The 232075-nt window shown below is 44.1% G+C and overlaps 9 protein-coding genes, 2 long non-coding RNA genes and 1 other non-coding gene across 25 annotated transcripts in view; 7 read left to right on the top strand and 5 right to left on the bottom strand.

Annotated features, from left to right (window-relative positions):
- Positions 1-82219: 82219 nt before the first annotated feature.
- LOC108882412 (uncharacterized) lies at positions 82220-88003 on the bottom strand. Of its 2 annotated transcripts, XR_001960780.2 has the most exons (4): positions 87696-88003; positions 84421-87416; positions 83653-83763; positions 82220-83393 (listed from the first exon to the last, which is right to left on the bottom strand). It is a non-coding gene; the product is annotated as an uncharacterized LOC108882412 (long non-coding RNA). The 2 variants fall into 2 exon arrangements; XR_007815072.1 differs by having other exon boundaries at positions 84421-88003.
- Positions 88004-98594: 10591 nt separating this feature from the next.
- On the bottom strand, positions 98595-102356 carry rpl18a (ribosomal protein L18a). Its single transcript, XM_018674903.2, has 5 exons — positions 102239-102356; positions 100957-101136; positions 100187-100316; positions 98987-99096; positions 98595-98740 (listed from the first exon to the last, which is right to left on the bottom strand). Exons 1-5 carry the CDS (start codon positions 102254-102256, stop codon positions 98648-98650), a joined length of 531 nt encoding a protein of 176 aa, XP_018530419.1. The 5' UTR covers positions 102257-102356; the 3' UTR covers positions 98595-98647.
- On the bottom strand, positions 101215-101346 carry LOC127143567 (small nucleolar RNA SNORA68). The gene has a single exon (XR_007815119.1). It is a non-coding gene; the product is annotated as a small nucleolar RNA SNORA68 (small nucleolar RNA).
- A 934-nt stretch (positions 102357-103290) lies between the features above and the next one.
- xpot (exportin, tRNA (nuclear export receptor for tRNAs)) lies at positions 103291-114554 on the top strand. 2 transcript variants are annotated; one of them, XR_001960781.2, is made up of 26 exons: positions 103291-103462; positions 104849-105002; positions 105173-105255; positions 105342-105398; positions 105481-105550; positions 106190-106408; positions 106850-107034; positions 107574-107742; positions 107911-108147; positions 108244-108282; positions 108372-108434; positions 108522-108646; positions 108734-108878; positions 108957-109076; positions 109156-109250; positions 109412-109481; positions 109587-109825; positions 109912-110197; positions 110287-110476; positions 110575-110691; positions 110773-110888; positions 110975-111022; positions 111103-111174; positions 111461-111517; positions 111897-112651; positions 113495-114554. XR_001960781.2 is itself a non-coding variant. In XM_018674904.2 (25 exons), exons 2-25 carry the CDS (start codon positions 104916-104918, stop codon positions 111921-111923), a joined length of 2916 nt encoding a protein of 971 aa, XP_018530420.1. In that variant the 5' UTR covers positions 103291-103462; positions 104849-104915; the 3' UTR covers positions 111924-114554. The 2 variants fall into 2 exon arrangements, 1 of the variants encoding a protein (XP_018530420.1); XM_018674904.2 differs by having other exon boundaries at positions 111897-114554.
- A 938-nt stretch (positions 114555-115492) lies between these two features.
- rtcb (RNA 2',3'-cyclic phosphate and 5'-OH ligase) lies at positions 115493-119056 on the bottom strand. Its single transcript, XM_018674906.2, has 12 exons — positions 118853-119056; positions 118180-118258; positions 118022-118089; positions 117830-117929; positions 117573-117729; positions 117328-117484; positions 117084-117243; positions 116623-116798; positions 116352-116540; positions 116158-116268; positions 115947-116066; positions 115493-115855 (listed from the first exon to the last, which is right to left on the bottom strand). Exons 1-12 carry the CDS (start codon positions 118943-118945, stop codon positions 115748-115750), a joined length of 1518 nt encoding a protein of 505 aa, XP_018530422.1. The 5' UTR covers positions 118946-119056; the 3' UTR covers positions 115493-115747.
- Positions 119057-119616: 560 nt separating this feature from the next.
- Positions 119617-124607, top strand: fbxo7 (F-box protein 7). The gene is given in 11 exon segments (XM_051077763.1): positions 119617-119783; positions 120784-120906; positions 121002-121233; positions 122158-122253; positions 122255-122356; positions 122469-122613; positions 122699-122782; positions 122868-122963; positions 123042-123218; positions 123332-123372; positions 123502-124607. Coding segments are annotated over 10 exon segments (1404 nt in total). The 5' UTR covers positions 119617-119783; position 120784; the 3' UTR covers positions 123811-124607.
- A 277-nt stretch (positions 124608-124884) lies between these two features.
- On the top strand, positions 124885-131149 carry ncaph2 (non-SMC condensin II complex, subunit H2). Its single transcript, XM_018674905.2, has 20 exons — positions 124885-125001; positions 125785-125902; positions 126011-126112; positions 126192-126253; positions 126344-126425; positions 126596-126649; positions 126743-126822; positions 126975-127132; positions 127221-127348; positions 127442-127525; positions 127875-127938; positions 128032-128133; positions 128217-128261; positions 128523-128593; positions 128847-128961; positions 129105-129197; positions 129603-129652; positions 130181-130282; positions 130374-130523; positions 130611-131149. The coding sequence occupies exons 2-20, from the start codon at positions 125795-125797 to the stop codon at positions 130737-130739; spliced, it is 1779 nt and encodes a 592-aa protein (XP_018530421.1). The 5' UTR covers positions 124885-125001; positions 125785-125794; the 3' UTR covers positions 130740-131149.
- Positions 131150-131585: 436 nt separating this feature from the next.
- Positions 131586-133983, bottom strand: LOC108882418 (protein SCO2 homolog, mitochondrial). Its single transcript, XM_018674908.2, is given in 5 exon segments — positions 131586-131896; positions 131898-131936; positions 131938-132105; positions 132107-132561; positions 133854-133983. Coding segments are annotated over 4 exon segments (825 nt in total). The 5' UTR covers positions 132545-132561; positions 133854-133983; the 3' UTR covers positions 131586-131716.
- Positions 133984-135967: 1984 nt separating this feature from the next.
- On the top strand, positions 135968-147861 carry LOC108882422 (coiled-coil domain-containing protein 136). Of its 3 annotated transcripts, none has more exons than XM_051077757.1 (10): positions 135968-136625; positions 138033-138113; positions 138703-139021; positions 139613-139687; positions 140095-140394; positions 140524-140641; positions 140741-140978; positions 141255-141389; positions 143351-143465; positions 145342-145436. In XM_051077757.1, the coding sequence occupies exons 3-9, from the start codon at positions 138790-138792 to the stop codon at positions 143453-143455; spliced, it is 1203 nt and encodes a 400-aa protein (XP_050933714.1). In that variant the 5' UTR covers positions 135968-136625; positions 138033-138113; positions 138703-138789; the 3' UTR covers positions 143456-143465; positions 145342-145436. The 3 variants fall into 3 exon arrangements, with proteins under 3 accessions (XP_050933714.1, XP_018530433.2, XP_050933715.1); XM_018674917.2 differs by having other exon boundaries at positions 137895-138113; XM_051077758.1 differs by lacking the exon at positions 143351-143465 and having other exon boundaries at positions 135970-136625; positions 137895-138113; positions 145342-147861.
- Positions 147862-152363: 4502 nt separating this feature from the next.
- Positions 152364-190922, top strand: LOC108882420 (filamin-C). 9 transcript variants are annotated; one of them, XM_051077753.1, is made up of 50 exons: positions 152480-153461; positions 163804-164052; positions 164717-164814; positions 165922-166072; positions 166199-166317; positions 166407-166484; positions 166576-166738; positions 166899-167099; positions 168235-168357; positions 170207-170344; positions 170447-170573; positions 170699-170835; positions 170934-171127; positions 171215-171328; positions 171434-171577; positions 172303-172426; positions 172514-172674; positions 172755-172845; positions 172930-173099; positions 173180-173297; positions 173440-173702; positions 173797-174394; positions 175457-175630; positions 177045-177207; positions 177313-177473; positions 177549-177716; positions 177843-177966; positions 178045-178201; positions 179165-179281; positions 180091-180280; positions 180375-180398; positions 180617-180864; positions 181875-181967; positions 182575-182674; positions 182894-183034; positions 183255-183383; positions 183742-183915; positions 184163-184324; positions 184603-184806; positions 184909-185061; positions 185716-185838; positions 185990-186250; positions 186698-186967; positions 187058-187195; positions 187292-187407; positions 188472-188604; positions 188831-189007; positions 189095-189313; positions 189436-189642; positions 189735-190922. In XM_051077753.1, the coding sequence occupies exons 1-50, from the start codon at positions 153080-153082 to the stop codon at positions 189920-189922; spliced, it is 8457 nt and encodes a 2818-aa protein (XP_050933710.1). In that variant the 5' UTR covers positions 152480-153079; the 3' UTR covers positions 189923-190922. The 9 variants fall into 9 exon arrangements, with proteins under 9 accessions (XP_050933713.1, XP_050933712.1, XP_018530432.1 ...); XM_051077755.1 differs by lacking the exon at positions 185990-186250 and having other exon boundaries at positions 152477-153461; XM_051077754.1 differs by lacking the exon at positions 181875-181967 and having other exon boundaries at positions 152481-153461.
- Positions 190923-195386: 4464 nt separating this feature from the next.
- Positions 195387-210943, top strand: LOC127143533 (uncharacterized). The gene is made up of 3 exons (XR_007815049.1): positions 195387-195605; positions 196302-196363; positions 210764-210943. It is a non-coding gene; the product is annotated as an uncharacterized LOC127143533 (long non-coding RNA).
- A 20709-nt stretch (positions 210944-231652) lies between these two features.
- Positions 231653-232075, top strand: part of LOC108892097 (potassium voltage-gated channel subfamily D member 2) — a 53944-nt gene continuing 53521 nt past the window's right edge. For both annotated transcript variants that reach the window (XM_051077866.1, XM_051077865.1), the window contains exon 1: positions 231653-232075. This exon is cut by the window's right edge and continues 1329 nt beyond it. The gene's annotated coding sequence lies outside the window, so the exon portion shown is untranslated.

Genomic DNA, 232075 nt, shown 5'->3' with positions numbered 1-232075 from the left:
GTGCTAACATGCTAACTTACTTCCTGGTTTTAGGATCAGTCCTGCAGGACTCTATTGTTGTCTGATACAGAATATTGATGACATTTGAGTCCAGTGAAAAAAAGCTTTGGAAGCAGAGCTGGAACATTATGAACGTTGTGTGATCCGCCCTTCATGTTTCTCTGTGTCTCAAAACTCAGCAGAAAATGTGGTCGACAGATTTGGGTGGAAACCAGAGGACACCACTGTACACGATGTGTGTGTGTGTGTGTGTGTGTGCTTTGAACACAGGGAGGAGTGTGTGATCAGTATCAGCAGTGACATCACTCTGTCCTGATGTTTGTGTTGAGTGTGTTTACAGACACACCGTCAGTCTGGGTGTTGGGCTCCGTGTGATGATCCTGGGTGGTGTGTTTGTTATGTGTGTGTGTGATGGGGGGGTTGGTTCTGGGGGGCAGAGTGAAGAGACAGCAGAGCGTCTCCACCCGCCCGGAGACGCCTCAGTGGGGTGACGTCATGTTTGACATGTTGGTTCCATGATGCAGCTCGTTCATCAGACGCCGCCGCTGCTTCTCCTGAAGGTTTTCCTCTGATCCTCAGCTCAGTCCTGCTGCTACGTTTCTTTAATGCTGCAAATCCAGCTTCACCTCCTCTCTGCCTCTTTAACCCTTTAAAAGACTGAAAAAGTCAGTTTTACTTCTCTCAGTCCTAAACTATAAACATAGAAACAACTCAGCTTCTTCCATCCACCAAATATTATAAATACTCTGATGCAATGTTAATGAATATTGTCACATTCAGACAATTCACTCACAGCAGATGGTTCAGAGGAATAAAGCTCTCTGAGCTGCAGGGGATTTTTTTATCGCAGTTCTGCAGCTGTCCACTGAGACCATGTTGGCAGCAGAGCTGGTTCTGGTTCTGCTACCGCTCAGCTGTATGAGCAGGGTGACCTGCTCTCAGATCAGGATCCGGATCAGCCTCTCTGTACAGTTCTCTTTGTGTGCTTTGGTTTGGGGTTGAACTCTTGTCTGCTGGATGCTGGGCATGTTGGGGTTGGCTCAGATGGAGCTTAGATGGGTGTGGGTCCAAAAAAAAGGAAAAGGAAAAGTAAAAGCTCTGACACAGTTAGGAGAACACTGACATTTAAAAAGATTGTTTGCAGGTTGTAGCTGTAGTCTGCAGGGAGGCCAGAGCTCTGCCAACTGTCTGAGCTGGATCCTGTTCTAAAGCAGGAAGAGATGTTTCACAGGGTTTCATGTAAAGATTCTGTCAGAGAAAAGGTCAGAACTCAGTCTGAACGTGTTTGGTAATCAGAGTAAAGTGTGTGTGCTGTGACCTGGTTCCTGTGAGCGAGCAGAGTGTGTGTTCAGGATGGTAACAGGCTGTTGTTCAGAGCTCCGTCTTTTTCTCCGTTAACTAACAACTTGGTCAAACGTCACGTCGTATTAAAGCAGCCTTGATCTCCTGCTCCACAATAATGCATACCAGAGTTCTGGAAACATCTCAAGGCTGCCCCTCGCTCCTGGCAGCGAGCGCTAATGACGCTGCGTGAGTGTCTGAGCTGTTTTCACTGCGCACACACACATTCCTGAAAACGAGGCTAATACACACTGCAGCCGCTCTGTCTAATGTTTAAATTGCTTATCTTTAAAAGGAGCCACAGACCACACGTTTTCCTGCTCTCAACACTTCACATCGTCAGTGAATGATGTTACTATTGATCTGCAGCCAGTCGGCCTGCTTTCTGTCCGACACACACACACACACACACACACACACACACATTCCTGCACTGAATGACTGCAATCATCAGCAGGTCAGGATTATACTGAGCTGCTGCTGATGGAGTTCATTCTCTGACTTTTACCTTCACCACAGAGGTTATGTGTTTGTTTGTGAGTGTGTGTGTGTGTGTGTGTGTGTGTGTGTGTGTGTGTGTTAGCAGGATTACACAAAAACCACAGAACTGATTTCCTCCAAACATGAGCAGGGATGAGACCTGGATCATTACAGTTTGGCTCAGGTTCTTTGTATCAGACAGATGTTACAGTTTGAGCTCGGTGGAGATACGAACTCTACTGTTCTTCACTGAGTTTCTGTTTCCTCTCAATCTGTGCACAAACACATGGATATAGAACCAAGTGAACAACACTGTGAACCTGTGACTGCTATAGATAACACACAGCACCTACATTAACACATGGTGATGAAACAGGCCTTTAACAAGTCTATCGAAAAGGTTTAGAAATGTGTCTGACACAGTTTGATATTATTAAAGTGGTGATGCTGAAAATGATGTTTAGTTTCACTGAGACCTGATCCAGGACTTCACAAATACTCAGCTCAAATAAACCACAACAACAAAAACAAAAACAATATAAATATGAATATTTAAAATATATGTTCAGAAATAAATCCATTCTGTAAGTACAGACAAAATACTTGGGAATGATTCATGAATAGCTGAGAATGAATGAGAAATGTGATATGAATACATCCACTCTGAATTAAACAATAAACAATGACAGTATATAAAAATACATTTCAAAATAAAGGATAAAAAAATAATTAATATAAATAAAGTGATTCAATAAATACAAGTCTCAATTACAACTACATATCACACTTTAACTGTGTCATTGTCAGTGATGGAACTGCACTGAACCATGTGGGTCAGTGTGAATGTGGCTCTGACACGGATCTGACTCCAGTTTCCATCCTGAAGTGACACAGTAGAAATTCCTCAGATTGTGACGGGTTGTGAAACATTCTGCCCTGAGTTCAACCTGCAGGTTTCCCGTCAGCGTTCTGTCCACTCCTTTGTGAGGTTTAGATAAAGATTTACCGAATCATTCCAGTGGTAACAGCAGATTCTGTCCGAAGTCACACAGCAGAACAAAAACTCCTCAGTCTTATCTCCTCCTCCTGATTCTAACACGTCTTTCTACGTCAACAACGTCTCTATCACATGAACAGAAGCAGCTTCAGCGGCGTCTCTGTCACAGGACGAGGTGAGAAACTGGGTTAGTGCTTTAAAGGTTGAATAAGACACAGTTCCACAGTTTAAGACTCCTTTCAAAATAAAAGCTCAGAGGAGCCTTGAATAATTCTCTCTGAGCGTTTTATCACTTCGTAACTGAAGGTTAAACTTTGTTGATGGAGAAGAATCTGGGCTCAGACAGTGAATCTGTAAAAGGAAAACCTGTATGTTTCCCTGTCATGGCGTCTGGCTCACAGTGTCCTCACACAGCTGTCACACTTCCTGTGTCTCGCTGGGTGTCTCCAGTGTTTCCTATCTGCTCATCCAGCAGAACCTCCTGACCTCAGAGCAGCAGGAGGTCCTGTCTTATCAGGCTGAATCAGGAGGAGGAGCTGAGAGAACAAACCTCTGACAGCTTCACACATTCAGGACATTTGTCTGCTGCTGTGGTTTATGACCAGACATCGTTAGTTCTTCAGGTGTCGAGCCGAGTTGATGAAGGTGTTCCACAGGGATCAGTGTTTGGTCCTCTGCTGTTTCTCTCTGTATGCAGACGTTTATTTTCCAGCTGTGAGAAGTCAGAGGATCATCAGAGTTTCTACACTTCATCCTGATTTCATCACAGTCCATCCACCAGAGAGGAGGACAGAGACACTGAAGGTTTATAGTGAATTTAGAGCTCAGGGCTGTTGTTCTTTTCTCTAGATCTAGAGATAAACTCTGGATCTTCAACAGACACCAGCTGATCAGTGGGTCACTGGCTAAACCCTGCACAAGGGCCAGTCTAAGAGCTGAAACCACAGAGTTCATCAGCTGACAGAGAACCTGGTTCAGTTCCAGTTTGGTGACTGATTTCAGACCTGCAGTGCAGAGAAAGATCTGACTGTTGATTTTAAAACAGTCTGATCCCAACTTTGTTTCTCTTCACTTTCTCATTGATTTCACAGCGACTCCTTTCTTTTTTATCTTCCTCCTCTCTGTCCATCTCTTCTCTCCACCAATCATAATCAAGAACCAGAGCTGTCCTTATTGATCACTTTGAACTAGTTTGAATAAAACACAGTCCTGGACGAGAGTGCAGTAAAACTCACAGGTCAAAGCAGCAGCTGTTGGACTCACATGGTTCTCAGGAAAAAAAAGTCAACGTGAACTTTTCCCTTTGAGAAACCTTCAGCTGTGCAGACCTCAGGGCTGATCTGAGGTCTGCAGGTTCACCTGTTAAACTGTTTGTTTTATTGCCTCGGTCTCAGTTTAAGTCTGAGTGTTTCCTAAAGTCTGCTGTTTATTGAAGGAACATGTTCACCAGCTGAACCAGAGTCAGTCAGGGTCTCTCTGTGGTTCACACATGTGTAAAAACCACCAGGCTTTTGCTCCATTTCATGTTATTTTTCCACCAAATGGAGACGGGGTTCTCGGCTCGGTCCCTCTGCTGCCAGGTGCACCTGAGCTCCGGCTAACTACATAATTGGATTGGCTGCAGTGTGTGATTGAATCCTGTTAACCTATTTCCTCTGCTCACAGCGGGCAGCAGACTCCACCCTTCAAACCTTCAAACCGTACCGAGCTTCAAGGCTGAGAGTCCACCCCGTCAGCCTCGCCAAGGATTATGGGTCATTATGAGCCGTTAGTCCTTCACTTCTCCAAACAAACTCTCTAATAAGATCATGTTCTCCTCAGAGTTCAGCTCACCAGGCTCAACTCTGCTCAAGTGGCCTGCTTCTAATCTCATTACAGTAGAGAAAGTGGATAAAATATCATCACTTTAAATATCATCACCTCTGTACCAGAGGAGAAAGGAAAGAAGTACTCGTTTACACGTGAAGGTTGAACATGTTTTAGAAAGAAAAACAGATGAAAACTTAACGAGTTTAGAGGAAAGTGCAGACAGAAGACAGGAAGTTAGAGTCTGCATGGTTCCAGATTTCTTTATCGTTAACAAATCTCAGACCAGCAGTGTGTTAGGTCCAGTTCAGACCACACTGTTTCAGCCACATTGTGACACAAAGTCATCTGATCCCTTTTAACTTTTTTGGGCTTTTATGCCTTTATTGAATGGGACAGTGAGGACAGACAGGAAGTCCAGGGAGAGAGAGCAGGGGAATGACATGCAGCAGGGGTCTGGCCGGATCCGGAGACTCACTGCTCAGGGAACAGAGGCCTGTGTGGTACACGTCCTAACCATTCAGCTATCAGGTCGCCCCATTGGACCAGTTTTAAAAAGCCTCAGTTCCTAAAACAGCTGCTCAAACTAACAGGAGGAAACAGTGCATTTGCTGGGAACTATTTTCAGCGGTGGAGTAATCCACATTTGATGCTCAGGAGTGTGCGTGGGACTGAGTCAAACTACATCAAAGTAACTGTAATGACAGAAATGCTCTGAGCTGTACTGAGGCTCAGTGGTAACTGTACTCAGTTACTTCCCTCCTGTGTGTGTTTGTAGACTGTGGACTGTTTGCCTGTGAGTATTTATTTGTACATGTAGACCAGGCAGACTGTGGCAGGTGCTGTGGATTCCCGTCAGAGGAGGAGGAGGTGGTTGGAGGGGGTGAAAGCCGCTGTGGTTTGGGGTCTCACAGCTCAGACCACCGTCAGTTTGCTCTGCGGCCTCGGGCAGGCCGCTGGGTCGCAGCGGGCGTGCTCTGAAGGCGCTCTCAGTCTGCACACGCTCATCAGACCTGACAGGTTAATGACGGGCTGAGGAGGCTCAGAAGAGTCCAGAGTCTTAATGAGGGAACAGGCCACAACAGCACAGCCAACAAACAGGGCAACACACCAACACATTTCTACAGCAGCACAAACCCTCAGCTGTGTGTTTGTGCAGACACATGGTGGTCCAGCTGTGAGGCGCTGCTGCTCCAACAGCAGAGACTTTCTACTGATATACAACTTTTTCTATGGAGTCTGGAATGTGCCACACAAATAATCTTAAACACTTTTATGTCGTATCAGCAGCTCTGTGGATCAGGATGAACCTGTAGAGTTCAGGTCAGGAGCTGCACTGAATGAAGAGGTGAGGAACCAGGTTTAAATACTGCAGAGCACAGGTGGAGCTGATGAGGTGATGAGCAGCAGGTGTGCAGGAAACCAGGAAGCCACGCTCACCAGGACACACACACACACACACACACACACACACACACACACACACACACACACAATGAACAAGGACAAACAGAAAGGAAGGTGGAACACCCTGAACATGACAGACATTAGTTCAGACATTCATGGTCCTCAGAGGATGATCACCATGACTCAGTGTGAGAGTTTATGTCTGATGTTTAAATGAGTAAATGTGTGATGCATCACACAGGTGTTTATTTCCTGGTTTGACAGAGACAGCAGAGGACCTGCTGTAGATCCCTGTGGAGCACCTTCATTAACATCATCGAGTCTCAGCGTTCATCTCTGCAGCAGCAACAGTAGGAAATGTGACTTTTTTCTGCTTGTTAAAATGATACATTCAGGTTTTCTCATGCACAAATTGAAACTGTGCATAAAAGCCTGTGTACAGAGACTTTATGTGAGGAATCAATCTGTCTGCAGAGCCTCAGTCATGAGTTCAGCGCAGGTGCGGCGGGTGGGTAAGGGCCTTGCACTGCGCTGTTTGTTTCAGCGGGGCCATGTGGGGGAAATGCCCCATTTGTAAAGTGACCATCAGTCATAGTGACAGGCCTGAGATGAGCGCAGAGGCGGCTGAGTGAGGCCATTCACTCCGCCGTGAGAAGAGCGAGACACAACCATCTCTGTCTGAAGCAGTTGTGGATAAACAAGCTGGGGCATCGGCCAGGGGGCTGCCCGCTCACCACTTCAGACCTCACACATTAACCAAGAAAACACACTGCAGCAGGCCCACAGACAGCTGGGACACATGTACAGAAAACTTGATCTAAGTAGAGGCAGCAAGTTAAAGCACAAGTTAAAGGACATTTTACTGCTAATACTTCAGTGTTTTAAAGAATATTAAAAAAAGGAAGATCAGCGCTGCAGCAGGACTGTGGTCACATGTCAGGATGTTGTTTTTGTTGGATACAGGTGGACAAAGGCTCACTGTGTTTTAACCCACTGGCCTAAACCAGGATAAAGAGTCAGTCAGGTGTCCTCCACCTGGATACTGGACTGGAACCCCACAGATCTATCTGGGGCTGTATGAGGATTATTTTAGGGAGGGGTGTCAGAGAAGGGAGAGGGTTGTCTGAAGGCAGGATAATCTGACTGGTCAGAATATGAGGAGGACCTTTGATTTTTTCATCAGATTTATATTTTAATTCAACTCTGCCAGACAAAGATTCATTTCGATAAATATTATAATACTGGTTTTGAACACAGCCAGATTTATCTTCCCAAAGATTTTAACTAAACTGATATTTAAGCTTCTCAGCTCTGATTGGTCGACTGTTTGTCAGTCAGATCTGGTAACACTGGGTTTATTAATGCAAGAGGAACAGATCCAGACATGGGTCTGGGCTAAATGTGAAGTCCATGATGACATGAAACCAAGAAGAAGAGCACAGGCTGATAAAGGCCTGACTGTAATTACAAACAGTTTTCCTCTTCTTTCTTCTGCTTTAGCATTAAGGACTTTCTGTTGAGAAGTTCAGCTGCTTTCATCTCAACATGGCAGCCAGTTCTGCCCAAAGACAAATTTTATTGGCAGTTTCAGATCCTGTCTACACCATAATCAGAAAAATACAACATGTCAAGTGTTGTTTTTAATCACATTTACGGCCTCTCATATACAGAGGAATCCATATTAGCAGGCTGAGTGTGAGTCATGTTGCTGTTGTGGTGTTGTGGTTACAGGCGCAGGGCGAAGCTGTCGCCTCCATGGGCGTGTTTGGTCGCTCTCAGGAAACTGGCCAGGCTCAAAGTCATTTAAAGAAGTGTGTAAAACACTAAACGAGCTCTGCCTTAACAAACCGCTGCAGGCTGCTGACGGCTACTGGGAGGAGGAGGAGGAGGAGGAGGAGGAGGAGGCTATACTCCTGAACCTTCTCACCTCTTCATCACTGATCAGCTGTTCACATCATGTGACACAAACCACAGAGGAAACGTCTCACTCTCTAACACACACACACACACAGACAGAGAAAATAAGTTGAATATAAAACTCATCTCTGTGCACAAACTGCTGACATGAGCACAAACTACATCCATGGATCTGTCTAAAATCCAAATCAGTTTTCACGTGTTCAACGAGCAGCGTGATTCTCTCTCGTCCGACACTGAACTCAGAGGATCGTCACAGTCATTAGGATTCATCTCTGTGGGACCAGGACTGCAGGTTTTCTCCTCACCTGTCCACAGACCACAAATGAAAATCAGCTTGAATCTTTTCTCTTTGTCTGCGATGAATCTATTGTTGTATTTTCACCCCCATTAATCACCTGTGATCGGCTAATGTCAGTAGCATTAACGATTACGTTAGTTGGTATTAGTCTTCAGGTTTACTGTGTGCACAACATAACCTGCTTTTTCCACACACTAACTCCTTATTACAGACAACTACATTCACAATGCACAGAGTTAAATGGGGTCAGCAGGGCCCTGTAGAGGGTTAATCTGGGTCTGGGTTTGACACTGAATCCTGGAGTTTAATTTAATGACATCTTCTGGCCTAATCCAGATTCTGGAAACAAGAATATTCATGCTTTACTGTGAGCGCTGTAGTAATTCCACTATAATGTTCAGGTACGTGTCTGGACATGCGTGTCTGCAGAGCCTCTGCAGGAGCAGCACTAAGTGTTTGTGTCTGTCAGGTCACAGTCTGAGCAGCAGGTCTCTGTAAAGCACAGCTCTGCTGACTTCTCTCTCCTCTTCATTAAAAACTGGGCCACTCTGCAGAGACTCCACCGCAGACCAGGCGACTGTGTGGCTGTGGTTAGGCACCTTTAAGAAGAGGATGATAAATCGCTTTTTAATTGCTTATAAACGTGTAGCTGGGCTTGGCCGGCTGCCCCTGCTGCTGATTGCTCTTTGGAGTGGAGAAGCTGCAGCAGAGCTCAGCTGCTGAGGCTGCAGAGAGGCCTGCATGGATACCACTCGGACCGCTCTGTTTGTGGTGCTATTATGGCAACTTAACATGCTGCATTTCCACAACTCCCCTGCTCCTAATTATATTATTGTCTGCCAAACATTTAACATTATTTCATAACACGACATGACTGCACATGAAAATCATGTTTTCTGAAACATAAACTCCACCCAGAACATGGAAGTGCCCCCAGAAATGCCAGAAGCAATAATGTTCAGCACAGTCGGAGCTTCACTCGTCTCCAGATCAGACAGAGAGAGAAGAGTCTGATTAACTCCTGTAAACTACATTCATTCAATCTGAGATTTTTTTGTTCAGCTGCCTGAAGTTTGTTGATGAATGGATTCAAACTGTTTTTATGTCGGGAGGGAGATTACATTGGATCTGACTGTAAATTTGTGAAGGAAAGATAAGTTCCACTCAGTAGAACTGTGGCTTCCAAGACGTCATTTAAGACTGTTTTATCTATTTCTGCATCATGTCCTAAGATCATTACACATGCAGATAAAGTGTCTCTACATGTTCATGTGTTTTCCTGCAGACACTGTGAACCTACCTGTCCTTGTTCACCTGCAGATCACTGTGGGTGGAGTGGTACATGCTTATACTTAGAAACAGTGTGTATAAAAAGTTTTCATCCTCCCTGGAAGTTTTCATGTTGTTTTGTTTTGTTTTTGAGAGTGAATGAAAGTTTAATGTGACACTGATCAACAGAAAAAAAAATCTTCAATGTCAAAGTGAGAACAGATCTTTACAGAGTGATCCATGTTAATTACAAGAATAAAAAGCGACTGCAGCTGCTGCCACATGTGGATTTATTAAACACTCACTTGGACTGAGTGAATACTAAAAAACTGATTTATATTGTGAACATAGAGGAGTATATTTCTGTGTATTGTGTTTATCTGTATGTTGGTGTGTGGAATACGTACAAATCTCCGTCTGAGATAATAAAGATTATTTATCCATGAGCATTAAACACAAAGCTGAGGCTGATGGGAGTGATATTAGTTCTGCAGGTGTTTGGTCAGAAATCAATGTGACCTGATGATGGCGCTGCATGAAAAGTCAGAGGATCAGCAAAATTATTACAGTTGATCCTGAGGGGAACACAAACATCTGAACCAAACCTCATCATATTCCAGCCAGTAATTTTTGATTTTTGTTATTGATATGTCAATAAAAAGACACATATGTAAAGTTAATGGTAAAAGGTCAGGACATCATCAAAATCACCACAGATCATCCTCTGTGGACAATGAATATTCAGAGGAAATTTAGAAATGTGTTCCTCAAAATGGCCGACCATTGGCGTCGCTAGAGCCACGCTGCCTGTACGTCTAATACATACACTGACAATATCTATATTTATATATTTATGTTGAATAACGTCCAGTTAAATATTAACATAAATACAGGAGCTGTTAAGATAAGATAATCCTTTATTAGTCCCACAATGGGGAAATTTACAAGGAAAATAACAGGAAACACTGGGGTCAGCTGATGTAATACATATGATGATGGTTTATATTCATGTTGACTCTTATGCATCTACCTGTGAACACACTAAAACCCCTCCTGGTTGGTGTGAGCAGCAGCAGCAGCAGCTCCAGGCCCCACAGCCCTCACCCCCAGTGTTGGCCCTCTCTGGTATGTAAACAGTGCGAGAGTTAGTCAGCGGCCGCAGTGATCCAAAGTTTCCAGAGCTCATTGGGGAGAGCCTTGCCACCAGGGGCGTCTGAGCAGATGACTAATAAAGGTGTCATTAAGCCTGTTGATTTTCACAGGCAGCAGCTACTCGGGCCCAGGTAGACCTTGGCAGGTTGTTGTTTATAGTCTGGGTCCGAGTCCGGGGGGAGGGAGTCACATCCTCGACTTTTCAAGAGGGCAGGCAGTGTCCGACCCTGAATCAAGGTGTCATTAAGTGTGTTGATTTTCACTGTAGCTTTTCCACTGTACAGTCAGTCAGTCAGTCAGTCAGTCAGCCGGTCGGTCGGTCGGTAGGTAGAGCCTGGCATGTGTCGGCTTCTCAACCTTTCAATAATTATGTTAGCTTTAAGTTTTTTTGGGGGAAAAAGTGACTGGTTGTTCCTGGATGTGGAGCGAAACATCTCCCTGAAGGGTGGACCCCGCCGAGGCTCGTGTCCCCGATTGGCTGCCCGCTGCCCAGATGAGATGATTCAGCTCCGGTCTCCACTCAAACCGCTGATTAACTGACTTTTTCTACAATTACTCGGGTAACAAGTGACTGCAGGGTGTGGGCGGCCTGTTAGGACCAGGGATGTTTAGATGACATTACTGATCAGCTGGGGCGGAAGGTTAGAGGCTTGATTGGGGGAATAAACCAAGGCGAGGGCCAGCAGACAAACTGACCGCAGCTGTCAGCAGCAACTTAGTCTGAGGTCTCGAATAAATTAAAACAGAACAAGGAGTGAACTGTAAAGTCAGTCATTGTTACAAGAGGAATTTGTTGTAGCCTAAGAGTCATTTAATGAACTCTCCACAAATAAGTCATTTGTTATGTTTGGTGAGTGTTATTGGACTGGATGGTTTTTAGATCTAAGAGGAGAGAAGTCTAAAGCCTTGACAGCACAACAGAAGATAAATGTGTTTGACCGAGAAACCTGATGAGCCATTCAGGGGCTATATGAATCAAGTTCATCCTCTGAGGAGCTGGAACATACTGAGTAACAATCTGTCTTACATTGTGATATTTCTTAGTTACTTAATCTTAGTTTCTTAGTTAAGTTGAAAGGTCTTATTGTGGCAGTGCTACAGGACCAAAATCATTAGGGATCATCCTCTGAAGACCACGAAGAACCTTGAAGATGACATTTCCCTTGAATACAAATCTGTCAAATAAACCATGTGGATTTTGTGTCCCATTAGCAACCAAGGTAACTGGCTTGGAAGGCTAAGCAATTGGCTAGCATGTTAGCAGCTAGCTTGCCAACTACAACTGCTCACCAACTACACCTGCAAGTAGCAACTATAGCCCTGTTCACACCTGACATTAACATGCGTCTTTGGTGATCTAATCACAAGTGGACAGCTGCAGGTGTGAATGGACCCAAGTTGCATTGATATCCAATCCATCAGTCCACATTCGAAGGTGGTCTGGGCCACACATGTGTCCTGAGCTGCACTGATCAGGTCAGACTCCGATCTACTGTTTGACTCTCTTTAAAGGTCTCACCCTTCAAGCAACAAATCAAAGTAGATCTTCCATTTGGACAAAGGAAGATCTTCCAATAAAAGCAACAAATGTTGGAAAAACTTGTCTTTTGTCACTAAATCAATAAGATGAAGAGTTTGTTTGAAAAGTTCTCATTTGGTTTCTCCATTCGTCTACTACAGAGTGACTCAGAGAAAACAGACTGAAACTGAAACAGTCAGAGGACGCATGAAGTATCTGATTTGATCCTGAATGCAAACATTGGACAGTCTGTTATTATGATACCTGTGATGCAGTGGGATGAGGACTGTTTTGCTGCCTTCATACCTCATTTCATTGAGATTAAAGTCTGTTTGAAGTCGGTCTTTCCTCTGAATTGTATCGATTTCACCACCTTCTGACACTCTAACAGTTACAACCTGTGACACTTTTACACTGTGGAACGCCAAAAGGCAGCGAGGAGCAGAGCAACAGAGTCGACTTCTTTAAGTGAGAGTGGAGTGCATTTTTCTTGTGTGGACCCAGTTTGTGTGTGGACATTTATTTGACGTGTCACGTCATCGCCGGTCATGCCAAGCAGCCCGGCCACCCTGCAGTCGACTCCAGGGCCATGTTTGAACTCCATGCCATACCTACACTGCTCTTATTCATTTGTGCAGTAATTGCTCTGACCTTTGAGAGTTTTCCTTGCTGCGCTTCAAAATATAGGCTCAAATTTTGGAAGATTTCAGGTACTAATTAAGCGGGGTATCATGGCTCTTTCCCCTCACCACACTTCATATTTTAGCTAATTTGTCTGCACTTCTGTTCAGGCCCATTTGTGAGTTTGTGTTGAGAAAGTGTGATGTAATGGCTGAATAAAGTGGGAGTGATTCACCTGGATTTGTGAGCTTAGAAAAACGTGTATTTTCTCAGCTGCAGGTTCCAGTAGTCGTAAATAGTGTTTGCAGAATGACTAACATTCAATATTGGAGCAGTCAGTCAGCTCATTGATGAAACGCTGAGCGAGTCCAGATACTGAATCAAAGTAAATGATGGAAAGAATGCGAGTCAACACTTGAACTGTGGATGGAAGCCAGAAATAAATTCTCTCCAGTTTATCGCAGTAGCTGCAGGCTGTTGGACTTCAGGAGGATTTTATCAACTACATCAACTGTTGATCACCTCACCACATGTTAGTAAGTCACAGTTTATTTATGGAGCTCTCTGCAAATCAAAGCTGCAGAGTGCTTCACAATAAAAGCACAAGAGTGAATGTGTCCAGCTCAGTCACAGCTGAGTTTATCTCTCGACTGTCAGCCGCAGTCAGACTTCACCTGTCTAATAACAGAAACAGAATAATATGTAAATGAGAACAACAAAGTTTTACTGACACATGAATCAGCTCTGTTGTGTCTATTGTCACCACAACGCCAGGATGGATTTAATTTGATGATCCAACAGTAAGAGGGAGACCATTCTGGAGTTTAGGGGCAAAGACAAAGCAAATGTTGGGTCTTTATTTTAAGTCAAGCTCTGGAAACATCCATCAGACTCTGGTCAGCTGATCTGAGAGACTTAAAGTTCATGTGAGGACACAACAATTCAAGATCATCACGTGGAGTCTGTTAGATAATAACTAAAGTTTTATTTTGACTGTGTCTATATCTGGTCCTAAATTTGAAGGAGAATTAATCAGATCATTTTAATGGGATGTCTGAGTGTGGTCCATAATAAACTCCTCAGAATGGACAGAACCATGTTTCCCAAACTTCCTGACAAAGCTTCATTTATCTGGATCAGATCATTTTATTTGATTAGTTTCCTCTTCAGACTGTTAAATTGTTTTTATTCTGCTTCCTCCTTCAGAAAAACCTCAGGTTAAAAATATCATTCAACCTTAAAAACTTGATTCACCGTTTCAGTCTTGAAGATGTTTGTCCTTCTTCAACTGAAGCGTGTCACCTGAACTCTGAGGCTCGTTAAGGTCTCAGGTGAGTCGTTAGGTCACATGACAGTCAGGTGAAATGGTGAGGGTTAACCCTCCTGTTCATCTATACTGATGAATGAGACTTAAACTGCAGGAACAGTTGTAACGCTGTAATCTCCTCCTACTTCACAACTCTATAGCATTGGCCCCTGAGGCTCATGGGTAATGTAGTACTCTGAAAAACTGTAACATAACATTAAAATAATCTTGCAGTACTCTTAAATACTCCATGATGCTTCTCTGTGTTGAGGTTATGGTTAAAACTTGACTTTGAATCAGGACGATGAACTGACTCCTCCGGTCTGTTCACCAGCCTCAGAGATGATCTCAGTGCCAGTGCTCTCATCACATTTTGGCTAATAAGGTGACCAAGGGGCCAATCTTTCAAAAAGAGACCTTTACGCATTCCAACATTATGATTATGGAAAATAAACCAAAACCATTCTTCTAACCTTGTCCCTTCAAAAAGACTTCAATTTTTCTTTCCCTTATTCCAAACATGGCACCGGGCCTGAGGCTCTCTGCTCTCACTGGTTGCCGGGCCTTGGAGCTCAGAGGTATCCTGCGGTCTGCCCAGTCGTGAGCTCACTTTTTATTTACTTACTCCCCCCTCCAGCTTCTCCAATGGGACGTCTGGATACGAAGGCCAGGTGAGGAGGTTAACTGAAAACCTGCCGTCTCACGGAGGCTGAACCAGCAGAGCACAGAGTTTTTCAGTCCTAGTCAGACCAGACTTTGGGGAACGTGGCTGAAAGTGCGAGAGATTAACACTCCTACACCAACATGTTAATGGTCTGCAGTTGTGGATCATAGAATTGCCACCAGCCATTACTGTAGTTATGGCGAATTCAGTCGGGACATAATGAGAGGCATTTGTTTGAGTTTAAAAAGGAACAGTCTATTAAAAACAGAGCTCGTAAATACTCCCATGTCCACACCTCCTGAAAAACACAGGCCGAGTCTGACACAAGATAATAAGCAGTAGTAGAGTCGGTTTTTAATAACGTGACCTCCCTCGCCTCCATTTTTTTCCACTCACAGCCACAGAAACCTGCTGCTGGAGAGTCCGGGCTCTCAGCTTCAGGTTGTAAAAGTCAGACAGCTCTTTAAAATGTGGAGGAGGAATGTTTGATGGGTCCAGAAGCGATTAAAGAAGAAGTCCTCATCATCCCGACTGACCTCATATCTCCATAGGAAAATGTGTTAATGTGGAGCGCAGGACATAGAAAGTAATAAGTACATATACTTCAGCTTCCGTCCGTCACTACGGTTTTTACAGTATTTCCATTTTGAGAGGCATTTACAAGTGAAATATTGTACTTTTTACTCCACTACATTTAACTACAGTGGCAAGAAAAGGTGAGTGAATCCTTTAGATTTTATTTTAACTAAGAACACACAAATCATTGTTGTTTATGTCCACACTGGAGCTTTCGAGACTTTTTGACCCAGTTTTAGTTTTAAAACGGCAGGGTTGAGTTTTAGTCTGAACGGACGATGACAGAGACGCCAACGTTCACTTCCTGATTGGTCACACTACGATCACATGACCTTGGTCTTTGTTAGCAGCTGCTGTGCAGGTACATTATGTTGATGGTATTTTCTGCAACTAAACAACCAACAATCTACTTCCTATTTACACCGACGTGCATATCCAGTGTGCATGCATGGTCATATGATATTGGTCTTCAGGTGTGTTAGAATGGACAACATTTTAAAATGAAAATGTATCAGTGTGGACAGAGCCTCAGGATGAACTTGATTCAAAAGAGATTCCAGATGTAATCCCAGATTACAACGCCTCCTCTCTGTTCATGAGTCTATCACACACACATCACGGAGCAGGAAACATCACTGCACCTGAAGCCACCACTGGGAAAATGATCTGAACGTGTGATGACTGACTTCACTGACAAGCTTCAAGGTTCAGGCACAGAGGAACTGGTTTAGAGCGCAAAGACACAAGGGAACAGATGGCGCTCCTGCTACAGGTAACAAGGAGGCACAGAGAGAGAAGAGCCACACAGACTAAATAAACTGGGAGACAACGAGACACAGGTGAAACACATCAGGGCGGGACAACAATCACAAGAGCAGGAAACACACCGGGGCAGGAGGAGGGGTCTGAGATGAGAGAGAGGTGAGAGACACCAAAATGAAACAGGAAGTCGTCAGGTGTCTGCACACCAACTACTCGTCTTCACTAAACCCCGTCAACCTTCACCGTTGGACATGTAGCTGGCTGTAGCTGTAGTTTGTTGTTGCCCCCGGGTGAAGGACTGGGGCACTTGTGCTCACTGTGGGACACGTTTCCAGTCTTCAGTCTGAAAAGCAAACTGCCTGCTGAGCTGAAAGCACTTGTGTCTTCATGTTCAGTAGCTGCTCTCTTGTTTATAGCTGAGCGGCGGCTGCTATTTCACTGGCTTGTTAGACTGTAAGTTTATAATAAAATTCAAATTATGGTAAGGAAAATGTTTACAGAACGTAGCGGGGACTTCACAGCTCCTGACAGAGTCTATATTTATCCAGACTTCACCAAACATCTGGATCTGGTACAGCAGCAGAGAGGCTGTAAACTTACAGTAGGTGCTACTGTACAGCCTCCACTTATTAGCCCTTGTCTTGTTCCTGAGGCTTGGATCGAATTACTCGACCGCGCAGTAAAAGGAGAGAAGGAGTAGTCGTGTCGAGCGTCTCCCTCTGGTCTGAAAATCCCCTGGCAGGCGGCGGTCTGGTGGCTGACGCGTCGGCTTCTGCGCGGGACAACTTGGTCTGAAACTACACAAACACAGCAGAGAAACGGGCCGCAATCAAACTCACACTCTGCTCCAGTAAAAACCCTCAGCCCACAACATAAGAGGATTAGACCGGAGGACTGCAGTGATCATTTCTGCACCATGGAAGACGTTAGTCACTTCAGAGAGCCGCCGCCTCCTCATTCTGCTTCAAGACCTTTGACCTTTTAACATTCAGTCTTGACCTGGGAATGTAAACACCATGTTCACACTGCACGGTCTGATCAGTGACAGGAGGTCACACATTACAAGATCCTGTTTCTCTTCCAAAATGGGTGTCTGAAGAAACAAGTGATTTCTGAAGTTTTTGTTTGTGCTGATTTACAGTGAAAAAAACCAAAAGAACTGTTGAGTTTGACTCCCCATCAGCTCCTGACATTTAGCCTGTTGGAGTGTCTGTGATACATCAGCGAGTCGCTCTGATCGAGTCTTTGAACAGTTCACACTAAAGGATTTCCACTAATCTGCCTCTGATCTGGAGCTTTTCTCCACAAACTGTTGGTGAGTTGGAAATCAGGACTAAATTCATGTAATATGAATTTAGCATAACTGAACTTTTCAGTGAGAAACTAATAATGAGCCAAAAATTAAGGATTAGTTCAATCAAAGTACCAAAAATTGTTTGAGAATATCAGAGGATTGTCAAACTGCTCTGCAGCCCTACATGAAATAACCCAGTCAGACATTTTACTTCAGAAATGTTATTAATAGTAGTTAATTTCTTTACAGGTCAGACATGTACATTTAGTTGAAACCAAATCCACTGTTGAAGTCTTTTGGATGAAACAGAATGTGTCAACTTTTACAGGGTTTTCGTGACAGAACTAAGAGTTTGGAAATGAATCATGGTTTAATGGAAGAGAATAGTTTGAGCTCGGTTGTGATGATCAGAGATGACATTTGGTTTTGTTAGTGACAGGTCGACAGTCATCGCTGACAGTCCAGGATAAACAGCTTTGACTGTTGTTTGTTCAGCAACACAAACAGGCCTTTAAATAAATCTAAACCAGTGGGAATAAACAAATTCAGGAAAATAACTAAAACACACGGCGACTGAAGACTGTGTCACTTCTTGATTCAGGACACCTGCCTGAGACACGGGTCAGGTGATGCTTGGTTTCTCATTAAAACTACGACCAGGTGCAGCCAAACTAGTCACACCGAAACAGGAAATTATAACAGCTTCTTAGAGCAGCTCTAACATGGAGGGTTTGATTCTTTTCAAATGCAGTTTGTCACTTTGAATCACAGACAACAACAGAAACGTTACAAAAATCTGCCTCAAACTGTTTTAATCTGCCCAGACTCATAAACAGTCGCCCAGCCGGGTGTAAAACTGTCAAACTGTCCAACACTTTTATCTCCAACCAAAGACATGAAGGCACCACTGGAACTGAATCTGCACTAAAAACCAATCACTTGTTCCACTGACCATGCCCGAACTCTGCACCAAACTTCACTGAAATTTCTTGAGTTTTAAAGACACTGTATCCTGCGAATTGCAAAACAAAAACATGACCTCCTCGGTAGAGTCCATTAAAATGAATCTGAATCCAGCTCTGATTTAAGATGTCGTGCAATTGGTTGTAAATCTCTGCTCATTTTCTCCAAGTTTCTGAAGTGGTTGACTTGATTGCTGCTGGCTTTTATTGAAATAAAAAACATCTATAAACTTTCTAACATGTCAATGAAAACTGGGAAATGAGAAATCTGTGTGGCCTCAATCTGTCCGTCTGTCGACTTTATTGTCCCGTCTTTGAACACGGAGCTGAGGTGGAGAAGAGGGAAGAGGTGGTTTATCTGGAGGGGTTAACGTTCAGGGGGATGTGGGTGATAAAACAAATAAAACAAAAATAGCAGACAACATGTCCTGCAGCCTGAACACAGAACATTAAAAACACACCAGGACTCTTCCTCAAGGTTTCTGTTCATGTATGATGAAGTTCACAGGTTTGAATGAAACCATCACACACCCAACACAGATTTCATATTGTTTACTGGATGTTTTAGAATTATGTTCGATCACTGCACAAATTTTTTCTAAACCTTTAGACTTCACAGATTGACCTGTAGACTAGACTCAGGCTTCAGACCTCTTCTGAGTTCCTGTTGGGTTTCATTTGTTAGATGATCCAACTTTATGACAGAGGAACTGGTCAAACCTTTTTCAGTCTTTAGACTTCCATCACTTTTCCTGTAACACCACTTTGTATACAAAGTGTGACGATGATGAAACATGACAAAAAGGAAGCAAAAATGTCCTGATACAGCTGCTGCCATCTTTGTTCTGATGAGTCTGAACAGAAGTGATCGACAGGTGGAGCCAAAATAAAGTTTACTCTGACTTTACGCTGTCGTGTTGTTTCACTGACATAATGTCATGATTCTGTGAGATGTGATTTACTCTGCCACCAAGACAGTAAAAATATGAGTAAGTGTAAATGTAATGCTGTGGTTTTATTGGCTAAGCTGCAAATAAACTGCATAAACTGATTTAGCAAGAAAATCACATCAAAAAAAAACATGTGAATCAATGCAACAGACGCCAACAGCCGCTCACAAAAATAGAATTAAAAATATGAATCAGTTCTTCTATTTCCCATCACCATTAGTAATGATCTGAATGTAAATAAAAGAGGAGATCGTCCAGGAAAGTCAGACACTCGTCCAAGTCATTTTCTCTGACCTCAAGGTTGTTAGAGTTTCCTAACTTTGTGTATCTGGAGACAACAAAGACACAAAGAGACTGAGAGCTGCTGCTGCCAGCAGGATGCATCTCTCTCTCTGCCTCGCCCAGCGACATTCACAACCTTCAGATGTGGTTGGACAACATGTCTTATTGACTGGTCTGTTTGAAGCATACTGAAGCCTTTAGAAACCAGACCTCCGCCTGGATCTTTGTTGACTCTGTTGTTATTTTGTTTGTTTCCCAGCAGGCTCGTCACCCGCCTCTCTCATTCTCTGATCGTGAGATTCTTCACCGCTACGTCCACGCTCTGTTTCCCAGTTTGGTTTAACAGATAATCGCCTTCCCATCCAACTGATGACAGGCTTTATCAGAAACCAGCAGCCTCAGGTCTCCAACAGTCGTGGTCCTTTAAGGTCAGAGTCTTTTTGTTAGAGGTCTTCAGAAGTCCAACCTTAAAGACTTGGTCTGAAATTCACGAAAAAAACAACAGACCAGATGGAGAAAGAAATACAAGCAGTCAGACAGTCATCATTACCTTCATTATTCACATGACCACAACAGCAAAACAAACACAGGACGTTTTAATGCTTTGGAAAAACTGTTGATTTCTTTGTTTTCCTGGTGAGGACGGGTCCAAACCCCCAGACCTGCGGACGTGAGGACTCGCCTACAGGACCTTGTGTTTCAGAGTCAGTCAGAGTCAGAATTTCTTTTTTACATTATCACACCAGGTAATTTTCCAAGTGAAGGCTGAATCCCACAGGAAGAACTTTCTCCATTCTCTGCTGAGATGAACAGCACAGTGTTCCCCCACATTATATCATTTTATCACATTTAAACAGCAGATAAAAGCAGCATCATTGAATGTAGCTGAGCTTAGTTTTTTAGTTAGTATGGTCAAACCATCAGTCAACAGTCTAAAGCATTCAGCTGAGTTTTCATGTTTGCTGCTTCACAGTGGTCTGACCTGAACAGTCAAACATTCAGGTCCAGCTCTGATCACATCTGTGCACATTTACATACATGTGGGTGGAGATGCATGTTCTGATATCAGTGAGATCCAACAACAACAATCTGAAGGTAAAGTCTGGTCCAGTGGATCGACATGATCAAAATGACTTTGTGAAGCTGCTGATGCTCAAAGCTCAGTGACACAGTGACTCCTGACACACAGCTCATCATCTACAATAACTCGTCAAATCTGACACAGATTTATTTCATCGACTGACTGAAACGTCCTTGTGGAAACCTCCATGTTGAGTTTTGTGGAATAATGGATGCCCCCCCTCACTTGGTGCACTCTGGACAATTGATGTGATTAGACTGATGGTATTACCATCTGTGACGGAGCAATTTACAATTCCAGTTGTTGATTTCTCTTTTTTTTCCTCGTGTTCCTCTGAGCGACTCAGGAGGAGAAAGACTCAGATGGACAAAAGCTCAGCAGAGAATAACTTTGTCAGCCACAAGCCAGAGAGAAAAAACCCTCTCCTTTTTTTCTTTAAGTGTATATGACATGTTTAAAGTATCAACTCCTTTAACCTAACTCCCTTGTTCATACCAATTGACTTGAGAGAAGAAGAAAATGCAATTTGGCCTCGGCCGTTTGCGTTTCTTTTTTCCCCTATTTGGGAGTCTCTATGGAAACAGAGCTTTGTTGATGGGGCGTGTTGACAGGCGGCCTCTCCAGCCAAATACAGAGAAATCCCCACAACTCCTCATGAGGGCAATGCATGCAGGGAAAATCCTGTAAAAAAATGACTGGCACAGGGGAGAATAAGAGCACTCTGTTGCTGCATTAAAGCCTGGTCCTCAGTTTCAGACCTGCTGCCACTCTGCTGCTCAGAGCTCACATCTCATGTCTTTTTCTGTCGTCAGGTGAGTTTCAGGTGAGAACAGAGAGAAATCATCACCTGGTGACTTTGACCTGTGTTTTAATGTAGTTTACACTCAGACTCAGATCAGTGTTCAGTTTAAAACCTCCTTCCTCCAGTCCTCCATTTTCTCCAACAGACTCCTCCTTTCCTTGCTTTCTTCCCTCTTTGTTTCCCTGCATCTTTTCTTGTTTTCTTTCTCTCTTCCCTTGTTTCTGTTGATTTGTTTCTTCCTTTTTCATTTCTTGTTGCTCTCATTCTGTCCTCATCTTCTTGTTTCCTTCCCTCATTTCTTTTCGTCCTACCTCATCTCTTCCCTTGTTCATTTGCTGCTTGCTTCTTCCTTTTCTCCCATTTCTTTCTCTCTTTGTTTTTTTATTTCTTGCTTCCTTCCTTTCCTTCATCATATTCTTGTTTCCCTTCTTTCTTTTTTCCTTGTTTCATTCCTTTCATATCTGTTTACATCCTCCTTCCTTCCTCTTCCTTTTTCGTTATTTTCTTTCATTATTCCTCCCTTTCTCATTCCTTACTTTCTTCTTCCTTCCTTCCTGCTTCCTCTTTCCTGAGCTCATAGTTCAACATTAAACTTCCCAAACCTGCAGGTACTTCACTTTCTTCACATTTTTGCTACACTTGTTACTTTTTATACTTTTATTCCTTTATACTTTTTATATTTATTATGTAACTAGGAAGAGAGAAACATTTTTTTTATTCTTATGTCCAATATAGAGAAATTGACAATAAAAACTCTTTGAAATCTTTTGATTCCTTGCTTCCTTCCCCTCCTCAGTCTCTCTCCTGATTTCCTTCTTCCTGATACCTGTGTGGAGGCTCTGAGCTCCTCTTCCTCCTCTCTGGGTGAAAATGGCCGCTCGCTTGCTCGCTCGCTCACTCGCTCACTCGCTGCCTTCTGGTTTCAGTGATTGAGAATCAGGCCGGCCTGTAATTTGTTGCAGACCTTCAGGTTCTGATCCAGCAGTGATTCCAGCTCTGGGTGCAGGATGTGCTGGTTTCCTTGAGCAGTCAGAGGGGAGATGACTGAGCAGAAATGGACACCGGGACCCTGATTCCTCCTCAGAGGAGGCTCCGACGCAGGAGGCTGTTTGGATAAGTCGTCTGGCTGCAGGTAGCCGCCGAGCTCAGGTGGGTGTTTATCCAGAGCTCTCAGTCCTCCTCCTCCAGGCCCGCAGCCTCGACGCAAAGAGAAAAATCTTGACTTCCACTCAGGAAATAATTAGTCTCATTTCCTTCTTTATTGGCGGGCTGGATCTGCCAAGATGGTAATGGAAGTTCTGTGTCAGTTTTTCTCCAAAAATGGATGCCTCGAAGAAAGGAGCTTAGTGAGGATTTACTGATGCACTGTCCTCCTTTTTCCCTCCTCGCTCCATCAGCCAGGAGATCCTCTGGATAAGAGGCCGAGGAGAAACTGATTATTGACGAGTGCTCTCTGAGAGGAGGATGAACGCTGATTTAAACCTTCACCGAGGATCAGGTTCACTGAGTGTGCCTGATCACCTCTGACCACACCTGATCAGTGATGTCACAGCAGGTAAACTACAACACCTGTCGGGAGACACTGACTGAAAGTTTCTGAAAGTTTTAACCCACAACATTTGATTCCTGCTGTTAGTGAGTCAGTGAGAATTACAACATCATTATTTATGAAGCAGTTTGAAATGGCTGTTTATTCTTTTAACTGCTGTAAAGTTAAAGTAATATAACAAATCTTTAGCAGCATTAGAAAACAGAGTCAGGATTTACTCTGTGTGTGTGTGTGTGTGTGTGTGTGTATGAAGGTGTGGTGAGAATATTTTCAGTCAAAAAATCAAACTAGAACCGCAGCATGGTCTCGTTTATCTACCTGCTGTCCAGCCTCGAGCTCAGCGTCACACTCTCATTATTTATCTGTTTCTCGTCTGTGTGAGCTGAAACCAGCGCCAGTCAGCTCGCCGCCTCTGTTTGTCTTTATCCTGCTTGGACTGAGAAACAGCGGCGGCCCAGTCTGCGTCCTCGTCTGAACCGGCCTGACCGGTCCAACATCCTGACTGGACCCTCGGCTCATACAGAACAGGCCTCGTTTCCATCCACAGCCACTCTGTTGATGTTAGTCTGAGCCGTGTCAACTCCACACAGCGGCATCTCCACCAGTCAGCAGAGAGAGGAACCAAAAAAGAAAAGGAACAAAAAGGATAAATGTGGTGTTGTTTCTGAATCAAAAAAAGTCAACACGAATAAAAAAGATACATAAGCATTGGAGCAAGGACTGAGCTTAAAACCAAGGAAGTCAGTTATCATGTTAGCATGTTAGCACTTCCTGTTCCCTCATCCCAAAGTCAGTGTGTTTCTGGTTAAAACCTGCAGCTGCAAAAAGGAAAACATCAATTATCTGATGATTTCTTCTCCAAATATTGTCGTATGTTTGTAGATTCAGACTCCGGTGTTGAAATACCTGTAGCTGTCAAACTGTTGACACTTTTGGAAATCTAACTTTTTGCTTTTATTTCTAACATTCCAGTTTTTTAAAGCAGAGAATCTGCAGCAGTCCTGACTCACCTATTTTTATCCGTCTCTGATCCTTTGGACATGCAGATATCATTTTCCCTGAAGTTCCAGGACAGTAAATTTGTCAGAGCCTCCAACTGTACAGACTGGAGGTATTTATTATAACAGGGACGAGTGATTTACTGAACTAAACTCCTCTGATAGTTTCCTAATTTGATTTTCAGCAGAATATTCCAGCTCTTTTCCCCATGTGTATCAATTTAACTGTCGTTATGTTACGTCTGTCTAGGAAAACAGTTTGGCTTCTTATTCAGACCGACTGCAGGGACTCGGTGTCAGATCTCACATTCAGACCTTTGTATTGAGAAGACACGTGAAGAACCAATCAATGTGCATTAGTTTGAAGTTTTTATTATCTGCTGGTGTTTGCTGTTTAGCAGGTTTCCTTCATATGGGTCAATGTGTTTGCAGAAAATGACGTGCAGGTCGCGTCAGGGCCATTTTTCTTCTAATGGTAATACCATGCTGTGTGCGGTGTGTAATAGATACGCAAGTGCAGTTACACATTTCCTTGTTGTGACTCTGTGGTTGTAAATTGTTTTTAAATGTCCGGAGGACGGGCAGTGAAAGCGCCGCAGGAGCTTTCTGGGAGGAAAGAAGAGGAAGGAAGCTTGTTCAGCGTTTCTCCATATGTTGCTCGGACACTGGAGAACCCAAACACTGAGGAGTGGGAGTCGTTAGATGAAGAGAGGAGGGAGGGCACTGATGGTTCAAACAGCCTCAGTGTTTAGAAAAACCTGCTGCCCACTGCAGGTATTCAACTCCCCTGGTTTCAAATCAACCTTAAAGGGTAACTCCAGACTTTTTCCCCTGAGTCTTATTATTTTCATAGTTTTCACCATCACTCCCATCAGTAATAAAGGGCTACTGTATTCACCAGGATAATTGCAGAGATCTGGGAACGTGTTGAGTTTTCCTCTACAATGAAGGATTATCACTGACATTTCAGCTCCACTCATTTCCACTTTAACCTCCAAATGAAGTGGTGTGAAGTTGGATGAACTGTAGCTGCTGTCACCTGCTGGTTCCAGCCTGTTCAGCTACTTTTCCTCTAATTGGATGGGAAAAATCGATTTTGGCAGGTTGTTACAATGTGGGATAGTTTTTGTATGATCAGGGCGGATTCCACCTTCAATCCCAGAAGTTTAAACTGAGGGAGAGAGGTGAGGTCAAGATACTGTTACCGGATTTCCACCAACATGGAACCTAGTCTGGTTCATGCACCGAAATTTTGAACCATTTGGAGCATTTTGACCAAAAATAAATGGGTTCAGACATCAAAAAGTTGAGCCCAAGGTGGAACCAAAAAACCAGAGGTGACAGGTGCAGGTGTAAAAACAGAACGTTAGTTATTGTAGTTTGGCTGCTGATCAGGTCGATCCATGGCAACATCAATGTTTTAGCTCATATTCTGCATTAGAAACGCAACAGCGTGGTAGCCTATGTATTTCTACCTCGGGGAATGTGCAGGAAAACTTTACGTAGTCGTCACTGTCGTTGCATTTATCATTGTCTTATCAGCAAACGTCGAATGGACGCCAACACCCAGAGGAGAATCACACTGAAAGTGGCGATCTCTGGTTTTCCTCTTCGCTCAGATGGAAAGATGCTTCCATTCCCCGCAGGCTGAAGCAGATGTGAAGCTGGGCTGCAGTATTGATTACAGCCTCCATCTGTTGTGCGTTTTCTCAGCGTTTTTTCTTTTTTCCCTCCATTTTCTATTGTGAATTACTCCCTTTGTTGTGTGTTATTTTTCCCATCCATACTCGGGCTATTTCCATGAGTCACTCAAAGTGCTCTCTACTGCAATCCAGGCCCAAAGCATTATTACAGACAGACTCCTTATTTATGGTTTTCTCATCAATAAATGGTCTATTGTCTCCGGACACTGTGGGATTCAGCGGGGGCCATATTTTAATTTTAGTACCGACCAGGAACGCTGCTATAAATATTATTCTGTGGAGACATTTGGACATGTCTCCAGAGCAGTATTGTCATGGTCAAATTCAAAAGTCAAACCAAGTGATGGGGCAGCCACCAGAGACCGGAGGCATGCATACTGTACGCACTGTAAGGAGGGTGAAAGCATGAGCATCAAAAATCATCCTCATTCTCAGAGTCATAACTCAAATCTAAACACTCAGAAATCGAACACATATTTTTAGATTCAGTGAGACTCCCTGAGGATCATTATGCCCTTATTACTGCAGAGCTTGGTTGAGTTCACTTCAGTAAAACAGTAATCCAGGGATAGTTGTCTGTATATCAGTGGGTTCTTTGCAAACAGGAGCTGAGCAAAAGCTTGAACTGCATGAAGCAAGAACTGGCCAACTTGACTCATGGATTCTCTGAAATACTGTTTTGTGATGATGATGTGATGCTCTCAGTGAAGGTAAAAACTGGACTGTCCAATTCAACAAAGATCCCAAGAAAGCAGACTGAGCACAACCCCCATGGCACTGGTACCCCCCAACTGGAACTGGCCTTCCCCAGCAGGACAGTGCTCCCACCACACCCCAAAAACTGCTCAGAAATGTCTTGAGGGGCACGACAAAGAGCCTCCAAACTCCCCAGATCCCAATCTGATCCAGAATCTATGGGATGATCCAGAACAAGTCAGATCCAAGGCCCCCCAAGCCCTCAACCAACAGGACCCAAGGGATCCACAGGACACCCTCAGAGGTCCTGGTCCCTGTCCTGGTGGGTCAGAGCACAATACCACATTAGTCTGGTGGTTTTAATGTTGTGGCTGATGGTTCTATGTTGACAGACAGATTCATGTTAGACTATGCAATCTTTTTGGATTATAGAAGACATTTTCCACAGCTTCTTTTCATGCGAAGTATAAAACACCACAGAACACTTTTATAAAAGATTTGACATTTTTAAATGTATGACAAAGGCAGAGAGAACGGCCCACTGGGGACACATTTATTTGGAAAGTTTAGTTGGTGGCTCTGAACTGTTTATCTTCTGGTGTCAGATGTTAAACAGAGGAATATGTCAGTTCACACACTCTGTGGTCAAACACATATTCCCACTGACCACATATTAGACTGTCGCTGCTCCCACGACACTGGATCAGAGTCTGGGTGTCAGATGATGGTCCTGGGTGGAGGAGGGTGGGGGTTTTTGGTTGGTGGGTGGATCTGTTGGGGATGGAGGAGCCTCGGAGCTCTGCCAGCTGATGAAAAAAAACCCCGTCTGCTTTAAGTTTTAGCAAGCATTTTCTCATAATTACATTGTCTCGCCAAGCAGAGCTGGAGGGTTTGGGGTTCGGGGGGGGGAAGTGGAGGAAGGTGGGTGGGCATCTTTGTGGAGCCTGATACCTAACTGGCATTAAAGCTGGGGTTTGTCCTGCTTAAAGTGCAGGATTTGGCTCCTCAGCTATAAAAGTCATAGTTTCAGTGGACCTTTGGCAGTCCCTCTAAAGGTTTCAGGCAATCCAAAGCCACTTTTCCTTTTTCTTTTTCAACAGAGACATGCTAAAAATAAAAACGGGCCTTTTTAAAGAGTGTGGCTTTTAATGGCAGCATGTAAAAATCTGCTATGTGTTAACAGCTTCACTGAGGCAAACCAAAAGACATGCCTTAGCGGCCTCAAAACAAATTGGGATGGCAAATGACGAAGCAGGAGGCTTTGGATGGAGTAGGTGGCTTTCTTTCTTTCTCCTTCTCTTTTTGTGTTTGAACAGGAGGGTGAAGGCCGCGGTGACGCCCTGAGACAGAGAAAAGACAACCACTGAAAAGAAATGTAAAAGATAAAAGATAAACCTTTACAAAGCTCCAATGCATACACACACACATAAAAGAGAAAATGTCGTCATACTGTGAGAGACTTAATGGTGACTGAGGGTTAAATCTATTGTGTGATCTTGGCTTGTTTCCATTTTAGCCACAATAGCAGCGAAGGACTAGAGGTGGTGACATGGGTCATTTAGGTTCAGAGTGAAACATCTCAATAGATGCTGGGTAATTAAACCTGGTGCAAACATTCCTTTCACTGTCAGCGCCCCCTTCAGTTCATGGCAGGATAACACCACTACATGTTTAAATAACAAACAAATTACGCTCCTTAAGCTAGCATGTTGTTAAATGAATGTTCAACCCTGTACCAACCCTGACTCCTAAACGTTATATTTATATATAAACTAGTTAGCAACAGCAGATACACTTGAAGGAAACTTCTGACCTCGTTTCTTATCAATGAGAAAATGTTCTCAATTTATGTATCTGACAAGTCAAAAACTTGTTGATCCTGAACGTATCAGTAAAATATTCACAGACAACATGTTTAACATTAAAATATCAGATGTTGCAGCACAATCTCCACCTGCAGTGACTCCAGCTTTATTAAATAGTTTTCTGGTTCTGTTCAGACTCTCACAACTCCTGGTTCCGGTTGTGGACTTGTGCATCTTAATACGTTAACATGCTAACTGTGCTAATATTAGCTGCGAGGATTGTGATGCTAATGCCATGTCATCAGTGCTGGTAGAGAAAGGAAAGATGATCATCTTCTGAAAAAAAAAAACAAATGGCTGCTAAACCATGTGATCTGGCTAATTAAAAATGCAGCTGCAGATTTAGCTTGACCTCTCCTTTGCCGCCACAAACTTAACATTTTCTTACTAACGGTAAAGATCTTCAAATAACAGACCTCTCTCCCATTTTTCATTCATCCAATTATAGTAGTTTAATAAACATTATAGCCCCACTGTTTGGCTGAAGACATTTAGTCATGTCTTGTTTTCCAGCACTCAGTGTAAATAGTAGTTGAATATTTTGATATTTATTATTATTTTTTGAACGAAACAAATCATCTTTACATTTTACCAGCTGTGAAAATGTGAAAATCTGACACTGCTCAACAGATTATAAAATCTCACATTGAGAAATTCAACCTGAACGTCTCAGGGCTTCAAACAAAATTAATATGAATTCCTTCAGGAAGGAGGATGGACGCTGTAGGCGGATCAGAGCACAGGATGAAGAAGATTCAGGCCGGCAGGCAGGAAAACAGCGTCGCCAGACTCTGAGACAATCAGGGAAGGTGAGGCACATAAATCTGGATCAAAGCGCAGCCATCTGGCACTTTAACAGGCATGTTGACATGTTTGGCAGCGTGGAGGTCCCTCCAATTATACCCCCTCTCACTTTTCCCATTGGGTCTAATAGTTAAATGTGGACTGGTTGAGCTTAATGCTGCAGTTTAGGTCAGACAGTGAACTCATACAGAGCTGTCCGATGGAATAAATCACCAAATCTGTTCCTTTTCTTTCAAGTGCAGCAGCTCACAGAGGCCTGAGCTCAGAGAGGTCGCTCGGTACATCGCATCATATGCTAAAGATTGAACTTTAAATCTGATTTGACGTCATCATCCTGGACAGGAGAGCGGAAGAGCAGAGAGCCGAGAGCTTCTCCAACTACAGTAAAATGTGCTGTTTTTAGTGTTTAATAAGAATAAGACTCTATGAAAAAACACCTGGGACAGATGCAGTCACTCCGGTCCTGAGGATAAGCTCCATATTTCCTATAATAGTGAGCAACTTCCGAAAGTAACAGACCTTTATTTATAATTCATTGGTCATATTTTGGTACCGTAACTTTTTGCCCTATTAAAAAGGTACTGCTTTACTCTGTTAATACAAACTCAACACTTCCTGTAATTGCACCAAATTAAAAGCCCTCTAGTGTTTCAGGGGACACAAACTTGTCCTTTTATTGTAAAATATTCACAGCCAACAACAACCAGACAGGACAAGGACAATAAGACTTTAAGTCTGTGAAAGTGAAGGCACCAGTTTATTCACCCCTGGTTTTTCCCTGCCTGTTTTTGGGGGTCGATCTTTATTTGTTCGTGTCGACCACGTCCCCGGCCATTATCAGAGAACCTTTTCATGACTGACAGGAAATTCAGTTCATTTGAATAGAATAATTGAATTTGCTTGTTGCAGTAAAGGGACTGTCCTCACCAGAAAACAAGAAGTCATTTGTCCAATGCCTAAAATGACCTTTTACCTGACAGTTTCGTCAGGAGAAAAGCCCTCTGCAGTTCTTGATTCTAGACCAGGAAAGTGTTCCGCTCTTGAACCAGTTTTCACAATTGAGAACAACGCTCCAGTTCCGAACCAGCCCTCGGTTTAAAAGGGTTAATGAGCTGCAGACTCTCAGACTGGTTATAGTTAGACCTACCAATAAAGTTTATGTTTTTATTGTTGACCTCATTATGTTTCATATAAAGCACATCTCATGTCTTTACTGCTTTCACTTTATTCCTCCATCGTTGTACCACAGACAAAGTATAAAATGAATAACTGGTAGATTAATTAGTATCTAGTGACCGAGCGCTTCGTGAATTTCTGGGATAATCAGGCTGAACTGTTGAGGAGGTGTTTTTGTGTTCTCTGCAGGGAAATCTGGGTTATTTTACCCCCATGAAGGCCTGATTGGATCAGGCCCTGAGGTCTGCTCTGTTGTGGTTTGAGCCTCTTCAAAGCCTCGCTCTGTGCTCAGCTCTGAGGAATGCCCATTACCTTGCGGTCACATGTCTTTCTCTGAGCTGCTCGGCTCCTGCAGAGCTGCCGCAGCCAGGTATCCCATCAGCCACCACACGGCCACTGGTGGGAAAATGCAGCGATCCCTCACATTGTGTTTTTGATGGGGATTACAGAGGTGAACACGATGACACTTTCCTGTGTGGGCCTCTGTAGCTGCAGGGCTTCCACTGCCACTGACGCACTCTCATGTATTTTAGTGTTATTGTGAGCAAAAAGGAATATCACTGTAGGCCACACATCTATTTTTAATGTGCTTCGGTCTAAATATACAGCTGCCATGTCTGCAGCTCCACTCTGTCATTCTTTCCTCTCGGCTCAAACAATGCGTAAGAAATGTAAAAATGAAAAAGCTTTGTTTGGTCTGTGGCCTCCGGAGCCCCGTGCGGCGAGCATCATGTTATTTCCGGAGCTGGAATGTGTATGAGTGGATATTTTGGATGTGTCATGCAGAGCAGGCCGCCCGCTGCCGACGCCCACGCCTTCAGCAGGGATGCAGGCAGCGTCTCGTTTGATGTTGCGGCCGACAGCAGCCGTGATGCAACCGTCGCTGCAGAAGGGTGTGTCCTCTCCGGCCCACCAGCTGACGCATTTCACTGGGAAACTCCTTCCAAATTCCCAAAGCTCCCGGTCTGCTGGGCCGGGCCTGGATGGCTGCCACGACCGTGTGAGTCCTGACTCTGTGGTCAACAGGATTACAAACCACAAATGTATGTTTATAGTTTTTTTCCTTCAGTTTGTTTTCTTTAAAAAATCAAATCATGCAGTTTCTTGTGTCCAGCACCAAAGATCCACATTTTCAGTCTTTTTAGGTTTCGAGTCAGTGGGGGAAAAAAAATAAGAGAATTCAGGGTCAAAGCACCTACACAAAGAGAAAATTACAGTGCACACACGCCGTATGGAAGGTCATCTGTGCCACAAAAAGAAAAAAATAGACAGTTTGTCCATGATGAAAAATAAAAATACTAATGGTTAGCTGTCATTTTTACTCTCAAAAAAAAAAAACCCTTAAAACTTCACCACTTTGAATAGATACATTTTTATTAACCATTTTTGAGTCATTGTTTTGACTTTTAATTATTTACAGTATATTAATTACACCAGGCCATGGACAGCTTACAACACAGTGATTTAATCTCACAATTCTGACCCACTATCTCCAAACGTTACAGTGCACAACTCAGAGGAAGATGTTTATAACGGGGAATGATGTGAGGTAAAGTTTAGGCAGAGGCTGGCAACATGTCAATGAAAAACAGCAGGTGATTGAGGCAAAAGACAAAGACCAAACATTTACAGGATGAAGGCTGGAAAGAGACAGCAGGGACAGACAGTCTGACAGAGGAGAGAGTGGAAACAGACCAGTATATGTTGTCCAGGGAGATAACGAGGGAATGGGGAACAGGTGAGCGGGTGGGTTTGTTGGGAATCAGGGAAAGAGGAGGGAGACTGCAAGGGAGGTGGATTCAAAATGACAGCAGTTAGTAAAATAGGAAACACAGACACAGAATGACTGAATTATTCTGACAGTTCAGTCAAAGACATTACCTACAAAAACAAAGTTGAGTAAGACAACTATGGAATTTCCACCAGGAAAAGAAAGAAATAGATGAGAGATAGACAAAAAAATGTTTTTTCAAGTTTATAATTTAGATTTTCTATCCTATGATTTTGACATGCATTAAAATTCAATTATATCTCATCATTTGGATTTACTAGCTTGTAATCTTGACTTCAGTTTCCCAGTTTTGACTTGGTAGGTCAAATTTTGTTTGGTTTGTTTTTTGGAGGCTTTTGCCTTTATTGGCCAGTGAGGGTGAACACAGGTTATATGGGGAGAAAGAGAGTCCACTGCTCAAAGTATCTCGTCCAGTATCTCATAACTGACTCAGTATCGTAGTGTTTTATTTTTATCATCTAAATAAATACATTTTTATTTCCTTTCCTGGCAGAAATGAGCCTCTGTAACCCAGCCCTAACCTCAGGGGACATAACTGCAGTCGTACGTAAACGTCTCAGAGATGCAGCATCTAATATGAACTAACTGCACAGGAACAGTCATTTAAACAGTGAATAATTGATGTTTGTGGGATGAATTTCCATGCAATAAGACAACTACATTTTATGACACTGAGGAGCTCTGTGGTTTTGCATGTAATTCCCTCCTGTGGGTTGTCAAGTCATCATAGCTGAATTCTTAAGTGCTAAGTAGACAAAATATTTTAAGTCAAATTACTCTGCTCAGGGTCATAAAAGAGAAGCTGAGACGCTGCCACGCCTCTCCTGAAAAACAAAGTGAGGCACAAATTGCTTCGAGGTAACAACAACAGCTCATAAAAAAACAGGAAAAAACACCGACAACATAAAACAAAGCTAAAACAGTGACACACTGTCATATATCTGCAATTAACCTGTCAACTACAAGAACATTACATGAGTAAAAGTCTGAAGTCACTGTGATGACTCCTAGAGGCTGAAATGGTCATTACAACACGAAACACAAATCAGTTTTCCTTAGAGACACAAGTGTAAGGTTTGTCGTGAAGTTGACACCAGAGAAAAAATCTATAGGGTTCATTCTCTGAGGAGCAGGAATGAGGTCACAACGTTTGATATAAATCTGTCTTTTGATGAAATATCTTGTTGTTGAAATGTTGACATTTAGTCCTGGAGCAGAGATTGTGGAGGAGCTCATCCTCTGAGGACCAGGAATGTAACTTTATATTCTTTGTTTAGTTTCTTTGCCTCGGTCTGAGTGAAGGGTTCAGGTTTCTCCAACGTCTCTATTACAAAATTACACGTGTCTCCAGTGACTCCAACCACAACATGTCTTGATATTTGTATTGCATTTGTTTTAAGAGTGAAACGTGCAATCGTTGCACATGAAGAAGCAGATAAAGCTACGTCAAGGTTTGAATTGCTGAACAAACGAATACTGCATTTGACCAACGACCGATTACAACAAGGAATCACGGGCAACGCTGCAACCATGGATGGAGAATGAAACAATGGACCCCTGGGCACCAGACGTTTTTTCTCTTCATGGTTGTTTTGTTTCTTGTAAAATGAGAGCAAGTGCAGAGGAGAAAGCTAAGAGACTGAAACCAGTGAAAAAAAGAAATTTAACTATTTGCTGTTAAAATCGTGGTCATGTACAAAAGCAAAAGTTCGTGACAGTTTTCAGCCCGACTTTCCACCTCCACCTGTATCCTCGTTGATTACGTCCACTCAGACATTTGAGCCATGCAGCAGTAAATTACAACAACCAAAATATGTTATTTTTTAAACTCCATTATCAGGTCTGGTTGTTTAGACATGGTAGAAACGTAAAAAGGGACGTCACATTCCTGAGGTTCAGTTCCTGTGGTTCCATAGTTCATGGAACCTTTTGGTGTAAAAATGGCCTTGAGATGTTTCCAGATCAGTGTAGCTGAGCAGAAATGTGATGTGACCCCTCAGTCTGACAGAGCAGGTCTCAGGCTGTTGATTGGTTTGATTTGATGCACTTATTCACTCTGAAGCAGGTGGAATCACTGATTAGAAGCTGTGTCCACATACCTCTGGCTCCATAGTATAGTCGTATTCACGTCAGACATCATGTAAAATTCACACAACATTTTAATGGAAACAGAACAGAAAATGAAAAGTTGTCTTGCAGATCTCTCAGGAATCAGAGAAAAATCCACAACCTGTCTTGGTTTTTTGCAGCTTTCAGCTCTGATAGACTCGTCTCCCTCAGCCTTCAGCTCCGTATTGTGCTGCTGTGAAGCTACAGACGGGTCTTGTGAAGAAGGTTATCTAAGCAGTGAAATAATGGAATGTGTAATTTAAGGATACGTCCTAATCCCTCACCCCGGTGTCGCTGCCAGGAGAACGCATAAATCCCTTTCCTGGTATCAGAGCCATTGATTGATCCACGGATCATCGTTCATCATTCAGCTCTCTCTGTGTTCCTGTTCCATATTCCAGCTGTGGCTCCGAGCCAAAAGGTTTTTAGGCTTTGTTCAGTTTTAAAATATTCCAGACACTGAAGGACTCAAACCTTCCAAGCGTAAATATCATGGGAACATTTCAGCGTTTCCAAAAAGACCTCCACATCTGCTCGATGTCCGACTTCACAAATTGACCAAAGACAGAAGCAGCATTAGAGGAATTTCTAATTGTTGTTCCACTGAAAAACATTCACAACAGAAATAGTTTTAAATGTCACAGTGAACACAGACTCTCTCCTTTGTTCCACATGGAGATGAAGTTTATTTAGAGGCATTTTCAATCACTTCATTTACAAATACAGTTTTAAGTAAAGCCGTCTTTCTTTCAGTGGGATCAGCTCCAGTGTTCAGGACTTTAAAAGGCTTAATCTGTAACTTTTCCTCATTAAAATGTCTGAAAACAATGAGACCTGTGTTTTATATTTGGTTAAGTTAAGGCTCTAAGAAATATGAACTCATCAGGCTGGTAGAAAACACATCATACTCTGGAATTTAACACAGGACTGAGCTGGAGCTGAAAAACAATGAATAAAAATGTCCTGGCTTTGACCAATCTCCATGTCCATCACTCGTATTAAAAATATTTACAGTGTGATTTCTAAATTTAGCCCTGTTACAGGACTTTTTCCACTTTAGCAGTCGCTGCCCCCGTTTGTCCATTTTAACGTGTTGGTTTTGCTGGGGAGGATTTATTTATGCTGCAGGTATGAAAGACACGACTATTTTATACAGAGAGAGCTGAGAACAGCAGGTCTGCTCAGATACACCAGCTCACTCTGTGTGTGTCCATCACTGGTTCAGACGTTCATGTTCCCCTCAGGATGAACCTGGAATAACTCTGATGATCATCAGACTTTTCCTCTGGCACCATCATCAGGTCAACTCTTGAATCTGTGCGGTGCTTTGGTTCCTGATCAGATCAGCAGCTTCTCTCCTTGATCTCTGACCGAACATCGACCTTTGACTTTTTTTTTTTTCACATCTAATTTGATCAGCTGAGGTTTCAGGGCTGCACAGATGTGATGTGATGATGTTCAGGTTATTATCTGTCTGAGCTCCTTCCTGCTCGAACAATCACACATCAGATTATTAAAACAATGGTGTTCTGTTGTTTTCAATCAAACAATCCCTTCAAATTAAACTGAAATTTATCACTGAAATTAGACAAACCACATTCATCACTGATTTTCTTTCATCATTTCAGTTCATCCTTCTTCCACTCTTGTTTCCTTCCTTATTTCTGTCCTTCCTTCCTTCCCTTATTGTCATTATTTCCCCTCCCTTTATTTTTTTATCTTGTTCCTTATCTCTGTTGTTCCTTCATCCTTCTCTTTATTTCTTACTGTCTTCCTTTGATTCTTCCACTTTTCCTTTGTTTCTTCCTTTCCTCTCTTCATTACTTTTATTCTTTTCTTTCTTTTCACCATCCCTTGTTTCTTCTTTCTGAAAAAACCTTCACATTTGACTTCTTTCTTTTCGCTCTGATTCTTTCTCTTCTTTCTGCTGTGTGTTAATCTCTTTATTAAAGTGAAGGATGTGACTCTTTCTTCCTCTGAACCAAACACAACCCTCCGTTTGTTTTTATAAGTCTTGTTAATAAAGCTTCAGTGATTCAGAGCCTGTTGAAACAAGGGCGGACGCTGGTTTTGGACGAGCCTTGATTGTCCCTCACGGATGAGACAAAGTGTGAGTGGTGCGTTTAGGTAGCAGCTGACAGGACAGGGAGGATCTTTATTTTGATTTTTATGAGGGGACTGTGGTCGGGGGAATTCACCCTGACTCATCTGATGAAGTGTAAACTTTTCACAAGGGACTTTATCAATATTTTCTTTGGGCACGTATCTGCAGTTTGGCGACTCTCTGAGTCTATTTGTGTCAAAACACAGAGCTGTTTTTAGACATATTAAATTCAGTCTGTGCTGCAGCTCACTGGGAGTTTCCACACAATCCCTCAGTGTCATTAGGAGCAGCTCAGGCCAACAACATGATGTAGTGAGATCCTGACAGCAGGATCCTGTTGCTGCTCCAGAAAACTCATATTATGCAAAACTATAGTCTTGCACTGTTATCTTTCTCTGCACAGACCACATGTGTATCATACAGGAGACAGGAATTAGAGCAGAAATGTTTGAAATAAAAAATAAAAGACTCCTATGTTTGGCCCATATGAAAATCTGCATTTGTCTGTATGAGTGTGTCTCCTACCAACATACACATGTATAACTGTACCTGTGGAAGGCATGAGGCAGTTATTAAATCAACATTATGTAACTATTGTATAAGATCATTAATGTGTAATGAGAATAGAAACAGTCGTACCAACATCTCGTTTCAGCCTCTAACTTCATACGTTCATATGACTCGGAGTCGTTTTTCTCTCCATCAGTGGAACGTGTTGACATTCAGCTCGTGGACAGACGGACTCAGATAACTGTGCTCTGTCACTGACTGTGTGTCTGTGTGGAAGCAGTAAAGTAAGATGTGTTTGTTTGCTCCTTCGCTTCAGTCGTTTTATGATCACAGATGGGAAACTTGGCTCACAGTCACAAGGTAACACACAAAAAGAACAGAAATGTTTCTGGTTACACACGATATTCGAGTGCTAAAATAATAACAATGTACTAAAATTTCACGTGCACATTTAGCAGGTTTATTGCACGAGGAACAATGGAGTTTCACTTGTTTTGCCAGGATGGCTCTGAACGAGGCAACAACAGAGAAACTAAGAGCAGATGGATAAAGAAGAACAAGGACACTTAACTTCCTCAGGAAGTACAAACGGTGCTGTCCCTTCTTACAGACTGCCTCAGAATTAGCATCAGATTTCAGTTTGTTAGTGACTGTTGAACTCATTCAGTGCAGATGATGGCTGTGTCGTTGTGTTCTCTGAGATGTATGCCAGGAATTCTTGTCGTTTTTAACAGTGACTGGTTTAGTAATTAACTGACTCGGTCGTGTTATTTCAGGCCAGTGTTTGTTGTCTGATTTAACATGTTTTATTGTTTTGTTTGGGTTCTCATGCAGCAGTTCCCTTAATCCCAGATAATTGTCTCCTCTGGGAGACAGTAAGAGTAACATGGACCTTGACTTCAGGAGGTTCACAGTTTAAAGCTCATATCATTTAACTGCTGGGACCTTTGTGGCGAGTCGTACCCCTCTCTTTCCCCATGTTTCCTGATTGAAACAATCTGGATTTACAAGGTGCGATCAAAAAGTTCTGAGACTGCATCTGTAACAAGCAAAAACTGTAATTGATTTAAATTTGGCCTGCACTCCTCTGCAGTATTCAGCCTGTGCTCCCAGTGCTCCTGCCACACTGAACACTCCCTGAAGTCCTGTTCTCTAACAACATCAAGCACCGTCTGAGATTTGTGCTGAATCTCCTCCAGTGAGTCAAGAAGGCAACTCATTTTGGGGAAGAAGAGGTCCTCAAAGACTTTGACGCTTTGCTGCTTCTGCTTCATGGTGAAATCATAAATGTGCACCTGCAGCTGGTCACAAACACACATCTCACAGGTCCAGATGTTGATCATCTACAAAATACTGACTCAGGAAATTTATTGATCACACCCCCTGGATGCACATTACTGTGCCACGCTCCATTCAATCACAGCAGGAGCCTTTCTAAGTTTTAATTTACCGTAAGTATTTTTATTTTTTATTATTCCCAGATTCACCCTTTATTTCTTTTCCTGGCAGAACTTGGACTCAGAGGGGAAATCTGTGAACGACTGGCCTCATTTTCTCCATCTACCTGGAGTGTTTTTCAATATTTCAGGTTTAGTTTGATCCCTCAGCCTGAGTTCATCACGTTCTCAAACAGTGAATGAAACAAAAGGAGGCAGTGAACCAGTAAAAGAGGCTTAAATATTCATGAGAACGAGTCCAAAGGAAACACACACACACAGATCTGTTGATCCGGCTTCAGCGGTAACAATAGTCTTAGATAAAAAAGCAGAAAACAAGAGGAATCACAGACCACACAGAGAGCATACACACAACCACAGTCATAAGCTATAATTCACAACAATCAGCCTCAGTTGGAGTCTGTGCTGCATGTGCAGCATTTGGTTTGGGATCAGTGTTAATAAGCAAATTGTTGTAGTTTGATTTCAAAGAGGCTTCAGAGTCAGACTGGTACTGTGAGTGAAGGCTCCTGGCAGAGAGACAGGGACCTTCTTACTGGAGGATTTATTAAATGTGGCGGTTCTCTGGCTCCGTCAACACACAAAATACACTTTCCCATGATGATGTGACTCTGCACAGTTCACATGTACAGTTCTGCTGAATTAACCTCAGAGATACAGAACACTCAGCTCTGTTATCGACCTCAGTGAAGATTAGAATAACTGAATAACAAGAGCAGAAATCAGAAACGCTTCCTTTCAGATACCTGGATGATGCATTTCCACCTTAACCACCTTAACGTCTCTGTGTTTTACTGCGTCATGATCAGCCTCAGTCCGTGCACTTCATACTCCTCCACACATCCACGTGACGAACTCCAATGACGTGTGATGTTGTTTTCATTTTATAAGGTGATTTTTAGCTCATTAGCAGGAGGCGGGTGTTGGGCGGATTGCTAAAGATTTAACACGTGAAGTTGCTACAAGCAGCAGGAGAGCAGAGTTAGAGACCAGAGACTGAACATTTTGACCATCACATCAGTGCCATTAAACAGCATTTCCCAAGTGGTTTCTGGTTTCTAATCTGAACCATTTTAACCCGAACATCAAGGACTGGAGAATGATCAAACCCTAACTTGACCTGAGTACGAAACAGCCTGAAGCTGAACTCTGAAGCTGAATCCTGAACCTGATCCGTGGTTGGTTTGGGTCAGGTAGCAAAGCTCTGCTCTGCGTGTTGTTGTGTGCAGCTGATTGCTAACAGGTTAGCCACAATATCTATCAATGCTCTTTTAAAAGGGAAATCTGCGCTGCTTTAAATCCCAGTGGTTACCAGAACAACCTCCACCTCCGTCCTCTCAGCTGATGAACTGTAGCTCAGACATTCTGCTTTTCACTTGATTATTTTCCTGGTATCTCCACCGTTGGCTCCATCACAGCTTTTATAAGAATTTATACCCGCACACACTCACATCAGTAAATTACATCTCCCAGCAGGCCGAGCAGCCAGAGCACAGATGTAGGCCTAATTATAGAGAGTCCTCCTGAAAGAAACTAATCCTCCCCAGTCTTGGAGAGCGTTCAGTCCTGGAGGAGGCTCCTCGACTCATCAGCCTGTAAATCAGCACTCCATTGGCTCCAGCTCCACTTCCTGCCCCCACGGTGGGCCTCACACTCTCTGAATCACTGTGAATCCCGAATAGTCACGGGGGGAGGGGGCAGGTATATTTGCTTATCTTGCACTGTTGGACACAATGGAATCTGTGCAGAGTGTTTGAGGTGAATATTTGGGCCGCCTGAAACATAGACGCTTAGAGACATCCAGCGCTGACAGCTGCGATGTGGACTGTGAGGATTTTTCTGACCGAGTGTGAAACATGTGGCTGCAGCGTTCAGAAGAAACTGTTTGAAGTCTTTTGAAACTTTAGAGCTGACAAAGACGATTAGTGACTACATCAAGAAAAACTAATCAGAGACATTTCCTTTTTCTCTTTGAATTCAGAGGAAACAATAGAGGCTTTGTATTAACCCTGAAACAGTCAGCCCAAAACTTAAAACATGACCACCCAGGAAGGATGAAGCAAGGAAAGAAACGAGAGTTGGAAAGAACAGGTAGCATCATTGTAGAACTAAGAGAAACGTTTTCGCAACTTTCTGTTGAGAACACGGGTGTACGCATCAACACATGGTTTACTCAGAAACAGTGGCTGAAATCACTGTGATGTAAAGTGTCTCTGTTAGATCTGAACTCACAGGGGATCACAAAAGTGAAGCCTCTGTCTGAACACCTGTTGATTCTCTGTGTAACTCTCTGTTCAATCTCCCTCTAACTGAGTGAGAGTCAGCAGCTTAAACTGCTGGAATCAGACCCAGAGAAGTTCAGAGTGATGCTGAACTGTAGATCAGTTAAGGACCGGAGTTCATCCCTGACTGCAGGGGGCGCTGTAAGGACTGTGATAAATGTCTCTGATTTGCAGAAAATCTCAGATATGGATTCAGATCAATGTCCTCCAGCCGCCGTCTGTCAGTGCTGCAGATTATTGTTTTGCCAATCTTTCAGATCTGATCAACCCTCTGTCCTGTCAGTCAGCACTGAAAACATAAACTCCCTGCAGCCTCACCTGAGCAGGTAATAATCACGTTTGATTCATACCTGCACGTCAGATTCTGTGAAAACGTCTTTTCTTCTGTTTTTAAAGCAGAGCGGACACGCCCCGAGTCAAACTGCCTCACACTCTCTGAGGGTAATTGCTGAGCTGTCAGGGTGAAAGTGTTTGATGTTGAGGGGAGCGTTTGTTTCGCTGATCAGCGTCATTGTTCACCTCAGAGCCGCAGAGCATAATAACAGGGAGGCCGACACATCCTGCAGGCTAACACTCTCTGTTTATGATATTTAGACGATTAAAGCTGAACGTCCTGATCAGACTGCACACAGGAGGATTACACTGGGCAAACACAGCAGCTAGTGAAATCTGTCTGGTGTGTTTGTAGAGCAGAGCAGGGCGGGGTTGTCGTGACGTCAGAGCACAGGTCAGATCACAGGTAAATACACCACTGAAGAAATCTGACGAGATAATGAGGATAGTTCTGTCTGTGCATGGCTCCACCTCTGTATTTATCTCTTTCTTTCCCAGAACAAGATGTTCAGATCAACCTCATGTTAAATGTTGAAACCATGTTGATCAGCTTCAGAGGACTGAGTCAGGCTAGCACTTTCCCACTGCCTCCAGTCTCTATGCTAAGCTAGGCTAACCACATCCCGACTCCAGGAACAGAAACAACCTGTCGCTTCACTTCCTGCTGTTACTGTAACTATGAATCAACATCTGTCAACATCTGTGGTCGAAAAAATAACCCTGACGCTTTAGTCACACTCAGTTTCCCATAATCCCCGGAGGTTAAAGTTATTGATAAGTTTACATTTGTGTGTCATCGTGTTTCGTGTTGTCGTCAGCGCTGACGGACGGAGGCGTTACCTCCTGACTCACCTCTCTGTCACTCACACATCGTCTGTCTCTGAGAGAAACTCTGGATCCTGGACCAGGTCAGTCAGGACGGTGACGTCTGCTCAGAGCTCCATCACTTCCCTCAGCTGCTGCCTCAGAACCTCCTCCGCCTCTGAACACCAGCGGCTATTGTTGCACTGAATATGAATATGACAGCAGTAAAAAGTGGGGAGACCTCAGCAAAGTGAAGCTGAAGCTGGAAAAACACATAAAGAGCTGAGTAAATGAGTGTGTGTGTGTGTGTGTGTGTGTGTGTGTTGGAGCTCTGGCAGCAGCAGCTTTTATTTCCTGACACGGAGGCTTTTTATGACCTCTGTCATTTTGGTCTGCGGCGGTGTGCCTGTGGTCAGTCACTGTCTTCCTCCACTTATCCTCCATAATTCATCACTCAGGATTGACAGACAGAGAGGAGAAATGCTCCACATAAACACAACACTCTGCTTTTTATGGCAGGAAACTGAAATCTAAATGTGTGTCAACGTTGAAGCTGCAGCCTCAAGGTTTAAAACGACAGAGAGGCTGAAGAATGTGACGGGACGCTGAAAGCTTTAGTCCAGGTTTCATGATTGTTTTAGAAAAAGAACTTGTGTTATGAGGATGATGTGTAGCTCAGAGTCAGACTCTTTACAACATTCAGGGCACAAACCAGCTAAAGATGGTAAAGACGAAACACTACAGCTTAGATAGTTTGTTCATATTTTGGGCTGTTTTGCTTTTATAACATGTCGTCTGTGTGTCGACAAAATAAAGGTTTTTATTTTACTGAGGTTTGTCTGTTTGCATCTGTAGATTTCCTCTAAATTCACCAAAGGTTTGAACCTAACATGCAACAAAATCTCTGGATCTTTGAGATCGTATACTTTGTGACTATGGAATATCTGGACTTTTACCTGTAAAGGTTGTTTTCAGCAGCTCTTACATACTTTACCAAACTGTTTATATTCAGAAGGATTTGTACAGGGGTTTTATCCAATGTTCAGATCTCTGTTCTGGAACTTTATGCAAATTAGACACTGCTCAATTTGGATTCAACAAAAAACTATATTTCAGAAAACTATGACCATGAAACCGGAGAAGTTTCATGGTGATATTCACCTGTAGTGTGTCACCTATAAATAACATTTCTATACAGCTCAACTGCAACTGTACAACTGTACAACAGCAAATCACTTTGAACTGAAACTGGAGACAAGATTTCAGATGAAATCATCACCTGCTCTTTGTTTAAATCCTCAGTGAATTTTTACGCCTCTTTAATACTCAGACTGACACCTGAGCTTCTCTCTGGTTGTTTCAGCTTCACTTCACTCTCCAGTATTAAACAGATGTTAACTTTACGTTGCCTTTTCCAGTTTGTACATGTTGATGCACCATGCAGTGCAGGTGGTGGTGGTTGTAGAAGCGTTGTGTTCCTCAGACAGCAGTCCAAACCACAGGACAGATCTCAGTACAGCTGCTGTCACGTCTGTCTGTTGGTCACAGTCACATTAACCCAGAGCCGCAGTGATAGCATCAGATTTCTGCTTCATTACAGGCAGAAGTTATGAAACTGAAATGCCCCATAAAGACCCCCCCCTGCAGAAATACCTGCAGACAGGTATGCACCACATGAAAGCAATCCTCTTTACTGGTAACAGTGTAATTAAAGCTCCCCCCCGAGGCTTCACCTTCCACAGCAGTGTGTGCACCTACACACACACCAGCTGCAGGCGGCAGACACCAACAGCACCAAATATTTACAAGAGGAAACTGCAGCGACGTGAAGTGTGAGTGCAACGACTCTGTGTGGTCTGAGCGCGTCACACATCCCGTACCTGTCCGCCCCCACCGACCAATCCCGGCCCAGAATTCCCCCTGCATGGTGTAATGCGTGTTTTGGGTGTCTGTGGGTGACACCGCAGCTCAGCTGGAACAGACACACACTCATTTACAGTTTGTTTCTGTTTCTGCTGCAGACTGATCTCTGGTCAGCTGTTCATACTGCTGATTTACAACATCTGTCATCTGTGTGTGAGGTGTTGTTTTAATAGAGAAACGTCTCTGATGCTGAGGCCCGTTTCTTTTCATGACTTGAGTGCATAAATACATAAATGAGTGAGGGCTGGATGGAGCAGGAGATGGATGGATGGGACAGGTGGATTGGTGCAGCTTTGATGTGGATGTTGTACCAGACCACTGTGGTGAAGAAGGAGCTGAGTCAGAAGACAAAGCTCTTGATTATCTACCTTCTAATAGTCACCTATGGTCATGAGCTTTGGCTAATGCCTGAAAGAATGAGGTTGGGGACACAAGCAGTTTCCTGTGTAGAGTGTCTGGACTCCTTAGAGATCGGATGAGGAGAGCTCGGAGTAGATCAGCTGCTCCTCTGCATCAAAAGCAGCACCCTTTGGAGGTTGTCCAGGCACCTCCAACCCCGGGGAAGACCCAGAATACACCTGCGAACACCTCAATGAAATATATTAGTGCTGTATCCGTTAACAGATCCCTCTCTGTTGTGGAGTTCGCCAGGGATCTACACGCAGCATAAATGAACATAAACAACACAGACTTCCACTGTTACGCTGATGATACACAACTGTATATCTCCGATAAGCCAACATGTCTGTCTGTGTCCAGTGATCAGCACCTCACTACAATCCTTAGTGTACATGTGTCCTCTGTGGTCATCAGTGAAAATAAAAACCCTGTGGATGCAGGAAGAGGTTTTTTGGCAGTGTTTTGTTTTTTAATTAAAGCTCCAGGACAGAAGCCTTTTCTCTGTAACACCTCCACGGCTGGGATGATGAATAGCTTCTGCCAGCTCAGAGAGGAAGAGGAGGAAGAGGAGGTGGAGGAGGAACAGGGGTTGGCTTCCTTCTTGGGTTTCCCCTCAAGCTCCTGTTTCACAGTGGGGGGGGGGTTCTGTCACCACCGTCTGCCCACACCTCTGACATGAGTCTGTGCCTCCTCCCTGACCTCCTGTAAGGCTGCAGGAGGAGGAGGGGGAGGTCAGGTGTCCAGGTGATTGATGCTCTGTTCAGAGGTTTGTGATACTGAATCCTGAGTCAACAGGAGTTCAACCAACACGTGTTTTTCAGGCCTGATGTTTTTGGACAAACGTCGCCATCAGCTGATATTACCATGGCAACCAGCTACCAGACCATACACAGAACAAAAGTGAAAGCCCCTGTAGCGCCCCCCACAGGCTCTAATGACGATCTGTTCTCTGGATTCTGATGTTTTTTCTGCACGTGGAGGTTTTGGCTGAAGGTGTGGTTGTTGGTGGTGTTGTTGAAGTGTTGTCGCATCAGCTGCTGCATTGTTGTTGCTATTGTTATTGTTGCATTCCTCCTGCTGTTGCTGCATTGTCACTGTTGCTTTGTTATTGCATCGTTGACACTTTTGATACTTTGTTGTTGCTGCATTTTTGGTGGTGCATTGTTGTTGCAGGTGGAAATCTGTGTTTCTGCAGATTTACTCCTGAATCCTGAGTCAGGAACAGGAACAGTTGGTGTGTGAGGACGTGTTCAGTCTCTGATCATCTGCTGCTCTTCACTTTTGAGTTTGAAAAACTGAGAAATGCCATAAAAATCTGCTGGCTGAGTTAAACACAGTGTGTTCTGCATGTTGTATGTGTTGTAAAGGAGGGTCGAGTCCACCTCCTCCACCTACAGTGTGTGTTTCATTTTTATTTACTCCTTCAGTTAATTTCAGAGCATTAACTCAGTACAGAGTGGGTGTATTTTATTCTGAAAAACTTCCAGTGGACTGTAAAATCTGACAGCCTGGCAGACGAGACCTCACTTATTTTATTTTTTGGAGTCCTTGAAAAGATTTTGAAACATTTCCTCCTGAACAGTTGGGTATATTCAGTCTCCAGAGGGGAAAACTGCAGTCAGAGTGTGATGGAGGAGGCTGCCGACTGTTTGTATCACTCAGAGAAAATACCTCGCCTCTGATTGAGCATGTCTTAAAATAACTGCACGCTCAGGGAGTGTCAATTAATTTTTCCACACCACCACTGAACAAAACTTTCCAAGAATTATGTAATTTCATCTGAAGGGCCCAGAAAGCTCAGACTCACCTCTGCACACCGCCCCCTGATGGAGGAGAGTATGAACTACAGGCGGGGGAACAGGACCCCATCAAAATACCTTTAACTGATCTTTTGTCTCTGAAAACAAACCACACACCAAGTAGATGAAGGTGTGTCAGGCCAGAAATCACTCTGTTTGTGATTTTCATTTTCTATTTTGAAATCATATTTATGTTTTCATTGATACAGGATCAATATAAGGACAAGAACATGAATGTTATCTGAGCAGACTGTTTCAGTCTCAGTCTGTGCTCATTAAATATTCTCTCTCCTGGTTGTTAAAGAAGTGTCATGTTCCTCCTCCCACCTCTGCTCTGTGTGTTTACCTGTGTGTTACCAGTGTTTTTAAGTGTGTATGTTGCTGTGTCCTGTGTGTGTGTGGGGTCCTTATATAAGTCTCTGTGATGAACAGGAAACACTCGCAGCTCTCTGACTGATTATGTTGCTCCAACTTGTACAAATATTTGGAGGCTGATTATTTTGGAAGTGCAGCTTTTTTTTCTCCCACCTGAACCTGGATAAATACAACGTGGAGGACCTGTCCGTCTCCACGGTGACGGGTGGGGGGGCAGCTATAGCGCTGCTGGTGGGCCAGGTGAGGCGAGGGGAGGACGGAGACCAGAGGACGTTTGGATGCGAAGGAAACTTCTGGAAGTCGTCTGAGGAGGAGGAGGAGGAGATGGATGCAGGGATGGGGGGGGGGGTTAAGAAACAGGCAGGAGGCCACACATATAACATCCAACCTCTAACACATAAACAGCTTCATATGATTATTTGACATTTTCTACGTCACCACCTCCTGCACCTTTTATTTTTATTTTCTTTTACTTTTTTCCCCTTTTCCTCCTTTTTTCCTAAACTTGTTTTTCTATTTAGTTTTGAAATTTTTACATTTAGAGTTTATTTACATTTTTATTTATATTTCAATCTTTAATCAATTTTGACTTGTTTTTATATTAGCGCTGTTTTATTTTGTAATTTATTCACTTTTTATTATTTCTCTTTATTTACTTTTTCGTTTTGTTTTCACTATTTTTCATTCTATAATGACATTTTTGTATTTTTCAGATCATTACTCATTTTTAAAAGTTTATATTTAGATTGACTTCTTTTTTTTCTTGCATGTAAACACATCAGCAGAAAATAAACTTTATATAAACTTTGTCTTTGTGTTTATACCTCAGGTTTTTACATCTCTGTCCTCAAAACCTGCGAGTGAATAATCTGAGGTGGCAGCACATGGAAACACCACCAGTTTACACACTGATTGTTTTGCAGCGTCCAGTCATCTGGAGGCTGCGCTGCCAGGTTTTCTTAAAACACATGTGAACCACATGCTGCTAATGTTAGCTAAATACGATGCCAAAAAGTTGGCTAATTCATCTTTAATTTCCTGTGACAGTGTCATGAAAAAAGAAAATGAAAAACCATTTGCCTCCTTTAATTCCTGCCTTGTTTTTAAGGTGGTATTGTACTGAGTAGTTATTACTGTTCTCTGTGGTTTTTCTCTGTGAGTCTGAGTTTGTTTAAAGTGAATAAAGAGAAAATCAGAGGAACAAAAAGCTGCAAGACTCAGAGAGTTCACGTCTGTCTGCTCTTCGTCTCTGAACGAGGTCGACCATGTGAAGCTATATCCTGTTGGAAAATGGTCTGGAAGATGGACTGGAGGTTGACCTCCACCTGCTCTGAGAGACACTGACCACCGGACCAACATCTGTCTCCTGGACACATCTGTCTGTGCTCAGTCACACACACAGTTAGATGGTACTGTGACTCTGCTGCTGAGCTTCATCTGAACGTTAGAAAAAACAAAGCAGATAAAGAGTCGCTCAGGTGGAGGTGACAAGGTCATCAGTCCAACCGACCAATCAGAGCAGCAGGAGACTGATCAGTGACAACGACAGCCAGGTGAGGGCTGAGCTCAGAGTCAACCAACAAAACCAAGAGAAGACACACGAACATTAAAACCTGTTTTAATGAAAGAAAGAACTGAAGTGAAAGAATGAAAATCTGTTTAACACGACAAAACACATTTACTGAATCAACTGAATTCACTGTAAAATGTTGTCATTTTAAAATCTTAAAGTCACTGTGATGGTTCAGTGGAAGAGCGAGAACTGAGCCTCGGTCTGAACACCTGTTTGATCTCCCTCTAACTGAGTGATAGTCTTAGAAACCAGAGTTCATCTCTGAGATCCAGGAAACTGACGCAAAGATCAGGCGTTAGAGGCAGAGTTTGGTGTGTTCCACTTCCTGTCTCTGTGGTTGATGTTCGTCCTCTCTGGGATATTTCTTCACTCTGGACGCTGATTTGTTCGGCGAAGTCGTCGACTGTTTATTTACAGCAGGATCTGTGAGTCTTTGTCGAGCAGAGAATGAGCCTGAGGTTTGGTTCGTGTCAGAGTGGAAGTGGAGTGAATGTAGGTCTGAGCTGAGTTCACTCCGTGTACTTCACCTACTTTCTGAGCCCCACAGTTGGACACAATAACGTCTCTGTTGTGAGGGCTAATTATTTGGAAAATGGCTGGTGACCACACCTCAGCCTCCTCTGACAGCCCCATTAAATGTGACGTGGGTGTGCTGAGTGGAGGAATAATGGTCTGTGCCGCTCACACTGGGACCTTTTAACCAGAGGATGTCACTCCACATGTTCCCACCATTAACACCTTACTGACATGTGTGCGCTGGTGTCTGTGTTGGGTCAGATCATCGGGACGGTCCCGGAGAGCAGAGGCCATTTTCCTCTGATTGGTGAATCATTACATAACAGCCAAACGAGGAGAGTGGCTGAGGGAAATTGAGATTTATTTCAGTGGTGGAGTCGGCTGTGTGTTTTGGACCGCAGGGTTATTTTCTAAACATGACGGGTGCATGTTGGTCAGAGAGAGGTGAACAGCAGGCTTTTGTGGCCGGCCGCGGGGCTAAGTGTGTTTAGACTTGTGGTTTTTAAAAAGAGGAGCGGGCCTTCGAAGAAACACAGCGAACAATCGGAGCAGAGCTGTAGCAGCACAGAGGACACACACACCTCCACATTTACTTTAACACTTAGAGATGACAGGCCTCTCTCTGCCGACCCTACGCCACACCTCACAGGTGACACCAACAAACCTCAAACACTTTTATTTAAAAGCATCATCAGCTTCATGTAGCTAAAAAGTCAAAGAACTTGTTCTGCAGAGCTGTTCGTTCCTGTTTGATGAAGACAAAACTCATATTTCATGTCTGTGTAGAGTCAGTATGAGAAAGAAAATGACGTATGAAGCAGCGACTTGTCTGTTTTCAATTCAATTTATTTAAAAAGCACCATATCACAACAAAACTCATCTCAAGGCACTTTTCATATAAAGCAGGTCTAGACCATACTCTTTAAAATAGGTATTTACAGAGAGAAGTTTTTAAATCCTTCAATCATTTTTGTTGCTAACCCTAACCCCTAACCCTAACTGAACAAAAAGAAAAGGACGTCAGGACAGTTTCAGCCTGAGGAGATGGAGATCTGAGATATAAGTTGGTTACTTTGAACACTGTCCCTCGTTTACTTCAAATGTCAACTAAAGAACCTCAGTGTTCGATGGCAGGAAAACAGACTCAGAGATGAAGAAAAACATCACACTCCATGACTTTAGCAGGGTGTTTGCAGACTGCAGAGAAAAGTCTCAGCTCTGAGGTAAATCAGTGACTGATGAAATCCAAACACAGAGGTGAAATGAGGTGTGACCTGGTTGTAACTGGCGGTGAGCATGGTGTTGTGGTATATTCGGTTATTGTTCATCCTTGATTTTTTCATCGCTCGGTTCTTGTGGAAATCCATTTGGAAAAGAAATCAGTTCTGTCTGATGTATGGAATCACATTGTTTCCTGTGTCACAGAGTTTTCTTCACAAAGATCCCTGATCACAAGCCAAGCTGTTGAGTGTGAACATGTCCTAAGAGGATTTTATCATCACTGTGGTCCTGAGATGTTTTTATCAAAGAGGCCTGATGGTTCAGACAGAGGAGAAGTGGAGCAGTGAAATCCTGTCAGATAGAAAATCAGCTGTCATCACTGTAAACCCCTCAGACTCAGCTCAGGCCTCTGCAGTCCACAGGTTTTGGGTGGATTGTCCCTTTAAACTGTGTGTCGTGTTGATGTGTTCTTCAGTCTTTGTGTTTCTGCTGCCGTCTCTAAGCAAACACACAAACACAAACCCAACTGCGTCCAAAGATCTGAGTAAGTGAACCTCCAGAGACCTGAAACCACATCATCATCATCATCATCATCATCATTGTTAACATGCAACACAATCTGCCTCCTCTAACGATCAGAGTGTGGAGACGTTAGCAGCAGGAACGCTAACAGCCTCACAGTAACAGCAGGAAGAGGAAACAGTGGCTGCGGCCGACGCCAAACGCTTTTCCCTCAGGACGACTGTTTCATTCCAGAGCTCAGCTCGGTTTTAGACGCAGCTCGGAGTAAAGGTCTGAGTGATGATTTGAGCACAGGGTTGATGACTGGTAGAGATCTGCTCCAGAAGTGACCACATGTTGACGTTGAGACTGAGACGTTTGATTGTGGAGTGAAATCTGTGATTGTCGTTGAAAGGAAGGTGTGGATGGACGGAGCAGAGATCTCACTGATAGAGATGAAACAGAGGAGGAGGTTTCTCTGATTAAACTGCTGATAAACAGCTGCTGGTTCTCTTTAATGAAACTAATGAACATTTACTGCTGAATGTCAAAGTGTGGACTTCACTCTGTCACTTTCACTCACTGAAGAACTATTTATCAAACTCTTTGACTTTAAAAGTCTCTCAAACACCAGAGTATGAGTAATAATGGTCCATGATCTGACACAGTGGAATTAATATTTAACGGTTCACAGCTTTTGTGTTGTTTATCAGCTGCAAACAAACAACCAGAACTGTTCTGACTCTGATCTGATTTACAGCCTCTGTCAGTGTGGAGCTAAATCCAGCAGAATTTAGTTTCCATTTCAGTTCATTCCCACGTGGCAGGAGACGTTCTGAGGACTCTGAACCTTTACAGGACACCGGGGACGTCCCCAAAACCTCCTCTTTTGGCTTTGCCTGGTCAGTAATGCAGCACTGATGTTTCCACACCACATGATGGACACATGCTGCTGCATGTTAGACTCTGTGGGTTTTCTCACAGGATATTTTTCCTCGGCCTGTTTGTACCTGCTCTGATCCTGAGAGGCTGTGGTCAAACAAACAGGTGTGTGAGGCGAGCACACGTTTCTTTAAATAGAAAACAGGATCTCAGAGACCTGGACCAGGACCTGGAGGAGTCATCTGTTTGGACTTTGGATGGGAAACACATCTGGGCAGTGGTGGTGGGGAGGGTGACCCTGCACCTCAACGTCTCCTGAGGGCAAAATCCTAAAAATAGAAAGTGTGCGTGAAGGAATGTGTGTGTCCTGCTGCTCCTCAGTCAGTTATGTGTCGATGAGATGTTTGAAGTGTTTAACGAGGCGAGGCCATTTACAGGGACTCAGACGGAGGCTGCTGAGGGACAAAAAGGTTGAAAAGAAAGAAAACTATGTGAAGTATTCACATCATCTAGCTGCAGATGCAGAAGCAGAAGTTTCCTTCTCATCTCAGGTCAAAATGAAAAACTTTCCATCCAACAGACAGCCTCCTCCACCTCAGCTCAGTATCTCCATCTCACTCCACATCTGCTAAAAACTGATAAACAAAGCTCCAAAAGTTTCGTGTCTGAAGAATTTTCCGGTTGGTTGCGGGTCGTCCCGAGCTGCTTTTCCAAAGAATCCATTTATTTGGAAAAGACACATCAGGAAGTGTGAGTCCAAACAAAGGCCAGTGATTGTAAATCTAAATGTGGGTCTGTCCTGCAGGTCTGTTGGCTACCTGCCCCGGGCCAGACAGACGGAGGCGTTGGTGGAGGTTTGTGTCAGATGGAGGAGGGGATCTATTTAAGGTCAAAAACAGACTCTTCAAAGCTCAGGACAGGAAGGTGTGTCACTGTTTACTATGCCACCCAGAAGTCAGCAGCGTCTTCAAAGGTATTTTATTTTGGTGAGCTCATAGACGTCTACTGACTGCACGACATTTAAATCTTATGTTTCCTTTTCCTTTCTCTGTGCTGTAATATAGTTTCAGACATTTAGATTCTGATCCATCATCAGGCGTCTGATCAAGTCTCAAAGAACGATCTTCAGAGACAACAAGAAGAAGGAGTCCTGCAGCAGAGGTTCAGAGTCCTGATCTCAACATTATGGAGTCAGTCTGGGATCACATGAAGATCAGTGTTGATTCAGTGTTTTCCTAAAAATCTAATAAATTCAGCAGCTCATGGTTGTTCATCTTTGCAAACCAGTCAAGACATTTGTGTGAAATTGTCATAATTACCATATGAATTCTTGGTGTTCCTGAGAAATCACCTTCACAAGAACAGGACAGACAAGAAGTCACAGTGACCTTTGACTTTTGGACAGACCAAAGCTGAGACCTGACCTCAGAGCGAGGAGTCGTCCTCACATGAAACTTAAACATTCAATGGAAACAACAGTTTGACTGTTGTAGCTTTTCCTTTTTCAACCTTGACTTGTCACTAAGGCGACAACAGCTTCAGAGAAAGCTGTGACTGAACCATTTGTCAGATCTGACTGAAACTTTGGACACACACATGCTCTTGTTTCCCTGAGGATAACAGTGGTTTTTTGCCTGTTGATGTATATAAAGGTAAGAGTTCTATAAAGAGGACTGAGCGCGGTGGTGATATTTTCCCTCTCTGAGCTGGAACATGTTCCCGTGTCGACGTCACGTCCACACATTCATCACCTCGGGCTGCTTTGAGAAGCTGCAGAAAGTTTCCCCCTCTGATGACGTAATGACCTTTAGGTTGTGTCTGCTGCTCGGACTCTGCCTCACGTTAACGTCACCGCACGCTCAAACATGCAGCTCCAACATTTGCTTTTGGCAACGGTTGGCCTTATGAATCCTGAATACAACACAGAACCTCGCTGACGAATTCAGAAATGACATGATGACAAAGAGTCTGATACCTGAACGTCGGTCCAAAAAAACGGTTATCTAACAGACGCTGTCACTTCTGGCAAAGACTCAAATCAGACGCAGGTACAGAACAGTTTTAAATAGAACTTTGTTACATAGACTGAGGTGGTTATACAATAATGTTACAGTTCATCTCAATTCTTTCTGACAAGTTCAAGATGGAAAAGTTTTTCCTGATGTTTCCACAGAGCTGAGCTGCTGTTTGTTCCACAGAAACACAACAAAATCATGACAATACGCACATGAACAGAGATTTAAAGTCGACACATGAGGCTGTAACCTTCGTTAATGAGGAGGATTACAGTCACACCTCCACAAACTCCACACCCAACACCACCCGCTGACCATCGACAGCTGCTGTGGAGCAGGTGAACATGGTTGTGCACATCACAGAGGACCTCTGGACTGATAACACAGCATCACTGAAAGTCCAGCAGCTTCTTTACCCGTCATGCGCTCCTTCTACTGAGAGTATCCAGACCAGCTGCACCGCCTCCACCTGCAAGACTCAAAGCCCACAAAGCAACCACCATCATGAGTGACCCCACCCATCTGAACTCTCCTCCCTCTGCCCCCAGTACCTCACCCATTCAACCACCTTCACATCCAACAACACCAATTGTCAGAACTTTTCACATGTCTACACTTTGTACAGAATACTACTTTAAAACTGCTGCTAATCATTAATCTGGACAGAGAGAACTGATTTAAAAACAATAAATTGGTCAAAATCAAAGGCAGAGCTGAGGTTTTAAGTTAAATCAAACAAACCAGTTTCATCCAATAAGATTTTACAGTGTTGAGGACAGAAAAAGGATGAAATAAAACCAAGATGACTGTCATGATTTTAGGAAAGAAACTCCATGGTCTTGTCTTTTCCAGAGCTTTCACCCACATCTCAAGGTCTTCATCAGTGGACAGAGTTCCCTCAAACTCTGTCTTCCTTTCTCTGGTAGTGTTTCATTTGACTTCACTCACAGCTGAAACTCAACTCTGGCCTCGTTTTTCAGCTGCAAAACTTAAAACCTTTCCGTTCCCCGGTCCTCGGTGCCAGTGTATAAAACAGTGAGCCATGTAAACCAGAGAAGCTTTCAGACGTTCTCTGAAACAAACACAAGTCCAGAGACGTGAGGTGGTGGAAAGGTGCAGCCTGTTTTTCATTCTTCTCGTGTCTGAACGGACATGTTGATGTTAACGCTGGAAGACTTTTAGGGTTTGGATGAAAAAAAAGGTGACACATAAAATATCCTGAAATATCCCGAGATGTGAGGTGGAGGCCGAGAGCTGGAGCCGAAGGATCGCTCTTTGTTCCCCTGTGACATGTTTTTGTCGTCTGTAGAACATGAGAACCAAATGCAGAGCTGCTGTTGATGAGTTGTCAGGACACAATGATAAACAGTGAAATTAATGACTCTGATTTATATGTTTTTCTTTCTTCTGTCGTGTTTGTAGCAACTGTTCTCACGGCTCTCTTCACACAAAGACGTTATGCAACCGTCCTGATGGCAGATGGCAGAGTGAGAGCCAGTGTTGATGTTCCTCTGGATAAAACAAAGCAGCTTCAAGGAAAGGCAAACAGGCCGGCAGGAAGGCATTCAGAGAGATGGGCGTTAGATAAGACTCCACCTGTCTGAGGACAGATCTCCTCAGGAAAGATTGAAAAGCTTCTCAGTAATGAATGTTTGTTTTTCTGGTCTCTCTCCAGCTCCTCGTGAAATCTGGTTGAAGTTTGAACTGTGGTGACGCGTGAGAACGTTTCAGAGGAAGAGGAACAGAGGCTTTCTGTCCTGGCGTTAACACAAAGCACACGCTTGGCTTCGGACTGACACACGATTTCACGGACGCAGATGAACATCTCAGAAATCCTCGGCTCAGTCATGAGGTAATGTTTGTCGGCCTCTGCCCATCGATCGGACCCGCGCGCTCTGGGTTCTTATGGTCGCTGCTGATGTCAGCTTTCACAAACACTTAGAAACCTTATACAACACAGAGCCTCCACAGTCATCCTGTGACTGTAAATATTCATCCGTGAAACGACACAAACAGTTTGTGGTTTCAGGAAGTTCTGTTGAACTTCAGTTGGTGCAGTGACTGTGGTTCAACTTCAAGTCTTTACTCTCAGGTTCCAGTTGTGCCTGTGCAAAGACCAGAAGCAGAATCTGTGCTTGTTAATTTCAGCCAGAGACGCTGCACAGAAGTCCAGAGTGGAAGGATACACTGATGTTTGTCAAGAAATAGTTCCATGTGTGAAAACCACACGTTAGATTTGTACAGGAGACGGTCTCTCTGTCGCTCTCTCACCTCTATGAAGAACTGATGAATATATATACACAGATGCCTATGAGATCGCTTTGCTTCTTGACAGTTGATGCTGCAGAAAGTCCAGCTGGTAGTCAGTCAGTCTGATCAGATCTTCTTCTTCTTGGTGTAAATAAAAGTCTTTATTGTGACCGATGACTCACTGATAAATCTCCTGAGAAACAGCAGCTACTAAAATCAGGGACGTCTCAGGGTTAAAATCAGAATTTCCCACTGGCTGTTGATCTCAGCTCGAGCTTTAGAAATAAATGTTAGAACTCTCGCCCTGTGCTGATATATAAGATCAATAAGGCGACGCCCTGTGGGTAAACACTGGGCCCCGGCCCCTCGGCCTTCAGGGGCCCGGCCACTCCGTCCTGACCCCTGCGCCGTGAAGGTGAGCCTGTGGTGTTTGGCAGCGCTGACGGAAATCAAACCCTTCCATTTATTAGTTCTCAGAACTGGTGTTGTTGTAAGGATCAGAGATGAAGAAAGAGTCGGGATTAATGTGATGAAAAGACAAACAATCGACAGGCCGTGGAAGATGTAAATGCACCGCTGAGTATTATTTCCACTACTTCAAAGACACACACACACAGGCTGCAGCTGCCACTTTAACACTTTCTGTCTTGATTTTAAGGATTCACAACATTTTAAACTTCCATTTCAGCAGTAACAGTTTAATGTTTGTTTCTTTATCGACTGAAAACATAATGACAGGAAACATAAAACCAAAGACCTCATTAAAAACAAACGGCCATCTTCTTTTCTTCTCAAATAAAAACACTCATCAACGTCAATATTCTCATTAAATTTCCTCTCTGATAACACACAGTAAAGATGTCGTGTGTCTGTTCTCTCCCTGTAAAAAGTTTTATTATTAAATTAAAGCCCCAGTCTACCACCCAGCTGTCAGAGGCCCAGTTGCACTGTGGGTAATGTAGGCTCCAGGTTTTGTGGAATAAAAATCTGATCTGTGGATCCTTTGACCTGCTCCACAAGAGACAAGAGAAGCTAGCGGAGCAGTGGAAGTCTCACACTAAAAGATTTTTAAAATCTTATCTGATGTAGAAGAACAAACATGAGGACAGAAGGAGAGCGGCTCTCCTCTGTGTTCCCCCCACACAACAGGATTTCTGATCAGAAACACTGAACATGTCTAAGAGTTATCGATGGTCTTCAGAGCAGATCAGGGAAGGTGACATCAGTCTGAACACACCTCACACCACAGGAGAATCTGACAGGATCATCTTTACAACCATCAGATCATCAGACCTGAGGTGGTGGCTGTGGTCTGAGCTGAGACACAAACAATAACAAGGAAACTCAGCTAAATGACGAAACTGGCCAAGACATTCTACCACACTGGAGGACAGCACAACAGAAGACTGGGGTCGGGTTTATATACAGGTGGAGCTTGATGAGTTGATTGAAAATTGGTAGCAGCTGTGCAGGTGAATTGGCAGGTGAGGAACCAGAAAATCACACCCACATAGAGACACATGGACAGAGGGAAACAGAGGACGAAGGCAGCGCAGCCCTGATGTTTTTATCAGTGGACGGACACATTGATGATAACACTCAGAAAAGATCATGTACAACAGAAGGTCTATGCTTCCTCTGAGCTGTGGATTCATTCATTCATTTCCATATTTATTTATCTGAGAACTAAAGTCTTCAGCCTTCAACTAGCCACATGTGTTAAATCCTCCATCAGAGAGAATCTGGTTTAGTTTGGACCTGCAGGAGTTTTACAGTCCTGATCCAGCTGGATGTGTTTCTATAAAACATTAGAGATGAAGCTGCAGTCTCAGTAAAAACCAGTGGAGCTCAGACAGGTCTACCTGAGGACCTCGGTCTGATGGTCCTGGATGAAATCCTCGGTGCCAGCAGAGTCTCTGCCGGTGTGTGACGGCTCTACAAACCCAGTCTAAATAAACCCAGGTTACCCACAATGCCACTGCAGTGCCTTTCACTCTCACACCTTCTCAGTTTGTGATTTCCAAGAATGTTCTTTTCCATCAAACCTGAATAACCCCCCCACCACCACCACCACCTTCATCTCCCGGGGGGTGTCACATCTGCTTCTAAGATGAGACGTTAAAGGACCAGTTCACACAATCTGGACTCAACATGCACAGACTGTGTGGGCAGGGTGGAGGTGAATACAGATCAGAGGGTGTGGTGATTTATTAACACCAATCACATCGCTGGGTTTGTAGCTCTGAAACAGCTGAGCCAATCACAGACAGTTACAACAGTAGCCTGGAAGGCCAAACAACTGTTTATCTGCTTTTACTTGAACATTTTAGCTTTAAAATCAGGTTACGTTTGGAGTCCACAGTTCTGATGCTCACAGAAAAGACTCTGTTTTTAATTTGTCATTCTGTTACCAAAACACAAAACTGACTGAATGTGAAACAAACTGCTATAAACAGGAACATTAGCAGAGTGTTTACTATGATGTGAGGAGCAGCCATCTTGGATTCTGATGTCAGGGGTTGCTCTGACTTTCTGAGGTTGTTTCTGATATGGAGCTGAAACCGTCAGGAATGAGATCGCTTTAGTCGCTGCTGAGGCAACAACCAAGATGGCTGCCGCCATTATGGAGAAGACTGGTGAATCTATCATTAAAGAAAGCATTAAGGGAACGGGACGGTGTGTTTCCTCTAAAAGAAGAAGAAACAGCTGCAGGTAAAACGCCTCCAGACATTTTGCTGTTGCTACGCTACGTCATGTGTCATTGCTCTGATTGGTTGTAGATGTATCCAGGTGTGTGTGGAGGCATTTTGGGCACTGGTAAATAAAAAGTGTTCATCCTCACGTCACCATTACTGAAAGCTTTACACAGGACTGTAAGTGTGTGAATATCTTGGGTCAACTGAATAAGAAAAAAGAAGGAGGAGGAGAGACAGAAAACTGAGACTGTCTGCTTCTTGTCTCCACGTCCTGATCAGTCTGATTGACATCCTCTCTCCCACACACACACACACACTCTCTCACTCCCTCTCTCTCACTCTCTCACTCCTCTCTCTCTCTCTCCTCTGGGATTGGCTGCAGTCCGGTCACTGAGTCTCCTTCATACTTTTTACTCTCTAACACTCCCCCTCCTGATTTTCCATCACCAGATGAAAGATGTCTGACATTCTTCTTCTCTGCTCTTTAAACGTCTCAGCCTGTGTGGTCCGGCTCCGAGGACCACGTCATGTTTGGTGAAAGTCAGACTGAGACTGTGTGATCGACTGAATCAATCTGCACCTCCGGGTCTTTTAATCAGATCATCTCTGACAGCAGGACTCTGTCATCAGGTGGAAAATGTTAATGTGTTAAATGACAACAGTTTGGTTTCACTTGTGATTTCATTAAAGCAAACGTATGTTTTCTGGAGAACATCTGTGACATCACAGATGCTGCGTTCAGGGGTTAAATCTGCATTTTGCCAAGTTCAGAAGGAACAGAAATACATTCAATGAGTCTCAGTAAAAACAGGTTTGAACCCAAAAGCATGGCTCAGAGAGCAGCCAGCAGCTGGTCTATATACTGCTGTGCTGATGGGAAAATGGGAACAGGTGTGTGAGTGGGCGGGGTCAGGTCAGGTGATGGGGAGTGGCAGGAACACGGGGTTACTGCAGGTCAGGTGGGAGAGGCAGCAGCTGAAATGGGTTTCCTTTGTAAAGAAGCTCCATAGAGCTCCAGGTGTCATGTGACTGTGTTTGTTTTCACCACCATGTTGGCAGGAAAAGCCTGAGCAAAAATGAAAGCGTTGGATTCTGTACCTGACATGAAGTGATCACTACAGAACTGCTGCTGCTTCAGCTCGTTTTATGGCAGTAATCCATTTCATCTTTTAGGATCTTTGGGAATCTGATCAAATGCTCTCCTCTTTGATTGTTTTTGACCATTCTGACCTCACAACAGTTACAGGCACAATAGTTTTCCAACATGTTCACTTTTTATATGTACAGCAAGCAAAGAGACAAGCTAGCTGCTGGCAGTTTCCTGCCAATATGGCGGTGTTCTGATTTCGACTGTTGCATGCTGGGAGTGCATGACATCAATTACCGAGCTCTGAATTATTTCTCTTACTTGTTAACCTGTCTCTGTGCTGCTGCTAAGTTTTCTGTGTGGAGAAGCAGTCAGTCAGAGAGAGTGACAGTGGTTTTATCAGAGCTGCTGCTGCTGAACCCAAACGACTCCTTCCACACATCATTTGATCCACTGCTGATTTAAAACTGGTGATCAGTGCAGCTTTGACAGATCACAGGTTTTATTAAAGCTATAAATGGATTCTTTGCGTGTTTTTCATTCCTCCTGAGGCCAAATATTTCTCTCAGCCTCCGTCCATCTGTCTGACAAACATTACGCCTCATTTACACCTGGTGGCTCTTTAATTCTTTTTACACCAGCTGCCAGACTCTGAGTCTGTCCTGTTCCCTCTGGCTGAATGAAAACACAATGTGCAGTCCTTCATGCGAGGGCCCTCTGCAGGCTGCCTCTGTTGTGGTAATGATGTGTGGACTCAGCAGGGTGAAGTGGAGTGAGGAGTCGTGTGGAAAAAGGAGGTAAGATGCTGGAGGGGAGCGAGGCATGAATACACTTTTGAGAGGTTTTCATAATGGCTGCAGTGATTCAGAGCTAAATTCAGCTCAGGGAAGCCGGCTCCAGCTTCAGGGCGGGGCTTGTATTCTCATAAGTGGTATTATTTAGCTGGTGATGTCAGTAAATTGGCGAGTCGCTGGTGGCCTCGCTGTTCCAAACTGACATAGGAGAACAGTAAATACATTGATGCATGCAGCCTCACAGAGCGGCTCAGAGAGCCAAGAGTTGCACTCACAATCTCTGAATCACATCCCAAAACATCAGAGCAGACTTTAACATTTCACCCTCTCTACTCGTTCACCGCTGCAGCATCTCCCTATGAACATAGCTGAGGTTTGAAAACAGACACAGTTTCTATTTTAACCAGAGGCTGATTCTGAAACAACCTTTTAACCTGAAACCACAGACGCAGAGTGATGTTTGGAAAGGTTTGACTCACCTGCAGAGCTGAAATTATCCAGTAATTCATGAGAAAGCAAAGATTAAAGGATACAAACATCATGTTGTGTAACTGTTGGACCCTCACTGACCTGCCCTCCACCCACCCACATTCCCATTAAGTTCAGTACAACCAGTAATCCTATGCTGAGGTCTGTGTTTGTTAGAGGTGTCTGATTAAACACAACTTTCTGTGGGAAAATGTTCCATGTGAAATGAATTTAAACAAACACAGATCGTGTTTACAGTCATAAAAGCAGGAAGTATTGCACCTGCCTCGGGGTTTATGCTGTACTGAAGTGGTTTCCTAAGCAAATTTCCAATTAAGCAAATAACCACAACACAGACATGATGTTAGCTGCTCTCTGAATCATGTAGTGGCTCCATACAAATTTACAGTCTACAGACCTCCAGTAGTTGACGTCATGCAATCCCAGCATGCAACAGTTGAAATCAAAACACCGCCATGTTGGCAGGAAAACTGCTAGCTTGTCTCTGCCTGCTGTATGTATAAAAAGTATAAAACTAATTGTGGGGATTTAACACTAAAACATGAAAGAAAATGTTTTCTTTAATAAAATTCTTTCCCCAGCAACTAGGCTCATATGTGCAAAACCATTTTATCCTTTTTCATGTTTATATCTTTATATATCTATATATATATATAGATATAGATATATATATATACACCTACATTGATTCTCTCAACTGAAAATGATGTTTTGTTGTCAGTTCTTATTAAATGAAAATTTAGAGGCCGTCTTCTGTCTTCCAGCTGTCGTCCTCACACAGAGGTCAGTTAAAATTTTCAATGTTTGTGTTTCTTTGGTGGAAGTAACGCCCAGCCATCCAATCACTGGACGGCGGCCATGTCAGCCTCTTGAAGTTCGCAGGTGCACAAAGCTTCTCTCAGCAGAATCTTTTGTTTTGTTTTGTCTTTATACATTTCATTGCCGTGTCTCTGCCCCTCAGATAAGCTGCTGCCAGGGAAAATGTAAAAGTAGGTCATATGTGGAGGTGAGCGGCCGTGCCAAACATGCTCAGATTCAGTTTCATTATTTGTATTTCTTGTTTCCTCAGGAGCCTTTCAAACTGTCGGCTGGTTGAGATCAGTGGGACGTCAGACGGAGCTGCCAGGTGAGGTCGACCCTGATCAGATGCAGGAGGGCAAAGGTCAGTGAGGGCACAGTCAGCTACAACTACAGGGCTGACATTAAGGATGGCCTGAGGACAGGAGGAGTCTCTGCTGTATCTCAGCAGAGAGCATCAGTAGACATGACAAGCTGAAAGATGCTATCAACCAGAACAGGGTGGAACACAGAGTTCTCTGCTGGGAAACAGTGGATGGGTCCGTCAGTCTGGGTTTTGATTATCGACAGGTGGATCGGTGCAGAATCAGCAGTAATCCAGATGTGGTACCTGAGTGTCGGGGTGACGCTCTGCCTCTTTATTAAGTTCAAGACCTTTATGAATGAAATATAAGACTTTAAAAAACCTTTTAAGGCCTTATTTCAAGGGAACTGAAGCCAATGCTTTTAAGACCTTCCAAGACCTGCAGATACACTGAAATCCTCACTTCTGGTCAAAGAGCTTTGGTGAAGGAGACGATGAATACAAGCTGCTGAAATGAGTTTCCTCCGCCTCAGTGAGAGAGCTCAGAGTCTGATCTGACCAGGATGCTGCAGGTTGGAGGGTTTACATATCCTGTCTTTCACCTTCAAATGCCTTGGACCTGAACCTGGATAAGTGATTGAAAATGACCTGTCATAATGACAGGAGAAGAACGTTCTTGTGGAACGGTCTTATAACAACTCACTGCCTTTATCTACTGTCAAAATCAAATATAAAACGATGGACATTAATGTCTTTTAAGTATCATTTAATGAATTCTGCCATCACACTTTAAAACTGATAAAAACTACAGGGAGAAATGTATATAGAGGCACTACAGCCGAGGGAAAACTGGGTCTTGGCCACAGTGCACATGAACATGAAATTGGATTATAGCAGAATACCTTCAGCCAATATTTTTCCTTTCTGGTAAATTACCCTCAGCCCTCAGCCGCTGCACAGTTCAACAACCAGATCTCAGATAAGGCCACAAAGTGATGTTGAACAACACTTCTTTGGGAATTTGAGGCTCCAGCTTTCTGATTCCTCCACAAGTGTCTCTTTGAGTCCAAACTGCATGGGAACCATTACAGAGAAACGTATACAGAGTAAATATATAGAGCGGAGTGTAAATTGTCAGCTGGCTGCAGCTCTAAGTAATCAGACGGGAACTTTGGAGCTGATGTGACCCGATACCTGTGTAATTTAGCTCTTCTTTGTGTGTAATAATCCATTTCACGGTTTATGTTTTAAGTGGAGAATTAAGTAATTCTTTGCTTTCTCGCTGCACTGACTGTTTGTTCAGCAGTTCTGGGGTCAGTGCTCTGCTGCGTGTGGTCATTTTCTCTACAGTTTATAATACTCCCCGTATAAATCGCTCTTTGAAGCCTCCTTTTCCTTCCACAGAGGAACATTTCTCTGTATCCGGTTTATGAAGCAGCTCTCTGGCTTCTTTTGAACAAACTCCCTCTTTTTTTATTATTTTTTTTCTTCAGCTCAGGATTGGAGCGAAATCTCTACTTGTGTCATGTAAACTTGGACGTTCCCTGGGAGGTTGTCAGAGGAGGAAGAGGGAGTCAGCCTTTTCCACGAAGGCCAAGGCAAACATTTCCTTTATTGAGGAACAGTATCTGCTGATGTGAGTTCTGTTAGTTGCTCTCCTATAAAGAGCCACTGTCTGAATCAAAGAGGTATTGATGCAGGAACTCAGACCGCCGGCTTGGAGGGTTTTCTGCCTTTTGTGCTGCTCGTAATTAATCATTTAAATCCATAAAAAACGGAATCCCCCCAAACTCTGCCCTGGAGAGAGTTTACAGCTGAAAGGGGGAATGCTGTTTGTGTTCAGATCCAAACTGAGCATAAGGAAATTTCTGTCTTTTTACAACCTGGATCTTATTTTGTAGTTTTGGCCGCAATTCCTGTTGGTTTTGATAACATTTTACTCACAAACTTTACAACTCACATCTAAGGAAATTAATGTGATTCACTTTTTAAAAATCCTGCAGGAGGCAGCTTAAAGAATCATTAACATTGAACAACTACAGCTCACATGAGGCTTTGACAACGGCAAGACTTCTGATGAACACTAACGAGATAATCCTTAGTTTCTTTGTTAAATTTAAATCCATCTTTGGCAAGACAAGGTATTTTCCAATGTAAAAAACGACCCAATGATTCATCTGTGTGACAACTGTGACGTGTGGTTAGGTTTTATCGTAAGGCGACCTCTAGTGGCCGTACTGACAGGAGCAAACGAGGATGTCAGGATGAGTTGGATGAACAGGACTTTAACACAGGAGACTGTTGTTCATCATTTAATATTAAGAAAATACTTATTTTGACCCAAACCACCGTCTTTTCCTAAAACTAACCAAACCGACCGGAAAGCTTTAAGAGTCAAATATAAAAAGATCATCACAGACGTCTGTGAAGCCTCAACTGTGAAACAAAGTTGTTGCATCTCCTTCCCCTTCTTTTTATTGACAAACGCAAAGTCTTTACTAGAACTGTTACAATTAGTTAATCTGCTGCTTCTCCAGTCTCAGGATGAAACATTTTGAATTTTTTCTACTTATTTTGGTTGGTGGGATCACCAGCACAATTATCTCTATACTAGTTCTCCAAAGTCAGCCCTCATAATGACCCACAGGAGAGTCTTCAAAACCACCACTAATCACTATAGATCAAAGTATTTGTCTATAAATCTTTGTAATTGTCCCAAAATGCCAACATGTATTAATCCCAGCAGTTAAACATTTCCTGTTTCAGTGAACTGATTATCGTTGGGTTTTAGACAGAAAACGAGACATTTAAAGACGCCACCCTGAACTGGACTAATGATTGATTAATGTACTGAAAAACAGTAGATTAATTGGTAATGAAAATAATAATCTCTGAGTTCAGATGTGTAAACCTTGGCTGGCCTCACATGATCGATTGCTGACTGATTTATTCAGTACATCCATCGAGAGCAAAATGAAGAGTTAATTTATACCATTTTTTATTGTATCATTGTAAATGTTTGTACTCGGGGAGGAGATGAAGTTATTCAGAGTCAGAGGCACAGGTCCAGGTGAAGTCACTGGTGTTGAAGTAAAAGTGGAGTTTGTCACGTATTTTCTGATTTTATCAAGTCTGAAGTCAGATTTCATTTCTGCAGTCCCCACCTCCGCTCTGAAGACGTTAATTTGGACAAACACAGTGTGTGAATCTGTGGGTTCACGGTGAGTGGGAACAGGGCGAAGATGTTTTAACACCAAAATCTCTCCTCTTTTTAAAAATCCTTCCCACCTTTAAGCGTTAGAGTCTGAGCTGTGTCATCAGTTTCTGCTAAAGCTCCTCTGCTCTCTTTCTCTCAGCTCAGCTCTGTTTCACCGTCAGACCCGATCGAAGCACCTGGAACCGCTTCAAGGACTCCAGGGTGGTTCTCCAAAACCAATAAACAAACCAGTTCTTAGGTGAGCTGGTCCAAGTGTTCATCAGTCTGATAGGTTAAGGACATATTACCCTGTGGTCCACACCCAGATCATCTCTGAGCGGCTGCTCAGCTGCCCGCTGGGCTTTCTGTTGGACCTGCAGATCCTCAGCACACCATCCAACTTGGCCTCATTTAAACGGCAGAGAGGCACAAACCACTGACATCACTCCTTATTTCCCAAACATGTTGGCAACCGCAATGTTGGAAAATTAGATAAACTTTAATAAACAAATTGTCAGAGTCTCTGAGGAGCTGCGTGAGGGAAGATGCCAGTTTCAGTGCAGACAGTGAGCTGAAGCATGTATTTACAGAGAAACGAAGCTCGACAGCTCGACAGAGTGGCACTACAATGTGTTTGTCATTACACCATTAAAGGATTAAGGTTCAAGCCCAAATTTAAATGTGAGATTTTCACACGAAACCAAGAGAGTGCTTCAAAGTCCTTCTGTTTGTGGGATTCTAGAAATGCTGAGGTCATGAGTCTTTATTCCCCCGACACCACCCCATCCACCTCACAGTTATATATACAAATATGTAACTCTTCATACTGGATCTTACTACATTATAGGTCTGGATGTTGTTTATAAACTCTGTCACTGAGAGAAGGACGAGCATCGAGCACCACCCATAAAAACCCGACAGCTACAGATCCGTCAGCCAGACGATCGGAGGGGTGATAGGTGACAGTAAGGAGGTTATTTAAAGCTTTCTGAAGATGACCAGGTACCTTTTAATCTGTTCTCTTTCCACATTTCCAGAAACATCAGAGAAGATGAGATGTGTGTGTTACAGCCTTACACCAGCGTTCAGTTCATTTGATGCATTTGTCAAATCGTTGTTTGACCTGTAATGTGTTATTATTTGTGTTGTATCTTTGCTGTGATTCAGGTTCGTCTTCTGGAGTTCCTGGTATCTGTGTTCCCAACAGCTTTGAACTGTGGCCCTTTAAAACCAGGAAATGTCAGGATGAACTATGTGAGTGAGGAGTTCACTCATTTAAAGGATCATTAGAGGCCTGAAGAAATGTCCAGTGATTCCCAAGAAATGTTTTCTCATTCCTTGAATCATCTTCATGACACCTCAGATTTATACTGGACCCCTGAGGCAGAGTCCTGACCCCCAGACTGGGAACCAGTGACCTAAATCCCCAGTCCAGTGTCTCCCTGTCAGTCCACAGCTCATTACAGACCTGCAGCTCTCCAGCAAACAGAGTGTTAGCGCTCCGACACTGTCATCATCCGTCACACTGAGTCGCGCTGCCTCCAGTAATTCACCCGGCGGTTACTTTCCCGTCAAAAACACACGCCGTAAAACTCAGTTGTGTTTGCCCTGAGTAAATTATACATGTGCAGTATTCATGCTGTGGTTAACCAGCGATGTAAAATCATTTTCTACCCAAAACCGCTGTGTGTCTGTGCCCCAGCAGTCCATCTCCCAGACTCTCTCCTCACACTGTAAATATGCAGCTCAGTTATTATGCAGAGTGTATAACAGCCCCATCGCTCTGAGCGGGGCAGTTATTTTTCGGGGTATTTGATGCTCAGGAATGCCTGTCAGCTTCTCAGATTTGCATAAGTGAGCAGCCAGCTGACTGGACCCGGCACAAGGCTTCTCATCATCAGGTTTGGCTGAACAGCATGTGGCTCCCATACAGATGCTCAATTAGAAACAAGAGGTAATGTTGAGGTTTGAGCTTCCATAGACTCCACATGACACACCCAGCAGGTTTGTTTAAAGAGCCAGAGAAACACAGACTGTGTGTATCCAGGTCAGTTGCACACTCAGAATGATGGAGGGATAAAGCTGGATGATAGATACTGTAAAGTCAAAAGTAAAGCAACTTTTCTTTAAAGCTCCACGATAAACAAAGTTTAGGAACAAGTAAAGACCCCATAACATCATTCAACAGACTCCATCAGGCCAAACTTCATTTCAGAAACAAAACCTTTCCTCCATCACAGATTATTGTGTATTTGGTTTCCAGGGACTGGAACTGTATATGTTCCATTATGCCGCAGTATCCAGACCTTTAATATCTCTGGGTTTATCAGACGGTTGTGGACAGTGTTTGATTTTAAAAAGAATTTTGCATCTTCAGCTTCAGGTGTTTGATTCTCTGCAGCATTTTATCTGATTTCATTTTCTATATTTAGTTTTTTATTTAGCTTTGATGATGGCAGAGTCAGTCTACTCAGATTTAGTTGACAGATTGATGAGGCTGGTTTTTGTGTGTGATATCATTCATTGATGGTGAAGTCTTTCAGTGGATATTTTGACCGATGACTCACCCTCCTGTTGTTTTGTTCTCTCTGTGAGACGAGCCGCCGCCCGCCCTCACATCAACATGATCAGGTCATCCTAAATGTCAGCGTGGTGGTGTGACTGCAGAGAGAGGCCAGGCTCTACTCTCTCATCACACAACTCTTCATTCATTAACTGGAGAATTCATCAACCTTAAACCACAATCAGGAAGACGTCAGAGCGATGTTTAAACTTCATGAAAGGAACGGTCACAGGGTCAATGATATTTATAGAAGTACGCCCATTAGTTGATATGAAGCAGTGGATACGTCCTTTACTCTGATACAACTGCCCCACATTTAACCACCAATCTGTTGGTAAATTACAGTACAGCTTTTAATTTCTATACGTCACAGATGGAGACGTTTCACGTCATCTATACAGACTGACTCATGTACAGACTGCGGAGGTCAGAGGAACCTGAACCACCTCAGCCTGTAATAACAAATGAATGTGTAATATAGTAAGTGATTTACAGTTCTCAGTCACACAGTTTCATCTCTTCCTAAAACAGAGAGCGACGTCTGAGAAGTGAACATGACACATCCAGACTCCAGACAGCATGAAGAGTGAGTGTTGGTTCATCACTTCCCCCAGAGGGCGAGGAGATGATCGTCACAGTACGCCTCGGATCACAGCGCTGACCTCACACTCCGAGAGAAGATCCCTCTGAAGAAACGAATGACTGTGTGGACACAACCAGGACACTGGGACAGAAACCAGAACGTTTTCATCTTCCAGCTTTGGTTTTATTGGTCCTACTGCTGCCACACACTTAGAAATTTCATTTAAAGGCTGAAAGGTTTGGTTTATTAAGTAGAAGCATGGAAGGATTACTGAGCAGGACCCAGTAGGCACAGGCCCAGGGGCCAGGGGGTCATGGTGCTGAGAGAGAACCTCTGTAACCTCAGAGAGACGTAAAACAGCATCAACACCACCAGAGATGTAAAAAGGACAAACAGCTGCATCTCTCTCAGTCTGGCTCCTCTGTTGGAGGACAGGTTTGTGTTCAGGGGATGAGTGCTTTTACTTTCTGTGTTTAGTGATGCATTCAGTGTATCTGGTTAAAAGACAATTAACATGAATCATTTCAAATTATTAAATCAATATTTCTCAGTGTTTCTCAGAGTTTTATGGTGAAATAAAGAACACACAAAGAAAAACAAGCAGAGGTCCTGTCGTTACTGTAGAACTGAAATAACTGACTGAAAATGAATCTGCAACTACTCAACTACACAATGAATCCTTAAAGTCCTTAAAATCATTTTAAAACATAAAGCTGAAACATTTTCCCATTCAGCTACTAAACTGAAGATTTGCTGCTTCTCCATCTCGTGGGTTTTGGACACAACGTCTGATATCACCGGACATTTTGAGACGTAATGATTAACAGAGAATAATCAGCAGGTTGATTGATGACTGAGGCAGCTGTTAAAACCATCACCTGGTGACTTCATCTCTACTGAAATCAGCTGTGTGCTGATGTCTGATCAGCTCAGGAGGCGAGTGATCGATCAGTAGAGAAAATAACCAGCAGGTTCATTTATTATTAAGATGTTTTTGCAGGATGACACCGACTCACTGATCCCTCATTTTAATCCCAGTCCAGTGTAATCAAACAGATGTGTTGGTGTAACTCTCCTCCCAGCAGCTGGAGAGGACACTGCTCCGTACGATCCCACTCCTGTGTAAATAACTTGAGGAGCAGAGAGTGTAGGAGCTGGAGAGCGGCCAGGTGCTGGATGTGCTGATGGGGCGTTCTGCGGCCTCTGGAGGGCAGGGCTGCCGGGTCTGGAGCACATTAGAGGAGCTAAGCCCTAAAGCCGGGCCGATCGGTGCCTGGAGTTCCCTTCCGAGGACAGTAAGTCAGTGTATCACAGATCGGACAGATCAACCCAGAAACCTTCCCATGGCACCCCCACCCCTGTGTAAACATACACACTCCCAGCAGCCATGTACACCTGCAGCAACACACACACACACACACACAGGGAAACTCAGCTGAAGCATCAACGTTCAGAGACGTAAAACTGACCAGTGTCATCACTGTGGACACTCCAATCAATCAGCCATAATCAATACACAAACACATGGGCTGTGTAAACAGTCTGCAGCCACAGAGGATGTGATGTGACCGACATGCTAAAGAATATCTGTAATAATTCCCTCTGATAGTCAGGAATGATTCATCCTCTGGGGACCATAAATGTCTGAGTTAAACTGGAGCTGTTTGAGCGACTTCTGTCTTCCTCACAGTCACAATGACACAGATCTTTACAGGAAACTTTCTGTAAATTGAGATCAAATTTATTAGAAACTGTTCTGGAGCTTTCAATCGTTTCACATGGTCTTCACAGACGAGAGACTCCCATCTACAGTTCCATGTCAACTGGACAAATCAAACTGGTTGATGAAGATCATGTGATATGATTAAAAGCTCTGGAACAGCTACAAAATGAACCAAAGTCTTTAATATATAATTAAATAAAGCTGCAGCATTTTTGCATAAAACTTTTCTTTGGTCAACATCTTTCCTCCTTTTAGACCCAATAAACCTAAATCTTTTTCGTGGACCTCCATCAGCTGGAGGCCTGGATCCATCCCACCCAGAGGACCAGAGTCTGAGGGGCTTCTTGAGCTGAAGGGTCTCACCATAACACAGCACATTCCCACAGTAGCACTGGCAGCTATTGTCAACAGGTTGGAGGATTGAGGGTAAATCCTGCTCTCTTTGTTGTAGTGCTGGTATGCGCTGACATCTGGATCAGCACACCCATGTGGAAAGGCTGGGTGGGACCAGCTCGGGCCACTGCTTGCCTCCCACGGGTCTTAAGACCAATAACAGGCTGTGGGCTGAGCGGCCACAGGTGCACGAAGTCCTGCAGCGGGCCTCCAACAACAAATAACCAGATAAGACAGGATTGAAGGAAAAAGGAGATTGGATTCCACCTGATCACCTGCAGCACAATCTCAGCATCCGCACAGCCTCGAACAGCATGAGCAGAGTCTGACATTTAGGAGTCAGAGGGAGTTGGTTTTGATTTGGAAGCAATGTGCTGTCACTGCAGTGTGAAGCAGATCTGTAACGAACCGACGACATCAAAGTTTCTACAGAAAAACACAAATACATTAATGAAACCTGAACTGCTGCCACAAAATAAACATGAAAGTTATTTTAAAAGACACTGACACTGTGAGACAACACACAGCACGTTAGCTAATGCTAACTGTTAGCATTGGATCCTACTCTTATTTTTCTTTTCACACGTTTGTAATAGAGAGCTGCAGGAATGGGTAAATTAGCATGTTAGCACTTCCTGTGCCCTCGTCTCAAAGTCATTGTGTTTCTGGTTAAATGTCTGAAATAAGGTCTGTGGTTTTAACACAAGCTCAAGACATTTTCAGGTTTTATTCTCCGACATAAAATGGGTCAGTAAATCCCCCACTCCTGATGTTTGAAGCTTTTACGTGTCTTAAAAAAGGCGGTTGCTAACGAGTGTCTAAATGAGACTACAGAGGTTGTCGGGGACGTTAACATGAAAACCCATCTACTCACCAGTCCACCTTTACAGCCTCGTTGTGTTTCTACTCACGCTCTTTCAAACTCTCACTAACTTTCTAAGAAGAAAGGCTTTTGTAGAAGAGCTCAGAGCTAAATGAAATGACCAGTTGGAAGCTTAGTGGTGGAGACGTTGACGTCATGTGACCGTGGTGTAGTTGGTTTATAGCCTAACATTAGCTTCTTACTTCTGGAGGTTGGATTTAGGCTTCAAACATCAGAACAGAAATCTTTAAGTTATATTTTCCCAGTTGATGCTTCACTCTCTGTGCAGCTTTATTGAACAGTAGATCTCTTACAGTGTTGGTAGCATGACAGTAAAATGAAGTTAAATAACCTCAGTAATCAAACTAAGTATAACTGACCCAATACAGCCTGTTTACATAAAAATCTTTAATGCCATCCGTTAATCATCCATTTGGTGTTTTCTCCCCGCAGCCCCCTCTGTTGTTGACTCATGCAAACATCTTTTCACACCACATTTCCATCAAGGTTAGAAACCCCCCCTCGGGGTCAAATTAGCACCCGGACTCCCCTGATAAATAAACGTCTCATGGCGGCTGATAAGTCACAGCTAATCGGAGCCCTGTTTGTCTTATTAACACAGGAAGTCACTGCTGCAGACGTTCACATGCTGTCAACCTCTCACCAATCACCTCCGAACATTTAATCAACCAGTCAGAAAACTTGGAAGACTGACGTCCGGTTCGAACAGCGGGCTTCACTTCCTGTCTGGAGGTGAGGATGAAAGCGTGAGGATCAGTGCCAGCAGATACCTGTTGAGAAGTGACTTTAATGCCACATTAATTTACGTCGTCGTCGTCTGCTAGTTAATTAACAACCCCGTGGGTCGTGACCTTCTGACTGGTGTCAGTGTTAATGTGAAGAGACGTTTGTGTGAAGAGCCCTTAAAGTTCAGAAAACAAGAAGCAAATCTGTCACGATGTTTCTCACTGGGAGTTCAGACTGTTATAAAAAAGCAAAGCTCTGATCACTGAAACTCAAAGAGCCAACTGAGCAACTTTCCGTCCGTTCACCTTCCTGACAACTGTGTTGTACTTTACTTCAGTAAAGTATCTGAATACTCACACAGACCCTCTGTTAACCCGTCTGACGCCTCGTTTCTCTACATGATGTCATCCAGCCTGAGCTTTTTACTCCTGATGATAACGTGTGTTTTCAGTTAAAGCAGGGGTCAGTAAAATATTCCCATTCATCCCCTCAGTGACTCGTACACCACCTCCCTTCACCACGACCCTGTCGCTCCCTCCATGTTTCCTTCCACTCTTACAGATTTACTCGGATCTCCTTTGGAGCTGGTAAAACTAAATGAAATCCAAATGGTTTGTTTGTACGCGGACCCTTGCGCTCCCTGTAAATGTCAGCAGGCTGACAGGAGGAGCTACAGTCACAGTTACCAAACACTGCTCTTTTCATTGTGGACTCTTTGTGGCCTCCATTAGCGGTGGAAGTCGGTGGCTGAGGACCGAGTCGGCTGTCACGTCTGATTGGTGGAACATGAAGGCCTCTCAGAAACACCACTTATTGTGGAAAGTGAACATGCACCCGCTCAGGAAATGAGATGTTGAAGATTTTCACTCAACAATTGGTCAAGTTAAACTTACAAAAACACAATCTTCTGAGGTCAGATTACTGTTACAGATCTACCACAGTATGTTAACATTGATTTTAAAGAGCAGATAAACAGTAGGTGCAGTGGAAACACTGAGGAACAAAAAGTCTACATGTGTTTTAGGTGTAAAAGTTGGATGTGGATTAAAATCCAAATGGAGAAAGACTGGTTTCCTCTACAGCGTCACATCCGTGCACTTTAGTCTGTTATTTTTCTACATTTTGTGCTAGAAGACAATGATGATGATGATGGGGTCAGAACTGCACTCATACTATTTGACTTTAAGTATCTTGGGGTCTTGTTCATGAGTGAGGGAAGGACTGAGCAGGAGATCAACAGGTGGATCAGCGCAGTGGACGTTGTCACGAAGAGGGAGTGGAGCCAGAAGGCAAAGCTTTCGATCTACCATCCCTGACCGACATCACGGAGTTTTCTCTGCAGGGTGTCTGGACTCAGCCTTAGAGACAGGGTGAAGAACTCGGAGTAGAGTTGCTGGAGTTTCGTGTCAAAAAAAACAGCTGAAGTGGTTCGGGTGTCTGACAGGATCAGGAGCCTTCCATCAGAGGTTTCTATGTATGTCCAAGTGGAGGAGACTCGGGTAGACTAGAGCTCCACTACACTCAAGAAGTGGATGGATGATATTTGAGTACGAATGTGAACCATCAAGACAGATTTTTTTTTTCCCTCATTTCCCCCTGATTACAAGAACCTTAACGTACCAGATAAACTCTGGACACGGACAACAAGGTGGACAACCGTCCAGTGCATAGGCATTTCGTGAAATGTTCAGTTGGGGTGGGGTTAGGGGGTTGAACATCGAAAGGTTCGAGGTGATTGCAATCAGCAGACATCAGATGATCTAACCAACCTATACTGAGGCAGTTTCTATTCTTAGGATCCAGTCAGTTACATAAGAAGGGAGTTTTTATTCAACTGTTAATTACAAATTAATCATGACCCACTTCCCTGCTTCATCCTGGAAGACTTATCTCTGCTGTCTGGTCATTTATTCCAGGAAACAAATGTTCATCATTACTGCGTTTAAAAAAAAGCTCGATTCGTCATAGATTAACATTAACTGATGTTTTTACACTCTGTTAGTGAAGCTGTTCTGCCTGAGTGGTCGAAGATGCAGAGGAGCCTCAGGCCACACGGCTCCTCCTGCAGCAGCTTTAACATACGAGTCAAAGACAGGAGATAAAACTGGAAGTAAAACTGAAGCTTCATCAGTCATCTAACAAGATGTTTGATTTCTCTTATAAATACATATTTGTGTGGTTTCTTTTAGCTGCCAATCTACAACTTAGACAGCACAACAGGCAGCCTGGCAGCAAACAAGTGCAAGTGGAGCAGTCTAAATACTGGAGAGCTGATGAGGGAACAGGACACAGGTGAGCAGGTGAGTGTGGATGAATCAGGTGGCTGGAGAGGCGGGAAGACCTGGGGTTACTGCAGGGCAGGCTGGAGCAGACAGGTAAGAGAATGAATGAATGAATGAATGAGCTGTGACAGTGGTAACGTCATGTGACTCTCAGCGTCTCCTCAACCTGAACCTGATCAGACGTCTAATCAGGGTCAATAACTCCATGAGCATCGTTCTCTCTAAATAAATGAAGTAGATTGAAATGTATGAAACAGGTTTGGGTGAACTGACCTTTTCAGTCCCTGTTTGATCTAAACTTGAACTCCTAATCATTATCCCTGAGTGTTTCCTGCTTGTTGTACAGTAGGTGTATTTTTACACCAGGCTCAGAGATCTTTTCATGAATTATACGAGCAGAATAAACAGTAGTCTTTAGTCTCTGAGTCCTGACTCACTCAGACTCCTTCAGCTCTGCAGCTAATAGCCAAGTGACATTTGGAAGTGAGTGGAAAAGACAGGGAATGTTGGAAAAGAGCGAAGCATGAAACCGGTTTGATCCTTGTTTAGTTTTTGTCGGAGATAAAGGACACGACGCTGCCAGTCTTCATGCGCTCACTGCTTCATTTACACACTGCTGCTTTTGTTCCATTCAAACTTTACTGTGCTGGAAAACTCTTAATGTTTGGGAGAATGATGTGTATGACAAGTGTCCAACTTAATGAACCTGATGCTTTCTCTGCTCTCTGAGCCTGAGCAACATTACAGTTTTAAAGGGTGGAAGTGAAGAGAGGAAGCTCAGGGATTCATTCACATCTGAGAGGTTCATCCTCTGGAGAGCAGGAAGGACATCTGGAGATTAAACTTTCCATTGATGAAGAAAAAATAGGAAACTGCAAACAACACTTCATTGAGTCTGCAGGTTGCTGTGGAGTTTAGACCATTGTTTTTGTTTTTTGTTGTTTTTTGTTTATTGTTGTTTGTTTTGTTCTGCAACAGAGAAAAACACACAAACTCTTCCCTTCAGAATAAAATGTCTTCATGTCACTGTCTTCATCATTAGACTCACAAACATCCGTCCATCTAATGTCGACTCACAATCCCAGCTAACATTATATATCTCACTGTTCTCTCTTCCACAGTGTGACTGGACCTGGATTTGATTTGAACTCAGATCCACAGACACTGTTCAGTCAGTACAGAGAAGTTCTGGGGTTCGAGCCTCAGCTCCTCACTGAACTGAGAGCAGTTTAACTGCAGATCTTTGTGGAGGCAGCGTCTGATCTGTGAAGGCAGCAGCCAATGGAAAAGACAATTTCTCCAGCAGGACCAATAAAATCTCACAGTGCGTTTTTCATCTCTGAGAGGCAGCTGAGAACAGTGGTGCTGTAAACAGAGCCTCTCCATCAGCTCCACGCTCCTGTGTCACTGCAGCACCATATATATTAGGTCATTTGGCCGAGCGCAGGAATCCCATTTAGCAGCTGATAAAAGCATTTGGGATAAATGCTGGAGCCCCGGGGCGGCTTGGAGGAGTCCCTCACCTCATCTGGGTTCAGTCACTGAGCGCTCTCCACGGAGCCGTTTGAGGCCGCCGGTTGGACGGCTGCAGGGGAAAAGTGTGGGCAGACTGAGACACGCGCAGATGAGCAGGATCAAAGGTGCTGCTGGCCGACGTTTCACACTGGAAAAACCATCGCAGGCTGCACGGGCCAGAGAAGAAGAACAGACTGAGGGGAGGGGAGGTGGAGGTGGTGAAGTGGAGGGCGGGGGCCGTATTAATGGCCCACTTTATTGCTTTGTACTGTTAAAATTAAGAGCTCAGATTTCATGACAGCACTTTAACCGTACACACTGGACTACTTCTTCCAGCCCTGGTTTCAGTTACTGTGTCGGTCTGCAGCGACCCGAGCAGAGACTGACGGAGGGAGGAGACCACAGCTTCTACTCAGCAGCCTCACTCAGGACCCAGCTTCACAAACATCACAGATACAGTGATGCTCACACTCTGCTGTCGCCTCCTCACCACAGGCCACATTACACCTTTCTGTTGTGTCACAGTGAGCTGTAGTGCAGTGGAAACCAGGGCTTTTAATTGGCTGAATAAACTGGTTTGATCTGATCCATAGACAGACTGATGCAGGATTTCCTACATGTTCATGGCTCCATGGACTCCTCATCAGCGCTCAGTCCAACATGTCTGTTCTGACACGTGTGTTTCTGCACAGGAAACAGAGCTGTGTTCAGGACCACGTCCACTTCTCTAACTTCAGGCCTCCCTCCTTCTGTCCTCAGTCAGAGAGAGCTCACCGTGTGATCAGCTCGATAAGAAGCTTGGCTCCATGATACAGACTTCCTATGAAAAGTCCTGTGAGGAACATTTTAAAATCGTTTAATAGAAGAGGTTCCACATTAACAGGAACAAGCAGGAACCTGGAACAAATGAAGCAGATGTAGACTTGTTTGTTTAAACTTTTCCTTTAGACGTCTCTCTCTCTCTGGAGCTGAATATGAAGTGAACCTGAGGCTGGAGACAGACGCCATGCTTCAGTTAAACTGTAGAAACTTTGTCCCTGTGAGACAGAGGAGTGATGTGTTCACTGACTGTCAGCTTTTCACCCAACACCTGTCAGTCGTCCTGATGAGCTGTTAACTCGCCTGAGGCCGAGGAAACACACACATCACAGAACCAGACCAACTCCTCTGCATTCAGTCAGTTCAAGTCTGAGGTCCTGTGAAGGTCAGAGGTCAGAGGTCAGGAGGACGTCTGAGGACTTCACTTTCTGCACCTGCTCAGCAGAATGAATAACACCTGTAAATGAGAGCTGCAGCTGCTGGGAGGCTAACAGTTTCCCTCTGCCTCCAGTCTTTATGCTAAGCTAAGCTAACCACATCGTCTCTCTCTCCCTGTCTCTGACTGGGCCGATCTTTCTTCTCGTCTGACTCCAGGAAACACAGCTATCGAGATGAGTTCCCGTCACGTCGTTGTCATTAACTTTTCATTTCTGAGTCTGAAGGTTTCCCTGCATCGTCTCTCTGCTCTTCATCTGTTGCAGCTCATGTAAGACGATCAGCCTCTGGACGTCCTCTGCTGTCTCCCAGGTGACTTATCAATTGTCTGTTCCTTAATCCCCAGTTTTCCCCAAAACCTCATGTCCCTGCAGTGAGCGTGAGCGCCTGCAGACAGCCGGGAGCCATCCTGCGCTCTCCTCCTGCTAACGTCATGAATATGTGGAGGACTTGGACAGGTAGGCGGATCAGGAGAGTCCAGCGTCTCTGCTGTCGCTGAAGCCAATAAGTGAGTGTGAGGTGACACTTCCCAGACTCTGCTGATGAACTGTGGCACCTCTTTAATTTTGACCCGCAGCACAGACACGGTCGCCTAAATCCGCCCACGCCGCTGGTTTTCACATCAGTCTCCTCATCGTCTTCATCCTGCGAGGCTCCGGACTCAGACCGTCCCCCCTCCGTCAGAGACTGGCTGAAGTCAGGGACGCTTGAAACCTGAAGGTCTGAGGAGGACTCGTCATGTCCTCAGAGAATAAATGATTTAGTGATAAGATTTTTTCATCTTTTTGTCCCAGCTCTGACAAACATTCAAAATTCAGACAGAAGGACTTTCACTGCTTTAACATCAGTGTGTGGTTCCCTGTAGCTGACCTGCTCTGACTGTGTGCTTTATTTGTGAGCGCTCAGATTTCCTACAGGACAACAAAGTGAATCTGGAATGAATCGATCAGCTGTTTGATATAAAATAGATTCTGACTCTGATATTAAAATACTGGTGTTACACCTGGTGTTAATGATGGTTCTGTTCAGCTCACATCCTCCTCTCACCTGCACCGTTCTAAAACAACAGAAGAAGATGGCCGCCCTCTGAAGCTTCAGTGTGCTTCAGGCGTCTCAAACGATGATGTAGTTGTTGCATGTTTAGTTTTTAGTTTATATTATTGTTACATAATCTTTTCCTCGGTGTGATGGAGGAACAGTGTCGAGGTTGAAAACCACATCAGTCCACATCAGTCCTGGTCTGTCAGCTCGGGGTGTGCAGCAGCTGTGAAGGACTGTTTTTCCCTCCGTCTCTCCAGCTCGTCCTCGGCCGGACCGTGGAGGATCTGCCGGATCGTGGAAGATCTGCTGGACCGTGGAGGAGCAGACGGCGTCTGTGAGGCCACCTGGAGTCCCTCAGCCGGGGCGTTTTCTTAACGGAGCTCCAGGTTTTAAACCCAGCAGCGGAGGGCTGACCTGAGCTCAGGGAACATGACCTTTCTCTTTCTTCACAGACAGAAAACCACCAACAGACACGTCTGTCTTCCTGTGAGCTACGGCTCATCACAACCTGCACCTGGACCAGTATTTTTAGACGGGCAGTCCCCTGAAAGGAGCTCATTAATCAACACGCAGCTAAATTTAGCTCCACACTGACCCAGGACCAGCACTGGGACAGGGACTCAGATCCTGAACCTGGAGCCATCACATCGAGTTTCTTAAAGCTGCAGCACTCAGGCTCTGAAACTGTGGCTTTTCTCCTCTGACCCATTAACATGCAGAAAAATCAACTGATTCTAAAATATATAACAATGAAGTGTTTCTAATGCATCACCTGTTGTAAAGGCAGAAACCATTAAAAACTGACCAGGCATAAGAGCCATGCTTTAATTCATGTCTTCATTTTAATTACAGAATGATTTCATGCTAGTTTAGAATTTAATTGATCATTAATTGATAATACATTAAAAACCTCTGGAGAGAATCTAAATCCTTTAAAAGCAGACTGAGGTTATTTTCTTATTTAGGGTTTTTACTTAAATCCAGTTCACCATTCATATCTGATTAAATACTGTGACACCACAAACTGAAATCTACTCCTGGGCTTTAAAAGGTAAAAGTGCTTCATGCTTCATAATAACGAGCGGACACTCTGATGTGATTGGTTTGTTTGTTAGTGCTTCTCGACCTGCGTGCTGATTGGCTGTCGGACCCCCAGCTGCTTCTATTCCCAGCCAACTCCCCCAATCAGCGGACAGGAAGTAGAACCTCCTGATGATTACGGCTCTTTGTGCTTCGCTCTACCTGCATGTGTTTCTGATTTGGAATGAGTCAAAGTGTTTTCATTGGCTGCTGCCGGCGCTCAGTTTCCTGTTACAGACGCTCTTTGTGCCTCGTCCTCTCCACTTTTATTTCCTTTAACATGGAGGTAAGAGGCCGCTCGGCTTTTCTTCATCCAGCTAATTGGGAGCCACTTTAACCCCCCACCCCCGCTCCTCGTTATGACAGGGTTAATGGCTTTACTGAGAGGGTACTTTTTACTGGTCCTGCTGGTCTCTGCTGGGCCTCAGAGCCAATTACAGTAATCAGAGCCAATATGTGGATCCAGAGAGAGGAGCCACATGTGGTGGTTCAGGTGTAAACCAATCTGTGGAGGCTCTCTGCTGCAGAATAACTCATTGTTTAAACCACATTTACTCGGCACTTTCCCTCAGCTGCAGGTAAAAAGCTGAAGAGCTTCACATGCAGAGATAAAAGACGTCTCCTGGCTGTAAAATGTAAAATATATGAGGTGATTTTTTAGATGTTAAACAAACTGTTTCCATGTTTTTGGGTGTAAATGATTGAAAGGGACAAAAATGTTGATGATCAAAAACATCAGAGTCCGTCCACTGAAAGTTCTTGTTTCTGTCTCTGACAGACTCAGATTGTTCTTCTCAGAGTCTGACAACATGATGACAGGATTCCTACAGAGACAGAGCTTTTTATTAAAGAGGTCAGATCCTTTAGTTTAACCTGAAACATCTCTATATATCTCTACCAGACTCCATTGACAAAAACAGGGATTTAACTGGGAGCTGCTGGAATACCACTGCCTCCATCTGTTGAGTGTGTCTGTGTTACTGTGTGGTACCTTTATTTCAGTAAAGTATCTGATTACTTCTTCCACTGCTGAAAGTTACACTGACATTAATACGAGCACCTAAAACTGAGACGTTTAGAAACGCTGCTGAGTTTTAGTTTAGTTCTGGGTCTGAGTGTGGACGGAGCCTGAAGGTCCCACGTGTCTCTGACGTCCCTTCAGGTTCATTTCCATCTTCTGAGCTTCCTGTGAAAAACACCCTGATGCTCAGAGCCTCTCCTGGTTCCCACCAGTGACACTCACAGTAAAAGAAGGTCTGAGTCCAGACCTGCAGCACAGATGTTTATTCACTCTGTCAGGTTTATTTTTAGACTGCGACGAGGTCAAAGGTCAGCTCATGAGGCTTATACCTACAACATCTGTCAGAGAGAGGAGGCTGGAAAAGTGATCAGAGGTGAGGACAGAGCTCCAAACACAGAGATGATCAACTCTGAGAACATGGAGCCTCCACATCAGCTTTATACCAAACTGCAGTGAGACTTTAACAAACCTGGAACATTAAACCATGAAGGTGAACTGATTCAGACCAGCTGCTACAAACAGTGTAGCAACATGTCCACAGGATAAACCTGAACAGTTCTCTGTGTCTGACTGACTTCATGTAAACTAATGAGACTGAGCTGCTATAAACAGGAACATTAGCAGAGAGTTCACTGCTGCTGAGGAGGAGCAGCCATCTTGGAATTCTGATGTCAGGGGTTGGTGGGGCTGCTCTGAATTCAGGAGGCGTTCAGGTTCAAACTTCTGACTGGGAACTCAGAAATCCTGACTTTTGAGTGCTACTTGAATGCAGGCATTAGCTTCAGATTGGCTCCATTAATGTTTTCAGGGTTGAAATCTGAAATACTGAGAAACATCCTCCGCTCGTATTATCGATCAACTTGTGTGAGAGTTTTATTAGAAAAATGAAAAGACAGTGTGGTTATGTAACGGCTGTGTACCAGTCACAGTGAGGACCATGACAGCCCTGATGACTCTGCTCTGGTTTGTCTCTGCAGTAGAGACGTCAGGAGCTGCAGACATCAGACTGCTTTCTGATGAACTATCTGCAGTTTGGAGTTTCAGTTCAAACTGATGATGAGAAACTACAGAAGGTTTCTGTCTCAGTGGATGTTTGTCACCACACTCGGACTCAGACGGAGTCTCGTGGTCGGATGCTGCAGCAGGATGATATATGTCATGTTATACGTCTTTTCCACCGTCTCTCTCTCAGCTGTGTTGTTTCCACATTCTGTGCAGCCGATCTGTGCAGAGGAAACTTTGTGTTCTGGGAAAGCCCCCGACCCTCTGACACATGTCCCCCTCCTCTGTAATTGCGCCAATTACTTTTCCATAACAGCCCTGAAACACTTATGTATGTGGTTAGAATAACAATTTCCACATGAAACACTTGTTCATTCATAAGGAGCAGAGAGGGGGGATCCTCTGCACACGTCACAGCTACAGGACGTTTGTTTCCTGATCTGAGGTCTGTGATTACTGAACCACCCTGAAGCTGAGCAGCAGGACAGCAGGACAGGAGGACAGCAGGACAGGAGGACAGGAGGACAGCAGGACAGTGTCAACTTTGTGCCAAAGATTTCTGATGATTGATCATCAGGTTTTCATTAAGTTTCCTGATCCCATTCCTGCTCCTCAGAGGATGAACCCTTTACATTTTAATGACTCACACGACAGAACAGGTGGTTTCAGGACTCTTCAGGTCAGAATAGATGAGATGAAAACCTGAGAACTGATCAGTGGTGGAAGGTGGATCCACAGTGTGACACTGACTTCAAACTATTTTTTATCCTGTAATGATTTATTTCTGAAGCCATGCTCAGATAGGATCTTCACCCTCTGACTCTCGTCTCCTGACCTCTGTGTGTTGGACTGAACTCTGAAAACATCTCGTTGCTCGGCGTCAAACCGTGACCCGTGAATCTTTAACCACCTCCATGTTTCCTGTTTATTTTTAGTTTCGTGACTGAAAACCTGAAGCTGACGTGAGCTTCGAACCACCTGTTCACCTGAGGGAGGTGATGTCACACACACACAGCAGGATGTTTATACCGTCCAGGTTCAAATAACTTTATTAATACCCCTCTGTGAGGATGACATCATAGTAAACAGTCTGATTTGATTGGCTGATGAGGTGATAAGGAGTCTATTTATACTCGCTGCTGACAGCTGAGATCACACACCCAGCTGGAAGCACTGCCACAGGCACGTACCAGACCTCTACACCCAGCTGCAGAGCAGAGGTCAAAGGTCACAGGGTGAGGGCTGTGGAAACAGCAGCAGGTCTGGAGCTTTCTATCATGTCCAAAGGTTTTTATCATCACCTTTACAGCCTGTTCTTGATTGAACAGTTCCACATCATGTTTTTCAGCTGATTGATAAATGATGTTTCTGTAGACTGAAATCAGCAGGAGCAGAAATTAGTATTAGCATTTAAAATATTATATATTAAATAACTGAGTCCAGATTATTTTAGAAATATTATATAATACAGATATATTTATCTTACGTGTCTGTCACGTTGGATAAATACTCTGACGTGAACCTTCGAGGAGACATTGGGTTGGATATAATCAAAAGCTCCAGAAAACGAGTAGTAAACTGACTGAATGCAGAGACAATCCTAGTGTCATTAAGACTTTAACTGATGAATAGCAGAGACATCTGTTTTTCCTAACAATACACTTGAGCTGACGAGAAATCCGAGGATATAATTAGTCTTTGAATCATGTTATTTGTGTCCAGATAAGCCTGGGCTCTCTTTGAGTTTTTAATAGAAACCAACCAGAGAAACTGATTTCCTGATAACAGTGACAGAGGGAGGGGTCCATTAGTGAGGACCGCTGAGACTCTTCCCCAAACAACTGAAGCACCGGCTCAAGTTTTAATCTCTAAACTTATCCTCCAGGATCTCGTCCTAATGAGCTCATCTGTTCACTCTGATACTGAGACTTCTCGTAAAAAAATCCCGTCCTTCTATTTTTATTTGTGACGACCCCACCCACCCCCGAGAGATTTAACAAACGGGTTGAGAGGCTTTGAATTCCCTCAGTTTTAATAAGAGGACTCAGAGTGAGGACAGAGCTCCGACTGTCCAAAGAAAAGAAAAACACTTCAAACTATGTTCTTTGGCTGTTTTCCTGATGTGAGAGCAGAAATCATCACGGTGTAATGAATCTGTCCGTGTTCCTCTCCAACCCCTCGTAACTCTTCGCCCCCTCCTCCTCCTCTCCCTGATGGATGAATTATTCATCTGAACACTCGTACTTTATTTTGAAATACCTGCTCTACCTGAGAGCAGGAAGTCTGTGTTTCCTGCCTCGTTATGAACTCACTCAAATATTAAATGATGGTGATGTGGTGAACTGAGGACGACTTCATGTCAAATTATTTTTAATTCAAACTAAAATCCACAAGATGTTTTTGTTTTATTTTGTTTGCCATATTTTAATCAGCGATCAGTTCACAGATTATTAACTGATCAGTTAAAATAGTTATTTATCACTGAAGTTTGACTTTTTTAAAACCTCTGATGTGGCTCCTGTTGTGTATTTAAGTTATTTCATTTCTAATCGCATAATATTTCCCTTTCTTTTCCCTCACATTTAGAGTCTTTATAAGAAAGAGAAAATTATGAATGAGTGAGTTTAGTATTTAAATCCCACAAGTGTCTGTTTGTGTTTAGTTCTCAGATTCCTTTAAACACATAAATCTCTAAATTTAACACGACGATCAGTCAGACTGTCCGGACGATGGACGATGGTGAACCTGGTGAACCCTGGTGAAGTCTGGTGAACTCTGGTGAACTCTGGTGCTGGTCGTCTCAGGACTGTGAGATGCTGAGACGACAAGTCATCGTATCTACAAAAAAGTGGGAGCACATTTCCAGACAGACATTTTTTTTTGATAATTTTCTGACAATGTGTTAGAGTTTGCTAAATGATCACTTCATCTCCTCCATCCATCCATCATCTACACCACTGATCCTTAAAGAGTCTGGGGCTGACGCTGGGTGAGAGGCAGAGTACACCCTGAACAGATCACCAGCTCCATCACAGGGCTGACATTCAGAGACAACCAACCACTCACACCTACAGATAACGTAGAGTCACCAGTTAACCTGCATGTGTTTGGACTGTGGGAGGAAGCTGAACCCAAGCAGGGAGAACATGTAGACTCCATGCAGTTCACCTGGCGTCTTTCTGCCTTCCAGTGCCGCCCACTTTATCACCTAAAAAACGTATGAAGGGTTGGGTTATGTACATGAAGTCTAATGGGCAGAAGTATCTGTAACGTTGCTGTTCATTCAAATCAAATGTCCTGGAGAATTTAAGAACTTGGATTAAAAGCTTCTAAACGTAAGAATGTGAAGTCATTTACAGACATGTGACCTGATTGTAACGTATTAGACCTTCCTGACTTTCTCTGTTCCAACAGCTTGTGAACTGATTTCTCTGTAAAGGACGGATCTTCAGAGAAAATCCAGAGGACGTGACGTTCATGCTCGCTCGCCTTTCCTCAGTGTCTCTTTCCCGCTGCCCTACAGCGCCGACAGTGAGCAACACTCGCTAATGTTTAAAAATGGAGTCCGCTAACGTCACCAAACGGCCGAGCACAAACACAGAATCCAATACAAACTTAATGAAGCACAAAAAACTGAACAATAAAAAGTTTAACTAGTGAAGCTCATCCAGCCAAACAGGAAGGAGACACTGTTCCACTAATGAACAGCAGGTGGCACTAGTGTGAAAAGACACACAGGTTAACGTGGAGGTAAACAACGTAACACTCTTCTTTTAAAAATATCAGCGGTCTTCTTATTTTTAATCAGTTTAGCAGCAGGATCAACATCTGATTTGAACTCATTCATTCTGTACATTAAACTGACCCAGTAGATTTACTCTCTTCTTATCTGTGTGTGCTTTCCTCCGCAGACTTGTAAGGAAACACGGTGTTCACTCTTCCACCCGTCCTCCAGGCTCCAGGACGCCGTGTGTGTGATCCACCCCAGCTCGGGTTACTCTCTCTGGGTGTGGAGCCGTGCGCTGAAAGCTCCTCTTCCTTGTTTTGATTGTGAGCAGGGAGAGGCTCAGACTCCCAGACTCGGGCTCCAGGATGCTGAGACTCTGCTGACTCCTGACAACATGTCATCGTGGGACACGTAGTGCGAACGAGTCGTATGAAGACGGGAACATGAGTGAAGGGTTTATAACAAAGAGACTGATGAGGGCAGATAAGAGTCAGAGAAAACTACAGGAGAACATTTAGACCAGAGTCCAGATTCCAGGAAGACTGAATGTAACTCAGCAGATAAAATCTGAAGCCTGATCCTGATTTCCACTGTAGTTAAACAGTTTGTCCTGATGGTGGCGCTAGAGGACCGGTCATAGAAGTTCATCCTCTGAGAAACAGGAATGTCCACTTTGAATTTCATTAATATGTGATACGTTGTCATGGAGCAAAGTTTTGGTCAAAGAGCAAAACATTAGTACAGTTTCAATGCTCATTTACCACCACCACTCCATCTCAAGAGTCCATGAAGTTTTGACACTTGGCATCGTCCTTTTGCACCTTATGGTAAATGTCTTGTTTTGTTAACTGTGTCATCACTGAGCCCAGAAAAATACTTTTACATGGATGAGCTGCCAAAACAGAATCATCTTAGAGTTGTTGCTTGGAGCTGAGTTTGAATCCTGTTCAGATTATTATCCCTTTGTCTTTGTTGCTCTGAGGATCTGCAGGGTTTTGCTGCAGCCACAGGTGAGCTGAATCCACTGATTAACTCCCCTTCAGTCAGAGGAGAGGAGCTCATCAGTGGAAACAGCTGTGAACCTGGAGACTTTCTCTATTTGAGTTTAAATTGAACTGAAGACCACAACACGTAGTTTTATTTATTAGTGTGTTTTTAAGGGAAATCTGCTACTTTACTGTTGAACTTTGAAAGAAAATCTACGCTTTATTATTTAAATTCTGTTCCTTGTGTGATAAATGGTTTTAGACTGGAGGTGTTTTCCGTCCTGAATCGTGTGCGGGCTGCAGGCCTGAGAAAACTCCATCTCACTCGTCTACCTGAAGTAAACACCTTCCTCAAATGATTTTCTTCACGTTCTCAGACTCACACACAGACAAAGCTCCTACAGTTTAAATACCTGCAGCAGATCCTCCCACTTCCTGTCACTGGATGTGTTTTACGGGATCTCCGCACGATGAATGGTTTGTTTCCTGCTGCCGAGGTGTTCATCATTCACCCTGACCGAATGAACCTGAGGGGGTAGACGCAGATCCAGCAGGACTGCTGATCCAATATCAGCTGCTGCGTAAATCTCTGACCTGCTTCGTGATGGCAGAAATGATCAGAGTGTCATGAAATCAGTCAGGATCAATCAGCAGCTGTGAGATCGATGAGTTTTTCCTGGTTTGAGACCAAAACTTCAGACTGACACTGGCTGTTTAACAAATATCAGTTATCAGTCATGTTTTCCTGCCAGTGTGACGTCCTCTGCTGGAAACACAGTTCATGCTGCATTTTCATTCATTCGTTTGATTAAGCGGTTTTTAAAGGCAGTGATTTATCCCAGATTTTCCTCCTGTTGATAACCAGTGGATATAACTCGAAACACGTCGCCCCAAAACAAACAGTAAAACACAAAGATTTGTTATTTCTGGGAGCAGAGACGACGTGTTGCTGCTGAATGTCACTTCATCTGTGTCACGACTTTAGATGTTATTTTCTGACCACACTGGCAAAGAGTTAAACAGTTTGTCCTGCAGCCAAACTGCGTTGTTCATCATGAAGTCTTCAATTAAATATGTTCAAGATTTGTTTAACAGAACCATACAAATGATGTGTGGGCGGAGAAGTCTCTGAAGGCTGCACCCTAAACCTCCGTCCTCATGGTGACAACTCATCACTACAAGTGGATATTTTACTGTCACGAAAAAATGAACAATTCCTCCTCATGAAGAATAAATGAACCAATAAAATAAATGTTGGGACTATTTCTCAAGCTGTAAATGTCTGTCATAAAATCATTTCGTGAGACTCACTCACAGCTCGTGGTTCAGGTACAAGGAAAGATCCTGGTCACGGTGACTTCAGACACAAGCCTGGCTCACAAGAAAAGATTTTTATCGTGTGTGATGTGCAGGACTCTCACAACTCCACATCTGACCACGTCAGAGGAAACAAACATGGTGGGCGACGAGCAGGAGGAACCGAAGATGGTGGTTCGTGGACTTTTTTTAATCAGAAAATTCATGTAGAGAAAAGAAAACATAGGAAGAAGTCACGGAGACGACGCGAACATGGGCTGTACGTGTTACAGTGCGAGTAAAAGATACACAGACAGGACTCTGGACACGAACCTGGTTTCTGGTGTGACCATACTTTGTCTCCTGTCTCCTTCAGACTCGGAGTTTGAGAGTTGTGCCGAGTGTCACTAAAAATGTCCACGAACACGAATCAACAGAATCAATTTCAGAACCATTTCACAAACTGCTGCGACACTGAGTTACAGATGTAAATATTCACTGAGAAAAGATGAAAAGTTAAGAGTCGATGTTCGATCGTTCAAATAAAAATGAGGACTCAGAGATACTGAATACTTCCAGTGTGTCCGTGTGTTTTCTATCTGTTCCAGTGTTGAGAGGATGATGGAGTGCAGGGTGGACAGTCTGTAACCTCTCATCCTTTATTTCCAGAGGAACAGAGGAGTCCATTGAGCAAAGACAGGAACCAGAGGCGTCCATGTTTTCAGCTGTCTGCAGGTACTTTACCTCCACACAGACTCGATGAAAAGGTGTGAAGCCGTTTGTCAGGAGTTTCTCTCTGATGTTAACACCGTCCTCCAGGTCCAGTCTGGACTCTCAGACGGACCGAGCCGCCTTTAAAAAACAAAATCCCCTGACGTTAATAATGAAGCTGTGCAGGTTGAAGTGAAATGAATCAGAAACTCTGAAGCTTTGGTTTTATCTTGGCTCTGAACACAGACTCTCAGAGATGACGTTTTAAAGGGCTAATCAGTCATTTTTTCACTTTGTCACCATATAATCACACCTGAAGAGATTCAGTTTCTTCATCTTCCTGAGTCTGTGGATGAAGAGCTGTGAGCTGAGGTTTAATCAGGACTGAGAGTGACTGGAAACACCTGTGCAGGTACTTACCAAAGTGTGGTTGTATAGATGTTTCCCCTGATGGAGAAAACAGAGAGTAGTTTAGTTTGTGTGTCTTTGTCTTCTGTCATCTCCACAGAGGAGACAACACTGTTCATAAACTGTTAAAAATGTTCTGATGTTTTCGGAGACATTTCTGGTTAAAGTTTGATGAAGTTGACGCTGGTTTGTTCAGAGTTACAGAGGATTCATCGTTTAAAGCTGACAAGTAAAGAAAATGTTAACACAGATCACTTTGAAAAAATAAGGGACAAAAACAAATGACTGATGCTGTTGTTTTTCTGGTCTGTGGACATTTTCTTCCACCTTAACTTAAATACTACAAACTGCAGACTTTTGTATTAGTCTTGTATTATAGGATCTGGAAACACTTTATTTTACAGGATGGTATTTTTCAGCTGATTTCCTGGAAACTTTCTTCATACTTTTCTAAAAACTTAGCTGGTAATTAGCTGTAAATTACCGGGACATTTTTTGTTCCTGGTTTAGTTCTTTGTTTTTCTCTGTGTTTATTTTCCTGTTACCTGTATCCCTGGTTTCCTGTCTGCCATCTTTTCCACCTGAATGACTTTTAAGATCATTAAAAGTTACTTTGTCTGCATTTGAGTCCAGAAACCTTTTAACTGCAACAGGAAAACACAGAACCTGTAAAATAAAGCTGCATAAGTTGAGTATTTTTTAAATCTTCCTCTGTCACTGCCGTTAACACCGAGCTGATGCCCAGACTTCCTCTAAACAGGCCACAGACTCATTCTGAGTCTGACAGCAGCCAAACCAGACTCTGGTCTCCTGCAGGACTGGAAGCACTGGGACGTCTGTACTGGGAGCTGCCAGTCCTCCAGTAACAGGATTACACACAGACTGAAATGCATGAAGAGCAGTGGAGTCTGATGTAATGATGGTATTTATAGCCTGTGGTTTGGTGAGCTCAGATGCCACTGTGGGTCTCTGTGTCTCTGAGTGTTGGGTGAAGAGGAGGCGAGCTGACTGAAAGCTCTGGATGACACAGGATTTGGCTGCACAGTTGTTTTTAGGAAAGATTTCCACCTGAGAGAAAAGCTGTGTCTGAAATCTACTCTTTCTACTCTTCATCTGTTTTTCTTTGAATATCTCTGAGGCCATAATTACCTGTTTGAAAGTGTCACGTTGTTCTTTAAAGGCCACGAGTGAAGCTGAAGATGCATCTGGCTCCACAGTGGAACATGCAAACACTTCAGGTGTCGGTGGAGGTACAGGTGTAGGCGGTGGAGATGCAGGAGGTGATGGAGGGTGAGCAGGTGACTGAGGTGGAGGTCATTTATCAGAATGATATCCAGTGTTTAGGCTGTGAACCTGTTCAGAGTTAAGGAGGGTTGTAGTCGACCGTTCAGTCTCTGATACTTCAGAGTAAAATCATAAGACATTTGGTCAAATTCAACTGACACGAACTATCTGCTGAAATCTTGTCTATGAGTTTCAGTCAGAAAAACCCAAACACTGTGAATGGTGTGTGTTGGGTGAGTTGTTGCCGTGCCCCGTGTTGTTCTCCTGTCGCTGTTACGTAACGATGCCTCCCACCATCCCTCAGTGTGGGTGTGGTGGGCAGACGTCGTCCCAGCTGTCAGCTCTCTGCTGTAAATGATCTTCTTCTCTGAGCCTCAGATCTGTTGATCGGCCTGTTTGTGTCTGTTGCTGGGAGAGTTTCGCTGCTGACTTTAGTTTGTGTGAACGTCATGTGGAGACTGGAGGAGGGAGAGAATCTGCACAGCATCTCCACAAACTAACAAAATACTTCAGGGCAGTTTACTCTGCTGAACGTGGCACCGCTCGTGTTTGTTCTGCCCCATCGTGCAGACCTACTGGAGGTCTGCAAAAATTAAACTGGCAATATTTCATTTATTTTTAATTATTACAAACAAATCTAATGAAGAAAAACAGCCCGTTGTCCAAGAACGATTAAAAAGCCATAACATATAATCACCTTCATGCTTCAGAACGCCATTTTAAAAACTCCAGTTGTAAAGGATTGTTGAAGGAGTCTAGAAGAGACGCTGAGTTCAGTATGGAACTTCTCTCCTGCAGTGGAACAGCCAGTGTTTTGCTTATGGTTCTATCACTTCTTTTCTACTACTGAAGTTAGCATGCTAATCTGTTAGCCCTGGCCCAGCAGGCCTGTCTCGTCACTCGTGCTTCCAGTTGCCATAAAAATATGAGACATACTTTGAGAGTGGACACTGTAGAGAACAAATAAAACATGCTGTCAGTGAATGTTTTGCAGCTAAGTTCATTAAAACATTTGTGGTGTTGTGTCGGCAGCAGGATCCAGAGACTGACGTGTTTTATTGCAGGATTTCTTTACAGTTTGTTTGGTTAATCCTCAGGACACGGTGGTCGGTTACATCCACCCTCACTGATTAAATGAAAGTCTATTTGTGCCACTTACAGACACTTGGACTGTATTTAGTTTCTTTTTCTGTCTCCATGATCTGGTTTATTTTCTCTCAACTCCAGCGTCAGACAGCAGCTCTGTCTTTCTTCTCTTTGTGGAAAATGTCCTCCAGAAATTAGCTCTCCAAACACCGTTTCCAAAACGCACAAATTGAATAATTCAGCCCAATTAGCAGAGCAAACACACACTTTCACGCATGTTAATGGGATTAACGAGCTGCACTTAACTGTCTGTTGACATTTGCGTCTTTAAACCAACATCCTCTCCTGTAACGAGGCTGCATTGATTAAGTCCTAACAGCACAGAGGCTAACGGAGCGGGACACGTCCAGCTGAAGTCGCTCCAAAAACAACCGCACGCCGTTTGAAGTGTGAGCGAGCGTCCGGCAGACCTGAACAACAACACCGAGGTTTCCAGGCCACCAAAGAAGAAGAGGCTTCAGCCTGAGAGAGGCAGAGGAGAGTCAGCGTGGAGCAAACACAACCAGCTGATTAATGAACGACACTTTATTACAGAGAGTGGAGCGCTGAGAAATGACTTTATTTTCTGAGTCTGAGACTCAGGTCACATGGTGTAATATGGGAGGGCCCTACTGTCTGAGGAGCTCACTGAGTTTCACCTGCGTGCACAGTGGGAGGTGTTGCTGATATCCTCTGATTATCTGCATGAACATGAAGGTCAGAACTGAACTGAACTGTCGCCTTAATAAAGTGAGTTCAAGTGTTAGACAGCGTTTGACTCACTGAGACGTTTCTTTAAATCCAGACTGTCAATAATCAAAGCTGTCACTCATTAAAATGATGTGTGGATCAGGAAACCGTTTTATATGAAATTAGTCCTCCATCCAGTGTGCTTAGAGGAGCAGTACAAAGTTTGGGAAAATACACTTTAGTTGCAGTTTTTCAAGACTTAAATAAGAAGATCTGTGTTTTTTCTGCTCGTATTAGAACTGAGTTAGTCTCATATAAATGTTATTCTCAGGAGTGAGTTGTGCAGCTAGGCCGAGCAACCAGACCCCACAGAGGTTTAAATCTGATACACCTGGGTGTCGTACTGATACCAGACTCTGGATGAATGACATCAACCAATCAAGGACACAGGTTTGATTCCTGGTGTCCTCAGCATTTCCACAAGAATTGATTCTCAGCTCAAACCGGCCTGAAGCTGCATCCACAGACCAGATCTACACAAACCAGCTGTAAACAGGCCAGACCTGGCTCATGTTTCCGTGCCAACACTCAGCCGCAGTCGGCCCAACTATCGTCTACTCTCAAGTACAGAATATTTTTCGTATTTGTTACTGTGACGCTTTGTTTACCTGCTTGTCCTGTTCCTAACTATTTTAAATCACAAATATGAGTTTCCCATGTGTTTGGCTCCATCACAAGTTCAGAAAAATAAAATACTCTTCCTAAATATTTAGTCACATCACACAGATTGATTCCATCATCCTGAAGTTTCCTCCTCCTCTTCCTCCATCCCAGTCCTCCACTCCTCAACCATCCTGGCGCCATGAACGAGGAGTTTACTTCTTTTTTTCTCCTCTGTCAAAGCTCCTCACTGCTCTGAGCCTGTGAGCTGGACTGTTGTAACAGATACTGAAAGTTCAAAGTCCTCCCTCCAGTTTTCAGTGAGCGTCTTCTCTGTGAATAAAGCTTCCTCTGTGAGTCCGGTGTGCAGCCTCATTGTGGCGCAGATGGAAGCTGACAGTGCGTTTCATCAGAATGAGACTTCAGATGAAAGCTGCCTGGACTCGGGTCAGGACGGAGGAGGGGTCCAGTTATCGTCAAACAAATGAGCGGCGCTGTGTCCGTCAGTTCAGAGGCCCGAAAACCAACGAACCTGGAGCCTCTTCAGACACCAGGCTTTATGTAACTCTGCTCTGCTCTCAGTGTAATTATGTGATGTTTTATGAAAGTTAACAAGACTCGAGATGAGCTCATTTTTCATTTTACTTAACCCCACTGAAAAAATACAGACAGAATACAGAACCGAAGTGTACCACAGCCTGATTAACCTGTTGGGACCCTGGTAACCAACTGTTCATCCAACTCTCTGTCCTCTTTGTACAGTTTTTGTTGGCTGGATTTAAACAGGAATATTCTCTGATTTCACTCTGATTTGTTTGTGAGTTTTTTATCCTTCAATGAGCTTCTTAGCTGAAGAATATTTAAATCTTGGATTGGCTTATCCTTATTGATCTAATGAATCTAAATCCTATTGCTCCTAAGTACAAAAGTCTTTCTCAAACAAACCTTCTGTATACTTGTTGACTTCTTTCCCAGTTAAAATTAGATGTTAATACCACAATGCTCTTCTGGACAGGGCCTTAGAACAGCTAGCCAGTGTTAGCATTAGCAGCTGTTTACTTACCAGCCTTGAAGAAATGTGTGAGTTCTGCTGACGATTGTAGCTTCTTGCCTCTGGCAGCGCTGCTTCTTCTTCATCCTCTCATGTTGGACTGAGGGTGGTGACTCACTATCGCCTCCTGAGGTACACTGTGGTAAGACGAGTCAGGACAGGGCAGGGCTAGCTGTTTAGCATGCTAACTTCAGTAGATCTCTGCAGCAGACACAAACATTATTTCTTCACATTCTGTTAATGTTTTTTGTTAATTTTTGAATATTTAAAACTGAAAATGCGAACATACACGCCTTTTAAAAAGAGGACTCGACAGAGTTAGCATTGCACCCCTAAAACTCTGTCAGGCTCATAATGGAAGAACTCAGCACATCTTTCAAAAGCTTCACCAGGTTGAATTAAGAGGCTCCATCAGTCAGACTATAGATAGGACTATAGAAACATGGTGAGAGAGCAACAAAAGTCCCAGTCAGAACTAAATCAGTGACGGGGCTCTGTTTGGTCCCAATGAAAACAGTCAGTCCACCACTTTGGTTCAGAATGAAACGTCTCCACATACCACAGTTCATTCAGCTACTTGTTCATTCTCTACCTGCCCTACAGTTACCCCAGTCCTACCCACCTTACCTAGTCACCTGATCCACCATTACTGCCAACTCACCTGTTCCCCAGTCTGTCGTCAGTTCCCTCTTTTACACTGTAAACTGCTCCATTTCTTGCACTCTTGTCCCGTCCCAGCTGTAGCTTCCTCCTTCACTCACCTCTCACTTCGTGTTTTAGCCTAAACAAGTCCTTTTTGACACAGCTGCAGTACAAGGTTGTGGCCACCAGATGCCACTGTTCAGCCTGAATCTAACACTTTGAAACGATGAACTCTCTCTGGCACAAACGGTTCATTTCTTCAGAAAACTGTGTTTCCTGATTCTCTGCACAAAAACTCTGTGTTCTGGGCATCAGAAAATGATTCACCTTTCATAACACCCCGTATGTGTGTGTTTCCATCTCTTTATAAAGCTGGCCTGTAGCTGGTCATGGTGATCCTCTGTAAAAGCTGTTAAGGCTTTGTTGATCTTTGTGATTACATGTCGTCTTGGCTCCGGCAGGTCCGAAGATTCGTGGGAGGTTCTGAGAAACATTAATGCGGGGGAAAGCGTTTGGCTGGTGCGGACGGAGCTTTTAGCACATTCCTCTGCAGCAGAACGTAGACGTGGTCTGGGTTCAGTCCTGGTTTGTCCCCGCTTCGCTCTCCTCCTGCAGAAAACTGGGCAAACTTAAAGCCAGTCAATCAAACGGGCTGAATCTGAGTCAGCAGGTTGTGGATTCTGCCATGCTGCCGATAGCTGAGCTGGCTGTTACTCTTCTCTCTTTCTCCACACTGAAGAAAGGTACTTCTGTGTTTTAAAACATTCTCTGCTTTTTTCTGTGTAAGGAAACCTCTCAGGAAAATCCTGACCTCCACTTGGAGTGTTACAAAGATTATTTAAAAGCCAGCCTGCCACAGTGGTAATGATTATGAGTTGTTTTAGATCTCTACTAAAATATGATGAGCTTACTGATGATTTTATGTGACAAGTCCAACCACATCATTTGGTTGATCCCCAAGTTTGCATAATAACTATAACATATAACCCTCATCGTGACAGTGGAGAAACAAAACTAAGAGCCCAGTTAAATCAGTATTTATGACAGAAAAATCTGACCTGAAAACAATTCATCTCAAAGAACCTGCCATAATCATTGGATTTACTTGTGGTAGGAAAATAAGTGCATTCAGCCTTGGTAAATTCATGACCTTAAACGATAGCATATTTTCTCCATGATGCTAACCATTGTGACAGAAAACACCTAGTTTAATGATTAACTAACTACCCTCCTGTATAGTATATAAACTGCTCCACAGTCTGATTTAAAGACAGTTTACTGAGTCTATGTTACAAATACGTGTCTTTTTTTAAAACTTATGTTAACCTATTGCACGGTTAAAAGCTAAGCTAGTAAGTTTGTTTACTAGCTGTTAGCATGCTGGGCTGCCTGACGGGTTATAGAGCCTGGCTAGCGCTAGCATATTTGCAGATAGCTAGCATGTTGCCAGTTAGCTCGCCAGCTAGCCAGTTAGTTAATAATAAAACTTTATTTAAATCAAAAGTTTAGAGTATGAATTCGTAATTTTGAGAAAAGACTTTTAGAATGATGATGTAATATTTTGATAATAATGTCTCATCTGTTTGCTAATATTAACAGAGCTATTTGCACGGTTTGCTAACGCTACAAAGCTAACATTAGCAGCTGTTTACTCACCAGTGTAGAGGAAACATTGTGAGTTTAGTATCAAACTTCATTCTTTTATTCACCAAGAGCTGTTTCCTGTGGTGGGAAAACAATGCCAATGTTTTTGCTTCTAGTTCTATGACTTCTCCTCTATGGAAGTTAGCATGCTAACCAGCTAGCCCCTTGTCATCAATTTTCAGTAGTACCTGTAGAGCCTAGCTAACATCCTAACTTCCTCCAATATAAGCACAACAATGACCATCACCTGCTGCTGAAGAAGCCACGTTCACCAGCAGAGAAAACTTCTAAAGACAAAGACAAATATTACGACTTCAGGCTTAATTTGAAAAATATTCCTCCCAAACTGCTGCTGAAACCTCTCTTTGATGACAATGCTTTACATTTTCTTCTCTTTTTCCTTATTATGACTATTATTATTATTTAGGATATTATTACATTTATTATTTAAGGCACTTTAACAGTAGGAATATATGTGATGTGATGTGTCTCTGGTGCAAGTTCTGGTGTTAAATTAAAAACATATATTGACATATTAAACATATGTCACCTGTTCCTCCTCCATCTTTACAAACGCAGGATTACGAAGCAGTTTCTAACTTTCTAAACTGATATCAGTCACAGCACAGTGATTGGAGGTGAAAACGGAGGCTTGAACTTTGTCATCTTCAAGTGCAGCAGTATGAAACTGGTCTGAACTGTGCTCAGTTATCCACATTTACACCTTTAAAGCTGTGTGGTTTCAGGATGAGAGTCTGTCCTCAGAGCTGCCACCACAACGCCTCTGGAGCAGGTTGAATAATAACTTTCTCCTTCTCCGAGACAATTATCCTCTCCACCTTCCACCTCCTCCACATCCATCCCCACGCTGAGCCACTCTGTCCTCATCTCCACCTGCCAGCTGCTTCCTGAAGCTCCCACACTGACAGCCTTTATGCCCTGTGGATTTTGTGGCTTGAGGCTTTGCCACTCGGTGCCCACGGAGAGTTCTTGGAAGGCTCAGGGTGGGGGGGTGGGGACCCACAAAGCCTCCCCGCCGCCTCAAGCCTTCGACCCACGCCACAGAACAGTAAACCTGGCAGCGACTGAGACCAGACTGTGGTCAGGTCCAAGCCTCAGAGCTGGATTCAGGACTCCCCTCTGTGTGAGGGAAGTCAACATGGAGCATGAAACCCCCCCACCCTGCACAAAGACATGAGGTCACACATCGATCCCTAATGACTCCACAGCTGCTCCCCACAGATATACAAGTTTATAGAGATGTAGAATTTATGGAGCTGGGGTGGGGCAGGTGGGGGGGGTGTGACATCCACAGAGACTTTCTGAAGATCTCATGAAATTACATCTTTTTTTTCTCTTCCACTTTAACTCCCACCTGTCTACAAACAGATCATCAAGACTTTTGGGATGATACTGATCCTCAGGTGTTCACTCAGAGACGACAGATTTCCACAGTGACCAGTTCAGTTTGTCCATGAAGAGACAACAACAGACTAAAGTTTTTACTCGTTCACACCAGGACGTGATTCCTGCACCGACATCAAACTGGCCTTATTTTCTGTGAAGCTCTGTGAAGCCATTAGCAGGCCTGCCCTTCATGAAAAAGCATTTCTTCATGTGCAGAGGGAAGTCTCCAGTATTTCAAACATTTATGTCAGAAAGCACAGCCAGTTATATTTAACAGCCTCTGAGCTCTTTCACAATGAGCTCCACTGGGAAGCACTAACTTTAACTCTGTGTGGAGTCAGAGAGCTCGAAGCCCTGAAACCTGTTTCTAAACAGTCTTTTAATTCCCACAATATAAAAGTGCAGTATATACTGAGCGTCTTTGTATGGAATTGATTTCTGAAGCTATAAACTGTTTCCTGTCAGAAGTGCTCTTTAAAGAGCTGCTCACAAATAATGGAAAATGTTGCTGCTCAGCGAGCTCTAATAGTTGGATCCGGCTCATAAACATGCGGCTGTATATTAGAATTTAATTAACCATCAGAATCACCGGTCTCAGTCCCATTTTTCTGCTGTTTGGTTTGGAGAGAGCCTCACATTCTTCAGGGTGAAGTCAGTGCACACTCAGACTTTTTTCTTCATGTATCTGTAATGATTTTACATGTTTATGACTGTGACTCATTGAAAAGAATGTTTTCCATCACTGAGTGAGGTCTTTCTCTGCAGCCACCCACTGCTCCGTCTCCTCCACACACACCCAGTTAACGCCCATCGGGCTCAGTGCAGTACCTCCACCTCTCTCGCTGGAGCAGCAGCCTGCTCCCAGCACGCCGCCTGATAATGAGCCAAACGTCAGATCATAACGAGCTTCCACCTTCTAACGAAAACCTGCAGGTAGAGCACATGTTGGCCCACTTGGGTAAAGTCCAACTCTTGACCTGATTTATTTATACAGCAGCTTTCATCCAACACAGAGTCTTCAGTCACGTTAGCACCAGTGCTAGGAGCTACGTGCTAACAGGACCTGTAGCTCAGTGTGAAGATCCCTACTCAGACAGTTTAACACCCACTCACAGCAGCTGACCCAGGTGACCCTAAGGACAGGAGCTCACAGCTGGTCTCTTCATCATCAGGTAGAGCTGAAGGTGGAACGTCTTCCGGTCCAGTCCACGACAATAATACTGAGTTAACAGAGTTGTTGCTGGAGATTTGTCTCTTTGAGGGAGTTCATTCTCTACAAGTGAAACATTACACATCTAATTAACTGACTCCAGATCTGCAGCTCAGAATAAGATTCATGACTTTGGATCAAATCTTTAAGAAAGATGTGGACAAATATAAACTCAGATTAAAAGTTAATGTAGAAACGGTTCTTCTGTCTGATCAATGACCTGATTGATTAAAATGATCAGCTGCTTCACACCTTCATGTCTGGGACAACACTGCCATCATGTGGTCAGATGGTGTAACAGCAGCAGCTTCACCACCATCAGGTCAAAGGTCAGAGTCTTTATTGACCTTTGACCTGAATCTGATCAGATGAAGCCTCTCACTGATCAAACTGTCCAACAGAGCAGAATATTACACAAAGATTTACAAACCAGTCGCTGTAGAGAAAAAATAATGCAGGTTTTAATTTGCTTTTTGATACAGTTCTTCTTTCTTGTTTTTCTAAACAAACTTTATTAAAGGAGAACAGGTTTTGATTTTCTGATTCTTATTTTGGTGAAAAACTCCTGTTTAAATATTTTTTAGTTTGAGAACAAATGAGACAAACTGAACCCATTCTGTTTATAGGTTCAATTAATTAACACCTGCCATAAAAATTTAATTATAAAAAGTTGTTTTAACTTTCATCTTGTGCTTTTAATATACTCTCATTTCTGAGCCTTGTTTTTACATGATATTTAAGGATTCTTTTGAATTGTTCATTTGTTTCTTGTCTCAACATATTTTCCCTCTGAACTTCGTTCTTAAAAAGCAGCACAACTTCTGTCACTGTTCAGAAACACAAGTCAGTTTTATTACACTGAAACAATTAGTGCAAGAGAGAAAATAAATCCTTTGTTTTATTAAACTACCGGTAATTTCCGGACTAAAAGCCACTACTTTTTTCACACGCTTTGAACCTTGCGGCTTAAACAATGATGTGGCTAATTTAGCCTATAGACAAGTGCGGCCTGTATATGTACTTTTTTTTTTTTTTTAGTGGGTGTGGCTTATAGTCAGGGGCGCTCAATAGTCTGGAAAGTACGGTAGTTTGGACTTGATTCTCATTGGTCTGATCTTTGGAATAAAGCTGTGATATTCAGAGTGAACAGACAGGAAGAATCAGTGTGGAGGCAAAAATCACTCAAATGACACAGCTCTTCTTCTCTTATGGAAGTTTTTATTATTTCCCGCACAAAGTGAAAAATCTGTTTTAGTAGAAGGTGTTTGGTCTCTTGGTGGTGAAGCGGGGTTTGTGCTGGCGACGCAGGACCCTGTGGGGCAGAGGGAACTTGATCTTGGAGTCCTGCAGGAGGAGGCAGAGGAAACACCTTCAGTTTTCACAGAGCAGACGCACACAAACTCACTGAAATATTCATCATCATGTCGCCAGTTTCAGAACCGCCAGGTTTGAAGATGGAAGCTGGAAATCTGGAAGAGGAATCTGGCTTTTTGTCTGGCGGGTTTTTAAACCGGAGCTGACAAACCAAACGTGGAGGCAGTCCAGAGAGAGACCCGCCACATCATCAGAATACAAATGAAACCGACTCACGTGGAACTGCTTGATGGCAGGTCTGCGACACTTGTTGGCAGCGATGACCTGCACCTTCATGATCTGGATGGAGTGGGCGCGAGCACGATGGCGAGCTCCCATATCACGATCTGAAAGACACAGAGCGGGTTTTTATTCAGTCACTGAACTGGAGGCTGCAGTTTGACTGACAGAGTTAAAATGACAGAGATCGACCGCTGTGTTTTCAGTGTGACAAGAAAACCTGCAGCAAAAATCAAAGCAAAGACTGAGATAGTAACTTAGAAACTCTCGCTACTTCAAGCTCCAGTCTACATAAATGGGTTGAGCGCCATAACTTCACTGTCACCAGGACATAAAAATTCCATGTGCACAATCTCCTGCTGAAAACGTTCATGGTCACTTTGCCCTAAAATGAAGTTAGAACAACTTTTCTTCCACAGGTTTTATTTCTCGCTGCATCAGTGCAACAACATGATTGGCCTGATGTTTCCTGGTCCAGCAGATGATTCGCTGTTTCAGAGGAGGGGGCGGGACATGTAGCACGGCAGCCATCTTTGGCGTTACAGACTTTGTCTCCTCCTCTATAACATGTTTATACTGATCAATAATATCAGAGCTGCAACAGTTACATAGACAGAATATGATGATTTGAATATGATAAGAATATGATAATTAGAGTAACAGTCCTACATGTTATCATCATTATTCAGCTTTCTGCAGGGTGGTAGGATTTCCCTGCAGCTCGGGAGCAACAGGAGTTTAGAATCTAAAACTATGATTCATGTCATCAATAGGAATCAATAGAGAGTCAGAGGTGTAGATCTATCAATACACACAGCTGCACTGACTCAATACTTTAATCATCCACTGAAGGATGAGACGTCTTCACCTGCAGCAGCATCAGAAAACACAGCTGAATATTAACCAGTCAAAACTTTCTGACAGTGATGTTAAAGTCATTTTACACCGACGTCCTCCCACTTCAGTGAAAATACTAAACTCAGGAGGAAAAATAAAACCCAGCTGCTGTTTCAGTGAATTCACATCATTACTGATTTAACTTCATTGATCGTGGATCTGGACACATTAAAGGAGGACACGAGGTCGGGACGTTTCTTCTTCCTCTGCTGCTCGTTTTTATTCTACGTCCTCTTCAGTCTCTAACCGTTATAATCAGGAGTCCAGATGTTTGTGCACATTAAACCTGGGTTAACTCACAGCACTGAGTGACGGCTCCAGACGTGGTCAGGTCTCTGTACTCTCTGTACATGTTGTGGGTGCCGCTGCGAGAGTCGTAACGCAGCCAGATACCAAAGTTCTTCACCTTCAGAGGGGTCTTCTCATGGACCTGAACGAAGCCAACGACAACACAACATCAGCTTAATTCTTTCACCTGTTTGACATGAGGACACTGAGAGAAGAGCTGCAACAATCAGAACACAAACAGAAACAGAATCATCTGATCAGTGATCAGTCGATTCACTTACTTTAAGCACAGATGATAAAAATAACCACGTTGCTTCTTGACTGAGGATCTGCTGCTTTTCTTTGTCTTTATGTGAAAAATCTACATCTGAGTTTCTGAGAGTTCGTTGGTCAAAAGGAGAAAATCACAAGCTCCTATATAAAAACTGTCAGCTGCAGTCTCTGATTTAAATCAGAGCTTAAAACACTGATGTTTGCTGCAGCTTCAATAAATTACACAGTTCCTCCTTTAGTCTGAATTCATTCACTTGTCCCTCTTGTCTTTGAAATACAGTTTTAATGTCTTATATTTAAAGTTCTTTCTGTGGCTGGTGTGAATGGTGCAGTTTAAATTAACATGACTTGATGTTAAAACAGCCTCTCATCTGTGTGTTGGATATATTCTCACGTCAGCGCCAGGAAGAAGCAGAAGCAGAGAGACAGGTAACTGGATGGTCACAGGGTCAGGAACTTGTGTGTTCTGTCCCCTTGTGTACCTGAACCTCTCATGCACAGACACCCACCAGGCCACAGTAGACTGTCTCTCCAGAGGCCTTCTTCATCTTCCTCAGCTGGGACACGAAGTACCAGAAGCGGGACTTGGCGACGACATGGTTAGGGGCGAAGATCCTCATCCGGTACAGAGGAGGGGCAGGGTTCTTGGCAGAGGGCAGCAGACGCCCAATGACTTTATACTCCCTAAGCTGTGATCAGAAAACACGACATCTGTCAGGACACAGGTGCATCACAGAAACATAACGAGGCGTTCACAGTCACTCAAAATCTGTTGAACCTTGAATTCACTTTCAAAGGCACTGCAGCATCAGAGAAAGGCGACAAGGATCAGTTTCCTGTCTGCACACCAGACAAAATCACACCACTGACACGGTGGGACCTTTGGGTTTGGGTGCAAATGTATCAACATGAAAACTGTAGAATGGATTTTATTACAATAAAATAACAGTATTTCATCATTTTTGATTCATTCATAAACTAAATGAATTCTTGATGAGTCTACAGATTAATTAATAATGAAAATAGTAAGTTAAAGTTTTGATGCCTCCTCTCAACAGTGTCAGGTTTGTGTCCACTGTATGAGATGTTAAACCACTTTATATTATTTAGAGTTATTTTTAGTGCTGTAGACATTCACGTGGAAAAGTACAGTGATTTTAAATCTTATACTCTGATGCAAAAACACTTTATGCAGAAGTAAACTTCACACTAACAGTTTATTTTAAGTAATCTGTGGTAGCGTGTTTGAAAAGACAGGTGTTCTGCAACATACAGCCACACAGCTGAAGCTGGTTTTAATATTTACAACGCTGATTTAAACGTTGACATCCAGAAACACCAGTGTAATAAATGCACATATTTAGAAACACTAATTATCTCGAGATAAACTCCACACTTTAGCAGCTAACGTTAGCATCATGCCCGAAAAAGCGACATGTTTAGCGGTCAAATTTAGCATTTAGGTTAATAATAGAGTTGGGATACTTCTGGAGAAGAAGCTCGACTTTAATTTTAAGTGAATATTTATAGTGAATATTTCGCATTTCTCCCCGGACTCATTGAAACACTCACACGGTCCCGTCTCAGGCTACAGCCGTGCACATGGTGACGCGGACGCCATGTTGTAGCCGCAAAAGCACCGGGACGAAAACGCTTTAAATTCTCGGTTTAACGCGGATATTTTGGAAACATTAACGCATAAATCAGAAGAATCTAACTTTATATTGCTACATCTGCTGGTTCTAGTCGTGTATTGTGGGTAAATATTGTTAAATAAAGGGTTTTACGTACTGTGCCGGACGCCTTCATGGTGTCTCTCGCTCACTGCCACAGTAAAAGAGGAAGCAGTAGGGCGGAGACTGCGCATGTCAAAAGGACGGAGTGACAGGGGAGGGAGGGGCGGCCGGGGGGGAGGACCGGAGCCTGAAGATGGTTTCACACTCGATGTGGTAGAGTAGTAGAATAACCTGGACAGTATTGGACAGTAGTGGTATTTAATTATTTCACACAGTGTACACTTTATAATAAGGAGATACAGAGGATGTTTTAATGACAGAAATTAACTTTATATTACAATATTTTTGGGCCTTGAACACTTTTTAAAATGAAACAATCTGAGAAGATTAAAAAGAAAAAAACAGTTTGTCACAGTACCAACAACATCTGAAGGAGTCAGACAGCAAACAGTGCCTTGTATTTCATAAGATTATATGTGATGTCCCGGGCTAACCCCCACACACCCAGATTACTAACTTATTATTTGTTTAAATCTGTTTTTTATGCTGAATAGAGAAAACTTTACTGATTCTAACTCCTCTGGTTTTTGATGGATATGACAGTAAAATTAATTTTTCTGGGCTGAGATTTGAAAATGTCTCCTCGGCCTCTGAGGATTGTTTAAATGATTACCTAAGTATTTATCTTTGTATAAATAACTGTCAAACTGATGAAATGAATGATCAGTGTTGATATATAGTGAACTGTAACTGCAGCAGAGAATGGAAAGACTCTTGTACAAGAGCCTCAAAACTCTTTTCACAAATTGAAAAAGAAGTTTAAACAGAATAAAGTATCTTAGTTTGATAATAACTAACTTTCAGAACTAAAATAACTAAAAAAGGAAATATGAAGTTTCTAACTTTCCTACGAATCCAAAACCAACTTCAGCCTCTGGATGTCAGCTAACATTAGAGATTCAGAAATAACAGGACAGATGAAATATAATACACATATAATATATAAAACATCGTTGTGGTGATAATATAAAAGATGTGAAAGGTTATATTTATTATTAATGTTAATGGTTTTACTCCGCGGTGTGGGTGAACCGCTTCCTGCGGCCGTGACCCGGATGCTAACCGGGCAGGACACGCCGCACCGCCGCTTGTGTCGTGTGAGTCCAGCCGCCGACGTGCAACTGATTTCTGGAGACTTCGCAGCGGCTCCGTGATGAGTTAACGGGAGCGAGAGCGAGAGGAGGAGAAAAAACAGCGGATGAATTAAGTTTTCACTAAGGTAAGTTTAACTGAAAACACTGTTTGTTCTGTGATTGTGAAAAAAACACGGCGGCGGAGTTTGTCACCGTGATTTTCATCAGCGGAGGCGAGCGAGACAGCGGCAGGTTAACGTTACCGAGCCGCGGTAAACAGGCAGGAAAAACACTCTCAAACCGCTCCCACCTCTCCCACACACTCGGTACGGCTGTTACTAAGAAGCTCCCGGTGATGACCGGGGTTTGATTCGGTGTTACCGTGTCTGGATTACTCCCAGCAGGCGAGCTAGGAGGCTAACTAGCCGGCTAACACCAGCTAGCCCGAGTTAGCCGCAGTCAGCTATTTTGTATTGGAGTGAAGTTGTTAGCATGTAGCACTGCGGTGTCAACTTTTAGAGGAGTGGCCCCGGGAACGTTATTTTTATTCAGCCTTCACCCGCCGGCCAGGACGCTGATGCGGATCTTTACAGTCGTTAATGTCCAGAGATGTTTCTGTATTCACGGTGTTCGTATCTGGATCATTGTTTAGGTTATAACCGGGACATCGTGGCTGTAAAGCGTTGACAGTGTGTTGCATCATGTAGACTGACCTGAGCTCTCCATCCTCCACAAACACCTTGTCACTGTTCGTTCTTCATATCTGAAATACTCCCTGCGTTTATCAGCGCAGAGACGCAGAGCTGAGACAGTCAATCAGTCAGATTGATAATCAGTTAATCTTAATTTTATCAGGGTTCAGTGATGAGGCCAAATAAACTTTACAGCTGATTAAAGGAAAAGTCAGGTGTTTCTAAAGCTGAGCCTCAGTGTTATTATGGAGAGGACTCATACCTTTTTATCAAACAGTAACAGAACACAGGAGCTGCTGGAATACCACTGCCTCCATCTGTTAGTGTGTGTGTGTTACTCAGATAATCAGATACTTTACTGCAGTTAAAGTACCACACAGTAACACACACACACTCACAGATGGAGGCAGAGGTAAAATCCTGTGTTTGTCAGTCTGCTGATCTGCTTTGAACATGGTGAGAAAACAACTCTTGAAGAAAAATAAGCAGAGAAGAGAAAAATCTTGTGATTAAAGCTGTGATGTTGATGTGTTGTATTAATCAGTGTATTGAGCTGTGAGGCCTCATTCAGTCTAAAAACAAAGTGGGAAACTAACTGATCCTGATTAATCAGGTTCCTACAAACCGGGTCCAGCCTGCCTGGATTTTAAATTCTTAAATGTCCTAATTTAACATTTCATGTTCCTTTGTTGGGTTCAGGCCTGACATATATTTGGTCTCTGGAGTCTAGAGTAGCAGTAGACAGTGATAGTGCTCAGAGCTTTATGCAGGGTGGTGTAACAGGGTGGGGGAGACGACTGTTTCACCTCAGGTTTTTCTCTCCATGTTTGGATCCATCAGATGAGAGAAGTCTGCCTGACAGCAGCAGAGAGGAGTGAACCTGCCCTGGAGGAAAGCTAACCCACGAATGGCCTGCCAGTCTGTCGCTGCAGTCATGGACGAGCAGGCCCTGCTGGGGCTCAACCCGAACGCCGACGCCCGCTACAGGCAGAGGGTGAGACATTGCGTCCCTCATGAACCTCAGATACTGTAGACTGGACAGCAGAGTCATTTATGCTGCTTTTAATCAGAACTGTGTGAGAGTGGACTGACAGATGATGCACTTTAGAGAGAAGACAACATGAATCATGAGGCTGATGTGTGTGTACTGCTGTGTCTCCTCAGGCCATGGCATACTTTGAGCAGCTGAAGGAGTCTCAGGATGCCTGGGAGGTTTGTGCCGAGGCCCTCGCTAAAGGGATTTACAAGTGAGTTTCCCAGGTTTCATTATCCCCATGTCCTGCTGTCAGAGCGAGTACTGTTTGTTAATAAATCCACCTGTTTGTTATTTCAGTGACGACCACGTGAAGTTCTTCTGCTTCCAAGTGTTGGAACATCAGATAAAGTTCAGGTAATGACGAGCTTCTGTTCTCTGTTGTGTGGTTTCACCTGGATGAAGCGTCTGAAGCTGTGAACTGGTGTTTGTGTTGCAGACATGCTGGTCTGAGTGCAGTTCAGCAGCAGCTCATCAGAGAGACTCTGATGAAGTGGCTCCAGTGTCAGGTACAGTACCAACAGTTCATTCAATGCACCATTCAGTACACTCCCCACACATGTTTGATGAGGAGAGCATGAAAACAAACTAAGATCTTTGAGCTCTTATTCATTCCTTCTCAGTGGAAACTGCAAAAACCCAGTTTCTGACAGTGTTTTCCTCACTGTAGCTAAATTCCAGCTGAGATGTAAAAATCAAATCTTCCTCTGATTCTACAGACCACAGTGCAAAGGAAGGAACCGTATTGGCTGTAATATGAGGCTATTTGTTTTCTCCTGAAACGTCTGTTTAAAATGGAGGTTGTCTTATATTGTTGGTATCAGATCTTTACTGTAGAACTGAAACGAGGACGAAATCTGTCAAACAGCTGAGAGTTCCAGCTGTTACAGAGGAGTCTGAATAATAAAGTCTGTCACAGGAAATAATGATGAGAGGGAGGGAGGGGCTCTCCACAGTCTCTCAGTGTAATGGATTACTTCAGCTTCTTGTTGCATCATTAATCCCTAACATGGTGTGGTGGGCTGTAGTTGACTTCCTGTGTTTCCCTACTAAAATACCTGACAGTAATCTGACAGGTGTTTATACAGGTGATGAGATTCTCCGTCCGTCCTCTGACGTGTTTTTCTCTCCCTCCTCCTCGACTGCAGCTGATGAATGCTCAGCCTGAGAAGCCCTTCATCAGGAACAAGGCGGCCCAGGTGTTTGCCCTCACCTTCATCATGGAGTATCTGACCCTGTGGCCCAAGTTCTTCTTCGACATCCTGTCTCTGGTGGGTCTGAACCCTCATGGCGTCGACGTCTACCTGAGGACGCTGATGGCCATCGACGCCGAAGTGGTGGACAGAGACATCCTCCACACACCTGAGGTACGACACACTCTAATTACTGCTGCACAAAACCCAGTTTATTAACTCACTCTTTATTTTATTTAAGTTACATTTACATTTATTGAGAAATAAAGTTAGTTTGTCCTCGTTAAAAGAACTTTAACCCAGTTAAATATTATAATAATTCTAGTAGATAATATCATTCCCATTCTCGCCTGTGGAGGTGGTTTAAAGTCAGGAAGGCTGAACTGGTGAGAGAAGATGAGACCTGATATGATGAACACAGGAAGAGGAAGTAGTGACCAACATATAAATGAGACGGCTGCTCAACAACAAACTGGTTTTATAAGGAAAGAAAGTCATGAAACAGTTTTATCACAGAACAAAGAAAACAGGTGACGTTAAAGCTGGAAAATGTTTCTTTAATCAGACACAGTCAGAGTCTGATCAGTGGGTCATTGTATCAAATGTTTCCCTCAGGAGACTCGTAGAAACACTCTGATCAAAGACACCATGAGGGAGCAGTGCATCCCCAGTCTGGTGGAGTCCTGGTTCCAGATCCTGCAGACGTACCAGCAGTCCCACCCGGAGCTCACCTGTCAGTGTCTGGAGGTGGTGGGAGCCTACGTGTCCTGGATCGACCTGAACCTCATCGCCAACGACCGGTCAGTCACAGAACAGGAGACCTGATCACCTGACTCCTCAGTGGATGATAATATGGCTGCTGTAGATCCAGAGCACCACTGACCAGTTCAGACTCTGTACAGAACACTGGGCTTTTATTTTGAAAATATTTCAACTGTACATGAGATTTCTCATTGGCCAAAACTTTATAGTCAAATTACAGCTCAGGTTGTTTAACAGAGAGCTGGCAGGACTGATCCTAAAACCAGGAAGTAAGTTAGCATGTTAGCATGTTAGCACTTCCTGTTCCCTCATCCCAAAGTCAGTGTGTTTCTGGTTAAATGTCTAAAATAAGGTCTGAGACATTTTCAGGTTTTATTCTCCGACATAAAATCAGTAAATCCCCCACTCCTGATGTTTGAAGCTTTTACGTTTGGTGTGCAGAACAAACCGTAGACTACCAGAGCTGTGAACTCGCTCCTCTACCTCTGCTGTCCAGATTAAAGTGTGCTGTTGCATGCTGGGACATTTCCTCCTGTTTCCTGTCCCTGTAGTGTCAGTGTGTGTGGTGTGTTTTCAGGTTTGTGAACCTGCTGCTGAGTCAGATGTCGGTGGAGGAGCTCAGAGAGGAGGCCTGCGACTGTCTGTTTGAAATCGTCAACAAAGGAATGGACCCGGTGGATAAAACCAAACTGGTGGAGTCTCTGTGCCAAGTCCTGCAGTCTGCGGGCTTCTTCAACGTGGAACAGGTGAGACTGAAATATCAGCAGTGATTTGAGTACATGTGGAGGTAGAAATGGAGAAAGCTGGTTGGCTGTTGCTGTCGTCATTGAGAGACTAGGCTTCAGAAGTCTTTCCTGTTTCCTGACGTCGCGGATGTCCGAGGGTTTTTATTTCTCCTCTTCCTGTACCCTCAGGAGGAGGACGTGGACTTCCTGGCCAAGTTCTCTCGGCTGGTGAACGGGATGGGTCAGAGTCTGGTGCTGAGCTGGACCAAGCTGGCCAAAGCCGGCAACGTGAAGGATGCCGCCGAGACGCTGCAGGCCGTGGAGGCCAAGGTGCCACTGCTGCTGCAGCTGCTGGTGCACGAGGACGACGACATCTCGGCCAACATCGTCGGCTTCTGCTACGAATACCTGCACGTCCTCAAACAGGTGAACAGGAAGCAGAGGAATGTGCTCATATTATTTCAGCCTTTTAACGTTTAATCCTGAAATGTTTGACTATTTGTGATTTATTTTGTTACGTAGCTTCCTCAGCTGACAGACCAGCAGAAAACCAACATAGAGGTGAGTCTCTGATTGGAACTGATGCAGGAAAAGGTCTTTTTTTTTTTTAAGGTAAAACAAATTAAGAACACTCCCTCTCCTCACCACAGGCCATCATGCTCGCCGTCATGAAGAAGCTGACATATGACGACGAGTACAACTTTGAGAACGAGGTGAGTGTGGTTACTCTGAGGCCACTGTTAAAGTGTTTCCTGTCAGAGCGTCAAACGACAGCAGAGCCTCTGCTTTGCGTTTGTCAGGGCGAGGACGAGGCCATGTTCGTGGAGTACAGGAAGCAGCTGAAGATGCTGTTGGATCGTTTGGCTCAGGTTTCTCCTGAGCTGCTGCTGGAGGCCGTTCGCAGAGTCTTCACCAACACCATGCAGTGAGACCCTGCTCTGATTTCTCTGACAGATGTTTTTGTCGCCGGAGTCTGGTGGAGAAAACTCACGTATGTGTCTGTGTTGATCAGGACCTGGCAGACGGCTCCGTTCATGGAGGTGGAGGTGGCCATCAGGCTGCTCTACATGCTGGGCGAGGCGCTGCCAGCGTCTCACGGCGCTCATTTCTCCGGAGACACGGCGAAGACGAGCGCCCTGCAGGACATGATGAGGACGGTCAGTCACATGACTCTGCTCTCTTAGTCTGACTTGCTTTGTTTCCTCTGCTGATGTGTTTTCACTGTGAACCTGCAGCTGGTGTCCTGCGGCGTCAGCAGCTACCAGCACACCTCCGTGTCTCTGGAGTTCTTTGAAACCGTCGTCAGATACGATAAGTTCTTCATCGTGGAGCCGCAGCACATTCCTAATGTTTTGGTGAGTGACTGTTCATCAGTTGTTTTCTCCTTTAAATCAAATGGAAGCATTGTGTGACCAGTGTTGTGTTCACTGTCAGATGGCGTTTCTGGACCAAAGAGGACTGAGACATAACAGCCCAAAGGTCCGCAGCAGAGTGGCCTACCTCTTCTCTAGATTCATCAAAACTCTGCAGTGAGTCCCTGCTTCAGCATTCAGCTCTGCTTCAGCATTCAGTCTGCTTCAGCATTCAGTCTGCTTCAGCATTCAGTCTGCTGAAGCTCATAAATCTGTAGGAGACGTTTATGACGAATGATGATGCTGATGTTAATGTTAACGCTGCTCTCTGCCGACAGTAAACACATGAACGCCTTCATCGAGGACATCCTGACCAGGATCCAGGACCTGCTGGAGCTCGCTCCTCCTGTAAGTCTCAACATGACGTCGATTATTCGTCTTCACACAAACTTTCAGCTTCGTGTCACACACACAAAGCTACAGCTTCATTCTCTGCGTTTGTCCTCTGTCCAGGAAAATGGCTTCCTGGCGCTGCTGACCAGCGACGACCAGCTGTTCATGTTCGAGGCGGCCGGCGTCCTGATCGTGAATGGGGAGAGTCCCGTGGAGAGGAAGCAGGCGCTGATGAGGAGCCTGCTGACGCCGCTGATGGACGCCTTCCGCCTGCTGCTCGCCAAGCTGTCGCAGGAGACGGAGGAGGAAAGACAGGCCGCCCTCGCCGACTGTCTGAGCCACGCCGTCGGATTTGCCAGGTGAGAACGACCATCGAGAGGTTCAAGTTTTATGAGGATGTTTGACGGATGTGCAGCTCGTCATCCCTCTCTGTTTGTGTCTGCAGTCGGACCAGCAAGGCGTTCAGCAACAAGCAGACGGTGAAGCAGTGCGGCTGCACCGAGGTCTACAGAGACTGTCTGCAGACCTTCCTGCCCGCGCTCAGCTGTCCCGTCCAGCGGGGGGTGCTGCGTAGCTCGGTCCGCTCCTTCCTGCACAGGATGATCATCTGCCTGGAGGAGGAGGTGCTGCCCTTCATCCCTGCCGCCTCTGAACACATGCTGAAGGACTGCGAGGCCAAAGACCTGCAGGAGTTCATCCCGCTCATCAGCCAGATCACCGCCAAGTTCAAGGTGAGCAGCAGCTACAGAATCATCTGTTGAAATTCATGAACCCGTTTCACAGGGTGACTAACAGGTTTCCTCTCCCGTTGCCATGGCAGCGGCAGGTGTCCCCCTTCCTGCAGCAGATCTTCATGCCACTGGTCCTCGCCATCTTCGAGGTGCTGGCGCGGCCGGCGGAGGACAACGACCAGGCGGCCGCTCTGGAGAAACAGATGCTGAGGAGGAGCTACTTCAGCTTCATTCAGACCATCGCAGGCAGTGGGATGAACGAGGTGATGGCCAATCAGGGTGAGTGGTTCCCAGGTTCAGCAGCTGCTGCAGAGCCTCCGCCATCCGTCAAAAACCTGTTTTAACCAATGGTGTGAACGTCGTGTGTTTGTTTCCAGGAGCAGAAAACATTGAGCGAGTTGTGTTCACCATTATCCAGGGAGCCGTGGATTTCCCCGACCCCATTGCTCAGAAAACCTGCTTCATCATCCTGTCCAGACTCGTCGAGCTGTGGGGTGAGAAAAACTCAAACTGTGAACTCTGAATCTTTCTTTATCTCCTTATCGATGCTTACGATGCTGTGCTGGACTCTGCAGGAGGTAAAGACGGCATGGTGGGCTTCCCTGACTTTATCTACAAACACATCGTCCCTGCGTGTTTCCTGGCTCCTCTCAAACCGACCTTTGACCTCTCAGACGCTCAGACAGTCCTGGTGAGTGTCTGTAGACTTCAGCCTGAAAACAGGTCATTTGAACAGTTTATCCACAACCTTCAGTCCCTGTGTCCTCTGTTTTCCAGACTCTGTCAGAGTGCGCCGTCACACTGAAAATGATTCATCTCAAACGGGTACGAGCTGTTTTATCAAAGCGACTGAGTTTCTTCTCTCTGTGGTTTGTTGTTAACAGCTGTGTGATCTCTTCTTTCAGGGGCCGGAGTTCATCCAGTTCTTACAGCAGGAGTATCTGCCCTCTCTTCAGGTGTCACCAGAAATTTCACAGGTGAGACGATCAGGGTCTGAAGGAGACTTTAAAACCACCTGAGTCTCTGCACTTACAAAAACTTCATGTAGATCGAATCCCTGAAACTGGATTTGTCTAGAGGAGGAGATGATAACACCTGGCCACTGTGAGTTTAATCAGTAACGGTAAAGTACTGCTGAGACCTTCTCAGGTGTTTAAGGTGAAATCAGTCTCCGGTCGACTTCAGTGGAGCTCCATCTGTGACTCTTTCACAGGAAGCAGGAGTCGTCTTCTCAGCTTCTCATGTTGTTTCTTTCTCTAACAGGAGCTGTGTCAAGTGCTTCAGCAGCCTGATGTTAAAGTCCTGAAAAACTACATTAAGGTACGAGTGTGTTTATTTTATCCTCGTTACACTGTGGGTTCTCTGCTCCTTCTACTTCATTTCTCTAAACTCTGAAAGAACGCTTTCCTTCTCTGTGCTGCAAAGCTAAGGTACGCTTTATACGCCTTAGCACAGAGAAGGACTGTGCTAGCTTACAGGGATCCTGTACTGTTGTTCATTGGGTTTTTAAGCCTGTAACTGATTTTTCATTTTCACCGTGTTAACACAAAACTGAAATATGAAAATACGAGTCATTCTGGAAAAGCTCGTCATCTGTTTTCCCGCTCTAAAATGGAAAGTGATTGGTCTTTATGTACACAGACGGTGCGTTCAGTGTCTGTCGATGTGTTTTATGTCTGACCTGACGTTTCTCCTGCAGGCGTTCTTTCAGCGAGCAAAGCTGTAGGAAATAAAACTGGAAGTTCACTGGGACTCTTCACAGGAAGTGGTCGAACTTGCCACTTTTACAACAACAACAACAAAATGGAACTTAGCATAGGAGCTGCTTTTGCACTTAAAAAGTAAATGCATAACAAAGCCCAGTCTGTCTAAGTCGGGGTGAGAATGGACAGAAAGCGGGTGGACGGATCAACTCCCTCTTCCGGCCGCCAAGACGACGAGCTGTCCACGCTGGACTCGAGACGTGAAGGAGCTCGACCTCCGATCAGAAATGTGGAGAACTTTGTGGGAAACGGTGGAGTCGTGTGGAAAAGGGCTTTTTAGATGTCAGCACAGATCTGTGGGGAGAAGGTTTGGTTAATTATCCTGAAACTGAAACTCCTCTCGGGTAGGATTTGTGTAACGATAGCTTTACTCTCCAGACGAAACCTTTACAGTAGAAACCACATTTAAAAACCTGCTAGATTTGAGTTGTTTCTTTGGATGTTTGCTGCCACAGAATGGACTAAAAATAAGGGCTGAATTAGAAAAAGCGTTTTCATTTAAAATGTGGCATTGATTTTCTTTTTTTTATGGTGTTGAGGAATGGATGGTTGATTTAAAGTTTGAAGTGAAAAGTTAGGTGCTCTCAGCCCGGCTTGATGCGTCCGCCTTCCCCTCACTCTCCTTTTCAAATCAAACATACCTGATCGGAAATGTAGATACTTGGGTTTGGAGCTACATCGACCCCTCGTGGTGAGTTTACGATAAATAAATTGAAATAGTCCACAGAATTTTTTTTTTTTTCCTGGAAATATGCGAATACTTTTGGCTGTTTTTTTTAAATTTCAGATGGAAATGAACATGAAACAGGAACAAAGTGTAAATAAGAGAATAAGATGTTAAAAATGTAAATAAAGTTCCTAGGTTTAGTTTTTTTTTTTTTTTTTTTAAATCTTCATTCCCATCTGGAAGCCAGGTATGGAAGCCCATTTCTGCCAGAAAAAAATGTAATGTTAAGAAAGATAAAAAATATGGAAATACTTGAGTACTTAAACTGAGATACTAAGTCAAAGTATAAATTATATTACATATAATTTTGACTTTTGAAAAAATGTTTTCAGTGAGGTATCATCATATTGACTTGCTATGGGAATTTTTATTTATCATATTTCTGACTTTAATTTGACTTGTCTCATAATCTCATAATTGGTGCTTGAATATATTTTTTGACTCATAATGTTGACCCAGTAGAATTAGTAAAAATTAATTTATCTTGACTTTGTATCTCATGATTTTGACCTTGTGAACTTTTCAATCATTATCTCATTTAAAATGTGTCTTACTTTAGTATAGAGTATTTTATCGTAAAATTTGATTTATGTCATCATTTGTGCATAAGTCATAATTTTCAGTTACTATCATAAATTTAATTCAATATATTTAGCAGAATTTTTATTTCCTGATCTAAAATAAGTTAATTTTTTAATATCTTATAATTTTGACAGTAAAAAATCTAAAAATTAAGACTAAAATCATTTTGACTTACAGTAAGTAATTTTTGTCATTCTTGATGTTTTTCTTTTCTTGTCTTGGCAGTAATGAGCTTCCGTAGAGGCCGTAAACTCGTTCATAGGACTCACTTGTGCACAGCTGGTGTAGAAACATGAACTTTGACCCGTGTACAGACGCAGCTCGGTGAATTTCACATCGAAGCTTTCGAGACAATTCAGGACGATCGACATATTGATTATGCAACACTTCACGAGCGATACTGTGAAGGAGATGTGAGATGGAACGAAACCAATCAGTGACAGACGATGAGATAAAACTGTAAAAATAAATCCACTGTACAGACCCCCCCCACCCCCCCCCATACTGTTTCCACTGTTAACATCAGTTTGATGTTCACTGTCCTCCTCATCATTCGGTTTATTGGCCTTCAGTTTTTCTTCAGCTTTAAATTTGTTGTTGTTTTATATTTTCCCAGAGAAAGTGCCTGAATGTGTTGCTTTCAGTTAAATGTGGTCGCACAGGCAACAATTTCAATAAAACCAGTTTAAAGTATAAGTCTGGTTTTATCCTACGTTTTTCTCAAAGTCAACAAATCCCCTGGAAAAGACGAAAAACCAACAGTGTTTCTTTTCTTTCTGAGTATTTTTGTCTTCTGGTCCTGATTTTAAAGATCTAACATCTCACAGATATATAGTTTTTTTTTTTTTTTTACTCAAACTTCACTCAAACAGGAGGAAAAGTTTCATGTGTTTGGGACTATTTTCAGCAGTGGATTGATACACATTTAGATTTAGACATTGTTAGTAGAATACACTCGTTGTTGGTTTGACGTTGCAGGTGGGATTTAGAACATCAGCAGACTTATCCTTTAAATAATTCAATTAATAAACACAAATTCATTTTCAGTTTGAGACGGTGAAGCTGAGGCAACAAAACCAAAATCAGACATTAACTTGATGTTTGAATGGTTAAATATTATTTTATGTTCACGATTATTCAGTTCGACCACGGGAACAACAGCAACTCTTTATTTCATTGGTCCTTAAACTTTCTAATGATGTTTCCTGGAATAAAAAGGTAATTTGTCTGATTCCAGGGAAAATAGAAACTCTGTTAAACCATTAATAAATGAAGGATAAATAAATGTTTACTGCTTCTTCTGTAAATCATACTTCTTTTAAACTCATCCAACAGTTTCAGAAATTTTTCTATTTTTCCTACAGTTAAAACCAGATTACGCAGAACTTTCTAGGAAACTTTAAGGAAATATTCAGATTATAAGGAAATAACAGAAACGCTCCTCTGAGCAGCTAAAACTCTGGAAAAAGCCAGTAAGGAGACCTTTAGTGAAGAGTCTTTTATAAATCTAAAGACGACTGACGAGAGGATTTCCCCAGAAAATATCAAACTGTAATTTCATTTTCAGTCTGGATTTTAATTTGTCTGAAGGAGATTTTAGATTTTCCAGTGTGGAATTGGGATCTCTGCTGAGAGGTGATTTTAACAGTGTTAAAGTTTGTTTCTGTTTTAAAAGGAGCAGAAACGTGTTTTCTCTCCGAGCGCGAGATGTTCAGAATCTGCAGATCCTTATGACTCATGTTAATGTTAAATAATATAATGAAACCTGTTTCCTGTTGCTCTCACAAAGAAATTAGTTTTTTTCCCCAAATATCAAACTGTTCCCTCGTAAAGTTTCCTCAGTTTTGACTGTGAATCTGTTACAACACTAAACCTGACAGTGAGTTCAGTCTTAATATTAACCTGAACGACTCGACTGACACGTCACAAACACCTGCAGTGATGTTTTAAAGTTCCTCGTACCGTCGTAGTGTTTTTATTTTCCCTCCCACTGAAGCAGGACGTCAGATTCTTTTCAACTCAGATCAGCTTCATTAGGTGTTTGAATCTTCAGCCTGGTTTTATTTAGTTTTTTCTCATATCTTAGAAAAAGTTGCCAAATGAATGAATTTGTTGATTAAAGGTGAAATGTGTTGATTTTCTTTTGATATGCAGATGAATCTTCTGTTGGAACCAATAAAGTGTTTACTCATCCAGAAAAATGTGTTCATGTGTTTCCACAAGTCTGATGATATTTTATGTTTAATTCAGTTTTCAGCGATCGGCTTTATTTGGATCACGTTTAACAGGAAAATTAAATTTCATCCAGAAAACAAGACGTTCTGTTTTTTCACTCTTCAACATAAACTCAGCTTATCCTCAAAAACAAAACAAAGTGCGAAGTTGTTTGAATATCTTCTGCTTCTCCAGGTTCCTGTTGTCGTCTCTGGTGGTTTAGTTTTTTTGAAATTGTCTTTAAATATGTTGCAGGTTTGTGCTTCAGCCTTTAATCACAGCGATCGGCCTCAGTTTGATCGCCTTCTTACTGATTCCAGCGTCGTGACACGTGTTGACGACATCCGTCACGTTTTTGTATGATTCAGGAGCCTGAAATAAAAATATACAAGAAATAATTTTTGAAATAACTCAGACAAACTTAACTATTAATTATTAAATATTCAAATAACAGTCTCCTCACCTCCTCCATGACCAGTTTGGGTGAAGCCACTCGGATGGCGATGCCCATGTCGGCCAGTTTGTCCAGGACGTCCTGGAAGTCCAGGTTCCTGCGGGACTTTGCTCGAGAGAGAGCTCGACCCTGAAACAGACACGTGGAGGGAAACAGATAAACCCTGGGACCTGGAAACTGAAGCTGGAGACAAACCTGCAGAGAGACAGTTCATGCTCACCGCTCCGTGACAGGTGGTGCCGAACGTCTCTGTCATTCCCTGCTCCGTCCCTGTGAGGACGTAGCTGCAGGTTCCCATCGTCCCTCCGATCAACACGGGCTGACCTGTGAGCTGATCCCATCAAACAAACGACACTCAAACCACCTGCAGAATTTTAAATCCAGTCTGAACGAGCTGAGTGAGGGGGCGCGTACCTGGTAGTCTACAGGAATGAGGGGGTGGTGTGGGGGGAAGGCTCGGGTGGATCCTTTGCGGTGGACCAGCAGAGTCTTCTGCTTCCCGTCCACCATGTGCTCCTCCACCTTAGCGATGTTGTGCGAGACGTCGTAGATAACGTGCATGTCCAGGTCGTCCGGCGTGGTGCTGAACACCTCGGAGAAGGCCTGACAAATAAAAACACACGACCAGGGATCAGTACACAGTGAAGGACCTGAGCCGGTCCCTGTGGATCCAGGTGAGCCATACCTGTCTGGTGAGGAAGGTCATGGACGAGCGGTTGACCCAGGCGTAGTTTCCTGCGGCGGCCATGCCCTTCAGGTAGTCCTGGCCCTCCTGAGAGGTGATGCGAGCGCAGGCCAGCTGACGGTCGTTCACTGTGATCTTATCTCTTTTCATCGCCTTCTCCATGGCAACCAGAGCATCTGTCAACAACAACAACAACAACATGTTCACAGGCTGAATCGCTGCAGACGATCACTGACAGAGCTCCGATACGTCTGTGATGATCAGGAGTGTAACGATTCTATCGACTCGTGATCCAGGTTTAAAAATGGAGGCTGTTGAAACAATCAGGTTTCCATTCATTCCAACAGATTCTTTTAAATGGAGTGAGTACCAGTGTAACTACAGTCTTTTTCATTGTTGCCAGGCTACCGAGTGTTTCCAGTTTGTCTGTAGTGAGTCTTTCTGTTCCCAAACCTTCCTACCTGTGGCGACCTGGTGTCCAAGGCCTCTGCTGCCGCTGTGGATCATCACACACACCTGACCTTTGTGGTCGATGCCCATCTTCTTGGCGGCGTAGTCGTTGTAGATCTCGTCCACCACCTGGATCTCGGCGTAGTGGTTTCCTGCTCCCAGAGTCCCGAGCTTCAGACACACAGAGACACAGAGTTACAGTGACGACGCTGCGTCGCACCGGGCGAGGAGGTGGAGAAAGGGCTGCTGGGATACCTGGGGCAGGCCTCTCTTCTTGGCCTTGGAGGAGACCTTGTTGGGGTCTGCCTGCAGCATCCTGCCGTACTCCTCGCAGTGCTCCTTGTCCTCGGCCCAGGCGTATCCCTCCCTCAGAGACCAGTCCACGCCCATCTCCAGAGCCTCCTCCAGGTCCCTGAAGACACACAGGTGAACAGGTGAACAGATGCAGCAGGTTCTGTTTGCTGTGATCTGGTTTTCAGTCTGCATGGATCTCTCCTTACTTGGCTGACATGGGGATGACTCCCTTGGACCCGACTCCCACCGGGATGTGGTTGAACAGGGACTGGGCCAGCTGCTCCTTCACCGGCTGCACGTCGCCCTCGTCCAGGTTCGTCCTCAGCAGACGGACGCCGCAGTTGATGTCAAAGCCGACGCCACCTACAGGAGGAAATATTGAACTGCAGTCCTGGACCACTGAGACTGAACCAGACAGGAACTGCAGTACAAACCTGAGGCTGAGAATCCTCCTGTCACATACCTGGAGACACCACAGCATCAGGGTCATCCATGTCAAAGGCCGCCATGTTTCCGATAGCAAACCCGTATCCGGAGTGGACGTCTGGGAGACCGATGGACCTCTGAGGAACAATCAGACGACGTCAAACCTTCAACACGTTTCACCCTCACATCTCTGAGGGTTTCTAAAGATCATGTGACCACGTTCACTCACGTGCACGATCCCGGGCAGCGCCGCCACGTTCCCGATCTGCTTCATGGCCGGAAGGAAGCCACCCACACCTGAGGAGAAAGAACATGTAAGAGTGAATCAGAGGAGGAGATCAGAGTCGACAGGTGGAGGTGGTTTCAGGGCTGAGCAGGTGAACAGACCTCCCCCTCGACAGGCGTTACGAAGCTCCTCAAACATCAGCTTCTCCAGAGAATCATTGACGTAGAAATTCCCCTCGACCTGAGGAAGAGACAGAGGCAGTAGTGGTCCCTTTACTTTTACATTTAGTTCTCCTTTATAATTTAACCTTCAGTAGTTTGTTACTTGCTTCATTATTGTGAGTATCCACCTATGAATCATAATGTTAAACTTTTCCCTTTCAGATCACATAATCAAATGTATGGATCCTTATTAACATGTTTCATTTAAATCCAGTACAGGCCAGGTTCTACTCTCAGATTTTAATCTTGTGCTGATTTCAATTAGAAAACCAGTTAATTAAAATGTAAGATGCATATTTCGCCGCTCTCTTGATAATGTTTGTATTTATTTTACATTAGCTCACATCAGTGGGATCCTCCCTTTAATTCGGCTGACACTTTATCACTAACAGCTGCATCATTGTGCTTCGTCAGCGGCTTTAACTTTAGTTTGCGGCTGGTTTCGAGGATAATTTCACGTCTCTCATGACCACATTAACTTGTCATATCTTCGGTAGGAGTCCCTGCCTGCTTAAAGTCTACTAACTATCCGACATGTGCTAACTTCAATGTGTAGTTAACTGTGGCTCACTAAGCTAACCGGCTAGCCAGGCTAACATTAACAGATTCTCACCTGCATGTTGGGAACGAATCCCTTTTTAATCCTCCAGCAGTTACTGGTGATTTTATCCAGGTACTGCAGCTCATCGTTATAATTTCGGCTCATCTTTCTGACCCAGAAATTTCTGGATTTTTACGGTTTAATCGCTGCGTTTCACCGCCGGTCTGATGCCAAGTGCCAGCAGACAGAGCGGTACGGAAGCCGCAAGCATTCAGACGCGGTTGTTACTTTAGCACGACGTATGAAAATGAATAGTAAGCGAACACAAAATGTCGAATCTTTTCAAATCAAACGTCAACACTCAAAATTCAGGAGATAGTAACGTGTTTACTTGTGTTGTGTTTGGGGAAAGTAGGAGAGTTACTTAATAATGTGCTGCTCGCTTGCCGTAGTTGTAGTTAAATAATATTTGTCATGTTCGCCACAAAAATACTGGAAGTTTTGACTGGCCTCAAAACAAAAGCATAAATTTTACTTTCCTTTGAATGTAAAAGTTTAGACATTTTAATGAAATCCATCGACATGTTTTTGAGTTATCCTGCTAAACACAAAGAACATTTAGTAGTTGTGTTCGTTTGTTTTGTAAAAATAGACAGTAAAGTATCAAGAATGCTGTAATTTCCCAGTCTTCAGTTGTCATTTGTAGTAGAACTGGATAAAGTTTGCAAATGAAACATCGCTCTAATTCTGTTTTTAAGTTTTAAAAAGAAGTTTTTAAAAGAAAAAACCATGTGTGTGTGTGTGTGTGTGTGTGTGTGTGTGTGTGTGTGTGTGTGTGTGGATAGTCGATACAGGCAGGATTTACTTTGAAAATCTTATCCGGAAGTGTCGTGTTTAGCTGCGCAGACTTGACGCTGTGGTTCAGCCGCTGCTGCTCTGTGTTTACAGCGATTTACCAGAGAAATGTCATGAAACTGTGGATATCATCACTTTAATTCATCATGTAAGTGTGTTTCTGTTCGGCTTTGAAGCTCTGAATGATTTCATCACAGGAAACGTTGGTTAAACAAGTTTAAAGCAGCTAATATTAACTAGCTTCACTGTTACGCAGCAACTTAAAACGTTAGCTAACGTCCAGAGACGAGAACGAAACATTTAATTTCTTTTAAAATAACAAGACAAACTTTATACTAAAGCTGTGCTAGATTCATTTACAATATTGCCGTTAGATTTCAGTGACTGTGCTTTATTTGGCTCATGCGTTTGTGTTTTAGTCCTGTGCTAAATGTTGTCGTCCAAACTTCAGTTTCTAACGTCAGTTAACGGAAAATGAAAGTTACCTGAATCTGAGTTTCAGCCAAAGGAGAAAATACAGTCTTACTTCAGGCTAACACGGAGCTAAAGGCCTTCACAGATGGAAAACATCGATAATGACTCATCAGATAAATTAAAATGGCAGATTCCTGACAGACAGCAAATTAAACGCTCAAAGACATTTAGTTTATTGTCCAATCAGCAGAGTAACTTTATACACTGTGAGGGACCGTGTGATGTATATGGCAGATTATTTTCATTCATCAAAGAGAAGTAGTTCATGAGAAAATACACACATCTTCAAAGATGATCTGTCTTAGAGATGGGCATCTTCTCCAACCAAACTCCATTCACTTTGTAGCAGATTTTAGTGAAACCTGTTCCTGCGCTGTCCCAGTAATAACCTCATTTATCTGCTATGTTATATGACTGAGGGTAAGTGAACACCCCTGCACACACACTCTGGTCTGGGTCTGTTTTTCATGGTTTGGTTTCGGCCTTTTAGTTCCAGAAAAGGCAAATCAATGAATATTTTAGACGTCAGTAGTTTGGTGAAGATTGTTTCCTGCTTCAACATGACTGTGCCTTTGTGCTCAGCTCCAGGTGAATGTGATCTGTTTGATGCTGGATCCTGTGGAGGCTGATGGGCTCGGCGTCGTGTTCTAACTGTGGTGGTTTGTCGTCCTCAGCATGAAGCTGCGGGTCCGCATCAACAGGCAGACCTGCAGGGTGGAGTTACCGGGAGAAGAGCCCAGTCTGACGGAGCTCACAGATCACATCAGAGGGACTGTCCTGGTTTCTCATGGACTCAGGTCTGACACCACAGACACTGATATTCAACAGCGACACTGAGATACACAGCTCACACATTTGTATTATTACTGATTTCCTGAGTTTCCTGTTTCAGTGCAGACACAGAGTTCAGTTTGTCTCTGAACGGCTCAGAGCTTCTGTCAGACGCTGGTCAGACTCTGTCGTCCTGCGGCATCGTCTCTGGAGATCTGATCTGTGTCATCCTGCCTGAGTCTGCAGCCGCCGCCTCAGCTGCCACCGCCTCCACCTCCTCCTCCAACACGTCGACCACCGGCACAGAGAGCCGGAGGCAGCAGCAGCAGACGGCTGACATGACCTCCAGCCAGGTGAGTGTTTCAACTAGAAACATGTTTCCTGAACCTTCTGCTGCTTTTCATGACCTGGTTTAAAGCTCAGCAGCTTCAGCAGACGTGTTTTCATTTGATCATTTGAGATAAATGACATCAAACATCAGCAGTCACTGTGGAGAAACAGTAACAAATACAAACTGCAGAAGTGAAATAAGAGAGTCGCTGTTGCCTGCAAATCTTTCACAATAAAAGCCCTGTAATGAAATTTCTGTCCAGTGAAACACTAAAGGGCTTTTAATGTGAAACAGTTAGAGGAGGTGTTGAGTTTGTATTAGGAGGGCAACAGGGCAAATGACAGAGAATACATATATATACATAGAGGAGACATTAGAAAGCCTCAGATAAAAACCTGTTCACTGTTTCAGGAAATATGTTATATGTCAATAAGAGAGGAGAAATGTCAAAGATGTGTTTAAGGTCAGTTCCACAGTTTGTCCACCAGAGAGCGCTGACAGGTTCATATATTCTCCTTGTCTGACTCTGGTGGAACTAAATCACAGTGTTTTGTCAGTGGAGGGGTGAATAATCAGGTCTGCGTGGATCCTGAGCCTGTTTGGACTCGTCACGTCCATGTGAAAATGAAAACTCAAGCTGTCGCCTTCAGTAGAAGCTCAGCTGGTTTAACACTGAGTCATTTCTCTGAACTTCCTGCTTCACAGCTGACTCACACAGAGGTGTGTTTACATAATGAGACGTCACAGCAGGTGGAGACTGACTCCACATTAAATAATATCATCATCATTATAAGAGGTTAGAGTGCAGTGTTAGTGTGTGTGTGTGTGGTCGACTGGGTCCTTCTGTTGGATAAGATGAACACGTCTGTCCACCGCCCTGATGAAGGTGTAGAATATGGTTCTGTTTGAACAGCCCAGCAGCAGCAGCTCTGCAGCTCCCACAGAGTCCGAGCAGACGTCAGACATCCTGGACTCGGAGCCGTCGGTCCCCAGCTGGGAGCCCATGCTGTGCAGTGAGGCCGAGGAGGGTCAGGCTCCTCTCATCTCTGGAGCTCCTCTACCACACGGCCCAGACCTCCAGCCCCAGCGACGCCGTTATGGTGGCCGGGAACCTGCTGATGCTCGAAACCGGCTTCGTTCCTCAGGTGAGACTAGGAGGATCTGGACCGGTTCTCAGCTCGTCCCGGTCTCGGTTCACACTGAGGATTAATCAGGAGGATCTCAGCAGCCTCTCAGGTTTCTCCTCTCTGTGTTCAGGGCAGCGAGCTGAGGCCCGGGGAGATGCCTGATGGGTGGAGGTCGGCAGGTGGAGTCTACAAGCTTCAGTACACTCACCCTCTGTGTGAAAACAGCCTGGCCATGGTGGTGGGTGTGTGTATGGGCCCCGTGCTCGTCATCAACGGTGAGTTCAAACACAGCACGACAGCTGTGATTTTCTTCTCTCCTGGTTTTTAACGTTAAAGACGTGTGGCGTGTCTCGTCTGCAGCGACTCTGAGGGCGAACCAAACAGTCGACACCGTTCGCAAACTGTGTCTGAATCCATCCAGCTACGTGACTGACGAGTGGCCAGGTAAGGAGCTCTGTGATTGGTCGATCTGACTCCTCACCAGCATCACAGTGTCTGTAAAATAACGTCTGTAATCTCTGTTGTTCAGGAGAAAGTGCAGCTGCAGCTTTTAAAGATCTGAGTAAACTGTCGCGAGTCTTCAAAGACCAGCTGGCGTACCCGCTGATCGCCGCGGCCAGAGAAGGTACAGACCAGGTCATGTGACTGTGGCGGCTTTTACGTCACTATATTTACAGATTTAATCATAGTGTCTTATTTCCAGCAATGGCTCTGCCCGTGGCGTTCGGCCTCGCCGCTCTTCCTCCGGAGCTCCTCCTCCGAGTCCTCAGGCTGCTGGACGTTCGCTCGGTGGTGAGACTGTCCTCGGTCTGCAGACACTTCAACGTGGCCACGGCCGACTCGACGCTGTGGAGACACCTGTACCGCCGAGACTTCACAGGTGAGACACCCAGCGGTCAGAGCCTGAACCACAGAGACTCAGTGAGCTAAAGACGAGATGTTTCTGTGGATGAAATCCTCGTGAATAAACTGTTCATGTCTGTTGTGGTTCAGATCCAGATCCCAGCAGGTCCAGAGACACAGACTGGAAAGAGGTGAGGAACACCATGAACTGAGGATCAGTTAGAGTGTAACTGTACACATGTAACGATCATTTCCAGTGACTTTAACATCACCTGTGGCCCTGTGACCTCATCATTACATCATCATCTGTCTCTCTGCAGCTTTACAAAAGGTCGTACAAACTCCGCTGTGAACACCGACACATCGTCCGTCACCGCTCCCTCCCTCCCTTCCCCAGAAACCCTCGGGACATCTTCAGCTCCGTGCCCCTCCCCCTCCACCCCCCGGTGCCCGGCATCATCGGGGGGGACTACGACCAGAGGCCCACCCTCCCCCACGGCCTCCTGCCTCGCCCCCTCTTCGACCCCATCGGCCCCCCTCAAGATATCGGCCGACGACCCCTGAACGACTTCCGCAGACCCCGACCGATGGGAGGGCGACCCGCAGACGTCCAGCGAGGATTCATCTGAGTCCAGAGTCCAGGACCCATCAGAGCCTCTGAAATAAAAACCACGATCTGAACGACAGGAGCGTTTGACTTCACAGTTACTGAGGAAACAAAGTGGTCGTGTTGTGTTCAGGGTCTGTGAGGAACCCGGGACTCTCAGGGCCTCTGAAGCTGCAGATTTATTTTGAAGTGAAAGTGAAATGAAAAGTCTGGTTCCAGTTTAATCCACAGCTGATTCTGCTCACATGCTCCTGGACCCAGGTAACAGAACTTATTCTGGAAATGGATCAATAATTTAATCATTTGGTCACAGTTACTGACATATTCATATGTTCATCACCTTATTTACACCTGGATGGTTTGTGAGTCTGATCTAATCTTATTAATACATATTTTATTTGCTGATTGTAGTGAGTTTTGCACTGATCTATAGAGAAAAGAAATCATAGAAATGATTAAAAAATAAAAGCATTAGTGGGAAATCTAAATCATGAGATTGTAATTTTATGTTTTTCTCGTATTTTTATTTATAAAGTTCTAAAGTTTACTAACAAACTGTTGTTTCACTAATTAAATCTAAAGAACCCTCAAATTCATCTTAACTGGAGAAGCTGCAAAATAAGACACGTTAATGTATTTATGTACTTTAATGAGCAGCAACTTTAACGCGAACTAAAATTCCATCTCATTGATTAGTTAAAATAAATCAGCAGATAAAATGTATTGATCCTGTGATCAGTGCCAGAACCTGCAGATCCACTTATTCATTGTTTGTGCTGTTGCGGTGACAAACTCAATAAAGTTTTCGTTAAAAAAAAACCGACATCTTTTCCGATGATTTCGTTTTGTATCTTCAGCGCTTCGTCTCTGACTAACAGGTTTTTACCAACGTTTAAACTGTTCTAATGTTTAAATCTAGTTAGCAGTCAGGCTAAATTTTAACGGTCGTTTTCTGGAGTATACGGCTGCTCAGATATGAAAGCTGTATATATTTATTTATTGGCATTGTCTGTGCTTTATTCTTTGATAATGGAACATTAATTATCTTCATCTAAAGCGCAGTTCTGCGTGGTGCCGACAGGGGGCACTCAGAACTTTAAACAACACTAATTTAAGCGCAGAAGAAGAACTGTAGCGCGGGTTGTTTGACTGTTTGCTAACTGCTACACAACATTTAGCGGGTCCGTGTCTGCTGACCGGCTCAGTCTGTCAGGTGAGTGATTTATTTACTGTAAAACAGGTAAAACTCAACGTTAACTTCCAGTTAATATCAGCAGAAACCTGTTTATTATGAATCGGGACATAACACGGTTAACTTTACTTCGTGTTCCAGCCTTGACGGTGTCTGTTTGTACGAGGGAGACATTAAACCGAATTACACTCAAAATGTGTCATTTCTTTCTTTGCTCTCGGTTTTACGTTAACCTTCATGACACAGAAAACTGGTAATTTAACGAGTTAATAGGATGTCTTGTTGTATTCGGCACATGATTCAATACATCAAGCTGTTAATTTCTAACACAGTTCTCCGCGTTTGTTGTAAAACTAAATCCGCGCACAGCGCCACAGTCCTAAGAAACAAACCGAGGTTTAACGTGCTTTTATCGGTACAAAGTCTGCTTGTACCATATATTAAACCTCAGCTGTAAATAAGCTCTCCTGTAAAATATGTGTGTAATGTTACGTTCACTGACATTAGTTAGTTAAATTGTCAGATTTTAAATGGAGTTTGGTTAAAGGTTCTCTTGTAGAAATTAAAGCAATACTGTCCTGTAAATTCTACTTTTACAGAGTTTGTAATGTTCAGTTTTTGTCTTTATTGTCAGAAATGTCTGAATTAAATTCGAACAAAAACTGAACATTATAAACTTTGTGATAGATGTCAAGGCAGAGCTGCTGGCCAGTCTGCATAAGAAGTGCTGTTACTTTTGGTTCTTTAGGTACACTTTATTTCCCTGTACTTTAAGTTGCAATGGAGTATTTTCTGTATTGACAGTGAAGAGCTCATGGAGTCCACAGAGAACAGATTCGCTCACCTGCTGCAGCCGATTCGAGAACTCACCAAGAACTGGGAGATCGATGTGGCTTCAGAGTTAAACGATTATTTAGAGGAGGTAATGGCTGCTTCCTCTCTGTAACTGACACTTATTTATCTTTTATTAAGAAGCAGGTGAAAGTGGAAAAAGAGAATAATAACATTTTCTTTCTTCGTGTTTCTGCAGCTGGATGAGATGTGCATCACGTTCGATGGAGGGAAAACTCGACTGAACTTTGCCGAGGCAGCGCTGCTGATCCAGGGCTCAGCCTGCATCTACAGCAAGAAGGTTCCAACTCAGGAGAATAAAACACGAGTGTAAAGTGTCGCTGGGTTTGTCTGATTCATCTCATCTGATTTACTCTCAGGTGGAGCTGCTGCACAGTCTGGTTTACCAAACTCTGGAGTACATCAACGACAGGAACAAGAAGTGAGAGTCTGTTCTCCTCAGAGCAGAAAATGATTGACTGGTTTTATTTCTGACAGAAACGTGGTTTTTCTGACGTGTTCTCCCCGACAGACGTAACAAACGAGCGGCAGAGACTCAGGGCGGCGATGAAGACGAGGCGGCGAGCGGCCACGACGCTGATGATGTGGCTGTGGTAAGAAACAGAAACAAGATGACAGATGTCAGTTTTCACATGAACACATCACCTGTAGCAGCATGTTCACACCTCTGCTCCAGCAGCTATTAAAAGGCATTCTGGGTAATGTAGGAAATCACAGACAGCATCAGAAACAGAGTCAAACAGTTTTCTCTTTGTCTTTGTAGTTCACTCCTTTGGACATCGACGTCTCAGAAAACTCAAAGAAAGACTCCGGGACGGTCAGTTTACCCCAGTAACACTGAACACACACAGTTCATCTGCAGTTGAATGTGATGATTATTTATTCTGATGTGATATGTGTGTTCTCTCAGACGGTGGACGTTGCTCCTCTTCCTCCTGAGTCTCTGATTCCTCCTGAGACTCATGAGAAGCAGAAACTCCCTCTCATCAGGTCAGACTCAAACAGGATCTTCCTTTAAAAACAAAGACAGAAGCTTCACATCAGTACTGTCCATGAACACATCCCAGGCCACATTCAGTCATACTCACACATTACAGTCTGTATTTACGTGTGTGTGTGTGTGTGGTGTGTGTGTGTGTCAGTGTGAAAGGTGAGATCTTGTGCAGTCAGAAGGATTTCAGGATCAACCTGTTCCTCCCAGGAGAAGAGGATCTGATCCTCCTCACGTTCAGATCAGGATCCAGGTTTCTGCCGGACAGTGATCAGCATCCTGCAGGAGACTCTCTGCTGCAGCACCAAGGTGAATCAGGTCTTCACATCATGGTCCTGATCCAGGTCTGATCCAGATGATACTGACCCGCCTGTTGACCTGGGTTCTATTCTCTCAGGTGACGCTGCATTGGGCGGAGCTGATGCTGAAGATGGCGGGGGTGATGCTGCAGACAACTTCCTGCCTTTAGACGACAACAACATGGAGCTGGACCAGGACCCAGAGGAACATGTCGACAGACATCAGGTCTCAGATCTGGTTTCAACTTAAATCTACTCAGTTTCTTTATCTGAGTATTCTTCACTGAGTTTTCTGTGTGTGTGTGTGTGTGTGTCTCAGGCTCCAGGTGAAGGTCGGATGATTCGAGAGAGACGACAGGTCCAGACTGAAAAACAGAGGAGAGACGAGGAGACGCCGCCCGCTGTACGTTCACAACTTTATTAACAACTAACCTTATTCACCAGATGAGAACTTCTTCTCCTGAACTTACTGAAAAGATTCTTAAAATATTGTGACTTCTTGAAAAATTAAATATCTAAAAATAAATTCACTGTATCCTTCAAATAATACGACGTTTTCATAAAATTACAGCTGTTATGACAATATCAGACCTCCTCTTCAAATATTACAGCTTTTTAGAAGAAAAATATTAGGACTTATTGTAAAAAATAACACATTTGATTTCTAGAAATTCTCTTTATTCTTGAGATTTTCTGACTTTTTCTTTTTATTTATACAAACTGCTGTGATGTTGTTTATTTTTGTGTTTCAGGTGAACGTGTGGATGTTTCATGACCCGTACTCAGTCATCGGGGAGGATAAACCGTTTAAATCAGGTGAACCTCAGCACTCCCAGGTGTTTTTTTTTTTTTTTACCTGGTGTGAGGCGTCGCTCTCGCTCTCTGACACAGTTTTTGTTTCCTCTTCAGGAAAATGTTATAAAGTTCCTGATGGTCTGGACGACGGAGGGAAGAGGAAAAGGAAACGAGCTTCTCCTCTTCAGGACTTCAGGAGCTGGTTCAGAGGAACCTGTGAGGACATGTCGCATCAGTTTTTCAGTTTCTCTGGGTTTAACTGCTCCGCTCTGATGATGGTTTTTATCTTTGTGTTGCAGTTGATCCTCCTGAACACAAACTGAAAAATGGACCCAGGTTTACAGGTTTGTTCTACAGTGTTTCTCTTTGACACTAATAATAATAATTCAGCTCTACATGTTCATTCCAACACAGTTCAGACCAGATGTCCATGAAAAAACATCTAAACCAAACCTCACTAACAAAACTGCTTGTTTTAGTAAAACCAGAAAGTTTCTGTTTGTGCTTCATCTGAGGAACAGTCCTGGGTTAACAAGTGACATTTAAACAGTTAAACTAAAATCATGTTTCATTCAAACTGTTGTGTTTTATTTATTTATTTGCAGACCTGAACTACATTTATTTGAGTACAATAAAAGACAAAATGAAGACTCGTAAGAGGATCTACAGGAAAGCAGTAAGAGAGCGTTTACTGATGATTGTGTTTGTGCTGTTTTACTGGAATATCACAGGGAAGATGGTGCAGCTGAAAATGATGTTTGGTCTCCTGTAATATTTATTTCAAAGTGCTGAGCTGACAACATCAGGATATTTAATGTTTCCTTTACCTAAAGCCTGTTTCTTTGCATCTGTAGTCGGAGTAAATAACTCGCTAAATGTGTGATGTCACTCAGGGTGTGGTTGATGATGCGTTGTGTGATGTCACTCAGGGCGTGGTGGTCTCTGACGAGGATCTGAGGAGGACCTTCCTGCAGCCGGAGGAGGCGGGGCCTCAGCAGCAGGGGGAGGAGCCTGTGGATGGATTAAGACACCCCGACCTGCTCGGTAACACACCTGAACTCACACTGCAACTCATGTTGTTCTCACTTCAGCTGCTAACACTGCTAACACTTCAACTCCTTCCATCGCTAACGCTTCAGCTGCTTTCAGTTGTTCTTCTGATTTAAGTCTGAAATGATCTTTAAAAGGTGGAGATGATGATAACTCGGACAACGAACACGAAGCGTTTCCTGACGACGTTCCAGCGGAGTTTGGTGGAGGACCAGACTTCATATCACCAGGTAAACTCACCTGAGACTCAGACAGGACAGGTGTGTTCAGCTGCACTCAGGTTTTATTTCCTCAGAGTTTAGATTTGGTTTCTGGGAGTTTTAACGACCTGAGGACCAGTTTATGTCACATAACAACACCAGCTGATTCAGATTTTAATATGTTTTCATTTCACTGTTTTTGATATAAAAAGTTCCAGTGATCATGTTCCAAATAAATAAACTGTTAAAGAAGATAATCAGAATATTTTGGTGGGAACTTGAGATCACGACGCTGCGAGCAGCTTAGATTTATTTCAGCTCAGATTCATCAAACTGTAAAGATTTAAATCTTTTTCCGTCAGTGTCACCTGTGATGAGATGACAAACGTCTCCTTCAGTTGTTTTCTGTAATAACGTGTTTATTTTTTTCTGCAGACGCTCAGAGAGACGAGCTGAGTTATGAAGACCTGGTGAAGCTGCGAGTGGTATGTGAAAGTTAACAGCTTTATTTATTCTGTATAGAAATAAAACCAGTGTTAATGATCAGTTTGATCTGATGATGATTTAACTCAGCTCGTTCAGATTAACTCAGATTCAGACTCACGTCACTTCTGTTAAACTAAATAAAAATAATGATAAAACAAGTTTTTCTAATATTTTTAAAGGTGTTTAGGAGGAAGCAATGATCTGATTATTGTCAGCAGGAGTGCTTTGAGACATTAAGTATTTTTATTTCACCTCTACAGAACCAGATGTTCATTTTAAGTTTTTAGCCTCTTAATTTCATTGAACAGGGACAAAGCTGATAATTATGATATTAGACACTGGATATTAAATATATTACAATCTGGGTAAAAATATGGCTCATCATATGAAGACTTTATTTCACTCTTTAATAAAATAACTGTGTATTTCTAAAGTGAAACCAGGATGAGCTTAAATTACTGTTGGATGATTGAATGATGAAATGATGAAGATATAAAGCTGCTGACTTCTCTCTGTGTGTGATTCAGGAGCAGCTGGTGATGAACTGTCGAGGTTATACTCAGGAAACCGCTCTGTCCCGGAGAGTCAAAGACTGGGAGGACAAGATCCGACCTGAACTGGTTCTGCAGGTAAAACCCACTGGAAACCGGTTCAGACCTTGGTCCGGCTGTGAACTCGGCCTCAGACCCTCACTTCCTGTTTGTTTCCGGTGTTTTTCAGGAGGAGCGTCCGGTGTTCGACATCCACGACTATGGAGACCGGATCGTCGGAGCGCTGAGCGACGTCGGCTGCCGCAGATCCTTCTCCTCCATTGTTCATGGTCTGGACAACTTTGAAGCCTGTAAATATCTGCTGGCTTCACTGCAGCTGGTAAATAACACACTCACTGAGCTCAGACACGCTCCACTCCAGCTGTTACAGATGTTTGTATAAACCTGTTTCCTGCTCCTGTCTCAGGCCAACGACTACACGGTGGAGATCGACAGTGCTGAGGGTCTGGAGGAGAGTCTGGACTCGATGGGACTGACTCTGCTCAACACTCACAGGGCGACAGACAGATTCAAAACTCTGAAGGCTTCGTCCTGAGAACAGCCTGAGTGAGTTCAGACTCTGTCAGATCTCTGTCTCCATAATAAACTGTAATTTCTCCTCCATGTTTGTTTTACTTCCCCCTGGATCATCATCATGTTTGAATCCCTCACATAATTGACTGTTCTGTCTCCTGATCAGTTTTTTAAAAATATGATCTGTAATAAAAATGTGCATGTACAATTAGTTTAAACCAAAGTAAAATCTGAAGGTGTTTGGATTAAACAGGAACTGTCAGTGTGTCTCAGTTAAACAAGACAAAACCTATTGTAATAGATTTTACTGTTTGGTGGAAAGATTTAATTTCTCTTTAAATGAGTTGATAATTCAGACTTCAGGATTTCTTCTCTTTTTGTCCCAGTGTCGTTGTGATGTCCAGATTAGATTTCATTTTCATTAACAATTAATCTGTCAGTTATTTTCTTGATTTAATTTCTAAAATACCAGAGAACAGTGAAAATGTGTCAGACAGCATGATGACAGGATTCCTACAGAGACAGAGCTGTTTATTAAAGAGGAAGATCCTTTTAGTTTAACCAGAAACATCTCTATATATCACTACCAGACTCCATTGACAAAAACAGGGATTTAACCAGGGGCTGCTGGAATACCACTGCCTCCATCTGTTAGTAGTGTCTGTGTTACTGTGTGACTTTCAGTGGTGGAAGAAGTAATCAGATACTTTACTGAAGTAAAAGTACCACACAGTAACACAAACACACTAACAGATGGAGGCAGTGTATGTCTGCTCAGTAAAATTCCTGTTTTTGTCAATGGAGTCTGGTGCTGATACACAGTGATGTTTGTGGTTATCCTTTAATGGGAACTTGGAGGCTTCATTCATTCAGAGATTTAAATATTTATTAGTGAAGATGAGTCTGGTTTAAACAACAGAACCATGATCTGCAGTAAAGAGTCTGAAGATTCAGGAGCTGCCACAGTTCAGGAACTCTGACTGAACCCGGGTCCACGTTCTAGTTTCCTGTGATCTGGACGTAGTTCTTCATGTGGTTCCTAATGTTGTCTGTGATCTGCTCCTGGGTCTTGGTCCTGTTGTAGTAGTCCAGAAACAGCCCGTCAGGACTGATCAGGTAGATCAGGATGGTGTGGTCCACGATGTAGTCCCCGTCCTCGTCTTTGGGTCCGGCGTTGGCAGTACACCCTGTAGTCCTGCCCCGCGTGCTTCACCTCCTCCTGGCGTGCCCGTCAGTCCGATCAGACGGGGGTGGAAGTCTTTGACGTACCGGGCCAGCGCTGCCACGTCGTCCCGCTCCGGGTCCACGGTGATGAAGAGGGGCTGGACCGGTGGCAGCGACGGTTCCTGGTCCAGAGCCGACACCACGGCGCTCAGCTTGTCCAGCTCAGTCGGGGCAGATGTCGGGACAGTGTGTGAAGCCGAAGTACAGCAGCACCCAACTGCCCAGGAAGTCCGACTTGGTCCTACGGCGCCCCCTGTGGTCCAGGAGGCTGTAGTTCCCCTGACCCAGAGCCACCTGCCGCAGCTGCTCCACACGCTGCTGCCGCAGCTTCTGCTGCTTCTCCAGGTAAACGTAGGACCAGGCGCCGAGCACGCCGCCACCGAACAGCAGCGTCACCACCAGGCGAGTCCTCAGCTTCAGCTTCGCCGCTGAACCGGACCGGTTCTGGTCCTGAGACTGGAACCGCTGCTGAGGAGGACGAGGTCCGTACGGTCTGAGGAGAAGACGCTCTGAGCTCAGACTCAGATTCTGGACCTGATGAAGACTTCTCAGGAGTCCTCCTCCTCCACGCAGTCCTCCCACAATGCACTGCAGCCCCGACATCTTTCACTCAGAACCACCTGCAACACAAACACAGGACAGAGGTATCAGTACTACACAGTACAAATACTCTGATACAGTAACACAGTACAAATACTCTGATACAGGTAACACAGTACAAATACTCTGAAACAGGTAACACAGTACAAATACTCTGATACAGGTAACACAGTACAAATACTCTGATACAGGTAACACAGTACAAATACTCTGATACAGGTAACACAGTACAAATACTCTGATACAGGTAACACAGTACAAATACTCTGATACAGGTAACACAGTACAAATACTCTGATACAGGTAACACAGTACAAATACTCTGATACAGGTGACAGTCCTGCATCAAAAGTATGACAGTTAGTAGGTATGAACACAGTATCAGAGTAAAAGTACTCATGCCGCAGAGTCAGTTACTTTCATGAAATGATGCTGACTGTTCAGGTGGAGGTGAACTATTGATCAGACAGTTTAATCAATAACTGAATCATTTTACACAGTGATCATACAGTTGTAAAAGTAACTGATTACATCTCTCAGTTACATGTAATTTATTTCCCTCTGCGGTCTGGAGGATCAATCTGATTATTTTTCACTATTTTCTTATGTTTTACAAACTGAGCCAAATATTGATTAATATCGAAACAACAGTTAATCATTATTGATATTATTGATTATTAGTACATTATAGTACAGACACTGTATTCCCCTCCTGTCTGTAATGTTTACTCAGGACTGACTGTTATTTTTATTATCGATTAATCACGTGATGTTTTCAAACTTTTGTTTTGTCAAAAACCAACAAATAATAAAAATACAAATTATTTTTTGACGGTTTTTAAAACTATATTTTCTGATCCGAACATTTTAATTTATAATTCCTATTAAATCAGGACAAAGTTAAATTTAAACATTAATTGTTTTTACATTAGTTTGTGTTTTAGATTTTTAATAAAGTCATCTCTGTGTCGCCGTACAGCCTCTGAGAGCTCACCTGTCCTCAGGTGTGTTGATCTCCGTCATTCACCGGATAAATTAACTTTATTTACACCGACGTCCGGAAACAAACCGCAGCAGAACCGGGTCCGGTATCCGAGCTGATAACGGCGGCTCTGTCCCGGTCCAACCGGAACTAACGTTTAACACAAACACACAGACGAGTCTCTGTCGGTTTAACGTTACCCGGTAACTAACGGTTAAACCCAGTAACTTCAGCAGCTCAGTACCGTTATCCCGGTGACTTCCGGTAACCGAAGCCTTCGTTAACGGATAAACTCGGGGTGTTCAGGTAGAAATTTATCGGTGTACCGACCTCTCCGGTCTCCTCGCGTCCTCCGTGATGATCACACACGTAACCGTCAAACTGCCGGTTGTGAAACATGTGAACTGAATTTACGTTAAAACCGGATTCAGCTGATTCGACAAAAACCCGGAAGTGGTACGGTAACCGGAAGAAACCGACAGAGAAAATCAAACATGTCGGTGTTTATCAACTGTAATAAAATAAAATAAGAGACGCGGGAAAAATCAACGTTAACGGACATTTATGAGATTTAACCGTTTTTAAATCAGCAGATTCGTCACATCCGGAACTGTGAGGCAGAGAGTCACCGCAAGATGGCGCCGGTTCACCGAGTCCACCGGAAACACACCGAACAGACGGAAAAACCGCCTTCACCCGGAGGTTCAGTGTTTCTCACTTCAACCTAACGGTTAAATATAATTTAAAAGGCTGTTTAACCAGATCAAATGATCCTGTTTCTTCACTGTGAAGATGTTGCAGTCAGGTGTTTATATTCATTCATCAGAATTTTCCTTTAGATGTCTGAGACCAGTGAACTGATGATTTTAGACAGAAAACAGTCATAAAATAAGAAAAGACGGAGCTTCATTAATAACAGAGGAAATCCTTGTCTCAGACACAGCTCCAAAACCAAGTGAAATAGTCTTTTGGAGACTATTAAATATAAGTGAAAAACAAAATATAAAGTTTACAGTGATGAAAACATTCAAAAACAGGTTATTGAAGTTATCCCAGATATAATTAAACTGTCTGTGACGTTATTCTGAAAGCTGTTGGTCAGTCAGACCTGATTCTAACCTATGATCAGTGTTAATCTAAATATCTCTGTACACAGTGATTATATCTTTATACCCCCGTGTGAAACATCAGTAATTAATCTGCTCTCTCTCTCTCTCTCTGTAGTTCAGTTAAACCTCTCTCGTCCTCTCTCTCCTCCTCTTTCTCTCCATATTTTATTAATGATTGTGTGGAGCAGCAGAGAAATCAGGTCACAACACAAACACATCATATTAACACTGTGTTTCATGTAGAGATTCTTATACTCTATCACATTATTATGCTGTATGTTCTCTTGTGTTTTATCTGATTAGAACAGAATATTTTAACAGATTAAACTCGTCTCTGTTCATTTATCAAATCTATTCAATATTTAAAGTAGAAACACGTGAAATATTTTCATCTCTGATCATTTTATTTCCCACTCATTAGATCTGTGTCTCCTGGAGGAATCATCTTCATCTTCATCCTCCTCATTGCTGTGAGACCTGCAGGATCTGTTCTCCTTATATAATCCCTGAAGACGAGAGTGAAGAGTCTCTGTGAGTTTCTGCTCTTATATAACTGACTCTGCAGAGATCTGAATATAAAACTGCTGCTGCTAGTTTCTGTCAGCAGCTCCTCTTCATCAATACACAGCTGATCAGTCAATACACAGCTGATCAATCAAAGGTCTGATGTTTGTCACTCTGAGACTCTGTCGCTGTGACAGAAACTGATTCAGTCTGAGACTTTTCTCCAAAGTTTACAGTTAATCAGTTATTTAAATATTTGTTTATTGATTTAACAGTTGAATTTGCTCTATGAGATAAGATGTTCCATCACTTACAGCAGCAAACAGCTGAAGGTTTTTTATCTTCTTTCATTTCTTTTAGTTTCAGTTCAGATTGTTATAAATAGACTCAAGATTTTCTCTGGTTCTTGTTGTTGCAGCAGCTTCTCATCAACTGAATATAAATATAAAAACTAAATTAAAAATATAAATATAAATTTATATGTTTAATTTAGTTTTATTTGTTGTTCAGTTTATTTTCTGCCTCAGTCTGAGTCCTGACTCTGTGATTGGTCCGTTTCCAGGCGTCATGCTGCAGGTGTGATTTAACACCAGGTAACACACACACACACACACAGACACTCTGCAGGACTCTGCGGTTTAAATAAACCTCCTGCTGATAAAAATGGAAACACAGTAAACACCTCTCTCTCTGTGTCTATTGAGCGGTTGCCAGGCAACAACAAACCCTGACCGGACGACATTAGAGACGATGAAGCAGAGTCTGATGCTGATGTTCACTGACACAAAGACATGACAACATGAAGACGCCTGATTGGCTCAGATTCAGTATTGATCTATTGATTTAATCATCAGTCACTTCAGTCACACATTTACACAGAACCAGGTGATAATCACACAGTGGGAAGATTAAATATCAGTCACTTTAAAAATGTTTATTCTGAAAAAAAGCTGCAGAAGTCATCAGGTTTCTGTTTGGATCAGTGAGCTTCACTCTGTTTCTCTGACCTGAACCACACTGTAGCTGGTTACAGGTATTTATTAAGACTGTCCAGTATCTGTGTTATTCCATGTGAGGATCTGAGGTTTTTCTATGCTTCATGTTTAAACTGCACATTTTACAGATCAGTTAATTTAGTAATGAATCATTAAATTAAGAGAGTAACTGCAGGATGAAATGATAAATCACTAAAGATCCTTGTTGTTTGCAGCTCTGACTGACATTTCTACTCTCTGCAGGGATAACACACCTGTGTTTGTGCCAGGAAACAGTTAATAAATCACGTCATGGAGGATGATTGTGTATTCATGTCATGGCCGCCGTCTGTCTGTAACATGCAGTGACGTTGCTCTGCATCACGCAGAGAGCAGAGCTGATGCTGAGGAGGAAATATAGGACAAGAGGAGGAGGAGGAGGAGGTCTGCAGTCAGCACACACAGAGGAAGCTGAGCTGCAGCAGAGTCAGGAACCTGCATCATCTCAGCATCAGGTATTTATTCTGTGTGTCTGTGGGTTTCTGGGTGTTGATGTCTGAAGCAGAGACGGACGACAGCAGGAAACAAAGGAGCTGTGAGTTGGTTTAATAACAGAGGAGAAACACAAAGGAAGGTCACAGAGAGAGGAGAGATGTTAGAGCTGCATGGACTGATTTCAGCTTAAAGGAACAGTCGGCCATTTTAGGAGACGTACCTGTGAGCTTGTTAGCTGTGTTAGCATGCAGCTGCAGGGATGGAGACATTACTGAGTCAGACTGAAATATCTCAACAACCAAATCCTGCTGAGGTCACTGATGCTCTGACTTCCTGTCTGGCGCCACCATGTGGTCGACATGTGATTCAGACCTGAATATATATCAGGCCATCACCTTAGCTTAGTATGTTAGCATGCTAACATTTGCTAAGTAGCAGTAAACCAACATAATGTTTGTGAAAGCTGTGAAATGTGTTATTTCGTGAACATGGACACAAATTCTCCATTTTTCTTTGTGACAGAACGACTCTCAGCGAGGTGTAAACCACAGACCGGACTCTGGACTCAGGGAGTGGATCTGGTCTCTGGTTTATAAACTCGCCATCCACCTCAGCCTCCTTTCTAAGACTCTCTAAAAAATCCTTTCCCACTGAATTACATGAGTCTGAAAGTCGAGCTCACGTCATGAACAAAATGGAAACTTCATGTTCACGTAGTCGAATCCATCCTCTTGTTAAGACTCTGAGAAGTCCAACGTGTTTTCCAGATGCTGCAGTGCTGAGTCTGTGTTGTTTGAACAGATCTGAGTCCAAAAACTGTTCCGTCATTCTGCTGCTTCACTGTGACGAGGAAGAGAAGAGGAAATGACTGCAGCTGATAAACCAATGAAGAAAAACAAAGTTTCATACCAGCAGGTGCTAACGTTAGCCAGCTAACCTAGCTAACGTTAGCATGTACCTCTGATATAAGCTCTGGGTTTTACAGGGTGTTTCCTGCTATGAGCCACATCTGAGTAGGTAGCAGGTAAAAACTAATTAATGCAGAAATTAGTTTTTACCTGCACAGGTAAAAAAAAAAACAAAGATCTTATAATGTAAGAAAACAGCAGAGTGAACGTTCTGAACCTGAGCTCAGTTTAAAACCAGAGTCAGAACAGAGACTCCAGCTTTAATCTCAGTATCGACCTGTGTAATCCAGTATCGGTGGAGCTGTGTTGCTGTCGCAGTTCTCTCTCTCACAGCTCTCCCCCTCCTCCCCCTCCTCCCCCTTCCTCTCCCCCACCTATCAGTCGTCTCTCAGCTCCAGGAGGATGAAGGGGCTGCAGCGGCTCGCTCTGCCCGGAGCGTGAGGAGGATTCCTGGGCTCCGTCTGCCTCCCCCCTCCCCCCCCGTGGATCTCTGATCCTCCCCCCTCTGTCTCTCTGCAGCAGCTTCTCCTCCCCCCTCAGCTGACAACATGGACGGACTCCGGCTGCCCCCCGTCATAGAGGAGGTCCTGGATCCATCTGGTCAGTGTCTGACTCTGTTTCCTGTTTGTATTGAATCTTTATTTAAAGTCTCAGAGAACAAGCTCTTCATCATCATCTTCATCATCAGAGTCACGTCTGAGTCTGTTTCTAATAGAAACTCATTCACTCTGATTTATTCTGTCTCTCCTGGTGTTACACTCCTGTTAATTAAAGTCAGTACTTCCTGTTTCACAATAAAAGCCTCTCAGAGAACAGTAGCTGAGTGGTGCAGAGGACGCTCTGTTTACACTGATCTGAGGCTGAATTCGTCAGTAACTGACCAATCACAGCTCGGTGTCTGAACGAAAAGAATCAAACAGCTTTATCAGTGTCGGATCATTCTCCACCTTCATGTTGATTAAATCTGTGTTCCTCTTCATCACCAGCAGGTGGAGCCACAGTTTCATCTGATCAACAACACTCAGTTTAAATAAGCAGCTTCCTGCAGCTCAGGGTTTTAGATGAGTGGACTGACACCTGTCAACTGTCTGCACCTGTACAACAGCTCTCTGTGGAACGAGTGTGTTCAGGCATTTAAAGGACAGGTGTGTGTGTGTGTGTGTGTGTGTGTGTGTGTGTGTGTGCGCAGACGAACTGTGCGAGCTGAAGGTGGAGAAGCCGATCATGTTGGCAGAAACTCTGACGGCCAAAGAGAGGGAGTCTCTGGAGGAAAACTATGACAAGGAGGAGGCGGTGGGAGACGGAGAGAAAGGCCAGCAGGAGGAGGAGAAGGAGAAAGGAGGTGAAAGAGGAGAAGGGTGAGGATGAAGAGCGAGGAGGAGGAGGAGTGAAGGATGAAGAGGAGGAGCTGGAGGAGCTGAGAGCTCAGGTGTTACAGCTGCTGCTGGAGCTGGAGGAGACGAGGGAGGTTTCCCAGAGACACGAGGAGAGTTTCCTGGAGCTGCAGGGTGAGTCGGCCATGTTTACTCTGAACATCACGTTAATCATCATCTGAGCTCGTGGTGACGAAGGAAGAGGTTTTATTCTTTTCATTTGCTGCAGTTAGAGATGAATGAAGATTCATTTTATTGTAAAGAATCAAAGCTGCTGCTGAAATGATCATTAATGACAGAACTGATGCGTCTGCATTAATCATGTTACACTGCATTCAAATATTTATTTATTCAGTCATTTCTTTATTTTGCTGACTCACAGGCTGCTGTGGAAACTTTAATCTGAAGTTAACCTGTTAATACTTTTGTCTTGTAAATAACTTCCAGCACTTGTTTATGTTTTTTTCTTCATGCAGAAATTTTAAGAGGAGATTTTATCACATTTCTCTTTTTGTTGAACATTTCTCAAACTGATTTTCCAGTAAACCCTCCAGATATTTTTTGCAGTGTACAGTATAATAATTGATAACAGCTGTAAGCCCCGGTCACCTGTGATTTTCAGTTTGAATCATTGTGATAAAAACAGTCATGTTTTAAATTCATTTAATAATAACAACACAGACAACTCTAAATTCAGTTGTTGTCTTCTTGTTGTGTTTGTGTCAGGTCTGTTGGAAGAGGAGCGACTGGCGAGCGCCCACCAGGCCGAGAGCTTCACCAGACAGATCCAGAGACTGCAGGGTACAAACACACAACTATCATTACACATATTTATCATTGAAATGATCTGATGAACAGGTATGAAGAATTCAGATAAACACAACAGAGAATAACAAAACCACAAAATGTTTCCAGAAACATCACAGATAATTACAGATGATTAGCAGTTAGCATCATGCTAACAGAGCCACAAGTCAGGTAGCGTTAGCATGCTTGCTATTAACTGAAATGCTAACAGTCTTCCATTCGGCAAACTTGGCTCGTCAGGTCACATGTTCCAAGAACACACTCATTTTATCTTTAGAAAAACATATTTTAAGGACAAAAGATCAACAAACTAAAACTGTTTTCACTCAGTGTCTAAAAGCTCCTCACACAGACAGGAGTGAAGGAGTCGTCTTTAACGCCTCCTCCTCCTCCTCCTCTAGCCCAGCTGCGGTCGGTGCAGGAGGAGATGGACAGCCTGGAGGAGGAGAAGGAGAGCGAGCTGGAGGAGGTGCAGGAGGAGCTGCGTTCGGCTCAGGAGGAGGTGCTGGTGTTGCAGCAGGCGGCCGAGGAGGCGGCGGCGGAGCGGGAGAACGACATCGCCTCCCTGCAGGAGGAGCTGTGTCGGCTGAGGGCGGAGCTGCAGCGTCTCCACGCCACAGCGCAGGAGTACGAGCTGGAGATCACGACGCTGAGAGCCGAGATCAACATGAAGAGCCGCAACACGGAGACGCACACACAAGGTGAGGGAGGAACATTCACCTCATCTACACAGAGTTACCTCCAGAGGGCGCCACTCCTGTCCTCATGTAGTACTTCCTGTTTCCTCTGTGAACCTCCTGCTCTCCTGTAATGAGTGTGGATGTTTTCAGGTGAGGTGAGTCAGCTGAAGGACGAACTCCTCTCTCTGACGGACGAGCGTCAGACTCTGACCGATGTCAACAAAGAGCTGAGCAGCAAAGTGGAGCAACTGCAGCAGCAACGAGACGCGTGAGTGGTTGAACCAGCTGTCAATCAAACAATATTTCATCACACACGTTCACGCCAGTTTCCACGTCCTCGTGACCCACCTGTCCTCCTGGGGAACAGGTGTGATGACGTGTACCTGGCAGTCAGAGTGGAGGGCGGCACCGAGCACGAGCAGGAAGACCAGGTGAAGGCGGACTCTTACATCACTCTGTCTCAGTCCGGTCCCGAACACCAGGACCAAGCCCCAGAAGATCCGGACTCGTCCTCGGTCCAGGAGACGGTCTGCAGCTCGGAGCTTAGCGTCCTGAAGGTTCAACTGAGGGAAGCCGAGGAGACAGCTCAGAAAGTTCAGAGAGAGGTAACAGTCTGTCAGACACTTTAGATCTTTGTGTCGCTGTGGCTACAAACCAAATTTAACTTAACTTTCCAGCCTCCAGAGGCCGTTAGCGTTCAGATTGTTGGTTTATTATTTCTGAACAGAATCATCTAATTTCACTGGAACCCCTGCAGCCAGTGGGTTCAACTTTTTTATTCTTCTAAAAACGACAGAATGAAACAGCTTTTTGTACGTTCGTACCTGACGATCTGCAGTGAACCAACCGACAGCTCCAGTTCTAACGTTTCTCTCTGTCAGTGTGACGGTTTAAAGGGCGAGCTGGCCGAGCTGCAGCAGCTGTACGACAGCAGCCAGCGGGAGCGGGCAGCGCTCGAGCAGGAGCTGCAGCGCTGCAAGGCCGAGCTGCAGAAGCTGGTGGGCAGGAAGTCACAGGTGAGAGGTCAAAGGTCGACAGCTCAGGTGGTTTTGGGAGTGGCATCGTTGCATGTATATGATTCCAGGCTTTAGTGCAGTTGAAATAAACTTTCCTTGTGTTTATTAATCAGTTTTATTTCATGGAATAATTGGTTCATTGGTGCGCTGGGTGTCAGGTAACAGTTCCTCTCAGGCTGAAGGGGAAAAGTTATTTGTATTAAATAATTTAAAGGTTCACGGTAAGTGCAACACAATCTACAGATGGAAAAACCTCTTTTAACAGACTCTGCAACCTGAATAAATATTCTTCAGATCCATGCTCTCTTCATGAAGTCTGTCTGTCTGTACTGTGTGCATGTGGGTCGATTTAAAGCTTCGCCAAAACACTCTCTGGATGCCTCATCGGTCATTTTGCTTTCTGGTTTGCAGCAGCTGCAGCTCTGCTCATGTAGCCGGTTTCTGAGCGTTTTGTTGTGAGCTGCTTCTGTAACATCTGTCGCTGCTGGGCAGTTTGTTTTCGTCATCTGTCTGTTTCTAAACTTACCGCCTCCCGAGCACAGCCCTCAGGAATCAGAGGATTATTATAAACAAAAACGACAGGAGATCTCAGGGTTACTCTGATTGGCTGATAACAGATCATGTGTGGAACATCTCCTTAAAGACGGTTCAATCCAAACGTTCAGATTTGGATTCTGTTCGTCTGACCTCACCTCTCTTCAGAGGTGTGGACTAAAGTCACAAGTTCAACCACAGACTCGACTGATCAACGTCAGAAGAGACTCTTCAGCATCAACACCAATGATCTGTCTCTGACCTTTGACTTGAGCCCCAAGACTTAAACAATGAGATGCTCTCCCCAAGTCCCAAACCAGAGGAGTCTTGGTATAAAACTGAGCTGGACATTTACCTGTTTTGACTTGAGTCCTGACTTGGAAGTGACTTGCAACTTGCCATGGGACGTGAGTATCAAGACTTAAAACTAAAGTCAAGCTTGGTACTTTACTGCTGAGGCTTTATCCTTAACGTGTGATTGAGATTTGGCAACAGCTGACTATAAGCAACTTTTCTGACTAGCAATTTGACATGAGACTTGAGACGAGAAGTGACTCGTCTGTCTTGACCGTGGGATAAGTACATGACTTGGGACTAGACAAGGGACTTGATCGTCAAGTTTTGTCACACTCTTGAGACTTGACTTTCTTGACTTGAGACTAGACTCGACTCATCTATCTTGACTGTGGCCTAAGTACTTGATTTGGGACTAGAGACTAAACTTGCAACATGACCTGAGACTTGATTTGAGACTTGGGTACTGTCCACCTTGAAACAGTTCTTGATTTGGATCCCGACTTGGTACTTGATTGTCAAGTTTTCTCAGAACCTTGAGACTTTGTAGACTCGGGACTCGACTCGGTTCCTGACTTGTTGACTTGTAAATCAGTGACTCTGTCCCACCTCTGCTCCTCTCCAGTCATACCACCCACTCACCTTCTCCATAGCTGTAGTGAACCTGGTTTTACCCACAATGCAGTGCTGCTGACGAGTCGACTGAAAGCAGCACTCCAACACATCGCAGAGATCTTTAAACGACAAGATGCAGATGTTTTTATTTCCCTCCTGCGGTGATAAACTCTCCATCTTGTCTTTAACCATCTTTGAAGTCGTTCTCTAATCGCCTGCTCTTTCTGTTTCCTTCCTCCCTTCATCGTCATCTTTTTATCTGGTCCATCGCCTTTAATTCACAATGAACTTTATCAAATTCTCTGTCAATTTGATGGTTTCTGACCTGCCTGCCTGTCAACCTGTTTCTCTCTTTTCTTTCTCTGTCCATTACTTTCTTCCTTCACATCACTCGTTTTTGTTCGCTTGCCGTCGTCCCTCACACCCTCTGACTTATTATTCTGATTATTTTATTTCCTCTCACCCCGCTCCTCTCTCCATCCTCCCCCCTACACTCCTACCTTTTGTCTTCTTCCCAGAACTGCTCTCGTCCGTCTGAGCCCCCTGTTCTCTCCATCCCCTTCATAGGAATGATTGTTATAGTGGCCTTGATTTGGTGCTGGTGGGAGGAGCTGGCGTCCTAGAGGGGACCAGGTATGGCCACGCCCTTCTTTCTCTACCAGACACTCTGCTTCTTTTAGCGTCTGAGAGTGGCTGAGGTTTTATCTGAGACGACTGCCTCGATGCTCGGTGGTTGTTTCTGCCCTTTGACTCAGTTTTATTTGTTTGAAGTAAAACTTCCTCCAGAAATTAATGAACATATTTTAATTAAACTAGACTTGCTGTCTGTCCTTGACTAAAGGCAAACTGTTTCTACCAACGACTGTATGTAAAGACAGCTCCTAAAAGTGAAGCCAAAACATCATGCTGGCAGCTCATAAGCCCCGCCCCCCTCCATGTTAGTGGATGGGACAAAACCAGCATTTTAGCACTTCCTGTTCCCTCCTGTGTTTCTGGTTAAATGTCTGAAATAAGGTCTGAGACATTTTCAGGTTTTATTCTCCGACATAAAATGGGTCAGTAAATCCCCCACTCCTGATGTTTGAAGCTTTTACGTGTCTTAAAAAAGGCGGTTGCTAACGAGTGTCTAAATGAGACTACAGAGGTTGTCGGGGACGTTAACATGAAAACCCATCTACTCACCAGTCCACCTTTACAGCCTCATTGTGTTTCTACTCACGCTCTTTCAAACTCTCACTAACTTTCTAAGAAGAAAGGCTTTTGTAGAAGAGCTCAGAGCTAAATGAAATGACCAGTTGGAAGCTTAGTGGTGGAGACGTTGACGTCATGTGACCATGGTGTAGTTGGTTTATAGCCTAACATTAGTGAAGCTCAGGCAGTGCAGGGATCTGCTTACAGAGTTACTTTTAACATGACAGTGTTTTCGTCACTGCTAAAATCTCTCACACACGACACCGCTGCATTTAGAGTGTTTGCGTGTGTATGGAAGCTCATTACCGCCGAAAATAAGTACATTTGAAGAATTTGTAATGATTTTAAAAAATCTCACATATACAGAGTGTCTGCAGGCAAAATCTCATGTTTCTGAAACTTCTCATTTCTCTTGAATATTTTTCCTTTTCACCGTAGAAAGTTATAACTTCTGTATTTGTTTTAATCTATAAATCTATTGACTTTAAGTCAAACTAGTGCAGCAGTGGACAGTGCTGCAGGAGGCTGTTTGTTTTTTGTAGAGGTAATGGTATTTGTATTATTATTATTTATTAGTACCATTATTTATCTGAGATAAATATGCTATCTTTAGGTTTTATCTCAATGACATTTGCAAGTTGTGACCTGCTGAGCTTAAAATCTTGTTTTTATGTTTTTCAGATTCACAGATTGTCATAGTTATAATACTTTACTTTAATACTTGAATATAATAATATTTTCTGCACAGTGACTTTGAGGGACCAGCTGAATATGAATCCAGTTTCACTCCAGTGTTTCAGGGTCAGATTGTGTTTATCTACTGTGTTAATGAGAAGAGGAGAAGACGTCTTTTTTAGTCTTCAGTATAAAAACACACAGGTGTCCACAGACGTGACGATCACAGGTTCTTGCGGGTGTTTTTTAGTGAAACAGGAGCAGATTTCCTGGTTGTTGTGACACTCGTAACGTCTAGTTGCTTCAGGGTGAAATTTCTCATATTCATTTTACTTCATGTTTTTGATGATGAGTTTTTCTGATAAAAGCGTCTAAGAACAGAGGTTGTTGGATATTCTGCAGGTTATAAAACTCCCTGAATGACAACATTATGATTTGTGATGTTGGGTTGTTTGAATAGAGCTGACTTAGACTTAACTTTTGTGTCAGAAACTACTGCATCTGCTTGTGTGTCGTTAAGGTGAGGATCTGTGCAGACATCTTGAAACTCACCATGTCCAGCTGGTCGCGTCCAGAAAGTGTAATTGAGTGTTATTCCCTGTTTGCAGTAACTTCCCTGACCTTCCTCCCTCTCTCTCATCAGACTGACACTGAAGGCTGGAACCTGGCGGTGGCGGCGGTCGCTGTGGCAGCCATCGCAGTTCTGGTCATCCCCAGCTTCACCAGGGCCTGAGGGGGACACTGGGAACTCTGGGAACTCTGTGAGATTGTGCCGTCACCCATCCTAGCGCTGCCCTCATACATGTTGCTGTCCTGATGTCTGCTTGTCGCATCGCTCTGTTGTGTGGGACGGCGCTGCCACTGCGGTTTGACCCTGAACGCCACAGATGTCAGTGAGTGCTGGAGGGAAAAGCAGAGAGATTGTTTAATTCGCAGTCGTCCATAAAGACTCTTTAACTCTGCAGGTCTGTACAGTCGGTCACCACACAGAAACATCCACGTCCACAAACACAAAGCTTCTCCATCTATAAAGATTATTCAGATAAAAGCTTTTTATCTTTATCAGTGTAACATGTAATCAATAATCAGTTTAGTAATCCATCACATTTTCTGTCGACAAATTTCAGTTTTAAAATTCTTTGCCTTATGTTTCCATTGTGGATTAAAAGAATATTTTGCACTCGCTGAGTTACACTGATGACGGAGAAAATGGTAGCAGATAAAACTTGATTGTTTAGTGTTTTTAATATTCTGCTTCAGTCCTGCTTAATGCTGTATATTATCATGTGTTTGTCCAAAAAATGCTGTTCAACAGGTTCGTTTTGTAGCATGAGGAGGGAAAAAATAATTAAATCAGCTTTATTTTACCTACCTTATCCCTTTATAGACCAACTTAAGACGTCTGTATTTCTATGTTCAGAGTGAAACAAAAGTAGTGTGTAATTCTAGAAGTAAAAAAGCACTTTTTTAAACCTTAGAGAGATATTTGTTGGAGATAAATCATTTCAGAGAGATTATTTGTATTGACTGATTTCACTGTGCCAGTTTTAAGCTGAGATTGTGCCAGAGTTGCTTAAATTTGAAGAGTTTTTGCACAGTGTGGTTTAACAGTTAGTTTACAGATGTTTCTCATTGTTTTGGTTCTGTTTTCTTTGGGAAAAGCTGAAAGAGCAGTGTATGTTGTAGAGAATATGTTAGGAATGAGATTCATGTTAGAGCTACTGTTGGTAAAAATGTACATGTATTTTATTTATATAAAAGAAAGACATGAAAGATGAGCCCATTCAGACAGGATTAATGTTTTTCACAGCAGATAATCACTAATGTAAATGATAAACTGAAGAGGACCCAGTCTAGAGCCCTGTGGGACACCGTCACCACTGGTTTCTGAATCTGGAACTGTTTTCTGCTTCAGCTCCACCTGAAAGATGGCCATATAACCATTTAATGAGCTGTTTAAGAGGAGGAAAGAGAACAGAAGAACATTTGTTTCCAGCAGAAAATAAGAAATAGGAGGATAAATCCTGTCTGAATGGAGCTGTAGAAATGTTATACTGGTAAAATCTCAAACCCCAAAGAGAAATCAGTCTTTATTCCAAACCTTTACATCTCAGTTCATCATCTGTGAATGATGTCTCAGATCTTCCTTTTTCTGTGACGGGTCAGAACAAACATTTTCTTTTGTTCTGATTTTGTAGCTTTAAATCTTTTTATTGGGGACGATGAACTCCCTCCTTCCTCTTCCTCTTTTTGCACATAGACCAGTTTCAGTCTTTAAATGATTTATGTTTACATTTCAGTGGCGACCAAATATAATCAGATGTTTAAATGACTGTGATCCTGTTTAGGTTGGAATCAGGTTTTTATGTTTAAATTGTTTAAACTGTTTGTCTTGATTTGTGATGATGGTGCATGAGACCTTTTTATCTAATAATTGTTATCAGACATTCCAGTTTATTTACAGTTTATGATGCTGTTGAATCATATAGAAAAATATCTGAGACACTGTAGTGAATGAAAAAAGACTGAACTGTGATGATGGATGAAGTGGCATTAATGTGACAGAGCAGGATTTTAATGAACTGTAGGAATTTAAACTGAATTAAATCACATTAGAATTATTTATTTAGTATTTAATGATTAGCAGCAGGACTTTGATTTGTGGTTATAACTGGTCCTGTCTTGATCTAAATGATAAATAGCATGTGTTATTAAGACCTATGTACAGTTTGTGCATGACGGTTAAACATGTAGTTAACGAGATTATTTACTAAAGGATAAACAAATAGATTCTGTAAATAACATCACACTATGGTTGGTGTTTTGGTTAAAGAAGTGACTGGATCAGATTGATATTTATTATTTTTACAGGGTTTTAATTGTAATGTTTGGAAGCCCATTTCCATCAGCATTATAATATGAATGAGACAGATTTAAAAGGAATCAAAACAATAAGACACAAAATCAAAATTTTGACTGGTTAATTTACTAAATGTATGGAAGACCATTTCTGCCAGAAAAGAGAAAAATAAATTAATATAATAAAATAACAATCATATAAAAATAATTTTAACTCATTAAGTTGAAATTAATAATACATTTTGACTTACATACTATCCCGTCATTTTTAAGTAGTGAGTCAAATGTGACTTATTGTCTTATATTGATTAAGTCATAATTGCATTAACTACTTATTTAAGTCAGAGAATAAATTAAGTAAAAAATTTGCTTCCGTGAGATCTCACAAAACTTAAGTGAGATCTCGCAATCTTGCTCATCTTGTGAAACTTTTGTGAGATCTCACTAGGGTACATCTTTTAGTTTTTTCAACCTTCAGATTTTTTTCCCGCCATGTTCCCTCCCAGGCTACGTGATATCTCAGAATTTTAATCAAGTAGATTAAAGCATCGCCTAACTTTGACTTTGAGTATTCAATTTGTTTTTGTTTTTGTGGTGTATCTGGGCTTCCACAGAATCAACTCTCAGTTTGTTTTGTCTTTCCTGTTGTCTCCGTCTTGTGTCTTTAACGTGTGATTTTATATTTTATTTGTGAATTGCAGAACTTGATCTGACAAACACCAGTGTCATCCTGTAAAATGTTGTAAAATGTGAACGTTAGTACAAAATGTGAGAAGTGAGTTTTGGTAGCGAGCGTGGATGCTGACAGAAAAATCAGCCTCTTAATATCAATGTCTTTTCTTTTGTCTTTTGATTGCATGTGAGTAAAAACACAAAACCTTCCTGTAAGCTGCATGCAGATGTTACTCTGTACTCTTTATTTTTTATTAATACTTGGTAATAGTTTGTACTGTATTGTACATAGAATAGTTCCAGTTTGATTCCTAGTTGGTGCTTGTTTTAAAGGAAGTTATTTTCCTTACGGCTGATTAGACTGTAGTTTAAGAGCTTTCGTCAAATGTTTGCAACAACATGTAGCAGTAGAGATAGAGTCTGTGGATGGATTGATTATTGGTTCACTGATGAATAAGTATTGATGATTTAGTCCCCATTAACCAACAGTATCAATGCACTGATCAAGAGTTTATTATTTTTAAAGATTAAATGTGGCTGGACACCGGGCTTGAACCTGAAAAAAGCTAAATTCAACATTCTGATGCAAAAATGCAAATATTTATGGGCAAAAAACATTTTCATGAGGTCTATACAGAACACTGTATTTATGTTTATTAAATAATGTCATTTAATGTTCCTTAATTGTTTTCCCAGAAACCTCCACAGATTTTCCACTAACAGCTCTTTAGCATAAGAGTGACATTTTCTACCACACAGGAACAGTGGAGGTTTGTTTGGAAAACTGTTTTTGGTTCCTACAAACCACAGATTTAAACAAAAAAAAAAAAAAAAACTAAGCCTGTTTTTTTTCTTATGCTCGTTTTCTCTTCACAATTTACTAAATCTTAAAAAGCATTTTTATTAGTTATTTTTAGGTTAAATCAGAGAATAATCCTCAGCGTTACCAGAAACCTCTATCAGTCCATCCTTAGCGTTTTCCTGACAGATGTTAGCTTCTGTAGACATCTCAGTGTTGCATGTTAGCTTTAGAGAAGTAGTGAATTTGCATGACAATAGAGGAGTAGATCGAGTAGATTCAGCTTTAGAGTTTAGACAGTGCTCACTCAGTATGACAGTGGTAGCATGAGCACTGTAATCCAATTCTTCCGCTAGTTACTTTCGACTGTTTTATTACTATTTCTATAGTTAAAAGTTAAAAACAGTCCAATGTTTCAGATGGATATCAGCTTAATCTGTTAGTCCTGAACACAGAGAGGTCCAGGACATCGTTAGCCTAGCTTAGCATAACGACTGGGATCAGGGGGAAACATTAGCTGTTTTTAACATTAGCTAGTTTAGGTTTAGTAGCTACAGTTTGCATATTTAACATGATGCTAGCTTTTTATTGTTAGCTGTTGGTTTAACACTTACATCTGATTTATTTTATTTGTTGCTAACTAGTGTCATACTATAAAGTGTTTAGCTTAGCTTAGCAGCTTTATCTTTTTTGTTGTAGTATCTTGTTTGTTGCTAGCTAACCAGTATATGTTATGGTAGTTATTTGTAACTTATTATGCTAGCTGTGTGTAGCTAGATAATGTTATGGTAGCTGTTTATACCTGAATGTATTTAGCCTAGCTTAGCACAAAGTTTGTAAGCAGGAGGAAACTGCCAGCCAGTGCTGCCACAAAACATAGTTTTAGTTTATAGTTAGCTACAGTTAGGGTAGCTACAGTTGATATACAATTATGCTAGCCTTTTGTATCTAACTGATGTTGTGGTAGCAACAGACAGTTAGCATGTTGGACATTATGCTAGCTGTGAATAGATAGTTATGGTATTTAATGTTTGACCAGATATTTAGTGTTTTTGTTTGTAGCCAAGTAGTAATTAGCCAAAACATATTTAGACTAGCTTAGCTGGAAAACTGCTAGCTTAGAGAAAGAAAAATCAACCTTCAGCAACTTTGTGTCTGATGTACATGTTGTCTCTTGTTTATTTAACAGGTGCAGAAATAGAAATGTAAAAATGAGTCTTTGTGGTTTTACTAGCGATTAGCGTTGGTGCTGTTGACTAGGCTAGCAATTTCCCCCCACTTCCAGTCTTTGTGCTAAGCTATGCTAACATGTCCCAGACCTCTTTCTATACTAGACACAGATGAAACTGAAATGGAAAATGTTGGACTATTTTTAACTGTTTAAATGTTGCCTCAGGCTGTGTTTCTGTGGGTCGTCTGTCGGCTTTGACACTGTGTTAGTCGCTGTCAGGTGTCAGGTGTTGCTGTATGAGCATGGTTTTAGTTTGGACCAGGTTTTAGTCCGGACTTTGGACCGGCATTGTCAGTGTTGTCGTCTGGCTGCTGTTTGTCCCGCTGCTGTTTTAATTGATGGATTATTCTGTTTCTGTGTTTCTGTGTCTCTTTGTTTCTGAAAAGGACTAAACACTTAACTTAATTACTGATATTTCTGCACATTGTTAAAGTCTGTTTGTATTTTTATGTGATGATTTTGTTAAATGGGCCTGTACATTTTGTAAATGAACAGACAAATAAAAAGTAGTTTATCCTTGTCTGTAATGTCCCTTGTAGGTGATTGTTGGCTATGTTTTCAGATTTTTATATTTGTCTTAATATAAAGTCTGGAAACCTTATTCAGGTACAGATTATTACTAATTGAAGAAAACCAACAAACATTTTACCTGCTTATTTTTTTTTTCAAGCAATCTCTAAAAATTGTGGGATATTTCTGTAACCTTTAATGAGTTATTGAAAGTCTTGTATTTCTACACAGAACTGTTAAATTTACTTTATATAATGTGTAATGTAATACTGCATATGTTACACAAATTTACGTTACATGTAATGTTCTTTAACATAATGTACATTTCACACTGTTTAATTTTTTATGTTTTTCCAAGTTTTCATTTCACCATGTTATGTTTTTCTACACAATGTTGGTTTGCCACGTTACGTACAACATGTTCTTTCACATAATGTAACGTATCACTGGTTAATTTTCTATGTTTGATTGTGTTGTTTTGCTATGTTATTTCAGATTGTATTCCTTTATCATGTTACATGTTATGTTCTTTCATGAAACATAATGTTACACTGTTATTGTTTTTTTGTTTTGTTCCTCCAAGTTTCATTTCACCGTGTTATGTTTTTTCACATAACGTAACGAAATGTAACATTACATGACATAGATTCTGTGTTAGTCTTTTATGTTCTTCCATGTTAAAGCATGTGTGGTTAAAGTATGTTCTGTTATGTTTCTGTTACGTCACCATATTGTGTTAAGTTACGTGATGTTTACACATTGTGATCCCAGTTAGATTATGTTCCAGGTCCTGTTTTACCACATTATGTTACAGATTATAATCTGTGTGCAGAATTTCTGATTATTATAACTCAGCCATGCATCTTGTACAAAAGAAATATAATTTGCAGATACAAGGTTTGTAGCTACGTCTAATATCTTTTGTGTTCACGACAATAATTTTGGTGCAGAAGCCATTTGAGATACTGCAGGTTATTATTTTGTGCACACAGGATGTAGGTTTTGTTTTTCTTATTTAAAAAAAAAACCCCACAGGTTTTGGACTTCAGGGGACTCCGTACAAACATCCAAACATCCAATTCATGTGAGTACTTCTCCCTGATCTGATGGATACTGATGATGTTTGTTATTAACACTGATGATTCTCCTCCACAGGCCTTTAACCTCAGACTCTGAGAGCATCATGACTGAATCACTCTGGACCTCAGATGTAAATTTAGTTTCTCTATATTTACTCAGATCAGATCTGTGGCTGTTGTTTTACTCTCATGATGACAGAAATGTGAGATGGCTCAGCGAAGGAGGCGGCAGCGATGATGGAGATATTTTCAGAGTCAGAGTGTTTGTACGTCCACGTTAGAGAGAAGTTACTCCACATTTTACCTCCTAATATTACTGTTATATTCATATGCAGCTGATTGTTTCAACTAGGAAACACTTATCATTTCTTATTTTTAAAAATCACTAAAACATTTATCAGTATAGTTGTTTTTTCTGTCAATCAACTAATCCATTAATTAACTGATGATGTATTGATTGTTAATCACCAGATGTTTGTGTGTGTTTTTATTTCTAACTTTGTTTCTGTGTGTGACAGAGGGCTGTGATTGGCTGTCCGCTGATGACGACACCTCCTCAGCTCAGACCGGTTTATGAGCAGATCTTTACTAACGGGCCCCCGGTGTCTGTCCCCGGTTTGGAGCCTCTAAAAATACCCGGAGGTGTCACCGCGCGTGTGTGTGTGTTAGCTAAGGGTGGGGGGGTCCGGCCTGACCCCGCCCCGCCGCCTCGCCGCCGCCCAATGAGCAGCGCCCCCCGTCCCTCGGTGGGCTCGGTGGATGCCCGGGCTGTAGTTGTATATGGTCATGGCAGGGGCATTCCTGGGAGTCCAGCCGAGTGACGCCGAGCTTTTTAAACCTCTCATCCACTTCTCCTCCACCCGAAGCCCCGACTGTCTCCAGGCCGCCGCGCCGCCCTCTGCGCGTCTTTACCCGGACCAAGGACCGAGCGCGTCCGGTGCATCAGACTCCCTCCTTCTACTTTTCTAGTCTTGTACTTGTTCTACTTGAAGCTTTCCTGCTCTTTTCCTCCCCCCGGAGCCCATGGCTCACCCAGCGGGCTGGACTAACTGACTCTGGATCCGCTCTCTGGCCGGAGCGCATGCTTTCACGCTTTACGCAGACTCCAGTGAAGTGTCACTCCCAGCAGGCTTGGCACTGCCCCTACTGCTCCACTTCTCCCTCTTCTCTTCTCTTTTTTCTGCCTTTTCTTCTCTTCCCACTCCGCTTTGTGCTATAAAAGGGGGGCACCATGATGAGCAACAGCAGCTACTTGGAGCCGCAGCAGCTGCCGCCGCAGTTCTACCAGAGCACCGCGGACATCGGCGAGGAGGAGGAGGAGATGCCGGCCACCGAGAAGGACCTGGCCGAGGACGCTCCGTGGAAGAAGATCCAGCAGAACACCTTCACCAGGTGGTGCAACGAGCACCTGAAGGTCATCAACAAGCGGATCAACGACCTGCAGAAAGACCTGAGCGACGGGCTGAAGCTGATCGGGCTGCTGGAGGTGCTGAGCCAGAAGAAGATGTACAGGAAGTATCACAGCAGACCCAACTTCAGACAGATGAAGCTGGAGAACGTGTCCGTGGCGCTGGAGTTCCTGGAGAGAGAGCACATCAAACTGGTCTCCATCGGTGAGTGGCGCAAACTTACACACGTGGGCCGTTTGACGCACAGTTTACGCAGCGCAAAACGCGTTAGAGAGGAGAGAGCGGCGCGTGAGGAAGAGAAACTGTCTGCAGGAGCTCCATCAGGCTCAGGTTACTGATGGTTCGGTGATGAGGTGGAGCTGCAGTGTGAAGGTGGTATTTGGTCTCAGGTGTGTCTGAGCTTCACCTGCTGATTGGTCCACAGGTGTATCACTTCCTGTCTCAGGGTTCGTTCACTCAGCAGCTGGAAACAAGATAACTTCGCTGATTAATGTCATTGATTTAAAGACGGGTTTAAGAGTAGAAACCATTTGATTCCTGATGAACGGCTGCTACATTTTAAGGAGGTTTTAACTTCTAAAAAAACCCTTAAACCCTTAATGACTGAATCTTTGAATCATTGTTTTATAATCTTATTAAAATAAATATATTACTTCAAATTATGCTTTAACAACCAGTTTAATGAACCCAGTGTTGATCCACTGATGATTTAAGGTTATTTAGTGAATTACAATCCCCTTTATCTGTGCATTAAACCCATTAAATCTCCTTAGACTCTGTTCATTTTATTAGTACTATGATTAATTAACTTTATAATATTTACCATGCAACAAAACCAGTGAATTTACACCTTAGCTGAAAAGGCAGGTCATCTTAAGCTTTGAAAATCCCTTAATCTGCACAGAAAACCCTTTAAGACCCTTTAAAATATTAAAATCCATTGATGAACTCAGATCAGTGAGAACTGTCAGCTAATAACTTTTACCAGGGAACTAACCACCTTTGAATTTGCACCTTAATTGAGAAATGTTCTTTAAGTCATAGATTCAGGTTCTGCTCAGCCTGAAAAGCCATTAAAGTTACTGATTAATCAGTTAATTATCTTTTAAACCCCGAGGTAACGAGCTGTAATTGCACCATGGTTGATGTGTAAATGAATGTTAATAAACAGTTTAACTCAGTTGGGCGGTGGATGTCTTCTGCTGCGTCTCTCAGCTGTTTCTTGAGCTGCAGCTGAAAAAACAAACGGAACAATGAGAAACTCCTCCCAGTGTCTGTGAGACTCAGACTCACATCTGAAACATCAGACTTATTATAGAAAAGCTTCATTGCACAACATCAGTCTGTAATGAGAGCGAGTCTCTGCAGCTGATTCCTGTGGTGTCTGTGGTTCAGAGCTGATGTTTGTATCAGTCAGACAAACAACTGTCGTCCTCAGCTGCCACAGACTGACCCGCTCTGTCGGAGGTTCATGGAGGACCAGGGGGGCCGGGGAGGACCGGGGGGGCGGGGGAGGATCTTTCCAGAAGGGTTAACCTCTGACAGATCTGAGCAGAGTGTCAGATACCAGAGGAGCTCAGACAAATATCCCCTGTTCATTAAACTATGACCAGGACCCTGAACCTGAACCTGAGCAGGTCCATGAAGACTCTGTCCAGATCTGCTGTTAGTTTTTATTATTATCAGCGTTTTTCCTGGAGAGACCAAACCCAGCGACGAGTTTCACTAAAAGCGTCTGTTACCTTTATGTTATGATCAGCAGAGTTCAAGGAAATATCAGACGACTCGTTCGCTTCAGTCTCGACCATAAGGTCTGTTTAGTCTCTGCATATTACACAGCTGTATTTTTAACAGAGTTAATCACAGTAACAGGCTGTGATTGATCACGAGTTTAAAACACTTGTATTAACTTGTATTTTGTGCCTTTGAGCTGCTGCAGTTCATGAATTCAGTAGGTGTCTGTATGATGGTCACCTGATCTGGATCGTGTCCTGAATCAGGAGTGTCGATGGGTCTGCAGTCTGTGGTCCAGTTAGCGTTAGCATTAGTTAGCCTCATCCAGTCTGAGTGCTTCAGTGTAACTGAACTGTTTAAACACGACTCTGCTTTTATCTAAACTTCATGCGGAAGCTTTTTAAAGCAGCAGTGGACGTCTCCTCTGTCATCGCAGAGGCTGCGTTAGCCTCTCACCCTGAGCTCAAACCTGGAGACGCCTGGTTTTTATTTTACTAAGTAAAGGCTGGGAACACTTCATCCATCTCTGTAACTCAGTAATAATAACTAAACCTGGTCGTCCTGACTCTCTCTGTGTTCTGATCGACCACAGTTTGGTCCTCTGGTCTGTTCTGGTCTGGCTGTTCCTGGATCAGGTCTCTGTTGTTTTGAAGTTGTTTCATGCCTGTTAGGTTCAGGCATGAAATCTGAATCAGGTCCAGAGCTCGACTCTAAGACCTCACAGAGGGGGTCTGCAGGACCAGGATCTGTGGAGCTGGACGTGGTCTAGGAAACAGGAAGTGTGCTGAGAGGAGCTGGAAGTGAAAGTTTGACTCTGGGTGGCTGTGAACTCTGCCAACAGGAAACTGATCCAGTTTCCTCTGATCTGGTTTCACCTCCATCATCTGGACACATGTCACCACCTCAGACCAGAGACTCAGACCAGACCTGGTTTAGATCACACACCAGACAGAGACAGACCAGGGTTTAGACTGGGATTATACTGGGAATGTCTGCTGGTATTTTCACTGATTGATCACTGATTGATGAAGGAGAAAGTTGTTTGTTCACAGTCGAGTTTAAATCCAGTGAAGCTTCAGATCTGTGATGTTGGTCTGAGCTGCTGGACTCACAAACCACCACTCTACAACCAGAGGGGGGTCGCTGGGGGTCTGTGAGGCCTGGAGGGGGGACGGGGTCTCATACGGGGGAGGTGGGGGTGTAGTACGATGTGATTGATGTCAGGACAGCTGAGCTCTGCTCTGCCTCCACCAACAGCTGCTGAAAATAGACACAGAGGAAACAGCAGAGATCCACTGAGGAAGATCCTCAACACAAACACTAGAAACCACCTGAAACCTGCTTCCACTGACAGGGTCTCTGATGAGTTCTACTGAAGTTAAAGGTGGTTCTGTCTCACCTCAGGTTTAATCTCTGGTCTCAGGTGTTTCAGACTCAGGTGACACAGCTCAGATCAATAAACATCAGCCCAGTTCACCGACAGTTTAAAAGTTTGAAATATTGTGAAGGAGCAGGAACAATAAACATCACCTGATGTCACCTGTTTTTATCTTCCTGCTCAGTAGTCCTACAGACAGAAACCTGGCAGAACATCCATCAGAATCTGTGGTTTGATCGAGAACAGTGTGCTGTGTCTTAAAAACCTTTTTAGTAACCATGACGACGAACAATTTCCCATTGAAAGTGAATGATCAAGGCCACATGATTTCAGAATATTTTAACAGAAACACGACTGAAACTTTAAACAGGTCACAAGACTTAAATCTATATTTTGATTTCAGTTTCTAGGAAATCACAGTTTAGTTTTATGGTTTTTAAACTGTTTCATGTGAATGTTCTGGGCTCGAGTTCTTCTGGTTAGATAACACCTGAGTTACCATTCAGAAAGGTGTGTTGTTGTGTTGTGTTGTTTTGTTGTGTTGTTTTGTTGTTGTTGTTGTGTTGTTTTGTTGTTGTTGTGTTGTGTTGTTGTGTTGTGTTGTTTTGTTGTGTTGTTGTGTTGTGTTGTTGGAGTCTCAGTAGAATCAGATGTGTGAGTCGTCTGCATAGAAACAAACAGTGATGCTGATGGAGAATCAGCAGCAGAATTAAAGTGATGAACACATGAATTCATCAGTAAATTTAATCTGAAACTAACAGAGCTGAAAAAAGATAAAACAACTTCCTGTCTGTTCAGTGTGTGTGTAGTGTGTGTGTAGTGTGTGTAGTGTGTATTGTGTGCTGCTCTGAGCTGCAGTCTGATATAAAACATGATGTGAGGAGGAAGCTTCAGTTTCAGCTTCAGCTTCCTCTCTCTGTGAAAACTGTGTCAGTGTGAACAGAGAGATATTGTGTGTGTGTGTGTGGTGTGTGTGTGTGTGTGTGTGTGTGTGTGTGTGTAATGATTACCATGTGTTGAGGCCGTCAGCACACAGGAATGTTAGACTGAAGCCAGGACCCCCCCCCCTCCTACTAATACACTACACACACATTATTTTAGAGCTGCGTGTCTGTTTGTCAGTGCATCAGGTTAAACTTCTATTAAAGGCTCAGTTCACCCAAAATCAACAGGAGGTTTATTCCTGCTCCTCAGAGGACGAACCCTTCAGACCTCTGTTAAATCTGTGTTTATAGTTTTGTCTTCACTGCAGCTGAGAACAGATGACACAACTTCAACTTTTCAGACATTAAAACTCTGGTGAATCTGCAACATTAAAGCTACAAATATCCCATAATGCATTTCTCTCTTTCCATTTAAAATATTCTGAATCATGTGTCAGTTCATAGACAGTAAAGGAAACTGATTGATCACGCAGAGACAGGGTTCAGGACCAGGACCAGGACTCTGTAAAAACCACTAAAACCACAAAACACCTCCAGGAGTCTGACAGAGTTTTAACAGAGTTCTGAGTTGGTTTCTGTGTCGGACTGTAGACCAGCAGGAGGTTTACACCCCCCCCCGAGACTGATGATGAGCTCATGTTTCCTGCAGGATTACTGTCAGACTGGATCAGCTGCAGGGTGATGAACAGGTCAGTCCTGGTCCTGGTTCATCTGGTTCGGTCTTTAAATCAGACCTGTGTGATGAAGACCTGCTCCTGTGCAGACAGTACCTGCTGGTGGAGCTGTTTTCAGGTGTTGGAGGTGCTGAGATCAGCTCGTCCTGTTCGTCTCCTCTGACGAACCAACTCTGGATTTAATCAAGCTCTGGTTCATTTAAAGGCCTGAAGAGGCTGTAAACATCAGTGACCTTTGACCTGTCAGGTATGCACACAGTGTAATGGCCGCCTGGTGTTTCCTGCTGCAGAAACAAAGTCTAGATATCATTCACAGTGTAACTCTGTCAGATCAGATTCAGTTTACAGGATCTGGTTCTCCTCAGTCCAGACCGGTTCCTTCTGATCCAGAAGAGAAGAAGCTTTGTTTCAGCAGTGAAACACCTGTCCTCTCTGGAAGTGGATTCGTCTCTCAAACCTCCGGTCTGATGACATCACTGTCTCATCAGTGTGACATCATCAGGCCACAGATGATGACGTCATCAGTAAGAATCAGTGGAGTTTTCCTTCAACATCAAACTCTAAAATCAGCAGTTTTTCTTATGGACTTCTGAATGAAAGTCTGACTGGATCTCCCCACAGTGTGTGTGTGTGTGTGAGTGGAGTGAGTGTGTATGTGTGTGTGTGTGTGTGTGTGTGTGTGTGTGTGTGTGTGTGTGTGTGTGTGTGTGTGTGTGTGTGTGTGAGATCTGCTGACTGTCACACTGCTTCATTAATGTTCAGTTTGACTCTGAACAACAAAGGTTCAGTTTAGTTACTGTCATGCACCCCCTCCCCCCCAGGATGGGACAGACCACATGACAGGAGGGGGGGGGTTGATGAATGCTGCTTGTGTGTGGGAGTCAGTGTGTGTGTGTGTGTGTGTGTGTGTGTGTGTGTGTGTGTGTGTGTGTGTGTCAGCTGTCGTCACAGTTGGTCTGAGGCATTTCAGCCAGCAGCTGGATGGTCAACACACACACACACACACACACACACACACAGTGTCAGTCAGTGTGTGTTACACTCTAACAGCTAAAACTAATCACTCGTTTAATGCGATCAGCTGATTTGATCAGTTATTGGTTTCTGTATATTTCTATAAAACCTGGAAGTCAGTTAGCATGTTAGCATATTAGCTCTTCCTGTTGTCAGTGTGTTTCTGGTTAAATGTCTGAAATAAGGTCTGAGACATTTTCAGGTTTGATTCTCCGGACATAAAATGGGTCAGTAAATCCCCCACTCCTGATGTTTGAAGCTTTTACGTGTCTTAAAAAAGGCGGTTGCTAACGAGTGTCTAAATGAGACTACAGAGGTTGTCGGGGACGTTAACATGAAAACCCATCTACTCACCAGTCCACCTTTACAGCCTCGTTGTGTTTCTACTCACGCTCTTTCACATGATGACCACACTTTCATTAAACATCATTTTTATTTTTACTTCTTCTGTTTCCGTCTCTGCAGCTTCTGATTCTCGTCATGTGTTCAAGTTTTTTTCAGTTGTAGTTTCTCTCCAGGTTTCCCTCCAGCTGTCGGCTGGAAACGCTCACTAAGGCTTTTATAGGTCACAGGTGTGAGTGTGTGTGTGTGTGTGTGTGTGTGTGTGTGTGTCTTTAAATAGCTCTGGTCTTTGTGAAGTTGAACACACTCAGGGTTTTTCAGGATAAACAACAACACACACATTTATACAGCTGCTGTCCACCTGCTCAGTGTGTGTGTGACTGTGTCTGTCTGTGTGTGTGTGTGTGTGTGTGTGTGTGTGTGTGTGTGTGTGCGCGTCTTATGTTACTTCACTGCATTCACTACGATAACGTGTGTGTGTTTAGAGCAGTTGTTCCTGAGCCTGATTTGTGTTTAGTTTTAGATCTTTCTTGAGTTACATGTGTGTTACTGTGCTGGAGGAAGTAATCAGATACTTTATATGAAGTAAAAGTACCACACAGTAACACAAACGAGTGGTATTCCAGCAGCTCCTGTTCTGCTCAGTAAAATCTCTGTTTTTGTCAGTGGAGTCTGGTACTGACTCCAGAGGTTTTACAGACATGGTTCAGAAACACCAGACTGCTCCTTTAAAGTTCAGTGAGGGTGATGAGCGCTCTGAGAGTTTCATCTGGTTTAGCTGCAGTTTGACCTGTGGACGTTCAGCTGAGCAGATAAAGAGAGAAAACCTCCCACGCTGACGTTAATGTCTCTGCACCGCTCTGTGCTCGGTACTGAAGGAGAGGAGGAGACTGAGTCAGTGAATCAACATGTGGATCACTGTACTCTGTAGCTTCATACATGTGGATCAGTGTGATGCTGAACAGTGTCTGTGTTAACTGATGGAGTGAACATGGACGACTCTGCAGCTGAATGTGAACCTGAGGGTTTATCGTTTATCTCTGACAGGTTGTGTCTGAGTGACCAGCTGAACCTTGAGGTTTTGTGTGGAACTGGTGATGAACTGATCGACCTTTAATAACCTGATGGTTCAGACCTGTTAAGAGCTGAATTAAACCATGTGAGTGTGAAACGTCTTGAATGTGTTTCTACAGCATCTTTATATGTTTGTATATTTTTATAAGCACATGTTGTAGGAGTGTGTGAGTTCAGTGTGAATGTTCATTCATTCATTCATTCATTCATTATAAAGACATGTTGCCTGTTTGTTGTTTCAGTTGAGTTGAGTGAAGACGACTCTCAGGTTCATCTGATGTTGTCGTGTTCGATCTGATTCCTGCTCCTCAGAGGAAGAAACTCACAAACATGAAAATCATGTGTCTGTTGTTTGGTCTGTGATGAGGAACCAGAACCAGAACCAGAACCAGGTCTTCAGTCTGTTGATCTCCTCATTCACATTCATTCTTTCCCTCTGTCGTCATCCTCTCTCTCTGTCTCTCTGTCTCTCTCTCTCTCTCTCTGTCTCTCTGTCTCTCTCTCTCTCTCTCTGTCTCTCTGTCTCTCTCTCTCTCTCTCTGTCTCTCTCTCTCTCTCTGTCTCTCTGTCTCTCTCTGTCTCTCTCTCTCTCTCTCTCTGTCTCTCTCTCTCTCTCTGTCTCTGTCTCTCTCTCTCTCTCTCTGTCTCTCTCTCTCTCTCTCTGTCTCTCTGTCTCTCTGTCTCTCTCTCTCTCTCTCTGTCTCTCTGTCTCTCTCTCTCTCTCTCTGTCTCTCTGTCTCTCTCTCTCTCTCTCTCTCTCTCTCTCTGTCTCTCTGTCTCTCTCTCTCTCTCTCTCTCATAAACTCTCTCTGTCTCTCTCTCTCTCTCTGTCTCTCTCTCTCTCTCTCTCTCTCTCTCTCTGTCTCTCTCTCTCTCTCTCTCTCTCTCTCTCTCTCTCTCTGTCTCTCTCTCTCTCTCTCTCTCTGTCTCTCTGTCTCTCTCTCTCTGTCTCTCTCTCTCTCTCTCTCTCTCTCTGTCTCTCTCTCTCTCTCTCTCATAAACTCTCTCTGTCTAAATGTCACATTACACAGTTTCTCCGTCGCCCTCAGGCCTGTTCAGTTGGGGGGGGGGTTCTATCAGGACTCCATTGTTTCTCTGCAGCAGGGCGACCTTTAGTTGTTTGTTTGGTAACCAATGGCAACTGAGCGGAACGACTCCAGAGACACACAGACAGACAGACAGTGTTCAGACAGACAGACAGACCAGGCCTTCCAGCTGTTTGCTGCAGAGTACAGATGTTCAGGTGTAGCTCTGGTCAGGTCAGCTGATCGTCTCTGATTCACTTTTAGATTTATTTCAACATGTGAAACCCTCATGTTTCACAGAGAAAGTGCAGCAGCTCTGAGGGTTTGATGAACATCAGTGAAGGTCTGTGGATAGAAGAGATAAAATCATTTATAACCTGTCGCAAAGGCTGAGAGTTTGTTAGCTAAAGCTAGTTAGAACAATTAAAACACAGGAGAGCTGAGATACACAACATAGAGAAGAGTGTGTTCAGTGTGTGTTCAGAGTGTGTGTCAGTGTGTGTTCAGAGTGTGTTCCGGGTTCAGATGACCTTCGTAGAAAAGAGGGGGAAGAACAAACAAACTGCAGCAGCTCCTGTTTCCTGGGGAAAGATTAGCGCGACGCTCCGATCACAACATTTCCTCTCTGAGCTGGAGCAGACTAATCTCTGGACACCGAGCTTCCTGACAGAGAGAGTAACAGTCATCTGAGCTCAGAGCAGGAAAATATGATTTCATGACTGGAAAACACACACACACACATTTTTCCACAGGGATTCCCAGAGTCAGGTCCAAATGTTACACACACACTCAGTGTAAACACACACTGCAGCTGCAGGAAGCTTCACACTGCTGCAGAGTTTTAGCCTCGTTAGCATCTCGACTCTGAGAAGAGACAGAGGTCACATGATGTTCGCTTCACTGAGAGGAGGTGAAGGTGCAGAGAGAGAGAGAGAGGTTAAAATCAGGTTGAACTCTCTCTGGTCAGTTTGAAGTTCAGGAAGTGTCAGCTGACATGAAAGGGCTGATGGGAGTTGAAGAAGAGTCAGTTGACGTCTCAGCACTGAAAACAGTGTAATGCAGAGTTTATCATTAGCCGGTGTTTGTCGTCTGTTGTTGTGTTGTTGTGTGGTAGATGAAAACGTCTCCGTCCTAAATGTCCAGTGGAAAATCAAATAATTCTGATGTGACAAACAAAATGACAACTCAGTTTTTTTAACTTTTTTAAATCCCTGTTTTTGTCAATGGAGTCTGATATATAGTGATATATAGAGATGTTTCTGGTTAAACTGAAAGGATCTGACTCTTTAATAAAAGGCTCTGTCTCTGTAGGAATCCTATCATCATGTTGTCTGAGTCTGTCAGCGACAAAACAAGAATGTCCACTAAAGTTCAGTACAGCACTAATTCTAAAGTTTCTGTCCTTCATCATTTCACATGACTCAGCTCGACTCATTAACATTTAGACTCTGACATGTCTAATCAGACGAGTTCAGTCAGGCTGACGACTTTAGATAAATAACATTTGTTGGATCAGAACGTTTGAGCTTAATTTAAATGTTATTTAAATGTCGTAGTTGTTCTACATGGACTGAATTCTTGAATAATAATGGACAAATTCGCCGTCAGAAAAAAGTCTGTCATAAACTCTTAATGTCAGTTAAAGTGTGATCAGACTTGAAGAGCAGTAAAAGAAGTTTCTGTGTCAGAGGAGTTGAAGTGTCTGTGTTTTATCATACGTTTCTTTGACAAACCCAGGTGGTTTATTCTCTCTCCTCTCGCTGTGATTGGATGATTCATCAGAAACTGTGACCGCTGAACTCACCTCACCGTGGGGAACAGGAGGTTTTTGAGTTGATGTGGTGAGAACATGAAACGTGACGACCTCAGAAACACTGACACAGAGAAACAGGTCGTGACTCACTGTGGGTGTTAGTTTCACAGGTTCGTTTGAGTCATGACTCTAAAAATCTGATTTCAGATCAGCTCAGACTGAATCCAGCAGATTCCTGTGTGTGTGTCAGTGTGTGTGTTATTGTGCATACATGTGTTTCTTATTTAACCTGACCTCATTCCTCAGACCGGGGGCTGGATGACTTCATCCTGCAGCAGATCAAACTCACATTACTGCACAAAATAAAAGTCTCCTGCTGAAACATAAACAATGTGAAAGCCTGAACTTTTATTTTGGCGGGCAACAGGAAACTTATCGTGAAACGTAGACGTGATGATACAGCAGCCAGGTGAAATACTGGTCTCTGATTGGCTGCTTTGTGTCCCTGTATGTGAAACTGTTTAACATTGTTCGTTAACCTGTTGGTAACCATGGCAATGACATTAAAACATGGTCCAACTGACGGATTTCCACCCTCTGTCCCCCAGACTCTAAAGCCATCGTGGACGGGAACCTGAAGCTGATCCTGGGTCTGATCTGGACCCTGATCCTCCACTACTCCATCTCCATGCCGATGTGGGAGGACGAGGACGACGAAGACGCCAAGAAACTGACCCCAAAGCAGCGTCTGCTGGGCTGGATCCAGAACAAGGTGCCCCAGCTCCCCATCACCAACTTCCACCGGGACTGGAGGGACGGGAAGGCGCTGGGAGCTCTGGTGGACAACTGTGCCCCGGGTAAGAACAGGAAGTGGAAGGGTTAACGGACGGCGTGTGTTACATCGCTCACTTTAAGCCGCTCGCTTGTTCTCGTATCAGATGGGGAAACTGGACTGATGTGTGACTTCCTGTTGTGCAGTGGACGGTTGTTTAACCTCCCACTGTGGAAGGTTACACTTTATTTTCCAGCTCAGGAAACCACTCGACCTTTGACCTTTTAACAAAACATGTTCAACAGGCAGAGGAGGGGAAGAGGAGGAGGAGGAGAGAGAAACAGATTATCAGTCTCTCTGATCTAAACCTGATTCTATATTAACACTAAAACCAGTTCTGAACCCTCGAACAGCCCAGTGAAGAAGTCAAGACCAGATCTGATCCGGATCTTGTTTTCCTGACTTCTCAGTCTGAATATATTGCTCTGATTTTACTGCATGTGTCTGTGATGAAGAAATCTTCTTTTATTAAAACAAGTGGAGAAATCTGCAGACTATGAATATTTTCAGCTGCTTCTTGTATAAATTTCCTCTAAATTAGTTTTATGCTTTTGAAAATACAACAGAACTACACTAGATTAAAGAAAAATAAACCTGATTTAAAAGCTGATTAATTCAGGAAACAGAGATTTAGAGCTCGACACAGATGTGGTTTATGTGACGAACATCTGTCCCTGTGCTGCCTTCAGGTCTGTGTCCAGACTGGGAGACATGGGATCCCAGTCAGCCGGTGGAGAACGCCAGAGAGGCCATGCAGCAGGCTGACGACTGGCTCGGAGTTCCACAGGTAATGCTCACCTGTCCGCACCAAACAAACACACCTGGATTCATCTGTGTTTGTCTGACAGCAGCTGTAGTTTTCCTGTGACCCTGCAGCAGCTTCAGGTCCTGGTCTGGATCTGCATCTGGTCTGGGTCCAGCAGCTGAGTGAAGACAATGACTCAGTGAAAACACAAACTGATGATGATGAACGATTGCTCGCTGTTGGTCAAAGACATAAAATCATATTTTCCATCTTTAGTAAAGCTTCCTGTGTTAAACTGTGTAATAAACCATGCTGTGTTTCAACAGATGTTTTTACAGTTAGAATGAGAACAGCAGAGTTTCTGGACGTGACTTCATTTAGTTCTCTGACAGATTTAGTCTCACAGCTGGATCAGAGGCCAGATGTTTGTTTTTACCTGCTTGTCGTCGGCAGGTCGGTGGTGAACTGAGGCCAAAGAAAAGATTCTGTTCTGTGTCGAGTTTCTACATCTGAAGGAATCTGAGCTGTGGACACAGTTTGTTCTTCTCACGTATCAACATCACGTCAGAGTTTCTGAGCTCAGCGTCAGTTTCTCTGGAAGATAAAACACTAAAAGGAGTTTTATCAACATGTCCTGCTGCTGTTCTGAGGATCTTTACACAGTCCTCCAAGACTTTTATTCTCTCTGACCTCATTTCCACCTGGACATTAACTCTGAAGGCCCTGACGTTGTGTTTTTGATGCTTTCACTTCAGCGCAGGGTTTTAAACACCTCTTCCTGCTCTGCTGATGAACAACAGGATCTATTATAGGAGCAGCTGTTTAACATTAACAAAACTTTCATGTGTTTTTCAGCTGCTCCACAATCAAACTCACAACCTCAGTCTGTTTCTTAAAGAGCAGATTTTCTGATCAGGAAACATTTCACTTGATTTCCTCTCTTTAGTCCGTCTCCAGTTTCTCTTCCATTAATGGTTTTGGACTCAGCACAGTCAGATGTCATATCAGTGGAGCTCTCACATCATTTATTTTGTCTTTAACGAGCCTCTTTTGTTCATTTTTGGCAGAACACTGTTTTCTCTTGTTTATTATCTGCAGCTGTGAATATGATCATTGTGTTTTAACTCTCTCCTTCTTCTTCTCCTTCAGGTGATCGCTCCAGAGGAGATCGTCGACCCAAACGTGGACGAGCACTCTGTGATGACCTACCTGTCCCAGTTCCCCAAAGCCAAACTGAAGCCCGGTGCCCCCCTGAGGGCAAAGACGCTGCACCCGAAGAGGGCCAAAGCCTACGGACCAGGTGAGGAAACAAACACCAAACTCCATTCAAAAACTGATCCGTTTAAGTAAACTGTTATTGGGTACAGGATCTTGCCTGTACTGGGAGAGAAACCACTCTGATCTGCTTCGTCATCTGTCCTCTCAGGTATCGAACCTCGAGGTAACGTGGTTCTGAAACCAGCAGAGTTCCTGGTGGAGACGGTGGAGGCTGGACTGGGTGAGGTTCTGGTTTATGTGGAGGATCCAGAGGGACACACTGAGGAGGTGGGAACACGAAGGCTGAAATTAAAATTAACCACTAAAAAGAGTAAGTTAACTGACAGCTCACTGTGTGGCCTCTGTGTCTCCGTCAGGCCCGAGTGATCCCCAACAACGACAAGAACAGAACCTACTCTGTGGTTTACCTGCCCAAAGTGGAGGGGCTTCATAAAGTAAACTCACGAGGGATTAAATAAATAAATGCTCCATATTCTGATCTAATTAAGAAACCCTGACAGGCCTGTGTTCGTCCTCTTCGCCCAGGTGAAGGTGCTGTTTGCTGGGCAGGACATTGACAGAAGTCCCTTCATGGTGAACGTTTCCAAGGCCATGGGCGACCCGAGCAGAGTTCAGGCCCGTGGGCCGGGGCTGCAGCAGATGGGGAACGTGGCCAACAAACCTACGTACTTTGACATTTACACTGCAGGTAAACTCATTATCACTGCACTTTGTTATGACTTATAAACAAAAACAAAAACTTTAGACAGAGCACCAACTGTCTGGACTAAATTAATCTGAGAAATAAGTAAGAAGAAGTTCAGTCTGTCACATTCCTCTGTCAGTTATAAAGTCTTGTTGTCCGTCAGGGGCGGGTGCTGGAGATGTGGGCGTCATCATTGTGGATTCAAATGGTCGCAGAGATACAGTGGAGATTGTCCTCGAAAACAAAGGGGACAGTATTTTCCGCTGCACCTATGTTCCCGTCCTGGAGGGGCCTCACACCGTCTATGTGACCTTTGCAGGACAGCAGATTCCCAGAAGCCCTTTCACTGTCCACATCTCCGAGGGTAGGTCTGACACACTCATGTCCACCACAATGGACGTCTTCATCTCTGACCTTATTTTGCTCAAGATGGTGTCTGTGGGTCTTTAAAAAGTTTTTAATTTAATTTCCAGGTAATATTAAAAAGATCTTGAAATGTCTTAAAGTGAGTTTGTTCTGTGCATCACCTAATAAAATCAACATAATGAATTTTTGACCCTTCCTCTTGTAACATCATCCACCCTCAACATTTATTTCTAATCAGAGCGAGTGTCACATTGAACTAAAAGGTTTTGATTTCCATAACAGTATGAAACCTGCAGCTCAGTCTGGGTCCAGGTCTGATGGGACAGTCTGCGCTGGCTCCTCAGTACTTGGTTTTATTGGCTGAAGCTCTCATTGTTTTGGGCTGGGGTGTTTGACCTGCTCCTCTGGTCCTCTGGCAGAGGTGTGGACAGACTAATGGATGGGGAGAGAAAATGGACAAATGTCTGGATGACTTGACTTTAGCCTTTAACCACTTCAATGTGGGATCTAGTCTGACAGGACTTGAATTTGACTTCACGCTTGGATATCTTTGATTCAGGACTTGATTCAGGGTCTATCTTTGACAGGACTTAGGACAGGACGTTTGACTTGGGCCTTGTTGTTTTGGTTTGTATTCTGCATGTGGATAACTGGGACCTGATCCTAGACTTGCTTGCTTAGACTTTGCAGTGGTACTTGTCTGTCTTTGACTTGGGGTTATCCAGTCTCAACCTGTGACTTGACTATGGACTTACTTGTTATGGCTAGACTTAGAACTTGACCTACATCTTGTCTTGACTTAGGCCGGGGCATGTGACTTGTATGTCATCTGTCATGCACCTGGACTTGCCCATCTTGATTTGACTTAGAGTTTGTTACTTACTTTCCTGATTCAGCACTTGCTGTTCTTGACTGTGGACCTACTTGTTATGACTTGACCTAGAACTTGTCTATAGTGTGGCACGTGGGACTTGCCTTCTTCAGCTGGGGACTAGATCCAGGAACCTTTGACTTCCTGAACCTGACCTGGTTCCACCTCTGCCTGCCGGTCTGGTATACTGGCAATCTGCTGGTCTGGAGGTCTGGAGGTCTCTTATGTACGAATGTATCACCACTGTTGTTCCCTCCTTCAGTTTCACAGAGCGTCCCACCTCCTGGGTCTCCGGTGCAGATTGTACCTCAGTCCATACGCACCCCACCCTCAGACAAGACAAGGAGAGCCCCCCCTCCAACACCGCCCAAACCCAGGCGACCAAGTTAGTACAGGCCGGGGGGCGGGGTGTGACTGGAGCCTGCCTGCGCTAGCCTGGTTTCCTTCCACCTCAACTCAAAACCATTCCTGCCTCGACCGCTCTGTGGGGGTGGGGGGTTCCAGTTTTCCAGCATGTGCAGCTCCTGCTTCGTCCTGAGCAGCTTTATCTTCTTCTACAACCAGAATCTGAGTGACTCTGGTGGTGTTGAGCCCTCTCTGGACTGTCCAGGTCGTGGTTTTCCAAGAGGACTGGAATCCAGGATAAAATTGGACTTGGTTGTAGATTCACCTGAGTCCAGTTGCCCTTGATTCAACATTCCTCTCTGGATGTTAGGATTAATAGAGGAGGTCCAGGGACTTAGATTAATGACCTCAGGCTGAGCCTGAACAAGTCAACTCTGTGACATACATCTGAGTTAGTTCTGGTTCTGGGATCCTTAGACAGGTTTTTAGAAACACTCCTCTCTGGTGACCCCAGATTTAGATGCCAGAATTCTTATTGTAAATTACAGTTCATCAAACTATTTTGCAAGTTCGGCTTCATTCTATTTGTATTCAGCATTGTAGTCAGACCTTTTTTACAGTTGCTAGCTGTAGATGGATCTGTTAACGGTTAATACAAAAACAATGGGCTCAAAGCAAGTAAAGATGTCAAGTATTCAGGAGGTCAAGGAGCTACAAGCTGAAACTAAACCCATCTATTTTATTCTTTATTTGAAATATAACAAGCAGATATGAATACATTACACCTGTCTTCAAGGCTGAGAAAGTCATTACTGGAAGGTTTGGTTCAACACCCAGATTTACATCCAGTTAAATAAACTGCAGACAAAAGTATTGATGTGCATCTGTAAAATCAAATGACTGATGTGTTTATTGTCGTCCAGAGAGGGCTTCTCTGTGTGTGTGTGTGTGTGTGTGTGTGTGTTGGGTCACGTCAGGTCGACTGTAGGTTGGTTTATAATCACCATCCAACACTTAAAAACTTTGAAGAAACATCTTGAATCTGTTAGTGAAGTTTTAATTTGTTGATTTTCTGATGCTAAACATTCAGGTTCTCTTCTTTTCAGTTGATTCTTTAATTTGAGTAACAACTGTGACAATAACAACATTAATAAATAAACACCTTAGAAACAAACAACAAAAACTAACAATTACAAGATACTTCATGTTAACAGCAGTTATAATCAGCAATAATTAACTTATATCATGTTGTAGCTTCTTATTATTTGTGGCCCTTTCATTTATTTGATGAGAGTGACTGTGTCCATTTAAATTCATTGTCTTCATCATTTTCATCCCCTGCTTCAGCTTAACTTCCTGTTTCTCCTCCAATCACACTCAGCGACTCTTCCTCCTTCAGCTAATCCTCACACTCATCTTTAAACTGTTATGATCTGATTTATTTTTGGGTTTAAATGTGGTTTTGAATGATCTGAAGCTCCTGAAAATAACAGTTTCTGTTTTTGAACCTGCAGCTCTTTGTTCTCTGGTCTGATCTGGTTTCATCTCATCTTCATCTCTGCTGCTTTTCCCTTTCAGCCTCAGCAAACTGCTTCTCTCAGCGCTGATCAGCTGACTAACAGAAATAAATGTGTGTGTGTGTGTGTTAAACTTTGTTTTATACCTCTGAGTTTTACACCAGTGGTTTCTCGTGATGTGAGGTTATTTTGGTAAATTGTCGTTTTTACTTTGAGATTTAATTCAGGATGTAAATGTTATTTATTTCGTATTTAAACCCAAGAAATAAAGTTGTGGTGGAGCTGAGGTCAGGTACGGTGTGAACCTGAGGTTTAGGTTCTGGTTCGAGTGAATTAAATGAACAGTATAATAACAGTGTCTTCCTCTGACAGCCTGTAACCCAAACGCTTGCAGAGCGTCAGGCAGAGGTCTGCAGCCGAAAGGTCTGAGGGTGAAAGAAGTGGCTGATTTTAAAGTTTACACTAAAGGAGCTGGCAGCGGAGAATTCAAAGTCACTGTGAAGGGACCAAGTAAGAAACCCCCCCGTCATCTCATCTCTGAAATGATTTTTAGTCTTTAGTTTAAATGCAGCTAAACAATGTCTGTGTCTGTGGATGATGTTTTGAATCCAGAGGGCCTTGAGGAGCCAGTGAAGGTTCTTGAGATGGGGAACGGCCTGTTTGAGTGTAATTATTACCCCATCATGACGGGGAAGTACATCGTGACCATCACCTGGGGAGGACATAGCATCCCACGCAGGTGAGACTTCCAGCTGAGTCTCAGTATGTTCAGTTCAAGACAGAGGTTCAGGTCATCATTAGATTTCACTCATTTCAGTTTGTCTGTCTGGGATTGTGATGATGTGTGTGTTCGTGTGTTTTCAGTCCATTTGAAGTACAGGTGAGCGAGGAGGCGGGGCCACAGAAAGTCAGGGCCTGGGGTCCAGGTCTGGAGACCGGTATGGTGGGGAAGAGTGCTGACTTTGTGGTGGAGGCCATCGGGACGGAGGTGGGAACGCTGGGTATGTAAAACAAAAACAAGAGACACAAACAGGAAAGAAAAAAGTAAATGAATCAGAGAAGACACATTTCAGATGTTAAATGAATCGTGTTGTGGCAGGTTTCTCCATCGAGGGCCCCTCTCAGGCGAAGATCGAGTGCGATGATAAAGGTGATGGATCATGTGATGTTCGATACTGGCCGACCGAACCAGGAGACTACGCCGTCCACGTCATCTGTGACGACGAGGACATCAAGGACAGTCCCTTCATGGCTCACATCCTCCCTGCTGCCAACGACGTCTTCCCAGAGAAGGTTAGACCACAGCTTCACTGAGTTTAAAGTGATTTCACACAGGTTCTACTGTTAAACATGACGTCCTGAATGTTGTGGCCTCTTCAGGTGAAGTGTTTCGGTCCTGGTCTGGAGCCTCTTGGCTGCATTGTCAACAAACCTGCTGATTTCACCATCGACACCCACGGAGCCGGCAGAGGAGAGCTGAAGCTCTACGCTCAGGTGAGGATCCAACATCTGACAGAAGGTTTCAGGATCTACAAATTACATTCTTCTGTAACACTGACCTGACCTGTTAGCTGAGTGAATCTGTGTTGGTGTTTCCAGGACGCAGAAGGTTTTCCCATCGACATACAGATCACTGATAACGGAGACAGCACCTACTTCTGTGTTTACATTCCCACAAAACCCATCAAACACACCATCATCATCACCTGGGGCGAAGTCAACGTCCCCAACAGCCCCTTCAGGGTAAATAAAAGGATTCTTATTCAGTCAAACATTCACACGTCACGCAAAAAGCAAAACTCAGCTGGAAACTGTACTGTTTTTATTGTTTAAAAGATTTTATTTCACAGATACACAGTTGCATATCATCAACATAGAAATTAAGATGAAAAATTATTGTTGTTTATTTGGCAAATCAGTGAGAGATATATGTAAATACAGAATTACAGAGGACCCAGGACATAACCCTGAGGTTCTCCAGAGGGAAAAGATGTAGAATTAAACAGGAAGGTGAAATGTTTTCACAAGAAGTTAATGATGCTTTTAATTGACATCTCTGGAGAAAGGAAGGAAAAAAGATGTAGTTAAAAAACAAAAATGATTTTTAAAAAAATGATAGAAGTGAAACATCTGGGTAGAATATTATGAAAATAAAAAATATATTGTTACAGTAATCAAGTATACCTGTAAAATCTAAATTAGACCTAAATTCAACATAAACTTTAGCATATATTTTTTGTAATAAATACTTTTTGCACTGTTTGCTTTTAGATTTAAACTTATATAAAAAGATGCAACAGTTTAATACCAGAAAATCTATTAATTGAAAAAAGAAAGACTAGTGAGACTAGTGTAAATATTGTAGACAAACAGTATGTAAACATAAAACTGAGTTTCATTTGTAGGTGGTTACATTTTTACTGATGCAGCTGATTGATATTGATAAATGTTTAACTGTTATTGATCAGGTGACTATAGGAGAAGGCAGCCATCCAGAGAACGTGAAGGTTTACGGTCCAGGTGTGGAGAAGACCGGACTGAAGGCCAATGAGCCGACCTACTTCACTGTGGACTGCAGCGAGGCCGGACAGGGTCAGACATGGTTCTGGTCCAGAATCAGACTTGGTTCATGTTGTTTATCTCTCTAAAAACAAAGTGTCTGGTCTGTTTTACCTGCAGGTGACGTTAGCATCGGAATCAAATGTGCTCCAGGTGTGGTCGGACCCGCTGAGGCCGACATCGACTTCGACATAATTAAAAACGACAATGACACGTTCACAGTGAAGTACATGCCTCCAGGTCCAGGACAGTACACCATCATGGTGCTGTTCGCTGATCAGGTGAGAGCACAGAGACAGACAGGTAAATGACACACTCAGGTGAGAGGAGACACTAAATCTCACCTTTAATGTCCAAACAGGAAATCCCCATCAGCCCCTTCAGAATAAAGGTTGATCCTTCCCATGATGCAGCTAAAGTCAGAGCAGAGGGACCTGGACTCAACAAGACAGGTGAGAAAAAAGACAATAAAAATCTCACTTCCTGTCTGAGCCTCCACCTGACATGCTGATATTATTTCCCATGATCCTCTGCAGGTGTTGAGGTGGGGAAACCCACTCACTTCACCATTTACACAAAGGGAGCCGGTAAAGCCAAACCTGAGGTTCATTTCACCGCAGCAGCCAAAGGTGAAGCCGTCAGAGACTTTGAGATCATCGACAACCACGACTACTCCTACACCGTCCGCTACACCGCCATCCAACAGGTGACATCACACTCTGATGTCATCGCGCTGTTAACGACATGTGGTGAAGCCGAGTTAACTCTGGTCTGTGTTTGTTTCAGGGGAACATGTCCATCACTGTCTGTCACGGAGGAGACCCCATCCCTAAAAGTCCATTTAGCATCAGCGTGGCCCCCCCTCTGGACCTCAACAAGGTCAAAGTTCAGGGCCTGAACAACAGTAAGTTCCTCTGAGTCTGACTGAGGCTTTATTTTGAAACCATGAGGAAATGAGAGAACATCGTTGCGGTTCAGTTTGTGTTGGTTATTACTACCAGCAGCTGTTGAACCTTCATACCTGTATCTGTTTGAACCAATCACAGAGGTGGACGTTGGGAAGGATCAGGAGTTCACCGTCAGCACCCGGGGAGCTGGAGGTCAGGGCAAACTGGACGTAAAGATCACCTCGCCGTCCCGTCGACCAATTCCCTGCAAGCTGGAGTCAGGCACGGCCAACGAGCTCCACACGGTGAAGTACATCCCCCCCGAGGAGGGACCGTACAGGGTGGACATCAGCTATGATGGGAACCCGGTCCCAGGGAGTCCGTTCACCGTGGAGGGTGTGATGCCCCCCGACCCTTCGAAGGTGAGTCAGGTTTACAGTGAAGAAGAAGAAAACTCCTTCGACCTTCGACTGATCGTTAACTGCTTCCTTTGTTTTTCTTACCTGAACCCTCCAGGTGCGAGCCTATGGTCCAGGTCTTCAGGGAGGTGTTGTAGGTAAACCGGCCCCCTTCGCCATCGACACAAAGGGAGCCGGTACCGGTGGTCTGGGCCTGACGGTGGAGGGGCCCTGCGAGGCCAAGATCGAATGTCAGGACAATGGAGACGGATCCTGCTCTGTCTCCTACCTGCCCACCGAGCCCGGAGAGTATGCCATCAACATCCTGTTCGCAGACCAACACATTCCCGGCTCCCCCTTCAAGGCTGCGGTCCAGTCTGTGTTCGACCCCACCAAGGTGACGGCGAGCGGCCCCGGCCTGGAGCGAGGCAAAGTCAACGAGGCCGGGTCCTTCACGGTGGACTGCTCCAAAGCCGGAGAGGCCGAGCTCACCATCGAGATCATCTCGGACTCCGGGGCTAAGGCCGAAGTTCACGTCCAGAACAACAGCGACGGGACCTACTCCATCACCTACATCCCCCAGTTCCACGGCATGTACACCATCACCATCAAATATGGAGGACACGCCGTGCCCAAGTTCCCCACCCGGCTGCAGGTGGATCCAGCCGTCGACACCAGCGGGGTGAAGATCTACGGACCAGGAGTCGAACCCAGAGGTGAGACTGGAGTTTGTTTGATTTTATCAAACCTAGATTCAGAAGAAAATACGTTTTATTGTTTTCTTTTCAACAACTTAAAATAAAACCAGTCATTAATAACTTCTTATTTAAGATCAAGAACTTGCAGTCTGGTTCAGACACGTCGCTGAGCCATAGTTTCCAGTGTCAGGGTGAGATCTGATCTGGAGTCAGTTCTCAGTGGTTTATTTACAGGCCTCCTCCAGAGTCAATTTTAACAGTTAATAAACTCTCAGCAGCACAGTCACTGCTCTGTCGACTGAGCTCTCATTATGTTGCTGTGAGATTTAACTAAAACAATGTAAGGACACAGTGAGAGAACAGAAAATCTATAAACAAGAAGAAAACAAGAAATGAGACGCCCTCCCCCATCACTTCCACAAACCATAAACTACAGCTGAAACAAACTCTGGACGCTTCCCAACTAACCCTAACCCTAAGTTATAAAAAAATAAGTACATAGTTAAATATTATGTCAAATACGTTGCTGCTTCTTGTTCCTACTTTGCTGTGAAGTCACATGTGGTGTTGGAGGAGTAACAATCAATCAGCAGTAAAATGGTGAATCACTGAATCATTCCCCTGCAGAAAAAAACCAAACACCTTCCTGACTGATTTACTGTATTTCCTCAGTCAGTTAAAAGCCGACACACAAACCAATAAAGTAACAGTTCCCAAACACAGGGTGGATTAACTCCTGCAGCCTGTCATATAATGTAGATTCCTACTGATGTATTCACAGTGTAATCCAGTAACTTTAACAGGACAAACAGGGGCCAATCAAACCAGGCTTTGCACTAAAATATGACCGATTACACAGATCAGAGGAAATTAGAAATAAAGGCCTGATGCCTCCTGCAGTGGAGGTAAATAAAGGTCCTGGACAATTCAAAACAACACAAACAGACTGAAGGACAACACACAGTACAAAGTAAGTTTGTCTGTGGCTGAGACTCTCAGTTTAGGTTTCTCGTTGTGTTTCAGAAAAAGAAACGAGAGGTTTGATTCTTCTCTGCTCATGTTTCTGTTTCCTCTCCGCAGGTGTCCTGAGGGAAGTGACCACACATTTCATTGTGGACGCCCGGGCTCACTACAAGAGCGGCGGCAGCCAAATCAAAACCTGCATCTCCAACCCGTCAGGCGCCAACACCGACGCTTACATCACCGACAAGGGAGACGGGATGTACCGAGTGGAGTACACGCCGTACGAGGACGGTGAGGATCCAGACTCTAGACTACATGTGGAGCTGAAACTGCTGCAGTCAGCAAACTCACCACAGTTCATCAACACAAACAGAGAACAGGAGGGTGGAGGAGGAGGGAGGAGCTGCTGGTTTGTGGATGTTTGTTTTTCCAAAGCAACACATCATAATTGTGAAGGAAAATGCCTTGTGGCTTTCATTAAGCTCCTGTTTTCCCTCTGCCACAGTAAAGCGGAGGAGGCATCGTTAAACCTGCGGCTGCAGAATGATTTCACCATGTTTAAGACTCTTAATCTGATAATCTGACAGATCCAAACAACAGTGATTAGTCAGACTCAGGCAGATGTAAACAAATGTTTTCCCACTGTCACAATTCAAATCTGAAGACCAAAAACTGCTGCCACTCCCAAAGTGACTGACAGGAGTTTAAATACACAAACTGACACCAGACAACAACTTAACTCTGAAAAACTTTTTATGAGCTGATCAGTGATATTAGCAGTGAAGTAGATAAATATATTTCCTATAATTATATTAAATGCTACTGCCTAAAATGACAGAAACTAACTTTTGTTTGATTTTATATTTTATTAGAAAAATTTATCTGACTTGTTTTGGTTTTGGCCAATGTCAGTGTGCCACCAGGGGGCAATCAAGATGCTTTTGCTTCATTTTTAAAGCCAAAAAGTTCACCTGAGCCTAAAGCTGCTTTTCTATATTAACAGTTATTGTCAGTATTAGTTTCTGACTTGTAAATATCATTCAGGTCAACATTCATGTCACGATTATGACTGAGGAAATGTTTTTGTAGTTTGAAGTTTAATAATCTAGAAGAAACAAACACGGACGCCTCATATCAGCCATGGTATATTGTTCAAGGTAATTTAACCCAAATTAAATAGTACAGGTGTTTTATTTTTAGTATTTTTTGTATTTTTAATTGTCCAATGAGCAGCTCTGTAGTTTCAAACTAATAAAGTTTTATAGACAAAAGAAACAGAGATGAGCTGCTAAGGATTCAGTAACATAAACTGTTTATAAAGATAAATGTAGAGTTTGTCAGTTAAAATGAATGAGTGGAGTCAGTGACAGTGAAAGAGCAGCAGAGTGAGGGGGAGGACAGGGGAGGACGGGGGAGGACGGGGGTGAAGTGATGGTATTAATAGCTGCAGCCTGTCTGTTTGCAGCAGATGGTTTTCCACTGATAGTAATGTGTGACATGTTGGAGCCCACTGCATTGTGGGACAGAAATAATCAGCAGGTCTGGTATTTTAAAGGCACATCGTCTTCTGTCAGTCTGAAACACAAATACACAAAAATACACACTTTTAGGTTTGTGACATGAAAGGTTGCTAGTTCTAAACCTGAGTCCTTTGAGCAAAGACACAGAGGATCTGACCCTCATCTCTGACTCTCTCTGTCTGCAGGTTTACATCTGATTGAAGTGTTGTTCGATGAGGTCTCAGTCCCTAAGAGTCCGTTCAGGGTTTCTGTGACTGAGGGTTGTGATCCCAGTCGAGTCCGAGCCTACGGTCCGGGTCTGGAGGAAGGACTGGTCAACAAACCAAACCGCTTCACTGTTGAGACCAGGTGATTTCAGTGTGTCACTTCAAGCAACATAAATTTTAGACAAACCTGAAATTTCCCGTTGGTCCATCAGTCCTTTCCTCTTATTTCCCATCCTTGTTTTCTCAGGGGTGCCGGCACCGGGGGTCTGGGTCTGGCCATCGAGGGTCCATCTGAGGCAAAGATGTCGTGTAAGGACAACAAAGACGGCAGCTGCAGTGTGGAGTACATCCCCTTTACTCCTGGAGAGTACGACGTTAACATCACCTTCGGAGGTCTCCCGATCCCAGGTAACAGATCCACCTGAGTAAACCCAGGGATCAGACCTGTGGGACTGGGTAATGACCGGACTGTTTGTGTTGCAGGGAGTCCATTTCGGGTCCCGGTTCGAGAGCTGGTGGATCCCAGTAAGGTGAGGTGTTCAGGTCCTGGACTGGGAAGTGGAGTCAGAGCTCACGTCCCTCAAACCTTCACTGTGGACAGCAGCAAGGCTGGAGTGGCCCCCCTGGAAGTCCAGCTCTATGGGCCAACAGGTAAGACCAGAAAACAACTTTGATCTGTCTTCTTATACCTGAGAGAGTCTTCCATGGACCCTGGTCCTGGTCCAAAACTCAAACTGTCTCCAGGGACAAAGTTCACATTTTTGGGTTTTTCCTCAGGTGTGGCCGAACCCATCAGCATCACCGACAATGGTGACAGCACACACACGGTGAACTACACTCCGGCCAGCGACGGCCCGTACACGGTCTGCGTGAAATATGCTGACCAGGAGGTCCCTCGCAGGTCAGTCCTGAAGAGATCGGTCTGTAAGCCGATCCTGGTCCTGGTCCAGGTCTAACCTCTCAAACCATCTCCTCTCAGTCCTTTCAAGATCAAGACGCTGCCGGCTCACGATGCCAGTAAAGTCCGAGCCAGTGGTCCAGGTCTGAACGCGTCCGGGGTTCCTGCCAGTCTGCCGGTCGAGTTCACCATTGACGCCCGGGACGCTGGAGAGGGACTGCTCACGGTCCAGATACTGGTGAGTCTTCCTTTCCAAACATGTAACAAAGACCTGCGATAAACCGTGAGGTTCAGGGAGGAGGTGTGAGAATGATAATTGGATCAAGGATACAGCAAACAAAGTTTTAGTGAAGTAAATCTGCAGCTTTCACACTGTTCATCGACTGAGAGCAGAGTTGTCAGATGACTTTTTATTTAACCGGGGAGATAAAAATAGTTTTGGATGACTTGTGATAATTCTGTTCAGTTTTTTTATATTACACTGTGAAAATGTAGTATAACAACCAGATGAAAGGTTTTTCCTCTTCGTGTTAATAATCTGTTAAAAACTGACACCTTCTCATAGAACTGAAGACATATATGAACATTATCTGAGAGTAATGGTCTGACCTTGTTTTACTAATAATACAAACAAACCAAAAAAAAGCTCAATTTTAATAAATACATCTTTCTCTGTTTCCTTTATAATTAGGACCAAACTGTGTCAGACTTTCTTGGAAAGTTTTAGGAAACTATGAGGAAAGTTTCCAGGAAATGAGCTGGAAAATAAAGTGTTACCCTTGTGTCTGTAACTGTTTAACTCAGAGATTCTAAGAAATAAATGCAGTGGTGTAAAAAGAGCAATATTTGCCTCTGAAGAGTAGAGGAGTATGTTTGAGTAAATGTACTTAGTTACTTTCTAGCGGCTGTGGGATCAGGAGGAAACTGCAGGATACCAGGTAAAACATCCGGTTTTGGTTTCTCTGAGTGGAGGTAAAGCTCTGTGAATCAGGGACTAATGTAAGAACATGTGACGTACATCACCAAGCCTCCAGTCCTGCAGTCATCAGTAAACAGTTTAAACCAGGTGATGGAGGCGTCAGCTTCTTGATCTTCTCTGAACAGTTTCTGTGTCTCTGACTCTTTTAACGCCTGATTCAAACTCTCCATGTGACGTCCTGTCCCCCCCTCCCTCGGTGGGGGCTGGTTGCTGTTGCTGCAGGGTCCGGATGGGTGCAGGCGAGAGGCCTCTGTGTTTGTGGAGGACTGGGGCAGGAGGGTGTGGGAGTCTCATATAGTAAAGAAAACCATCCCCTTCAGTATTCTAAAGAGAGGCTGTGTAAGGCCTGCACTCTTTCACCTCCCTCCCTGCTTCACCTCGTCTCACGTCTCCCACCCCACCTCCCCAACCCCTTCTGCACCTTATACTTCATGTTGCTCAAGTATAAACCTAAAGTTTAAATGCTTTTGAAATTTAAAGAGTTTATGAAACTATATATATACACATATATATATACATATATATATATACAATTAAGAAAACACACTTAAGAAAAGAGCGATCACATTAATACATAAAGCTGGTTACCTTAAATCTACCAGTCAATTTTTTATACGTTCCAGCTCCTTAACTTTGTGGATATTGTGCATTTAAAAACACTGGAAATCCTTTTTCAAGCTGTAAACAATGACCTTCCTGTTTGTATTTTAGATTTTATGTCCTCACCTGTCCTCCCCCCTCTCCCCCTCTCTCCTCCCTCTGTGGTCTCCATGTGGACTGACCTCCATTCAGTTTGTCTAATGAGCTAACAGGCCGATGTGGTTTTTAGTTCTCCACTAACCGGAGTGCTTCGTAAACCTGCCTCCATCCATCCCTCCACCCTCCTCCGCTGCACTTGGTAGAATTAGATCCTGTGTGATGTGGAACAAGATGAAAACACATGATCAGAACACGTGAGTGCTGCGAACACCACCGGTCTTTAAACCAGCAGAGTTTATGAGAACTCAGAACTCATCAGACTAAACATGGCGGATGGTCGGAGACCAGTGATGTCAGCACTTCACTTCATGTTGTTTTTACTTCAGTGAAACTTCAAAAACATTTTAACACAAACCCAGACAGTCCACTGACCTCCTGTCCGTCTCCAGGATCCGGAGGGAAAACCCAAGAAGGCGAACATCCGGGACAACAGAGACGGGACATACACAGTGTCCTACGTCCCAGACATGACCGGACGCTACACCATCACCATCAAATATGGAGGAGACGAGATCCCGTACTCGCCGTACCGAATCCACGCCCTGCCCAGCGGGGATGCCAGCAAGTGTCTGGTCACAGGTCAGACTCCGCCCACTGCTGCTCTGTCAGCCAATCAGATTTCACCACCTGAAACAGTCACAGCATCTTTGACTGTGTTGTTGTTTTCCTACAGTGTCAATTGGAGGACACGGACTGGGTGAGTTCTGATAAATCGGGTCTGTAGGTCTGTATGTACGATACCAAACCTGCCAGGTAGGGCAGGTGGGGAGTGACAACCAGAGCGAACTCGCTGTCATGTGATTAATCATAAGGATTCATGTAAACTGGGCTGCAACACTTTCAGTCATCATTCTGTTTATCAATCAGCTGTCAGGATGATTTTCCTTGCGTCTGACTCGTCCTCTGTCTTGTCAGGATCAGGTATCGGCCCGACCATCCAGATTGGCGAGGAGACAGTCATCACCGTGGATGCAAAGGCTGCTGGGAAAGGTAAAGTCACCTGTAAGGTGTCGACTCCTGACGGGGCGGAGCTGGACGTGGATGTGGTGGAGAATGCCGATGGGACGTTTGACATTTACTATACGGCCCCCGAGCCTGGGAAATACGTCATCACCATCCGGTTTGGAGGGGAACACATTCCCAACAGCCCCTTCCACGTGGTGGTGAGTCAGGGACCTGCAGAGACTTGCGGGGGGGGTCAGTGGTTCTCAATCTGGAACAACAGGATCATTTTACTGCTTCAGATAAAGATCAATAAAACGCTCAAGAATCAGTGGTTGTTTAGAGACGTAAAGGAGACAATGGTAAAAACATTTTAGTCCAGTCAGTTTGGGAACCACTGAATCTAATATTCTAATGGAAACATTAACAGAAATACAACAGATCTTTAACAGCACTGTGTCTTCTATAACTGAGAATTACCTCGGTGTACTTTCATGTTTGCCACTCGTCACAATGAAACAACCTCAGTTAATCCTTCATTTACTCCTGAAAACACACTGAAAACATTAAACTAAGCCCTTACAAAATGACACTCATTAAATCATTATTAATGATGTGGTTAAGGTATTTAAAGTGATTATCTGTGCAGTTTAATGGGCAGAACTCTTACCCGTTAATTTATACCCTAATTTTTGTATTCACGGTTAAAGCATTGTTTTCAGGCTCTTTGTTTTTAATGAATCCTTAAACTGTGGCGAAAAATCTATTTGAATATGTTCATCCATTAATTATCTCTAAATTTAGGATGAACTCCAGAATGTGCAGATTCATTTAAGGGGTGAATATAATGTTATTTTGCATATAAACAGATTTAAAAGAAAATGCATGAAGACTCCAGATCTGGTAAACCTGTTAGTGTCGAGTCGTAATCCTCTAAAATCTTATTAATTAGCAGCTGAACATATTCCAGAGCCCTGACATTAGTCAAATATAGTCAAATATTTCACATAAATGTGTAAATTATCAGGGATATCATGCACCATTCTTTAAGGAGTTCAGGTGTCATCTTTTCAAATAAACTAAGAGACCAAACATTTTACTGAGATCAGCTGATACAGAGACATCTCAGGAGATGTTCTTCCTTCTGGCAAACATGAAAACAATGAGCAGATGTTAGAGTTGTGTTTGTGCATGTGTGTGTTTTTTAAAGGTTGTACTTGTTCCCTGTTAGGCAAGTGACACGGTCCCAATAATAGAGGAGCCATGTGACAAGCTTCAGTTACAGCAGCCCTACTCTCCCTATGTGGGCTTCTCCCCTCAATGGGTACACAGCATTATACTGAATATACTGTTTATGTTTTACTGCTTTCAGCTCTTCATACAGACTGCTCTCAGATCAGTCTCTGTCACATCACTGGAACCTTTCAGAGTCGATACCAACCCAGATTCACATATAGATTTTTCTGGCTCAGCATGGAGCTGCATGTTTAATCTGCACGATCATGTCTGCTTCTTTGGGGGGGGTTGGTTTCACTAACACTGACTTCTACCAGATAACTAACAGATTTCAAACAGATGTTTGACTTCATCAGTTGCACGTTTTCTAATCATTTGTGGTGGTTTATATTCGTTGTTTATTTCTGTTTTATTTTGTCTTCATTTATTTTATTTTATTTGCAGGGAACGCTGTACAGTGTCAAGCATCTGTTTATGAACCAACTTCATTTCCATCATTTAACAGATAAAAATTACATTTTCTCAAACTGGTTATAGTCCAGTCTCAGACCAATCTGGTCTGTCTCCCTATAAACTAGTCTCTGGGCCTCTCTACAGTCCTGCTGTGCTGCCTCCTCCTCCCTCCTTTCTTTGGCTCATTTCCCAGAGTTCCCAGTATGGTGACACTAAAACCCCCCTCTCTGGCTCTGGTTTAGGCCACCGATGATCCCATCAGCCCTGTGGATGGGATGGAGCCCATGCTCCGCCCCTTCAGTCTGGTCATTCCCTTCACTGTGCAGAAAGGAGAGATCACAGGTAAGATCCTTTTAAACAGATTTCAGGTAATGTAACTGAGCACTGCTGATAGAAAACCCAGTCACATTTCAATCTGAAGTTTTATTATTGTCAACAAATCCCATGAGCAGATCCAAACCAACAGAGTGTGTCTCAGCTCTGTAATAGGATATATCAGGCTTTGGATGCACAAACAATATGTGCTAGTAGGACACATTCATTTTTTGATTTGTTTTCCAGGTGAAGTGCGAATGCCGTCTGGTCGAACCGCCTGTCCTCACATCACCGACAATAAGGACGGCACCGTCACAGTGAAATATTCCCCGACTGAACGAGGTCTGCATGAGATGGACATCAAATATGATGGAAACCACATCCCAGGTAAACCCAAAATATATTTACTCAGTATATATACTCAGTACACATGAGCAGTATCACAACAACAAAGACTGATTCATATCAGAGGTCTGTGTGTTCTGCAGCAAAGAGCTGAGTATCGTCAGCGAACAGGTTGACTTCAGGATGAACCAGATGATGTCCTGACGCTTTCAAACCATCACATTCATGCAGAGTTTGTTTCTTGTGTTTTCCTCTGTTACAGGAAGTCCTCTTCAGTTCTATGTTGACGCCATTAACAGTGGTCACGTGACAGCGTATGGTCCTGGTCTGAGCCACGGCACCGTGAACAGACCGGCCACCTTCACTATCGTTACTAAAGACGCTGGAGAAGGTAACAATACATGGAACTGTTTTACTTCAGTTCTTTTTATGATGTTTTAAATGTCTCTCTTTTTCTGTTTTCCAGTTGATAAATTGATTGTTAGTTTCCACAGCACTAATTCTCTCAGTCATTTGTCGCTACCTTTAAGCTTCCGGTATGCTTTTAATGTGAAAAATCCACAGGAAGTTTCATTGACATTACCTCGAAGTAGAAGTGGGCGTATATGATCAGTGAGTAAACTCAGTATTGTTATTAACCAGAGGGAGTTCTCAGCACAGAGGTGGGTTCATCTGGTAGAGTCAGTGCAGGGGAAGAATTTATGAAGCAGTTATCAGGGACCAGCCTTCAGGTGTTTCTCTGTGTGCAGGTGGCCTCTCTCTGGCTGTGGAGGGTCCGTCTAAAGCAGAAATCAGCTGTAAAGACAACAAAGACGGGACCTGTACCGTGTCCTACCTGCCCACTGCACCTGGAGACTACAACATCATTGTCAAGTTTGATGACAAACACATCCCCGGCAGTCCCTTCACCGCCAAGATCACTGGTAATAAAACTCATGGAGCCTTTGTTTTAGTGGGTTTCATCTCTAAGTTTTTATCCTTTCAGCTTTTAGAAGCTCTTTTATTTGCTTTATAAATGCTTCTCCATAGTAATATGTAGGCATATCATTGGATTTCACTGTATATCGACGACTCTGTTTTATCTTCTTGTGAAGTCCTAACAATCCTAACTGTTCTTTTCAGACAACTGTAGCAGATATGTAAGACCATTTTGTTGCGTTTGACCTGCAGGTGATGACTCCATGAGGACGTCTCAGCTCAACGTTGGCACCTCAACAGATGTTTCCCTGAAGATCACAGAGACGGACCTGAGCAGTCTGACGGCGACTATCAGAGCGCCTTCTGGAAATGAGGAGCCATGTCTGCTGAAGAGGCTTCCCAACAGACACATTGGTCAGTTCTCACTGCTCTCAGGTCAGGTTTTAGTCAAGAGAAGGTTTGAGACTGTTTCTATGTGGTGAGAAGCACTCTTAATGTAACGTAAATTCTTTAAAGGAGCTAACAATAACGCTAAGTTGAGACTAGCATTGTTGTTCTTTGTCCACCCTCATTACCTAAATGCTAACGTAAAGTGGTTATCTTTGGAGACATAAAAGTGGTAATTATCCAAGATGCAGCCTGAAATGAATAATCAGCAGTGACTCCCTGCCACTGACGCGTTTCTCCTGCAGGTATCTCATTCACGCCAAAGGAAGTGGGTGAACACGTGGTGAGTGTGAAGAAGAATGGGAAACATGTGACCAACAGTCCCTTTAAGATCATGGTGGGTCAGTCAGAGATTGGAGACGCCAGTAAGGTGAAGGTCTACGGTCAGGGGCTGGTGGAGGGACACACCTTCGAGGTCGCCGAGTTCATCGTCGACACCAGGAACGCAGGTGAGAGTTTAACTAAATATTCACTGGATTGGTCAGGAAAATGACAGGATTTCTGTTCATGATGAAGGTGAAACTCAAATATCATCTCCTCCTCACGGACAGGTTATGGAGGTCTGGGTCTGTCCATCGAGGGTCCCAGTAAAGTGGACATTAACTGTGAGGACGTGGAGGACGGGACCTGTAAAGTCACCTACTGTCCAACTGAACCTGGAAACTACATCATCAACATCAAGTTTGCCGACCAACACGTACCAGGTACCAACCAGACGCCTGCACAGGGACACACCTGTGGTTTCATGTGTTTCCACCAGAATTTATTTTACTGAAGCTTCATCTTTCACCAGAAAGATGGTTGATCTCAACTTTCCTGGCAGCCGCTCAGTTTAATACAGTTTTATGAAAACCAACTTACACAGTTACATTTTGCAACAGATACATAATCCATCACAGTCAGCTGGGGCTTTCACTGTTATTTATTCTCAGTCCTGGGACCAGACAAAAGTAATTCAACAGGCATTTGATTTTCCAGGAGGCTCTTTGTTTTACTTGTGTTTGACATTGTTTATTATTCCTTCATTTAAAGCAACATTTCCACCATATTTTATTGATACTGTTGTTTCAGGAAACAATTGAATTAATGAATCAATTTAAATGTTTTAGGAGCAGCTGCAGAAGTTTAATACAGAGAAGATTCACAACAGTTTTTAATGAAGCTGTCTGAAGTTTCCTGCCAGGTTTTATTTGGCTGACATGTTTGTTGTTTGTTTGTTCACTCAGGAAAAGTCACTGATTCATTTCTAAAGAATGAAGTAAAACCGAGCTTGGTTTTAATGTTTATTCTTTATTTGTATTTCACTTTGCTGAAAGACAAATTTCACTTTAACTTTAAATGATTTTCTGTCCTAACAGGAAGTCCGTTCACAGTGAAGGTGTTCGGCGAGGGTCGGATGAAGGAGAGCATCACCAGGAGACGTCAAGCCCCGTCCATCGCCACCGTGGGCAGCACCTGTGACCTCAACCTCAAAATCCCAGGTGAGCTGTGACATCACTGCCTCCTCCTCCTCCTCCTCCTCCTCCTCCTCCTCCTGTCTGCACCCATCCTCCCTGCTTCCTCCTCTTCACCTCCTTCTCTTTGTTCCTCGTTTCCTCCTTCCCCCCCCGCTTCTCCTCCTGGCTTTTTCAGGGAACTGGTTTCAGATGGTCTCAGCTCAGGAGCGTCTGACTCGGACGTTCACTCGCAGCAGTCACACCTACACTCGCACCGAGAGGACAGAGATCAGCAAGACCCGAGGAGGAGAGACGAAGAGGGAGGTCCGGGTGGAGGAGAGCACACAGGTCGGAGGAGACCCCTTCAGGGACGTGTTCGGAGACTTTCTGGGACGTGAGAGTCTGAGCGGGTTCAGCGGCGGCATGCCGGCCGGCAGCCGCCCGCCTCTGCAGGACGGTGTGTGTGGACGAGTGTGTGTGCAGTTTCTAACTTTACTTCAAATCTAACTCAGGAGATTTCATCAGGTTCTGTGTTTCTGCATGTGGGTGGACATCAAACTGGAAACTGGAGCTCTAACCTCATGCTGCATGTGAATGTCATAACTGGATCTGACAGAAACCTGCTGCATGATGCTGCAGTAGGTTTCACTTCGACTGTAACTTTTTGAGATTTCTCTGTTATTTTGTCTATTTTTCTCTTCACTTCCTGTTAGCAGAGTCATCATCTGATCTGTCCTCAGTCCACAAACATTCTGATCAACTAACAATATGGCAGAAACACATCAATGTCAAGTCTTTCAGATTATCTGGGAATGTGTATTAATGAGATATTAACCAGTGTGTGATCCATGCCGTCTTTGTGCGTGTTGACATCCAGAGACTGAGTTCTCGTCTGATTAATCAGGTGAGGCAGGTAACCAGGAGATGACGGCTCAGGTGACCAGTCCTGGAGGGAAGACGGAGGACGCAGAGATCATCAGAGGAGAGGACAGCACCTACAGCGTCCGCTTCATCCCTCAGGAGATGGGACCTCACACCGTTAATGTTAAATACCGCGGCCAACACGTCCCCGGGAGCCCCTTCCAGTTCACTGTGGGGCCCCTGGGAGAGGGAGGGGCTCACAAGGTCCGAGCAGGAGGAACCGGACTGGACAGAGGAGTGGCAGGGATCCCAGGTGAGCTGGAAACATCTCATTCTGCTTCTTTTTCTGTCAGTATATGTTGGCAGTTTAAGTTTAATGTGTGATATGTTTGGTGTGTTTCAGCTGAGTTCAGTATCTGGACCAGAGAGGCCGGAGCTGGAGGTCTCTCCATTGCTGTGGAAGGACCCAGCAAGGCCGAGATCACCTTTGAGGACAGGAAGGACGGATCCTGTGGAGTGGCCTACGTGGTTCAAGAGCCAGGTGAGCTCTGAATCCTGCACAGGTTTTATCTGATACGACAATATAAAAAGTTTTCGTATTCTCAGTCGGCCATTTGCTCTTCTGTCTCTTCTCCAGGTGATTATGAAGTTTCCATAAAATTCAACGACGAACACATCCCAGACTCCCCGTTCATCGTCCCCATCGCCACACTGTCGGACGACGCTCGCCGCCTCACCATCACCAGCCTGCAGGTGGGAACACACCAACGTTAAATCAGACGAAGCAGCTGAGATCACAGACATGAAGTAAACCCTCCATATTAAACCCTCTAATGTGTCATCGGCTATATTAAAGGGTGACATTTAGATTCCCTATGAATAGATTTATTATTAGTGTCTGACTGACACGAGTGTGTAAATGTATCTGCTCCTGTTGTAACTGCTGCTCTGTGTATTTGACCTCTGACCTTTGTGTGTCCTCTCATGCTCCACATTTACACAAACACAAGGGAAATTTGATAATTTATTAAATTAGAGGTTATTGTGCTTTGTGTAAAAATGAGAGATCCTCTGATAATATTTATTGCTGCTGCAAAAAACACAGTTGCTTGTAAATAACAGTATAAGCAGAGAACTGGCTTCAAATTGATGAGATGGAAGAACTGACGTCACAAACAAGACTGAAAAATAACTAAATAAACAAACACAACCCAGGAATTACTGTAAGCTATCAATTCGCTGGTCCATATCCACATAATTCTTGATGTTTTTATTCATAAATCTGCAATAATACAGCTGAGAAAGAGCACAAAGAACATGAGCTTTGCCTCTCTCTGTGCATCAGTGGTGGATTTGTTTGTCCGTGAAAGTAGAGTAACACACAGCTCCTCTGCTCAAAAACCATATTACATTTTACTTTAGACATATTTATGCACTTATCTACTATTTTATTCATATATTCCACTACTTTTGTGAAGCAAAGACTTTAGCAAACCCATTTCAAGCACCAAAACAAATCATCCACAAGTAAAAGTGTGTTTTCACCAAAGATTTCAAAAATGTCAAAAATCAGACTTTAAATTTTCATCAAATTCTGCCTTTGCACATTGCTCTAGGACAAACAGAAGCTTCAGGACAGATGAAGCTGAGATTGTTCTAAAAATGTTGATGTGAAACACTTGGGTTTTACGTTATATGTAAATACCTGTAAAAAGGGAATTAACACGTCCCATCTAAAATGTCAGACACTCAAAGAAAATGTTTATATTAACCTGCATGCTCATTTACAGTAAGGCTAACAGATTTCTTTCCCACAGGAGATGGGTCTGAAAGTGGGGCAGGAGGCCTCCTTTGCTGTGCAGCTGAATGGAGCCAGAGGGCTGATCGATGCTAAGATCCACACACCATCAGGAGCCATAGAGGAGTGCTACATCACTGAGATGGACAGCGGTAAGATCCAACATGGAGGACCACAGGGCTCAACTCTGGGTCCCAGTCAAAGGGCCCATATCTGCTGAAACCACGACCTTTTAGTTTTTTATTTTACCTCTACACATCATAACCCCTAAGCACAATAATAATGTCCATCTCTTTGCAGATGACACCCGACTCTACATAGATGCTGATCCTGATGATCTATGAGTCTGATTCATTGTCCTCTTCATTGTTTCTACAGATCAGCACGCCATCAGGTTCATCCCAAGAGAAAATGGCGTCCACTCTATTGATGTTCGTTTCAACGGCAGCCATGTCCCAGGCAGCCCCTTCAAGATCCGAGTGGGAGAACCGGGACAGGACGGAGATCCCGGCATGGTGTCTGCATTCGGACCGGGACTGGAGGGAGGAACCACAGGTACACACGAACAACTAACGTCTTAATTTTATAGTCTTGAATCATCAGATTAAGAATATTTTAATGGCTGTTGGTCTCCTCCTTCAGGTGTGGCGTCAGAGTTTATTGTGAACACCTGTAACGCCGGCTCAGGAGCTCTGTCTGTGACCATCGACGGGCCATCCAAAGTGAAAATGGACTGTCAGGAGTGTCCTGAGGGCTACAAGGTCTCCTATACCCCCATGGCCCCTGGAAACTACCTGATCTCCATCAAGTATGGAGGACCCCAGCACATTGTAGGAAGCCCCTTCAAAGCCAAAGTCTCAGGTGGGTCAACGAACACCACACTGACAGACTGGAGTTCTGTACAAGCCTTAACCCAAGACCTGCAGAGTGTTGGACCTCTGCAGCATCAGCTTCAGCTCACGTTTCTTTAAATCTCTCTGCAGGACCTCGTCTGTCCGGTGGCCACAGTCTGCACGAAACGTCATCTGTTCTCGTGGAAACTGTCACCAAGTCGTCAGTGATGGGCGGGGCCTTCGCCTCTTTACCCAAATTCTCCTCAGACGCCAGTAAAGTCATCTCCAGAGGCGCCGGCCTATCGAAGGCCTTCGTTAGTCAAAAGAACACGTTCACAGTCGACTGCAGCAAAGCAGGTGAGGACATGAAACACACACAAAGACAGAAATGAGTTTCTCTGTGTGTCATGAAGATAAAACTGGTCTGATGTCTGTTCTCAACTCTACAGGCACCAACATGTTGATGGTGGGCGTCCATGGGCCGAAGACGCCCTGCGAGGAGGTGTACGTCAAACACATGGGCAACAGGATGTACAACGTCACGTACACCGTCAAAGAGCAGGGCAGCTACATCCTCATCGTCAAATGGGGGGACGAGAACGTCCCCGGCAGTCCCTTCCACGTCACCGTCCCTTAAACCTGAACTCTTTGTCTTCATGTCCGTCCCTCCTCTGCAGCTCCTCCATGATGCACTGAAGACCTTCACCTGGGGACTGTTTTCACTCTTTGTGCCAAAGTTCTCATTTATATCATCCTGTTTCTTTTGTCTACAGCAACACGACAGTTTTATATTCACTGCTAATCACATGCATTAGACCACAGCTTTAGTTTGTTATTCATCCTGTCAGATTTGTATTTGAAAGGTGCAGAGAGGCTGAATGAATGAGAACCACCGTCTAACTAGTTTAATCTGAATGTAACATTCGTGGACTGATACTAAACCACACTGTGGACTGACTGTTCTCCTGAACGTGATATCAGTAACACCTCGAGGGAAGTTCTTCAAATTTGGTTCAAGCACTCAAAGACTCAAAGATGAACTGGTTAAATGTTAGTGGTCAAAGGTCAAAAGTCACTGTGACCTTGTTGAACACATCACTAACTAACTGTAACTGTGGTGGAGGCGCACAGCCACGAGGAGGTGACGAGGAGGTTGATTCAGATTCAGTGAAGTGAAAGTCGATCGTCCTTTCATGAATTTAATGATTTGGATAAAACCACTCAGCAGATGTTTGTGTTGTCAGATGCAGATGTTTGTGAGCAGCTGGTTTCAGGTGGAACCTGTGTGACGAAGCTGCGGTGACGTCGGAGGATCAGGACAAACTGTGCTGTGACTTTAAGAAGCTCTTTGCTTTTCATTTTATTTATTCTCAGACCTTTTGTTTCCTCTTTTTATTTTCTTTGACAGAAAATGGTCTTATTACTGAGAAGAGAGGCTGATTTGTTTTTTACCACAGGAAGGATGAGCAGTGAGACAATCAGTTTATTTTGTGAATGATGAAACAACAGGAGATGACACAGTATTACAGAGTGACATTTTATAGTGATTTTGTATCAGAAATGGATGAATGAAATAAATTTTACCAGTTTGATATGTTAACCTTGTGCAGGCATAATTAAAGCGTATCTCTGCTGCTGCTGCTCGTCTGGTGTCCGGAGATTTACAGTGTGATCAGACCTGATGTTTCACCCTGAGCTCTCAGAGTTCAGGAGATTCCTGTAAACCACTGCATCTCTCTAACTCTGTTCCCTCAGGCTTTACCTCCCTGTTTCCTCCGCCAGACTCTCTGTTCTGGACCATCCACCGTCCTGGGACCTCTCTCCCTCCCCTCGCTGTCAGAGCCTCGTCCTTGTGTCTGAAACATGAGGATGATGAGTTTGGGTCTTTCCAGGTCTTCTCAGGTTCTGGTATTTATTTATCTCTGTTCCTGTAGAAACTGGATTCCTTCAAAGATTTTCCTGATGTGACTGTAAAACATTTCTCACCATCAGAGAGAACGAGGATGACTTTAATGTTCGTGACCTTTGTGCAGTTTAAACTGCAGCTCAGCTCAAATGACAGTTTCTGGTCAAAGTACAAAATAAGGCTCAATGAAAAAATAACTTTGTTCAATAAAATATGCAGAAAACAATAGAAAGTGGAGGAAAGACAAGAAAAAGGAAGTTTAATGTTATCTAATGAAATCATATATAAAGATAATCATTTGTATAAAGATCTGAAACAAAACGCAGACAGAGATTATGTGAAACAACCTGATTTGATTTCTTTTGCCAAAAACTCTGGTGAGGAAATAAAAATAAAAATGAGCGACTGTAAAAATTTAAATTAAAAAGCAGATTGACTCTGGAAACAGTGAGTTATATGAAGGTCAAACAGCTAATATTTATCTCTAAATAATAACTGCTGCAGTTTCACCTGACAGTAAATGAAAATTTAAAATCCAACATGAAATCTTAAAGAGATGAAGTGAAGTGTCCAGCAGGGGGCAGCAGACACTCATCAGACTGAAGCAGGTTCATGTTCAGAAGAAATAAAACCAGTTTCAGTCCTTTAATGTTTCAACTGACGAGAAACACAGAGACAAAACAAAGAGTTTAATCATCAGGAGCAAAAAAAACATCTGGAGGCTGAAAATAGACAAAGAGACTAAAACTAAAAGAAAACCTCAAAGATCCACTGATAAACACGTTTTTAACCTCCCTCTGTTTCTCCTCCTCTCCTCCTCTCCTCCTCCTCCTCTCCTCTTCTCTCCTCCTCCTATCCTCCCCTCCTCCTCTCCTCCTCCTCCTCTCCTCCTCTCTCCTCCTCCTATCCTCCCCTCCTCCTCCTCTCCTCCTCCTCCTCCTCTCTTCCTCCTCCTCTCCTCCTCCTCTCTCCTCCTCCCCTCCTCCTCTCCTCTTCTCTCCTCCTATCCTCCTCCTGTCTTCCTCCTCCTCCTCCTCTCTCCCCCCCCCCCTCCTCCTCCTCTCCTCCTCCTCTCTTCCTCCTCCTCCTCCCCTCCTCCTCCTCTCCTCTTCTCTCCTCCTCCTATCCTCCTCCTGTCTTCCTCCTCCTCTCCTCCTCCTCTCCTCCCTCTCCTCCTCCTCTCCTCCTCTCCTCCTCTTCCTCCTCCTCCTTCCTCCCTCCTCCTCTCCTCCTCTCTCCTCCTCTCAGTGTTTGTCAGACTGAGAGCTTCTTGATGTGATTAACGAAGGTGAGTCAGACACAGTGAAAAGGTAAAAACAGATAAAACAGAAACCACTTCTACTCTGACTCTGAGCTCTAATGGTCAGTCAGGTGACCCATCAGGTGACCTGTCAGGTGAAACTTCCTCCTGCTGCAGAAACAGAAACCTGACGTCAGGAAGTGAGTGAAGTTTATTTCTTCAGCAGCTTTCAAAAGTAAAAGTCACATAAAAAGACACAAACAACAAATGAACAGAAATCAATGAATTTAAGACAAAAAGCCTGTTGCTCTGATGATGATGATGATGATGATGATGATGATGATGATGATGATGATGATGTGTTTGTGTTGTTTCAGGAAGTCCGTCCTCCTCTCCTCCTCCTCATCCTCTCCTCCTCCTCCTCCTCCTCCTCCTCCTCCTCTTCCTCCTCCTCCCTCCTCCTCCTCCTCCTCCTCCTCCTCCTCCTCCTCCTCTTCCTCTCCTCCTCCTCCTCCTCCTCCTCCTCCTCCTCCTCCTCCTCCTCCTCCTCTCCTCTTCCTCTTCTCCTCCTCCTCCTCCTCCCCTCCTCCTCCTCCTCCTCTCCTCCTCTTCCTCTCCTCCTCCTCCTCCTCCTCCTCCTCCTCCTCTCCTCCTCCTCTTCCTCTCCTCCTCTCCTCCTCCTCCTCTCCTCCTCCTCTTCCTCTCCTCCTCCTCCTCCTCCTCCTCCTCCTCTCCTCCTCCTCTTCCTCTCCTCCTCCTCCTCCTCTCCTCCTCTTCCTCTCCTCCTCCTCCTCCTCTCCTCCTCCTCTCCTCCTCTTCCTCTCCTCATCCTCTCCTCCTCCTCCTCCTCCTCTCCTCCTCTTCCTCTCCTCCTCCTCCTCTCCTCCTCTTCCTCTCCTCCTCCTCCTCCTCCTCTCCTCCTCCTCCTCCAGCATCAGTGAGGTATTATTAGTCTGAGTGGACGGCTGTAATTAATGCCTCTGAGAGGGAAGATGGGGGGGGGGCTGACGGGCTGATGGGGCAGCGGGAGCTAAATATATTCCCTCCTAATTTAACCAGCCGGATTTCTAATCCAGGAGACGACACCCTCCTCCTCCTCCTCCTCCTCCTCCTCCTCCTCCTCTTTTATTCTCGTCAGAGTTGCGTCAGTTGTTTTTATCTTCAGACCAGGTGAGGAATAATACAGGTGAACTTTGACCTCTGGTTACTATGAGGGTTTTTAACCTGAAGTCTCTGATCTGATCCTTCATGGTGTTACAGCACAGAGACAGAGCTTTGTATTAACCACAGACATCTCTATATACCAGCACCAGACTCCATTGACAAAAACAAGGATTTAACCAGTACCACCATACCACTGCCTCCATCTGTCAGTGTGTGTGTGTGTTACTAACAGATGGAGGCAGTGGTATTCCAGCAGCTCCAGGTTAAATCCCTGTTTTTGTCGGTGGACGTTGACAGTGGATTAAATTTGTCCAAAAGCAAAGAGAGAACGTGTTAAAATATGAGAGAGGTGAACAAAGCTGGTGAAACTCCAGAGAGCAGAGACTCTTCAGTCGGAGCCAAACGCTGCTGTGAACCAACGACTGAGTCCCAGAGAGAGAGGATCAGCCAGGACCTCACACTGCCTCTGTCTGCACGACCAACATCAACAGGACAGGACGCTGTCACAGCTGCTCTCAGATCAGCTCCACTGTGATCACAGCCTCCAATCACAGCTCTACAGGATCCATCATTTACAATTACTCCATCTCTGTCTGATTACTGACACGCTAATTAGAACGAGGCTCGACTGACGAGAACAAAGACACTTAATTAATTTAAAGTGAGGATAACTCTCAGCTTCATCAAGTAGAAAGTTCAAGTTTCAAACCTCAGATCCTCTGTTTTCATGTTGAAGCAACAAATCAACATTTTATCCAGTTTGAAGCTTTTTTTTTAGATCCTGGTGGTTCCTACACACACACACACACACACACACATCATCATCATCATCATCATCATCATCATCATCATCATCATCATCAGGAGAGTTGATGTCGCTTTAAAAGTAGAGTTTAGTTTGTCATCAACATCACACACACACCCCCAGGGAGGAACATTACATTATAGATAATGTGTGTGTGTGTGTGTCCTCTGTGTCTCAGTCATTACAGCCTGTCCACTGCAGGTAATGGATGATGCAGAGAGAGAGAGTGTCCTTGGTCAGGTGAGCCCCCCCCGTTCGTCTCTTTTCATCCCTGAATTAAAAGCAGGAAAAACACTGTGATGTTTCTCTGATAAAAAGCTTTGACAGAAAAAGTTTGTTTCGTTTCTGACGAACGTGACCTGAACGTGTCATTTCACTGTAACTCATCAGCTCAGTCTGTGTAGAAATAACACGAGTGTCACACTGTGTGCAGCGTCACTACTGTACTTTAAAGTGAAAAGCATCAAATATTCATATTATTAATATTATTAAATTATTAATGATAACCTCTGATGATAAATTTCCTCTGAATTCAGGTCTGAGGTCAGCAGGTGACCCCCCCCCCCCCCCCCGGCTCAGGCAGGAGATGGATGCTGCAGTCTGCTGTAATGGTAAAAAGCTGATTAACCTGTTGATGCAGTGAACAGAAAACACATCTGTCTCTGTAGCTCTTTAATAGATTCTTAATAGCAGGCTGTCTGTGTGAGTGTGTGTGGGTGATATTTTAGTTGATGACGGGTCATTAGAGTCAGATCATTAGCTCCAGGTCTCAGAGAAAACACTGAAAAAACTCATTAGACTCCAAACACACAGAAACTCCTGAGAGAAACTTCACTGACAACAAACAGGAAGTGGATGTGGAGCAGAGGTCACGGTGGTCGGTGGTCACGTATGTATGTTAGTTTACGTATGTCGTCGTTGGGCACGACGTGTCTCGTCATTGGCCATGAACTCAGAGAGGCGGGGAAACGAAGCCGGAAAACAGATTTAAACCAGCGTTTGCGCCGCTGCCTCCGTTTGTCAGTGAGGAAGCGTCGTTACCGGAGAGTCTGGATCGTGGATAACACATCCAATAACAACAACAACAACAACAACAACAACAGTAATAATAATACATCCATGGTCTGGATGCTACAACAAACACCGGAGCTGCTTTTTGTCGAACACAAGAGAGACTGGACGTTGAACACAGCTGTGACGCGAAGGTAAGGCTAACAGTTAGCGGCTAGCGTTAGCGTTAGCATTATCCGAGAGCGTTAGCGTTAGCATTATCCGAGAGCGTTAGCATTAGCATTACCCTGTAATGATATCTTTTCTTTCCATTCTGAGTGTTTATATCGCGTGGTTACAGTGTGTTTGTGTTTCCCTGACATGAGCTGTGGAGGCTGCTAACTGTTCATCTGTCTGTTCCAGCTCCGTTAGCTTCTCTTCACTCTGCACACACTTCACTGCTTCTTTGTAATGCCGAGCTCCATCTCGGTCAGTTTAAGTCAGTGTATGGAGGATTATCATGTCGCTGTGATCATGTTGTGTCTCTTTGTGGTTGTGTTGCATCGTATTGCGTCTCTGTAGGTTTGTGTTTATTCCAGGTCATTTAACGTTTCTTTGTGGTCATGTTGTGTTTCAGTGTGGAGGTTAAACATCTCATTGTGATCATTTGGAGGTTAAACTGCTGCTGTGTGAACATCAGCAGCTGCTGGAGTCAGTTCTCCAGTCAGAGCAGCTTCTTCTCTCTTTGTGTACAAAGCTGATTTAACTCGACGACTAGTTCTGATTAGTCCAGGACCAGTTAGTCCACACTCTGGTTTGAAGTTTGATACCCAGAAACTCTCTGTGCTTTTATTTTAATGTGTTAAAAGTCACATCTTTATATCAGTGTGTGTTTTTTTTTTTCACCACAGGATTCAAACTTTAACTATTAAAGCACAGAGAGAAGAGACAGACGTGAAGACATTTCCAGAAGGTCAGTGTGAGTTTATTCCTTTCAGTGTGACTCTGTCGTTATCTCAGCTGCAGTTTGACTCTTGTCTGGAACAAAGAGCAACAAGTTAAAGCTGCTGTAACTTATCAGTTTTAATTAGTATAGACACGATTGATCAGTTCTTATTCTATTCAGTAGTAAATTCATTAAAAAGCTCGTGACCGATGACGACACATGAGGCAGCCAGTGACGACACACGCAAGCCAACAACAGCAGAAAAAACACCAATTGGCCATCTGACTCTGTTCCACCTAGCAACCGCCTCTGATTGGTCTTAAAATACAGACGGTAGTATACCCTCAGCCTCGCATCCTTCTCCATAGGCCACCTGTAAAACTGACAGGACAGCTCACATATAAACAAGGTCAATCATCATGCTTTGAGTTTTATATGTTTAACCATGGAATCTTTTTAAATTCAAATAAAATAAAATAAAATTCAGCTGTGAATCATGAGAAAGGTGAATTTTCATTATAAGACGGGATGGTTGGATCCTCTGTGCAACATCATTTTCAGTAACACGTCTAAAATCCTGAGGAAATGATAAACATTAGAAAAATAACAGAGCTTACAGCAGCTGGTGTAACACTGCTACGTCTGACAGAGACCGTGGGACTGGGTCGGTACAGGACTGAACAGTGTGATGGCCACAACTGTTAAAAAGACATTATATGTTAAATAAACCTCATCACATATGATCATGTTTGGGGCTGAAATAATCCATTAAGACTCACCTTCAGGACTGTCAGACCTGATGTGATCTATGAACCTGGCTGATCTTACCTGGACTGTCACCTCCACCTGCAGCTCTGGGTGTTGACAGAGGCTGATCTTCATGTCTGGATGCTGCAGGTGGAGGTGTTTATAGAAAAATAACCAGTTACTGAGAATTTAAATAAAGTCCTGACTTTATGAAACACTTTTAGCTCCTCTTAAATAACAACTGGTTTTAATGAGACTAAATGTGGAGTTGTGGAGCATCAACAGATTAGATTTCAGAGCACATCGTCCCCTGACTCCTGCACATTAACCTCCTCTGCTGGGACCTTTAAAATGAGACAGTGTTTGCCCTGAAACAGCACATTAATATTCATCCATCAACACGCCGCGCTCACTTCATCTGCTCTGCAGGCGCAAAAAAACACAGCGTGCATAAGTTCAAATGCAACCTTCTGGATAATGAATGACAAGGAGGAGGAGGATGAAGAAGAGGAGGAGGAGGAGCAGGATGAAGAGGAGGAGGAGCAGGAGGCTGTAGGGAGGGGACAGATGAAGCTGGAGGCAGGTGAAGTCTGAAGCGTGGGGGGATTTGTGTCTCCAGCTGTTTGTGATTCGAACTGATGGACAGATCAGTTACAGCAGCTCTCTTCTCTCCAGATGTGTCTGTGTCCAGATGTGGACAGGAGTCCTCTGACAGCTGAGCTCGTCTCAGTTTATCTGACGCTGTCCTTCACCTCGGGGAGTCGTCGGCTCTGCAGCAGCTTCAGTTTACTCGGATTCATCGACCACGTCAGAGGGTTTCTGTTTCAGATGTGACTCCGATCTCTCAGGTTTAATCACGTCTGTTTCCTCTGTGTGGAGGAGTCAGAGGAGTTAACTCCACCTCTCAGCTCCTCAGGACTGAGGCCACGCAGCAGAACCTGGACCTGGGTCTAATTCAGGATCAGGTGTGGGTGTCCCACATCAGAGTCCTACAGCCTGAATCAGTTCAGAATCATTGTCCCTGTTGTCACTGCCTCATAAATAGAACAATGACATTCTCCACATTTCAGAATCCTCCAGATCCAGATCTCATATTAAACTTTATTTTAAGTTAGAGTCTCTTCAGGATTTAGTGAATTCTGTCTCATATTTTCCTCTGACGTCTGTACGTCAGAATGTATATCTGTTAGATATGAGTTCATATCTTTGAATTGTTTGTGTGGGGGTTTCTGAGACTGCTGCTGGAACTGAAAATTGGTCCATGTGGCCTCAGGGTTTTGATGGTTGTTGTAACAGAGTTGGTTTTGTCTCAGAGGTCGAGCTCGTCTCTGAAGACAGTATATCATGTCCTCTGTACAATGGATGCTCCTCATTATTGGGGCAGGGGGGCGGGGGGCGGTGCAGTGGCAGTGGCAGTGGGGAATTGAGGGCACGCCCCCTCCTGCACGGCCTGATGGGAAGGAAGGAACAGCTCGGTCTAATGGAAACCAATTACCCGGCCATCAGAGTGGTCAGAGCTGAGGCTGCGGTCCTGAGGTGACGCCAAGGAGAGAGAGAGAGAGAGAATGTGTGTGTGTGTGTGTGTGTGTGTGTAGGTATGTGTGTGTGGGGACAGGTGTGAGTTGTGTACCTGTGCTGAGGACGTGTTCACAGCAGCTGCAGGTCCCAGAGGAAACAGAGGAAACGGACTCTGTGACAGATGCTGAATTTACAACTGACGATAAAAACAGTTTGATTCAGATAAAACGTGATTAAAACTCTTTAATGTGGAAGATGATGAAGCACTGATCTCTCTGCTCTGAAAACAAGAGCTGCGACATTAGAAGACTCGGACTGGTCCAGTTTTCTGACCTCTGTCTGTCAGTGGAGTTAAAGCAGCTGATGTGTTTTTAAACTGCCAGAACCAGGAGGCCGATCGATGCCAGGCAGCAGCACAGGATTGTGGGAGTCGAGCTGACAGGCGGCGGGCCGAGAAACAACATTTACAAATGAGGAACAGCGAAGTGAGGACGGGTCATTACAGCAGCCAATGAGACGGAACTAAAATATGTGTCCTCTGTCCAGAGACAGGGAGGTGTTTAAAGTCACCTGAGACTCAGAGCGACTCAGCTACACCTTTAACCACGACACTGTCAAAGTCAGGACTCCTCTCAGACAAGTCTCGAGTCACTTGTCAGGTCACGAGTCCACAGAGGAAACTCAAAGTCAAGTCTCAGGTCAGTGAAACAAGTCTTTAGTCTCTAGAGACTTGTCTGAGTCAGGTCCCTGTTGAAGAAAGTCTCACGTCAAGACTCGTCAAGTCTCAGGTCATCGAAGCAAATCTTGGTCAGGTCTCGAGTCCTGAGGGACCAGTCCAAGTCAGGTCTCAAGTAAAGTAAGTTCTCTCAAGTCTCAAGTCCCTGGTAAACAAGTCAAAGTAACTCTCATGTTTTAAGCCTTTTTAAGTCTCAGTTCAAGTCACAAGTTTTTGGGCACAGGTCCCAGGTCAAGTCTCAAGTCCTATGACCCTGGTGCAAGATGCAGTCATGTCTCGAGTCTGTTGAAGCAAGTCTCAGGTTTTTGTGGAGAAAGTCCAAGTCAAGCCTCAGATCAGCTTCTAGTCAGGTCTGAAGTTTCTGGGCTGAAGTCATAGTTAAGTCTGAGTCGTTTCAAGTCAAGAGGTGTTTTAAATGGAGCATGTTGATGATGTTGCTCTTTGTTACAGGATCGACCTGTTTCCAGCCTCAGCTCTGGAACAAACCTCTGACTCGTTCCTCTCTTCGTGTCCGAGTTGCTGAGGCCTTTAAGCCTCTGGACTCAGTAACACAGTATCTTTAATCAGGAGGCGGCGGGCGGATGATCTGAGCTCGGCGCCGGTGGAGGAGTTTCCTGGGACAGCGCTCATTTTTCCTCCCCGGCTGTGGCTCGTTGGAGAGGGAATGATCCCTTCATCGTCTCCTCCATCCTTCACCCTGCAGACACTCACTCCTTCCTCTCTCTCCATCATCCTTTACTTCAGTCATTACTGCCACTCCTCTCTTCATCATCCTGCCCCGACTCCCTGAACTTCCTCCTCCTCCTCCTCTAATGAAAGATAAATGTGACTCCAGGTCTTCATCATCTTCATCCTCCTCTCAGAGACTGATGGACAGAGGCTGAGGGAAGGTTTGAGAGATCGCATCATGTCCTATAAACTGACTGCAGTGTTTTATGGGTAAAGCCTTTAACATACTCAGTAACAGTAACTGGAACCAGTGAATGTAGTGGAGTACAAGTATTTGCACTGTTTCTTATAAACCAGGATCCACTGATATTCACAGCGTCAGGACTGAGTTAAACTACATCACTGTCCTGAGTCTGTGTGATGCTGAGCTGACGAGTCTGCTGTCCACTGACGAGGCTGCTGTCCTCTGACGTGGCTGCTGTCCACTGACGAAGCTGCTGTCCACTGACGAGGCTGCTGTCCTCTGACGAGGCTGTCCACTGACGAAGCTGCTGTCCTCTGACGAGTCTGCTGTCCTCTGACGAAGCTGCTGTCCTCTGACGAGGCTGCTGTCCACTGACGAAGCTGCTGTCCACTGACGAGGCTGCTGTCCTCTGATGACGCATGACAAACATCTGATTTATGAGTTTCTAAAATCAACCAGGATTCAGTCTGGATCAGTCAAAAACCAGATGTGGGTCTGTCTCAGTCTGAGCAAATCCTGTACAACCTGTAACTTTATGAGTTAGACCTGGTCCCTCTCTGTCTCTCCACCTGTAAACCACCTGACCCTGTTCCTCCCTGCACACCTGTCCCTCATCACCTGTCTCAGCCTCTGCCCTCTCAGCATTCACAGACTCTCACACAAAGACTGATCTCAGACCAGATGCTCTGATTATGAGATCATTCACTCGGAGAAATCTGGATTAAGTTGTCGTGACATTTCAAGAAACTCCCCTGAGAGTCGGAGTGAGGCAGACGGTGGCAGTTATCCAGGTGTCAGACAGGAGGTGTGTTATCAGAGAGAGGACGACAGACGGAGGGAAAACAACAAGGATTCATGTAAAAGAGGAAGATAATCTGCCTCCGTCCGTCTTTCCCTCAGCCTTTAATAAACAGTGAACTAGAGCAGCTGTGGACAGAGTGAACTGAACTTACCTGTCTGCAGGTAAATCAGGTCTTCATCTGGACCAGGTCCTCCTCATGTTCAGACCTCCTCCCTCTCTGATGGCTTTCCTGTTTGGACTCAGTTTCCAGTCATAACCCTGCTCCCTGCTCTGACGGATCCACATCCTGAATTCATTCTCTGATCGTTGGTCTAATCCAGGTTTCCGATGTGTTTACAGTTCATTCAGACTTTATCCAGCCTCTCACCTGTTTACAGTCTCTGTGTCACGTACACAACCACACAACAGTTTGTGAGGCCTGAGAGAAAAGCTCACATCTCATTTAAACCACAGTGAAGCTCACAGGAAGTGCTGCGTTCAAGTTCTTCTCTGAAGTCTGAATTTCTGTTCCCAGTCTGAAGTTTGAACCTGAACGCCTCCTGAAAAGTTGGCGCAGCCCACCACCCCCACATCAGAATCCAAGATGGCTGCTCCTCACATTAACAGCAGTGAACACTCCGCTGATTGGACAAATGAAATCCTTTCTCCTCCTCTGAGCTCCTCTTCAGGAGCAGATTAGTCTGATAAGGCTTTCCTGTGAGCGTCCATGTTTTTCTGACTTAAATGAAACGCAGCATAACTCGCTGTCTCAAAGCATTATGGGAACTCAGACGGTCTCCTGACAGAAGCTCACCTTTACTCTCACCATTTTCATGGACGTCACATAAAGAAAGTTTTTAGTCTTTACTGAACAGGTGTGTGTGTGAACAGCAGGTTGACTCTGCAGGTGTGTGTGTGTGTTTGCTGCTGTGAGAGAAAATGGTTTTTCATAAAATCAAAACCACCCTCTCCTCTTCTGAGTCTGAAATCAGCCTGTCAGCTGTATAAAGCTCCAAACTGAGCGCGTGCAGATGAATAACAGAGCACAGAGGTCACGACCTGCCACCGCACGCTCTGATTGGCTCAGAGGAACCCCGCCGCCATCACCGCTAAACCTGAAACATATCACACACACACTGACAACACACTCTGCTCCTTCTCTCACCCCAATTTTCCAGCTCTCAGTCAGGAGTCGTGTGATTGGAGGGGGGGCGGGGGTTCTCTCCTCGGTCCAGCTCCCAGAATCCACTGGGGGCAGAGTTAATGGTTTATGAAACAACCACTAACTTGTGTGAACGTGTCGAGTCCTCAGAGAAACAGAAGATTTGACTTTAATAAAAAGATGAAACCTGAGGTTTCTAACATTTGGATCTTCTGACGTTTCAGTGTTTGTTCCTGTCGTCTCTAGAATCATAAATGATGATGAAGCTCAGAGACCCAGACCAGGTCCTGATGGTCCCCCTAAAACTACAACAGACCACAGAGTCACCCTCTCCTGCTCCATGTCTTCATCCAGACCTGACGCCATGAGGTGGAGGTTTTTCCTGTACCTGAGCTCAACGTGATGATGGTCAGAGTCTGGACTCTACTGGACTCTACTGAAAACACTAGTTCACGTTTCAGTGCAGCAGAGTCCTGTGAGTGTGAGTGTGTGTGTGTGGATGATTTAGCACCAGCAAAGCCTGCAGGGTAGTCCCTGTAATCCTGATCCAGGTCTTGTTGTTCTGGATTGTTTGTCTTTAAATCAGGATCGACTCGTGGCGCTGAGCTCAGACTCCTGTCTCATCAGAACTGATCAGAGTTCAGTTTGTAGGTTAGTTCATTCAGCTGATTACAGTTACTGCAGGAGAAATGTAACAGAGTATTTATACTGTGAGACAGTGAGCAGCCCCCCCCCCCCCCCGGCTCAGGATTTATTCATTTCTTTCTGTGGGTGTTGCTGCCCTGCCAACCCTGCGCTGATAAATGACTCTGGTCCTGCTCCAGGTTTCATTCGGGGAGGGGGGGGGTTCATGAAATGAGCTGCAGTCCACTCACATCAAACACACATCAGTCAAACACCTGCAGAGCAAACAGCCAATCACAGAGCTCAAACACGTCTGTCAACATCAGGACTGAGGCCAGCTTCTTCACCTGAACCTCCACCTGCGTCTCTGTGACGTCATCACACCTCCGCCTCTCTGAGTGCTTCCTCCTCCTCACAGATTCTTTATTTCCACTCTCTGTTATTCTCTGTTCATCCAAATCTCCAATTAAACCTCACAGCCGGGCTCTGCAATGCATGCTGGGAGCTCACAAGGACATCTGCAGGTTAGAATAAAATAAAACGTCCTCTGTGTGAGAGGAGGTTTGATTCAGTGTCACTGCTGAAGAACAGGACTTTAACCACGGCTTCAGATTCACTCAGATTCCTCTGAATCAACCTGTCTCCTCTGACAGTAGAGTCAGTAGAAACAGAGAGGTCAGTAGAAACAGTAGAAACAGAGAGGTCAGATTTTTCAGCTGTAGCTGTTTCTTGCTGCGCCTCCTCCTGATCACAGAAGCTTATATAAGAGGATGTGACTGTGCTGAAGCTGAGAGCAGAATAAAGAGGTGACGTTTGAATGTGAGTGTTAACGCTTCACAGAGCATCTTTCTTTACATCAGAGGAGAAAGACGCAGCGTTTGTTTCCTGCACGCCACAACAACAGAAGATGTTTCTATACATAGAGTCTCATATGAAGAGCCGGAGGCTGCAGCAGCGCTCAGAGAAGAAACTGATGCTCAGTGAAGCAGGAAGAGAAGAAGCAGATAATATATATATAATATACAGTAAGGATTGTATCATTCTAACTCTGAGACGTCACTGCTGCTGCTGGACAACATGACTCCATCAAAAAGTCTCTGAGAGACTGAAAATAATCAGCTCTCATATTTAGACCAAAATTTAATTTTAATTTCAAACTTTTCTGAAAAGAGTTACAGAAATAAAATCTGTAACAAAGTTTTAATTATTAAAGAAGAATAAAGTGATTTTAAGAGAAAACCATTATTTGATCGTTTGAAAAAGTTTGAAGAAAAAAATTCAAAATGAAACTTTTTTTTAATAAAAATTCAAACTGACAAAAAAAGTTGAATAATTTAAAGAATAAACAAATGATACGAATTAGAGAGGAGGAGGAGGAGGAGAGGAGGTTTCAGGATCTAACAAAAAAACTACTCCTCCTCCTCCAGAGATGTCATCAGGTAACCATGGCAACAGCACTGATGACATTCACTCAAGGACCCCTGGAACATTCTCAAGGACTTCCAAAGTCCCCCCACCTGGGATCTCCTTAAAACCTCTGGAATATGCTCAAAGCACTCTGGGGGGGTTTCGAGGACCCCTTGAACCTACAGACCTCCTCACTGAGATGTCCTCTCACTGACCTTGGACACCTCCTGCCTGGACTCCCAGGACTCCCAACGTCTCCCTCTGTCTCCCTCCGACTCCCTCCACCTCCAGGATCCACTCCAGCAAACCACCAGGATCAGAGTGTGGATGTGGGTCTTTCTTAACGTCTCCATCACAGATGTACTGCCACATTAACAGCTCAGAGGTCAGAGGTCAGAGTCTCAGTCTCCTCTCAGAGACAGAGGACCCTGAAGAGACGAACTGTCCCTTTAATGAGGTCGTAAATGATCCTTTCAGAGACGCAGAGTTCAGAGTAGATTAGTTTGTGAAGCTCGACTGAACCTGAATCCTTCAACATAATTAAGATTAGTTTCACAGAGACGGAGGAAATGGATGCAATTAAAAACCAGTGATGTACAATATTAGAGAACTGAATTAGAGAGTGTGGAAATGAAAGTGACAGAGGAAAATGGATTTGTCTCTTTGATTCTCAGCTGAGTGTTATCAGCTGTTAAACGTCAGACTGACGAGACGAAGCTTCAGCTTTAATACACTGGGGGGGGGTGTCTCCACCTGTGCACCTCCTTCCTCCTCTCATCAGCAGTCCGTTACCTGTTACCTCACCTGTTAACATCTCAGCCAGCAGCGACTCCACTCCTCCATCAACGAGCTCCACGTCACCTGGGAACCTCCATGTCCCGTCTCCAGGAGCACACAGGCCTCACCTGTCCCCTGGAGGGGGGAGGACTGCAGTGTTTGTTCATCTCCTCCTCCTCTCCTCCTCTCCTCCTCCTACACGTCACAACTGAAAACTGCCGACACCTGCACTGCTGAATAAAACCATCCTGATCCAGGTCCAGGTCCAGATCTAGGTCCAGCAGAAGGTCAGAGACAGACAGAGACAGAGTGAGAGACTGAGACACAAACGAGCTGATATTTATCTCACTCTGCTGTTTAGAGAGGAAATAAAACGACAGCAGGAATCATCTGTTCTGACCTCCGACTGTCAAACACACATTCATCCTGTCTGCAGTTAAACCTCAGCTGAGACCAGGAAAGGTCATCGCTCTGCTCTCCATCATCCTCCCACCAACACCATCAGTCACCAGGAGGAGGAGGAGGGGGAGGAGGAGGGGGAGGAGGAGGAGGAGGAGGAGGGGGGAGGGGCTGGAGCCGGAATCAATACTGAGGCTGCAGCTTTCAGTTCATTCCAAAACAACACGCATGAATTCTTCTCCAGCTCATATTGTTTTTCTGCCTCCTGCTCCCACAGATCCCTGAACCATCTCCTCCTCCTCCTCCTGCTCCTCCTCCTCCTGCTCCTCCATCTCCTCCTCCTCCTCTTCTTCTGTGACCAAAGAGATGGAGGAGAACTCTGACCCCCTGCTGGAGCTATCCCATGATCCTCTGCTCTGACACGTGGTCCAGGTTCAGGTGACTGACACCTCACCCTCACCCTCTCACCCTCTCACCCTCTCACCCTGTCTGATCTGTGGATCAGTGACAGAAACTCAGTCATTATTTTTAATCAGCTGATTTTCAGCAGGATGATGAAGCTTTACCGTCCGTCTGTCTGTCCACAGCTCGGACTCACAGACATCATTATCTTCATCTGTCAGGATCATCATCAGTTAACGATGAACAAACCTCCATCATCTGCTTCATTATCAGCAGCTCAGCAACACACTGACAGAGCCTCGTCTTCATCATCAGCTCCTCTTCCTCACACATCCAGCTCTCTCACCGTCGCACAGGAAACTTTTCTCTCTTTTCCTCTTTTAGTTTGATTTTTATTATCGTGACATGAATTAACTTCAAACACAGAGATTTAATATAATGACACGCAGCAGTGTGGGATGATGGGAGTTGTGGTCCTCAGTGTCTCCTGGTGTGGAAGGTTCAGGGTCTGAATTATGGATAATGTCAGAAACAAGTCAGCGACACATAGAACACAGATTAAACTTTTAAATATGTTAATTATTCCTCTCTATCATTAACCAGGCCCCTGGTGAATTATCACAGTATAACTATCATCAGTTATTTATGTCATAATTAAAACATATTTTCACTCAGATTCTACATTAAGTTAATGCACAAGTGAAACTTTAAATTGCATGTTTTTTGAATGGAGTTTGGTGCAGGGTTTAATGAGCAGCTTCACCGCTGCAGGTGCATTTTACTCTGTAAAAACAAAGATGGAGCAGAGACAGAGAGGAGAGGAGGCTCAGATAAACGAGCTGAGTTTAGTCGGGTGGAACTCCCTCCTGCGTCTCCTCCTTCCAATTCTCTCTATCCCAGCATGCAGAGCGGCGCTCGGCGCGCTGACAGTGATGAAATACAGCATCCCCCCACCCTCCCAGTGTTCCCTCTTTATCCTCCTCTCTCTGTGATTTACGTCTTTACCTTCCTCTTATCAGACTCATTGCTTAAAAAGCTGCAAACACGATAAGAAACAACGTCTGACTGATTTCAGCTCCTCGAGCGTCTCAGCTGTGAAGAAGAAAAACTGAATCTCAACATTCGTCTGTTTCCTGCTGATGTTTCAGTTAAACCCTGAACATCCTGTGTTTGTCACTGAAGTCTCTGTAAACACCTGTTTTCATCAGAAACCTGCCTCTCACTGGAAACATTACAACTGATGTTCAGGAGGCAAATCTGATTCATCCTGATGTGGTTTAGACTCTGCCTGGACTCCTGTAGTTCCAGATCCAGACTCCTGAGGACCAGACCATGATGATTTCACCTCAGGTCAAATATCAGACTGAACTCAGCATGGACCACTGCCTCTGTTTATTTATCTCATATATATGTGCTGTTATATCTGTACTTATAAAGATTAAACTGTGTGATTATTCTGTTTTCAGCTTCAACTCAAAGATCTCTGCTCGATGGAACCTGTGGATCTTTGGTCTGATTTCTGCTGAAACATTTAAACTAACAGAGAATGAATGGTCAGACACTGAGCTGCTGTATTATTCTACTATTTACAGAAACTGAACAGAGACCAGCTGAACTCTGTCTCCATCATGATGATGTTTTATTTGAAGCTTCATCAGGAAACTGTGGAACATTTCAAATCTTCTTCTGTCTTTTTTCTGCTGAAGAGAAACTCTGAGTGAATCTGAACTTTTCTCTTCTTCAGCCTTGAAAATGTTCCAGGTGTTAAACTGATGAACTCAGAGCCTGAACTCGCGTCCTTCAGCCCAACCACCTCATTTCACTCCCATCCTCCTCCATTTCCCCTCTCCTTTTTTATTCTCCTCCTCTTTATCACTCCATCCATCAACTGGATCAACGCTTTACTGCAGCCTCAATAACCAGCCAATAACCCCCCCCACCTCCACCTCCCAACATCCCCTCCCCCTGCAGAGAAAATGAGCTGCTTCTCTCTTCACCTGCTCATTCATCCTCTTTCTTTCTTTCCTTTCCCTCTGTCTTATCTCATCATCATCATCCTGCCAGAGCCAAGAAGCAAAGGAAACATGGAGGGAACATGGAGGGAACATGAAGGAAACATAGAGGGAACATGGAGGGAACATGAAGGAAACATGGAGGGAACATGGAGGAAACATAGAGGGAACATAGAGGGAACATGAAGGAAACATGGAGGGAACATGAAGGAAACATGGAGGGAACATAGAGGGAACATGAAGGAAACATGGAGGGAACATGAAGGAAACATGAAGAAAACATGGAGGAAACATGGAGGGAACACGAAGGGAACATGGAGGAAACATAGAGGGAACATGGAGGAAACATAGAGGGAACATGAAGGAAACATGGAGAAAACATAGAGGAAACAGAGGGAACATGAAGGAAACATGGAGAAAACATGGAGGAAACATAGAGGGAACATGAAGGAAACATGGAGGAAACATAGAGGGAACATGAAGGAAACATGGAGGAAACATAGAGGGAACATGGAGGGAACACGAAGGGAACATGGAAGGAACATGGAGGGAACATGAAGGAAACATAGAGGGAACATGGAGGGAACATGAAGGAAACATGGAGGGAACATAGAGGGAACATGAAGGAAACATGGAGGGAACATGAAGGAAACATGAAGAAAACATGGAGGAAACATGGAGGGAACACGAAGGGAACATGGAGGAAACATAGAGGGAACATGGAGGAAACATAGAGGGAACATGAAGGAAACATGGAGAAAACATGGAGGAAACATAGAGGGAACATGAAGGAAACATGGAGAAAACATGGAGGAAACATAGAGGGAACATGAAGGAAACATGGAGGAAACATAGAGGGAACATGAAGGAAACATGGAGGAAACATAGAGGGAACATGGAGGGAACACGAAGGGAACATGGAAGGAACATGGAGGAACATGGAAGGAACATGGAGGGAACATGAAGGAAACATAGAGGGAACATGAAGGAAACATGGAGGGAACATAGAGGGAACATGAAGGAAACATGGAGGGAACATGAAGAAAACATGGAGGAAACATGGAGGGAACACGAAGGGAACATGGAGGAAACATAGAGGGAACATGGAGGAAACATAGAGGGAACATGAAGGAAACATGGAGAAAACATAGAGGGAACATGAAGGAAACATGGAGAAAACATGGAGGAAACATAGAGGGAACATGAAGGAAACATGGAGGAAACATAGAGGGAACATGAAGGAAACATGGAGGAAACATAGAGGGAACATGGAGGGAACACGAAGGGAACATGGAAGGAACATGGAGGGAACATGAAGGGAACATAAAGGGGAACATGGAGGAAACATGAAAACAGGGAGGAAACATGGAGGGAACACGAAGGGAACATGGAAGGAACATGGAGGGAACATGGAGGAAACATAGAGGGAACATGAAGGGAACATGGAGGAAACATGGAGAAAACATGAAGGAAACATGGAGGGAACATGAAGGAAACATGGAGGAAACATGGAAGGAACATGAAGGGAACATAAAGGGGAACATGAAGGGAACATGGAGGAAACATGGAACATGAAGGGAACATGGAGGAAACATGGAGGGAACATGAAGGGAACATGGAGGAAACCCGGGGGGAGGACGGTGAAACAAAGCACAGTTAGTGTAGACCATAAAGTGGTCATGAGGAGGATGCTGGTTGCCGTGGCGACTCCTTCCTTGGGGAGTCGCATGTTGTTCAGAGAAGATTCATCTGAACGTATTCTAATGTCAACAGTTTGCTCTGAGCTGGAAGGAGAACAAGCAGAGGAAATCAATAACACAGTATAACACTGTGTGTGTGTGTGTGTGCTGCCTAATGAGAAGCAGTGAGTCTCTGCTGTGTGTCAAACTGTGCTGACAGTCAGTGAACATGACGTGTTTGCAGTCATCAGCAGTCAGTGAACGCATCGTTGTGACAGTCAGTGTAATGAATGCAGCTCTGGTGTCAGTCAGTGAACGTCACACAGAGTCAGTCACAGCAGGTGTAAATAACAACTGAACACAAACACATTCACTTTACATTCAGACTGAAGACGACTGGAACTGTTATTGATTATTACAGTGATGGTCACATGACAGGAAGTGTAAAGATCCTGATCTCTCTCTCTGTCGTCCTCCACACTCATCAAACTCAGATCGATGTCTTCAGTATTTCTTAACCTGCAGATCAGAGGCTGAAGGAGTAAAGCTAATGTTAGGCTATAAACCAACTCCACCACGGTCACATGACGTCAACGTCTCCACCACTAAGCTTCCAACTGCTCATTTCATTTAGCTCTGAGCTCTTCTACAAAAGCCTTTCTTCTTAGAAAGTTAGTGAGAGTTTGAAAGAGCGTGAGTAGAAACACAACCAGGCTGTAAAGGTGGACTGGTGAGTAGATGGGTTTTCATGTTAACGTCCCCGACAACCTCTGTAGTCTCATTTAGACACTCGTTAGCAACCGCCTTTTTTAAGACACGTAAAAGCTTCAAACATCAGGAGTGGGGGATTTACTGACCCATTTTATGTCGGAGAATCAAACCTGAAAATGTCTTGTGTTAAAACCAGTCTCTCTGTGTGTGTGTGTGTGTGTGTGTGTGTGTGTGTCAGTCAGTGTGTTATCAGGTGGTCGTGCTGACAGGGAGGGAAACAGCTGATGATGATTGATACTCAGACTCATCGTCTCCACGCAAAGCAGAAAAACCATTACTGAGATCTGATTGAAAACCACAGAGGGTGACCACCACTGAGTGTGTGTGTGTGTGAGAGAGAGAGAGTATTTCAGTTTCAGTTAAAAACCAAAATGTCCTCCACCTCCTCAGTTTCCTTCAGTCACTGCTCTAACCACCTGCCCGACAGTAAAAACAGTTTAACTCGTGTCAGACTCGGGCTGAAGCAGATTTGAAAACTCTTCTCTTGTTTCTGTCTCAGAGTGAGAGGAGACTCAGCTGGGTTCATCGTTTCCAACCCCCCCCCACCCCAAATTCACTGAGGCCAGAGGAGGAGCAGCAGGAGGAGGAGGAGCAGGAGGAGGAGCCGCCAGTAATGACTCACATTAACAGAATACCAGTGTCTGACTCCTTCTCTTCCTCTAACTCCTTTAAATGTTCTCACAGCTTCTTCCACACCTGGACCACATCTGTACATGTGAGGACCTCCCACTGCCAAACAGGACCGAGCTGGACCAGACCTCTCAGAGTGAAGTCAGTTTTATTTAAATAACACTGGATCAGCAGTGGTCTCACACATGAGCAGCAGGAGGAGGCAGAGAGGATCTGAGCAGGATCGTAGGAGCAGCAGGAGGCTCGTCACCACAGATCTGACTCTACAGCTGCAGAGGCTCAAAGAGACAGAAGAGGAGAGAGAGAGAAAACTACAGGAGAGAATGAACTTTATCTTTGAATCCACAAACTGAATGATCACACTGACGATGAGAACAGATCAGATTTATTTACTCAGACTTTACTGTCATCAGAAACAAACAGAACACGTCACGACTCCTCGGACTCTCTGGTTGTTGTATGAACGTCTCCATGATCCAGGTCTGACTCCTGATCTTCAACAGATGTTCTGTTTCCAGGACCTGTTTGATCTTTATGTTACTGTTGCAGGTAAAATCAAGATTTAATCCTCTGAAAATCAACAGAAGTGAAGCTCCTGTGTTCTGATGTGTTCTCAGTCTATTGGTGATATTTACTGTGAGTCAGGTTGTAGTTCCTGTCAGGCTTTTATTGTGAAGAATCTGCAGGTTTCTGACGTTTAATCACAGCTTCTTTATTCAAACACTGATGAGAAAAACAACAGACGCCATGTTTGATATGAAGAGATGGATCAGATCATTCATCAGCTGCTCACACAGTCACTACACTGATATATGACTGTGTGTGTGTGTGTGTGTGTGTGTTGACATCAGTATTCCAGTCTGCTGCTGACTTTCATTAAAGCCAGTGAAAACAGTGAGCGGAGGATCGATCGAGTTCAGCTCTCACATATTAATATTTAAGAGCAGAGGACCTCACAGGTGGACTTTCTGTTGGACTGAGGATTAATGATGATCCTCTCAGCAAACACTGGAAACTCAATCACCTGCAACATGATGTAACTTCACCTCAACTGTTTCTAATGAGGAGACAGTCCATCAGACTTCCTCTAAACTTCCTCCATGTTGTTTCAGTCCGATTTTTCCTCTGAAGGTTCAGACTGAAGTCTCTGAGTGTCAGACCTGATCAGACCTGATCAGACCTGATCAGTCCATCTCCTTCACTGCTTCCTATCCTATCTCCTTCAGCAGAGGAGACACTGGAGCTTCCTTTACCGCAGGAGAGGAGAGAATGACGTCCCATGATTCCTTGCAGCAGGAGCAGATCAATATGTAGAAACAACAGAGCTCGTGTTTTCTGTCTGAGACTCGATCAGAAACTGATCAGATGATTGATCAGTGTTGGACAGGAAACATCATTGAGCTGTAGCTCTGAGTCTGTCTCTGTTTGTCTCCATGTGTTAGAAAACACCTGCATCAGTGTTTCCTTCAGCTCATCACCTGACTCCTCCCACCTCGTTGGTGGTTTGGTTTCACCTGTTGAAGCTGGAGGAATCCAAAATGGCGGCCTCTGTTTCTGTCTGCCTCGGCTGCTGCCTCCTCTCTGTCTGATGATCTCAGATCAGCTGATCAACCTGTCGATGTGTCACCTCACATGTGGTTTTAGGCGAAGTGGTCACATGACACCTCCACCACCTCCACCTCCTCCTCGTCAGGTGGACACAGGGAGGTCTGATGTAGATAGTGAAGGTGTGACGACCACCACCTGCTGATTGGAGGGTCGTTAGCTGCATGAGACACACCTGGGACAGGTGAGCTCCTCCTCACAGACCAGAGGACAGGTCATGTGACACACACACCCCCGGTTTGTTGTCTGACAGTTTTTACCTGCAGATCTGAGATCAGCTGATTCCTCTGCTCCCAGCTCTGTTTTCTAATTATCTCTCTCTCCTCTTCTCCTCCACTCTGCCCTCCGTCCCTCCGTCCCTCCGTCCCTCCGGCCTCCCACTCCTCCTGGCTGGATGGTGGTGGTGGGGGGATTAATTAAGCAGCAGCTTCAGGACTCAGAGCTGATGGACGACAGGCTGTTTGTGTTTATCTGAGGTGACGGCAGGAGAACTCTGTTTAACACACACACACACACACACACACACAGCTGCAGCGATGGAGTCGTGGCGGAGCTGACGTGTGATTGGCCGCCTGCAGCAGCAGCAGCAGATTACAGTTTGGACGTTCAGTCTGACTCCATCACCTGAAGCTGAGACGCCTGATTAACTCTGTTAGAGATCTGCACATTATCGACGCTGTTTCCTCCTAATGAAGCCTCTGAGCAGCAGTAACTCTGCAGTAACTCTGCTCCTCTGGACTCAGCTGCTCAGCTTCTTGTTGTGTGAATGGATTTCCTGTCGAGAGCAGAATGAAGAATCAGAAATGAAGATCTCAGAGATTTGGAGCGACTGAACGCTCCTGAAACACCAGGAGAGTTTTATACACAAACTGTTCTCACACAGTCACAGTTACACATCATCCTCTGTATGTGTAGCTGCACCTGCTTGGTGTGGCTCCGCCCACTTCACCTGCTCACCTGAACTCAACAGTTTTTGTGTTTTTCTGACATTTCACAGGTGGAGGTGATGACAGTGAATGCACCTCGTCACACCAGTTTCAGTGCTGCATTCACTGACCTGCTGATGAATAATGCAGCAGGACGACAGCCTCGACCTGCAGCTCACTTCCTGTCTGCATCCGCCGTCCACTGTGGCCAATTAGAGAGCAGGAGAGTGACCACACGCAGCGACAGGAAGTGTAAGTGTGTGTGTGTGTGTGTGTGTCTGTGTGCGTGCATGCTGCAGTAGAAACAGGTTTGTATCTGTGTGAAAATGTGTCAGAAAGATGAAGGTCAGGATCTCCTCGTCCTCTCTGCTCTGCTGCCTCGGGCCAAAACAGCCTCATAACGAGAGAGAGAGAGAGAGAGAGTGTGTGTGTGTGTGTGTGTCAGAGGCTTTAAAGTGAAATGTTTTGCTGCTGTGGAGAAATGACCTCCATGTTCAAAGGAAATGTTGACGTGTCGGCTGAAAGACTCTGATGCAACAAACAGCAGAGTTTCTCTTCTTTGAAAAAAATCGAATCCACTCTGATTCCAAATGAAGGAAATTTATTTCCTCATGTTGGTCAGAACTCATCTGCACGTCCTCAGAGAACTGGAAGCTCCTGAAGGTTAAATCAAGTTTGAGTTTGACGTCACTGATTCGTCCACAGTCTGCTGGGTTTATTTCTCTGCAGTCTGAGCAGATCCAGGATCAGATTTCCTCTGGAACCTTGGTGGAGTTTATCGAACCTGAGCAGAGGAGAGAGACAGCTCCTGTTTCTGTAGATTCCCCAAACCAACCAGTCATTTCTTCATCAAGCTGTGGAAGTGGAAACTCTCAGCTCTGACTGAGATCCACGTCCCCTGAGGTCAGATGGGTCCGGGTCAGACCTCGGTCTATCGCCCTGGGTCTGTTTAACATTTTGTCCCTCTGAACAAGTTCTCCTGCTCAGGAGGTGAAGGGTCAGAGGTCAGAGGTCAGACTCATCTCAGGGAGCACGGGGTCACAGCTGATTAGCAATGCTAACATTAGCAGCTGTGGAGGAGGAATCGTTACAGTGCAGAGGTCAGAGAGCGAAGCTCCTCATCCTGCTGATTCTGAACGAGTCGTCACTGTGACAGGAAGTGGACTTTTATTCTGAAATAAGGAGGTGTGTCAGCACCTGCTTCAGGACCAGACTTTATAACACAGGTGTGTGCTGACAGCTGTTACAGCTCACACACTGAGTCAGGTGAATAAATCAGGTCTGAGATCAGCAGTTTGTTCACACACTCTGTTAATCTGTGTGTGTGTAAATAATTCATCCTGACGTCTGGAATTATGTCGTCGTGGTAACGTAATAAAAAATAAATGATGTAGCTGGTTCCAGTGGATTTGAATAATTCACACAACAAAAGCAGAGGCAGGAGCGTCACTGGTGCATTATGGGTCGTGAGGAGGCCGAGACGTTAAATTTAATAAAGTTGATTTCAGCTCAGGTTCATTCACCTGAAGCTCTCAGCTCAGTCTGCTCTCAACTGTCTCTGAGTCAACGTACAAATAAAGGTTCCGTTGAAATCAGCCGAGTTAATGACGCCTCATTAAGGCCAACAACATGACCATGATCGGAAATATTGATCATTGATTAATATGGATTTTTGTGACAGTGAGAACAAACTGTTTTTTCATGAACTACTTGATCCAGATCCTGAAGCTCCTGATCCAGAACCCAGAGTTCACAGGAACAATCAGCTGATGCTTCATGTTGACACAGAGCAAACAGCTCCTCAGAGAATCATGAAGAATGAAAGCAGGTGTGAAGGTGAAGGAGGTGAAGGAGGTGAAGGAGGGTCAGAGGTGTCCCTAATAAACTGAGCAGTGACAATCTACCATCTTCACCTGAGTCAGTGATGCAGGGACGGCTTCAGGTTCATGAGTCCAGGTGAGAGAACCTGTGTCTCATGATGGTTTTTATTTCTCCTCTTTCTCCTGTTACTGCAGTGAGTCCGCCTGCAGCACCTCCTCCTCCTCCTCCTCCTCCTCCTCCTCCTCCTCCCCAGTGCTCCCACTCCTCTTGTCCTTTATGACCACATTAAAAACAGTCTTTTCTCTGTACAGAGGGGGAGGAGCTCTAACTATAAATAGAAAGTGGAGAATAAAGCCTTAGTGATTCTGAGCCTCCTGGGAGGGTGAGGGTGATGGGGGAGGGGAGAGAGGAGGAGGGGGGAGGAGGAGGGAGGGGAGGAGAATCTGAAATGTCTGTACAGTTTTGTAGCTGCAGCAGAGAAATGAGAGAAACACAGGTGTGTGAAGGACAGGTGAGACAGAGGAGCTGCAGGTTTCTGAGGGGAGGAGGAGGATGGGGAACAGGAGGAGCAGCAGGAGGAGTTTTAAAACTCCTCAGTGGTGCTGCAGTCAGTGTCCTCTCACCTGTGTTCTGTTGTTGCAGCTGCGACTGGTCAGAGCCTCATGTCGTCTTCAGTGAACACTCATTGAAAGCTAACTGATGACATCAGTGTTTCACCTGATCTGGACTTTATTCTTCTTTATTTACCTGATGTGAGTTAGTATGAAGGCTGATCGTCTGATTGGCTGTCGTCAGTCTCTCCTGTCCTCTCTGCTCCAACCTCTCACCATCTGAAACTAAGCATCAAACTGAGACCATCAGCTTCCTGTTCACTGTTCCTGAGCGGTCATGTGATCTGTGTTCAGGTGTTTTCAGGTGTAACAGACAAGATTATTTCTGAGCTGATACACCCATCTGGTTTTCAGATGGTTTCAGTTTTCTCAGTGTGGACGGAGTCTTCGGTCTCTGGGTCTGGATCTGATCTCACCTGTGTTCACCACCTTCGAAAGCCTGAACATCTGTCTGACTCTTTAATCAATCACCTGCTGATTAATTGAGTCTCACTCGGACCTGTAGCAGCCTCAGGCTTTGAAGTTTTCCAGGACATTTCCAGGTCAGTCCAGGACTGTGTGTGTGTGTCGGTCAGTTTCCTGCAGCTCAGCGACGTCCTGCATCAAATTAAAACATCTCAGCGGGAGCTGGACAACGAGTTCAGTCCCAGCATGCATCAGTGACGGCAAACAGAACAGAACTGGCAGGTAGGAGTGACAGGTGCACGACTGCAGGTGGACCTCAGGTGACTGGTCTGAGGGGAGAGGACGAAACAGGCAGACACACAACCATAGCAATACACACACACACACACACACACACACACACACACACAGGCAACAAACAGCAGATAAAAGTTGATAAAAACCTTTAACTTCAGACTGAATGTGAATTTCTAAGTTGTTGTTTTGGACTCGTGGTCGGAGCTCACGTCGTGTTCGTGTTCATCACTTCCTGTCCAGTGAAAACTCTCTGACCAAACACTGACAGATTTCATGGAGCTGCTGCAGGTTGCATCACTGTTGTTGCAACATGGTTATTTATCTGAAACAGTCAGAGAAGATTAGACAGAGTCCAGAGAGGAGAGGAGAGGAGGAGGAGGGGGGGGGGGAGGAGAGGAGAGGAGAGGAGGAGGACGCACACAGAAACACATGAATTTGAATGTTGTGTTCACTGTCACTGTTTAAACGTCTGTAAAGAGTTAACTTCATCATCAGTTCACAGATCGTCTGATATAAACACCTGAGCTCCTCCTTCATCACAACCTGTAACCTGAGACTACACCAGTGTGTGTGTGTGTGTGTGTGTGATGAGTTATTGACTGTGCTGCAGCTGTAATGAAGCTTCAGTTTGTACTGAACACAATCAGCTGCAGGTTATTGAGCTGAACAGGTGAGTCTCAGCTCGCCGTGAAGAATCATCACTGATCAGCTGATCAGACGTTGGTTTTCCCTCAGTAGAGGAACCAGGTTTTATGTGAAACACATTATTGATGAGCTGTGTTCAGTCTGGTGAGGAGGACTGAGTCTGTCTCCTGGAGGCCACGAGTCAAATGTTTATCTGTCACCGCTTCACTCCTGTATATTTCACTCATATGTCTGAAATTAAATTTGGGGATTAAAGGAGGAAATAGGATTATGATGTTATGATGTTATTTCACAGAGAGAGAGAAATCCCCCTCGACTGCTCTGGCAAACAGAGAGCTGACCGACTGTCAATCAGAGCAGAAAGACAAAAGACGAAACGACAGAGAGGCAGCGACACCAGGAGGGAAACAAACTGACTCTGAGCTCAGAGGAAAGAGACTGAGCTGAGGATGATCCAGAGGAACTGAACACAGCAGCGTTTCATCCTGAATCAGGTTAAAGTCTCTCAGTTTAACAAAACGTTGGTTCATTCATGCACAGAAGATGGTAATGTGGTGCAAACAGGATCATTATTTCTGTGCAAAAACCCAAAGATCCCAATATGAAATATATTTTGAACAAGTTAATCTGAGCATAATTAGCTGAGATAAATGATCAAAGACGTTCTACAAACAAACAAATAACTGACATGGACTGAATCTTAACTTGTAAGAATGAGATGATGTCGTCTGCAAACAGGTTGAGTTCAATGAGATGCAGGAAACATGACCTGGTAAAATAACTTGAAACAGAAAACATTGTGTGAGTGAGTGAGAGAAAAACATGAGAGAAAAATACATAAACCTGAGGAAGGATCCATAATAACGTGTTGAGATAATTATTTATACAAACAGGAGAATAATTTAACTCATATCTTCACTCAGGATAAAAGGTTTGTTTTCTTTCTTTTGTTCTAAATCAAACCTTCATCCTTTCTTTCTTCTGTTTATTCAGTAAAACTGGAGATAAAAGGTTTGAACCTGATGATAAAATCAGACGTCTCCTCTCATTCACTGTGACCTCTAACCTCTGACCCCTGACCCTCAGTCAGGTCCTGGCTGCAGGTTCTGCAGAGTTCTGGATCAGACTGACAGGAGGACGTGGATCTGAGCTGACACCACAGACAATCAAAGGTAATTCATGTCTTCAGGTCTGAATGAAAAAGAGCAGGCGTCAGCAGCAGAGTCATCCATCACAGCGACCATCGCTCCTCCTCTGACAGCTGTTCATCTCTCCGCTCGTCAAACCGTCACTCCGCCTTTCACTGGACCTCGTCCTGCTGTAAATCTGATCCTAAAACACCCCCCCCCCACCTTCACCTGCCGCTTTTAGTTTCTCCATCAGGACAGGAGACGTCAGCAGGGACTGAAAGAAAACCTCTTCCAGGAAAAACCTGATCCCGGAGGATGTTTGAGCCTCAGAGCCTCAGTATGAGTTTCTCTGTATCATCATCAGCAGTTATTATTATTCTTTCTATTTGAGTCTCTTTTATTCTCCATCTCTCCGTCTCTATTTATAACAACTCTTTGATCTGAACACTTGTTTTTATTTTTACCTGTTCTCAGAGACGCTGTGACGACAGGTGACTTCTCTTTCGTTTCATCAGCTGATCAGGAGGTGGAGGTGTTTTCAGACAGTGATGAGACCTGTCTCACATTCAGGATGTTCTTTCATATGTGAGGATATGTTCGTGCTCTGCAGAGGATGAATCCTGTGGAGACTGAGAGGAACGAACCTTCAGCACAGGTCATTGAACTACTCAGACGTCACTTCACGGGTTTAAGGTGAGTGAAGGTAAACAAAGTGCTGTGACACCTGAACCAGTTTCTGTTTGATCCTGGACCTGGACAGTATCAACAAGGCTTTTAATGTGAAAGGACAGCATTGTTTCCAGCTGGATTTGATTTATTGATAGATCAGACATTGATTCACTCTGTGTGTGTGTGTGTGTGTGTCCACTGAGAGCCTCTTTATGGGCCCTAAAACTTTGACCTTTGACCTTTTATCATCGATCCACAGAAGAAGAGAAAGGAGACGACTAAGGCTGTTTGACATGAAGAGACTCATTATGAAGTCATGAACTCTGTTTAAAGATCAGTTCTGAGGGCGACAGTGAGAACTCGACCTGCAGACACAGCTCAGGGTTTAAAAACCCAGCGAACCTCCTCCTCAGGTTTAATCATCACAGTAAAATCAAACCCCAAACATCCGATAGACATCCTCCTCCTCAGTCTGAGGAGGTGCCTGTCTCTGAGGAGCAGCTTCACCCTCACACCTCCTCCTACACCACATATACAGGAGGAGGAGGAGGAGGGAGAGAGGAGAGGAGGAGGAGGAGGAGGAGGGGAGAGGAGAGGAAGAGGAGGAAAGAGGAGAGGAGGAGGGGGGGGAGGAGGAGGGGGGGGGAGGGAGGGGGGAGAGGAGGAGGGAGAGAGGAGGAGAGGAGGAGGAGGGGAGAGGAGGAGGAGAGGAGAGGAGGAGGAGGAGGCCGCTGTTGCCTCCATGAGACAGAAATAACACAACAACCCAAAAAACACACAAAACAACCACAGAAGAAGAAAACAGGCAGCTCATCAACACACACACACACACACACAGCTCAGTGTGTGTGTGTGTGTGTGTGTGTGTGTGTGTGTGTTTCCTTGTCTCCTCCTGTGTTCCCACAATCCTTTGTTGTTGCTGACAGATGGTGATAATCAGTATTGTCCCCAGGAGACGAGAGGACGTCCCGTTTGTTATCCAACACACACACACACACACACACACAAACACACACACACACACACACACTGAAACACGTCACAGAAAAACAGAATTACACAAACACATGCTACTTTGGTTGTTTCAGACAATGATGCAAAACACACACACACTGATCAACACACACTGATCAACACACACACACACACACTGTGTGTTGTGAATGCATCGTCTCCTTGTTATGAATTCTGTTGATGCATGTTGAACATCACCTCCTCTAACAGCACCTCCTTTAACAGCACCTCCTGCATTAACCTGTTTCGACCTGACGTTAAGATTCGAGGTGCGATCAGAAAGTTGTGAGACAGTGTGTGTAACCAAACCTACAGGCCACCGTACAGAGGAGAGTGTGTTTGATTTGAAGAGTTAATAAAATGAAACATGAAAAGTTATGGAGTCAGTCATTTGTAATGAAGCTGCTCTGATTAGTGTGTTTGTGAATGAAACCTCTGATCTCAGACCTGTTAAAAGTTCTAACTCACTGATGACGAACATCAACATGTTCATTTATCAGCAGCTCATCGAGCATGAACACATGAGGAGGAGGTTTAAAGTCATAGTCTTTAATCGCTCTGAGGAGGAGTTAGTGTGGAGGAGCTGAGGAGTTAGTGTGGAGTAGTGTGGAGGTGCTGAGGAGTTAGTGTGGAGGTGCTGAGGAGTTAGTGTGGAGGTGCTGAGGAGTTAGTGTGAGAGCTGAGAGTAGTGTGGAGGTGCTGAGGAGTTAGTGTGGAGGAGCTGAGGAGTTAGTGTGGAGGTGCTGAGGAGTTAGTGTAGAGGAGCTGAGGAGTTAGTGTAGAGTTAGTGTGGAGGTGCTGAGGAGTTAGTGTGGAGGAGCTGAGGAGTAGTTAGTGTGGAGGTGCTGAGGAGTTAGTGTAGAGTTAGTGGAGGAGCTGAGGAGTTAGTGTAGAGTTAGTGTGGAGGTGCTGAGGAGTTAGTGTAGAGTTAGTGTGGAGGAGCTGAGGAGTTAGTGAGGAGCTGCAGACTGACGATTGTCTTCATTCTGAAGGAGAAACAGCAGAAACTGAACTCGGGGTTGAATCAGAACCAAGACGATGAAGCAGAGCTGTAAAAACACAGCGGCTGTTCTCAGGTGTCCGGAGCAGAAACATCACCTGAGAGAGGCTGAGGGATGGAGGTGGATGAACTGACTGGAGATCAGCCAACAACAACAACAGGTGGAATTCAGAGACACTGAGGACGTTTACAGCCTCAGCTCTGCAGTATAAATAGACAAATCACATTATGATAATCACACAGAGCAGCTGAAAATAACTCAGGCAGACTCTGACTCTGTCTTCATCCTCATCCTCATCCTCAGCTGATAAACAGAAATAGATCCTGAATCCACCTCGTCTTCATCTTTAAAATAGATTAAGAGTGAAGAGGTGAAGCTGACGTCACTCCACCTGGAGGGGGAGGGGGAAGAGGAGCAGGGGGGGGGGGTGAGGCAGCAGTTCTCTGTCAGCCCCTCCCTGTCCTCCAGGTGTGTTCCCACCCTCACATGTCACCTGACCTTTGACCTGCTCCTCGTTCCCTCATTAGAACATAAACCAGTCTCCTCCTGAGCTTCTCCTGCTTCAGCTCTGCTCCTTGTCTGAAGCTGATGTCTGCAGGGAAACTCATGCTTCAGACGTCTGTGTTCACACACATTAATGCTCTATCCAGACAAACAGAGCTTCAGTCTGTGTTTCAGTCAGGTTAAAACTGACTGACTCATCTTAAATATATAAAAACAAAATGTCTGCATGTGTGTGAAATCAGTTCTTCACACAGACTTCTAAACTGTTCTGCTCAGTTTAGAACTAGAACCTGGTCCAGGTTCTGTTGTTTCTGTGTAACCAGTTTAGCTGAACACAGATGGTTTCCGTGTGTCTCTGTGACTCTCACTCCACTGACTCATTTAGTTTCAGGACAAAACGAGGATGAGAGACACCTGAACGCATCGTTAGCTTTGGTCCCTGCTCATTGACGTTACAGTAAATCCTCCTGGGGGGGGGGGGTGTCCCCTGAAGAAAGGACACACCTTCAGAGGACTCGTCCTTCACTGACAGAGACTGTTCTCTGCATTCAGATGGTTTCCTCTGTTTCTGCTGCTGGGACTACACACTGTCCTGGTCTGTCCTGGTCTGTCCTGTCCTGGTCTGGTCTGTCCTGATCACAGGAGTCCAGACCGAGTCAGTCTGAGACAAGTCTGAGTCAAAGCACGAGACCAAGTCATAAGACCAAGACAAGTCCAAGTCATGAGGCGAGTCATAGTCAAATACTGAGACCCACATGAGACAAATTTGAGTCAAAAGAGAATTTGGACAAATCTGAGAGAAATCCAAGTCATGAGGCGAGTCTAACTCAAAATAATTGACAAGTCCGAGTCCAAACAAAGACAAGTCTGAGGCAGCTTTGAGTCAAAGCACCAAGAGACTGAGACAAGCTGAGGTGAAAATACAGGAGGAGTCCTAGTCTTAACATCCAGAGACGACACCCACAAGTCAAAGACCAGAGTCGGTCTGAGACAAGTCCGAGACACTTCAGAAACTGTCTTGGGACAAATCGGAGTCAAATCATCTGATACACTGGACCTCAAGTCCCAGACTTGAGACCTGATCAAAGATCAGAGACAGAACCCAGTTTCCCTGAATGTTGATCAGATTCATCGTCAGGTTAATGAACAGATCACATGACCTTTGACCCCACTCCATCAGTCCAGTCTGTTTGCAGGTTTATTGCTCTGCTCAGTCGTCTCTCTCATTAACAGCAGATCAGTCCAGCTGTGGTCAGCAGCTGGATGGATTTACTCTGTTTGCTCTGTGAAAGGACAAAAGGCGACGTCTTCATCCCGTCACTGACAGACGTGCTGAGGCAGAAGAAATGTGTTTCACTCCTTCATCTTCTTCCCCCACAGATCTGCAGGCAGCAGCAGCACACTGAGTTATCGTGGGTTATAAGCAGAAATCTATACGCTGCAGTCGAGCTGACAAATGATCCCAGTTTGATTTCCTCTGGGGGGGGTGTCTGAACTGAATGTGTTTAAATTTTTATCACATAACCAGCCTCCTTTATTCACCCGGAGTGAGCGAGATGATAAAAGCACCAAGTGGCTGATGGGACTCGAAGCCCTGAGGCTGAGAGCTGACCAATCGCAGCAGGCGGAGAGCGACTGTCATCATTTACAACATCTGTCAGACACAACAGTTTCCTCTGCTGTGTGTGAACACACCAGGATGCAGCTCACACACAGCAGAGACGAGTTTATAACGTTCAGTTCTGAACTGAACAAACATCATTCATCTGAGTTATCAGCAGAGGTTCATCCTCTGGAGACAAAGACTTCAGCACTGTTTATTTATCTGAAATCTAAATCCAACCTCCAGAAGTAAAAAGCTAATGTTAGGCTATAAACCAACTACACCACGGTCACATGACGTCAACGTCTCCACCACTAAGCTTCCAACTGGTCATTTCATTTAGCTCTGAGCTCTTCTACAAAAGCCTTTCTTCTTAGAAAGTTAGTGAGAGTTTGAGAGCGGAGTAGACCACGAGGCTGTAGGTGGCGGGGTGATGGTCATGTTACGTGCACTCTGTAGTCTAATAAGAACGTAGCAACATGTTTAACACGTAAAGCTAAAACAGGAGGAACTGACTGATGTGTAACCACAGACTATGATGCAGACACTGTTAGAAGAACAGAGCAGACGCTCAGAGCTGGAACCAATATGTGGGTAGAAGAACAGAGCAGCTGATGTGGCTGAATTCATGAATACTGAATGTACAGATGGATTTTAATCTCAGAGGAGTCTCTGCAGATCTGGACTCTGGTCCTGCAGGACCTGGTGGACACTCATGGATTTCTGTGATAAAGGAGCTGTGTGTGATTAATGAGAGAAACTCTGAGAGTTTAAATGTCTGTAAATCACTGATGAGTTAACTCAGCTGAGCTCAGATCAGTTTATTTTCTCAGACTCTCAGCCAATCAGACGACAGAACCAAACAGCTGATTCAGGACTTCACTGCAGCTCGTCCATGTTCGTGAAATCAATAGATTATATTTCCTGAACATGGACACACAACAACACAACACTCAGATCTGAGGAGCTGGAACCAGCTCTTTGTTTCTGGTGAAACAGTCTCAGACCTGCAGATATCAGTGATTATTGATCAGGCGTGTGATGATTTATTAAAAAAGAAGCAGCTTTTTCCTCCTGGACAGAAACTGAAGCCTCAGTAGATCGGCTCTGTTCCACAGTGATCATCTTTATTAGAAACAGCAGCAGGTTGTTTTCAAACCTGCAGCAACAGAAACATTAAAACTCATTCACAGTGTTTTTATTCTGCTCTTTATCTGCTCCTCACTTCATTAAAGAATCAAGATGTTTCTCCAGCTTGTTGTTGATCAGTCTCTCAGTGATCTCTGAAGACTCACAACACCATGAGTCTTAGACCAGTTTCAGACCGACACAGTCAGGGACACACAAACCTGGAGAAGATTAAAAATGCAAATGCATTGTTGTGTTGTTGTGTTAGACCCTGGACTGGCCCTAAACGCCCCATGATCTCACGGCCTGTTAAACAGAGTCCTGATCTGGACCAGTCCAAAATAAAACCTCAGAGAAACTCTGTGCATAAAGAAACGAAGCAGCACCGGCCAAACTTCAGCTGATGAAGCCGACAGTCTGAGCTGCAGAGAACTGAAGGTGATACACGATAAATAATAAATGTCTCTGAGAGTCAGAAAATCAAACTCTGCTCAGGATTCTGAGGAGCGTCGAGTTCCTCAGTCTGAATCTCTTCAAGGCCAAACAGCAGCTGCTGCTGCTGCAGGCCCCAGGGGCTGATGGGAGGGGGGAGGGTGGGGGTGGGGAGTTTCACTTCACACCTTTCCTTTGTAAAACCTTTGTAAGACCTGCAGCCTCCACTGAAGCTGAGTTTGATTGTCCCATGGCCTTCTGGGAAAAAACTGTACTCACACTGTGTGTGTGTGTGTGTGTGTGTGTGTGTGTGTGTGTGTGTGTGTGTGTTTGGGGGGGGGGCACATCAAACTGAACGTCCCTGAGCTGATCTGAGAGCAGCAGCAGATCACATTGAGACATGGAGTCAGCAGAGGTCAGAGGAGGTACAGAGTCCCTGAATCTAACATGATGTGTTTACTGTCTCATAAAACATCTGCAAATATGAGTTTAATTAAAAAACACACGAGAGGGACAGACTCAGATAACAGTTGATCTACAGTGACTGATCACTGTAGTGAAGCTCACACTAACGAAGACGTGTTTTTACTGAACGTACTGTCATGGCTGCTCTCTCACCTGCCTCATCAAGAACACCTATAACAACAGTCCAGTGGTTTAACCCTTCACCTCCTCAGTATCTTTACAGATCTGACTCTCTCATGTAATTCTCCTCATGACTTTACTAATGCAGTTTCTCCTGTGCTTTACAGTAAATAACCACAACTCTGTCAGTAGCAGAAATAAGAAATAACATCACTTACTGACACTAACAGTTGTGCAACTTCAGCAGGGACCAGGAGTGATGTCCACAGGCTAACAGGCTAACAGAATGAATGAATCGTGAAGCCTGTGTCGGGCAGCGAGTCTGTATCAGAGCTGGTGTCCACTGAGCTGATGTGACTGTTTCCTGGAGGCAGAGTGAACTGGACTCAGATCTGCAGAAACAGCAGGACAGATGTTGAATCTTCTTCCTGTCGTCTCTCCTGCAGCAGCAGAGGAAACTGAATCCACCTGCTGACACCTGAAGAGGAAAAACGACACAGCAGCCGTTTTACTGACCGGGGGGGGGGGGCTCTGACTCTGCAGCATGTTAATGAGTCTGAAGCTGGAAACCAGACCCAGACCTGGACCTTCCTCTCAGTCCAGCGTGGGTCTGAATAATGGAGGGAAAATAAAATGGCCTCTCCGTGTGAACATGTCTCAGGGGGAGCGAGGAGCAGCAGAGGTCGGTCGATATTTCCTGTTTGTGGTGGAGAGGTGTGAAACGTTTGAGGTCAGCGTCTCCTGAGAGGCTCAATGTACCACAGAAGAAGAAGAAGAGGAGGGAGAATACAGAGCAGGGGAAGAGGACGATCCATACTGATGAGGACATTTACATTGATGTGTGGGAAGAGAAAGTGTGAGGCCTTCGTGGGTAAAAATCTCCAGGTTTAAAGGCGATGCTCGGTGACTGCTGATCAGACACATCAGGCAGAGAGAGGACGACACCAGGGAACAGTTTGTGTCGTGTACGACAGTAAATATCCTGCCACCTCTTCATAAACCCACAGGATGGTTCAGCAGCTACAGGCTCAGGTGTGGACAGATACTGAAGAGTCACAGGGTTCAGCTAAAAACAACCACAGAGAAAAACTACAGATACCAGATACCAGGATCCACTCTGCTTCATGCACCTGGTTTTTACCTGTTCATTGAGCACTGAACATTTAGACTGAAAAAAGTTCTGAAAGTTTCCAACTAGAACCAAAAAATATCAGGTCTATCTCGACCTGAAGTTCAAACTGTGATGAAGCGGGTGGCGACATGGTCCAGTTCTCTGGATAGAACCAAGGATCAAGAATCCTGATCAGAACCGGATCAAGGATCAGAGATAATCTGATGGAAAACAAGACGACTACAGAAACTCAACAAACGACGCAGAGGCTGCTGTGACTCTGCTCACACCACAAGACGTCAGAGCAGAATTCATCTTCACAAAGTCACAAAGTGACAGTGTGAGTCAGGAACGGCTCATGAACCGCTGCAGATGTGGAGCTAACAGCTAACATGCTGCCCATACCCACAACTAACCCATCCTACCATGGAGACATTTACGTTACAGTAGCTGTTTGTGAGTTTTTCTGCTGCAGTGAGTCACTATCGGAAAGTAATGGGCTGAGGCTAGCTGGTTAGCATGCTAACTTCAGCAGGAGAAAAGAAGTGATAGAACTAGAAGTAAAACATTGGTGTTGTTTTCATGTTTGATGTTGAACTCACCACATTTCTTCAGACTGGTCAGTAAACACTTGCTAATGCTAACACTAGCCATGTAGCGATAGTGAAAACTTACGTATAGCTCCTTTAAAACCAACTGAACTTTATGTTTTACATCTCTAATGTGTGGAGCCTTGTTCCAGCTTCACTAATCCTGTTAACTCTCCTCTGAGTTTCTGTGACATCAAACATCAGAAAGTTGTATTTCTCCCCTGAAGTTGGATCAACATGAGGAATGAGAGCTGATGTAGGTCAGAGCGGCTTCTTCTGAACCACAGACATGATGTGGACATCAAAGTAAAGTGCAGGTCGGCCTCAGGCTTCAGATTAAATATGAACAACTGTGTTTTCTGTCTTCATTTACATGACACGAGGAGAGAAGAGTGAGGATTTAACATTCACTTTGAACTGTGATAATGTCGACTGGAGCTTCGATTTCCCAAAGAATCAACCAACGAGCTCTGATCTGAGACAAACATCCAGCCAATCAGAGCGAGGACGAGCCTTCAGAAACTCTCTCGCTCCGTCAGTGAAGGATTTTCATCTCAAATATTCACAACAAAAGACTTTACAACAGGCAGAGCTTTTACAATCCAAACACAGTCGTCCTTCAGCTGCGTGACCTTCAAACAGCTCCTGATGAAAAGACTCAGGTCCTTCAGTCACTGTGTTTCTGTGAAAACAGCTGAAGAGTCCACAGGAAGTGAAGTCCACACTCAGACTCGTTCTACAGCTCTAACTGGTCCTGAAGCGACTGACTTTTCACATTCATGAATAAACAGAGAAATGGACGTGTTGATGTCAGCAGGTGGATTTCTGTTACTGATCAGTGTTAATGTGAGGAGAGTTTCCTCTTCGTGCTCTGTGGACGTCGGCCTTTATTCACTCTTGTTTCTACTCAACTTCTATCAACATCAAGTTTAAAACGTTTTTGGTGAAATTCAAGGTTTTTTAAATTTCCAGTTTTTTATTCACAAACTGAAAATGTTGAGAAACAGAGATGGAGAGCTGCAGAGTGGTTTCTGACTGATGATGTAAGAAACAGAAGGTCACAGAGACGCGTGATTCTCCAGTGAGAGGATGCAACACAAATCACATGAAAATAAATCATTCAAACTTCAGAGTGTGAAAACCAGACTGAATGAATGTGGAGAAAGAACAGAGTCAGACCTCCAACCTGAACCACTCTGATCCGACCCACAGAGATTTCACCCCAACACAGGCAGGTGTACCAGACCTGGGTCGTCATGGTTACTGGAACATCAGCTTCAGTGATGCCTCTGTTCTAAGCTAAGCTAGGCTAACAGTCACACTGAGATGAAGCTGAAATCCACCTGAAACATCTGGAACTATCTTAGTGTCTTCAGTTTCCAATCCAGCCAGGGTTAGGATTAGGATTAGCCTTTATTATTTTATTGTCTTATTGGCATCCAACACACAACCTCTCCACATGTGTATGCACAGTCAGAGGTACAGACAACAGCTACAGCTAAGCTCTTAGCTAGCATTCAGCTGAGAGCTAAGGCTCATAGCAACAAACACCCTGTAAAACCCAGAGCTTATATCAGAGTACCTGCCTACAGCAGGCGCTAATGTTAGCTAGGTTAGCTGGCTAACGTTAGCGCCTGCTGGTGTTTTTCTTCGTTGGTTTATCAGCTGCAGGTCATTTCCTGTCGTCACAGCGAAAAATGACTGAACAGTTTTTGGACTCAGATCTGTTCAGACAACACGGACTCAGCACTGCAGTGTCTGGAAAAGAAGCTGGAGCAGGAAACAGGATTTTCACCTGTTGTGACGTGATGAAGAAAGAGATCAAACAGGTTGGAGCTGAGCTGAAGGTGGTTTGAACATCAACAGGTCAATCAGCTGATTAAACAGTCTGCAGGTCTGTCAGGTAACATGATCCTGTGTGTGTGGACAGACTGAACAGATGTTATTCTGCTGCTTCTCATCTGTGGTTATGGTTTCTACACATGCTCAGGTTTTTTTGTTTATTCAGTGTTTTGTGTATTTTAAACAAACCAACAAGAAGAATCTGAGAACTCTGCTGGTTTTCTTTGGTAATTCAGGAAAAAAAAACAACAAACTGTAACAAAAGAATAATTTAGAAAATACTGAAAAATCAGAATAGATAAAGTAATTCACCTGTTTGTATCTCTGTATCTGTCAATCACTGATCTGTTCTTATATCAACAGAAATGACCGGAAGGATGAATGGAGAGAGAGAGAGAGAGAGAGAGAGAGATAGAATCTGATTTTCACAGCCGTCACATGTGATTCTGTTTGTTTTGTCCCACTCGTCTCTCTCAGCCTTATCTCTGTTTCCAGACAATATTCTCCAGAAACACCTCCCTCCAGCCAAACAGCTGAAAACAGACAGAGACAGAGAGAGAGACAGAGAGAGAGACAGAGAGAGAGACAGAGAGAGAGAGAGAGAGACAGAGACAGAGAGACAGGGAGCTTTAGCTCTGACAGAGTGAAACTGGTTTTCCACTCCAGAAAACTCTGCTGCTTCTGTTTCTGACTGAATAATGAAAAATCAACATGACTCAGGACACAGCTCTGCACAGCTGGACCTGGACCTGGACCTGGAGCTGGACCTGAAAGAGTCTGAACAGAACCAGGAGGCAGTTCATAAAGGTCAGTGCAGGTGGAGACTGAGCTGAGGTCAGCTGTGTGCAGAGCAGTGGGGTCAGAGGTCAAACCACTGGAGCTCTGACTGTGTAGTCCCTCTCACTGAACTGAAACATTACCCATGATCCTCTTCTCCTGCTGGATCAGGAACAAACCAGACTGTGTGTGTGTGTGTGCTAACAGAGGCTGAGCAGAGAGTTCATTCTGTCTGGATTTTATTGTGAAGTCGTCACAGGAAACTGACATAAAGACACAACAGATCATGAGTTTGTTTGGCTGCACTGTAAACACACACACACACACACACACACAGTGGTGGTGTATTTATTGTCTCTGAGCTGCAGTTTGTCTCCTCCATCAGCAGTCAGAGAAGGAGCAGGAGGTCTCACTCTGCTCCTAAATCACTGAACAAAAAGAACCCGGAGGAGCTCAGATCAATGCTGACTGTGTGTGTGTGTGTTTACATTACACAGAGTCCTTGTGTGTGTGTGTGTGTGTGTGTGTGTGTGCCGATCAGTGTGTTTGATTGATAGCTCCGTGTAGAGTTAACAGGGATCTGAGCAGTGTGTGTGTCCTGGTCTTTTTCTGGACACCACACACACACACAGAGCAGATGAAGTGCAGTTCTGTGTGGATGTGGACAGGAAGTGAAGCACACTGTAAAAAACAAGAGGCTGTAAACGTTCGCTCTGCTTGAATTGATCTGATGTGATGGTGTTGAAGCGTTAAAGGAGCATTCCACCTTTTTTCAGGGCATTACCTTTACAGGTGAACACTGTGGCATCATGGGAGGAGCCAACATGGAGAGGTGCCCCCCTGAGGTCAGCCCCTCCCTCACAGGTCAGAGGTCAGTCAGACTGAGTTGTGTGTGTGTGTGTGTATGTGTGTGTGTTGGGGGGGGCTGAGTCAGAGTGAAGCTGCAGTAAAACCTGCTCTCAGACGGGGGGGGGGGGGGGGGGTTGGGGTTGGCAAACACTGGATCCAGGTCCATTAGACAGATTAGGGTCAGACTGAGTCCAGACCCTGAGAGTCTGTGATGGACTGCTCACACCTCCGTCTGTAAACGTCTCACATCATCACATCTGATTATTAAACCAGCAACACTCTGACTCTGCAGGACTCTGTGGATCCAGATCTAGACCTGGACCTGATGAGAATCAGCTCAGGTGACTACAGACAGCAGGACATCAGCTCCTCCTGCTGCTGTGCAGAGGCCGGGTTCAGGCAGCAGGTCTCAGATCACATCTACAGGTGTGTGTGTTCAGGTGTGTGTTCAGGTGTGTGTGTTGAGTAGTGAACCTGTCTCTTTATGATAAAGTGTAAAAACACATCCTGACTGATGCTGAAGAAGTTTAATGTTTTAACCCCCCCCCCCGACTGATGGTTATTAATAACTGATCAGATGTTGGTGTAAAGCTGATCTGGACTCTCTATTTTCCATCTGTTTACAGTTTAAATTTAAACAGGGCCCAGATCCTGGATCAGTTTATTCATGTGAGTCTCTTCAGTCCTCCTGACCGCGCTGCTGCAGGTCTGACAGATCTGATCTGAGACCTGCTGACTCTGCAAAACCATTAAACCTGTGTGACACCTCCTGCGCGCTCCCTGCGGCCGCTGCCTCAAAACTGCCTCTCTGCAGCGGGAGCACGCGGACCCGCCTGTTGTCCCCGCCCGGGGCTCTCGAACAAACGCACCCCTGACACCTGATCGTCAGCGCGTGTGTCCCGGAACACGGTGCAGGCTGAGAGCAGAGAGACGGACAGGTTCTCTGCGCGTAACGGAGACTGTGATCCGCGGGGTTTCTCCTGCGACACGCCCCCAACCGGAGAGAGAGAGGGAGAGAGAGAGAGAGAGAGAGAGAGGGAGAGAGAGAGAGACAGAGAGGGAGAGAGGGAGAGAGAGAGAGGGAGAGAGAGAGGGGGGAGAGAGAGAGGGAGAGAGAGAGAGGGAGAGAGAGAGGGAGAGAGAGAGAGAGAGAGGGAGAGGGGGAGAGAGGGAGAGAGAGAGAGAGAGAGAGAGAGACAGAGAGGGAGAGAGAGAGAGAGAGAGTGTATCGTGGCTCTCCGTCTCTCAGCACCTGTGTGACCGCAGAACAAGCCGCGTTGGTCGCTTCGCCTCGAGCTGAACACCTCCTGTCCCTCCGCTGCAGCTCGGCTCGGCTCGGACCTCCTCTCCGCTGCGGCTGCAGGAGCTGCCCCCTCCCCCCTCCCCCTCTCTCCGTGGTCGCTCGCTCAGGGACCGGGAGGCTCCGGCGTGCAGAGCCGGGGTGAAGCATGCGTGCGGCGGATCAGGTCCTGCTCCGTGTCCCGGTGCGGAGCGCGGGATCATCCTGATGCTGGACTTGTTGCTGCGGAAGGAAACACAGTGTGAGAGGAGAGGAAGCACCGGGGAGCGGGTTTAACGGGTTTAAGCAGAGAATTACAGCTTCAGGAGTTTCAGTGTGTGTGTGTGTGTGTGTGTG

This window comes from Lates calcarifer, linkage group LG18 (assembly GCF_001640805.2).
Source record: "Lates calcarifer isolate ASB-BC8 linkage group LG18, TLL_Latcal_v3, whole genome shotgun sequence".
NCBI classification, from domain to species: Eukaryota; Metazoa; Chordata; class Actinopteri; family Centropomidae; genus Lates; species Lates calcarifer.
The sequence above is the reverse complement of the archived record's forward strand: the minus strand, read 5'-3'. Positions and strand labels throughout refer to the sequence as shown.

Coding starts and splice junctions, on each gene's coding strand:
- LOC108882422 (XM_051077757.1), top strand. CDS start 138,790: ATGACAAGGAGGAGGCGGTGGGAGACGGAGAGAAAGGCCAGCAGGAGG. Junction 140,979..141,254: donor CTCAGAAAGTTCAGAGAGAG/GTAACAGTCTGT, acceptor TCTCTCTGTCAG/TGTGACGGTTTAAAGGGCGA. Junction 141,390..143,350: donor TGGTGGGCAGGAAGTCACAG/GTGAGAGGTCAA, acceptor TCTTCTTCCCAG/AACTGCTCTCGTCCGTCTGA.
- ncaph2 (XM_018674905.2), top strand. CDS start 125,795: ATGGAGTCCACAGAGAACAGATTCGCTCACCTGCTGCAGCCGATTCGA. Junction 127,349..127,441: donor AACATGTCGACAGACATCAG/GTCTCAGATCTG, acceptor TGTGTGTCTCAG/GCTCCAGGTGAAGGTCGGAT. Junction 127,526..127,874: donor ACGAGGAGACGCCGCCCGCT/GTACGTTCACAA, acceptor TTTGTGTTTCAG/GTGAACGTGTGGATGTTTCA.
- xpot (XM_018674904.2), top strand. CDS start 104,916: ATGGCCTGCCAGTCTGTCGCTGCAGTCATGGACGAGCAGGCCCTGCTG. Junction 108,647..108,733: donor GTCTTCACCAACACCATGCA/GTGAGACCCTGC, acceptor TGTGTTGATCAG/GACCTGGCAGACGGCTCCGT. Junction 111,175..111,460: donor TGTCACCAGAAATTTCACAG/GTGAGACGATCA, acceptor TTTCTCTAACAG/GAGCTGTGTCAAGTGCTTCA.
- LOC108882420 (XM_051077753.1), top strand. CDS start 153,080: ATGATGAGCAACAGCAGCTACTTGGAGCCGCAGCAGCTGCCGCCGCAG. Junction 171,329..171,433: donor AGCTGAAGCTCTACGCTCAG/GTGAGGATCCAA, acceptor TGGTGTTTCCAG/GACGCAGAAGGTTTTCCCAT. Junction 177,967..178,044: donor GACCAGGAGGTCCCTCGCAG/GTCAGTCCTGAA, acceptor ATCTCCTCTCAG/TCCTTTCAAGATCAAGACGC.
- rpl18a (XM_018674903.2), bottom strand. Junction 100,317..100,956: donor AGACAGTCTACTGTGGCCTG/GTGGGTGTCTGT, acceptor GGCTTCGTTCAG/GTCCATGAGAAGACCCCTCT. Junction 98,741..98,986: donor CTGCCATCAAGCAGTTCCAC/GTGAGTCGGTTT, acceptor CTCCTCCTGCAG/GACTCCAAGATCAAGTTCCC.
- rtcb (XM_018674906.2), bottom strand. CDS start 118,945: ATGAGCCGAAATTATAACGATGAGCTGCAGTACCTGGATAAAATCACC. Junction 117,730..117,829: donor TGATGCTGTGGTGTCTCCAG/GTATGTGACAGG, acceptor TTCCTCCTGTAG/GTGGCGTCGGCTTTGACATC. Junction 117,485..117,572: donor GTCATCCCCATGTCAGCCAA/GTAAGGAGAGAT, acceptor GTGTGTCTTCAG/GGACCTGGAGGAGGCTCTGG.